The following is a 270,321-nucleotide window of genomic DNA, read 5'->3' on the forward strand; positions in this document are numbered from 1 at the left end:
GTTTTCATTCTCTCAGCTCCACTTAATTAAATAATTAATGCATTTTTACACAGTAATGACAGACTGTAGTGCACCTGTTGCTTTACATACTTTGTTCACCCTGTTCATCAGCGGTCAGTACCCCCACAGGGCAGGTGTGATGTGGTGGTGGATCATTCTCAGCGCTGCAGTGACACTGATGTGGTGGTGGTGTGTTAGTGTGTGTTGTGCTGGTGTAGAGTGGATCAGACACAGCAGTGCTGCTGGAGTTTTGAAAACTCAGTGTCACGTCTGGACTGAGAATATGGAAAAGTGGGAAACGATCTGTGGAGTTGAGAAAATGGACAGCGATTGTCATATAAATTTAAGTATAAAATCCAATACATTTTTTTACACCCCGTGTACTGCCCTGTGTACTACAAATATGATAAACCCAGTGCTGCGTTTTGAGCAGTTATTGGAAGTGTAATCTTGTTGTTTACACTCGGAACTGAAAGTTAAGCCGCCGAGGTGAAGGTGTAAATAACAGCCGTTAGCTTCAGGATCTCAGCTGTTGGTTTTATTGCAGGGAACTTTTACAGGAGTCTGTACAAAGACACTTGGCCCTGTTCCCGTTCATCTCCAGCACACACTGGGGAGGGTCATAACTAGAACAGCTCCTCATGTAGTGACACACCCACAGAGGGAGGGAATGAGTGTAGACCCACAGCACATTCAATTTTAATCTTAACAGATCTAAATATTCAATGTGAATGCAGAGCCTGGCGAGTGAAACCACATTAAAACACAGGACTCAGGAGGAACCTCGCTGCCTCTCCTCTTCGGCCAGGCTTTGAGAAGAATACGTTGAATGTTTACATTAAAAGTTAAAAGGTGGATAAAAGGTTAAAATTAAGTCATTTCAAAAGTTATTTCTCAGTGCATGCAGACACAGGGAGAACACACCACACTCCTCAGACAGTGACCTGAGGTAGGAATCGAACCCAGGACCCCAAGGCTCTGGAGCACCACCATACTAGTAATTCGTACTTTTATTCATTGTCTGTAACCGATTTTCAAGTTCATGGTGGGTGAGGAGCCTACACAGAATCACTGGGTGCAAGGTGGGAACACCACCCTGAAGGGGGCACCAGTCCTTCATAGGGTGACACACATTCACTCACACCTATGGACACTTTTGAGTGACCAATCCACCTACCAACATATGTTTTTGGACTGTGGGAGGAAACCAGAGCACCCGGAGGAAACCCACACAGACACAGGGAGAACACACCACACTCCTCACAGACAGTCACCCGGAGGAAACCCAAACAGACACAGGGAGAACACTCCTCACAGACAGTCACCCGGAGTAAACCCACACGGATACTGGGAGAACACACCACACTCCTCACAGACAGTCACCCGGAGGAAACCCACACGGACACTGGGAGAACACACCACACTCCTCACAGACAGTCACCCGGAGGAAACCCACACGGATACAGGGAGAACACACCACACTTCTCTCAGACAGTCACCCGGAGGAAACCCACACGGATACAGGGAGAACACACCACACTTCTCACAGACAGTCATCCGGAGGAAACCCACGCAGACACAGAGAGAACACACCACACTCCTCACAGACAGTCACGCGGAGAAAAATATTTGTAGTATTTGTTGACAGAACGGAAATGATGGTTATTTTTTGCATGTGTTTTCCACTAGAAAGCTGAGATTAGGACCAATGCTACGCTGAGGTTTTTCTGCGAGTGACCACCTGGAGGAAGCGAGAACACCATGCAGGACTGTGAGATGGGCCTTTGCCTTTCGGTCTACGTCTTTACCTTCATCACAGGCTTTCCCGCCAACATCCTGGCCTTCTACACCTTCGGCTGCAAAGTTTGGCGCAAGCCCGTGCCCATCGACATCTTGCTGCTCAACCTCACCATCTCGGACCTGCTCTTCCTCATCTTCCTGCCCTTCAAGATGCAGGAGGTGGCCAACGATATGAAGTGGGAGGTGCCCTACTTCCTTTGTCCACTCTCTGGCTTTGTCTTCTACATGACCATCTACAACAGCACCTTCTTCTTGATGGCTGTCAGTGTGGAGCGCTACCTGGGCGTTGCCTTCCCCATTCAGCACTCTCTTAGGAGGCGGCCCATCTATGCCGTGATGGCAAGTATCTTCCTCTGGATGCTGTCCATCCTCCACCTCAGCATTGTCTACATCATGCCCTACTACAACCCTCCAGGTATGGGACCTCCGCCCCGGAACGTCTGCTACGAGGAGTTCAGCGACGCCCAGCTGAGGATCCTCCTCCCAGTTCGTCTGGAGCTTTGCATTGTCCTCTTCTGCATCCCGCTGATCATCTGCGCCTTCTGCTACATCAGCTTCATTCGGATCCTGATGCGGCTTCCCAACATTGGTAGACGACGGCGCCTCCGAGCCATCGGTTTGGCCCTGGGAACGCTGCTGGTTTTTGCATTCTGCTTTGGACCCTACAATGTCTCGCATGTGGTGGGATTCATCACCAGGAAAAACCCAGCCTGGAGGGACAAGGCTTTGTTGCTGAGCACGTTCAACGCGTGCCTAGACCCACTGATCTTCTACCTGTCGTCGGCTGCGGTTCGCAGCACACTAGGCTCTGTGGCGCGGGGTGTTTTGAGCCGGATAAAAAAGTTGAACTGCTTTAGAATTTGCTGGAATCCCTTGAAGAGTCCGGATGAGACGGTGAAAAACCCTTTCCCCCAACCTGGGGAGATTAATGCACTCTGATACAAGTCTATCTAGACTGGAGGTAACTGAAGTATGCTGTAGGTTTGGGCATTTTGACGCTAGCCAAGGGACCAGGGACCGGTTCAGCCCATTCTCCCAAGCTTTGGACCTCAAAATGTTCTGGCTAACGTTAGCTAGCACTGCAGAAGACGTCTTGAGGCTAACAACATGGCTATTACATTATTTCCAAGCAAATGACTGGCTGGCACATTGCCATATATGCACCCTCATCCTATTTGACTGTATGTGGGCAATGAGAGAATGCATCCAGCACCACCTTGTGGACAAATTATAAAATATGAAGAATTTCAAAGCCATAGAAGAGACCCGTAGAAAGATGTAGAGAACCTGAAACTGTTAAAAAGCTCGTGATACAAGTCACACATACTGACCAGGTGTGCATTATCTTTTAAAGGAACTCTAAGAACGAGTTGTTACTTTTGCTCCTGGGCTCCCCCTACAGTTACAGAGTGTAATTGACTTTCACAGCACTGTCCTGAAAACAAGGGAGAGAGGGGAGGGAATGGGGATGATTTCCTACCCTTCTCTAAATGTTACATAGTGAAGTTTCTGCAGTGCTGAGCATGGAGTAGCAATGACTAAAGCGCTGTTCTCCCTATTACAGCTCAGTGAAGCATCACAATGATTTTGAAGCTAGAAATACTACCTAGTGTAGCTTTAATTTAAGTGATTGTTCATTGTAGATTGACTCTCAAATCTACGAATGCGTAGTGTACTCAAGAGCTGTGACCTACTGACTTTGATTTTTAATAAACGTGCCTCTTGTTTTTCAAATCCAGGTGATATCAATGTTTACTATGGCATTTATAGAGCAGTCATTGGTGTATGCCTGTGCCGGTCAGTTTGTATATTCCCAGGCCCTGTCTTAATGAATATACCATATTTCCTGGTCAGATTAGGGCCTAGAGCCTCACGTGTAGGCTTTATCATCCCACAGAATGAGGAAAACAATGCTGTATAGGGCCCAGTGTGTACACAGGAGGATGCCGTATTGTTTGTTTGCAAACAGAAGACCAAGGTGTTTATGAACGTCCACATGATGTTTTGTTTCTGCTGTCACCTCGGCCGGGGTGAAAAACATGGAGAGGGCCGCCCTACCCTGGATCCATTTCACCCACTGCCCACGGGTAGTCGGTGTGATTCAGCGCAGATTAGAAACAGAGCCAGCGTTTGCTTAGCGTGAGAGATAAAGGAGCCGCAATATTCAAGTCAATAAAACCACCTTTTTTTCTTTCACCTGTGCTCATGCTAATATTTGAATGTTATTTATTTGCTTCTGCGAGAAAAAAGACAAAGGATGGCATACGCCACAGTCACAAAAGAGGAGGAGGAGGAGGAGGAGAAAGAGAATGAGCTTACAAAACACAGCACTTCTCCATTCCAGTTTGTCACAGGGATGTTCAGGAAATGACAAAACTGGCCAAATGTCTCATGCCACAACAGACATCAACAAACACACACACAACAAAAAATGGCTCTTTCATGGTTCTTTAGTAAATGGTTGGCACTCATGTGTTCTTTTTAAGAATGATTCTACACAGAGCTAGATAAGGTTCTTTTTTAGTTACAGCTTACAGCCTGAGACAATAGAAGAACCATTTTTGGTGCTATTTTTTATTTATTTTGTTTATTTTGATGCTTCTATTTTGGGGCAGCACGGTGGTGCAGCAGGTAGTGTGGCAGTCACGCAGCTCCAGGGACCTGGAGGTTGTGGGTTTGTTTCCCACTCCGGGTGACTGTCTGTGAGGAGTGTGGTGTGTTCTCTCTGTGTCTGCGTGGGTTTCCTCCGGGTGACTGTCTGTGAGGAGTGTGGTGTGTTCTCTCTGTGTCTGCGTGGGTTTCCTCCGGGTGACTGTCTGTGAGGAGTGTGGTGTGTTCTCTCTGTGTCTGCGTGGGTTTCCTCCGGGTGACTGTCTGTGAAGAGTGGGTGTGTTCTCCCCGTGTCCGTGTGGGTTTCGTCCGGGTGACTGTCTGTGAGGAGTGTGGTGTGTTCTCTCGGTGTCTGTATGGGTTTCCTCCGGGTGACGGTCTGTGAGGAGTGTGGTGTGTTCTCTCTGTGTCTGTGTGGGTTTCCTCCGGGTGACTGTCTGTGAGGAGTGTGGTGTGTTCTCCCAGTGTCTGTGTGGGTTTCCTCCGGGTGACTGTCTGTGAGGAGTGTGGTGTGTTCTCCCAGTGTCTGTGTGGGTTTCCTCCGGGTGCTCCGGTTTCCTCCCACAGTCCGAAAACACACGTTGGTAGGTGAATTGGCGACTCAAAAGTGTCCATAGGTGTGAGTGTGTGAGTGTGTGTGTTGCCCTGTGAAGGACTGGCGCCCCCTCCAGGGTGTATTCCCGCCTTGCGCCCAATGATTCCAGGTAGGCTCTGGACCCACCGCGACCCTGAACTGGATAAGGGTTACAGACAATGAATGAATGAATGAATGCTTCTATTTTAAAAAACGCGCTATGTATACAACACATTCTCACCCAGTCTGAGGAGCCATTTCAGTGTGCAAAGAACCATTTAAACATGCAAATGGTTCGATAAAGAACACAGAACCACTGGCTTTACTGAAGAACCCTTGAAGAACCTTCTTATTTAAGTGTGAAGACAGCACAACTCTTTTTTTTACATTTTTTAAATGATTTATTAGCAGATATTACATATTTATGAAGCAGAATATTCAGAAACATCTGGGGTTGTAAGATGAAGAAAAACACTTGCATTGTCTATAATACTGTAACAATCATAAAAGGTCTACAATTTATTGTGATTAGATTGTGACAAAAATATATGTGAATATATATAAAGTAAGGGTTAAGGTTAGGGTTCAGGATCATTTTTCTTGTTGATTAAGTGTCAAAAACTCAGTGAACTGTTGCAAATGTATAAGCTATGATACATGATACATGTGATAGTTCTAACAACTGACCAATTGAAAGTGTGATGTATTAATACAAAGCAGTACAACTTAAGAGTCACCGTGATGTCTTTAACCCACAAGCTGTTTATGGACACTGACGCATTGCTTTATGCAAATGAGGTTATTGCATACGTACCCCTGATTAATGAAGTACCGATTCTAGTCTTCAGATACCTATGTTATTCCACTTGTAAACCTCAGACGATTATCTCCTCAAAACAGCCACAAATACGCTTCTTCAGGCCTGAGCTGAAATTAGCTGTCGTTATTTAACGGCTTTATTGCAGCACGGGGACGGTACGTTTGCTGATAGGATTGTCGTCCCGACCGTTTTCTCGCCAGCGTGGTGTCATAAAATCTTTATGGTATATTTCCTCGCCGCTCCTAATCATCCCGCTGCAAGCAGGACCTCCCTGTGGTATGTGCCGGGGCTATGAGCTATGATTTATAAACCGCACAAATATTTGTACAAGGTTATTGTCTCCGATTGCTAATCTCAGGGACGCGTGTAAATATATATTCCAATAAGCACACGTGGGGAGGGAGAAACAGCAGGGCTTCGTATACGTGCTCCATCAAAGACCCCAAACACAGGGAAACGACGGCCATAAATTCTCAGCACTGCAGCCACTCAGCACATCCAGGTGTTGAAGGATGTTTGGCATCCACATTTCACAGCGTACGTCGTTTCTCCTCGCGTCTGGACTCTGTCAACTCGGACGGGGCCACTTTCATGTGCTAAAAACATCCTCCTACGTTTACGTCCAATAACCAATGGGATATGGAAGGCGAGACGAGGCGGCTGTTTGGGAGATTTGTCGTCTGGTTTAAATGTCCGCGCTGCAATCCGCCAAAATGCCAGCAATCCCAGGAGTGAGCCGGATATGTCTGTGTGTGTGTGTGTGTGTGTCTTCCTCCTCTCTGGACTCTTTCCGTTAATATGAAGCCTTAAAAACAGAAATGGACCAAAGTCAGGTGACCCAGCTTTTATTAGCACCACAAACACACACGTCTCCTGAAATGAAGGGCATTACTCCAGAGTGCTCTTCTAGGAAAGCTTTACCCCAGATATCCCAACATCTCAGCATGGATTTCATGGCTCTCAGCCACATAAACATAAATGAGGTCGGGTACTGATGCTGCCCACTCTTCCCAGCTCATCCCAGAGGAACCGAACTGTGCTCACAGCCACGGCAGTGAACATATTCCACAGATCCACGGCCCAATGCTGGGAGGCTACGGCCAAAACTTGGCATTGGGCGCTTTGGTTACACAACATCTGTTTCCACAGTGCACTCTCAGCCAAACTGTCATCTCCAGTACCTCGCTACAACCTCACATTCGCCTGAGTGTGAAGGTGTTTGTGTATATTCATAACTCACCTCCATTTTGGAATATTTAGCCCTCCTCCCACAGCAGAGCACAATTTCTACAGAGAGAACAACAACACTAATATCATCAAAATAACATTTAAACAACCGAACCTAAGCGTACTTGCCATTCTCTTAGCTCCACTGAACACACCTGAGCACCGCGTAGCTCTATGACTACAAACTGTACACCACCTGTTGCCCTGCATACTTTGTTAGCCCCCTTTCATCTTGCACTTCAAAGAACCCCCACAGAGAAGCGCTGGAGTGACACTGCCGTGGTGCTGGTGTGCTAAGGTGTGTTGCCCTGGTACAAGTGGATCAGACACAGCAGTGCTGCTGGAGTTTTTAAACCCCTCAATGTCCAAAAAACATCCAGCCGACAGCGTCCTGTGCCACTGATGAAGGACTAGAGGACGACCGACACACACTGTGCAGCGACAGATGAGCTACTGTCTCTGACTCTACATCTACAAGGTGGACCAACGAGGGAAGAGTGTCTCACAGAGTGGACAGAGAGTGGACACAGGGTTTAAAAACTCCAGCAGCACTGCTGTGTCTGATCCACTCACACCAGCTCAACACATAAGTGTCACGGCAGCGCTGAGAATGATCCAGCACCCAAATCATACCTGGTCTGAGCCTTGAAGAACAAGATCAAAGAGGCACACATTCTATAACTGTAGGACTATAAAGTGCTCCTGTGTGGTCAGTGGAGCAGAGAGAATAGACAGTGAAGGAGGTGTATTTGCAGAATGTAAAATATCTTTTATGTTGTATCATTTATTTAGAAAACATACTCACCCAAAATGACCAATAGCACACAAGTCCCAGAGAGGATCGCCATTTTCATGATGTTGAGGCAGCCAATCACTTCGTTGGGTTCAGCCTCTGGGAGCAGTCAACATAACAATGGTTGGATGGATGGAGAAATATATTCTCCTGGTTGTAACACACGCTGTGGATAGTCCCAACAAAAGTGGACAGCACTGAAACAGGGATCCTGCTGTTATCTGACCAGAGTGGACACTTTATGCCTCACATGTACAGTACCAGTCAAAAGGTTGGACACATCTCCTCATCAGTGATTGGTGGAGTAGAGCTAGTCACTGTATAGAGCTGTGTACCAGCCCCTACCTCTGCACAACCCCAGTTATGGTCTCAAACACATTAAGAAGGGAGCGGTTCTACAGATTAACTCTCGACGAGGCCACGGCTGTTCACTGAAAACCGTTCCAGGTGACGCCCTCATGAAGATGACTGAGAGAAAGCCGAGGGTGTGCAAAGCTGTCGTCAAAGCAAAAGGGGACTACTTTGACGAATCTAAAGTATAAAAGATATTCTGGTTTGTTTAACACTATGTTGTTTACTACATAATTCCATATGTGTTCCTTTATGGTGTTCATGTCTTCCGTATTCATTTAATATGTAGAAAATAATAATAATAATAATAAAAAACACATAGAAAAACTATTGAATGTGATGTTCCCAAACTTTTGACTGGTACTGTACATTTACAAAATGTGGAAAATGGCCCCAAAACAAAGGAAACCCTCCCTGAGTGGGCGTGTCCAAAGTGTTGCCTTCAAGACAGATGTGTAATATGTTTAATACGTAAATGATCGCCTTGTATTAGATCAGCCTCATTAAAAGCTAGGGCTAGACACTCTTTATCACTTCACTTTTTATGGGCGGAGCTACGATGAAGATGAATATACAGCTGTGTAAATGTGCTGTGACATTAGAGCCATGAATGGACCGACTGTCCTATAAACACTACGGCTGCATGAAATTAAATGAGAGGGTCCACTCACGCCAGTCGAAGGAGGTGGAGAGGGTGATGTCCAGTGCTGGATGGTCCTCCACAGAGCAAGTGAACTTGACATCAGCGCGAGCTGCCCGCCGAGAAGGAAGAGACAGCGAGCTGGTGAACTGCATCTCCGGGCCGAGGCCATCTGGACCACTGAAGCAGCGATGTGGATAAAGGTCATCTGTTCCGGTATGGCTTCCTTCCTTATGGATTTGAAGTTTGTTGTCATCCCGATTAGCCGCTTTTACTGGGCAGCTAACGCTCGCTGGAGTGGTCCTGTCCTCCGTGCTGCTCCAGGTCCAGCGAAGGGTTAAATTTCCAGGGTAGAAACCCTTGATCACACACAACAAGTACCATCTTTTCATAGTGTGGTTTGGAGGCACTTGTAGGAAGAGCTGGGGAGCACTAGGGGGCGCTAGAGACACGAATAAAAACACACATACAAATGCATCGTTACTGCACGCAAGCTCCCGTCCACTGGTGGCACTGTTTCCCTTCCACAATTGGTCAGTTCCAAACCTAGAGTGCCTGTTACGTCCCTGAAGAAGAGTTACAGAAACAGCACTGTAAACTGTTGCAGGAGAAGGTTGCTGTAGCTCAATTAGGGTTGAGATCCCTCACATAAAATCTGGAATTGTTCTATATTTGGACACTAAAAGACACATTTAATTCTGTATTTTTGACATTTGAAACAGACAGAAGTTCTGCTCTGTTTCCTCATGCTCTTAGCTTTAAGCCTAGCACTAATTCCATCCCAACACTAAGTTTACTGCTATGTTCTGTGTTTAATATATACACTATTCTGCTTATTTAGGACTCCTGCTTTTGTGTTACACTCTGAGAATAGATTGTTATTTTAACATAATTCCTAACATAAATGTATATGATTTCTATTTATAAAGAGTCACTGATTGATTCTAAAAGTCAGTCGGCTTCTTCGTCAACACAGAAGTGTTGAGGGAGAAATGAAATGGAGTTTCTGTAAGACACGGTGCTAACAGAGGTTAGGCTTTGTGCTATGCGTGATTTTCACATTGGGCCTGCATCATAAAATAACCTGTACATCCATGAATAGCCTAACTACTTTTTGTACACATTGTGGCAATGCTCTTTTATGTAAAAAGGCATGAATTCGACTCAAACCCAGGGAACAGGAGAAGTCAGTGTTCTTAACTTTCAAGGCCAGTTAATATAAAGTGAGGTTGCCATGGTGAAATGAAAAGAGCATAGCACTGATGGCTTTAAAGTCTATCAAGTTTGTTATTCCGCAATATCAGACTTGTCCAAACAGAGACAGAGTGCGGAGATGAATTTAAACCTCATGTTTTTAAATGTTTTGAGGCAAATGCATCCAAAAGAATCCTGAAAAAAGAAAGCTACGGTCCTAATCCCTAGTCTCTGGAAACCCCTGACAGGACTCTGGAAATTCCTGATTGGACAGAAATGTCTTTATTTACTCAACTTCTGTAGCATTTTGGATACGTTTCACTTCACTTCCTGATTTCTAGGTCTGTCCTGATCTAAATAAAGCTTGGTCAGCTTCTGATTCCGTGTCTTATTGGGTAACCACTGAAGGGACTGATGTTGCCTGAATGTGCGTGTTTGTGTGAGGGAACAGGAGGAGGTGCGTTACGTCTCCCACGATGCACTGATGTGTTTAGAGTTGATGACATTTTGGTTTCTTTTGTTGTATTTGTGTTACTTTGTTTGTCTTTATGTCTGTCTGTGGTGGGGAATTTCTAACATATATGTGTGTGTATGTGTATGTGTGTGTGTGTGTGGGTGGGTGTGGGTGTGTATAAGGGGAATTGAATAGGTTCTGGGTATTGCTATAATCTACTCTCTTGCAGCTAATTTTATATTGGGTCAAACTGCTTTTAGGAAGTGACTCTTTCTGAGGGATATAAAGAATACATCAGTTCATTTCCATCATTACATTTGTTGCAGTAGCTACAATAACGAAACCATTCTGAGCAACACTAGTGTTTTGAAGAAACTTGAGTCTGGCGCTGTGTGTGTGTGTGTGAGACTGTGTGACCTATAGCCCTGACTCAACCGCAAAGGTTTTTTTTAAATTACCTGCTGCCTAATCTGAAGAAAGATCTCAGCTGAAAGAAAGTTTCAAATATCATTTTTCAAATATATTTCATTCACGGAACTGAAAAGCTAATCACTAGAGCTCCCAAATATATAGAGATTTAGGGTGATTACATAGAAAAATAAAAATATAATAAATGACGTATGTTTTTTTCTTCATACCTCTACAGAGAACTTTCCCTACATTAGCAGATGCTATGAGCTGATTTCCTGCTCTCATAAAAGTACCCGGGTCTTTCTGACAACAGTGAAAACAGTGGGTTTTTTGAGATGGGTGGGTGGTCTTCAAAGTACAGACCGAGGAGTCTATGTTGGTTGGAAATTTAGAACAACAAGTGGGTGTTAGTGGTGCAGAGGTGGTGATAAGAATATGGAGTCCCTCATTTCCCCTAGCAGAGCTAGTGGCAACATTAAACAAGCCAATATTTTCATAACCGTATATAACCCTGGACGTTTATTACATTATAGACCCATAATTCCGGCACCTAGTACAGGACAAGCTGTGAATATGAAGATAAGCAACACAAACAGGAGAGACCCCCTTCAGTGAAAATCAAGTGTTTAGCCTTGTTAGCCTGTGTTTGTGGTGTTGTTTATAAGCTAGACAATGTATGATGTGTGAAATCGTCCATCTGTACCATGGCTGAGCATTTATGTTTTAAAACAAAACATGGACAGCGTGGGTTTCTGACATCACAAACCTAAAGAACCAATCGTGTTAAAATGCAGGGGAGGGTGGGGATTTTCAGCTGAAAGTCAGTGGCAGAGGTGAGGTGTAGAAAGACACAGGGATTAATTGCATATTCATAAATCCACATGTACTCAATGAAGGTGTTGGAGGGAGTTTTAAATCTAAGCTTTTAAGGCATTAGGGGACTTTTATCTTGAAATCTGTTCCTTAATCTGTCATTCTGATGAACAGAAATGAGTTTTTAGGGGTTTAATTTATTTATGACTGGTGGGGGACTTTAAAAGTTGTATCTTGGGTATTGTAGCAAAACTCAACACAGTTTAATAAGACACTGTTAGCAACAATAGCCAGAAATATTAATAAAAGTCCAAAAACATCTTCAGAATTGAGACTTATTCAGCCTACATACTGTTGATTTATGAGGGAAAAAACATGTTAAAATATCATCAGATTAGCCGTTAGCTGAGGTTATATAACATGCTCAGTAGAGCCCTGCTGACCCAAGCGGAGAAGCAGCTTCTGGTCTGAAATCTAATCCAAACAATCCTGGCTGCTGTTTTTTTAAATTCCCATAAATATTCCCCAATTAGCTTGATCAGATTCTAGCTTGGTTAGCTTGATTAGATTAGCACTCGAGCTAAACCATAGATGCTATGAAGGCTAGGCTTGATTCCTGTTGCTAGGGGCATGGACATAAAAAAAGATTGGCTGTATGTCAAGTAAAGGGCTACAGCTTCCTTCGTCCGGTTTAGTGTGGCTTTGGAGGCTTATTTACAAAAACACTGCAGTATGTTATTAGGAGAAAGCTAATATGCTACTATGCTACGCTAATCGTTATGTCACACGTGTAGCGCAGAGTGTGTAGAGTTAGACTTATATGAGCACACATATAAGTGATGATAACTGTTCACACATACAGTACTGGTTACATTTTTTAGTATTATTATTAGAATATTGGTATTCTTAATAAAGGTGTTGATAGTACCAAATCTATAATTAGGCTGCAATAAATACAAAAACATAAACAAATAATAAAATACATGAATGACAGCCTAAAATAATGCTGAAATGCCATGTAATGGGAAGTGGTAAATCTGTGGTGGTAAATATCACTATTTACTGTATTAATATTATTTGTTTTAATTAAATAGATATATTTTTTTGCTTTGTTTTGAGCAAATACACTCTAACTGCTCAGATAAATAGCTTTAAGATAAATAGATAAATATCTCTTTCACAGGTGAGTACATTTTTGCACAGTACTATATTGTTTTTTTTTTTAATTCAGTGGGGAATATGGGATTTTACTTGAGAAATCTCAGATTAAACATGGAAATAATTTCCAACGTTTGAATTCTGTGTTGGAGTTTGTCCTGTATATAAAGTCCTCTGTCCTGGGGACTGGATCTGCTGTAGTGTAAGCAGACCCAAGGATCCCAATGACATCTTCTGGAGTAAAATAAATTTGTAACTGAAAATTATTTTGAAATACTTTTTTATTCAATTATTTTGAAATTTTCAAATATTGAGTGTTAATTCTCACCCAGGACAGACAGCTGAACGCTATCCACCATGTCTTGTTTCTGAGGAAGTCCCACTCTGCAGTCGTATCGTCCTGCATCCTGCACCATCACTGAAGAAATGACTAGAGACACTTTATCCTCCGCCAGTTGTACCCTGCCACTCCGGTCAGACAGTCGAAGATCAGCCTTCTCTCCAGTTCCAGTGACTTTAGACCAGGAGACTGCAAAGTTTCTGGCTTGCACTGTCACTGGACAGGGCAGGACCACACGATCCCCTTTCTTCACCGTCTGCTGGACATTCGCTGGTTTGATAAAGACGTTTGGACATTTGATGGTAAATTTCTACTGGACCATTAGATGTTTTTCATGTGAAATGTGTCAGATTACCAAACGGATTTTCTTTTCTCAGGAATTATTTTGAATTAATTACTATTTGCTGGACCAAATGCAGGCCCCTCGTCTCAGCAGATCTGACCACAACTGTAAAACATGCTAGATCGGCCAAAACATTAAAGCCACCTCAATTTTTCAACACTAATTGTCCAATTTATTACCGCCAGTGACCACATTTTGACTAGACATTTTTGGTCGGTGGACTTTTCTGAGTCCAACAATGACACTGAGGGGTTTAAAAACTCTGGCAGCACTGCTGTGTCTGATCCACTCTACATCAGCACAACACACTCTAACACACCACCACCACGTCAGAGTCACTGCAGCGCTAAGAATGATCAACCACCCAAATCACTACCGGCTACCGGTGGACAAACACAAAGTATGCAGAGCAACAGATGGGCTACAGATGGACTGTGCTTGTAGAACAACAAAGTGCTCCTGTATGGTCAGTGGAGCTGATGAAATGGGCCATGAATGTAGAGACAAGGAGGTGGTTTTACTGTTTTGGCCGTGTTATGTGTATAAGACAGATTATTATTATTCTAAGCTAAATATAATGCCATATTCAGTTATAGATCTTGGACTGGATAGTTCTCTTAGATTTATTTGTTGTCATCGACTAACCTTTTTAGATTCTTATTCCAAATATATTTGTACACATTGATACAGATATTCACCGTAAAAAGCTTGTTTTAATAAAGCTGTGTTAAACCTGAGAGTAGAAACTGACCTGAACCTCCCCCCGTCCAAAGCAGTGCCAGCACCAGCACGGTCAGCGTCCTCATTAAGATTCTGGACGTCATCCTCCACAAGGCCCCACTCGCACCGGCCGGCCGAAAGCTCTGACGCAATGTAGGTTAGCCCCAGCCCTTTATTCTCATTAGGAGCGAGCACAGATTCTTTAATGGGTCACGCTCCGAATACAAATCTCCACTTCTGACGTCTGGCGGGTCACGTGTCTGCGCGAGGGAGCGTGCTGAGGCCTGCTTGCGGCTAGGCCTCGTGCCTTCGTCTCCACGGAGACCACAAGTGCTGCGTTGCGTCCTCGACTGAGTTCTCCGAAACAAGATGAGAGGATGTTTCCAGGTGTGAGAAAATAGAAACAGGGGCTGTTTATCGGAATCGTTTGCCTGAAAATCTCGGATCTGATTGGCTCAGACGTGCAAAAGTAAAAACAAACAGCATAAATTAAATTAACACATATCGTACAGTGCACTGTAATGGATCCATATATAGTCCATACAGACACATGCAGTCCATACATAGTCCATAGTAAAGACGAAACTTTCTCTGCTTGTTGAAGAGGTTGTATAGCATAGCGGATAACACCTATGGATAATACGCGGTTGACTTGGGTCAAGAAACACTCCTTATAACTTCTGTGTAAATGGGCGGGGCTAATTTGAAGCTTGCCCTGACAACACAAAACACTGATTTTCCCTTCATCCCTGTGACCTTTGTGTCTTTCACCTGACTGACCAGTTAAATGTGGTTGTGCTTTGCTCATATGTATGAACCAAATTAACCACTTCACAACAATGGTTCAGATGAAAATACATATTCAACACAGAGAGTGGAACCACAGGAAGTGTACATGTCAGCACTGTAAACAAAGGGCCTGGGATCAGTGGTTAATAAAACCCCACATGACTTCTGCGAAAAACAGAAGTGTGCTTTAATTCGGTCAACAGTTTCTGGCGAAAACGAACAACAGTTTGAGATGGGCTCAATCTTTACAACAACAAAAACAACAACAGCCCTTTACCTATGGACGCTAAGCTAAGTGACTGTTGCTGCTTTAAGGCACATTCATAGTGGACACAGAGCCTTTAGGAGGCTAAGGACACCGTACCCAATGCCAAGTGTCTCATTGCAATGGTCCAACATTTTCTCTAAGGCCTCAGCACACTCCAAATTAAAAGTATTTCATTGATAAGGGGTATTACATTGTAAATATCATGCATTTTATATATTTTTAATGACACCTTAATGAATATATTACATCTTCTAATACATATGACCCCGTTGTGTCAATCAGACGTCATTAGAAATTGCTACTAAAAACTGCACAGTCTTTAGTCTTATTTAAAGACCCTCAACCAAAGGGTTTTAAAGGGAAACCACACCTTTTAAAAATAAAGGTGTTAACCACTGAAAACCTCCACCATAAAAATAGGCATGCATATGCAAGGGCATGCACATGCAAGTCTTTGGAAAATTAAAGATCCTTCACATCAAGTAATAGTTCAATATGTATGAACACGATGTTAAATGACCCACGTTTGGCAAATGTTTTTTTTTTTGTGATTGGTTTGACTTTTATATTGAAATATGAATCTGATGTAGTATGTAGAGATTTTTTCTATATATCAGTGCACAAACAGCAGATTTTACATTCAGTGCTGTTGTGATGTTGTAAAACCTCATGCATTTGCATATCGTTGCTGTTCAAAGAAAATACGTTTCTCCAAAATAATAACTCTACAGCAGAAGGAAAAAAACTTCTTAACTTTCAGTGAAAATCAATGTATAAAGATTTTATTGAGAGTAATTTTGGAGCATTTCTATTGGTCCATTCACACATTGTGAAGGACAGCTGCTGTGTTCACGTGATGTAGTAAACTAAACAGCTACAAAAATGGAGATAAATCATTTTCATTGGAAGGCGATGATATATCCATCTGGTCCACTACAGTGGGTTAGTCCCGTCCATTTGCATTAACTGTTTTAAAACCCAACTGCTTTAGAAACAAGGGCAAAACACAGTGTGGCCAATCAGAACAGGGATGATTAACATATGTCAGTCTGCTTTATTCCAAATCACGAAGTCAGTCCCTGCCATTGGGAATCCAAAAAAAGTCTGGTAAAGCTCACTGTCACTGTTACGTACTTAATGTGAAAGGCCTTCGATGCAGCTCCTGAAGCCCTCAGCAGTGGATGGGCTTGCTTTGCTGTATCTACCTAGATACCACAGGGGGGAAAATTCCTATTGGACAGTTTCTCCACTGGGCTGTTCCTGGCTTCCTCTACAATGTTCGCATAGTTAGAACTTCTCACGTGCCTCTTCCGAAGACCTGTGTGCTTCCTGCTGATGAGCTTGAAGTACTTTCTAAAGGTTATGCAATGGATGTGGTGTGTGTGCTGGTCTGAGGACTTCTCATTTTCAGAGGCGAAATATGCAGCATATCATTAGTTAGGCTCCAAGCTCAGTCATCATTAAGGCATACTAAACATATAAATATTCATAACCTTGTATATAAAAGAGTATAAATGTGGCATAAACCCATTTGAATTTACAGTATATGGGCAAACATATTGGAAAACCTATACATTATATACTAGAGGAGCTTTTATGAAATGTCATTGTATATCCATTGGCATTATTATGGTGCAGAGTTTTTATGCTGATATTAATGCCAGAGGAAATTTGGAACTCTGCAGTTATGGAGACAGCAGGGCATCGGCAATTACTTTTCAAGCACAGTGCTCTGTAAATTTACATGGTCTGCCAATTTGTAGCCGAGTTGCTGTGGTTCCTAAACGTTTTGTGTTTTCAATAATATTACTCACATGGAGTTGATTGTGGAATATCCTGGAGGGAAAAGTTTAAAAAAACAATTTGTTGTAACAGAGGAATACAGTGCCAAGCTCAGATTCATGTTTGTGAAGGCAGACAGCAGAGCTAAGTGCTTGACTTTAAATACCTAAAGGGTTCTTGCATTGTGAAAGTGTTCTTTAGATGAGGTTGATGTATATGATTCTAAACTATATAGATCCTTTTTGTAAATGGCTCTATATAGCACCAAAACAGGGTTCTGCTATTGACACTAACAAAAGCAGAACCCTGTTTTGGTGCGGTGAAAAAAGATTTGACGTAAAACCATTCCCAATACACTTCTCATTGATCTGAATAAAAGTTTCATGATGCAAAGCATCTTTTAAACATGCAAATGATTTTTGAGTGTTTGTGGCTCTATATAGAGCTGTTGTCTCCACTCAAAAAAGCCCTTGAAGTAACATTAAGAGTGTAGGTGGTTAATTTAATGTGTAAGGCCTTCTGTGAATTCTCTGAATGCCTTTCATTCTAAAAACAATTGTAACACATAATAAGCATCACTTTTTAAGTGTCATGCATGTACATTTATAACCTTGCATTGTTATGCCTTATTTGTGCTGCATGCCATTTACAGAAATATGTAGCTCTTGTTGATATTCTTAGACAGCCATGTGTAAGGCCTTCTGTGCAGCTCCTGAAGACCTGTCATGCTAACAATGTTAATAAGGCATAATAAACATGGCCATGAGTGTCATGCCAATGAAACATTTTTATAGCTCTGTTTATAATACCCTACAAATTCTACATATACAACATGTCAGAATTAAAGCCTTCTGTGCAGCTCCTGAAGGTCTTTTAGGCTAACAACCTTCACAATGAAAAAGAAGTCTCATGCATCTTGATAAACGTGTATAAATCTGTTTATAACTCAGTTATAGTATGTCTGTCATTATGTTTGTAGTCCCCTGAGGTCTAAGGCCTTCTGTATAGCTCCTGAAGGCCTAGTCAACAGGACTATGACACGTCTACCCGAGTAGATATTTACTGTAAGTTATAATTGTGCTAGCACCACATCTGAAGGCACCTGAACTTCCTTCCCATTTTAATAAGAAACCCACATAAACTGCCGCATGACAACCTAATTCTGAGGGCTGGAGCTGTGGGAGAGCGAAGGTTGCATCACTGTGGTCAGGAAGGCCATGGGCTACGTGTCATGAAGGCTCACAGCATCTTAGCGCTGATGCTAATGTCTGAGATCGCACTTTGTCTACGTGCTGTCCCGAACCAAGGTCTTCTTTCAAAAGAACCGTCCAATTATATCTGAAGCAACACGGCTACTTACCCAAGAGTCTCGGCGCTTCCTGTAAACAAACCACACTGCAGACGTTTTCTGTTAAAAACAAAATTCAGTTTTATTTTCTCCCCTTCCTTTTAAATTTATTTACTTGTTTTTTTTTTCTCTCGATTTATGGATTTTAAAAAATAAAAGATTAAACAAACAAAGAAAATCAAACGATACACATACCTGAAAAAAAAGGACACAGAACCAAAATGACTCAGAAACATCGCATCACGGTACAGAGTTTGTCGAGGCGGAAGACGATGGGTTTTTTGTTTTGTTTTATTTTTGTTTTTTCCATTTTCTTTTTTTGTTTATTTTCAGATATGGTTTCTTTGACAGTGTGTGAGAGTGGGGGACAGGCTGAAGTATATGATGAACACACACACACACAAACAGTCATACTCAAACTTTCTCATGACATGAGAAGAAAATAAACACACATATGCACACTTTCAAACATACGTGTGTGCTCAAACACACACACACACACACACTTACAGAGAAACTGGAGGTACTCAGAGATGGTTTTAACTGAGAGAGAGAGAGAGAGAGAGAGAGAGAGAGAGAGAGAGAGAGAGAGAGAGAGAGAGATGGGCCTGGCCGACTGACCGACTGAACGCTGCACATTAAGCGGTGGACAGTAAAGCGGTGTGTGTTCCTGACAGGGGAGCTACCCCATGAGTGCTGCATTTACACTTTTTACTGAGGACCATCACACACACACACACCCTGACTTCAGGAGAACCCACACTCCCTGCGATGCAGCCTTGGCCATGTACCCTTTCCTAATTACTAAAGCTGTGGTATTAAGTGCAGTGTGTATTAATGTGTTGTGAAGATGCCTGAACACCAGATATCAGCTCCAGATGTCAAGTCCCGACGAGCTCCCTTTCAAATAATACTAGGTGATTGATTGTGGCTCCCGGAGTGTAATTAATTATTACAGCACTGCTCTGAAATCAACGGGGAGGGTCTCCTACCCTCCTCCAGAAATTACATAGTGCAGTTCCCACAGTGCTGAGCTCGGAGCAGCAACGTGAGAGGCCCGGTTCTCCTTATTACAGCTCAGTGTAGTATCATAAGGACTTTGAAGCTGTAATTATAATTACATAGTGCTCCTTTACACTCAAATCAAAGACAAACAGCAACAAGACTCTGAGGTCACTGTTGTTAATAAACAAATGGTGATTGGTTGCAGATTTAAAAGGTTAAAAGTTTTTAAAATGTGTTGAAATTGCTTGGAAATTTAAAAACAGCTGAAATAGATTGAAAGTTGAAAATGGTAGGAAAACAGGACATTATTAATATTATTATTATTTTATGTGAAATGAGAAGTTACAGAAATTATTTGCAGTGGTGTTTGTGCGGTGTCCCAGCTATTCTCTGCACCTCGGCCCCTTTTTTTAGCAGCGTCCAAACCGAAGCTCTCAGTATGAGCTGTGTATCGGACGCTGAGTCAGCCATGTGTGTGTGTGTGTGTGTGTGTGTGTAAGCACTTTGTTATTGCAGCGCTACGTGACTGACGCCTGCCACCTGTTTTCTCAGACCTGAAGAAGTGATAAGACTCAGCTGAAGAGGAAGTAATGAGGGAGAGAGTGAGAGGTTCTTTCCATTTCTCGGAACTGCAGGAAACACTTTGTGGAAACATTAATAAACACATTCTATTTATTTTGTGTTTATACAAAATAAACTTGTTAATGAGGTGTAAAAAGGAAGATGTAATAACTTACGATACCTGGATGTGTACTGTACCTGCAAATACCTGGACATAGACAGACACACACACACACACACACATACAAAAACACACACACATATATACGTGTGTGTGTGTGTGTGTGTGTGTGTGTGTGTGTAAATTTCACTTGATAAAATTACTCGAAACATGTAAGACTCTACTGAAATACGCTGAACATATTTCTACAATCGCACAATGAGAAATATAACAGACACTGAATGGATTTAAGATGATTTCATTTCTGACATTAGCAGTGAGTTATTTACAAAAATGGCACCCATGCGGCTAAAGGAAGCAGGGTACTATTACTGCCCCCTTGTGTCCAGAGCTAAGAATTGACTACACAGTTGTGGCTCTCAGGCATTGCTTGGGTGACAGATCTTTTGTTTGATTTATAATGTTTAACTAGAATTTATTTATTGATAATTTCAGGTTATTTAAAAAAATGGATCAGGAATCAGAGCACGGTTTATTCGTTTGGTGCTTAGTTAAATACTTCAGAGATTTATTTTAAAAAAAAGGCATTCATCACCTGTAACCCTTATCCATTTCAGGGTCTCTGAGCCTACCCAGAATCACCCTGGAGGGGGCGCCAGACCTTCACAGGGCGACACACACTCACACCTATGGACACTTTTGAGTCGCCAATCCACTTAAAAACATGGGACCGTGGGAGGAAACCTACGGAGACACAGGGAGAACTCCTCACAGACAGTCACCCGGAGCGGGACTTGAACCCACAACCTCCAGGTCCCTGGAGCTTTGTGGCTGCACCACTGTGCCGCACTAAAAATATATATATCTTTGGAAATAAATCTCCAAAAGAATAAACTGTGCACTGATTCCTGATCAAATTTTTTGAAATAACTGAAATTACATAAATAAATCCATATTCATATGTATATGTCGAATATACATCAGCCCAGGCGGAATCAACGTGTTCAAAGCGAATTTCTGCGAATCATTCCCAGTGTCCACACCATCCCTCGTTCTCAGCGGAGGTCAGATTAATCTCAGAGTGGGGAGGGATATTCTTATTGACCGTGGTGGACACAGAGCATCAGGAGAAATCAATGGCCGTTCAGAGCTGCTGTGGCTGCGTCTGGTGGCGTAAATCTCCGACCATTCAATTCGCCGTTCGATTCTGTTCTGCAGGAAATTGCAGAGCGTCAAATCAGACCACAGTCTGATTTGATTATTTTGGCGCAGTTCAGTTCAAATGAATAATTAACTGAGGAACTGTTGACTGGAGGCCTAGAGGATATTTACAGGGAATTAATACAACACACGAGGCTCTACATCAGGGGAAAGAATACATGCACCTCATTTCCACCAGCAGGACCTGCATAACTCTGCTTTATATTTTATTACAGCTCTCAACGGGCATGTAGTGTCAATTCTCCGCAACATGGGCGCACATCTGTATCCTGTACATGCAACTGGCCAATCAGTGACATTCACAGCAGTGCTGTCTATTGGCTGTTGGAGCCAAACTCTATAATCAGGTTTTAAACAGAATCTTCCACTCAAACGTCCAGCTATAGGCCGTGAAATTCACCTGTAGAACAGGTAGATATTAGTATTTTAATTCCCATCTCACAAAAGACAGAGGGGTGGACTAGTCACTGTCCGTCACTTTTAAGTTTAATGTAACATTTGAAGCATCTGCTATTTTTAATGTATTTTATTTATTTATATTTATATTTTTTGAGGGGTCCTTGGAACGGCCTAAATCTCCCTGCCCCAGCCCCTTTAAAGTGTCCCAGGCTGTTGATTTTAATTCCCGCTTGTTTCTGCATAGTTTATTTAACATTATAATCAGTTGTACTCAAGGCCAGCGTTTCAGAATCAGAGCAGACAGTCTGGCCTCTTTTTTCTCTTCTACCTGCAGCACGTATGCGTTTATTAAAGAAACATCTCTGACCCGGTCGGCTCCTCTCAGCTCACCGCAGACGTTCTGAGGAGGGTTCAATGTCTGGTCAGTGTCGGCCCATCTCACTCACACTAGCTAGTTAGCTGTTTCGGGGTCAAGATCATTTCAAAGTCGCTGGGCATAACAACCGCAACGAGATCTGCCCATCCCTAACCTCTCTGCACTCTCAGAAGCACACCTCCAGACCTCTGTACTGCAAAATACAATCTCTCATAAGGAGAAACCACCTTAAATCTCGCCAAAGTATCTATTATTTTTCAGTGAGATTGTAAGAATGCTGAAAGACTGTTTTCACTTACTCTAGACTTTTAGATTATTTAAATTATTTAGAAATTATAATTAAAACAAGTCAACCAATCTTCCAATGAAGTAAGACACTTTCACACAGGACAAAACCACTTAAAACAAGTCAAATCACCTACAGTTAGCTTTAGATTAACCTTCGAATGCATTCAAAACAATTCGTCATGAGAAATATTAGATCTATTTGCTGGATTTAGGTTCATTTCACTTAATAATATATTCTTTTTTTGCAGTGTACCACCTTAAAAAATCCCCCCATTCACTCGTCACTCACATCAAGCCATATTAGCCCTAACATTACTGCTAACGCTAACGCTAATGCTAACAACTAAATCCCACCCCAGTCATAACCCACACCACTCTCTCACTCGCATCATCCCACACAGAATATTCAAATGCACATATATTTATATATCTATATATTTATATTCTTTTTTTTTTTTCTTAAAAAAAAAAAGAGTTCCACCCATAACAAACATTGACATGCTAATTTTTTTTGAAACCCACATTGAGAAAACATGACATACTTGTTGGTGTTTTGCTTTTCTTTTTTGTTTACTTCTTCTCGAGGAGAAAGACAGGTGCAGAGGATTGGGCGTGGACACGGACGGAGGGATGAACTGGATGAATGGATGAAGACGGAATGAGAGAGAGAGGGAGGGACAGACGGACGGACGGACGGACGGACGGACACGTGGGGGAGAAATCACCGGTGACCTGTGTTTGTGCTTCAAATTCAGCTTTGTTTTTTTGTTCTGGGACAAAATCTTGACAGTGGCACATGCAAGAGTGGGTTTTCTGTAAGTGTTTGCTTTTGTGGATATACAGTCATTTCAGTTTGTACATAGATAGATAGATAGATAGATAGACAGAGAGAGTTCACACAGGTACAAATATGCATACAGGCCATGGACAACTTCCAAACAACACCAGAATGCAACTGCAAAACAATATCTCATTAAATGAAATGACCTTAAATCTGATCAATGTTTCTAGTATTTCTTATCCTGAGATTGCTGTAACCATATTTTAACATATTAAAAAACATTTGTAGACTTTCTACTCATTCTAAATCATTTTAACCAGCGAAGCCAACAGAATAATAAACTTTATTTGTTCATTTTTTTAAAAAAAGGAGAACTGCCTAAAAACAGTTTGAAAGTCTGAAAAATTACAAATTTCTTACAACAATCTCACAATGAGAAATATTACAAATACAGGCAGATTTAAGATGTTTTTACCTAATAAGAGTTAGTGTTTACAGTGTGAGGATACGACAGAAATCCATTCGGATTGAAACACGCACCTTAACATTCGAGTACACAGCACATTCTGGATTAAATTTTAGAACAATGCCTCTGTGTTTAATAAATTAATTCAGTTTTCCACAGGCTAAAAGCTTCAGACATGGTTTAGTTTGGGGTTATTGCTGGTTTTAACAAACAACAACAGCATCTTACTGTCACTTTACAGGAATGGTCATAGTTTCCTGCTGTTTTTTTCTTTTTTTCTTTAGATGCTCCAAGGTAAAGTGGGAATGATTGCTTCAGGCACATGTTCATAGCGGCTGGTGCTTAGCGTTAAAGGACCCATGGCTGTCTTTTTTATTAGCATCCATTAATTTAGTTTCTTCTTCTCTGAAGTCAGTCTATAATACCTCTGGAGTTTTACGTTCAGGAGAACTGGACCATTTTCCTAACTCTTTATCCACATTAAATGGATTTAATAGAAAAAACTACACGCAAATGACCTCTGCTCTGAATTGCACCTTTTGTTCCAAAGTCCAGTGGAGCCTGAAATGTACAGAAACAAGCCTTAAGTTGGCACTGAAGTGCGGAACATGTTTTAGACTGCAGTGGTCAATTCGCTTCCTGACATCCATGACATTCCCACTGCAACAACTCTACCGTTTCTGCAGGGATTCGAGCTGAAAATGTGCAGAGCTAATCTAGGGGTACTTGTAAACACATGAGAAGCTGTGACATCACAACCATGTTGAGTTTCCAAACGTGGACTTCTGAAAATTTAGTCCAGCTTACGGAAAACATTACAATTTTTAACAATCTTGGGAAGATAGCTTTTTCGTTGCATTACGTTACGTTGATATGGGCCCTTTAAGCTACGTACTGCCAAGCTCTGGGAGCAGCGTCTTCGCCACATGCTGTTAAGTGGCGGTTAATTAGTCCATGGGGGGTTTAAGACTCGGCCTTGAAGAGGATCCTGTCAGGAGCTGGATTGAGCTTGATTTATGAGCCTCGTCCTGCAGCAGATGGAGAGACGAGGAGGATGCCTCGGTCCCTTCGCCCGGACAGCCGCGCTCGCTAGATAATTACATCTCTATTTCCCACAAATCTGCTTCTCTCTTGAAGAACAAGGGGGTCGTAGGGAAGCCATGTTTGTTGGGGCAGGGGGTGGGGGTTTACTAATGCTGTGTGGTTTTTGGTCGTGTCTTCAGTGTGGGTGTGAAAATGTCAGGTAATGTTACAGTTATGACCAATGATTATCATACATCTGACAGAGTACAGAGCCTTTTAAAAAATCCCAAAGGAAACAAACCTGTTGAATACATACACGTTACAAATTATATTACATTTCTTTTGATTGCTCCCTTTGCGAGTCAGGCCACGACTTCTGTTAAAAAGCTCCTCATGGCAAAATAGAGCACGAGACTTTGAAAAAAAAAATCAACCTCGACTTGTCGTTATTATATTATTATTATTAATATTATTATTATTTTTTCATTCAGTGAACGCAGAGCGAAGTACAAAATATTTTCGCACACATGGCTCTGTTTTGTTTTGTTTTTTCTTTTTTTTTCTTTTTTTTTTTCACTCACATGTAATTATCCTCACCATCTTCACCACCATTATCATCAGCATCGTCATCATCATCTGTTCAAATACTTATTAACATCATCATCATCATCATCATCATTATTAACACCAAGAAAGTAATTAGCAGTTAACCTTGCAGATTAAATGTACACAGTGCAGGGGGGCGGGGCTAAGGGCGGACGAGAAGAAGGAAGGGGGGCTTTGGATGGACGTCACGACAGGTAACAGCTCTAACCAGTACATGCTATCAACAAGCGACAAGGAAGAGTGACCGACGGCTTCTTCTCCAGGGGCGGGGAATTAACCCCTCCCCTCCCAGAGCCGGAAAAGAGTGGCGAGACAGAGAGGCTGATGGGAAATGTAGTTCATTTTTTTCCATTTTCATTTTTTTTTCTCTACTGGTGAAGGGGTGGCCTCTACTGCAGATCTATTTACACTGGAGGTGGGAAAAGGGGTCAAACCCGGGGAATGTGTTGGGAAGAGGGTGGATTTGGAAGGTCCGGACTGGGGTCTCATGCTTGGCCCTTGGGTCAAGACTTCCGGCGAATGCAAGAGATAGAGGAAAAGATAGTGACACCCCTCCCCCCAACACATACATACACACACACACACACACACAAACACGCACACACACAAATTCCTCAATTGCGGACCCTTTAACGCAGGAAGTGGGGGTTGAGTGGTTTGACATCATTCGGCACGCTCAGATGGGCTGGGCTTGAGTCCGTGGGTGGGTGGGTCTGCTGGTGAACAGCCACAAACTGCTAGAAAGAGGGTCACCAGACCTTCATCATCATCATCCTCATCATCACCATCCTTACCCTCCTTATAAACATCAACATCACAACCACAGCATGCCCAGCACGCACACACCAAGACGAGAAAACACAAGTCGACTAAATGTTTTCCAGTCCTTAGCTTTAGCCTTAGCATAGGGCACATAACAGGCTTTGTGTTTAGCATTCACTGGGTTAAAATTTGGCCACATAACAGCTAGGATTCAATCATTAACCCACTGCAGTATCACATGTAGGACTCGTAGCATTGCCCTGTGCATTGCACACATCACAAATGTAGCCTTGGCCTTACATTTAGCATTCGTTGCATGACCGATGCAGTTAGCATTCGCAGCATTGCCGTGGTGTTGTCGTCAGATGTAAAGGGTCAACGTGGGCCATTCGGCAGCAAGTCAACACCAATGGTAACCTCCCGCCACCTCAGACGTCACATGACACAGCAAGTCCTTATATATTACAACCTCACAATTACCATTTAGCACTTAGCACTTAGCATTCGCGGCGTTGGTCATCACATAACAGCTATGAACATCGAAAGAGAGGGGTGACCTTCACTGGCGAAGAAGGGAGAGTGCGGAAGAGGTGTAGCTGCGGATGAGTGGGTGAAGAGAGAGATGAGGGAGGGAAAGAAGGGAGGGGAGGTTGGGTTTGAATATGCGATGTAGCGATGGCTCCTGGGTTAATGCATAATTCTTTTTGTTCACAGTGATGGGTTCGTAATTAAAGACTCCTTTTTCGTTCCGAGGCGGCGCCGATTTAGACCTTCAACAGGATGGAGACGGAGAGGCCCAGCCACAAGCCCAGTCCCGAGATGCAGGAGCTCAGCGGCGCCCCCCCGCCGTACACCGCCCCCGGCCCTGCGAGAGACAGGAGACACAGCGTCAACCACAGGAAGAACGAGCGAAGGATTACATTACCCCACCTTGAGGGATGACGTGCACTTCCCTCACCACCACACTGGGCTGAGCTGATCGGAGCTGGGGGCTCAGACACCACTCTAGTCAGAGACCATCCATTCCCAGTGCTCAGAGCAGGTATGGTTTGGGAGGTGGATCATTCTCAGTGCTGCAGTGACACTGACGTGGTGGTGGCGTGTTAGTGTGTGTTGTGCTGATGCGAGTGGATCAGACAAAGCGGTGTCTACTGGAGTTTTTTTTTTCTGTCCACTCTGTTAGACACCTGGTCCACCTTGTAGATGTAAAGTACAACTCATACCAGCAAAGACCACACCCACATCACATCTGCTCTGTGGGGGTCCTCACCATTGAAGGCCAGGGTGAAAAGGGGATAACAAAGTATGCAGAGCATCAGATATTATACAGTCTGTAATTCCCAAAAGCTAAGTTTAAATATCTGCAGTGTTATTTTTGCTGTTGCAAAAGCAGGGGTGGACAGTGTGTGTGTGTGTGTGTGTGTGTGTGTGTGTGTGTGTGTATTTTTCCTCCATAGATGGCGAGAAAACGATAAAGAAAGAAGGAGTGCTGATGAGGGGATAAGAAGTGGAGGCCGATTCAGGCGAGAGATGTATGAGACTGACAGCCAAGTGACTCACCGAGGTGAAACTCGTGGAGATAATAGGAGAGAGAGAGAGAGAGAGAGAGAGAGTGTGAGAGAGAGAGAGAGCGAGAGAGAGAGAGAGAGAGAGAGAGAGAGAGAGAGAGAGAGAGAGAGAGAGAGAGAGAGAGAGAGAGAGAGAGATGGAGGACTCACTTACAATGGTAATGTGCAGCAGTGTGGCAGGAACGAGGGATGGAAGAAGGGAGAAGATGGAGGTGAGGGAGAGAGAGGGAGGAGAGCGAGTCAGGCGGCCGACCAAATCACTCACTGGGGACGGTAATGTGAGGAACGGAATGAGATGGAGAGAGAGAGAGAGAGAGAGAGAGAGAGAGAGAGAGAGAGAGAGAGAGAGAGAGAGAGAGAGATGGAAGGAGAAAGGGGGAAAAATGACAGCTTCCTGGGGTAACAGGACAGAACAAAGAGCGAGAATGGGCGAACGATAAACGAGCGAGAGCATAATGGCCCAGAGAATGGAGGGATTGAAGGAAATAAACGGGTAAAAGGAACCAGAGGACGTGAGAGCACTGAGGCGGACGGGAAAATGGAGAGAGGACACAGCAAAAAAAAAAAGCGAAGGAGAGATGAGAACCTGAGGAGGACAAAGCAGAGAGGCTAGTTCACGTCATGTGACATCAGAGCATTGTCCTGGACATTTGAGGGGACACTCAGGGACATTTTGTATGATGCTTCTAAGGATAAGGAACAGCTGAGAATGGACAGAACAGTGAAAACACAATGAATGGATGTGAGCATTGTTCCAGGAGGGCATGAGTGGGTCTGTGAGGAGTATGGTGGGTTCTCCCTGTGTCTATGGGGGTGTCCTCCAAAGAGGGGTCCTAGTTTCCTTTCACTTGCCAAAACCATATATCACCAAACTTTTGACAGACAGTATAGCATAGTGGAACACCTTGTGTGGGAGATTTAGTAAAGATGTTTGCGTGTGTGTGTGTGTGTGTGTGTGTGTGTGCGCGCGCACACTTACGGAAGAGCAGCATGCTGGCGTTGGAGGTCCCCAGGCGGTTGGAGGCGAAGCAGGTGTAGTTGCCGAAATGTTTCTCCGTGACGTTGGTGAAGAGCAGCAGGGAGCGCGTCTTCTCGTTTTTGATCTTCAGCGTCTTGTCACTCTCCACCGGCCTGGCCATGCACACACACACACACACACACACACACACACACACACACACACACACACACACACACACACACACACACACAAACAAGCAAGTTAAACCTAAGAGGCGGTACACAGGGTTAGGATTTAGACTTAGGGGTCCACAATTAGCAATTAGCATTTAGCAATTAGCAGTGAGTGAATTTCAGTGGTGCAAAAAACATGATGCTAATATGTGGTGTGGGGGTACTAATTTGTGTATTATAAACTTGCCCATGGCACTAGAGGGTCCTGTAAGGGTAGCTGTATTCATTGCCCTTTGTTTTTATTAAGATCTTGGCTGCGTTTCAATTGTGCACTACACATTCACACTACTGTTTATACTTTGTACTAATCATAAAAGTATGGGTTTGTAGACTAGAGCACAAAATTTTAACATACTACACAGTTTCACAAAATAAATGTGATGAACTGTGGCTATGACAATGCACACCATATCATACTGTGGTCAGAACACTGTCCACCATTTTTTTTTCAAATGCTGAAACTTAAATATTTCCCTCCACACCGCGTAGTGCATAGTGTAGGGCATCAAATAACAGTTTCTGCACTAAAACCTGCCCAGGTCTCTATGTTTCACTGTCGGGTTGTAGCAATATTAGTTTTAGAATCTGTGAAGTGCACTATTTAGGGAGCAGGGTGCTATTTGTGTGCTCCTTCCGTTTCGTTCCATGTTGGATTTTGGGACAGTGTCCATCATTACTGAGCTCAAATATCCACTGGTTCTTAGTGTGCACTGGAGATATTTTAGCATACTCAGCTCTCTCATTTGTAACTATTTCAAACTTAATATATTTAGAATTAGTATTAAGTGCGAAATTGGGACACAGCCCTTGTTTGGATGGGATGTGCATTGCCTGCTTTGTTACGTTAGCCTTGTAGCTATAATACCCCCTCACTACAAAAAAACATGCAGTGACTTAGGGTAACAAGGAGAGCTGTAGTTCTCAAAGGACTCTACAGTGCCTTGGACGTCCACCTCAGTGTTGCCCCCTGCAGCTACGATTGGAAAACACCAGACATGGAAAACACAAACGCTGCTCACCTCCGGTCGTCCCGGTACCACTCAAAGGACGCAGTGGGCACCGCCATCGCTTCACAACGCAGGACCACAGACTTCCCCAACTGGGCCGGCATATTCCTCACATCCGTGATGGAGGGGGGATCTAAAGGGGGGGGAGGGAGCCAAATCATTAGAACCACCTCACTGTTACTAAACGTGCTTATGCTGTGCTGGTACGAGAAGTACTTCTACATCTACATCTACAAGGTGGACCAACAATATAGGAGTGTCTAACAGAGTGGACACAGTGGACACGGGGTTTAAAAACTCCAGCAGCTGCTGCTGTGTCTGATCCACTCTACACCAGCACAACACACACTAACACACCACCACCACGTCAGTGTCACTGCAGCGCTGAGAATGATCCACCACCACATCACACCTGCTCTGTCGGGGGTCCTGACCATTAAAGAGCAGAGTGATGTGGGGCTTTTAAAAAGTATGCAGAGCAACATATGTATGTAACTATAGAACTACAAAGTGCTCCTGTGTGGTGAAATGGACAAGGAGTTTATGGTAATGCTCTTGCATTTTTATACCCTCAAGCGGTCTGTATGTAGGTCAAGCTCGTGAAGCTCCTCCAGGTGTGGGATATCTCAGGAATTTCATGGGAATTACGTAAGGAATTTTTCAAATATAGTATAATCCCTTCTGCCTGCTTAGAGAGTCTGCGTTTATTAATATGCGAGTGTGTGTGCTTGTGCGCACACATGTGTGACCAGACTCACAGTTAACGGTGACCTTGACCTGGCGGGTGTCCGGCGGGGCCACTCCGTTGTTGGTGATGCATTCAAACTCCTCGGCCTGCTGTCGTTTGATGTCCGTGATGTCCAGGAACTCTCCCTCGTACATGCGGCCATCTGCGAACAGACGCAAAAACGACAGACGCGGGGGTCAGCGGACCATCCGCCAGGGAGGGGGACGAGAGGAGCAGGTGATCCGAATATGCTGCTGCTCACGTTAATCACCAATAAAGCCGAGCCGGACGCTCAGGCCAGTGAGCTCATGCTAACAAGCGGCTGCTGGCCTTCACTCACTGTCCCCTTTTTTTTTTTTTTTTTTGATCATACTATTTGCTGAAACTTGTCTGGACTAATTGGTGGCCCATTTGGCCGCGCCGCTGCGATGGCTGGACAGTGTCCGGTGTGAATCGCTGCCAAAGCTGATAACATTCAGGAGACGTAGCGCAGCACAGAATAGGAATGAGTTCCAACTCTGACACTGACGAATGTGAAACACACTCTGTGCTGGAGTTCGACTCGGACAGGGCAAGGAGTGAATGAGCCGCTTCTCAACAGCCACAAACAGCACGGCATTTCATTCAATTAATTTTATTATTTGCTTTTATAAAATTAGGTTTAACCCCAGTTTTTGTCAAATTTTTTACCCTCAAACATTAGTCGTCTCCAATTTCACCCATCAGTGGGTCTCCCCTGATCACACACAGTGAACACACTGATACTTTTTTAACTGTTGCTTGGTACTTCCTCTAATGCAGAGCCAGGCCCCAAGAAAATAAACAATGGGCCCTCCTATCTGAACTCTGTGAGTCAAATGTGACCATTTTTTGAAAGTTGCACTTGACCCTCCACTAGTATTATCCTTCATTTTTTGTCTTAAGGACAAAGAGCTACAGAATAAAACGAAGTAACGAAGCTAACAGCTGTTTATTCTCCAGCTTCCAGCTTAGTGTCACCTTAAATGATGCAGTAGTTTTGTCCAAGCGCCTGTAAATGCTTCACTGTTTAAGGTGTAACAAAAATGTCCAATATGCCGGTGTTAGTGTGATCGTGTGAATGTCGTAGAAGCATTTAAGATGGGACTGAAACATTGAAGAACTCATCGTAGTAAATGGAAGTAACTAGGTCATTTTTTTAGGTAGAATGGAATAGTAAGGAAGTTTTACAGTGCATTAGTGTGTTTAGGGAAATTTAATCGAGTAGTAGACAGTATAAACACACCAGTGTATGTTCTCTTTTCAGCTTCAAAGTTTGGTTCATGACACTGTGGATCTGCAGGGCTTTCAAGGTTGTGGAAAGCAGCTGCACAGCGCAGTTTATTAACAATCCATACTCCAGAAGAACAGTCACAGGTTTACCTTACTGCTGTTCCCACAGCTCAGTGTTGTGGAGAATTTGTTTTCCTCTTTTCAATTCCTGAAGGATAGTGTCCCTTCATCTTCTGATGATACATTAACTCTCCTTAACTTGACTCAAGGGGGAGATGAGGGGGCCCTTCATCAATTTGTTGGCCCCTACGCACTGTACGTAGTGGATATATAGGGCGGTCCAGCTCTGCTCTACTGGACTCTACAGGACTCTACTCTATGTTTGGTCCCTGGTCTCTGGTTCATTTTCACCTCTCACATCACCCCCTTGAAATCTATCCAGAGTGGTCTGTTGTGATGGAAACCAAACCAACGATGGCGGTAACGTTAAATGTTGTTTACTCATGGTGTATTTGCATGTTGTTGTTGTCGTTGTTTGGGACTGAACACAGCTCCGTCATCAGTTCAGACAGATCAGTAGAGTTTGTTCCTTCCTTGTTGCAGCGTCCAGCTCTCGCTGGATTCTTTCGTCGGCCACCGATCCAAGGAGTGTTTGAACCTCTTCAAAAGACCACGACGTAATTTTACGAGCTGCTGTCGTGAGTCGGATAAAAACAAACGTGATCTCTGCTGCAGCTGGAGATTTTACAGATGGAGAGTTGGTGCTGGTCGTCTGCGCTGCGTGGCGTAGAGTGACGACTCTCTCTGAACAATCGGCGCTCTGCAAGGTTTACACGCCACGGTTTAGTCCCTACTCGACTCGCTCTGAACCACGAGAGAGTAAAAACAAAAAAATTCTACAATTCAGGTCTCTCCTGCAATTAATTATATGAGAAACCTCCTCAAAAGTGTTTTTAAACCAATCCCTGGAGATGTACACCACAGATAGGACTAATCTGTTGTGGACAATAAAAAATCAGTGATAAACATGTTCAATTGTGACATTACAACCATGATACATTTAGTAAGATTCATTTGCAGAAGAGTACCCAGTGGAATTGTAGTCTTGGAAACTCAGGAATGAAAAATGAAAAGCCTGTCCCCACACAACATCCTTCTTTCTTTATCCGTCTAGGAATGCAGTCGGAATTAACCACCAAATCCACTTAAGACCTGCTGCCTATTCACACCTGCCGCTGGACGATTTGGAGCGCGGTCCGCGAGGGGGGAGCGGGTTTGTTCTCCCTCACTCTCCTGTCGCAGATTTGGGCGGCTGTTCTAATTGAAGATTATAGCGGAGGATTATTAGCGCAGCCACTGAGCTGGAGCCGATTATTTGCAGCTGGAGCAGCTGCCCCGGCGAGCTCACACAGGGGCTGGGATACGCAGACGTTATTCTCTCATTCTATTAAAGGCATTATTAAATATCTCTCCTTTGAGTCACACTCGTCTAGCACCCAGTCCTGCCCCCAGGGGGCGAAACAGGGAAACAATTGTTCCAGAAGATCTAGAGAGGCGTTTTTTTCAGGTGCTGTGAGTAAACAGACTAAGCTCTTCCTCACATGGTGTTGTTTATTACATGAATGTTAGGACTGTGGTAGGAAACCCACGCCGACACAGAGAGAACACACCACACTCTTCACAGACACTGCCCTGAGGAGAGGATCAGGTCAGGACCCCAGGACCACGAGGTGCTGTTGGTAACGACACCAGTTGCAGTGACTGCTTTATTTACCTTCACCAGACGGCCACTTTAGACAGGTAAAGGCAGTAGGTGAAGTCCAGCTTTCCCAGTCCTCACTCTATACTGCAGTAAAGATAAAGCCGGTGGTCTGCCCACCCCCATCACACCCCACCCCTCCCCTCCCCTTGCTGCTAAGCACATCCCATTTTCTCAATTTTCATTTCATTTCATTCCTTTCAGATGTCTGTAATGGGCACCTTTTTCTTGGGGAGCGAGCTGAGTGCCTGGTAAAATAGAAGCTAACACTCGGCGACCCCTCCAAAAGGAGCAGTGAGGCTGATGGAAATCACCTACAAAAGCCCATGGCGGCCGCGGGCAGACGGGAGGGTTATGGTGATGATGGGGAGATTTACCTCGCCTCATCCTCGCAGGCGGAGGGAGAGAGATAGAGGAGTCTGGCTTTTATCTGAAGTCCTTTGTGGTGTCAGTCGGGCAGTGAAGCGCCGGCCCGTGCGTCAGATCTCCGGAGATTGGACGGGGGGCTGTTCTCGGAGATAGAGAGAGATGGGACGTGTTTATGGATGAAAAGGTGCTGTGGAGCGCTGGACGCTGATGGACAGAGCCCATGCTTTCCATGACACACGATGCTTATCTCTGACAAGTGGATGTTCGTTTGAGGACGAGCGTCTGTGGTGCCTTGCTTGACTGATGGAGGAAGAAGGGGAGTGGCTAAAGGCCTTGGTGTACTCCAAGTAAATCCAGCTTCGCCCACTAGCCGGGTGTTCCCTAAACGCACTGTCCTATCAAGGGTAGGAGGGTCAAGTCCAATATGGGCACACTTTGAGGAGAACACTAAGCACCCTGTTGTGTTCCATCAGTTTGTCCAGCTCTGAGCTCAGAGGCGATGCCTTTGGTTCAGGTTGACCACATGATATTCATTCCTGGGCAGTGGCCAATGGGTGGTGCTAGGGTGGGCGGGGCTAGAGCAGTCAGGCTGGTGCTGGTTGGGGGTTGTTAGGGAGGGGGAGGTCCTGAGTGATGGACTGTGGTGGAGGCGGAGGGTCTGGTCTCCTGCGGGCTCAGGGAGTGTGTCCAGATGGTGCTCTTTGTCTCTGAGTGAGTGGACGCCAACACGGCGACTGAATAACAACTCAGGCCTTTTTCAGTTCTCTCTCTCTTTCTATATTTCTATCACCCTTCTTTCTCTCTCTCTCTCTCTCTCTCTCTCTCTCTCTCTCTCTCTCTCTCTCTCTCTCTCTCTATCACCCCTCTCTCTCTCTCATCACTTCTCTCTCGCTCTTTCCACCACCCCTCTCTTTCTCTCTCTCTCTCTCTCTCTCTCTCTCTCTCTCTCTCTCTCTCTTTCCACCACCTCTCTCTCTCTCTCAGTCTCCATCACCTCTCTCTCTCTCTCTCTATCACCCCTCTCTCTCTCTCATCACTTCTCTCTCGCTCTTTCCACCACCCCTCTCTTTCTCTCTCTCTCTCTCTCTCTCTCTCTCTCTCTCTTTCCACCACCTCTCTCTCTCTCTCAGTCTCCATCACCTCTCTCTCTCTCTCTCTCTCTCTCTCTCTTTCCACCACCTCTCTCTCTCTCTCTCTCAATCTCCATCACCTCTCTCTCTTTCTCTCTCTCTTTCCTTACCAGATCTCCCCATCCATTACCTCTCTTTCTCTCTCTGTTTGTGTGGGGTGTGTGTGTGTGTGTGTGTGTGTGTGTGTGCGTGGTCTGTATATTTGTTGTGTTATGGGGACAAGTGTCTGTTTACACACTCACATTGTGTTAAGGTTAGTGTAAGATTCCATGAAATGAATTGAACTCTGTGTAATGTCCCCTTAAACAATGGAGGCAATACTGTGTGTGTGTGTGTGTGTGTGTGTGTGTTTACACAGACAGGGGGAGGGTTACTGAAATGCTGAGTGGGGTGATTTGCAGGAGGCCTGTAGCAGTCTCAGAGCTGCAGGGAGACAGCAGCACTCGCTCACCTGCCTCCCCCTCCCTCTGGGACAGCAGCGCCGGCAAAATGTGTCTGTGTGGCACTGGGGACTGGGGCTGCTCCACTAGGGGGCACTAGGGAGCTAAGAGACATACGACTCAGGGAATATACATGGTGTGTTGTTGCAGTGGGCAGAGCTCATGTCTCACAGGAGAAGATCAGTGTGGACTGTCCCTGATGACCAGACCTGTTACTGGTAAACACTTTCAGGGTCATGAATGATAATTTGTAGATGGATGTGGGTTCAGTATTTGGCAAAAAAAAAAAAAAAACAGATCACTGTATGTTTTATAAATAATTATTAATGATTTTTTATGTGTTTACAACTTAATAATTAACCATTAACAAACAGGTTGTACATTTAAAAACCTTTTGAAGTGCAATGTTTTTATAAAGTGGTACCAATTAGTTTTTATAAACATGTCTCCCAGCTGTGGACTCGCTGCTCCAGTGGCTAATGGCTCTAAGCTGGAAGCGCAGCGAAGCAGTGGAGTCAGTGGAACGGAGGGACGCCGGGAGGAAGACGTACAGTGAGACAGATGGACATGTAATTAAACGAACTGCCGCACACCGGGGACTGATTGATACTCTGGAGGCAGGGACGCTAATTAGCTAACGCAGTTTTTTTTTTTTCGTCCGGGTGTGTGTGATAATGCGTGAGTCGGCTGAAGGAGACGGATTACTGCAGGTGACTCCAAACTGGGACCTTGTCCAGAACCAGAAGCAGAACCTGACCAGCACATAGTCCACAACATAGCATCGTTATACAGAACAGGGGTCCAGAACCGACACTGTCGCAACACGACTGACACTCACTCACTCACTCACTCACTCAATCACTCACATACCCATTCTCACTCCAACCGTCACCTATACTCATTCACCATTACTCACTCGTTCACAATTACTCATTCCCATACACAACCACATAGTAATTCATCTTCTCATTAACATAATCACATACTCATACTCACTCACTCACAATTACTCACTCAATCACTCACCCACTCACTCACTCACTCACAATTACTCACTCAATCACCCACACACTCACTCACTCACTCACTCACTCACTCCAACCATCACCTATACTCACTCACAATTACTCACTCATTCATAATTACTCATTCCCATACATAACCACATCTCCATTCACCTTCTCATTAACATAATCACATACTCACACTCACTCACTCACAATTACTCACTCAATCACCCACACACTCTCTCGATCACCCACACACTCACTCGATCACTCACTCACTCACTCACTCACTCACTCACTCACCCATTCTCACTCTAACCCTTACCTATACTCACTCACAATTACTCACTCATTCATAACTACTCATTCCCATAAGCAACCACATAGTCATTCACTTACTCATTAACATAATCACATACTCATACTCACTCACTCACAATTACTCACCCATTCACACATTCCACCACATAAATATTCGCCTTCTCATTAACATAATCACATACTCACACTCACAATTACTCACTCATTCACACACTCCACCACATAGTTATTCACCTTCTCATTAACATAATCACATACTCATACTCACTCACTCACAATTTCTCACTCATTCACATACTCAACCACATAATTATCCACCTTCTCATTACCATAATCACATACTCATACTCACTCATTCACTCACTCACTCACTCACTCACTCATTCCACCACATAGTTACTCACCTTCTTTTTAATATAATCACATACTCACACTCATTCACAATTAATCACTCATTCACATACTCAGCCACATACATAGTTATTTGCTTTCTTATTATCATATGCACAAACTCATTCTTACTCTTTCATGTAATTATTAATTCATTCACTCAAATAATTTTAAAGAATCACCCACACTCATTCATTCACTCACTCACTCACTCACTCACTTACAAACATACATCTTGCTCTTTAACACTCATAATCATCCACTCACATTAATTGTTTCACATAATCTCTCACACACATGCCTTCATATTCTTTCATATAATTGTTCATTCATTCATTCATTCATTCACACTCAATCACATATGCACTTTTTTGCATAATCAGTCACTCATTCACTCACTCCTCTCACTCACTCACTCACTCACTCACTCACTCACTCACTCACTCACTCACTCACTCTTTCACAACTGGAAAACTAACATCTCAGGCTCAGAAGGATTGTGAAGTGCTGACTGAAAAATATGAAGAGTAACAGTAGCAAACAAAAAGGAGGCGAGACTGGTCTAAAGTGAAGTGAGCTGTATCCTCCCTCAACATCCACAGCTGATGTGTCCTTCAGCAAGTCACCTAACCTCCTAATTGGTCCCTGAGAGCTGAGGATGGCTGCCTGCCACAATGTGTGTGTGTGTGTGTGTGTGTGTTTTACTGCCATTGATGTGCAAAATGTAGAGTCTTCCACAAACTGTCCCAGTGTTTTTGGAGCTGAAGTTTGTAAAGATCGCGGACAAGGGGTTTCAGGACGTGGTTGCCAAGTCCTCAGACTAACACGCAAAACAAAACCCAAACATGGGACAGTAATGGGTTTTAATAGGTGCTCCATCGTGGCCACACGTAATGAACCTGATTTATATCAATGATGATGAGAGTTATAAATAGCGCCTTAATGACAAACATGATTATTTATCATTGCGCCGATTGCCGTGACAGATGTTGATGATTACGGCACTAGTTCTGGCTGTAATTATGCGTGATGCAATTTGTGACGCTGAGCGAAAGTATGTTCTGAACACAGGCCATGGTTTCACAGCCCCTCATCTGATCACATTTCTGGAGATTGTCACTTAAAATACGTTAATACTCCCACTACAAACAATGTGGTTAAATTCAGGGTCATGGGTTTAATTCCCACTCTGGTCACACACAACTGTGGATTGTTTCACACACTCACTCACTTGTGAACAGTTTCACTCACTCAATCACTCACTCACTCACTCACTCACCTGTGAACAGTTTCACTCACTAACTCACACTTCTGGAATGTTTCACTCACTCACTCACTCACTCACTTGTGAACATTTTCACTCACTCACTCACTCACTCACTCACTCACTCACTCACTCACTCACTCACCTGTGAACAGTTTCACTCACTAACTCACACTTCTGGAATGTTTCACTCACTCACTCACTCACTCACTTGTGAACATTTTCACTCACTCACTCACTCACTCACTCACTCACTCACTCACCTGTGAACAGTTTCACTCACTAACTCACACTTCTGGAATGTTTCACTCACTCACTCACTCATCTGTGAACAGTTTCACTCACTCACTCACTCACTCAGTCACACTTCTTAAATGTTTCACACAGTCACTCACTCGTGAACTGTTGCATATACTCACTCACTCACCTGTGAACAGTTTCACTCACTAACTCACACTTCTGGAATGTTTCACTCACTCACTCACTCACTCACTCACTCACTTGTGAACATTTTCACTCACTCACTCACACTCACTCACTCACTCACCTGTGAACAGTTTCACTCACTAACTCACACTTCTGGAATGTTTCACTCACTCACTCACTCATCTGTGAACAGTTTCACTCACTCACTCACTCACTCACTCACTCACTCACTCAGTGACACTTCTTAAATGTTTCACTCACTCACTCGTGAACAGTTTCACTCACTCACACTTCTGGAATGTTTTACTCACTCACTCACTCACTCACTGTCTCACTCACTCACTCACTCACTCACTCACTCACTCACTCACCTGTGAACAGTTTCACTCACTAAATCACACTTCTGGAATGTTTCACTCACTCACTCACTCACTCACTGACTCACTCGCTCACTCACTCACTTACTCGTGGACTGTTGCACACACTCACACAGTCACTGTCACACTCACACCTGTGGACAATGTCACACAGTTCATGCAGCCAAATGTGAGCACTTGTGTTAGCAAAGGTTAGGGTCTTGGTGTGTGTGTGTTTGTGTGTCTGTGTGTGTGTGTGTATTTGTGTGTATGTATGTGTGGTGTAAGGGTCTCACATTTGTATTCTTTCCAGGTGATGGTGGGCTCAGGACGTCCCACCGCCAAACAAAAGAGGTTCACATCATCGCCCTCGTTCACTGACTTGTCCTGAGAGATGTTCACTATCCTGGCTGGAACTGTGGGAATATAACACACACACACACACACACACACACCCCAAAGGTTTTATTAATCCCCATAACTCCAGAATCATTACTCAGTTATTAATCTACAGCCTTATTATTCATTAAGGACTATTAATTATTCTGTAACTACAGCAGAGTGAGACAGGCGCCATCACTTCAAGCTCAAGCGATGAACTTCACGTGGAAAAGGCTCAGATTACCAAGTGATATTCAGCTCCATCTCAGGCTTTGTTACAGAATGAAGTAAAGTTCAGATCAACAGCGCTGATATCCTCCATCGATCCAAACCTGCTGCCGTTTCACTTCCTTACTTCATTAAAGATATAGTTTAAAAGAAACAAACCATAAAAACAATCCCTTGTTCAGTGCATGTGCTCTCCAACCCACACATTGTGAAACTTCACCACCTAATCAGTTTTCTGTGGGCTGCCCAACTCAGAAAACAAGGGATAAAATGAGCCGATCTGATTCTGCTCCACTTCTGACGTCAAGTGCACGGATCTTAGAATTGCCCCTCCCCCTTCCTCTGAGTCTGTCCAATCACAGCGCTTGGCTCACGTTTATGTGAGAACGCAAAACAGACACAATGAGTGCAGAGATATAAGAGCACTGAGTAAAAACGGAGAAAAAGAGAACTGAGTGAAAATGGCTAAAAACCAGAGCTTCTACTCCACGCCCCTCGCTGATGTATGTTCAGGTCAGGGGTTAACAGCGAGTGGCTCATTATCATTTAAAGGAACAGGCGCTGAAAATACTCTTTATTCTCAGCACTCGTTGTGTCTGTTTTTAATTTTTCTCAGTTTAACCTTGACTTTGTGCTGTCAAATGCGTCCAGCGCTGTGATTGGACAGACTGGACTGGGGGGCTCCAAAATCTAATAATGAGAAATATTAAATTCATTGCCAAACTTCGCTGGCTCTGATATCCGAGAAGCCCTGAAGCGTAGAGCCGTGAGAGATTAAAGAATATCCACCTTGTTTACATCTTTATTCCGCAATAACTATCTACAGCATGAATCCGCGGAAGCCAGAACTGTTCGGGAAATAAAAACCCCAAACAGTCCACACACTTCCCATGAAGCACCACTCATGCGGCTCTCCGCCGCTTCCTCCCGCTCCAGAAAACGATAGCCATGAGCCGCGAGCTGTTGTTTTGCTGCTGAAACCCTACCGCGAAACTCGCGCACAAATAACACAGATGGCCCTTGAATTGAAATGGTCTATCATTGGCGCTTTAATGAATATCGCCAAGGAATTCACACTGCAAGGCATTCTCCAGTGCCATCACCCTCCCCTCTCTCTCAGATCTTTATTTATTTTCTTTCCCGCAAAGCCGCTCTTAACGATAAAGCCAAGAATTGGAGGCACTGTGGGGTCATTCCTGCTGGGGCCGTGTCTCCAGGGTGTAATTATTTTCTTCTGTGATATCATATGAAGGCTTCAAATTGAGGGCAGCGTGCTATCAAACACATAGCATCATGTCCCTGCGCTGGTCAGAGAAATAAATCTAAGGACTGTCTCATGCAATGGACTCTCGGAAGAAGCATTGCCCTCCTTCTCCCGTTTATAACACTCTCAGAATTATGGATTATAACATTAATTTTCATTTCTACAATTACAGTGTCGGAAATACAATATGCATAACAATGAAGGCCAAGAGCTGGTCATCCATCAACTGTCACGTGCCATACATGACAAACTGTGTGGTCCTAACATCAATGCAAACTGTTCAATTAAGCCGATGCTTCCTTACGACAAACTCAACATCGCCCCCATACTTTTTTCCAAGGTACTTCAAGGCCACCCAGTTGGTGTTCATTTATTCACGAAGGCTACGTTCACATTGGTCATGGAGGAGTTTATACTCCATAGAACGGGTCCCCCACACAGAGGCAGCCAATTCAAAACACACCGAGGCCTCTAGATGTCAGTATCATTATCTGGCTGGTCCATAAGTTGAAGCAAAATGATCAATGGCTATAAATGACCACAATAACACAGTGTCCACTGCCCTTTTAGAGCAAGCAAACACAACAAACAAGTACGTATTTGTCCTCACCCTGGACAATGAGGTAGACATGTGCGATCCGGGGTTTGTTCAGAGCCTGGAAGCTGCAGGTGTACGGACCCTCATCTGCCACGGCTACCCGTTCAATCTGGATGGAGAAGTCGCTGTTGTTGCTGTTGACCAGAGACACCCTCGAGTCCAGTGACCACTTGTCCGTCCCTGCGAACAGGATGTTGGAGCGGTTCAGCCAGGCCTTGTGGGTAACTTCCTCATCGATCTTACATCTGCCGTTGGTGTGGTAGGAAACAACACACATACACACACACACACACACACACACGATCAATAACCCATAACACTTAAGCTGTTCTTGCATAATAAGTGTAGACAGATGACCAGGATGTTCCATTGTTTTTAACAGAGCAGTGATGGAAAAATCACAGTCAGCAGCAGATTCCCAGTGTGGTCAGCAGAAAGCTCCATCAGTTTAACTGGCATCTGCTGTGCACTATGTAGAACATGAGCCTTTGCGTGCAAATACATCTAAGTTTGATCATAGAGATTGGTTGCACTTCCCAACACAGACACTGGGCATCTCACTGATTAAGCCCAAGGTGAGTTAAAACCCACTGTAAACTCAAATATGTGTAGTGCACCGTGTAGGTCATAACATAATAGTTTCTGCACTAAAATAGTGCACTGTATGTTGAAAAAAAGAGTGTAGTATAGTTAGTTTTATAATCAGTGAAGTGCACTATGTAGAGAGTATTGCACTATTTGGGACGTAGCCATAATTTTCCAGACACGAGAAGCTCCTCCCTTTATGTTTCGCATTGGATTATGGGATAGTAGTGTCCAATATTATTGTACTCAAAAATTGATTGGTTCTAAGTGTGCACTGTGGATTTTTTTTTACTCTACTCAACTTGGACACAAAATGCATACTCAATAACTAGTTAGAATTAGCGATAAGTGCGCAAATGGGATGCAGCTTGAATTATGAAAATCTGAGATATAAGCTAAACAAAATATGTGAAAATCTGGTTATCCAGCATCTCTCAAGAGTTCAAAGGGATTTCTTATAAGAAACCTGTCCCCTTTTGATGCTGTGACAGTGTCGACTCTTCTAGGAAGATTCACGCTGGACCACTGCAGTGAGGATCTGAAGGCATTCAGCCACAAGAAACTTAATAAGAGCCAGAAATTACCAGTGACCAAATGAATTTTATGTGCGATTGTCCACTACTGGTGCTGGTCCCATGCTTGTGTGATTGCACCTAAATTGACAATAAAAGCTGTGTCAAGTTGCAAGGTGCAAGGTGATCCCTTGCAGGACCAAATAAAAGTATAACAACAGCAACAATGTGTCACCGCTTGTGCTACCACAGCTCCAAACCCAGAGGATCTCTGACACTCAGAAACTTTGAAACATGAAAGGGAAACTCCTTGCCCTTTATCGAGAGGAAAACTTGCAACCTGTGAAACTAAATTGAGCAATCTCAAGAGACCACCATCGACCCTCTAGGGGAGTTGTCTTGACCAAGTTTGCTCAGTCGTTACAGCATTGTTCTACCATAATGTAGAGATTGGATTGACATCCCACCTCTGCCAAATGTATGGTTGTCTCCCGGGATTGTGTTCAGTTTCTGCAGGGAGTGAGGCATTCCCATGCTTAAGGGCAAGGCCTCCCAGTTCCTCTAAGTTAAGAGTTCCCGGTGATGCACTAATTAATGATTCTACTTGTACATAAGCATCACTAAACAGTTTGTTAAGCATTGTAAGCAAAAATGTGATCAGAACATTCAAGAATCTATGAAGAATATTCCAGAATCTGAACAAGACTGATAAGAAAACCTCAGCCAGTGTCAGCAAACCTCTGCTGGTGTTGCCCTAAAGGGAACCTCATTCCGCTTGTCACACGTGGCTTGCGACTCTGAGATAATGACACATGGCAGCCCGCTAACAAATCAGCCCCGATTTGATGGGGGAGGCTCAAGGGGCACTTTCAGGATTCCTCCACTAGATGTCAGCGGTGAGTTCTGGTCTGTTGCAGCAGAGAAAATGGCACATCTCTGGTTGAAACTCTCCAGGGATCACAGTGCCCCAATTCATGTCGACGTTGACTTTCTCTCGTCGCATCATGATATCAAATCAGAGCTCGTCGGCTCGGCATGGGAGCGAGTGTGTAGAATACTAAAGAGCCTTGGAGTGTGTGTGAGAGTGTGAGAGCCGGAGTGTGTGAGGCCTGAACGCTTGCATTTAGAGCAGCGTTAAGCTCTTCCTGCTGGAATGGCATTTGAGAGATTGCACAAGACGTCAGTTGTTGGCTGAAAGCAAGCTATTTCTGTTTGGAAATTAAAATGAGATGGATGGCTGATGGACACAGGCCCATCCCACTCTTTCTTCTGAATTCAAAGCTATTTATAGTTATCTTGTCCAAATTCAGCTCTAGCAATGGCCTCTACTCTTCTGGGAAGGGTTGGCACTTTACATCAGATGTTGGAAAACGTTGGTGATGATTTGATTACATGTTACTTGTTGGAGCGTCAGCTCCATGAGTCCAGGGATGGCAGATCCACTGCTGACTGGGTTTATATGCCTGGGGTCAACATTTGGCATTGAGCAAGGTGCCCTGAGCTTCTCCAGTGTCCATTTCATGCATTTCTATGCAGATCATCCACTGTGCATGAATGAATGGTAAATAATACATCAGCGATTCTTGAAACTTTAGCAAAATCATGTCTCATGAAGAGTCCTAAAAAGTACTAATTCTGTTGGCATTTAATAACATATTTTTTTTATTATATTATATATTTTGTTTTCCACACATAACACACTCAAAAAAGACAAAGAAACAATGACGCACACGTGAGGGAGAAAGCAAAGAGGGCAAAAAAAGTGAAAGTATGTAAAACACTGCCTACAATTTCACAAGTCAGCCAGTTTGTCTTTAACAAAACCAATAGCTTCGGACCATCTCTCAACCGTTGTAGCCTTAGCATGATGTAGCCTGGCAGTGGCTCTCTCCAATAGAAGTACATCCAAATAATATTGCAAAAATACAGAGTTTAAACATACCACAGACTCGAGTCTAAAGTGCGAAATTTAAGAATAGTTTTCTTGACTGCGGTAAAGGCAGCCATAATTATTTTCTTTTTACAAAAGTTTACATTAATAGTGGAATCATCTCCAAGCAGAAACCAAGATGGAGAACTGGGAAATTTTGACATAACAGGGAAGACAAACAAAGTACAACAAAGTAACAAAGTAACAGCTGTTCTCCAAAGTTGCGCACTCTGAGGACACTGCCAGAAAACATGCATGAATGTGCCAATAGTCCCCAGTGAGCATTTGTGACATAAGTCATCAGAAGACAGATTCATCTGGAATGCACGGTATGGGGTAATATAATATCTATGGGCAAATTTATAGTGAAGTAATTGCATTTAATAACATTTTCATGAATAAAAAGAATCAAGGTTGTAAAGGGGTCCTTTAGGTTCCTTAAGGTTCTTTTATAGGTTTTTTCCCAAATATCAATTTAAGGATTATATTCTGGCCTATTGCCTACAAAATCAGGAGATAATCATTTCAACTTTATTAAAATAACAAAAAGTAATAATTGAATTGAATAATATATTTACCACATGAAAGAGTATATTGTAATATGTATTAAAAACTACAAACAGTATGTTTTTAACAATATTTACTACTATTTTGTGGTTGCCCAAGATGTGTCCCACACATTTGTCACCACTGTCAGATAGTTATAAAAAGCAGTAAAATCTGGCAACTACAAGGTCAACTCCATCACTATTTTCTCTTAAACCTGTTCATATTTTTGGACACTTCTACTGTCACAACCATTACAAGTCAACACTGTTTCTTTTGTATAAAAAATATTAGATTAGACTACGACATAAATGTATTCTTTTTAAGCAGACATCTAAAGTAGCTAGCAACAGAGGGGAAACAAGATGGCTGATGTGAACAACTCATGCATATCATGTGAAAGAGTAGTTTTCTGTCACCACCGTCTGACGCTGATGGTGTACAGTCGGACGCTGGTGACAAAACCCTCCAAATGGTCCTCAGCAGAGGCTGGAATATAATTGTTGATCACAATAAATACCAATATGACCTGTGATGTTTCATTAACCGTTATTTATTTATGTAATTCCCTCTATATTTCTTACATATTGTTCAACCTAGGGGATGAAGTGTGCCTTCCCATCTCTCAAATCACTATTATGCCATATTCATTTGGCTTACGTCATTTGGGATGCACGTAGTGCACCAACTACCTACATACGTAGCACATAGTATACACTATCCCTTGTAGGCCATGAATCTCCAATGACTAAAGCCAAATAAAAATGGCATGACAACATTTAACCAAATCTAACACGAATTGTAAATCCCCCCAATTTCATAGCCATTACACTCAACTTTGACTTTATGTATGTTAGAAAGTAATGGCTAAGAGGAGAGAAGGAGAAGAAACAGCAGAAGCAGAGTTATCTTATTCCTACTGGTAATGACTTTACATTTTACTATGATGATTTGACATTAGATGATAAGGGCATGGCGTACTTTTAATAATGATATTGCATAATTGTACCTTATATCACTTGAAAAATGTTTATCACAGTGCTCAGGATTGTTATTTTTTGGACCAAATAGTTAGAAATGTTAGTTAAGCAAGAAGCCATTGACTTCATTGACTTTTAAAGAAGTACATATCAAACCGTATAAAAAATGAACAAAAGTGAATATTCAACATTTAACGACATATGTGTGTACTAAGAATGACAGATAATGATGTAAAAACTCTAAATACATAATATATCCAATAAATCAAAATAATTAGCTTATTGTGTCTGACGGCGTTGACAAAAACAAAGTAATAACTGGAAAAAAATGCCTATTTTATGAAAACAAATACAAAATGAAGATCTTAGTGTAGAATCATATACCTTCAGATTGTCATTTAACTAAGTTTGTATCATCAAAATTGAAACCAGATTAATCCAAATTTTCAAGAATCAGTGACATGCCTATAATTAGTGTTTGGTTTGTTTAGATGCTTTGAAATTCATTATTAATTATATTATTCCAAATAACCATTATTTGTAATTCCATCTATATTTCTGAGCAGCAGCATAGCTGCCATGTTGCATAGTCACCTCAGAATGACGCTGTCTCCTTCCAGGACTGTAATGTTGTCGGGCAGGTGGCCGAACTCCGCCGCCTGGACACTGCTGGGTCCTGCCAAGAGAAACAAGGAGGGGGAGAAGGAGGGAGATGGTGAGCATAATGCTGTTATTCCACCAGCAGACGGCCCACCGGCCTGTGCCAAATCCCCCCACAGCAACACAGCCTGGAGCTCATCAGCACTGGCATTTCTGAACCTCTGGAGCCCTTGAACAAAAACACTTTGGAGGCGTCGTCTAGTCCCACCTCCAGACCATCACCGTCAGCATCACATTGCCCCTGAGCTTCACTTGGAGTTTAAAAGGTTAGCTCAGCATTAACATCCAGGCAGAAAGAGAGTCTATTGCATTTGGTCCTTCAGTGTGTCACTGAATTCAATTAATTAAACTGATTAATTAATTCATCTATTTATCCTGAATACCACACTTTTCAGAAGAGTTTTTCCACTGCAGGACTCTAGGATACACCAGACGTTGTAGAATATGAGACATTAATAACTTTCTCATCACGGCCAAGGAAAGATGGGAATTGTCTCATTACCCGGAAGCAAGCGAGGAACGCTGTATTAGTGACAATAAAAAAGAAGTGCAATCTATTAATCTGCATAGCGCATTTAATATCTGCCACATTTGTTTTTTAAATAAACTAATGCGATGCATAAAATCCACAGATGTCGGAGGATAATTAAAGAAGAACCACCACTTTACAGCCTTCCTAATCTTTGGTGAAGATGGTCAATCCTTTACAGAAGAGTCCTGCTGCAGGATTCTAGGATAAAGACCTCTTATTTTACATGAAAATGGGTCATTTTCGTGTACGTGGTCAGGCGTATTGACCAAACAGAGCTGAGTAATGTGAAATAACAGCTACAAGTTAAACAGAGCCACTTGTGAAGCTGAGAATAATGACTCTTTACCACTGCATTGTATCAACTCTACTCGGCTCTACTCTGCTTTTCTGCGTCTTCATCAGGTCCTGGAAGTGGGTTCTTGTCGCTGTTCTCTGGTGGTTCAGAGCGAGCCGAGTAGGGCCTAAACCGTGGCGTGTAATGGCTAAGAGGGCTGATCATCCTGAGAGAGTCGTTACTCTATGCCAAACAACGCAGAGATGGGGTTTTGCGATGACACCGGATAAAGTTAGTTGTGGGGGGGAGGGGGAGTGGAAAACCAACCAGGGAGTAGAGGCCAAACTGAGAGTACAGTCCAGTAGAGTAGGTATCATGCAGTGGAAAAACACCATAACATTGCTCATGCTACTGTGGACAACACTGTCAGCTTGTTTATTTCTTTTTTTTCTGCCTAGTGGTCTTTTTTTAACCTTGTGGGGGTTAAATCACAATCATTACTTAGCAATCTCCATTTTAATTTGTGCAGTTTCCATGCACACAAAGTTGTCATTACATCACATACAGTGTAGTGTAGTCATTCAGCAGCTCACGTGGCACAACCTCGCCCTCACCATCCATCCACTGTTCCTGATGGTAGCTTGGTTTAGCTTGGTTATTTTTGCACAAAATAATAAGTACACATGCCAGAGCCAACTGTGCTGACCCTTCGTATATTTCTGAATAATGATTGGACGGTAGCGCGCCCAGCCCGGCCGCATTGCTTGGCGAACAGGACGCGATAATGAGCCCAGGGAAGAGGATTCACACAGAGCCGGCAGAGCGTGAAATGAAGGGACAGCCACGGCTGTGTGAGGGACACGATTGCGCAGACACACACACACATATACACAGGCATCCACACACACTCTCACCATCACAGCATACAAATAACATGCACCCACATTATTCAGCTGCATATACATCAGGGCGAGTAGGGAACTGCTGAGGAAGAACCAAGTTTTTACACTTTCTGAACAGGAGGCAGCAAGACTGGACGTGTAATGTCCATCACAGGGCAACACACACACACACACACTCACCCCCTCGTTCACACACTTGCACCTGTGGACAGTTTCACACACTCGCACCTGTGGACAGTTTCACACACTCACACCTGTGGACAGAACCAGGTCTCTGTCTCATTTCTGAAGATGATGTACTCAGAGCTTTTGTGAAATATGGTACAGGTTTGCTCTGAACATGATGTCACATATGTCTGTCTTTCTCTTTCTCTCTCTCTCTCTCACACACACACACACATACACACACTGCACAAATGCCAGTGTGGCCTCATCACAGTGACCGCCTTCAGCTTCCTCTCCAGCAGCTGTTGGTATCTCCCTCATAAACAGCCCCTGTCCTTAATATCTCGCAGACAATATCTGGCTGTCCTCTGCCTGCAAGGTTTAATATACGCGGCTTATGAGCGAGAGAAAGAGGAGAGTTCAGACGCTCCCAGAGATGATCTTTTTATCTTTCTCTCTCAGGAGGGCAGGACTAGCCACTGTCCTCTACTGACCATATCACTGACAGGAAAACTTACTGACCGTATCACTGACAGGAAAACGTACTGACCGTATCACTGACAGGAAAACGTACTGAACATATCACTGACAGGAAAACTTACTGAACATATCACTGACAGGAAAACTTACTGACCATATCACTGACAGGAAAACTTACTGAACATATCACTGACAGGAAAACTTACTGAACATATCACTGACAGGAAAACTTACTGAACATATCACTGACAGGAAAACTTACTGAACATATCACTGACAGGAAAACATACTGACCATATCACTGACAGGAAAACTCACTGACCGTATCACTGACAGGAAAACTTACTGACCGTATCACTGACAGGAAAACTTACTGACCGTATCACTGACAGGAAAACTTACTGACCGTATCACTGACAGGAAAACTTACTGAACATATCACTGACAGGAAAACTTACTGACCGTATCACTGACAGGAAAACGTACTGAACATATCACTGACAGGAAAACGTACTGAACATATCACTGACAGGAAAACTTACTGACCGTATCACTGACAGGAAAACGTACTGAACATATCACTGACAGGAAAACTTACTGAACATATCACTGACAGGAAAACATACTGACCATATCACTGACAGGAAAACTTACTGACCGTATCACTGACAGGAAAACTTACTGACCGTATCACTGACAGGAAAACTTACTGACCGTATCACTGACAGGAAAACTTACTGACCGTATCACTGACAGGAAAACTTACTGAACATATCACTGACAGGAAAACTTACTGACCGTATCACTGACAGGAAAACTTACTGAACATATCACTGACAGGAAAACGTACTGAACATATCACTGACAGGAAAACTTACTGAACATATCACTGACAGGAAAACATACTGAAAGAATCACTGACATGAAAATTTACTGACTGTATCACTGACAGGAAAACTTACTGACCATATATCTCACAGGAAAACTTACTGACCATATCACTGACAGGAAAACCTACTGAAAGTATCACTGACGGGAAAACTTATTGACCATATCATTGACGGGAAAACTTTCTGACAGTATCACTGACGGGAAAACGTATTGACCATATAACTGATGGGAAAACTTACTGTCCGCATCACTGATGGGAAAACTTACTGACCGCATCACTGACTGCATAACAGTATGAATCACTGACTCATTGAATTACTGACTCACTATTAATTGATTTACTGAATAATAACCAAACGATTCATTGCCAAAGTGACAGATTTACTAATCAATTGCTTGATTCAATTAATAATTACAAATTTATTCTCTGACAAACTGTATGACACACTGATTCACAGAGTGATGTAGGTTTGAATCACTGGTTGACTCTTTCTACTCGACTCACTGAATCACTGACTGATTCACTGTCTGTTTCTTGAGTAGCAGTCATGTACTATATAAAACATAGCTTCACTCTCTGTCTGTCTGTCTCTCTCTCGCTCTCTCTCTCTGTGTCTGCATGTGTGTGTGTGTGTGTGTGTGTATATATCTATTTAAAGGCCCAGTAAGGTAAGGAACAGTGAAGTGTGAACTAAATGGATCGTCGAAGGAGAGAGCGTGCCCCTGAAAATCTCCAGCTAAAAGCTTTAATCACATTAGAGCCTGCCACTGCGCACTTGAAGCTAGTTGGTATGCTACACACACACACACACACACACACACACACACACACACACACCCCTCTCTCTCTGTGTGTTATAGTGGAGGAAATGTGCTTGATGTATGAAAGTGTGTGTGAGTGTGTTAGACTGTTGAATTGCGACTCGACTCAAAGACTTACGACTTGTGAAATTCCAGTCTGAGTAAAAACATGATTCAATTAGGTGCGGAGTTTGAAGGATAAAAAAAAACAACATCACACCAGCAGCTGGAACACAGCTGTAATTGCGAGTGTTGTAGTTATTACACCTACAGGTTTAGTTACAGGTCACTAAAGATACTGGAGACTTGACTCAGATTCCGACCTCAACTTGGACTTGGATCCCAATGATTCAGCCCAGTTTAGACCTCAGAGATATAAGATTCAAATTAGACAAGGACTACAGGCACTTATAACTCAGCTCAGGCCAAGACCACAGAGACGAACATTCGGTTCATCTTGGACTCCATCCAAATTCTTTACTTCACTTTGGACTGGGACCTCAGAGATCTGTCTGTTTTCAGTCTTAGTTACAGGTCACTGAAGAAACTGGAGACGTGTCTCAGTCTCTGACCTCAGACACTCAAAACTCAAACTGAACCTGGGCCGGAAAGACTCACATTCAGCTTGGACTTGGAGGCTGAGACTTGGACCCTAAAACACACAGATTCAGCTTGGATTTGGGCCCCAGAGACTAAAATCATAGTTTGGATTTCAGAGACTCGGGACTCAGAGCGTTAAAATTCAACTTGGACTCTGACTTCAGTGACTCCAGACTTGACTTGGATGCAGTCCTCCTAGAATCAAGACTGGACTCCTACTCACATCCCAGACACTCAAGACTCTCAAGACACGTATCCCAGAGTCTTCAGAGATTTGATGTGGACTCGCAACTCAATCTAAACTATTCAAGACCTGACTCGGCTTAGACTCCCATGGCAGGTATTTGAGAGACTTGACTAGACTCGGACTCATGTGGGTCGACCTGAGATCATTGGTGGTGTGTTTGCAGGCTGCTGCAGCATCTGCTTTTCTGCCCATGTGGAACAACCGCAGATCATTGACTTGCACAATTCAGAGCTTTCCCTCACACGCTTGTATTCGCACACATGCCTAGACACACATACACACATGCACATACACACACGCAAGAAGCAGATGACGAGTGTAAGCTAAAGGCCCAAAACAACACAGCGTGGGCCATAAAAGGGAAGGGGGGTGCTATTCCCTATTCCCTACTCAATTCCCATTTTCACAGCTCAATTGGCACCTATGACTCTAATAGCAGCCTCCCCCTGCGCTCTCTGGTTTGATGCAATATGTTCGTCAGGTCACTCTCTCACACACTGAGGCATTCTGGGAATACAGGGTATTATCCTTATTCTGTGTGTGGTAAGTTAATTTCTGTGGATGCACATGATGACCCATTAGGTGTAAATAAGCATACCACTGCTGTCACGTCTCTGGAATACAAGTCTGAGTCTTGAGTTCTAGAGGCACGAAAGCAAGTTGGGGTTTTAGTTTGAGTTGGTCCTCTGGGACGCTAGTCTGAGTCTAATCTTGGTTCTAAGATATCTGAGTCTTGAGTCTCTGAGGTCTTAGAGTCTTGAGTTCTAGAGGCATGAAAGCAAGTTGGGGTCTTAGTTTGAGTTGGTCCTCTGGGACGCTAAGTCTGAGTCTAATCTTGGTTCTAAGAGATCTGAGTCCAAGTCTGAGTCTTGAGTCTCTGAGATCTTAGAGTCTTGAGTTCTAGAGGCATGAAAGCAAGTTGGGGTCTTAGTTTGAGTTGGTCCTCTGGGACGCTAGGTCTGAGTCTAATCGTGGTTCTAAGAGATCTGAGTCCAAGTCGAGTCTTGAGTCTTTGGAATGACATCAGAATTCCTTGTGATGTGTTTCTTTATCTGTCTGATCTCTGTCATCAACACAAGCCCTGTTCTATCAGCTGTACCTCAGCAGGTCTAGCTAAGCAAACTCTCACAGCTTTGGGGCAATCCAATCAAAAATCATTGGAGCAAAAGACCCATTGCTTCTTTCCAAGCACTAAATCATGAGGTACTGCACCAGTCTCGGGAACAGTAGGTACTCAAATGTAAAAAAGTATCCATCCTGACCCAGTTTGGACAACGACTGGGCAGGAGAAGCTTGCCCCATCTTCAGTGATGATATCATTATCGTTAGGATCCGAGACCCCGCTGTTCCATCTTGCTGTCAGATTTGGGCCGAGGGTCTGTTAAGGATCACAGACGCGGTGCAGAAACACCTGGGACACATCCGCCACCCTTCAGCATCAATAATACAGTGCGAGAGAGCACACGCGAGAGAGCTAGGAGCGAGAGAGCCTCGCGGTGCAGTGGAACGCATGAATGATGGAGTGAGTCGTTGTTTCTGCAGGAGAGGGAGAGAGGAGGTGAAAAGGAGATGGCGAGAGGGAGGGAGAGTGTTAAGGAGGGAGAGAAGGAATGTAAAGAGTAGCAAGAGGTAGAGGGAGCGTGGGCGGGCAGTAAAGTTAGTGAGAGAGAGAGAGAGAAAGACAGAGAGAGTGCTTGGTGATTCAGGCAGATTGCACGCTCGCAGCAAAAAATTGCTGTAACCTTGCGGCTTTGTGTCGACTGCTATTGTGAAGGGCTGGAAGATTCAATCAACCTGGCTTTGAGGGATAAGCTCTTACGAACAAGTCTGGCTTTCCCACTTTTCCTTTTTTTCTCTATATTTTCCAACATTTCAACCACAGATCCTCTGGGTAATTCCCATCGTTCGGAATCTCTGGCATACTTTCAACAGCTTTGCGGCGAAACCGAGCGAATCCTCTCTGATCTGGTCAATGTGTCTAAGGTTTCTCATCATCAGACGGCTGTAAGAACATTACAGAACTGCTAAGCCTTTACACTTAAAAATGATGGTTCTACAAAGGTTCTTTAGTAAAGAACGTTTCTATCTAGAAAGCTGAACACTCAAAGAACTTGTTGCACAATTAAAGGGTTGTTTGCATCATGAAGGGTTCTTCAGATTGATGGAGAATGTGCTATAGATGGCTCCATATAGCAACTTTTAGAAAATCGTTCTCTATGGCGCCAAAAACGGTTCTTCTATTGTAACACTGTAATGATAGAGGAACCGTTTTTAGTGCCTTAACTGAGTTACAAACTTTTGCAGCTAAAATCTTCCCGTATGAAATGGGACAACCCTTCAAGATCCTGATGAATCATCTGAAAGCATATAAAAAACAGCAGCACTTCTTTCCTGGGCAATTAGTGGTGCTCTGTAGCAGCACTGCACCAGTCTGCAGTGATATCAGAGGAGCTGCTGGACCTTACTTACATTTAGGGCCTCATATGCCTTCAGAAGAGTTCCACAATCAGATATTATCACTCTCTCCTTACTCTTCTGTGAAATGAAGCTAAAATCAGATTCTTATTCTGCAGATTTTTACTATTCCAATTCCACCTTTAATACGCCTCAGGCAGTAGAATGTAATTGCTTCATTATAATGTAGAACTGGAAATTTACAGCTAACTACTTAGTCACAGTCACACAGCTCCAGGGACCTGGGGCTGGAGGTTGTAGGTTCAAGCCACGCTCCAGGTGACTGTCTGTGAGGACTTTGGTGTGTTCTCCCTGTGTCTGCGAGGGTCTCCTCCAGGTGTTCTGGTTTCCTCCCTTGTTGGTAGGTGAATTGGCAACATAATGCAATCCCAGTAAACAAGGAACGTCCCTGGACGTTCAAAATAGGTCTAAAAGTAGTCTGTCCGTCAAGGACATATTTTAAACGTCAATGGACGTCCAAAATCCATCTTAATAAGTTAGTTAAGTGGTGACCAATCGATAACGTCAGTGGATGTCCAAAATGCGTTTTATACAAGTAATTTATTTCGGGACCAATTAATAACGTCAATGGCCAATTAATAACTTCAATGGACGTCCAAAATACATCTAATAGTCGTCTTTTCAATGTCTGTGTTTGTCTTTTCAACTTTCATTTTCAACCTTAAGAGAACGTTGATTAGACGGCAGTCATTACGTTATTTCAACGATGAATCAATGGCTAAATGTTTACTGGGATGATTGTCATAGTTTTTAAAGAACTAAATATTATATATAAACTGACTCTCTCTGAGACATTTTCATTTGATATTGGTTTTACTGTGTTCTTCTCGCAAGCTTCATCTCAAAGCCCCTGTGAAGCGGCGAAGTTGGTGACCTCCTGCTGTCCGGCCCGACCCCCTCCGTCCTGGTGGTCTTCCAAAGCCCTGAAACCTCTCGTGTACTCAACTTGCTTTGTACTTCACCTCAAAAACAAACCCAGAATAAAGCCCCCCCGAGTCCGATTCTCAAACCCCAATGGGACGTCTGTTTAAAACCCCATTTGTATCCTCTTGACATGGACATTACTCCAGTGTGTAATTGCTCTGGTTTCTGCTGCAAAATCATTAATCAGGAGCCAGATACTGAAGAGCCTCGCCGTCTTTGTACTGTACATCTATTGCTTGTTGCCCTTGACGATCAAATAAAAGCCGGACAGCTTTTGAAAGGCGGCCCATCAACATGGACAGCAGCACTGAGGCAAGAGCAGAGCAATGTTTAAAAGCACTTCAGCCAACAACTGTTCATCATTTTCTCCCTTATCCGAACTTACGCACTTATTCCAATGAGAGAAATGTTCACCTAAACCTGAGGTTACGCTACACGACGTTTAGCCTGATTTTGTGAGATGTGTTTTAAAAAGTTGTATTACCTTAGAGTCATTTTTGGTAGAAATATAGTCATTTTTTTCCAAATACATTTTCAACATTAGCTTTAGTGACGTTTGACCATGACATCACTGGAAGGTTAGTCTACCATCAAACCCACTAAACCAGCGAACAGGAGGGGAACGATGGGCGATGGGAGAGAGGGGGGCAAGGAGGAATGAAGGATGGCGTGGGAGGGGGTAGAGGAAGAGCAGGAGGAGAAGAGTGAGAGGGAAAACACACCCGCATAATTAACAGTGTCATGCTGCAGCCAATGAAATATTTACAGAGGTGCTTCCCTCCGTCACGGCGGTGATGAAGAGAGGCAGCAGCAGGACTATCAGACGCTCAGAGCCCGGGGCAGGAGAGGATTAAACATTAACTGGCAGATAGATCCCCCTTTCTCCCACGTCTGATCCCATTAACACTGGGCAGGGCCTCTTCCAGCACACACACACACACACACACACACACTACATACCCTGCACCAACATCACCATCGGCATAGGGATGTATAGTTATACCCATGTCCTACATTACTGAACTTACATTACATTCTGCATATAGTAGAAGAAAATAATAGTCTCAATTTTTCATTGAACATAATGGAACGAGGTTTTTATTCTGTCATCTTGTATTATTCTGTTGGTCCATTTGTCTTGAAGTTCTGACACATTGTAAAGAGGGGCTTTCAGTTAGAAATGAGAAATGTTATTTTGTTCCGACAGTAGACGATACCTGAATGTAATAATAATATGCCATATGTATTAACATACACTACATACAGCACAGAGCAGAGAGCAGAGTCGCCATTATTTCATTAGCAGCTGTAACAGCCAAGGCATTATTCACTGGGAAGGGGATGTTTCTGAGATAAGATGAGGAAGATAAACTTAGCTATAACTACAACTGTACGAATATATACAAACCTTACATCTCACATTGCCAGACTCTATAAGGAGAGTATGGTCCCTTTCTCCACTTAACGTGACCAAAAAACACCTACTAACAGAGATTTGACTGACGCACAAAAGGGCCAATAAAAAGTCTGCTATTTTGGCATGTTGTTTAGAAGAGGGCCGTCTTTATAATTCACGTCGGACCAATACCAGAGCCAGGGAAGTACATATACGCGGAGGTACAGAGAGCCAATCAGAATGCAATAGGCCAGATGCAAGAATGCGTAACAACCAGTACTCTACTCCGTTAAGGTTTTTGGTGTAAAAATAATGAAATAAAATCTAATTTTTTAGGTAGTGTCGCAGTCACACAGCTCCAGGAGCCTGGAGGTTGTGGGTTCGATTCCCGCTCCGGTTGACTGTCTGTGAGGAGTTAGTGTGTTCTCCCAGTGTCTGCGTGGGTTTCCTCCGGGTGCTCCGGTTTCCTCCCACAGTCCAAAAACACATGTTGGTAGGTGGATTGGCGACTTAAAAGTGTCCGTAGGTCTGTGTGTGTTTGTGTTGCCCTGGACTGGCCTGGTGCCCCCTCCAGGGTGTATTCCTGCCTTGCGCCCAATGATTCCAGGTAGGCTCTGGACCCACCGCGACCCTGAACTGGATAAGGGTTACAGATAATGAATGAATGAAATGAATGAACATTCTAACACTAACAATAACTACTACCACACCCTTAAACTTAAGCCTTAGTATAAACCTAATCATGCCTTAATCATTATTCTAAACTTAATTACAGTGCTAGATTAACACTAGAATTCAACAAAGCCTTTTATTTACTTCAGCCTTATAATGACATCATGTTTTACATGATGTGGACATCCCCAGAGTGTGAACAGGCAAACAGGTCTTACTCCCTACAACATTACAAAACACACACACACACACCTCTTTACCCAGAGAGCTTCACTGTTCAGCTCAACCTGTCTCACTTCACCTGTCTCTCTCACTGACTGATGGAAGTGGACCATCGCCCTCTGGACACCACTCACTGGCCCCACAAGTGGGATCACTCACCACCCACTCAGAGACACACACACGCACACACACACACACACACACACACTGGTCAGAGAAGAGGCATGGAGATAAAGAGAACACAAACACAAGCCTCGAGAGCTCTTGAGTGAAGTTAACTTTTTCAAAGCTGTGAAGAGCCGTGTGGGGAATAAGGAGCTACAGGTGAAGACCAGGTCGTGCTGAGCATGAGTGGAGCTTATTTCAGGACTGATTTTTGAGCTTAATTATTTAAAAAAAATATATATTTAAATAGCCTTGTAGAAAATGGCTAGTATTTTACGTAAGTGCATTTGTGAGATCCTGTGGTGTGGGTTCATGGCAGTTTCCCCGCTATTAAAGCAACACTATGTGGTATTTCTACTTTAAGATTGCTGCTTGATAATCATTACGATGCTCCACTGACCTGTAAAAGTAAAAACAGAGCTGTTCTCTCTTTTCTGGCACTGCAGAAACAGCTCTATGTAACATTTGGAGGAGAGCGGGAAATCATCTGTAATTCACCACCAATTCCACTATAGAAGACAGAAGGCTGGCACATGCTTTCTCCTGCTTCAATCAGGCACCAATGCAACAACTACAAATAGCCTTAATGAGGAAGAGGAGACTGTCCGACTGCCAAGGTCAGACACATCAGCAACAGAGAGTAATAAGGGGACAAGGAAGTGAGAGAGGCTAACTGTTAGCATGGACCAATAATAAATGAACTAATGAAGAAAATAGTTTTCTGACAAACTATAGAAGAGAAAAAAGCTTGTGTGGAGTGAAGACCAGACTCAGGGAAATTGGTCCTAGTCCGGGAACCAGGTTCTATATCGTTCAGAGCGAGGTGGTAAACCTTGCAGAGCACTGATTGTCCAGTGAGAGTCATCCCTCTACGCCACTCAATGCAGACGTCCAGCACTAACTTTCCATCTGTAAAATCTCCAGGTACAGCAGAGATCATTTGTTTTTAGCCGATTCATGATGGCATCTTGTAAAATTATGGTGTGGTCTTTTGAAGAGGTTCAAACGCTCCTTGGATCGGTGGCTGTCGAAAGAATCCAGCAAGAGCTGGACACAGCCACAAGGAAGGAACAAACTCTACTGATCTGTCTGGACTGATTATGGGGCTGTGTTCAGTTCCAAACAACAACAACACGCCAATACACCATGAGTAAACACCGCTTAACGTTACCGCTGCTGTTGTTGTGTGTTCCTGTTAGAGATGGAGTTTTGAGAATGGGTCGGGGGTTGGGGGGGGGGGGTGGGTGGTGGTGTTAATTACCAATGGTAAAGAACCAAACTGAGAAGCTGAGAAGAGTCCTGTAGAGGAGGTTCCATGCAGTGGAAAAGCACCACTAGTTTCAAGTAAGAAAACCGATGGCAGCAACCAATCATAGGCTGTTATTCTACATGGCTTTTCTGGGGCATATTCCTGGTTCCTGCAGTGACCTTGTCAGAGGGGACATCGACTTTCCCATATTTCATTCTGATCTCATTCCCATTAAAAATAAAATCCACCAAGGACTGAATTTTTTACAATTACAGGATGAGCTCCTAGACCCTCAAGGCCAAGACTGTGAGGGATGAAGTGCGCAGAGTATACAGACTGTCCTCCCACACCTACAGCACTGAGAACTGCCTCTGTCTTTTGTTCGGATGAAGACAAACGCCTGTAACCGTTCATTTACAAAGGCTTGCTTTGCGTCCATATGCCGTGTAATGTGCCAGAGTCGGAAAGACACAGCTGTCAAGTGTGAGTCTAATACCCCGCTCGCTTACCTGACCGCTATCAGCCAACCAGCACACAGACGTCTGCCTCCATCCTTTAAGCGGTGGCGTGCGCCTGCTGCATATAAAACCTCCCTGCAGCACTCAATCTCCTCTCCAGACGCCGTTCCCTCCGCACACATCAGTCAATATTCAGCTCCAGACTTCAGCACAGCCTCCTCAGACGAGCTGCCGATCTTTAGCATTGAAGCAGCTCCGCAATCGCTGCCAAGAGAGTCATCCCGGGACCATCTCCCCCAAGCCCTGTCCGTGTTTAACCCCCGTTTTTTGGCTGGTGGAAGGAAAACTAAAAAAGCCCTGTGCTCTCAGAAATCAATATCCTAGTTAAACTGTTATTTCATCTGTTTAAAAAAAAAATAAAACTTTTAAAATGTCCTTATTGAACACATCTTCTGATGGACTCGACACAGTGAGGAGACTCTGGGATGATGACCTTTTTCTTTGGGGACATATTGCTTAAAAAAAAGAAAAGAAATTCACTCTCACTCTGTTAGGGGTTGGGCATTATTGTGGGGATTTGGAGCCCTCCAACACACACACTGTGAAACAAGACCACTCAGTCAGTTTTCGGTATGCTGCCTATGTCAGAAAACATTCTCTGCTCTGCTTTAGATGTCAAGTGCAGAGACTTTAGAATTGCCCTGCCCCCTCGTTTGAGTCTGTCCAATCACAGCGCTGGACCCGCGTTTATGTGACGAGGTTAAACACAGCAAAACAGACACAATGAAGGAACATCACCTCCAAAACTGAACTACTGGTCCTCCCAGCCAAGCAAGCTATTCTCCACAACATCAGCATCAAGCTAGAGTCCCTATCAGTGGCTCCCACCAAGGTTGTAAGAAACCTGGGTGTCATGGTTGATGACCAGCTGACCTTCGCAGATCACGTTACCACTGTAGCTCGATCGTGCCACTTCTCCCTATTCAACATAAGGAAGATTAGGCCATACCTAACTCAACATGCAACACAGCTCATTGCTCAGACGTTAGCGTTCTTCCGTCTTAACTATTGCAACGCCCTCCTGACAGGTCTTCCGGCCTGTGCTGTGAGACCGCTACAGATGATCCAGAATGCTGCAGCATGCCTGGTCTTCAACCAGCCTAAAAGAGCACATGTCACGCCCCTATTAATTAGCTGCATTGGCTACCCTTAGCTGCTCGCATCAAATTTAAATCACTAATGATGGCCTTCAGAGTATTCACTGGTTCTGCTCCCATCTACCTCAATAGACTCTTAAAACCATACGTTAGCTCCCGCCCTCTCCGTTCCTCAAAGGAGCACCAACTAACACGACCAACCCCCCGTACAGGTCAGTCGAGGCTATTCTCATCTCTGGTACCACGCTGGTGGAATGAGCTTCCAAGCACCATCAGAGCAACAGAAACCCTCTCCGCATTCAAGAAATCCTTGAAAAACCAACTCAAATCTTTTGCATTAAAGGTCTTTCTTTAATGCACTTATTACGTCCTGGCATATTGCACTTAATGTAAAGTATTTTGTATAATTCGTGCTGTAGTTTGAATGTTAGGTCCCCTTTTGTAAGTCGCTTTGGATAAAAGCGTCTGCCAAATGCATTAATGTAAATGTAAATGTACAACGAGCACTGAGTAAAAACAGAGAAAATGAGAACGGAGAAGAAGAGAACTGAGCAGTGATGGCTAAAAACCAGAGCTCCTGTTTCTCGCTTTTCACTGCTGTGAGCTCGGGGTCGGGGTGAACAGCGAGCGGCTCATTATCATTTAAAGGAACAGGTGCTGAAAGCGGGCGTTCTGAACAGGGCTGTGTAGACAGGGGGAGAACACTGCTGTGGGGCTTGACTATAGAAGGTCACATGCATTTTGTTAAGAACCAGAACTGTGTTCCACTGGGGAGAGGGGGACAATATGTCACTATGTGTCCAGCCGAGGTGTCGACATGGAAATGGAAAATGGAAGTCAGAACTGGCGTGTGACTCAGAATGAAAGACGTCATACTGGACTTTGGAAAATAGAAAATAAACCTCAGCGAAAACAAAAATATTTGTTGAAGATGCAGCAGAAAACAAAGAACAAAAAATGCAGACCACGATGAAAAAGTGGAAGAAATGAAGAAGACAAAGAAAATGAAAAAACGACAAAAAAGATTCAGAAACAAGAGTAAGTTAAAGAACAAAAGAAAATGATGTAGAAGAAGACAAAGAGGACAAAAAGGAATAAAAGAATAATATGAAGAAGAAGAAGCAGAGGAAAAAAGGAAAAAACAATGAAGAAGAAGAAGGAGATGAAGAAGAGGAATCTGTGTTCATTTCATAGCTGTGTTTAGATCTCATTTGACGTTGTTTCGTTTCCCTGTGTGTCTCAACTCAGAGGCGGATCACGATGGAATTATCTTATTAACAGCTCTCCGCTGCACAGCGCTCCTGGCCTTTTAATAATTCACACTAGAGCTAGGTCTTAGCAGAGAGAGAGAGAGAGACAGAGAGAGAGAGAAAGAGAGAGAGAGAGACAGAGAGAGTGTGATATGTGCTCAGAGGAGAAGGAGGTGACAGAGAAAATGTAGGACACTGACAGAGAAAAGCAGAGCTGCAACCACAGAGCCATATGTCGCACTGGCTTCTGCTTTGAACACAGAAGAACACAGCGCAGTGGAGACGGCTGCGTCTCTATTCAGGCCTTCAGTATCAGCCCCAGCGTGAGAGCATGAGAACACCAGAACTGCGTTCACTCCGTCAGCTCCTCTGCATCCGGACCTGATCAAGGAGAGATAGGGTTCTCTACCAGAATATCCTTCACCGATTCGCCTTCACTTTTAAAACCAGCCGTGATACTGACACCTAGTGGCCTGGAAGTGTCAGGCCGTCTCTATCATCACCTTGCAGGCAGCTGTGGTAAAGGCTAGAGAAGCGGGTTTGGGATCGGAAGACTGGAAGTGGAGGTTGTGGAGTGAAGGAACAGATGTTGTTGCTGGTCCAGATAACACAGCCTTAGTAAAGGTAGAGCTTGGTTGTTGATGCCCCTCGGTGTGTGGCTCAGCGACCCTGAACCCTCAGGGTGGTCCGGATAATTCTGCTCTTGAGTTATCAGCAGAATAAAAACAGTTTACCTCTGGGAACTGGAACCAGCTAACACCTGCTCAGGAGAGACCTCCGGGGGATGGGAAGTGGGAAAGCACTCTGATAGATTGCAGAGAAAAGGATGGTTAACTGTACACGCCGATCACAAGGCTACAGGTCACCTACAGGCTTTGAAAACATAGGTCAGTAAGGGTTTAATCCATCAAATGGCACTCGTCATAACGACTGTTTTAGTCAGTTCACCTCACATGGAACCCACATGACTCTACTGTACTTGACTTGACACGGCTCTTTTGGTACCTGGTAAGTTTTTAGTACCTGGAACCGGGTACATTTTTTAGTCCCAGATCACTCCAGGTTCCAACCAAGCCGAGTAGGTACTAAATGGTAATGTATAAACCCTGCAGAGCGTTGATTGGCCAAAGCCATGTCAATCAGCACGAAATGCAGAGCTCATACAAATCCAGCACAAACTCATCTCTTAAGTTACAGCAGCTTTTACATTTATTTTTTATCGAACTCACAGCGGCAGCTTGTAACTTTACCTTGAGATGTTTTGAAGACGTTTATATGCTCCTTGGGTCGACGGCCAATGAAAATTTCCAGTGAAAGCCAGGCAAGCAGCAAGTAAAACTAATCTATGAAACCCGAGCGTGGTGTTCGGTCCCCAAAAGTAAAACAATGATGAGTAAACAGCGCCTAAATTTACTGCCGCCGTTGTTGTGGTTTTAAAAGCCAGCAATTCTTAGAGACGGGGTTTTGCAACATCAACGGCTCTATTTTGCTGGGGAGCACTGCCAGTGGATAAGCGACTAGTTTTAAGCGTTCTGAGCCGAGTCGAGTCGAGTCGTGTAGAGCCGGACCCATGTGGTGGAAAATCACCATAAATATATATAGTTCTGCCTTCATGGATGCATTAGGTGTACCCACTCTTTTGTCATTTTGTGGTAACTAGTGTATAGTATTAAAAATCACAATTATCATTTTATTCAACTAAATTAACCAAAATTAAGTAGTGTGAACATTGCGAGTGAAGAATTTTTTGGGCGCTGAATTCGTTATGAGCTCCATCAGGGAAAAGTGCTGCAGAAGATGGATTTGTTCTGTTCTTGGGGAGAATATGGTTTCAGAAAGTACGTGTGAGATTTGGTTTAAACGATTTAAAGATGGGGATTTTGAAGTTTTGAAGTTAGCAATTGTGAATGTAGTCATTCATTCATTCATTCATTCATTATCTGTAACCCTTATCCAGTTCAGGGTCGCGGTGGGTCCAGAGCCTACCTGGAATCATTGGGCGCAAGGCGGGAATACACCCTGGAGGGGGCTCCAGTCCTTCACAGGGCTGAATGTAGTCTATTACAGTACAATTTTTCATTTTATTTTATGTTGAATGAATTGACTGTCATTTTTAAATCTATACAGCTGTTACCATTAAATGAGAAGAGTGGGAGAATGTAATAGAATTACAAGTACACAATATTAAAATAATAATAATAATAATAAACCTAAATACCCGTGGTTTTCTTACGTCTTGCCAGAGTAAAAAATATCAGCCTTAATCATTACCCAAACCCTGATCAATCCCCAGTAAAAGTTACTGTTGGACACCCCTCTCATCTGTAGATGCCCCCCCCCCTCAGTTTCCTCTCAGGGCTGGGCGTATTGTAACCTGAGATCAGCATCTTCACCATTGACTTCTTTTTATTTCCACAACACTCCTACCTTCGCCATTGACTCAATCTCATGACCAACCTTATTATCCAATAAGTTCCAATTACCGTACAACAAACCCTGGAGGGCCCTTCCCCAGCACACTGCGGTGTTTATCCTGCTCTAACACGCTCGATTCAGCTCGCCAGATATCAGCCCTTTCAGGGTTTAACCCCTAAGAAGTCAGCAACAAGCAGCAACTTGGTGTTGTTTTTAAATGCAATGTTTCTGACATCGTAGCCCAGGAACGACTGTGTTAAAAGTGCAGGATTTAAATGTTCATTACAGGCTTTACTTGTACAGAGGTTCTGAGGAAGGAAAATCATTTGTTTTTTATATTTGGAGCCATTTAAGTCATTTCTTGACTTGTACAGTAAATGTACGTTAATAACTAGTAAATGCACAACAAAAAACAAAGATTAAACAGCATAATAACAAGATGCAAGCCCAGGAATTAAAGCCAAGTCTACCACCAGAGTGTTATTCACTATGCTATACAATCATAGCAACAACAGTACTGGGACACAACATTTATACCCACCCTTACCGTGGCGTTATGGAAACCACAGCCATTGCCTAAGATTTTCAGATAAAACCACATTAGCGATGAGTACAAGATCATTCAGAAAGCGATCAAGGATCATGTGACTTCCAAAAGGAATGCAACCATATTTCATTTGATGTTGTGGGATTTGTGCTTGGAGAGGTTGTGCCGTGAAAGTTTTTCGGGAGTGAAAAGAAGCGGGATAAAACACACAGCTGACTTGGTTCTTGCAATACCACGGAGACTGACTGGTGTCTGAGCTTTTTATGTAATCAAGCGAATGAGGTGTTCACCAGGCGCAGCGTGCTTCTGATTACAGTCTTCGTTAATACCTCTTGAATGCCAATTAATGGCAATGTCTCCATGAATACTCAGGGCGCCAGGCAATATGAACAACTCAGATATAAACGGAAATTTACATTCATGCGTACAGGAGATTTAAGACATGCAAACTAACAGCATCTATCAGGCACTGATTTACAGATCACATCTCTCGCGTTCCTCGTGATGGACAGCAGCCGTGTCCAGGATGTGTTCCCTTGGGCACAGAGTTATAGACTCTGGATCCACAGTGACCTTGAAGGGAGGAAGGGGTTACAGAAGATGAATGAATGAATGATCGTCTCATATTAAGGATGACTACACTCCCTGGCCGTTTATCACAAAGCACTCCCTTGTTTGTCAAGTTACTTCAGCCGTCCTCTTGCCCTTCATCAAGGCCTAGTTGCTGACCACAGAGTCACTCACGTCTTTGGGAAGCTTTATATTCTCATGTTTACTTAATTGCTAGTCTTTTATGGGCACCTGCTTTTCCAGTAACAAGCAGGTTGCTGTACTTTGCTGCAGTAATTGATGTCAGAAAGACGAAAAACTAAGGGTTGGGTCATTGCTGTGAAGAGTTGATGCCCAAAAGCTTTATCAAGGTCATGTTCTGATGCTGAATGATTAGATCCCAGACATCTTTCCAGATGATCTCAAAGGTGTTGGACAGAGCATCACTATAGAGAACGCAGTTCAAGTTCATTGTGGTCTAGTAATTGTCAATGTATTTGCTGACCTTAATCACGCCTGCCATTTTTGTTTGACTACTTCAAAGTGTTCATAGGTGTGACTGTGTGAGTGTGTATCGCCCTGCAAAGGATTAGCACCCCCTCCGGGTTGTGTTCCTGACTTGTGAATCTATGTTGTTATTCTGAGTAGGCTCCGGACACATCGCGACCCTGAACTGGCTAAGAGCTTACAGTGAATAAATGAATTAATATATGTTCACTAATTAAACTCCTGTCCATCGGTGGCGCTGTTTCACTAAATCCATTCAAACTTTGTTATATACCTGAAGAAGAACTACAAAAACAGTGCAGTTCTCTTTTAGCAAACAAAACACGCTGCTGTTTCTAATCTTTTGGACATTTCATTTCATTTAGAATTAGTGTTGGGTTTATGGTTAAGTTTAGGTTTAGGGTTAAATTCAGGTTAAATATTAGGGTTAAGGTTAAGTTTAAGTTTAGCGTTAGTGTGAGCTGTTAGCATTAGCATTAGCACAAGCACAAAATCCTGCAGTTTCTTATCTTTTTGAAGTTAATATTGTTTTTGTTTTTAAGTTTAGCATTAGGTATTAGCCACCCTGTGAAGGACTGGCGCCCCCTCCAGGGTGTATTCCCGCCTTTCGCCAAATGATTCCAGGTAGGCTCTGGACCCACCGCGACCCTGAACTGGATAAGCGGTTACAGATAATGAATGAATGAATGAATTAGGTAGCCTTATGGTTATGGTTAAGCTTAAATGTAAGGTTTATGTTTAGCCGTGGATAGTAGTTTAGTGTTTTTTTATGCAAGAAAAAAAATGCTGCTGTTTCTAGACTTTTGAAGCTTAGTTTTGGGTTTTTAGTTGAGTTTAGCAATAGGAAATTCAAAATCATCAAAAAATCAACAAATACAAATAGTACACATTTGACAAGTGCTAATTTATTTAGTACACTCTGTATGAACTCTGGGAATACTTTTACAGTCACTTAAATACCAGGCTGTCATTCTCAGGGCTGTCAAAGAAACCTTTCTTTAGAAAGCCACTAAGAACACACAGTGACATCACGTCCTGCTCACCACCGTCCGCCAACAACACACTCAATCAGTCTGCAGCTGCCGCACGAAACCAGTAATGATAGCACTCTCGAATGAAAGACAGAAGCGCAGAGCATTGTGCTTCTCTCATCCAATCCCCTCTCCTCCCACTCCCTGAGTAAATTAAATAGCTGTCTATCGATTGCAGGCCTCTAATGGGCCTTCCCTCTCAAAAGCAGAGGCATAAAAAAAAAACATGTAGTTGCTTTGGCTGGTGTCTGATGAGGACGTATCGTCTGGCCTGGAGGCTGAAGGATGGGAGGGTTGCCGTGAAGAAAGACGTGGTGTTGCCGAGGGAAACCAGCCCCCTTGCCTCATCTGCGATGCACAAAAATGAGCAAAAGGAGATGTAACTAATTAAAACACGAGTGCGTCAAGTGGAGATGTGCCAGGGAGGTCTCAGAGCTCAGAGCCTGCTTGTGTTTCACTGGACTGTGGGAGATTCCCAAGTCCTGAGTTAATGGGTATCACTCGACTGCCTTTAAAAGAACAAGAATGAAACTTTCTACATCTCTGACAGACCTGAAATCAATTCCTCAAGGGTTCTAGGTACAGACTTAATGGGCAGCTCGAGAAGAACCTGTAGAACATTTATATATGTGTTTAGAATCCTTTAAAATGTGTAACTGGTTGTTGTTGTGGTTCACAGACCCTTTATTGTTGATCTATATTCCTCAAGAGTCAGTGAATGGGTTCTCTGTTCTAGACGTCATGACTATAGCCACTGCATCCTCCCAGAATGGCATTGACCATAACAAACACATTGTTACAAACACATCTCCTTTTCTGCACAGGTGCATGTGGTTCTTTTGATATATTGGGATGTTTTGGACACCCCTCATAGACAGTGACCCGAGTCAGGTGTCAGGGGGTGAACTGGACAATATTTCACCAAGAGCACCAACATGCAGCAGCGTCCCAGAGCTGGTTAAGGAAATGCTGTGGATGGAAGTGACTGAACCATTTCATCCCCTCGGTATTTATTAAAATGGCTAATGCACGAAGTCACAACGAGAAATGTGTGTGAATGTAAACACACTTAGTATGGAAACAGTCCCCCAGCAAGAGCCTTTGATTGGGGCCTAGAGACGTCTCTTCTGTGGGCTCCTCTCCACGGGGACCTTCCGTCGCTAGAGTCGTCCTCTGTTTCTGTGTTTTCAGAAGCCCCCACTCGCTCCCAGCCCCCAGCTCCCAGACTCTTACTTCAGAGGCATCAAGCCTTCGAGCTCGTCCTCTGAACATAAATAAAACAACAAGCATCTCGCCTCTCGAATGCCGGTCACGCTGGCAACCCAGAATCCGATAGAGGAGCGGATCGGAAAGCTGTAATGGTTCCGGCTTCAGATCAGGTCGGATCAGGGCCAGTGTCACAGTAGTGTCCACACGCAGCTGGCTGTCCTTCATCAAACGCCTCTCACTGTGTCCAGAGAGGCACAACCAAAGATTAACGCTCCGTCTGAACATCCCCGCTCCCCTCCAACACCAAGAGCCCCAGGGCGGCCCGGAGCTGCTAATCAAATCAATCACTGGACACATGTTCCCCTCCAACCTGAGCTTTGGGCTTGATTTCAGAGAAGGTCGAGTCCATCCCCATGAGGGTTGGAACAAAACCTTGTCTCCATAAAGTGTCAAAATCCAAAGGACCAATACTGGGTCAGACACTGTGCCCTATTCACTATATAGTGCACTATTTTAAGGTCCCACCATTTTGTAGAAGTGTCTATAAACATAGGCTTTGTTTCCACAAAGATGGACTGGTGTTCTCCAGAAGATGTACCAACATCTGGGTACTTTAACAGTTGTTGCCATTTGTGTTCTTGACTATTGGGATATACCTTTGGCATTGGAAAAGAATGACAAGCCAGAACAGGGGAACATAAGAACACGTAAGAACACACATGGAGAAACTAGAAACCAATTTTCAGTGCACTCAAAGCATCCTACAATGCACCACAATAAGTTGTGTTCACATTATAAACACGGGTGGATAGCTATTACCCACAATGCATTGCAATATGTGGTAAAAACTGAAATCATTCACTACCCTCCTAGACACAGTTCCCTGTAGTTGTGCACTGCATAGTGAGTAATGTAGGGAACAGGAAGCCAACACAAAGCAAATAAACAAATCAGCATCCACTGTAATTTTTTTAAAACTATAGATACTTTAATTATATATTTATGTAAATTATAATTCAAAATTCAAAACATTCTCCAGCCCTTTTGTCATTTTACTGTAACTGTTGTGTATTACAAAAAATGACATTTGTCATTACATTTTTAAAAAATTAACCTCAAAGTCAATTTTGAATATGGTGAGAAAGACAAATGTATTTGTCACTGCATTTACTTGCATTTACTGCATTTACTTGAGTTCCATCAAGAAAAATTGGGAGAATGTTAAAATTTTGAACTTTATACATCACACAAACACACTTCAAAGATGCCACATTGCATTGCAGGTTATATTAGACATCCTAGGGTACATAACGCAACATTCAGTGATGCAAGTTTCGAACAACACTAGAAAATGGCTAACACACTACATAGTAATATGGAGCGATTAGGAACGCAGCTCTGGACACAGTTCTGGACATGTTTAATGAATGTAGCAAGCAGTTAGCACCATGCTAATTCACATACTTAGTTTTGCCAAATTTTGAGTCATGTCTGAGATAAAGAAGGTTGTTTTATTATTCAGGTACTCTGTTAGAAATATGCTAACTGGCGTAAGCTAGGTTCTACTACTTGTCGCTAACCAGACACCAAACAGCAAACACATCTTGGCTAATGGTCAGCTTCTGGGGGTAAAAGGGGGTGGAAACCTGATTTGGATTTAGGTCAAGCCACTTTGACAGCTGCTGGGCCAGCGTTGAGATAGAGCAGGTTTGTTGTTATGATCTAGGCACTGGGTAAGCACCATGCTAACTGGTGTACACAAGCCTCCAGAACTAGTTAGCTACATTAGCCTCAAGTTGCAAACTTCTGGCACTAAATGTGTCTCAGCTGATCGACTGCCTCTGGGGTAAGGGGCACTTTGATACCCTTTGGGTCGAGGTTGTGGGGTGTGTGGGGGGGGGGCGTGTCTGTTCCAATTTCCTCCCATGCTCCGTGAACTCATCAGTGACATGGCAGCTGATCCCCTGCCTTTAATTCCCCAGCTTATCTGAGCTCACACGTTCCACAAGACTCTGGCGGCTTGGATCCCTGGGGAGAAGGAGTCTGAGAGAGGGGTGGAGGGGCCGAGAGAGGCCGAGGGGAGGAAGACGAGGGTGGAGAGAGGGAGTGGGGGGAGAGAGAGAGAGAAAGAGAGAGAGAGAGAGAGAGAGAGAGAGAGACCCCCGGGCAAGAGATAAAAAAAATCCCTGATGGGAAGTGAGTGACGGAGATTTTGTACAGATGTGTCACAAAACGCTGGGTCTTTAGTCGGCCCACCATGACAGCAGCAAAGGGACAACTTTAGCTATTGCCACTCTCTCTCTCTCTCGCTCTGTCTCTGTCTTCATCCCTCGCTCCCTGTCTCTGCCTCATTTTTCTCTCTCTTTTTGTCCCCTGCAGAGTCGATGCTCGCCCAGAACGTTAATGAATTTCAGCCGTTTTTTTTCCCCCAAACACAGATGGCAGAGGATGAGAGGAGGAAAAGAAGGGTGCCTTCTCTTTTTCTTTGTTTCTCACTCTCTTTTGCTTTCTCTCACATTCTCTCTTTCTTCCTCTCGCTGTCATTCTCCTCTCTCTCTCTCTTTTGTTCCCTTCACCTCACTCTTTTTCCTTCTTTCTCTATTTCTCTCCCTGTCTTATTTTCTCTCTCTCTCCCTTTCGCTCATCTTATTTCTCTCACTGTCATCCTCCACTCTCTCTCACCCTCCCTCCTTCTCTCATACTCTTCTCCATCCTCATTCCCTTTATCCTGCTTACGTTAATTGCAAAACCCTGTTCACTCTTTCCAGGACTAGAATTAAACCCTCTCTCAGAGGACCATGGGTGTGTTCTGGAGTTGAGGGAAAGTTCTTTAAAAATAAAAATCTCTCACTGTTAGTTACACAACCACAACCTCACCCCCCCTCCCCCACCCCTCACCAAAGCCGCCTCATTTCCCATTTTAAACACACATCTCTGATTTTCACGGCTGTTTTGTTCCTCCTGCTTTGACTCTGCAAAATATCGCCTGGCGTGGGCGGCCTCCTTAAATAACAGACAGCAGCCATGTTGTAAAACCAGTACTGGAGCGTCCGAAACATGCAAATCAGAAGCTCCCGACCATTTACGCCACACATTACGCCAACTAGAATGGTAATGGAGTTCCTGAGATGGACAAGTGACCACCCAAACCTGCTCCTGGGGCTCTGGGCCTCGAGTGGTGTTCACGTTCCATTAGTGCGCTAAATATATAATATAATATCAGGCAGTGTGTTTAGCTTCATGAAAAACAGGTACATTTCAAACGTGAATGAAAAAATCTGATGTCCACTAACACACTCAAAATGACCATTCATTAATTATTATTTTTATTTATCTCCCTGTGTACAGCAACTTAAGGAAAGACGCTATATAAATGAAACTCTGTCGTTTCTACTCTGGGCTCAGCACTGCAGAAGCTGCACTATGTAACTTTTGGAGGAGGGTAGGAAGCAAAAACACCAAATCTTACCTGGTGTTACTTTAAGAGAATCCAAAGGTATGCGAGAAAATTAAACTGTAGTTTGGAAATTGAACCCAACAAACAACCGCTGACGGCCTTCCTTCCACTGCTCAACACTGTGGGTCTGAAAGGATGTGGAGCTGTGACAAAGCCCTTCCAAAAAGAAGGCTGAGATTTGCTCTGGTTACCATCCAGGTCTTTCAGAACCTGTGGTCAAGCTGATCAGGTGTTTGATTTCAGATCTATGAGATGAGGGGAGTATGGAGATCATAAGAGGAACCCCAGCACAGTGGTGGTGCCCCCTGCTGGGTGTTAAAGCTATCAGTAGCTGGCCCTGCATCCTCCTCTCCACAGTAAAGCGAGAAGGAGGGGTCAGGCCAGTCAGCTTGGCCTTTAACCACAGCCAGAGGACACAGCAGGCTCTGAATAAACACAGACTCTCTCTCTCTCTCTCTCTCTCTAACAACCACCACCCCTCCACACCCTCACGCTCCAGCTCTGAAGGAGTGGACGGTGATAATGGCCGTATTTGTCCACTCCTTGGCTAATAAGCAAGGCATTAATAATTGATCAGGAAACTGCAGAACTGGAGTAGCCTCTCTTTCCCTCGCTCCTTACACCAAGGTCTTTTCTGGACTCTATCTTGGGTGAGGGACAGAGGGAGTGAGTGACGGCACTGGGGAGTGAGGGAGGGACTAACTGTATGGGTAAATATGTGAGGGAGTGATTGAGTGAGTGAGCGAGTAAGGGACTGAGCGAGTTACAAGCCGGTTCCCTGAGGTGCTTTGCATCCATAAATGTGCGATGGCCTGACTTGGAGAATATTTGTGATATGTTAATCTGCAAGGCATTAATAATGGATCAGACTCTGCAAAGCTGCAGGACGGGAGTAGCCTCCATTTCCCTCTTTCATTTTGTCTCTCACTGCTTTCACCAGGCATTTTTCATAAACACACAGCACACACTAAGCTTTCAGTGTCGTCAACAGAGCAGTCCTGCACGATTCTTTATAGGAAGGTTTTTAGAGCACTGACCCTCACTTTTGCACCCTTCACTGGGCGACTGGAGGACCTCCAACACCACCCACCTCCAGTCAGCCTCCTGTCTATCTCTAGTCTACTTCCAGTCAGCCTCTAGTCCCGTTCTCATTGTCACAGTTGGCCAAAAGGACGAGGAGGCGGATGTAAATGCAAATCGTTTATTTAAACCCAAATAACAAAACCAAACACAACATTTTCTTGGGGAAAATAACCAAGAGCTGGAAATAGAAAACACAAACTAAAATAAACTGTAATTGATGTGGCGATAAGCAAACTTTCAAACACAAACCAGACCAGGCAAAGCACTCAGAAAGCAAGTCAGGATGCGTTCTGATTGGCTCTCTGTACCTCAGCATATAAGCACTTCCCTTTATCGTTTTGTTCTGGCTCTGGTACTGGTCCAACGTAAATTATAAAGACTTCTAATTGGTCCATTTGCTTGTCTGTCAAGTTTCTGTTCATGAAGTAGTAGGCAGTTCTTGGCCTTGTTAATTGGTGGAAGGTACCAGATTCTCCTTAGAGACTTTGACAATGTGAAACTACTCTTAATCTAGCTCCAGTCTGCCTTCCTTCTATTTCTAGTCTGCCTCCAGTCTACATCCAGTCAGCCTCAACTCTATCTTCACTTTACTTTCAGTCTATGTCTAGTCTACACCCAGTCAACTTTTTGTATACGTCTAGTCCACGTTCAGTGTACAGTCAGCCTCCAGTCTACGTACCCTCAGCCACCATTCTGTTCCTATTCTACCTCCAGTCTCCTTCAGTACCTCAGTTATAATAATCCGACATGTTGTTTGATCAAGTTGTAAGAATCCTTCCTTTTTTTCTCCCTCCTCTTCTGCCGAGTCTGTATTTGATTTTACTCCTGAAAGGATCATTTCTCCTGCTGTTAGGCAACAGATGGGATTTTTTTTTCCAGTCTTCAAGTCATTTGATGGTCTTTTCTCGCTAAGCTGTCGATCACACTCGTTCCTTTGAGCGTAATAGCACATTACAATAGCTCATCAAGACCTCCACACCTGTCCTGTTACTCGGCCCAGTGTAATTCTGACACATTGTCAGTGTTCAAAAACTTCTTTTCAAGTTTTGCTTCTGTGGTGCCCCCTCTGAGGAAACAAGTATATTTTAGGGGCGGTTAATGTCATTGATTAACTATATTTTAATGGAAATGTTTAGGAACTGGCGGCACGGTGGCGCAGAAGGTAGTGTCGCAGTCACACAGCTCCAGGGGCCTGGAGGTTGTGGGTTTGATTCCTGCTCCGGGTGACTGTCTGTGAGGAGTGTGGTGTGTTCTCCCTGTGTCTGCGTGGGTTTCTTCGGGTGACTGTCTGTGAGGAGTGTGGTGTGTTCTCCCTGCGTCAGCGTGGGTTTTCTCTGGGTTACTGTCTGTGAGGAGTGTGGGGTGTTCTCTCTGTGTCTGCGTGGGTTTCCTCCGGGTGACTGTCTGTGAGGAGTTGGTGTGTTCTCCCTCTGTCTGCATGGGTTTCCTCTGGGTGACTGTCTGTGAGGAGTGTGGTGTGTTCTCCCTGTGTCTGCGTGGGTTTCCTCAGGGTGCTCCGGTTTCCTCCCACAGTCCAAAAACACACGTTGGTAGGTGGATTGGCGACTCAAAAGTGTGTGAGTGAATGTGTGAGTGTGTGTTGCCCTGTAAAGGACTGGCGCCCCCTCCAGGGTGTATTCCTGCCTTGCGCCCAATGATTCCAGGTAGGTTCTGGACCCACCACGACCCTGAACTGGATAAGGGTTACAAATAATGAATGAATGAATGAATGTTTAGGAACTGTAGAACCTTGGTGAGCAATTTGTGAAGTGTGTTCTTATCAGGTCTGAATATCATTTGTATTAAGGTGAATATTAAGATTCACAACACACACCGACTGCATCCCTACAAAAACTGACGATTACATGGAGAAATGTTTGTGGATTTCCATTCAATTCCGTATCTTCCTTATGCAGCAGTTTTTTTTTCTGGACATCCCTGCGCAAAGCGACTGGAGTGGCCTCTATATGGTGCAGTGAGATGGCCGTCGTAGGAACCCTTCAGAGATTTCCCTGTGGACACATTGCACCAAAGCACTGCAGTGTCCATTATTCATGTACACTCCACAACACACACACACATGAGCACACACACATGGCTTTGTACATACCCATGTCCAAAGTGTATCAATCCTTGGCTACAGTCTCTTAAACATGGTCTAACTTATTGCTAAATCAAAATGTGATTGCTTAACCATTGTGTTAGTAGGTAGCAGAACATGTAAAGCCTCCTGTGCAGCTCCTGAAGGCCTCATCAATGGATGATCTCACTCGTCTCTTATCCTTACAGCCACACGTATCTCTGACTCATGCCTAAATGACTTGGGATTTTACTGGTTTGCTGAAGCGGAGATGTAGACATGTAGCCTAGACCAGCATACAGAGGCACGCCCCTATGTACGAGGTGTGTTATGCAGATTCTCGCTGCAGTGTTATAAATTCATTATGAAGCAGTGGACCATGCCCAGTCACGGCAGCACAAACACATTTACCACCCTCCGTAAACACAGAGTCGACAACACCAGGACATACGCCTGTAGGACCCTGCACGATGTGTGTGTGTGTGTGTATGACAGAATGGTGCGGAAGTCATGGGTCATTAAAGAACAGAGGTGCTGCAGGACATGGAGGGAGAGAGAGAGAAAGAGATGGAATGAGAGGGAGGAAGGGAGGGAGGTACTACAGCACTGAAAGGTGGATGGGAGTGCACTGAAATCCTCTGACCACTGTTGCATTACAGAAAACAAAAGCTGAAGCCTGGAGCGAGGGTCTGGCGTCCTTTAGGCCTGGACAAGGGAGTCAGTCAACTCTGATGATCTAATAATGAGATTATCCCACTAGTAGCCACTCGCCCATTTACACATTTACGACCCTTAGCCGCTGCGAGACGGGAGGGATTTCATGGGTCCGTGCACGTCGACATAACAGAGACCTAGGGCTGTAAATAATGTTAATTTCTACAGTCAATTAACTCATCAAGTGTTATCTAATTCATTTCATTAAACTAAATTCAATAAATATACTTCTTGAAGTGTCTTCTAACCTAGAAGGCATCTGCTTGAATCTGGAGAGCTCAAAAGGCTTGGAGGAGGGCATAAACGCCCAATTGTGGTGTGGAGTTAATAGATACCTAGGGGGGAAGGCCATGCTTCCGAGCCATTGCCTTGGATTCCAGGGTAAGGATATCTGTGGCATTGCTGGGAATCAAACCCAGAACCTCACAACCTCCTCAGGATGGAGCTGAAACTCTTTATTTAAGAGTTCTTTATTAGTGCTTTTCCACTGCATGGTACCTACTCAGCTTTACTAGGCTCTAGTCTCTCTTTGGTCCCTGGTTGGATTTCCACTCCTTTCTTGTTGCAGCGTCCAGCTCTCGATGGATTCTTTTGTCAGCCACCGATTGAAGGAGAGTTTGAACCTCAAAAGACCACCATCGTGAATCGGATAAAAACAAACGTGATCTGTTAGTGCGTGGCGTAGAGTGACGACTCTCTCTGGACAATCAGTGGTCTGCAAGGTCTAGTCCCTACTCGGCTCGCTTTGAACCATGAGAGAACAGGAACTAAACAAGAACCCACTTTAAGGACCAGGACAAAATTTACCTGAAGGAAAAGTCAACAATGCCAAGTATAGTTCAGTCAAGTCGAGTACCTATAGGTACCATGTAGTGGAAAATGACCATATGAGAATCAGGTATAGTTCCTATATCGTGAGTCATCTCTTGTCAGTGTCTATCTCTTGATGTTCCTTAATGGTGAAGTGGTCAGTTGTCCTTTTCATGGCAAGGCATTGAGGTCAGATTATAAGATTACACTCCTTGGGTATCACATCGGTAGAATGGGAATTTCACAGCTGCCCACACTCACTGATTGTGTTTACACTTTAAGCATGGAACATGTAGATTTGTAGTCATGCAGTTTGGTGTCTGGTAAAACCACCGGAGCGCTCTCAACTGCAGGTGCCCACTGCCTTTAATGAGCTTACTGCACTCCACAGCTTCATGGTTCTGAGATGGTCCTCTTCCTCCTGCCCCATGGCTGAATAGAACCAATCGGACCCTAAATAGTCCAGGTAATTGTCGAGGACCGGGGCACCAGAACGAACAGCTCCAGACAAAAGGCCTTTGGCAAATCAGGACAGAGGTGTATCTGCAAACGACTGAGGGCTCTTTGATTGGTTAAAAAAAAATGTAAAAAGCAAAATTGCCTGCAATTAAATTTTAATAAGAGAACATTTTCCTCGCCTCTCCGTATCATTTAGAGAGGAAAGATAGATGGAGTGGGCTAAAGAGGAGAAGAAAAGGAGGGATGGCAATGATGGATAGAAGCTCTAAATCTGCCTGAATGCGCATCAACAGTTTCTCATTAAAACGTAATCGCTCAATTGATCCTGGACGAACTCAGCACTGCTTAAATACTCGCAGGCACAACGGCGTGACCTCTGAGGACACAATGTGAAACAAGTCTCACATTCCTCCCAAAAAGGAAGCAGATAAGACCCCCGGGCCCATATTTATCTGGGTTTATAAGTTGGTGTGGAAACAACAACATCCAGGCGTAAGTGTTGTAAATAGCAGGAAGTGTAATTCTTGTGTATAAATAATAAACACGCTAAGGAACTCCATTACAGCAGATCTAAAGAGACAGATCGCTGCTATAGATCAACTCTCAGTATCTAGCAGCCATTTGTCAAATTTAAAAGTTAAAGAACTGGGTCCATGACAACAGACAGATATCAAACTAGATTCATTCATTCATTCATAAAATCATCTCCTCTAAGCGATTGATCTTGATCAGGGCTGTGCTGGCGTCCAGAGTCATTGTGAGCAAAGCAGGATCACACACAAACACACTTGACAGAGCACCAGTCCTTCACACGATCACTCAGTCACTCACACATTCACACCTGTGGACCGATTCACACACTCACACCTGTGGACAGTTTCACAAACTCACCCAGTCACTCACACACACACACCTGTAGACAGTTTCACACACTCACCCAGTCACTCACACACTCACACCTGTGGACCGATTCACACACTCACCCAGTCACTCACACACACACACACACACACACACACACACACACACACACACACACACCTGTGGACAGTTTCACACATTCACCCAGTCACTCACACACTGAAACCTGTGGACAGTTTCACACACTCACCCTGTCACTCACACACACACTCACCCTGTCACTCACACAATCACACCTGTGGACAGTTTCACACACTCACCCTGTCACTCACACACTCACACCTGTGGACAGTTTCACACACTCACCCCGTCACTCACACACTCACACCTGTGGACAGATTCACACACTCACCCAGTCACTCACGCCCTCACCCAGTTACTCACACACTGAAACCTGTGTACAGTTTCACACACTCACCCAGTCACTCACACACACACTGAAACCTGTGGACAGTTTCACACACTCACCCAGTCACTCACACTCACACACACTGAAACCTGTGTACAGTTTCACACACTCACCCAGTCACTCACACACACACTGAAACCTGTGGACAGTTTCACACACTCACCCAGTCACTCACACACACACTGAAACCTGTGGACAGTTTCACACACTCACCCAGTCACTCACACACACACTGAAACCTGTGGATAGTTTCACACATTCACCCAGTCACACACTTGTGAACACTCCTGTGTCTGTCTGTCTGACTCACTCACTCACTCACTCAGATGTCAACATTAACTCTATTTGATATCCAGTCAAACTGGAGAAAAAGGACATAGGTGAATTAGAAAACAATGAAGAATTCACAGCCCTTAATAAGAAAAATAAAATAAAATAAATAAATAAACAATAAAAAAAAAAAGCTCTTTAAAAATACTCCTTTGAAACCCATTGAAAAATACAGTTTGCTGCCTTCTGTCTTCAGTAGAAGCACAGTGCACTTGTGCAGATCTGGGATCAGAGCCAAGTAGCATGTATTAATATATTAAGAGTAATATAAACACAGCTGAGACCGATCAGGGAAGGGTTTAAACACAGTGGAGGGTAGTTAACATTGCTCCATGTCCGATGTAAGAGCTGTCTTAACTGATCCTGTGCGTTCCAGTGGAAGTGGATGTACATCACAGGCTCTGCAGCTCGGCCCACCGTCTTCTCGGGCGAATCTCAGACAGCGATGAAGTAATGACCGGTGTGTTTGTGAGTTAATTTATTCATGAGCTCATTTAAAAGGCACTTAAACAGCCTCCCAGACTTTAGTCCTGGGGTATTATGCTCGGAGGCCAGTAATGTTTTTCCGGCGAGAAATTTAATCAGCCACCAAACTGCGCCATGGCCATGTAATCATGGCAACAGCACATCCCTGCTGCCTGGTCACTTAACTGCTCATCTGTTCGTCGCGAGTGGCCAAGGGGCTGCGGCTCCCTTTTCTTTGGCCCGTGTCCCAGCTCAAAACCAAACGTCCTTGCGCCACTCTTGCATGTGAAGCAAATGCCCACTTAGCAGTTTATAGGGTGCAAGATATCCCCATGTTATGTAAAGTAGATTGGGTTTGTTTTCTGGGGTCAGAAAATATCAAATGTCAAATTTACTAATAAAAATTTGCTGAATGGATGTTTTATTTTTTTTTTCACCCAACCATTTAAAATTTGGGACTGTCTAAACAGCTCTGTTCAGAACGATGTCTTTCAGCACCTGTTCCTTTAAATGAAAATTAGCCGCTCATTGTTCACACCTACCCCGAGCACACAGCAGTGAGGTGTGAGGAGCAGAAGCTCTGGTTTTTAGCCGTTTTCACTTGGTTTCTGACTTTGTACCTCAGTGTCCTGATGTAATACTGGGGCTAGGGCATTACAAGTCTTTATAATGAATAAGACATACTGGCCTTAGCCTTTGTAAATGTTTATAAATGTAGGATCCACACAGAGATTATGTGGGAGTGATATTAGCTTAGGAATGAAGACCTACAATATAACGTTAGCCTTATGTACAGCAATTAGCACGGTACCCTTGATCAATACCCTTGAGCCCTGCGAGACCGAGCATAGTCTGGAATCTAAATGGCCTCAGATTTCTTTCCTCCGCATTCCTGCTTCGCTCAATGGCCTTCTGCACTGCTGTGGCATCTTAAGAAGCCGCTGGCATGAGCCCACGTCAGCCCTTGTCCTGCTCGGCCATTACGGTTATTACTTCCTCCCCCAGAAGAATAGAAGCGGCGGCGGAACATAAAGCGAAAATGTCATGGAGGACGAGGCCGTGGGAGAGTTCCTCTCTGGCCTGAGCGTGACGGCCAGTGGTGCAGAGCCGCGTGGTGGCAGTGCGCACATGAATAATTCATCACGGGTTCGAGCCAGGGCTGCCAGGGCTCGCTCTGGCCATTTGCCTTTTCCACGCTTCGTCTGAGTCATGGAGGAGGATACAACGACGAGGGAGACATCAGCACAGCATGAGGCCTGGGATGGTGCTAGGAACCTGGGGTAAGAGCTGGAGGACTCGATCAATGAAATCCTAAGACCTTGAGGGGAATGTTAATTGGGACGCTGCCATCTGAGTCCAAAAGGAAATCCAAAGGATGTGTGCAATGTTATCAGTGTCCAGTCAGTTCTTTAAAAAAAAAGATTTTCTTTAATTTATTCAAATATTTCTTTAATAATTCTGGATGTTACTATTTTTTTAATCAACATTAGTAATAAATATTACTTTTAAAATAGTATAACATTTAAAAATACAGTAATACAATTAGGCTATTTTTCGTACAGAGAAACAACGTCGACACCAAGTTTACATCAAAGATTTGTCACAAAATGATCATAAAGCAAAGTCTCAGGCATCAGGCCGTTTATTCATAACCATTATATGTAATAACTGACCAGGAAGGAGCTTTTAGAGGCATCAAACTTTCCTGACATCTGGTTCCTATCACCACCACTGTTGATGATTCTGACTTTCCAGATGATGCAATATTTTCACGTCAAACCACCATGTTAACCTTGTAATGATCAAAACCGATGGTTGATATTTGGCGTATGAGTTTGTTTATGGCCTCCAACTGTTCAGAAACATATCAAAACTAGCTGGAAAAATGCTAATGTTGCTAACACTGACAAGTTTACCTCACTACCTGTGCTTTTACCCATTACCTCCCACATTAGCATGTTTAAGGCGACGTTCTCCTCTAATTATGCGCATATCAGCTTTCAAACTTTGTCAGTCCTCGACCCCATCCAGAGCACGCAACTTTGGTTGCCAGAAAACAGCCCTAAATTGCATCACTCGTCCCCTTGCATATAAAAAAATCATTTTAATCGTGATTAACATGACAACAATCTCGCAGCGGAAGGCGACCAATCACTGAGTGTTATCCCGCATGTTTTATACAACACAAAGCGACAACAGTAAACACAGGTTTCTTAATGGAAGTAGTGCAGCACCTCTTCAGAGTCAGAGAGTGGATCTCTGTGCCTAAGCCGTGTCATATTTAGCCTGGAGCGGTATTTTGGGCTGAGGAGCACTAAATCCTGCCTCACCTCTGGTTAGCCATTATAACACTGGAGCTTGTGTCACTTGCTGTATTTACTGACACACTGTACTTGATTTATTACTTAGACATTATACCCCAAACAAAACAATTACACAAGAGGACAGAAGTAGATGTGGCACTGATATGTTTGCAGGTATAGATCCAGGCCTGAAAACAAAAGAAAAAGCCGTTGGACCTGGGGAAGGGAAAAGAATGGATTTCAGCACTGTAACAAATCTGCGCTGAGATTGCACCCCCCCCCCCAACACACACAAACACACACAAACACACACACACAGAGTAGATTGTGGATTTGTGTAATTAAGTGTTTAACGGGTCTAAAGGGATCTTTATCCACCATAACTCAAGGTTGCAACATATATAGGAGAACACAATTCGCACAGTTATTCTAATATCTACAAAATGTAAACACCCACCAGAGAAAAAATAGAAAACATCTTTCAGTTTCTATAACAACCTTCAAAATGTAAATGGTTTCAGCTGAATCTATTCACAGTTAATGTCTTATTTACATTTTTTCACAATCCTCTTCCCAATTACTAGTCATCACTGTCAGTGACTCTCCCCCAATCCTCTAGAGGGTGAGGTCAAACATGTTGCTCCAAGACACAGAAGACCAATCCACTGCTTCTTTTCAAACTGCTGCTAATGCTAAAGCGAACTCTGAATAACTGAACACAATAGAGGAGAATACCATCTGCCCAGATCTGTCACATCTGCTGACAGATGCTAGAGCTAGGGACAGGAACAGAGATATTGATAAGGATAAGGATAGGGATAGGAACAGGTAAGGATAGGGATAGGGACAGGGATAAATAAAGGGATAAGGACAGGGATAAGTAAAGGGATAGGGGCAGGGATAATGAAAGGGATAAGAACAGGGATAAGTAAAGGGATAGGGACAGGGATAAGAAAAGGGATAGTAACAGGGATAATAAAAGGGATAGGAACAGGGATAAGTAAAGGGATAGGGACAGGGATAAGTAAAGTGACAGAAACAGGGATAAGGAAAGGGATTGAAACAGATATAACGAAAGGGATAAGAACAGGGATAAGTAAAGGGATAGGGACAGGGATAAGGAAAGGGATAGAAACAGGGATAAGGAAAGGGATAGAAACAGGGATAATGAAAGGGATAAGAACAGGGATAAGTAAAGGGATAGTAACAGGGATAATGAAAGGGATAGGAAAAGGGATAAGTAAAGGGATAGTAACAGGGATAAGGAACGGGATAGGAACAGGGATAATGAACCTAAACCCAGTGTGATTTGAAGCCTAGATCAGACCGAACCTCAACGATCTTGTCCTTATGTCATGGAAACGAATTCTTCAAATCAAGAGCTCAAGTGAAGCATAGATGGATGAATCACACGTGGCACGGCAGACTTGCCAACGGAGCAGGTGAACATGGCCCACATGCTTTGTATCTCTCTCTCTGGGTGAGAGCTGCGAGCTGGCAGCAGCACCTGGCACTCGTCCCGTCCTCCCCGGTCCTCCGGGCACGGACATCCACGCTTTCTAACGATTCCCAATAACAGGCCGATGTCTTTATGGTCACAGCTTTTGTGGGTCCAATATAGAAACCACACTCTCCACAGGAATCAGATGACCAGGTATTCCTTCGAAGAAGAAGAAGATGAAGAGTAGAAAAGTAGATAGGCATATGAAGAAAAGAACTATAAAATGGATTTCAACTTTTTCTGCTTGGACTGGCAGCATGGAATTGGTTAATGATCGGCGAGGAGCGCATCCGTCTGATATCCCTGCGGGAGGTCACGCTAACATTGATCCATCCTCCTCTCCCTCCTTCTGTCTTTCTTCTTCTACTTCCTTTTCTTCTTCCCTTCCCCCCTTTTTTCTTCTTTTCGTCTTTTCTGCCAAGACCAAGGCTCAGGGAGATCGATAGGAAATCAAGCAAACAGATAGAGAATAAGTTGTTCGTAAAATGTTACAGAGTGAACTTTTACTTCAAAAGAACTTCTGAAATGAAGAGTAAGGAAGGCTTTTATTTATTTATTTATTTTAAAGAGGAAGCCATCTTCTTCTCAGACTTCTTTCTCCCGACATTGACGCCTGGGCTCCGGGATGGGGATCTCTAGATTGTGGTGAGGACTCAGAGGCGGGATGCCAGGAGATGGCTGCAGGATTAAAGGTCAGACAAAAGCGCTATTGACGGATTGTTACAAATGAGAGGTGCTCTGTTATCTCAATCGGCTCAGGGCGGTTGTGCGTGGGGTACGGACCTGGCACTGAATTATCTTTCGGCTTCTTTCAGAGCAGGATGAGCGCAGCATTGGTGTTCATGGCACGCAGCCCTGTACCCTCTTAAGGATACAGAGCGTCTGGTCAGTGTCTCAAGCCTCACCCTCCTCACAGGGTTGTTATTTTAAGGCTTAATGATCGGCACTTACCGGAGCTCAGATCTCACGGGTGCCTGCAGTGCTTTCCGGAAAAAATTCCCAGTAGGAACGTTGGCTGTCAAGGAGGAAGTGTCCATCAAAGCAGATGTGAACTTGTAGTTTTGGTCACAGTTTGCTCTCCTAAAGCTTGAGGTTAAATTGGGATGTTGAAGGAATGTTACACTGAACAATGGGTTTAGTGGAGGAGGGACAATATTAGCTGTACTAACATAGTTTGAAACATAACTGAAAATTGAAAATTCCAACACTCTCACAATCTTTTGTCATTTTAAAAGAACTGTTGCATAGTATTGAGAATGACAATTGTCATTTTTATTTTATTTTATTTTATTTTATTAAGAAAAGTAATGAAGAATTTATTGGTTGCAGCATTCGTTATTAGCTCAATCAGGGAAAAAGCGCTTTGAAAACATGCAAAGGTTTATCGACATATTGATTATATTGTTTGGAAAGTACATGAGTATTGGTTCGTACGATTTAAAGATAGTGATTTTGATGTGAGTTTGATTTTGATGCGAGTGATCATAAACATAGTGTATTAATACTTCATTTTAGGTTGTTTTTTATTAACAAAACAACAATTGTCATTTTTAATACTACACAACCATTGCCATAAAATGACAAAAGAGGGGGAGAATGTTTGAATGTTGAATTACTATACTACTTTTTCCCAAAAATGCTTCAAATCTTACTTTTAAAGCTAATACTTTGGGGCTGTTTTTCATTGTGAGACCAATAAACTGTTACAAAAGATGTTCTGTTTGATCTTAAAGCATAGTGTCGTGGTCCAATTAAAAACACATATCTCCAAAATAGTAACTTTACAGAAGAGAAAAACATTCTTATCTTTCAATGGAAGTGATTGTAAAAAGATTATTTTAAAGTAATTTTGGAACATTTCTATTGGTCCATTCATCATGAAACTTTCACACAGTGTGAAGGGCAGCTGGTGTGTTAAAAAAAAACGTGACAAAAATGGAGCTAAAAAAACGAGTCTTCCTGCCTTGCGCCCACTGATTCCGGGTAGGCTCTGGATCCACCATGACCCTGAACTGGATAAAGGTTGCAGACAATGAATGGATGAATGAATACTAACATCCTTCTTAATGCCTTAATCAATTCCTTAATACCTTCTTTGGTTGCAAGTTTTTCTCATTGAATCCTGGCATCCGATCATTATCATATTTGTTCAATTAACAAATCATCAATGCCACCATCAAACTGCAACAGATAATCCTGTCTTTAACTGCCTCCTATTTTCCAGAGACTGATTCATTCATTCAGTTTCTGTAAACGCTTCCTCATGTTCAGGGTCATGGTGGATCCACAGCCCACCTGGTATCACTGGGCACATGGCAGGAACACACCCCTCTCAGGGCACCACCCAGTCACTCACATTCATGGACAATTTCCACACAGCCAATCGACCTACCAACATGTACATTTTGAGCACCCGGAGGAAACCCCTGCAGACACAGAAAGAACACACACACACACTCCTTGCAGGTTTTGACCCAAGATTGGGTTTGACCCAACCCCAGAACCCTCCCAAACTGCTAAACACAACCTTCCAACCTCACATTACAAAGCAATGTAACTCTGGAAATGGATAGCAATAATCATCTACCATTAGTCAGCCATCTAAATGCCAATATGCACCTTGGAGTACAGTCAGCAACACTGACAAAATCAGCAGTCTATACTCAGCATTGTCAAATATAAATAAGACTCATTTTAATGGAACAGGCCTAGCTTATGATGCAATATTCGATTCCGCTTCCTTACTCCAGACATCTGTGTTATCTGTCTGTGCTAACACATAGATACCTCTGCGGCTAGTGTGGTTATGTAACAGGACAAATTCTGATTATGATACTTGATTCAGGCTAACTGTGTTAGGTTGTGCTAACTCTTTAGAGATTGTCTGTCAGCGTGTGGCGTAGCACATCGAATCCTTAAACGGATTTCACAAAGTCTCAATTGGAAAAAGAACTCGGATGCAGTAATAGATTTACTTTGCAATCAGTTGCTATTTGCCGTCCCCATAAACCAAAGGTGCAGTCCTATTTAAAACCTGCCAATAGCTTATCAATGCACAGTCAACAAGACATTCTGTAGAATCTCAGTTGATTAGAAGCTTTTTCTTGGTCGGAGAGATGCCCAGTTATACCAGGATGATCATACTGGTCGTTATTGGGCAGATATTTATATCTGACCCATATTTCCAAACAAGATTGAATGATATTGATAGTAATCTGGAAGGGCACATTTCTCATATTTCTGTTGTGGCAACTACCTTAGTTTCACAGCATTGCACCAAATCTGAACATGCTAATCTCTACCCTCTACGAGACTCATTATCTGACCAATTACAATCAGCAAACTGGGGCTGTACCACTTGAGGACCATGTTACCTACCCACTGGGAATTCTTCTCACTCTCCTGTTCACTCACTCCAGCTTTGGAAAGGGCAGTTACAGTTCAGGGTCATGCTAGTGCAGAGTAGATGTAGCCAGAGAAACAGTGTGTATATTTACTATATGCACCGGCAGATATGAACATGGACATGGAATATATCAGATATCATCATTGTCCTATGACTCCCATATTGCTGCATTTCAGATTAGACCAGAGTTCATGACCTATGTTCTGGAAAGAAGTCATTTCTGGTTCACAGAATGGGTCCCTAAGCTGGAGGCTTACTTCCAGTCCTGGTCACTATATGTCAGGTGAATCCCATTTCTTATTTTTACTCCTTATTTTTCAAGTGTTATCTTGGAACTGACTTACAAGGTGTAGTGGTTAAAAGCTTCTCCTATGACCTGTCAAGAGCCTGATACATCATCAGAACACAAATGAAGATCAGAAGGGCTTCATTCCCAGGTGACTAGTGCTGCTCTGTAGCAGCTCTGCGCCAGTCTGCAGTGATATCAGAGGAGCTGCTGGACTTTGGTTAAATTTAGGGCCTTCGGAAAAGTTAAACAAACATATTATCACCCTCTCCTCACTCTTCTGGTATACGAAGCTGAATTCAGGTTCTAATTCATCAGCTTTTTGTTCAAACCTTCTATTTCCACCTTAAATGCTGCAGTAGAGTCTGGTGTTAGAATGTAATTGCTTCACTATTTAAGGTGGAACTGGACATTTACAGCCAACTATTGAAACATCAGCTACTACTAATGACTTCTGCTTGTTCTGAAGTAAAGGGCCTTAATACATAGAAACTGCATTAAGATTATACTCTGGTGATCATAATTTTTAAAGGAGAAAATATTGATCTTTCTGGGTTTATTTGCTGCATTTTGCCAGATCATAATTCTTGGAAAGCATCTCCAAAAAATTTCAATTTGAAGGCCCATGTCGCCCTAACACTTCGCCCTACTCCACTATCCCAAAAAGAACTGGGACTGCTCACCCCTAAGAGGAACAGAGACGTAGACCTAAGTAGCAGTAGGGTCAAAGGGTGAAATGGGATTCAATTTTTATACTCTGGACCATGAAAGAAAACGTAAAATCCAACTGGACCTTCAGTGAACAAGGCTTAGCCAAGTAAGGGACCTCAGCATTAACTGCCATTAGACCGCCAAGCAAACAAATGAGAGAGAAACACATAAACAAACAAGGGCTGCCCCCCGTACGTCGAGAGGATGAATGTGTGCACTCAGCCGGAGAAATCCCACACGGCCACGGAAGGCATGGGGATCCTGCCATGGCTTTCTGCACAAAACAAAAATAAACGTGTTACGCAATGAGCTGACGAAGTGGGAGGAATAGAAGGGGCTCAGATTAGCTGTGCTTGCCTGCAGCTTTACTGCCTGGACGCCCCATCCAGCCTCGCCCTGTCACATACGAGACAGGCCTCTTGTGGAAAATCTCGCCTCGGTTCCAGGCCTGATGACTCCTGCAATGAAGCGCTGGATCTCAGCACGATTCCTTTGTGGCATTTAGCAGAGTGAGTCAGATTGGTTGCAATAAGAAAAGCTTCATTTGCTTCTAAAGCCCATGTCATCTCCATGATTATTTGGAATGGCTGCAGGAAAATGGCTGACATTTACCTGAAAACGTCCCAAACGGCGTTCCTCTGGAACAAAAATTAAAACTGTAAATTGTATTTAGCTGGGAACAAAAACTCAACTAAACATCTAATAAATATTAACATATATTTCAATGGGGATTTGCAAACAGGGCCACTGGGGGCACTGTGGGTAGCTCCAGGGTCCTGGGTTCAATACATGTATGTGTAAGTGTCCATAGTGTGAGTGTGACTGTATGAGTGACTGGGTGAGTGATATTTCCTACCCTCCTCTAGAAGTTACTTAGTGCAGTCTCTGCAGTGGTGAACCCAGAATAGCAGAAAAACCCTGTTACAGCTCCTTTTCTTGTTAAAACTGTCATTTCACAGTAAAAATAGTATGTAGTGTTGCTTTAAACAGTAATATTCTATGGTTTGTGTTATTATTATTTTCTACATACTTCTAGTTGTCCATTTTCTAGTAAACTATTTGGGAATGTTATGCTAGGGTTAGAAACTAGGACAGTATTTTTTTTATCCCATTCCTAAGCTCACAATGTTATTACATATCTGATATTGTCACCTGGAAATCCAGGCCTGTCTCCATCAAACAGTTAACACTTGTGTTTCAACCCTCATACAATACACCTTTCTCGTATATTCATATCCTTCTGTAAACCTCAGATCAGGGGTGTTAGATTAGTGTTGGAACTAAGCTCTGCAGGAGGCTCTTCTCCGGGAGCGGGTCTGGAGGCATCTACAACAAGTCCTTCGTGAGCGGAGGCGAGGGCAACATTACATTAATAGAATCTCACATCTTTGAATAGAGATAGAAGAAGAAGTAAAAAAAAAAATCCAGAAAAAAAAACAGTCCAAAGAGGAATCATTGTGCCATGGTAGTGTTAATTAGCGGATCGCTAACAGGGCAAAGGCGCGAGGTGAATGGCAGCGGTGCCTATTAGTCACAGGGAGGGTAGTGCATTCCTCCGACATAACCCATAAATGAGAGCGTGGTGGACTTTCATTCGGCAGAAGGCGATGCACCCGGCCTATGAGTAATGAGTAGCAACCTCGTGAGGAACTGGCAGAAACTCTGCCTTAATTAAATCAGAGAACAACCACCGGAGAACCAAGGAACATGCACCTCTGGGAACTGGGCCTAAGAGACAGACGAGAGGCTGAGGAGGGATTCGAGGGAACATGGGTAGGGTGTTGGAAGGTGCTGTGATAATTGTAATTGTGTTGAGGAGATGGAAGGTGGTGGAGGGAGGGAGGAAAGGGGGGAGGAATGGGGAGGAAGGCTAAGACAATCAAGAAGTACCCAGTGGGAGGGCGCTCGTCGAGGAAGTGGGTAATTGAAGGTGATGGCGCTGGGACTTTTCAGAGCTGCAAGAGAGGGAGAGAAGATAGTGGGATCCAGAGATTGGGGGTGGGCTTTTTTGGAAGTGGTGGGGGTATGAGCTGGAGTGCTAATTGACTGGCAGGCGAGTGGCAAGAGCGGTCTTCCTCCAGTTCGGGTCAGGAGAGGCAAAATCCATCTTCAGATTTGCTCAGTGCTGCGGAAGACCCTGAGAAGCAGGACAGGGAAGGGAGAGAGGGAGGGAGGGAGGATGGTGCCCGATTGAAGCTGAGTTTGAAGCGCATCTCCCATCAAGAGGAAAGAGAGACAAATAGATTTGGTGGGGGGTGTGTTAGGGGAAGGGAAAGAGACAAAGAGGCTGGGGGAATGAGCTCGACTTTAAGAGGGGGAAGAAAAGGACAGAAAAAAGAGAGCAAAGAGCAAGGGGAAGAGTTGGAGAGAGGCGGTAATGAAAGCCAGACAGAGCTGGCGAAGAAGCTGAACAGGGATGGGAGCAAATAGAAAAACAGAGAGAAGAGAAAAACACTGATTCGCGAGGGATTAGGAGTGAGACGCTGTGAGAGGGAGGGAGGAAAAGCTCAATTAAAGGAAGTGGGTCAGGGGAAGACAGAGGACAGAGGACGGGTTTGAAGTGAGGAACACTGGAGAGCAAAGGTCTGCCAAGCCGTCCTTATGTAAAAGCAAAAGATCCATGACCTTCTCCACCTTCTCTCATACTGTGTGTTTGTCCTTTCATGTGCTGGAAAAATTGAATGTGCTTGGGATATTCAGAGCTGCTGTTTCTGAACAGGCCTGCGATGGATTGGTGCCCTGGCCGTGGTGTGTTGCTGGCTTAACTTGCCCCTAAACATAAATATAAACTAATATCAAAGCTCAGAAATGTTAAAAATGGCAGGGTTTTGTACTTTTTTAATGCTACAACACCTAAATCTATCCCTTACCTAGAATGTAAAGCTAACACTAACCCTAAATTTAACTCTCAATCTAAACCTAATCATCTCCCTAAACTCAGCTATACACCTAACTCTAGACCTAACTCGAAACCCTAAACCTATATTTAAGCATAAACTTAACTGCAACATCACTGTTTTGTGTTTACACAATGCTATCACTAACACCTAGCACTATATTTAACTGCAATCCTAAGTCTAAGATCAAGAAGTTTAGGAATAGCCACGTGTTCTGTGTGTAATGCTATCGCTAACACCTAGCACTATATTTAACTGCAATCCTAAGTCTAAGATCAAGAAGTTTAGGAATAGCCACGTGTTCTGTGTGTAATGCTATCGCTAACACCTAGCACTATATTTAACTGCAAACCTAAGTCTAAGATCAAGAAGTTTAGGAATAGCCACGTGTTCTGTGTGTAATGCTATCGCTAACACCTAGCACTATATTTAACTGCAAACCTAAGTCTAAGATCAAGAAGTTTAGGAATAGCCACGTGTTCTGTGCGTAATGCTATCGCTAACACCTAGCACTATGTTTAACTGCAAACCTAAGTCTAAGATCAAGAAGTTTAGGAATAGCCACGTGTTCTGTGCGTAATGCTATCGCTAACACCTAGGACTATATTTAACTGTAAACCTAAGTTTAAGATTCAAAATGTTCAAAAGAGCAGTGTTTCATGTTTTTACACAACCCGGTCTCACACCTATTCGTGATATAGTCACATACATAGGGGTCTGCAATTCGTGACAGTCGCATATTTTCCACATTTTATGTGACAATATCACGATCATAAGTGAATGGGCAATTACATACAAACACTATGCGACAGTAACAGGAAAACTCTTCCTCATTACAGTCATTACTCATAACATAGAAAAAGGCATAATGCGAATTACAGATCATAGGTTTTTATTCCAACAAAGGCATAAAGTAGTTTATTATAATATTTCTCCTAAGCAATGCTTATTATTGGTGTCCTACTTTAGCTCTAACTCTACTGAGAACATTTCTTTCACTTAACGTTATTTTGACCAATTTTCAAAAGGTTAATACTGAAAATGACATTTCTCTAGCCGTTATTTGCTTCAATATTTTAGCAAATAATGAATTAGTAACTTTAGATTTTCTGTAAATAAAAATAAGACCGTGGTATTAACGGATGGTAATGACGCCTTAATGAGAAGGAGTTGTCGTGTTACTGTCGCATAACACGACGCACGGATATGACGGTTTGTATGGTAATTGCCCATTCACTTATGATCGTGATATTGTCGCATAAAATGTGGAAAATATGCGACTATGTCACGAATTGCAGTCCCCTATATATGTGACTATATCACGAATAGGTGTGAGACCAGGTTGTTGTACAATGCTATTGCTAATAACTAACCTCAAACTTAACTAAAAACCTAACTTTAAGATGCAAAACATTAGAAAAGGCAATATTCTGTATTTATATAATGCTATTGCTACAACATTTAACTCTAACCTAACATAGCCTAGATTTATCAAAAGCCTAACCCTAAACTTAACCCTAAATTTAACCCTAAAAGTAAACTTAACTTAAACCTAACTTTGAGCTCCAAAAAAAAAAAAGAGAAGAAAAATAGAAAGAGCAGTGTTTTGGGTTTGTGTAGTGCTAACGCTAGCATAAAAGTTCTGTCCTTGTAGCTCTTCTTCTGGGAAGTAATTTAGTAGATTTAGTGAAACAGCGCCACCACTGGATGGGAGCTTAGTGATTTTGAGAGATCTATAAATCATAACCAATAATACTGTACAGATATCTGAGATTATCTTTTTATTAATGTATGGATAAAAAAGTAAAGTAATTTTGTAGATCTTTTAGGAGAATGTAATAATGTCTAAGTTTTTTTATTCAAATTTGTATTTGACCATGTCCTGATTCATGATACTGCTGTGTTGTTATGATCCTGACAGGAGACCCTTTGGCTTGATGATATTTGCTGCCAATGCAGCGCTGTTAAAATCTGGGCGCCACCTCTCCTCCGCACCCGGCTCTTTCCACCCGAAGCGAGTGATGTGTGTGTAAACATGTAAATCCGTCGGGAGGAAGCAGCGGAAGACGTGACGAGCGACACGTCGCTTTAAAGTCGCTTAAAATTGAGAAGTGCTTTTTAAGTTGAGTGTTTGGGGATTACCCTTGATATGTCAATCAAGTCCATTTTGAGGTTCAGAGAGGAGGAGATAGAGGGAGAGGGAGGGAAGGGGAGGGGAGATGAGGGGAGGATTGAAGGGGGGAAATGAGGGGACAAATTAGGAAAGGCAAAGGAGATGAGATGAGGAATTGAAATTTAAAGGAGGGAAGAGGAGGAAAGGGGAGGGAAGGGAAGAGGGAATAGGGATGACTAAAAAGGATGAGGGGGTAGTGGGAGGAATGTAGGGATAGAATAGTGAGGAAATGAGCAAGACTGAAGGGAAAAGAAGGAAGATACTCGGAGATATGGAGGGGGGCAAATGGAAGTGAAAAGGGTGGAAATGACAGGCAAGGGAGAGAAAGAGGAAGAAGAAAGTATCCAGGGTTAAAGGAAAGGATTAAGGGAAGGAAGGGAGCAGGGCCGAGGGGAGGAATGTCAGGGCAAAGGAGCAGAGCCCCGGAGGAAAGGCCTTTTCTCCAGAGAGATGGCGAGGGACACTGTGACCACTCGTCCTCACTAGCCCTTATCTGCAGACAACACTTCAGGACAGCACTCGCCGGGTTGCCATCACCAGCATTTAGACGCAAACTGCTCTTTTTGACACCTGGAATACAGTCAAGTTGCTTTATCTACGGAAGGTAATGAGGTTGTTATTGGACGGAGCGCCTGGAGGCAGCGGCGCTTTCTCCCGTCTTTGTCCAGAGAGGAAATAAACACTCATTAGAAACGTAGTGAAGGAGAAAAAAACAAAACAGCTGTTAAACGGCTGTAATCTGCTTTGTTTATGTGCTTAATTGCTCACTTTATATATTTATTTCTTGATTTGTTTGTGCTTGTCCAGCCCATAGGAAGATGATGAATAAACAGCATGGGGGGAACAGTCGAGGGGTCGGGGATGTTATGTTTATGCAGGAAAACTTTACTTTCATTAAGAATTATTAAACTATTTACATATCTACATCCTTTGTGGTCAGTGCAGTTCATTAATATTAACAAAGACCTTCTAACTCTGTATATTAACATAGTCGGTTAATATCTCATGTTGTCAGTTCCCATGATTTTCAATGCTCAGGACCCCTACGGGACCCCCAAAGAGCAGGTGGCATTTGGGTGGTGGATCATTCTCAGCGCGGCACTGACACCGATGTGGTGGTGGTGCAGCAGGTAGTGTCTCTATCACACAGCTCCAGGGACCTGGAGGTTGTGGGTTCGAGTCCCGCTCCGGGTGACTGTCTGTGAGGAGTGTGGTGTGTTCTCCCTGTGTCTGCGTGGGTTTCCTCCAGGAGACTGTTTGTGAGGAGTGTGGTGTGTTCTCTCTGTGTCCGCATGGGTTTCCTCCGGGTGACTGTCTGTGAGGAGTGTGGTGTGTTCTCTCTGTGTCCGCGTGGGTTTCCTCTGGGTGACTGTCTGTGAGGAGTGTGGTGTGTTCTCTCTGTGTCCGCGTGGGTTTCCTCTGGGTGACTGTATGTGAGGAGTGTGGTGTGTTCTCCCTGTGTCTGCATGGGTTTCCTCCGGGTGACTGTCTGTGAGGAGTGTGGTGTGTTCTCCCTTTATCTGTGTGGGTTTCCTCCGGGTGACTGTCTGTGAGGAGTGTGGTGTGTTCTCCTTTTGTCTGTGTGGGTTTCCTCCGGGTGACTGTCTCTGAGGAGTGTGGTGTGTTCTCTCTGTGTCCGCGTGGGTTTCCTCTGGGTGACTGTCTGTGAGGAGTGTGGTGTGTTCTCTCTGTGTCCGCATGGGTTTCCTCTGGGTGACTGTCTGTGAGGAGTGTGGTGTGTTCTCTCTGTGTCCGCGTGGGTTTCCTCTGGGTGACTGCCTGTGAGGAGTGTGGTGTGTTCTCCCTTTGTCTGTGTGGGTTTCCTCCGGGTGACTGTCTCTGAGGAGTGTGGTGTGTTCTCACTGTGTCTGCGTGGGTTTCCTCCGGGTGACTGTCTGTGAGGAGTGTGGTGTGTTCTCTCTGTGTCTGCATGGGTTTCCTCCGGGTGACTGCCTGTGAGGAGTGTGGTGTGTTCTCCCTTTGTCTGTGTGGGTTTCCTCCGGGTGACTGTCTCTGAGGAGTGTGGTGTGTTCTCACTGTGTCTGCGTGGGTTTCCTCCGGGTGACTGTCTGTGAGGAGTGTGGTGTGTTCTCTCTGTGTCCGCGTGGGTTTCCTCCGGGTGACTGTCTGTGAGGAGTGTGGTGTGTTCTCTCTGTGTCCGCGTGGGTTTCCTCCGGGTGACTGTCTGTGAGGAGTGTGGTGTGTTCTCTCTGTCTCTCCTTGTCCACTCTGTTAGACACTCCTACCTCATTGGTCCACCTTGAAGATGTAAAGTCAGAGACCGTAGCTGATCTGGTATGCATCAGACAGAGCTTTAAACCCTACACTGTCCCTGCTGGACTGAGAACCATCCACCAACCAAAGACATCCAGCCAATGGCGTCTTGTGTCCACTGATGAAGAGGATGACCCAAACACAAACTGTGCAATGTTTAAAACTCCAGTAGCACTGTTGTGTCTGATCCACTCATACCAGCGGCAACACACACTAACACAAGACTACCACCACCACGTCAGTGTCACTGCAGTGCTAAAAAGGATCCACCTCCCAAATCACACCTGCTCTGTGGGGGTCCAGACCACTGAAGAACACCGTGAAATGGGAGGTAACAAAGTATGCAGAGCAACAGATGGTCACAAAATCAGCATGAAGAGGGAGAAAGAAGGAACGGTGCAAGGACCAGTGAGATTGCGAGATGCATATTCATCTGTTCTTTTGAGCCATGCCTGCAGCTGTGGAAGCAGTCAGAGTCAGAGCAGCTGAATCCATTTACCGGCAGCGGGACACGGGCTGGTCTGCCAGACCTGGGAAAGGAATCGCTGTAATGGGCGGATCTGTTCCGGTTTGGCGGGACGGTGGGGAAGGTCGACAGCTCGGGTGAAGACGGCGAATCAAGCGACAGTAATTCTATAAATATCCATCGACCTCCACCTGCCTGGACCCCCATTCCTCAAGGGGTTACTTATTGTAAACATAAGACCCTACCCTATGCCTGCTTACCTTTACCTTGCATGCGGTGGTGTGTCCTAAATGATGCAGGACCCTTTTGCCTGCTGTCATCAGCACCCATCAACACACAGGTGTCCCAGTCAGGAATTTTTCAGTAGCCTCTTGGCTCTAACTGGAATACTGGAATAAAAGCTTTTAGCGCTTCCCCACTTCAGTGATTTCTGGTCTGGGATTCTGCTCGGTGTGTGAAGCAGGGCATTAGACAATCCTGGATGTCCCCCAGATTTCCAAGCTGAGTTCCTACCTTGCACAGGAAGGTAGGCTCCAGACCCACTACACACCCTGAACTAGATGTAGTGCTTAATGAAGAATGCATGAAATGAACATCTAACAACAAAAACCTACTTTCAGATCTCAGGACCCTTAGAAAGCCTTGAACTAAATATTAGGTAAGTGGGTTTTGGCACCCGAAGGTTGTCAGTTCAATCTTGTGCACAAGCAGGAAAACCTGGGGATGGCTGGAGTAAAGGAACAGTGCTTTCTCCTCCCTTAACATTTATGACTATGATGTCATAAGTAGGAAGTAGCCGGAAATGGCTGCCTACTGTTATGTGCGAGTCACAGTGTCCACTTTTGTTGTGCTGCTGTGCAAATATATTGTCCATGCTGGTTAGTGTTGATTTGTGCTCTGAGATCACAAATGTCGCTTTTCCAGTGCATGGTGCCTACTTGAGTTGACTGGGCCCTACTCTGCATTTACGCTGCAGCTTGTAAAATTATGCCGTGGTCTTTTGAAGAGGTTCCTTGGATCGGTGGCCGACGAAAGAATCCAGCGAGAGCTGGCCGCTGCAACAAGGAAGGAACTAACTCTACTGATCTGTCTGAGCTGATGACGGAGCTGTGTTCAGTCGCAAACAACAACAACGCGCCAATACAGGATGAATAAACAATGCTTAAATGTTAACTCCACCGTTGTTGTGGTTTCCAAAGCCTGCAGTTTTGCGTCATCACAATTTTGTTTTTGGAGTTGAACTGTGGTAGCAAAAAAAAAAAAAAGTCCAGTAGAGTCACTGACTGTGTTTAGAATGACTCTGGTGGAAGGAGGTAGAATCCCCAACTGACTCCTACAACTGAAATTGAGATGGAGCCATGTAAAATAGTGCTGTCTTGCTGGGATTGCCATATGGAAAATTATGTCCAGGAAGAGTCCAACAGGTTGTATTGTGCTTGACTCTTGTTGTCTGGTCGGTTTACAGCACACACAGACACCTGAAGGTGAGAAAACTACTCGACTCACCATTTTCAACAGTATTTTTTTAAAAGTGTATTTACTTTTCAGTGGAAACTCCAGGGTAAAGCGGGAGAGGGTGTGTGTGTGTGTGAGTGAGTGAAGTAAAAATCAACAGTGGTGTATCTAAGCACCTCTGACCCACACAGCGGGGCCTGGAGCCAAGAGCCTTTTGAATGGGAGAACGGGAGTAAAGGGTTTGATGCCAATCAACGTCCCTCCCACCTTCCCACCCCTCCGGACCCCAAGGCTGCTGCTGTACAAACATGGGAGTTTGGCGTGTGTGTGTGTGTGTGTGTGTGGGGAGCGGGCGGAGAAAGAGGGGTAGGTTGATCATTATTCCAGCCTACACCTGCACTTTCATCACACCCCCTAACCCCCCCATCACTCTCTAACCCACCCCTCTCCGCCCCCTGGAGGCGGCATGCACTTCCTGTCGGTTTCCACTTCTCAGTGCCAGAAACTGGAGCTTGTTGCCATGGAAACAGCCACGGCAAAGCTGGGGGGGTGCAGGAGTGGGATCTGCCGCATTGCCGGACTTATGTGCGTTCGCGTGAGTGTGCATGACTGTATGTCTGTGTGTGAGTGTGTGAGTGTATGTGTGTGTGTGTGTGTGTGTGTGTGTATGTGTGTGTGTGTGTGTGTGTACTCTCATCTGAATTTGAATAAGCAGCTTTGAGTCCGTTTACATAAGTGTGGATACTCTGCCCACCTTCTTTGTGTGGAGGTGCGATGGAGCTGGCACAAACTGGACCCAACATTACACACACACACACACACACACTGCACTGCCCACAGCAGGACAGCTTGAAGGAATGTATGGTCACTTGGCTGCTGCATGCCAAAAGTTTGGGGATACCCCCCTTGTACCAAGAAACATCACCATAGCAACTTATCCTGCAAATCTAAGCAGTATCGGTCATTTGTTCGTTCTTTCATTCATTCATCATCTGTAACCACTTCATACTGAGGATAGTTTTGGGTGCTGTGGCTACCTGGAATCACTGGGTGCAAGGCAGGAACACACACTAGACAAGGAGCTAGTTACAGGCCATTACAAACTCACCCATTCACACACTCACTCAGAGCTGTTGTTCAGTGACACCATCTGTTTATTTATTTGATGTTTGATTAGAGGGTGGTGCTGGGAAATGTTTACCTGAGCTTGAGCTGTGTGTCGTCACATGGGAGCTACAAAATCTAAAATGGGAGAAGGCTAATCAAATATCTGAGCCAAATTCATTCATTCATTATCTGTAAGCACTTATCCATTTCAGGGTCACGGTGGGTCCAGAGCCTACACGGAATCATTGGGCATAAGGCAGGAATACACCCTGGAGGGGGCGCCAGTCCTTCACAGGGGTGACACACACACTCACACATTCACTTACCCATTCAGCCACCTACCAACGTGTGTTTTTGGACTGCGGGAGGAAACCCATGCGGACACGGGGAGAACACACCACACTCCTCACAGACAGTCACCCAGAGGAAACCCATGCAGACAAAGGGAGAACACACCACACTCCTCACAGACAGTCACCCGGAGGAAACCCACGCAGATACAGGGAGAACACACCACACTCCTCACAGACAGTCACCCGGAGGAAACCCACGCAGACACAGGGAGAACACACCACACTCCTCACAGATAGCCACCAGGAGGAAACCCACACAGACACAGGGAGAACACACCACACTCCTCACAGACAGTCACCCGGAGGAAACCCACGCAGACACAGGGAGAACACACCACACTCCTCACAGACAGTTACCCGGAGGAAACCCACGCAGACACAGGGTGAACACACCACACTCCTCACAGACAGTCACCCGGAGGAAACCCACGCAGACACAGGGAGAACACACCACACTCCTCACAGACAGTCACCCGGAGGAAACCCACGCAGACACAGGGAGAATACACCACACTCCTCAGACAGTCACCCGGAGCGGGACTCGAACCCACAACCTCTAGGTCCCTGGAGCTGTGTGACAGAGACACTACCTGCTGCGCCACTGTGCGGCCTTGAGCCAAATGATGTTATTAATTTTTTTAAATGGTTGTTATATAATAACATATAATTAAAAGTAAAGATCAAACAAGTGTTTAGACATCAGCCAATGGGAGCTAAGTATTAATGATCTGGACAGGCCGACAGTGTATAACAGGTTTTTAAACTTCTGATGGGCAGTGGAAACGTCCAGTGTTGGAGAAGTTCGGCTGGACATCCGTCCTGAGGCTCAGCGCTTTAATAAATGCCTTTACACAACTTCCTGTGACACGAGACCTCCTCCCCCTCCCCGGCTACTGAATGGTCAATTTACCATCTGGCGGCGAAGGTGTACAGACGTGGCCAGATGTGCAAAGGTCGGACCCCCCGCTCCTGTTTGGCGGGAGCTGTGATGAGACGAGTTTTATGAGAGTGATGGGGAAGAGGTGGGTGGGGAGGAGGAGGTTAGTCAGGCCCATTCGCATTCAGCCCCACATTCCCTCCTCTATTGATCCCACAATCTCATCAAGCACGTTTTCCTTGAAGAAGCAATTTCCAGCGCCTCGGCACCAGGGGCTGCAGCGCTTTGTTCCAGGAGCCATTGATCCCGGACACCCTTCACCAGTCCTGCCAGCCTTCTCAAACCCCTACCACCCCCCTCACCCCCACCCCGTCCTGCAATCATGCCAACCTCTGCAAAGGCCCCTGTCCAATCCTGTCCACTCCTTTCCATTCCCTCCTCCCTGATCAAATGGACCTGTGTAGGGCCAGTGATCTGGACTGACACCTGCTCTAATAACCGAGGCAAAGGCAAACCCACATATTCCCCACACACACAAAGAAAAAGAAAGAGATAGAGAAGTGCATGCACACTGCAGACCACGCTAGTGCACTAGGAGCAGTAAATGCACACTCACCTAAGCACCCAGGGAACAGTTGGAGGTTAAGTGCCTCAGCCTTGGATGTCGAGGGAGGAGAAGTATACTCCTTCCCTCCCCACACCCCCAGTCTTCCTGCTGGATCAAAGTGCCAACCCTCCAGTCACAAGCTGATTTCTCATTTTTAGACCATAGCCCTAGCCTTTTCTTGCCAAGAGAATGTTGTCACTCCCAGTGCCAGACTATAGAAAGATACAGTGGACAGCCCCTTCCCCTCCCTCCCATGATCCTCTTGTGTTCCCTCCTCTGTAATCTAATCGCGGATGCATTAGCCGTGTGACTAACCCCTTCCCCCGGCCTCGTTCTCCCTCTATCCCTTCTACTCTCTTTCCTTTCCTAATTACCACAGCAATCACATTTCCCCGTCCCCTGCGAGTCCCCTTTGAGTGCTGAAATTTGGGCCCAACATACGACACCTCAACCCTGGGATTTGGTGGAGTGGGTCAGCAGCTTTCTGGGATAAATTAAGGCATCAAAATAGCACGAAAAGAATAAATAAGCACGGGAAAACAAGGCAGAGCTGCCAGAAGGCTGTGTTGTGATTTGAGGAAGACTGCCAGCTTGTTATGCACCCCCTCCCCTCGCCGCCTTCTCGCTGGACGTCAAACCTGTCCGTCACCGGCCTTTTTAGCTGGAGACGAGATCCAGAGATACAGCGCTCGGCACCGGCTGGCCTTTCGCAACGTTAATGTCAGTGTTTATTTTTGTGCTGCCGCAATTATGCCGGGCGGGAGTCTGACAAGTATTTTGCCTAGAGTGGAAGAAAGGAAAACAGACACAAACACAAACACCCACACCCACACGCAACCACGCGCTCTGCCTCGCCGTCTCTGTCTCTCTGATGTTAGAAGTGACTTTACCTGCCCCCCACCCCGTCCCTCTGCCAGCTCGCTAACTTTAAATGAGATATCAGTATTTAAATAGGAAACCTGTCAAGGGGCTCAAGTGATGGGTTTTTGGCAGTGTCTCGTGAACGCAATCTTAATGAAAACCTTTAATTAAAGTGCCCTTTAACGCGTGGGCGTCTCTCTCTCACCCGTCCACCACCGAGCGAGCATGCATCGCTGTGGCTTCACAAATTAATAGATGATCTATCATGATGACAAATAATGTAAGTGTCAATATGATGAATAGCCGTCCCGATGTGGACGGTGCCGTGCTGAAAGCCATTAAGTGTGACGCACGAATAACCGGACCATCATCCTCAAATATCATCCATGACAAATTCCATCAGTCGTGAAAAAGGCAGGGATCTGTCAGGAAACGGTAAACATTCCACCACATCCATTACCACGTCCATTATGATGAGGGGATGTTTTCAGGCATGATGTCTTTCTTGTTCCCAACCTGTTTCTGAAACACAGCGAGTCTAAGTGCCCAACAACCTTTCATTGCAGTCTCCCACCCCTCTGACTTGCTCTGCCATGGCATAGTCTTGAACAGACACTTGCAAATGGGACCTGGTCAATGGACAAGGCCTGTGTGGAAAACTTTCTGACCTCTTCTGAAAGGACAAGACACAAGAGATTTCCCATAGTTCTGCTTGATACCATTCCTGCCGGAGCTTTTTTTTTCCATCGTCCATCATCCGTCGTCCTCATTTACACTACATCGCCAACGGTTCTTCTGAAAAGAAAGGGGTTAAAGGGAAGTTTGTCCGATTTGACTGCGCCGGTCACCAAGCTAGAGGTCCTCCCCCGAACCCTCTCCTTCTCCCCCCAACCATGCTGTGGTCTTTGAAGATACGTGGAAACAGCGGACAAGGCCAAGAAAAGATGGCAAACTGCCCTTGTTCCCATAACGACTTCTGAAAAGAGGGACCTGATAGTTCCCATCGTTGTGTGCCGCCCTGTTTGTACTCGTCCTTATTTTAATCAGCGCGAGGGCCAGGATCTGCCGGCCTGTCTGAGGTAATCAACGTCAGGGGCCATAAACTGCTGCTAATTGAATGGTCTCCTCATTGTCATGCACAGAGGCATGCAGGCTCCTTCCATCTCCTTGAAGCGGCCTCTCTCTCTCAGTTTGCGAGATTTCCCACACAGGGTGGAAGAAAGCAGGCCTTGTTCAAGACTGAGAAGGAATCTGGTGAATTTGGAACGGGAGTGCGAGTGGAACACAGTTCTGCATTTGCCCTGGGTGTGTTTTGGTCCTTCCCTTGCTCAGACAAACCAGATCAGACTGATCTGGGAATAAACAAGAGAGTAAATACTCAAGAATTTGACGGGCAAAGATTTTTGAGCTAGGTTCAGGCACAAATCTGATGCCTACTTTCTATGCCTTATAAACAAACCTGGTAGATGAGTATAAACAGTCAGTTTACAGGTTACTCGTGCATATGCATCTAATGTAGGATCACGCAGATTGTAGGAGGATGGTGCAAAACAAAATATGGCACGAACATGGAAGGGCACCTCATTACATATTCAACACTCCTTGCGAACATTTGAGCAACGTTCCGCAGCAGTGTTTGCATTGATTTTCCTTTCCGGTGTGAAGATGCTGTGCAAAATACGAATGCGGTTGGAGTAGTCACTGACAAATTGTATATTTTTTTTTTTCCTGGAGCCCAATTACAGCCCCATGGAATAGTTCAGCAGGAACACTGCTATGGTTTTGTCACTGCGTGTGATCAGCTGCAGTATAGAACCAGATGCGTGCAATATAGGGTAACACTTATAACTTGTAAACAAATGCTGTGTAATTGTTTTTCTCACCAATTCACTTTCTTCAGTTCTATTGGCTGCTTGCTCTTATTCTTGTTCTGCCTGAATTTCTGTTTGCAGTTCTGACACATACCTCCTGTATGGGCATTTTATTTTTCTTTTCAGGAGTGTGACCCCATTGGCTAATGAGTTTTTGATTGATATCTCAGTGGCTCAGATGTTGTTTACTGTTCTTTAATTCATAATTTCTGTCAACAAAACACACACCGACATTTTCTCCTCAATCATATTAGCGCTGTGTATATTAATACTTGTTTATAATTAAACTTATATTTCTCTCACATAAAGATCCTTCTCCACACCCAGGGTTGGGCAATGCTGGGACTCCACAGTCTTAGCTTGTGAAACCCCCATTTTAGACAGCATTGCGATGTATTGGCAGTCTCGCCTGGTCCGTGAAACACTTTGCTCAGAGGGGCAGGGCTACTTTAGGGCTTCTAGACCAGGGTTGAGAGCTGCTGATGCAAAGACGAGAGCTTCCTTTGCCTTTTTTTTTTTGGATTCTGCGCTCATTGGTGACACAGAGTTCAAACTGATTCTGTTCCTGACAGTCTCCTCTAACTCTCACTTTACCTTCTCTCGAAGGTCGTAGTAAAATGCTTCTATGAGTGGAGCTTGCTGGCCTTGTATTAACATGTGTAGGAGATAATTTGGTGTGAGCAGGGGGGCACTGTAAGGTGAAATAATGAGCGATGCGAGGGTTATACTGTGGCTCAATAAAGGCAGCCTCTGTCAGATGACTCTCTGGATGAATGTGTCATACCGCACCAGCACATCCAGATTTAAAAAACGAGGCTAACATCTTCATAAAATCAGAAAAGGATGCACAAAGGATCTGATCAGATATTTATATTATCTCTATGTTATGATTTATAACTCAATCCTGCCGCTAGGACCTTCTGCGTCTTAGAGTTAGGATTAAGGTTTAGTTTATGGTGAGGGATAAGGTTATGGTTATGGTTAGAACTGATATTTCATGCTGGGTGTGCATCAGACATTCACGTCTACATTAATGAATGGCCAACTACAGTGGGTACACATTAGTAGAATCATGGGAACACTTTGTAAACATGAAAAGCAAGTTCATATTTGAATCATATGAGTCATGAAACGACAGCAGAAGTTAGCATTAGAATCTGTGAACACCAAAAGGCACAAAATAATATCCCCCTATTACTACACTTCATTTCAGGAGACACGTGGCAGGAACAGGCGTCCACACACAGTTGACCATGTAGTTTGGCCAGTAACTAAAAGTGGGGAAGGAAAGCAGAGGCAAACACTCAGAATTTAGAAAAGACGCCATTAACTAACCCAATTTCAACACAGTGGTAATCTACTTAACCGGGTTAGCTCTCAGCAATATCCTGAAATTAACGAATGTGATTTGCTGCTGGCTCTTCTCCATTTTGGAAGAAGGTGTGTGTTTGTGTGTTTTGGTGTGGGCAGCAAAATGAGTCCCAGTCCAGCCCTGGACAGAGTCCAGGCACAGTTTTGCTGATTTCCCTCTTTGAACATGCCCACTAAACCTGACAATTAACTGATGAGCGGCATTAGGTGTGCTCGAGCAGGAAAATCACCAAACTGTGCAGGAATCTGTCTCTCCAGGAACCCTGCTATCCAGCCCTGCTCTAGAAGAACCACTTCTGCTTCCCTGGAGAATGGATCCGGTTTAATCAGGTGATTTCAGAAGTTAAAAGAACCTCCACATCACGTCAGAGCTCAATACCAATTACAGGTAGTAGAGGTTTTTCCAGAAGCTAAACTAGGAACCCTTGAGGAACCTTTAAGTAACCCTTTAGGAACCATTAAATTTAAGAGTGTAGCAGCTGTATTAACTCAGACCAAGTTTTCACAGCCCTAGCCTCCAATAAAGCAGCTGTGGATGCCTCTAACGATAGCAAAAGTCTAGACTAGCTGTCCTTTTGGAAGAAGGAGCAAATGCTATATCACCATTATAGTACTGGCACTTGGTCCACTTCAATCACCAAATGGATTCAAGCCATCCAGACGAAAGGGCCCTCCTGCTTATTCAAAGATGGAAGTCTCGGCGGAAGGTCTCACCCCCAGACGATGAAAACAAGGTCATCAATCTCAGCAATCTAGAGCCTCACACTCTTCATTTATAATTCCGCCGCATGTCGAGTCTTCTTATTCATAGTAACACACCCAGACAACACTTGCATATGCTTGCATTGGAGCGTTTATCATTTGCAGCCATAATTAATTCCTGCACAGTGCCCTGCTAATGGCTACACTCACCTTCACCCTCTGCAAACGACACCTCTTACCCTCCCATAACAAGGTCAGTGCCCCGACCATTACATTTAGCTTCAGCACCACTAGAGAAAGACTGCAATGAGAACACTCCGGAAAGGTGTCGAAAACTACCCCAGCGCTGATGCCTGATTATTTTCTTTCTCTCTCTCTCTCTCCCCCTTTTTTTGTAGCCATCACCTGCCCATATCATGAAACTGTAATCATTCTCTTGGACCCCCTTGGCTCCCCCTCTTTCTCCCCCGCCCAGTGGCAGCTGTTGCTCACTGAACCATCTGGAGGGGCACAAGAGGACCCTCATCACCCTGTGCCCCTAAGCACAGCTGGCAAAAGCAAGAGAGAGAGAGAGAGAAAGCCCTGATATGATGTGCTCACATATGGAGAGAAGGAACATGAGAGCGAGGGGTAGAACGAAAGCATCGCCCATGTCCTTTATGGCTCATAAATTGTCTTTCAGAGCATCAGCAGAGGGGCTATTGATCTGAGAAAGACAAACACACCCCCTCGAGCCAAAGCGGAGCTCCTTTTAGTTCACAACACAGTATACTATGTCTGCTTCATGTATCATCGCCAGAACCTGAAGACCAGAACATGCAGATTCACTGAAGTTAAGGATGTTCTGACCTGGCCAGCACTTGGATGGGAGACCTCCTGGGAAAAGCTTTGGAGGAGCTGCTGGAGATGGTGATGATGAGGCCAACAGAGGGCACACTCCCTGTGGTTTGTGTGGATCCCAATGCCAGTGTGCAGTGACAGGGACACTACTGAATAAATTGTAACTTGCGTTTCCTCAAAAAGATTCAGTGTGACCGCAGTGTCATTTTAAATTTAACACTATGGGCACTTCCTGATCAAATCCATCTTCAAATAAACAGGCACAGTCACTCCCTCTCTTCCTTTTGCCTAATAACAAATGCACTGGTGAGGTTCAGCTGCCACGGCATCATCCAGGCACAAGCTGCACATCGGTGGAGGCAACTCCCTAATGTCACAAGGCATGAAAAACGCTTTGGAGGTGTAGACAAGCACTGTAGTGGAATTGTCATTCATTCCATACTTCTCCATCTCCTCGGCAGGAATGACCCCTATCTACCTTTCTTTTTGCTTCCTAGCAAATCCCTTCAGATGGCAGGTGATTCTGAGACAGGGGAAGATTCTTGAGGTGGGGGGGAAGAAGCTGCCAGGGCCCTTCTTCTCCAAACCTCTAATGAGACCCAGTGTAGTCTCGACTAGTCTGGGTGTCAGAGAACTGGAGAAGTGTGCTGCCAGTCAGGGAGCCGGAGCGAATCCTCCGGCATGGCAGTCGGGTTAAGTGGTACACAGTCCGCTGTATCTCCTCCAATAATGTCTCACAAATCTTCTGACGCTGCCTCCGATTAAATCAAAGCCCTCTTTTTTCGCCAGGCTTGTTTACGTACTTGGAGAACCTTGCACTAGGACCGGCCTTTTGCTCCCTCCCAGCAGAGATTTTCCACTTGCTGCTTTTTATCCCATTGTTTTCTTGCTCTCAGCTAGCTTCTATTCCATGGAGCTTACTCTATTTTTTCATCCCATACCCAGCATCCACTCACTGAAGTGTCTCCAACAGGGAGACTTGATTAGATCATAGTTACCCCGGTAAACAATCTACATGCAGCATCCTGCTCAGCCATTTGAGATTTTGTGGGAATCTGTACTCTTTCTAAATCTCCAGCCTGGCCCTCTGCTGTGGGCCACCACCTGGAAGAATAAAAAAAAAAAATCCACCTGGGCTTTGGGATGGCCAGGGAGCAAGCAGGTGGTCCAGGTGTGTCCATCTCCACCAGTGCCATCCCCATCTCTCATTACCCCTCCTCCCCCTTCCTGAGATGTTAATTACAAAATGCAACTCCTTATATAGATAATCTTTCCGGGCTGCGTTGGTGTTTTTTCAGCCTCTCTCAATTTTAATGAGCTGCTAATTAAGAGGTACCTGAAGGATCTCAGCCCTGGAGAACAGAAGAGCCCAGCTCCACAAGCCACTCCGTCACTTGCCGGACCACCTGGCCTGGAGACCTCTGAGGCAGACTCGCCATCAGAAGAGCCACTGCGTCTTGATTTAATCAGTGGCTTCTGTCTCAGGCTCAATCCCTGGAGTCGCTTTCTTCCTTCTTTTATTCGTTGCTTCCGTTCGGAACTGTTTCTTGTGGGAGAGTGGGAAATAACAACTGCTGCGATATCTTTCCCCCCACTCTTCGCAATACCCTCCTTCTCCACCTCAAAAATTTCTTTCTAAAGAGATTATAAATGCTTCTGAAATGACTTCAAGGAAGAGCAGCACATGCCTTTCTTCTTTTGTTTCTTTTTTTAAATTTTGTTCCTTGTTTTTATCCATGGTGAATGGATCCCTCCCTCTCTCAGCGGAGAGAGCTTTCTGCTCCTGGGGCAGAGAGACAGAGTCCTCCCGTGGCTCCTAGAGACCAGGCAGCTAATTAGTTTTACTGTCTCCTCTGCTAGCGCATCTGCAGGTCTTCGACAACAATAGGTACTGTACAAGTCATCCTGACTGGACGGGAAAGTGTTTACTGACCCGGAGGGAGGCGGTGGACAGAGTTCATTGGCCAGACCGGCGTCTGGGTAAGCTAACCACAGTGCTAATCGCTCTCTGCTGCTTAATTAGCCTACTGAAGTTCATTAGCAAGTCCTGACAGAGGAGAGGGTCTGCACGTGCCCAGAGCGAGACACTGATTAACTGGCTGGATTTACATTAAAGGCCGCGATAAACAGGTTTCCTGAACAAACCGTTTTCTGTTTTGTCCCCGTCCAAGATGAGCAGAACATCAGGATTAGCTCGTTCCGGGGCAAAGATTAGCATTCTTTGGCTAATGATCATAGTGACCTCCCTCCCCTTCCTGGAGTCATAGCTCTCGTTTATCCTTGCCTCTTTGATTAGTCAGCCAAAAGAATATATACATCCCTCTGTTTCACTAATGACTGAGCTGCTGTATGATGTCCCAACCTTTCTGATCTTTGTCAAGCGCTCCTCAATATTATCAAGCCACAGGTTTGCATCATTAGCATCAGCCTGTCCACCTCTCTCTCCATCTCTGGGATGGAGAGTCCTCCAGTGAGCTCTGAGAAGACGGAAAGTGCCTTTGGCTTCAGCACGAAGCGAGTGATTATGATATTGAATTTGGAAAACGCTCAGTTGAAAAGAATCCAGCTTCCTGAAAACAAAGGACGCGCTAAACGCTAAGCCGCAGTCTTCTGTAGGTGAGTCACCCTGTAAGCGCTGGGCTTTTAAATATAGCAGAGGGCTTTTTCTCCAGGATTTATGCAACAATAAAGGGAAGGAGCGCACAACAACAGACATTTAAGTTTCCCTTTCGCTGCGTCTCATTTCCACTTGAGCGACTAATTAAATGCACTTGAGGGACCAAGGCTACTTTAAGAAGCACTAACCTTTTATCCTAATGAGAGCATTGACTGGATCTGGTGCCCCCTCCTCCCCCCCCCCCCTCTCTCTGCCCTACCCTCTATCCAAGACTAACAACACTTCATAAACTCAACACTTCCTGCTTGATTTAGGTTCGCTAAACCCAGAACAGACAGGAACCAACTTTCAGAGGGAAGATAAGGTGTCAACTTGAGATACAGCTGAGGCAAGTCCTGGAGCCTAGGTTCACAAATCAGTGACGGAGGTCAATGTCATGTAAGGACCTGCCACACAAAGAGCTGACTAGACTTTTCCATGTTTGAAGAAACGTAGATTTCTCAATCTACACTCAAGATTTCCTCATAAATGAATGGAACACACATTCGTTTATTCATGCATTCATTCATTCATCTTCTGTGAGTGCTTCATCCTGATCAGGGTCGGAGTCAAGAGCCAGTCCGGAATCACTGGGCACAAGACAGGGACACAGGGCATTACACATTCACCCAGTCACTCACATGCTCACACTGGTGGACTACTTAACACAGTCACTTTCACACACTCACCCAGTCACTTACACACACACACCTGTGATCAATGTGTACATTCACCCAATCACTCACACCTGCGAACAATTTACACATTCACCCAGTCACTTTCACACACTCACCTGTGGATTACTTCACATACTCACTCAGTCACTCATTCTCACACACACACACACACACACCTGTGACCAATTTACACATTCACCTAGTCACTTTCACACACTCACCTGTGGATTACTTCACACACTCACTCAGTCACTCATTCTCACACACACACACACCTGTGACCAATTTCACACAATCACGCAGTCACTTACACACACACACACCTGTGATCAATGTGTACATTCACCCAGTCACTTTCACACACTCACCTGTGGATTACTTCACATACTCACTCAGTCACTCATTCTCTCACACACACACACACCTGTGACCAATTTACACATTCACCTAGTCACTTTCACACACTCACCTGTGGATTACTTCACACACTCACTCAGTCACTCATTCTCACACACACACACACCTGTGACCAATTTCACACAATCACCCAGTCACTTACACACACACACACCTTTGACCAATATATACATTCACCCAGTCACTCACACCTGCGACCAATTTACACATTCACTTAGTCACTTATACACTCACACCTGTGGACTACTTCCCACATTCACCCAGTCACCCTCACACTCACACAGTCAATTACACACACACACACACACACACCTGTGACCATTTTACACATTCACCCAGTCACTCACAGCTACATCATCTGCAGCATTACTGTACCAAACAGTGAATTAATTCTTTTCTGAAAATTGTGTTAATATTTCAGAATAGTCATTACATTTCCCAGAATAATTAACGTCTCAGTAGCTGGATTCTGTCGCGTAGAAAGTGAACGATACACCGCGAGTTCATTTTATAGCCAACAGTGAATTTATCTTTGTTCTTAAACCACATCAGCAGGCCTGCGTGACCTTAACGAAGACCTGTGTAAGGTTTGTATGTGTTTGGAAACTTTTGTGGGGCTACATTTATGAGACATTTGGGTTCCAGACATGCTCTGGCTCATTGAGAGTACCTGGGGTTAATAGAAACTTTTTGCTGAGGCCCAAATTTCAGACAATTGATTAGACAAGACGACTCTAAAGAAGCAACCTACCACTTTGCTGTTCTAGTTTTCTCCTCAATTCCCCCTTTCCCCCATCACCTTATCCATCCATCCACCCACTCATCCATCCATCCATCCATCCGTCCTTTCCCCTCTCTCGGTGAATGATGGAATGGGAAGAGAATGTGGCCCAGTGTTCTGGAGACCCCCTCAGCGGCACACATCAGGCCTAATTAAACTCAGTGATCTGTGAACCGAACCGTACCCAGAGCGCCACCCCGTCTCCTCGCCGGGAAATCACACTTGGCACACAATGCAGAAGTTTGCCCTGAGTCAGGGCCCAGGATTTTCTTTATCTCCCTGCACTCCTCTAGAACAAATTACTTTGAATGCCGAGTGCCATATAAAAAAACAAAAAAATAAAACAAAAACCGAAAATAATGTTGCACTAGACCTTTTCACATAGGGCCCAGAATTTGATAGAGTACAGTGAGGGTATATACCATCTGTGATTGTATTGCTCCAACAGGGGAAAACCTATTTGTTATACTTACACCCTAATTTACAAAGTCTGAATATTGCGGTTCTGCATGAAGGATGCCCACACACAGAACTATGTTTCAGGAGACCTGGGTTGGTTTAGAGTCTACACCACCATCTGACGCCTTCAGAAATGTAATGTGTTAGAAGAGAAAGCTACAGGTTACAACTAGTTAGATTTCTGTTTACTGTTGCTTAGCAACTCGCCCATCAATTAAAGGTAACTGCATACGTCAGACATTTTCCTATTAGCAAAGTGCCCTTTAATTTGAGAATAAATATTTATTCTGGAAAACATATGACTTGATTTACATTAACATTCAACCTGCATTGGTCATTATCAACATCACCATTTCACACCTGTCATTGGGCAATTAACATTTAGTGTTTACTCTTTTGCAGGAAACGTCTGGGCCACTTTTTTTTTGCTTCTGTGAAAAATAAAATAAAATCAGAGAAGGGTATAAATGTTTATTTATTTATTTTAAATAGAGCCAAACTCTAGATCTCTTTATCGGAGTTGAAGAATGACTTCAACCAGATCTTAAAGAAATGGGTATGCTACCTTTTGATTAATAACTCATTCACTCATTCATCTGTATTCATTCACTCATTCAGCATTCCATCCACAAATTATCTGTGGGTAATTTCTCACACTCACCCAGTCACTCACACACTCACATCTCCGACTAATCAAATGAGAGCACAAACCCGGTGATGACTGTATTCATGTCCTTCATACCAACACACTCGCCAGACTTTCCTACCTCGTCCCTGACCGTTCCACTGGCCCTCATTGTTCCCTCTTTATTTGCCTTACAAATCCCACACTGGCTTTGAACGGACTAATTTGTTGATCTTCCTAATTCCCTCGCGACTTGTTTGGGTACCGCTGTAGACCATTAGAAAGCAATGCATTCACAGTCAATTAGCCAAAACAGAGCGCGTATCGCTGAATGGAAAACAATAGTTTCACAGATAATTTGCACCCGTGTAACGCCATTTACAAAAGCCCCCCGAAAACAGAGACAACACTCCCTTTAAAGGAGGCTTATTATTATTATTGCCTTATCGTCTGGAAGAACTTCCACTGGGAGGGAGCCATCTGAATTCTCCTTGCATAACATTCGCGTGTGGGCGGCCTGCTTTTGGTCAAGAGCGCACATTTTGGCCTTGAGAGAGAGAGAGAAAGAGAGAGAGAGAAGGAACCTGCCAACCATGAGCCCTTATTAACGCCTCCATCACACTCCACACACTCCACCGCCTGGTAGTGCTCCTTGTGTCTTCTCCACCCTCCACCCGTCCTTCCTACTGGGCTTAGATCAGCAAAACAAGGAGTTTCTCCCTCTTTTGCTGCAGGAGTGGCTTTACATAGACACCAGGGCATTTCTGTGACGATTTGATGGCAGCCAAGTGTTCCTGGTTCACATACAAACATGAATGAATGTCAACCAAAAGGTCCCTCAAAGTAGAGGACGTTTTCTCTGATGCTGGGGTTGATTTATATGCCACTAGAAGATGCTTGACCTTGAGTATGTTGGCCCAAGGCTCATGTGCAGCTACTCTAGGCTTCCAAATTCATTTCATGCTCGTCTATGGAAGGAGCGAGGAATGAAAATGTGCCTTCAAGTACAAGTGTTGCTTCAAGGAGAGTCACAGAAGTGGAAGAAGCCATTCAAGAAAGTCCAAATGTAAGAGCAGAAAATAAATGTTGTTTGCAGCAGGGCTTTGAAGAACATGTGGTAATCTGAATGTTTCATGGTTAATACATCATCAATCAAATTTTAATCAATCAAATTTTATTTATATAGCGCTTTTCACAACAAAAAGTCGTCACAAAGCAGCTTTACAGAGATCCGGGTCCAAGCCTCCTATGAGCAAGCCAGGGGCAACAGTGGCAAGGAAAAACTCCCTCAGCACACGAGGAAGAAACCTTGGAAGGAACCAAGACTCATACGGGGAACCCATCCTCCTCGGGTCAACACCGGAGACACAACAGAGAACAGAAGTAAAAGTGAAATGACCGATGAAGGGGTTATAGTAATATAAATGTAGTATATTAGTGATGATGGAGAAGCAGAAATGAAAATGGTGAGGATGATGATATTAGTGATGTATGAGTCTGATGAAGGAGGAGGTGATCAGGGATTCAGTGTGAGTTAAAATTAGGTGCAGAGTTAATCTGAAATAAAACAGCATGGCCAAGCATGATAGTGTAGATGAGACAAGGACAGGATCTTGTACAGGACACAGGGGCTGGATCAGGGCAACACCTGGAGAGCAGCAGGACATCTCAAAGCATGAGAGAGAGACAGGAGAAAGAAAGCCAGACAAAGGGAACAAATAAAAACACAGAGGTTAGTAGGGTCATGGTAAAGAACGGGGAAATTTGTCCTGCGAAAAAAGCTTCCACTGGTCAGGCAAGAGAACCCAGCGACAGACAGCGTGTTGGCGGTTACTACACAGCTAACTAAGAATGCTGTAGCTATGGTGATATTACAGGGTTAACACAGAACAGTGATAATATGAAAACCAGCCCGAACACCAATATAGAAGGAGTAACCTGAAGGTGAGTGATTAACCAAAAGCTTGTTTAAAAAGGTAGGTTTTTAATCTAGATTTAAAGATTGAGAGTGTGTCTGAGCCCCGAACAGTAACCGGAAGGCTATTCCAGAGTTGAGGAGCTTTGTGAGAAAAGGCTCTTCCTCCTGCTGTGTTTTTCTTAATGCGAGGAACAAAGAGTAGATGGGCATCCTGTGAACGAAGTGTACGTGACGGGCGATAAGGTATGAGAAGTTCAGTAAGATACTGCGGGCCTAAACCATTTAGAGATTTATAAGATAAGAGGAGTATTTTATAGTCAATGCGAAATTTTACAGGTAGCCAGTGTAGGGACGAGAGAACTGGGGTGATATGTTCGAATTTTCTAGCTCTAGTGAGCACCCTGGCTGCTGCATTTTGAACTAACTGAAGCTTGTGTAACGCTTTGCACGAGCTCCCTGCCAGGAGCGCATTGCAGTAGTCTAGACGTGAAGTTATAAAAGCATGCACTAGTTTCTCTGCATCTTTTAATGATAAAATATGCCGAATTTTGGCAATATTGCGTAGGTGGAAGAAGGCGGTTTTGACTGTATTGGATATGTGGGTATCAAATGTGAGAGTCGAATCAAAGGCTACCCCTAAGTTTTTAATGATGGCATTGTGTTTTACTGTTGAATTATCAATAGCAGCATTTCTGAGTGAATGTATCTGAGTATCTTTACCTAGTAACAAGACCTCAGTTTTATCAGAATTTAACATGAGAAAGTTTTGCATCATCCAGTCTTTAATTTCAGTTAGACATTCTGTTATTTTACGTAGACAAGCAACATCATTGGGTTTGGCTGATATATACAGTTGTGTGTCATCAGCATAACAGTGGAAATGAATCCCATGCTTACGGATTAGTCGACCCAGTGGCAGCATGTAGAGTGTGAACAATACAGGGCCGAGCACTGATCCTTGTGGAACACCATATTTAACTAAAGTATGATTAGAGGATTTATTATTCAGATAAACAAATTGGTAACGATCGGATAAATAAGATCTGAACCAAGAGAGGGCAGATCCTTTTATTCCTACCAGATTTTCCAGCCTATCAAGAAGCATCACATGATCTATGGTATCAAATGCTGCACTAAGGTCAAGCAGCACCAGAATAGATATATAGCCCTTATCATGTGAAAGGAGTAAGTCATTAGTTACTCTTGTTAGAGCCGTTTCTGTGCTGTGATTTGGTCTAAATCCAGACTGAAAAATGTCATGAATGTCATTGTTTTGTAGATAAGAGCACAACTGCTGTGACACGACTTTTTCTAGAATCTTAGCAATAAAAGGGAGGTTTGAAATTGGCCTGTAGTTTGCGAGTACGAGAGGGTCAAGATTGGGTTTTTTAATAATTGGTTTGATTACCGCTAGTTTCAGAGGTTTTGGTACATATCCAATGTTGAGGGATAACATCATGTGCCCCATCAATTTGTCTGGAGTCTTGTTATGAAACTTTTTTCCAACGGGACCAATAAATATCAAAGGTATGATTTTGTAGGTGGATCGTTCTCAGAGCTGCTGTCACAATAATGTGTTGTGTTGGTATGAGTGGATCTGACACAGCATGTGCTGCTGGAGTTTTTTTAAGCCCTCTGTGTCACGGCTGGACTGAGAATAGGCCACCAATCAAAAGCATCCAGCCGACAGCGTCCTGTGTCCCCTGAAGAAGGACTAGACGAAGACCAACACACACTGTTATGCGCTACTGTCTCTGACTTGACATCTAGAAGGTGGACCAATGAGGTAGGTGCATCTAATAAAGTGGACAGGGGGTGGACACAGGGTTTAAAAACTCCAGCCGCACTGCTGTGCCTGATCCACTTGTAATAGCACAACACACATTAGCACACCCTCACCACATCAGTGTCACTGCACTGCCAGCCGAATAGTACCTGCTGTGTGGTGTCCTTCTGTGTGTCCTGAGGAATGAAAGTGGTCTGAAGAAATATGCAGAGGACTACAGTCTAGAATTGTAGAACTATAATGAACATATATTTTCAATGGAACTGAAAAACAAAGAGGTCATGGCTGATGTGTGTATAGTTCCCAGGTATAACCAACTTGTACAACTGAGCTACAACAATAAGAGGCTAGCAATCTAGCAAAGTGTGGGTACCAGACAGCAGCAAAGTGTTTGAAGGTGGTTGAGTGAACATTCAAAGCTGCACGCCATTCAGGGCTACTCAAAATAGCACAGAACCCTGGAAAGTACACTCCACAGTCAAGGACTCGACGGTATGGAAGCGCATCTATGATAGGCCTTTGTAGTTTTCCCTCTACTAACATCACCATCTGCTATAGTGCACACCTTCCTCCTCACAGGAACTTCTGCATCTACGCAGACTTCCTAGCACAAGGCACCCAACCTCATCTTGGCAAGCTAGCATCTAGGAGCTTGAGGGAACATGTGAAGTTGGCGCCGAATGAAGCAAATCATTCTTTTAACCTGATGAAACATCTTTTGGCTTCATCAGATGAAGAGGAAAAAAAAGAGAGATAAGTAATTGGTCCATCCCTTTAAGGTCTGGGAAACACTCCCACAGTTTAGCTCTCCAGGCTTTCTAAAGGGCTGTCGATCTCTATAAATCTCGCTCCAACGTTTCCAAACGAGGCCGCTCAGTGTGGGGCCAGTATAGAGAAGAGCTTTAATTGGTTCTGAAGTGTTGGGCTGAACTTGTGCAAAATCCTGTCTGGATTTCTGGACAATAAAGTGGCCCAAATCCATGTGGGCGTAGCTTAATGGGGTGGGTTTCAATGATTGGGTCCTCCTGAGTGGTCCCTAGCTTTAGAAGATCTCTGGTGACGGAACCAGACACCGAGTGTTCTCCTCCAAGTGTGTTGCATTCCAGTGACATTAGCCTTTCAAAATTGGGGATCTTGCTAGTGGGGGGAATTGGGAATTACATAAGTTCTGGGAATACTGCGTAAAAATTGGGTGCTACACCTCCATTCATCAAACAATAAGAAGAGAATGAATCCACAAATAAAGTAGGGAGAAACACCAGTGCAGATAAATTGGGGTTAAAATGATAGCCATGCAGAGCTAGCAGACACTAACAGACAAACCACTCCAGAAGTGACGTCCGAACCTGACGAAGCTGCATTGTGAAGGCGCTGTCGAGTTCGGACAAGGACCCGGGACCCTAATGCAGAGCGGCAGAAGAAATTGAAGGAAGAGATTGGGGAGAAAAATGGGTAAAATAGGGATAGCGTGTGGTGCTAGTGAACGTGAGGGTTCAGGCGAACCCTGGATGAGACAGTTGCAGGCAGTTTGCCACTGTTCTCATTCCACTTGCTCGCATATCTGATTAATTACAGTAATTCTGCTAATTGAAAGTCACCTCTCTGCTGGTCCTGTGGGTGGCAACTGCCAGCCAAGGCAGGGACGATCCTGATTGAGGACTGGGATACGACACCGTTGGTTTTTAATGTTTCTATTTCCATCCGAACACTGACTTTCCCCCCACCACCCTCAACAACGTCCCACGTTCGATAAATGACAGCCAAACCACGCCGGCTGCCATGGGAGCCATTGGCCTAATAAACCAATTAACTAATTGAGAGCTCATTTGCAGATCTAATTGGCTGCGCAGCCGGCTCGTCCATAAATAGCCAAGGTTTTTGTTTGCTCTCTATAAGCTGGACGTCTTGCTCCAGAACATTTTTCAGAGACTGTCTCCGATTCACGGCGCGGCGAGGTTACTCATTCACTTTAATGATGCCGCTGACATTAGGAGGGTGTGGACTGATTTGAATTGACTGGTCGCAGTTGAAAAGGGAGCTATTTTCTCCTGCTGCCCGTCGTGTCCATGACTTTTTAATGAAATCTGATCGCGTACACATGAATATAAATACCCCACACTTTCATGTCCTCAGACATCAATCAGCAGCGCGGTGGAGGTGCTGTCAATGAGCTGAGCTCAGCCTTGAACATCATCAGTGGAGAGGAAAAAAAAAAAAAAAAAGCTCCACACTTTATTTCACGAGACACGTCATCAGAACTAGTCGATACTTTCAGGAAATCAATGCACTGCACATTAGCGCGTGCAGAGTCTACATTCAATAGTTCATGTCCCCCCTTTTTGAGGCTAATTTTAGTGATAAGTGTTTATTTTCACTGTAACCAGTTTTGAAGTTAAGGAGCATGGCCATATTGTCCAAGCCGAGAGTGGCCTTCGTTACTGCGTGAATCCAGATTGCTTACGGAGAAATACTCACTGTGAAAGAATCAGGGAGAATAGGGATAAATCTCCAGCCTGGTGCGAAGGAGGGGGGTGAAATCCATATTTATTAAAACACACATATAAGTCTCCTAAAAGACGTCAGTGTTTGTCTAATGAAATGCCTCATGTAGATCCTCCAGGGAATGGAAGGAAAGCCCTCATCGACTCTGAGGATAATCCCCTGCTAGAGCCCTGAGGGAAGAGGAGATATGGGGGGAGATGGAGGGCAAAACTTTATGGCAGGGAGGTGAAATTAAGGAGGAAATTTGCAGGAAAAGGTAGGCTCCAGGTGAAACTGGTAAGGGACGCAAAGTAGAAATCAGCAAAGGCAAACAATTATGCCCAACCAGAACTACTAATAAAACACAAAAACTATCTTTATACTGACACCTAGCGGCTTGGATAGATCACAGATTTAGCACCAAACGTTTTCAAAATGGCCGCCTCAGTCTGGAGGACCCCCTCTACCGTGTACATGTCACTGTCTAAAATAGTAACTTTACAGAAAAAGGGTAAATCCTTCTTAATTTTCAGTGAAAATCAGTTTTTCAATTTTAACAGAGCTGCTGTGTAATAAGCTAAAAATCCACAAAAATCTAGATACACGTTTTCCTTTAGACATCGGTGATAAACTCGTTCATTCAGGGATGACACAGTTGACTCTTGATCTCAAAAATGTTCTTCGCTTTCATAAATAGAGGTTGGAAAATATGACATACCATTTTGTGGCAGTGTACAGGGGAGACGTAGGGAAGATCCGATCGGAGGCGGCGAAGGATGAGAGGAAAAGCAGGCATGTGCATAAGCATGACCACACGGGCTTTTGTCGGGAGCCACAAGCTTGTTTCTTTGCTTGCACACGATCAGCAGGTTTGGGTCCGGGGCTGCAGTGAGCGGATCGATGTGTGTTTCCACGGCCAGAAAACTACTCTCCATCTCTGCCACCACAACACAGTGATGATAGACCAGAAGGGAATGTGTGTGCATGTGGAGGTGTGTGTGTTCCTGTTGCATTGTTAAGTTGCATAGATCGCAACATCACTCATTTCTGCTGCATTAGGACGATGTGATTTAGCGAGGGGTAGGAATGCTAATGATGTGGATGCATTAAAATTGGCGACGAAGTCTGTTTCCTCGTACACTCCCCCACTCCAACTTAAGAGCATCTGTATAATTTACGGCGTTCAGCCATGAGAGCCTCAGTGAGGTCAGGTGCTGATGTCGGATGATTCGTTCTGGCACTCCAACTTGTCCCAAAGGTATTGAATGGAGCTCCATCTCTCCAGAGAGTAGAGTTACATTGCTCCAGTTAACCCAGCTTACACAGTTACCCAGGCAGGGTATCCAACCATAGTCTACCGCACACACGACGACAAAGTTACCCGCTACGCAACACCAGCCACTGTCCCGAAACCAACATTTAAAACAGCACAAGTTAAGCACAACTCTTTACGAATAAAGCTTCTCCCGTTAGCAACAGCAGAAATCCTTGACATAAGGTCACAGGCTTACACACATATTCAGAGGCGCCATTCTCGAAGGAGTAATATAAAATTCCTTTGTACCTGCACAAATTAATTCAGCCCGCTTAATTATGCATGATTGGCCGATTGTGATTTTGACGTTCCGTGACACAGATGTGAATTAGAATCTCCTAAATGCCTTTTTAGAAACCACTGGCCTTGTCTTAGGCGGCTGGCTAAAAGACTCTGAATGAATAGCGCCTGCGAGAGGGAGGGAGGGTCAAGAACGTGCCTGAAAAAAGTGAAGTGGTGGGGAGATGGGGTGGCCAGGAGTGTGTCGCCGGTCGTCCTTGAGCAAGGTCTTTGCCGCTCGAGCACGACTAAACCAGCTAATATGCGCTGTGTGAAAAATGTAAGTGGCGTAAATCGCATTAGCTGACGCTAGAGGAGCCTGCTGGGTGCATAAGTGACAGAATAAAACAACCGCCGTGTTAGAAATGGCACCCCACTCACCGTTCGCTACATTGGAGGGCACGTAGCATGCTAATCTAGGGGATGGACTCACAGCTCATCATTTTGCAAGTACTTATATCCTGTTGCAGGCAAAGAAATTGCTAACATGTAGTTCCATACCATGTTGAGGTAGGGAGACCAGAGGACACATGTGGTTAGGACATTGTAGACTCATGTTGTAGGACCTTGGTGTGATGACAGGATAGAGTTAAATATCTCAGAAATCAAGCAACTATATTGCTACATGAATTTCACTTTCAAATTATGTCTTAAATATAAGTTAAAAGCCAAAAGAAGGGACTATTACCACATTTTATGGAATGTAATTCTGTAAAAATATTAATACATTCATCAATAAAGTAAATGAAGTGAAAACGTCAAGTAAAATCAAACTGATTTATGGTTATTTACAAATGTGTCCAGGCATTTTTTAGGCTGTGCTTAGTGGCTGTGGTGGGAAGTAATTTTACCAATGGTTGATGTAGATGCAGGTTGTAGACCAATGGCTGGGGTGAGGAGGCGGAGCTTAAACCAATGTGTCAAGCGTAGAAGTGAACCCTGATGTGAAATCAGTGCGAAATCCTGGACAGGTAACACATTGTTCTGGACAAACATGTCCAGGAAGAAGAGGACAGACGGACCTTGGCTGAATGGCATTTGCTAAGCTCATGAATCTACAGTTGCTATGCTCAGTGCTAACTGTGGGCTAGGGAGATTAGTTTGGAGTTGTGCAGATGTGGAACTGCATTTCTTGGCATGATCAAAACTCCATTCAGTAACTTTAGGATGGTGTTTGCGATCCAGAACTAGTCTGACACAAGTGCCTGACCTCCCCGTAGCCCCTGCAACTGCCATCAAATCCTCACAGCAATTTTGTAACATCTAGTTCAACACCTTCCACTTTGTCTCAGAATAAACTTGGGATTTAGGTTTAAAGCTCTTGATTATGTGCATGTCTGAAACGGCATTCTATTCACTACCTAGTTCACAGCACTTTTCTCATGCTTAAACACACTAGGCACAGCACTTGGCAGTGGCTCAACATAACTTGGCAGCAACAGATTAAGGTGGAATGTTGTTGATACACCACCTTAAATGTTGACTGACACTGCAGGTGGAGAACGGCTGCTCTTCACACTAACATGTTCTCTTAGCACGCTAGCATCAACAAGTTGTAAATTCAATGACACGTAGCAATTAGCCTGTTAGCTTGCTACAAGCTATTATTTTAGCACTCGGCTGACTTGTTAGAGAAAGTACAGTGAATTATGGGTATTCTGGTCCTCCAAAGAAAGCTCTCAAACTCCAGACAGCTTCATATCAACTTACAACTATCAGCAATGAAGTTAAAATGACCTTTTTTTTTCGTTTCTACACTCATTGTCAATTTGATCGGCTTCACCAAAAACAGAGGTGCACTTTGTAGTTCTGCTGTAACAGACTGTAGACTGTAGTCCACCTGAATACTGTGTTAACACCCTTTCAACCTGAAATTAAATGCTCAGGACCTCCACAGAACAGTTTACTTATTATTTTGGTGGTGGTTTATAATTGGTATGTTAGTGTGTGTTGTACTGATAAAAGAGGATCAGACACAGCAGTGTTGTTGGAGTTGGACAGTGAATCTGAAGCAAGTGTATAAACAAAGAGATCGCTTTGCGTACATAAAATGGACAAATGGGAGTTTAGCAGTGGACAAAACAGAGCAAATGTTGGCCTCCAGCCACACCAGATCATCCATGCTACGCTGTCAATGCTGCTCTGGCCACAAGCCAAGGCCAGGTGCACAGGATATCACGCTTGTTACCTAGATTCCTGCAAGAAAGTCCAAGCTAAATTAACGCCATACAGCCCTCTTATTAGCCTCCTAATATCTTTTTATTCTGCCAGCGATTTCCTGCAGGGACCACATGGTAGCCTCGGGTCAAATTGCTGTGCTGTGAGTTTTATTTTCGCCTCTGCGCCACGTTATGCAGAGCCAGGTGCTGCAACACAGGGCTATACGTTATCCCACAATAGCACACTCTCTGAGGAATGGCTTAAGGCCTGTCACTGACGCTGGCTTCGGCAGAAAAATACAACTGTCTTTTGTGGTAATGGCATTGTGTTTGTCATCCGCGGTACAAAAGGCCCTGGCGGCGCGCGGTGCGTCCGCTGTCAAGCCGTCGATGGGAAGCTCAAGTGGTCCTTGTACTTTTTGACATCTCGCACATGAAGCACGTGCCTGCCTCGACAATACCTCGCTCTCCAGAGACTACAGCTTATCCAGAGACTAGAGAAAGTCTGGGCACAAGCAGAAATCAAAATAAAGTAATGTAGGAGTTTCTCAGCAGGACACTGTGGGCAGCGACTGTGATTTTGCCACATGTAGAGGGACATTTCATGGCTCTTCTACCTTCAGGCATCAAGCATTTCCAAATGCTGAGGCTTGGCCTCCTGAGTGGGCGCCTGGGGCAGTGTGAAATAAAAACACATATGTGCCATCCTTCAAACAGTAACCCGTTTTCATAGAAAATTAGCCAATTAGCAGATCAGCATCCGCAAAATACCCGCAGAACCCTCTGTGTTCCTAAAAACAAAAGCCTGCTGCCTACTGTTCTGCTTGGAAAACGCTTGGCTTGACTTGACTCGTTGTATCCATCGCCTGGCGCATGGATCCAGGCTGGAATCCTGCATGCTTCCACATTAAATTGGAGCTGGATCAAAAGCATTAAAAAGAGCTGCCGCTCTTCCTTTAGAGCCGGAGTCGTTCTGCAGTCTTCCCGAGCCTCGCCGCTAATGACGTCGCTCTTATTTGTAGTCACTTCGAGGGGAAATCTGATGACCTACTTGCCGGGGTCATGAGCAAAATGAACAAGACAAGCATCTTTGAAGATTATGATAATGGAACGGAGGGGAGGAACAGGCATCGCCTTGAAATTCACTGCCATGCTTCCCGTCCCCCACTTCTTATTATCCGTCTTTCGCGTGGAGGTCCATACCAAGTGTGTGTGTGTGTGGGGGTGGGGGGGGGAGCATTAAGACATATCTAGTGGACTACTCTGACCTAATACATTTCCCGTGAAGCTCGTTCCACAGATCAGGGAAAAACATGAGCGCCGGTTCAAGGCCGTTTCGTCAAGGGAAGTAGTGTTTAACGAACACATCGGCGAGAAATGCTAATGACAACAGGGTGCATCACGCAGAGGTCATCACGGCCGGCCCCTGCCAGCATTAATGAGCGGTCATTCACATTCAAGGAAAATCTGACTGGATTCCAACGGATTGTATTTGGAATTAGTCATTGTCTCCTTTGCGTTGTATCTATGAGTTATAGTTGCTCTGTAATGGCTCAGGAGACATAATGGTGGTTCTATAATCAACTCCATCCAGTACCTTCAAGATGAGTTGGAGTGCCACAACCAATCCTGCAACCTCAGTACCTATCCTCACTGATGTTTGTGTCTGAATGCCATCAAAATTCTCACAGCAATCTTCCAACATCTCATGCCCTTTATTTCATGAGCTCGTTTGGACATATATTGGACATTAGCGTGCTACATTAGCCTCATAAACCCACACTGGACATGTCTTTTCAGATAAACCTGACTTGGAAGATGGAGGGAAAACTGCACCGGATTTTTATTCTTTTTATTTTGCTGAACCACTGTTTGGGAAGAAGTAAGACATGTTTACAGCTAGCGGCTGGACACTGATGCCTTCATTCTGCTCCACTTGGGCTGAACCCGAAGGCCAGCTGCTGTGAACTTAAACACAAGCTGGAGGCCAAGGAGGCTGCTGTGGAAAGGCATTTCATGCAAATGAGCTGGAGCCCAGGCTTTAGACTGGTGCATTTGGATGCGGTGTTTACCAATAACAAATGGGAATGAAAAGTTAATGGTGACTTGTGCCCTTGTGCCCTTGTGCACTTGCAGCCTTGTTTTCTTTTTTCCGGGGGAGGCACAGCACAGCGCGAGAGGACGTTTGTTTGTCTGTGGAAATGTCATGCTATTAATGTTTTATGAGTGCATCATCAGTAGTGTGGAGTGCGAGGCTGTGTGTGTGTGTCTGTATTTGTGTGTTTGTGTGTGTGTGTGTATGAGTCTAAGCCCTGGTGATCTGGGAGGAAGCGCACAATCAAACCAAATAAACACGTTCATTAAGCGAGACTCGTCCTGCCTCTCGATCCGGGGGGGAATAATCGCAGAGTGGGGGCTCCACCAGTAAATGTGCAGAGTTAAAACCCAACAGGTTTCCCTTTCGCAGACACAAAGTAGGGGGCATTTATTGCCCCATCCTTAAGCCTCTAACTCAGGCTGGTTCCATCTCTCATTAAAAAACTCCATGTACACAAACCGATGGCTGCCTAATGACAACTGAGCTGGGTATTAAAGCCAGGGATATCAGGAGGAATCTCTGAGCGCAAGGCAAGAGCACACCCTGGAGGGGGCGCCAGTCACAGGTTGACACACTCACTCACTCACTCACTCACTCACACCTCTGGACAGTTTCACACACTCACATTTAGCAGGTTGACGTTTCTCCAAAAGAGGGCGCCACTTAAAGTCAAATAAAAATCGAAGGCAATTTATGTCTGTTTTTCAGAGTAACAGTTTGGGAATTTAATCTCTCTCTCTCTCATGCACACACACACACACACACACACACACACACACACACACACATTTTAATACTTTATTTGGATTTAACATATAAAATAAACCAAAATATCGTATAAAACCCAAATTAGAATTCAGAGTCATTACACAATTCATGATTATATTCAAAATGCATTTCTCTCTCTCTCTCTCTCTCTCTCTCTCTCTCTCTCTCACACACACACACACACACAAACACCCGTACACATACACACACACACATACACACACACACACACACACAAAAACTCTGCTTGAAACACGGCTCACACTTGTAAAGCCATTCCTTTTTGGGAACATTGTCCTTTTTTTAGGACTATTTAAAGTTAAACTTTTCCTGCAAAATGTTTCATCCCAAGCAGGAGTCTTATAGCTCCTGAGTCACTGCAGTAGTGTGTGTGTGTGTGTGTGTGTGTGTGTGTGTGGCTGTGTCCTACTTGCTGCCGTTAGCATGTGGTGCAGCTGCTGCAGTGTGCAGCAGGGAGTGGGAGTCCACAGTGTGTGTGTGTGTGTGTGTATGTGTGTCTGTGTGGATATTTACAGTGAGCAGCACGGCGCCGCTGACTGGCCTGGGGGTGTGTGTGTGTGGAGTATGAGGGGGAGGGAGGAGGCAGCCAGGTGCTTCGAAGCGTGAAGCTCAAGCGAATGGAAGATAAAAGATGGGCAGAAGAGTCGCGCGAGGCTGGTGGCTGCAGTCCAGCAAAGCGTCCTCAGAGCGGTCAGAGGCAATGAGTCGTACCTGGGCCTCTTCACCATCATGTCACGGAGATGTGGCCTTGTGAAAAGACAACACAGACAGAGATTAGCGTTTTTGTAAAGCTTCAAAGACATACCTGGGTTATATTTCCATGGCTCGAAGTGGCGCAAATCCAATTTCGGGCCTCAGTAGGAGTACGATCGGAATTGTGCTCAGCTGTGTGATCCTCTCCCATCCATTTTTTGGTTCCAAACAACATCAAAACAAACAGGGACAGAGCAAAATATGGAACCTCTAGGAGGGATATGGTACATTTAGGGGGAGTGTTCAGGAACCACATTCAGTTCCTATATGGTAGGATTACTCATATTTAGTCTCACATCTACCTCTTATACACAGACCCATTTAAAGTGGACATATTTCACTCTTTTCTTCAAGGGAACACACTTCTGCGACCCCCATAAACCCCATAAGCCCCACAACAGAGTTCTCCCCCTGTCTAAACGGCCCTGTTCAGAATGGCAGCTTTTGGCGCCTGTTCCTTTAAATGATAATGAGCCACTCGCTATTCACCCTGCCCCCGAGCACACAGCATTGAGGAGCGAGGAGCAGAAGCTCTGGTTTTTAAGCGTTTTCGCTCAGTTCTCTCTTCTTCGTTCTTGTTTTCTCAGTTTTTACTCAGTGCTCTTATTTCTCTGAGCTTGTTGCATCTGTTTTGCTCCATTTAACCTCCTCTTTGCGCTCTCACATAAGCGCAGGTCCAGCGCTGTGATTGGACAAACTCAGGCAAGGAGGCGGGGCCATTCTAAAGTTTCCTCACTTGACGTCTGAAGTGGAGCAGAATCAGAACGACTCGTTTTATTTCATTTATCTGACACACAGAAAATGGATGGGGGTGGTCTTGTTTTACAGTGTGTGGGTTGGAAGGCTCCAGACTGCCAAATTAAACTACACATGCACTGAACAATTGACTTCTTAATAAAATGTCCCTTTTAAAGCTTTTAACATCTGCATCAAGGTTGAAGCTAAAGCCTGAAAGTTGTAGATCTCTGGGATCAGGAGGTAATAACGTACCTTAGTTCGAGGCTATACCTCTAAAGCCTGTTTGGCACTTTCCACCTTGAGAGTGATACTTGCTGTACTTAAGGCGAATTCCAAGGCAAGATGAGGAATCCCAAACATGGAGTTATTTAATGTCTTCAGGCGGGAGTCTGAGCTTGGATTTCCCTTCAGGATACAGTGAGCCTAGATAATGCTAATGATGTCTGATGGGATTCTGGTGGAGGAGGAATCCCAAGCTTGATCCTTGGGGAAACCCTGTGACTTCTGGCGCTACTCACTCCTTCCCGGGTCTCTGATAACGTAGGCTAATCACGGTCTCATAATGGAATTAATTCCATGATGATAAGACCTTTTCGTGAGACGATTATCTGCCAGGACGAGGCGTTAAAACATTGTTCAAGAGCCCTGCCCCAAAAAAATGAGTTCAGCTCAAGAGTGAGTGTGAAGTCATGTCGAGACCAGACCATGGGAGTCTTAGACCAAGGCGAGAACAAATTTGAGAAAAACAGCTGATGCTTCGCTTACATTTCTTCAGGTCCTTCTCAAGGGTCTGGATATACGCAGGGCAAGGGGGTCTCTGAATGATTTATCACTTTGGTGGTCTCATCAGGACATAATACTCCAATTGTTCAAACTTCTACAAGATGGATTCCTTTCTCTACGAATCTGTAAGACTCTCGAGGCAGGAGTGAGGTCTAATCAGTGGTCTTCCTGTACTTGAGGTGGTACTAATACCTTACCAGTGGTTCCTGTGTGTACTGTGTATCTAGTACAGATTCTTTAAAATAAACGTGTTCTTTAATTACACTTAAAAGTTCTTTTAATGAAACCACACTCTTTAAAAAGAGTGGTCCTTGGTACAGGCAGAAGTCCTACTTAGAACCTCGTGTTCTGTACAGAGCTAGCTGAATGGTGAAATGGTTCTTCAGATTCATGGACAATGTGGTTATATGGTTCTATACATCAATAAAAAGGGTTCTTCTGTTGTGGCAAGCCAGACTTTGTAACAATAGGAGAACCCTTTTGGGAACTAAACCGAACCGATTTCAAAACAATGATACATGGAACCATATTAACGCAGTTAATATTAATACATTAACATATTAATGTTTAAATGCGAACTGATGTATGATATATACATATTTTTAATTGGCCTATTGTATTATTTCATTATCCATCCATCCATCCATTATCTGTAACCGCTTATCCAATTTAGGGTCACGGTGGCTCCAGAGCCTACCTGGAATTATTGGGCGCAAAGCAGGAATACACCCTGGAGGGGGCGCCAGTCCTTCACAGGGCAACATACACACACACTCGGTTACTTTTTGAGTCACCAATCCACCTACCAACGTGTGTTTTTGGACTGTGGGAGGAAGCCGGAGCACCCGGAGGAAACCCACGCAGACACAGGGAGAACACACCACACTCCTCACAGACAGTCAACCGGAGGAAACCCACGCAGACACAGGGAGAACACACCACACTCCTCACAGACAGTCACCTGAAGGAAACCCACGCAGACACAGGGAGAACACACCACACTCCTCACAGACAGAGCGGGAATCGAGCCCACAACCTCCAGGTCACTGGAGCGCTGCGACTGCGACACTAACCTGCTGCGCGACCATGTCACCCCTATTTAATTATTATTATTGTAATTATTATAAGAACAACCTGTTTCACTTCCAGTCAGATTTACTCAAAAAGAACATTTTTGAGCAAAAGAACCCTTTCAGAAAAAGGAAAATTGGTATAAAAATATTTAACACAAAAACAGTTGCAATAAATGTACCATCAGCCTGAAAAGGACATTTCCAGTGCTGGGAATCTTTCAAACCTGTGAATGGCGGTTTAAGAGCTTGTGGTTCTATATAGAGCCATCGTCTTTACTGAAGAACCGCGCTGGGATCGTACTCACTTGGATGTTGTAACAATGCAACCATTTGATTTCCAACCAAACTTGACCTGAGAGCCTTGATGCCTTATTTGCAGAGTCAATATAGAGCAAGCACGATGATGATATTAAAAACAATAACTAACAATGACAGAGATCATTGAAAACATCTCACAAGAATAACTGGACATTCCCTGAAGCCCTAGGAGTCTGGGAAGTTTGGCATCGCTCCAAAGAGCCCTTAACAAAAATTAGAAGGCTCAATCTAGCAGAGGTTTGGAACGTGTCCAGCTGATGTAGACGTCTGAGAATCAAGGCCAGCACATGAATTACTTTATAACGGCATTACCTAGCGCCCCCAGAGCTGTTCTGAGTCTGGATGCAAACACTTGTGGGACGTGCGAGTACATTGCATTTCTTCTGAACAGACTTTTCTATTGTACACATGAGGACTCAAACACGTAAGGTTATTCAAGGTGTTGTTCTCTGTGTTTGCAGAGTTTATTTCTCGGCTTGGAGCTCAGTTTTCTCAAGGACAAACTATGTTTCTGCACGAGTGCGCCACTTCTGCTCATGCCGTTACACAATATTATTAGCCAACCGTCAACAAACCCATTAATTCTGCTGTATACCAGCGTCATTAGCATGTAGCAAAGTTGCTAAATATTTTAGCATTGTCAGAGAATGGTAAGCAGTGAAAATATCAGTTGTACAAATATGTTTTACAGTGTCATTGTGTAACGTAAAACTGTAATTCAGAATTCAACCCGTCAACCATTTTTTTTAATGGTACCTTTTGCTTAGTATGAACTGTGACAATTATCATTTTATTTTCAAATAAATAAGAAAAGTAAATAAAAATTAAGTATTAATATATGAATATGTTAGCTATATCGCTAACATGGAAATGACCGACTTAAATCACCAATGACCAATTTAAATCATCTACACCAAAACTCACACATGCTTTTACACAAATCTATGCACCAATAAAGTGACCAATTAATTCTTCTCACTCGCCATTTTCAAACTACTTCATTGTTAGTTTGAGAGAATGTTTGAATTTGAATTACAATTATACATTACACAAAAAAGCTGTAAAACATTTGTACACCACAACAGTGACGCAACTAAGCAGGCAAACTATTTTAGCAATGGGTTAGCAATCAAACTGGTTAGCAGTAACACGAATTAGCACATTGCTACAAAGAAAGGCCTCTAAATGAGTAGTACTGGTGTGTTAAAATCTAAGAAATAAGCTTTGTAGCCTAGGCCTAAGCTCAGTAACTTGCTGCTCTTAAAGGAGAGAGTGGCTTGTTTGTAAAACCCTTCACTTCAAGGAAAAGTTGAATGAGCAGGTGTAGAAACACTTTCAGCTACGCAGTGTATATAAACAAATGGTGGCTAAGCAAATTAGCTCACAGCAGCTCTTAAATGTGACACCTCTCGAAATGACACTCTCTCTGTGCTGGATAATGAGTGAAGCAAACACCTCTGTAGCGACTTGTGGTCTTGAGTGGGTGCTACAGTACTTAACCGTCTCTCTTTCTCTCTCTCAATTCAATTCCCTCTGATTCTTTATGCTTTACTGATGTGAATGGTACAAATGACATTATTTCTAAAGCAATTAATGTAATTGCAAATAGAAGAACAAAGATATAAGCATCATAAACTGTCAGTCATCTCCTCTTCTCTCTCTCTCTCTCTCTACGCCCCCCTTCCCCTCTGGGAGTTATCCGCTCTACTGTCCCAGGGGGCTCAGCATGGAATCCTCCGAGGGAAACCTGCTGTTTTCCGACTCTTTCCAGCGGCCGGTAACAACTCAGCATCTGTTTCCTGTCTCCCGGGCTCTTAATGACGCCGTAGGAGCTGGGTTATTTAAATTAAATTACATAATTACATAACTAATTACTTGGTTGTGTAACAGGTGAAACATCTCTTATCTGTGTCTGTGATATTCAAATGAGAAATTAAAATAAAGTTTATTTTAAATTCAATGACAAGGGGACATTTCCACAAGTGAGCACAGTTCTCTGGGCTACGTCCGTGACCTGCTTTGGTCAAAACAACAAAAGGATCAAACCACACAGCAGTGTTCTCCCTTCATCTAAACAGCGCTGCTCTGCCACTTTCAGCACCTGTTCCTTTAAATGATAATGAGCCGTTCGTTGGTCACACTGACCCTGAGTGCACAGCAGTGAGCAGCGAGGAGCAGGAGCTCTGATTTTTACCTGTTTTCACTCGGTTCTCTTTCTTCTCCGTTCTCGTTTTCTCAGTTTTTACGCAGTGCTCTTATTTCCCTTATTTGTTTTGCTGCGTTTAACCTAGTCTCATATAAACGCAGTTCTAGCACTGTGATTGGACAGACTCGGACGAGAGGGCGGGGCAGTCCTAAAGTCTCTGCACTTGATGTTAAGAGAGAAGCAGAATCAGAACGGCGTATTTCTGACTTAGGCAATCCACAGAAAACTGACTTTGTGTTCTTGTTTCACAGTGTGGGGGTTGGAAGGCTCCACATGCACTTATATTTTTCTACTATTTAAAACACATTATGTTAAACATAGAGACACTAGTTTTTTACTTCTAGAGTAGGGAGTGTAATTTTTCTAGAAGGTACGTAACTGGATTTTATGACCCCTACTGTACATTTAAGGGGACATTTACACTCTGGACATTTAACCAAAAACACTGTGCAGGACTTCTTTTCCGGTTGAGAGTACGCTGTGTGCTTTTGGCTGTCGCTTCTCGCCAGTGTGTGTGGGTTGAATGTTGAATGGAATGGCATTCTGTGCAGTGTTGTTTGTAAAACCTCCTTGAGTTTCTAGAACGGTGCTATATGAGTGTAACCTTAAATAAATAAATAAAATAAAAGATGAAGGCCATACATCTGGACGTGCACCAGATCTCTAGTCATTTTCAGTTGTGTTGGAGCGGCTGTAGAGTTTCGTGGTCAGTCTCGGGAACTGTGCTTCGTGACGTTTATGGTGACATTTATCGCGGCCTTTAAACTGTCATAGAAGAGCTGGGATCTGGTATATTGACCAATTCAAGGCAGTGTATTCAGAGAGGCCGGCTCATGAGGCCATGTCTAACCCAGAGTCTGTATCTTTATCTTCATCCTCCTCATCCATTAGGCCTGAATCAACCAAGACTAACAAACACTCGACGAAACTGACTATTTGTTTTGACTAACAGGGAAAAACAGGGCGGAAGGGGCAAACAAAGTATGCAGAGCAACACACAGACTACAGTCTGTAATTGTAGAACTACACAGCGCTCCTGTATGGTCAGTGGAGCTGATAAAATGGACAATGTGTGTACACACAAGCTCATATTAAATGTCACGGTCGGTTGGTCACTACTGGACGTTCCTGTTAATTGGGAACCAGTCGTTTAGTCATTTAGTGTTTAGTATCAGATGTGATAAGTTAGGGGATAGCTCCACTGACCTGTGTCTACAAATGTCTGGGTCAATAGTGAACACGGAGGTATGCTGTGATTTCACAGCCCCTGGCATCAACAAAAAATATCCAGCTCACTTTGCATGTGTTATTGTGTGCTTTATAGCACTTTCTATAGGCAGCTGTGTGTGAAATGGTTAGGTCAGTAGTGTTTGGTCCTTTGGGGCAGTTAACTGGACGTCTCAACCCTCACATGGCACTTCCATCAATGACCGATGAAGCTGCCTTTCGGTCTGATCACATAGTTTAGTTGGTGATGATCAAATCCTCTTAAAAACCAACTTGGTCTCAAATGTATTGTGTCAAATGTATTCTGTAAAAACAGCACTGCGCATATTATTAACATTATTTTTGCTGTTATTTTACGTTCATTAAGTGAACTGTACTGTGAGGGCGCTGTTTCACTAACTCTACTCAAACTTACTGTTGTATACCAGAAGAAGTGTTACAAAAAGAGTGCAGCAAACTGTTAGCGATAGCATAACTCCAACACAACTCACTGCAGTAAGTTCAGGGTTAGGATTAAGTCTAGGTTTACTTTAGGTTTAGGGTTAGAGGAGGTTTTGTGGCTGGTTTCTCACTCTGGGTTGCCAGAATTTCACAAATTAACCCACATATATAGTACACATTTTACAAGTGCCACATATAATTCATTTATTCATTCATTCATTCATTGTCTGTAACCCTTATCCAGTTCAGGGTCGCGGTGGGTCTAGAGCCTACCTGGAATCATTGGGTGCAAGGCGGGAATACACCCTGGAGGGGGCGCCAGTCCTTCACAGGGCAACACACACATTCACTCACACCTACGGACATTTTTGAGTTGCCAATCCACCTACCAACGTGTGTTTTTGGACTGTGGGAAGAAACCGGAGAACCCGGAGGAAACCCACGCGGACACGGGGAGAACACACCAACTCCTCACAGACAGTCACCCGGAGCGGGAATCAAACCCACAACCTCCAGGTCCCTGGAGCTGTGTGACTGCGACACCTACCTGCTGCGCCACCGTGCCGCCCCCCACATATAATTAATAAACATAAAATAAGAAATAAAATATATACAAATTTACCTCAAGATTTTGCACAGTGCTTGTTCGGTTTAATAAAATGTTTTGAATTAAGATATTATTTTGACAAAGTACGTCACAAATGCAGAAACAGATGTAGAAAACAAAGCTAGGTTTGATATATTCTTCCTCCTCTCTTTGCACTTCCCCAGATCTTCGACAAAATAGATTTGCATTCAATTTACAATCTGCACCAACAGGTGGGAGTCTGAACTTCTGACTTGTTTCTGTTTGGTTCAACGTCAAAAAACACCCTCTATGCAAAACAACTCTGTTCACCGAACAACAACTTTTCACTTGATTCAGGTGCTATTAAAACACCTCCTTTTCTACTGACCCAGTTGAAAGGGTGGGTGGTGGGGGTTGTTTATATGAGTATAAGTTGTGTACGCCACTCTGGGAGAGGGATCGGTGAGTCTGCAGAGGACAAATCACGGCCTGGAAGTTAATCAGTGTGTCAGTGTCTGTCCTTGGCTCGGCCTTGCCCGCTCTGGGCCACTGGAGCCATCCCTCAGCTGTCCGTTATCTGATCACACAAATTGATTGGTCCAAGGAGAGAATGACATTCAGACTGGACAGTCCAGCTCTGCGAAGGAACCGCACCCGCGGAACAGAACCTGCTAAAAAATCACCACCAAGTGAATGTTCTCTAGGCTGCAAGTTAGAAAACACGGGATAAAACGAGTCGTTCTGATTCTGCTCCACTTCTGACGTCAAGTGCAGAGACTTTAGAATAGCCTCGCCCACTCGTCTGAGTCTGTCCAATCACAGCGCAGGACTTGCGTTTATGTGAAAGCGCAAAGATGAGGTTAATTGCAGCAAAACTGATACAATGTGCGCTGATAAATAAGAACACTGAGTAAAAACAGAGAAAACAAGAACGGAAAAGAAAGAGAACTGAGCAAAAACAGCTAAAAACCAGAGCTCAGCTCCTCGCTCCTCACTGCTGTGCGCTCGGGGTCGGGGTGAACAGCGAGCGGCTCATTATCATTTAAAGGAACAGGCGCTGAAAGCAGGCGATCTGAACAGGGCTGTTTACACAGGGGGAGAACACTGCTGTGGGGCTCATGGGAGTTTGAACAAAGCAGGTCACTGACGTTTCATTAAGACCCAGATCTTAGTTGCCTTGTGGATTAGGAAAATAATTTTTTCCCATTTAAACCTAAATGGCTACCTCAGATTTGTAAGGTACCTCCAGATCTTGCAGAAATGGACATGCTTTCATGTCCAGGCCTTTTTATTCCTTGGCAAGAAAATGCCCATCCCACGCAGAGGCAGGAACGTGCTGTGAGTGTCTGAATGATAGCTGGAATGCTGTTTTTTTTTTCCCAAAGCCATCTCAAGAAAATTGCACACAAGTGACCACGCCGCTTTTATATTCTATCCATCCATTTTTCCGTCCACTCCTCACAGAGCCCAGCCAGAAAGAACGTCCCTATTTAAACACTGCAAAAAATAAATATGGGACTTGGATTATTCAGAGCTCTGCTGGGGGCCAATGTTTGAACATTAGAATTTGATGGCATTCTGAATATTTGCTGAAGGTAGACGATTAGCTGTGGTTCACAAACAACACTCCAACTCATCATGTTGGATGCTGCCCCATTACTCCAAATAACATAGCATTATGTTAATTAAAATTCACATTCAAAATGACAGCACTTTAAAGCAGCTGATATCACTTAGAGCTGGATGATATGGCCAAAATCAATATCACAATATATTCCTTAATTTCTGTTGATACGATATAATCGCATTATCACTATGAACAACATAGTGGGGAGTCACACAGCTCCAGGGACCTGGAGGTTGTGGGTTCGATTCCCGCTCCGGGTGACTGTCTGTGAGGAGTGTGGCGTGTTCTTCCTGTGTCTGTGTGGGTTTCCTCCGGGTGACTGTCTGTGAGGAGTGTGGCGTGTTCTTCCTGTGTCTGTGTGGGTTTCCTCCGGGTGACTGTCTGTGAGGAGTGTGGCGTGTTCTCCCTGTGTCTGTGTGGGTTTCCTCCGGGTGACTGTCTCTGAGGAGTGTGGCGTGTTCTCCCTGTGTCTGTGTGGGTTTCCTCCGGGTGACTGTCTGTGAGGAGTGTGGTGTGTTCTCCCTGTGTCTGCGTGGGTTTCCTCCGGGTGACTGTCTGTGAGGAGTGTGGAAAAACTAGAATACTGACATCACCATTAAATGTAAACCTCTTAGCTTTTTCAATATTTATATTTTTAAATCTAAATTTAAAATCGAAATGAACTGACGGCAGCCCAGCGACGAAAATCAGTCAGTGACCACTGCTGTAAATAATGTATTTTGAAATATTGAAAATGTGCTATAAATTGAAACCTTTGCTATTGTGATACATATTGATATTGAATCATCGTCCAGCCCTGACGTGACTAACGATGAGAAATGCTTCCCCTTTAAGAAGGGGGTTTAGTCCAGGTTTGAGGATGAAAAGCAGCTGCAGTGGGCAGGTACAGATCTGATTTATTTTTCTGGACACTGGCTTGTCCAGCCCCCGCACTGTGGCCTCTCTAAGGGCTGAGGGGATAAAGCCAGTGACTCAGATGTTTAACACCGCTGTCAACTTTCTCTCCATCAACCCATTCCTTGCTCCACAGTTTCTCCTCTAAGACTAAGGCCTTAGGATTCTGGAGCGAGCGTGCACACACACACACACACACACACACACACACACACACACTATAAACAATGTTAGCTACTATAGGCTCCTGGGGTATATCCAATAGTCTATTTCAATTCTTCTATCCATTCATTCATTCATTCATTCATTCAATTGTCACAGATTTACTCATTCACTTCCTTGCTGTTTTTCACTTGCTCCCTGTTCCCCTTCACTCACTCACTCACTCACTCACATTTTCACTACCCCCTCCCTCTCTCCCAACTTCCCTCCTGTACTCACTCACTCACTCACTCACTCACTCACTCACTCACTCACTCACTCACTCACTCACTCACTCACTCACTCACTCACTCACTCCTGCATTTCTTTCTTAATTTTTATATCCTTCATCACTTCACTACCCCCCCCCTCCCTCACAAATTTATTTCTCCACTACTTCACCCCTCATTTCTTTTTCACTTCCACCACCATCCCTCCACCTCTCACTCTCTGCTCACTCAATACACATCAGCAATAATGTAAAAGTCAAGCCTGGTTCGCATCTCTCTCTCTCTCTCTCTCTCTGGCTCTTGTTACATGTCTCCCCTTCATTTTGTTTTAATGCACTCATCTGCACTTCTGCTTCTCCATATTCTCTTCCTCCATTTTCCCATTTCCTGTTTCTTCCGCGTGTAACGTTTGTTCTGCAGAACCTTTTCTCATCTCTTCCCCATTTCTCTCTCTCTCTCTCTCTCTCTCTCTCTCTCTCTCTCTCTCTCTCTCTCTCTGCTCGCTACTCTCTCTCTCTCTCTCTCACCATCTCCCTCACTTGCCATTTCAAACTCCCTCTTCGCCTTTGCTGTCTTTATCTCTCTTGTTCCCTCTCGTCCCTCCCTTTCTTTTCACGCTCCTTTTCCTCTCTCTTTCTCTCTCTCTCTCTCCACCCACTCATTCCTAGCTAATAATAAACTGAGCAAGTTGCAGAGACAGAAGCCATTCTCTTCACCCTCCACTTTACAGATCGCCTCACACGGGGTGCCACAGTGGACATGTCCATCAGCGCATGGGCACACACACACACACACACACACACACACACAACCACCGCAGGGAGCACTAACACTATCCTGAGAGGGATTAGACCACTGCCGGTGTCTCTTATGTATCTCTTAATTAAAAACACAGCTGTGGAGAGCACAAGTGTCCCGAGATCACCCGGCCTCCTTAAAAGCAAAGTCTCCTTAGAGCCCGGGGCGTCTCTTTTGGACACCTGACGGTTTACATGGCGTCGCTGGCTAAATAGATGTAATTAGGCTTGACTAATGAAGTAGCGTGATGTTTTTCTGCCTGGATGTAGTGCGAGGGATTAGGACTTCACTGAGTGAAGGTTACTGAACTCCCTGCACCTTCTTTTTCCAATGAGTTTCACTGAAAATTATTAGAAGATGCAGCTGTGGATTAAACATTCATTCATTCATTCATTCATTCATTCATTCATTCATCGGTAAGCGCTTATCCAGTTCAGGGTCCAGAGCCTACCTGGAATCATTGGGTGCAAAGCAAGAATACACCCTGGAGGGGGCGCCAGTCCTTCACAGGGCAACACACACATTCACTCACATCTACCAACATGTGTTTTTGGTCTGTGGGAGGAAACCCAGAGGAAACCCATGCAGACTCTGGGAGAGCACTGGATTAAACAGGAGTTGTTTGTTTGTTACACTTTCATAGTTACATAGTGCAGTTTCTGCAGTGCTGAGCCTCTTTTCTCTCTATTAGAGCTCAGTGAAGCATCACAATGGTTTTGAAGCTGTAATTTCGGGGTGTAAATTAGGGATGCACCGATCCAATATCAGGATCAGGTATCAGTCCCGACATTAACAAAATTAGCTGGATCAGGTATCGGATAATAGGCAGAACCATGAAACCGATCCATTCAAGTTATTTAAGCTTCTCATTTTCAGCTGCTACATTTTATTTTGAACTGCACTAAATGTTTCCATGTTTACAGTGATTGACTACTGACTAGTAGTGACTACTGACTGATTGACTAGTCTCGGGTTTGGCTACTATTGCATTTTATTTTGGATTTCTGTTTACACTAAATATTAAAAATAAGATTGATTACTGTTTGTGTGTTTGACAAAGTGAAGCAACTTATTTTCATTTTTGACTGATACATTTAATTTATTTTAATATATTTTATATTTTATTATTATTTTTAAACTATTTTTCCTGCACAATTGAGAGTTTTAGTAACAAATAAATATAATTTCAGTACATTTTTGTTTGTGTGTTAATTTGTTATATTTTGTTAGTAATGTTTAAGTCAATCATTATGCGCTGAGTCTCTCCCAAAATGTGAGGTATAAGTTTATTAATTAAACAATGGTATCGGACTGGTATGGGGTATCAACTGAAATGCCAAGTTTATGTGTCTGTATCGCTGTGAGGAGTTGGTGTGTTCTCCCTGTGTCTGCGGAGGTTTCCTCCGGGTGCTCCGGTTTCCTCCCAAAATCCAAAAACACACGTTGGTAGGTGGATTGGCGTCTCAAAAAGTGTCCGTAGGTGTGTGTGTGTGAGTGAATGTGTGAGTGTGTGTTACCCTGTGAAGGACTGGCGCCCCCTCCAGGGTGTATTCCTGCCTTGCGCCCAATGATTCCAGGTAGGCTCTGGACACACCGCGACCCTGAACTGTATAAGGGTTACAGATAATGAATGGATGAATGAATGTGTCTGGTGCATCCCTAGTAAAAATACTACCTAATGTTACTTTAAGGTCTGGATTGCTTTTAGCAGCACCGAAACGTTGTAGCAATATTTGCATAGTAGAAATGTAACATTCACACATCGCTCACAAGCAAGGAGTACTATTAAACCATAACATTATCAATCAGTACAAACATTAGCAGCTCAAATGAGTCTCAGAGTGTCCATGCACCGATCCACACGACACTCGATTCGAGACACAGCCAGAATTGCCGTGTTCTTCATTTCCTGCTGACATGGAAATGACAAAGCGTTTCCAGTCCAGACGCTCGCCTTTCACTTTCACTGCACACGGCCCGCTTCCCTCTGTTCGGTAATCCAATCAAAAACGACGCGCGTGGACGGCATTACGCACTTGTTTGTTTTTTAAAGGATGGCGCAGCGTTTTCTTCAAAGGGAATGCCGAAATCAATACAGCGCTCCCTGCCATCCCACCAAACCCACATAGGCTTTTAATGAGGTTTTCAAAGTCAATCTAATAAAGAGTTTGCCATGTGTCCCAAACTGAGAACAAGACACATTCCTCTACAGCGTGGGGAAGAAGGTCATAACATCATAGCAAACAGGATGTAGTTACAAAGTACAGTCAGGTTCTGTGTGGGACACACTTCCACACACACAGACGCCGAAGGAAACGCGAGTACATCGCGCCACTCGTGTGTGGGATTCTAGTTTCTCTGTTCCCTGAACGAGTTAATGAGTTGAACACTAGACCTAACTGGATCAGGGTCGGACGCCGTCTTCGACAGGCCTTTTCTTTTCGTCGGACAACGTCGCAGCGTTTGAAGTTGTCAGAGATATTTGCCCTCGACCCCTCGCCAGAATGAATTTTTCAATGGAAATCTAATAAGGAATTTTCCACGCTTGCATCCTGAATGGAAAACAACGGTGCACTCATCTGCGGAGCAGCAGCAGCGTGCGGAACAAGGTCATGCCTCACAAAGTCGTTCTTGTGCGGCATCTAGTTACAGCATTAGATTGGAAGCTTTGGTATTTCAGAGGCTGGGTGATGTATATATTTGCATTCCCTCCCCCTCTCCCTTTCTTCCTCTCTCTCTCTTTCTCTGTCTGGGTATTCCTCTCTTGCTCTATTACCCGGGCTGGGTGGAAATTGGCTTTGGAATTCAATCAGCTTCTGATACCTACGCCGCCGCGGCCGCTTCCATGTCGCCTTAATGCCAGTGTCCTGTTTACAACCGCAGCAAACAAGCGAGGCAGGCAACAAACAAACAAAACCTGCAGGAAAGGACAGCGGAGAGAAAGAGTCCTTGGGCAGCAGAGCGTAAACATTCTGCTTCTTCAAAAGCGCCAAAGCCCTGGCCATTTTTCACTCTCTCGGACGTGTGGAAAACAAATAAATAAATCTTTCCGAAAAGCCTTGCCCGGTATTCAACTGGACACTTTGTTTTTTTCTGGATCCCTTGCCCAACGTCCTCCTCCGCCCCCTGGCAACCCGTTATTGATCCGTCTATGCTTATCTAGCCTCTGAATCTGTTTGGGGAAGATGGCCTTATCTGGCGTGAATTCTCCAGCCCCTTTGCCGTAAGCTGAGGACGGAAATCGAGCCTTTGTGAAAAGCGGAAAGTGGCGTGGTGGAAAGATGTGAACAGGAGCTCGTTAGGAAAAGCACAACCCTCGTTTTTCTTTCACCATGGAATCGCAAGCTGCGGTGATTACCTTCCCCCTTTCGTCTTCGGCAGGATGCTATTTTCACGGATGACATTTAATCAGAAGCATTTGAGTGTTACTTGGCGCCTCCCCCCCTACCGTCCCCTTCATTCTACGTGGGCATTTGAACAAAGACACTACGCTAAGACACCGAGCATTAAACAACTCCTCGTCCAAACTCTTGAGCATACGGTGATTATCTTATTTCTTTTTAATTGATCTGTGAAAACACACACCTAGTACAGTTGGGTGTTAGGTGTGTTGCTCAAGGGTACATCAACCATGGATGTTCACTGCCCCACCCATGACCAACCTGGCAACCTTCCATACTCAAGTCCACATCCCTGACCTTCCTACCTTTTGTACATTTCTGTATCAACTGTTTTAATGCACCACAAATCACAGCAGGAGGCTTCTACTGCTTTAGGAGTCTTGCCCAAGGACACTTACTTCTACAGCACTGTGTTCCTGCCCAATTAGGACCTGAACCCTACCCTGTGGAGGTTAGTGCTGTTGTAAACTATGCTAATCCATACTAGATCTTCCCTGACTGAAAAGCAAGCATGACCTACAAAACCAATCCAAACTGTTGTATAACACCCAGACATTATTCATTATTTCTTTTGTTGCTGCAGTTCAAATCACACACAGTCACTCCAAGGGGAACAAGACATTAGCAGCCCAACACAGATGGCCTGATTACGGTGCAGTGGAGAGTCTGGACCAGAGGTATTAAGGCATCTTCATCTGGAGACCCCCACCCACCCATACATTGCCAGATCTTGACAACTTGCCCCAACCCTTTACATATATAACAAACATTTAATATGTAAATACCACAGTGTATGTCTAAAACAAACCGTTCAAGTCATTTCATTTGTCCAGGACTTTTATTGTGTATTATTAACTGGCTACAACATAAACTTGAATTATTCACTCATTCATTCATTGTCTGTAAGCGCTTATCCAGTCCAGGCTCGCGGTGGGTCTGAAGCCTACCCGGAATCACTGGGCGCAAGGTGGGAACACACCCACACATCGCAGGGCGACACACACTCACACCTATGGACACTTTTGAGTAGCCAATCCAAAGTGTGTTTTTGGACTAAAATTGATGCAAATAGAATTCAATTAACCAATTGAAACAATAAAATGCAGTAAATGACCACAAGAGCTTCTCCTCTTTTCTGCTCATATGAACACAACACCCACTCCTACTCTGGGGGGCGCTCTATTTCCTCATCCAGGGGTCCGACACCCGCCCCTAAACTCCATGTTGTCACATTTCTCACCTGATGCTAATGTTGACTCTTTCTTACAAAAATAAGAAAACCACTGTCATGGAAGATGTAAACAATAAGAAAATATTCCTTCACAGGGCAACACAGACACACACACACACACACTCACTTTTGAGTCGCCAATCCACCTGCAACGTGTGTTTTTGGACTGTGGGAGGAAACCGCAGCACCCGGAGGAAACCCACGCAGACACAGAGAGAACACACCAACTCAACAGCAAGTTCACAGCTTTGATTCTTAAATCACCTAGAATGGGAGAATCGACTCTTTTTGAATCTTAATCTCACTCCTAAATGTGGTAGTTTGGACAAGATTAGATTAGATTAGATCAGATTAGATTAGATATGGGATATTTTCCAGGACGTAAATTAGATCTGGACAGTGTCAACCCCATATACAAGACCTAGTGTACATAACTGGTGTCAAATTGATTGCCCAATTAGCTGTGTCTAATCCACATGTACCAGGGCAACACACACTCACACACCACCATGCCAGTGCTACTGCAGCGCTGAGAATGATCCACCAACCAAATCAGACCAGCTCTGTGGGGGTCCTGACCATGGCAGACCAATGTGGACGGGGGGCTAATGAAGTATACAAAGCAAAAATGGACTCCAGTTTTGTCATTTTGGAACTACAACATGCACCTATATGGTCATCAGATGGACAATGGGAGTGGAAACCAAGAGGTCATCACACGAATACATAGTCAATAACATCTTTCTAATATATTAATATCTGTCTTTGTTACTGTGAACTGACAAAGTTAGCCGGTCAGTTTGGAAAACTAGGTTTCCCAAAGAGAGAGAGAGAGAGAGAGAGAGAGAGAGAGAGAGAGAGAGAGAGAGAGAGAGAGGGAGAGATGGACCCAGGTAAATTCCTGCATTTAGCGCTAAGGCTCAGGATGGTGGGATCAAAGCGGGCCCTTTGGGGCCAGAGCAGCAGGTCTAGGAGCTGAAGCATAACTGGGAGCAGCAGCCTGACATGCTTTCATCCAAACACCAACATCACAGAGAGAGATGATGATGTGAACCTACTGGTTACAAGGACACAAAAGTTGGATACACAACTAGGGCAGTGGTCATCTATGGTCCTCCTGCGGATCCACCTTCCCGGACCTGGTAAAAAAGACGGGGGTCTGGTGACCGTTGGCTAGAGTTGCTGTCCACTACAGATACACACTTAACTAAAACTCAGGGGCTAGTTTAATTAACCTTTCCTCATAATCTAATACTAAACCTAGCCCTAGCTCTGATCCTCACCTTTGGCCAAGTTTGACCAGAGAGTCTCTTGAAGTCAGCGAAGGTGATTCTGGAAAACCACTGCTCTCACAGCAAAACAGACACCTCCAAAAGCTCTGTGGCTTTTAAGGTGGAACGGTGTGTTTCAGTAAGAAGACGACTGTAGCTTGTTGGTGGTGGAAGTTTCACTTTTTTTTTTTACTTTTTGACCTACAACAGAAACATATTTGTAACTTTTTGTAGCACTTTCACTCCTCATTTCGGAGTCAGTTCCTCCTTAAAGAGAAACTAACATTCCCAGAATTCATCAAAACTCACTAAAATTCATTAAAAAACACAAAAATTTAGAAGATGTTTCCTTGCCATTTGTTGCTTTTCGGTCGGTTTGCGCTCAAAACTGGTTTAATGGGTTTACGAAGCCCCAGTGTCTGTAAATGAGTAAATAAACGAACTGTCGCGGTCTGGTATACTAGGCTTTCTCCCTCTCTGCTTATGGCAGAGTTTTTAGACAAGAGACAGAACTCCAAATGTTGAAAAGCATGAACCGAAATGAGGATATTGCTCTATTCCTGCTAAATAGGTGGGTAATATTGACTTGTATTTGCTGTTTTGGATCACTTAAGGTGGAACTGTCTCCAAACTGCATTACCGAAAGTGCTACAAAATGAAACAATTCGAGTTACTGTGGTAATTTCAATTCATTCAGTGAATAAACACTTACAGTCAAGTAAAACTTCAGACACATGCAAACAATAGTGGTTATTTTCCCTCAAACATACCGTTCCACCTTAAAAGATGCAGAGCTTAGAACTGCATTTCCCCACAATCCTAAATGTTCCCTCTCCACCATCCAGACGCCTCCAGATTCTGTTTCTCAGCTGTGGCTCAAAACGAGAGAGAACATTTGAGACAGTTCAAACAGAGACCTTTAATTTGTTTACCTACTTACCAAGCCAGGGCTATGTACAAACACTGGACCTTTTTTTATGGCATAAAAACAGAGTTGAGAAGTAACAAAATGTAGTGTGAATGTTATAAAAAGATGTCCTTGCTTAAAACTGTGAACATTGGGCTTCTAGAGTTAAAACAAACTGGGCACACGAAGGGCAGCAGCAGGCCTAAGGGCAACCATACATTGCATCTGTCCTCATTAGCTCAGAGCTAAAGGTCCTGCACCTGAAACCACCTCAGGATTTCCTCTCTTTTCCTCACCTGCTGACCCTTCGGCTCAGGTTTCACTCCGATTAACAAGCGGCTCACGATTCTCCTGCCCGTGCTGCTAAAAAAAAAGTTGCGCGTCCACCTTTCGCCAACACTGCTGATCCACAATTAGCCTCTTCCTAATAACATCTCATCAGGAGCCTCAGTGGAAAACAGCTGCTGGGCCAGGGCCTGGGCTCCAGAATCTTCCAAATGGCGCAGGGAGCCTGGGGCTTCCTATACTTAGCCCTGGCTCAGGGTATAGACCCGGCTAGTCATGTATTATTCAGCAGAGGAACAGTGGGAGGCAAGAGAGGCATAGAGAGGCACACGGAGGCAGTGGGTGCTCTGTACATAGAGAATTCATGCTTCCTTACCACCACTGATATATGCTTTTTCTACATGGTCTTCCTGTCTGCACAACTCTTTGCCTTGTCTCTCTCCACCTGTCGGTCTCTATGCATCCCTCATCTTCTTGTCATTTTCTCTTTTAGAGAAAAAGGGGGGGAGAGGATCAGAGTCAGCGAGGCATTGGCCTTTGATGAAGTAGGTCACTTTTAAAGTCTCAGCCTTTGAATGTGGACCATAGCCGCAGTGTGTTTGCTCCCCTGCGCCTCCTTAAAAAGCCCCGAAATAACCCAGGCGCCTGTCCGCATTTATCAGAGAGATGTGTCTCTTGTTGACTGGTAATTTCAGCCAGGTTTTGTCTGAAGCAGCGACTGGCAGGATTAGCCTCGCTCGAGAGGTCAGATCTGAAGGATGGCTACCTTGCAATAAGGAAGCCACAAGTGGGCGTGGCCATCTGCATGTATTGTCAATCACTGCATGGTATTTCATAATTAATTAGCGTTTGTATCCTGCCATTTTGTCTAGGCACATCAGGAGGTCCCTATCTCGTCTTGATTGCTTTCAAAAGGCTCCAAATACTCACAACATTCCACATCAAGAGAACCAATAGTTCATTCATTCATTCAGCTTCCGTATTCCGTGTAAATGCCTATATCATTTTTGGAGCATTTCCATCAGTCCATTCTTCATGAAATGCTCACACAGTGTGAAGGACAGCCACAGTGTACAAATGATGTCGTAAACTAGAACTTGACAAACGTTTAGATGAGTAGGTTTTCAGAAGTCAGAAGTCCCATTAATTACCATGGGTAGATGCTATGACCTCTAAGGCTGTAATAGCAGGGCATATGGGGCTACAACCACCCCACTCTGGGGCTTTCATTGATACGGCATACGGCTTTGATATTACGGCAGATGTTAAGATATGAAAGGGGCACTGATATTCTTTGATGTCCCATAAAACCACTCTGACAGCAGCAAAACTCTCCTTATGTGAGGACAAATGTTCCTAAGTGTAATTCCATGTTATATCTGGGTCATTGATATTCACACTCACACAAGATATATTAAAAAAAAAAAAATAATAATAATGGTGGTGCAGCAGGTAGGATTCGCAGTCACACAGCTCCAGGGACCTGGAGGTTGTGGGTTCGAGTCCCGCTCCGGGTGACTGTCTGTGAGGAGTGTGGTGTGTTCTCCCTGTGTCTGTGTGGGTTTCCTCTGGGTGACTGTCTGTGAGGAGTGTGGTGTGTTCTTCCTGTGTCTGTGTGGGTTTCCTCCGGGTGACTGTCTGTGAGGAGTGTGGTGTGTAAAACACAATCACAGAATGTAAATGAACCACATGTAAATAAAGACATTGATATGAAGCACCAATGCTTCTCCAGACCTTGCAATGACAAGGGTATGTATTTTGGGCATTTCCTGTTTTTGAAATACCAGAAACACCTCTGTGACAACGGCTATGTGGCCAATGGGGGTCCGGCAAAAGTAGGCTTGCCTAGTTTCTCTTTACTCTTGTTGTTTTCTAAGTGGCTGTTTGCAAATCCTTCCCAAATGCTCTCACAGTGACTTCCTGTGAAACACCGGACTACATCCTGAAATCGATAAATCCCACCCTCCAGCCACTCATCCCCTCATCACCTCCTCATCCCAAATCGACACCTTCGCACCTGTAACCCTCCAGCAAGGGATGATTGCACCTCAGAAGCCAAAAAACGAGCTCTGGAGCTGATCCCTGATCCATACATGCTTCATTTTCGTCAGGGGGCATGAGTCGGAAGGCTATAAGGTCCACTCTAACAGCAACTGGCTATTTTTGGGGTTATTACCTTACAGGTGCCAGTGGAGTAGTGGTAGACAAGGAAAAGTAGCAATCAGAAGGGTACTTGTTCAAATCTTGACACTGACGGGGGTCGGGGAGGGACACTGACTGGGAAATGAACTTAGCATCCCAAGTTGGCGCTAATCTCAAAGCCACACTGTGCTAATCCCAGATCCCAGAGATTTCAAAGTCACAGGTTTCTCTTTAGGACCAATAAAAAGGATGGTATCTTTAACGAAGAAAGCTACAAATTGTTTCAGCACCTGGGGTTTCCTGGGTTTTATGATGCTAACAATGATTTTTGCTCACAATTCTCTGTTCCTTGATATTAGTTCGAGCAAAAGTGGACACATTAAAAGAGCCTTCCACTGACAATCGCTTTCACAGACTATCCTCAAAATTGTGCTGCAACAAAAACACACCCCAATGAAGCAAAGGGCTGAGCCTGGACGGCTCTCATGTTAAAGAGAGAGATCCGTGGGTTTTAGGTAAAGACAAAAGTTGTAGTAAGCACCATTAGCCCGTTACAGGTTTCTCTGAAGGATGGAGAAAATTGTATATGTTTCTATGGAGCACATTTATGAAAATGGTTCTCAATAACGTTCTGCGTCCATCAGAAGAATCATTTCACCTTCTAACTGGTTCTATATAGAACTCATGGTTCAAATCAGAACCCTAAAGAACCCTGCAATAACCCTCTATTTGTAGACTGTACTCAACACTACTAAGAAACTCACATAGCTTTGAAGGAACGTTTCAAACTTGTAAACACAGTGGCTCTCTGACGCTTGGCTTGTTGCCCCTGCCCGAGCTGAGCACTGAACCCCACTCCGCTGTGTGTGTCATGCAAAACCAACCCTTACAGTGGACGGAGAGGTCTTCCATTTGGAGTTATGGAGGAATGTCCAGTCAGGGCTTGGTATCTACCGCTATGATCTGACACTCCCATTACCTGCGCTGTCAAACACCACACACACACCCCAAACACACACACACACTTTGTCTCCAGCTGTTTGGAGCCATGCGGCTACACCAGGCCACTGGCTGTAATTTCTCATTCACTTAAAGCCATGCGGCTAAATGACAGCTAGTCGATGCCAGGCTCCTGCAGCACAGCCCTCGGTGCTAGCGGCGCTAACGCTAACTTTTTTCTTTTCTCTTTTCTTTTTTTTTAAAGAGAAGAAAGACAAAGATTACTCAGGCATCGCTGTTAGACTTAGAGTAAAACCACTAGAGAGAGGTGGAAGGGAACGGGGGAGGGGGGGCACACAGAGAGAGAGAGAGAGAGAGAGAGAGAGAGAAGAGAGAGAGAGGTTGGGGCAAGAGAAAGCGACACACTTTCTCGGCTTATTTACACGTAGCTACAGCTATGACAGGTAATTTGGACAAATTCTCCACAGACCTCGCAGCAGAAGGCACAGGGATAAAGGACAGAGAGAGAGAGAGAGAGAGAGAGAGAGAGAGAGAGAGAGAGAACAAGGACAGATGAGAGAATCAGAGAAAGAATTAGAGGAGAGAGAGGGAAGGAGAGAAAGAAGGAGCAAATGAGATGGAGAGAGAGTGATGGAGAGAAGAAAGGAAAATGAAAAATAATGAGAAAAGGATGGAGAGAGTGGGAGAATGAAAAAAGAAGGTGGAATAAAACAGCAGTGAGAGAGAGAGAGAGAAAGAGAGAGAGAGAGAGAGAGAGCGCACACAGAGATGGGAAGCGAGAAGGCGAAAGAAAAAAGAGGGCATGTTCAAAGAAAGAGAGAGAGAGAAAGAGAGGGGGGGATAGAGGAGGAAAGTCACAGCAGGCTTTACGTGTTTCGACTGCCTGACACACTCAGACTTGGAGGAGAGAAAGAAAGCAAATAGGTTTCCAGATTTCAATCTAGAGCTGAGAAACGAGAGAGTGAAAGGAGAGAGAGAGAGAGAGAGAGAGAGAGAGAGAGAGAGAGGAGAGTGTTTGGGGGGAGTTTTTGGTGCCAGGGAGTCGCGCTGTTGACAGATTCTGACAGTTTTATTTATCAGCTGTGGAAGATATCAAAAGCATTTTTTTATTCAATTTGGCTCTCCCCCCGTTTAGCCGAGGAGATCACGTAGAGGGAACGAGAGAGTGGGGGGAAAACGAGAGAAAGAGAAGAAGAAAGCGCGAGGAGAAGGAGGAGGAGGCGACGGGAGGAAAACTGGGGAAGAGGGAGGGAGAGAGAACGCGGCACTCCAGATCAACTGATTTATGCAGTCTGCACTTTCTGCTGTTGTTTATATTTGTGCTGCTCTCTTTCTCTCTCTCTCTCTCTCTCTCTCTCTCTCTCTCTCTGTATTTATAGAACCGCAACTGTCTGTCAAAGCTCCCAGTGAATTAGAATACAGCTGTTAACAGGGCGGTTATAGCACAGGAAATGATGACTTTATTCTTCACCCAGAGAGAAAGTGAGAGAGAGAGAGAGAGAGAGAGAGAGAGAGAGAGAGGAGAGAGAAACTGCAAAGATGCTTCAAAGAAAAAGAGCAACGAGAAAGGGGGAAAGCAAGAGAAGGAGGAGAGAGAGAGAAAGAAAGAGATGTATGAAATGACCAGAATGCTACAGAGAAGGAAGAGAGGGAGGGTGGAGAAGGTGTGAGAGCGACAGAAAGCAAAGGAAAGAAAAACTGATTGAGGAACTGAAAAAGATGAGAAAGGCACGGGAAAAAGAGAAAAAGCAGTAAGGGTTTAGGAAAAATGAGATGAGACAGAAAGAGAGATGCAGAGACAAAAAGGTATCAAAAGCGAGAAGAGAGAGAGGGATGGGCATGAGAGAGAGAGAGAAAGAGAGAGAGAGAGAGAGAGAGAGAGAGAGAGAGAGAGCAGTAGTGGTCCTGTAAGCTGTGCTGCAGTGTTGTGTGTTTCCATGACTCGGGGGTATTTGTGTCTCTCCTGAGTCTGACCTCTTCAACCTCGCTTCTCTCTCATTCCTGCTCACTCAGCCACACACACACACACACATACACAAACACACCTTACTATCTTCTATTGTTGCTTGCATGAGTGCGCAGACACCCCCCATACACACAAAAACACATTGACACACACTGATAAAGTCTGCACATCAGCTATTAAAACCACACACACACGAGGCCACACTTAAATCACGGCGTGCTGCACACACAGCAGTGTCACTGAGACCGTCTGCAGTCTCAGAGTCACGTGATTTTAAGTCTGATGTCGCATGTATTCTGGTGTCTAACTGCAGTCTCGCTGCCCTCAGCACAGTTCGTCAGATGGAGTCTGATTTCAGGTTCAGATGGGTTTGATGTTGGAATTGGATCCGGTGATTTGGGTTTAACTTAAGGTTTAGTCTTGGTCTGATCATAGATCTGACTTTTTGTCTGAGATCTATGTATAACCCTAGTTCTGATTTTGGCCTCATCTTATATGCGATCTAATTTTGTGTCTGATTTCAGGTCTGATCTTAGATCTAACTGTGTGCATGAACAGGGTCTAACTTTAGGTTTGATCTCGGTTTGATTTTATTTTGGATATGATCTGAGTCTAACATGACATCTTATCTTGGTCTAATTGTATACCAAATGTTAAATCTCTAGTCATACCTTAAATCTGATCTAGGTCTGACTTTAGATCAGATTTCATTTTGTGTACAACTTTGGATCTGATATAATTTTGTACTGATATGGGTCTAAGCAAAGATCTGGTCTTGGTCTGAGCTTGGATCTGATCTAAATTTGTGTTGGGTCTCAGGTCAAATATAATAATCACATCTTAGTCTGATCTTAGATCTGATCTCAATTTGTACAGATTTGGGTCTAATCTTATATTTGATCTAATTTTGGGTCTTGGACTAAAATTGGATCTGTCTGAAGTCTGAGATGGGATTTGGCCTCTTATCTGATCTCAGGTTCGGTTCTGGGTCTGACCTATGGATCCGATTATTTATGTTGGAAGCAATGCACAGACAAACTATTTAAACAACACAGTGTCTGCATTCATCTGCCTGGGTCCACATTTCACATCCAAATCACCCCTTGCTATACACTTGCCTCCACCCAGAGAAAACCACCCCCCGGGGATACGACTGGAGCAAGAAAGAGAGAAAAATGGAGGGGAAAATAAGGGCAGATGAAATGGAAAGTCGGCTCTATATATATGTATTTATCTACCTACAAGTGGCTCTTGTGCTGAGCGATGGCTGAGGAGATACCTACGGCGAAGTGGAGGACGAGAAATGAAAAACGGCTGCAATAAAATATAATCAGAGACACTGAGAGCGAGGATTACCCATCCTGCTCCACTGGAGGATGTAATTGCGGTAAAGAATACTACACACCAGCTCCGCAACACAACACAAAGCCTCCACAGAGCCCTTCAAAAACACCACCTTGCTGCGGAGGACTAACAACACGGATTACATTCAGACTTCATTAACGCTGTTATTGGAGGTGAGGGCTATGTGGGGGAGGGGGTAAGGTGTGGGTGAGGGGGCAGACGACTGGATTCATAAAAGGAGTAGGAGTCGTAATTATCTTGATGCTATTTTGTTGATAATAGGTATTAAGGATAGTCTGGTATGGGCAAATGGATCCTCCACGTTCTATTCATTGTCCAGATTTCATCTGGGTGTAGTTGAAAAGGTCTACTTTCTGTAAGAATCTGACTGACAATTCATATGGGTCTGATTTCAGGTCTCTTCTGGGATTAGTCTACTTCCTATCTGGCTCATATTGAGACTGAGGTCTGATCACATATCTGACATTGGGTCTAATTTTGGGATGTAGTTGGTTTGATTCCAGATCTGGTCTCGTTTCTGATGTAAATCTAATCTTGGGTCTGACCGTTGGTCTTATTTTTGTATATACAGAGTTTGATATTGGGTCAGACTTTGAGCCTGATCTCAGGTCTAGACTTGGTTGTGTTTATGAGGCGTGTCTAATCATGGATCTAATTTTGTTGCAGTTCAGGGTCTGGTCTTTGTCATATATGACTCTAGGTTCATTAGCCATCTGACTGAGTGTGTGGTATGATTTCAGATCTGATATTGGGTCTCATTATTGGTGTCTTATGTTGGGTTTGATTGTGTCTCATCTAAAGTTTTTGGATCTGATCTCATGACTGGTCTTGTATTCGATTTTAGATCTAAGGCGAGTCTAATCTTGGGTCTGATTTCTGCTTTGTCCAGTGTTTAGTCTCTGTCTTATCTACCTCTAGGCTTATTGGCCATGTGACTATCTGAATCTAAGGACTGATTTCCGATCTCATATTATACCTATGTTTTTTTTTGTGTCTGACCTTGGTTCTGACCTTGAATTTGATCCTTGAGTTGGCTTTGACACAAGGTCCAGTTTCTGAGGTAGTTATGATTTTGGATCTGATCTTGATCCTGGATCTGCCATTTGGCCTGATATTCTGTTTTTATAGAGGATGTAGTTCTAGGTTTTACCTTGGAGTTGATCTCAGGTCTGGTCTGGGTCAGACCTTGGGTTTGAATTCAAATCTGGTCCTGTTTCTGAGCTGAGTCTGATCTTGGCCTGGATGTGACTTGGATGGCGAGTGTTGGCTGAGGGCGGTCATGTATAAACTCTGGGTTTTAGACTCTGAAATGCTTCACTGGCTTTAAAAACCATGCAATGCATTTTGAATGAGAGAAGTGACGTAAGTCTGCGGTAACATCTTGTCCAGCCGTTTCCTCAAAGAGGTTCTGCTCTTCAGCACAACCTCAGAGCGAGTGCAAGCCCACAATCCCACACACTTGCCTCGTTCACTAAGGCAAGGCTTCAGCTCATTAGTGTCGACTGCCGCCAGCTCTTTATTTAGTAATCGACCGTGCAATATACCACTGCATTAACCTACGCCATCCTCAAACAGGGCCAGGAATTGCATGCAAACAGAGAGTCAGAACAAGAGGCAGGGAGGTAGGCGAGGAAGGAGGCAAAGGCGGAAGAAGAAAAACGTTTGCATGAATATTGGATTTCGTTAAACACAATCCTGACTGATGAGCCTTTAATGACCTAAGATCCACATGCATGAATTTTTAAGCTGCGGCTGTGTGTGTGATCTGGGCAGATGCGAGAGAGAGAGAGGGAGTAAGGGAAGAAAAAAAAGAAGGGAAGCAAAGGCAGCCTTGGCCCTGTGGGGGTTTCGAGTGTTCCTCTGCAGGAGGAGAGGCTGTTCGACCTCGTCCAAGTTACCTCATCCTCCGACTCTAGAGGTCCTTGCCTGGGCATAGTTCCCAGCTGGGCTTCTGCTTGCACAACAGCCTTTTTCAACCGCCTGATGTAGCTGCCTAACTCGGGAATTCATGCAAATAAGAGGCATCAGCGCTCCATATATCAAGGAATGGAGTTGGGGTACTTATTTTAAAAGTGGGACAGAAGCATGACTTGCAATTGCATGCAATCCACACAGAACTGGAGTTGTCAAAAGATGTAAAGAAAATGAGAACAACACGCACGACAGCTCATTGCTCACTGCTGAAAAAGACGCCATTCTAGAAACATTGCTGAGAAAAGGCAATACACCAAAATAATCAACGTATCTGAGATAAGGAGAAAGAAACTGATTTCTAATTATTAGCATTCCTTAGATCATTTTCTTCCCCTTTTCCATGAGGAAACACAATCCTGGTTCTTAATGAAACATCCCACAGCAACGTCTCTGTTCTCGTTTTCCCAATTTTTACTCGTGCACTTATATCTCTGAGCTCACTGTGTCTGTTTTGCTATATTTAACCTCATCTTTGTGCTCTCACATAAACACGGGTCCATCACTGTGATTGGACAGGCTCAGATGAGGGGGCGGGGCGATTCTAAAGTCTCTGCACTTGACGTCAGCAGTGGAGCAGAATCAGAACGACTCGTTTTATCACGTTTTCTGAGCCCACAGAAAACTGAGTGGTCTTGTTTCACAGTGTGTGGGTTGGAACTCTCCGGATTAACACATTAACGTGCAAGGCAAGGTGCCTAACCCCCAATTGCTTCCCAGGTGCTGTGGCTGGGGTTGCCCACCCTGTGTGCTCACTGCCCCCTAGTGTTCACTATTGTGTGTGTAAATGGGTGGTCTCTGGTTTTGCACAAACCTTGCTCATGCATTACTGGTTTGAATGATGCATATAGTCAAGATCTTTAACCTACAAGAACACGACCGTGTTGATAACCTTGACTTGACCTCTGCCTCTTCCGGTTGGAATTCGCCTAATCAGACCACTTTCCAAACAGACAAACTGTCCCGGGATTATGGTCGAGAGCAGGCTATTTCTGGAATGCGTAGCAGAGGAATCTCTGCCTCACTTTCATGCCTCCTCCGTTGTTCAGGACCTTAAAAGAGATGTGAAAAATTCAAGTGGATGGCATGCTTCTGTTTGCCCGCCTGCGTACCGTTGCTGATTAGCTGGCGGGTCAGAGCAGGGGCTTTAATTCCCTGTGGCCCTTGGGCCTGTGTTGTCGCGGGTGATTTGCAGTCGATGGTCTGATGATGGTGGGAGTCCTGCTCGGCATGACCCTGGCGTCCGTCATGTCTCTGAGGCATGGGTCAGCCGGCAGAGAGAGAGACAGAGACAGATTGAGAGAGAAGAGAGTGACCCGAGACCTACGCCTGCCTCGGGGAGAGGTGTAGTCGTGTTGAATTCAAACGTGGCTCCGTCTCGGCGGTAATAATGGCATTATTAATATGTGTGTGATTCCCATTAACCTCCACGTGAAGGGAGCCGGGAGATAGACGGCTCTTATTACGGCTGGAGACGGAGGGGGACGTGAGGGGTCGCGTCTGATCAACAATGCTCCAACTTTCGCGCCGGAGATCCAAGGCCTGCACACAAGAGACGGACAGATGGCTCTGACTCGACAGTATGAGCTGTGTGCGTGTGTGCGCACAAACTGCTCATCGTGATAAATATTTATCTCTGAGTGGGATGGGACTTGGATTGCACTGAGAACCTGGTAAGTGTTTGTGTGTTATTCCTGCAACATCCCTCTGTGTCTATGATACACACCACTCAGCCAGGTGACACATAGCTTTAAAACAACCGCGGATGCTTCTGTTGTTAGTTTGGGGAACTCTTATACTCCTTAGACAGCCTCTTCGAGATGTTTCTGCCAAAATGCTCTGTGGAAATACAGCTATTCCCACCACACTGTCTATGCAATAAAACCCCCTACTAAATATGTCTACCGTATTGGCAATAAGATAAGTACCATATAAAAATCTTCACTAAAATGTGCCTCTTTTTCCACAGTGGAACAGAATGCTTGTTCTTAATTAAACATCTGTGACCTGCTTTAGTCAAACGGCATAGCAGCGTTCTCCCCCTGTCTAAACAGCCCTCTACAGAGCCGCCAATTTCAGCGCCTGTTCCTTTAAATGATAATGAGCCGCTCGCTGTTCACCCCGACCCTGAGTGCACAGCAGTGAGAAGCAGAAGCTCTGGTTTTTAACCATTTTTCTCTGTTCTCGCTTTCTCAATGCTCTTATTTCTCCATGCTCATTGTGTCACATGAACACAGGGCAAGCACTGTGATTGGACAGATTCAGACAAAGAGGTGGAACAATTCTGAAATGTCCCTTATGTATGTAAAACTCATTACCAATCATTACCAATTGTTTTATCCCATATTAGAGTGGGCTGTTTTATTTCACTATGTGTGGGTTTGTAGGAGCTCCAGACCCCCAAATTAATATGTATTAGCACCCAAAAATGAATGCATAAATAATATATATATATATATATATATATGCAGTAATATATTATGCAATAATACACAGAGATGGAGATCTCCGTTTTCCCAGGAAGGTAGGGTTAGGACCTATAAGGTTTGTTGACAAAAATCTGAGGAAATCCAACAGTGTGAGTATTGAGAAAGTGTTGACAGGTGTGTACACACACATACACACTCATCCGCACTCATTGGACAGCAGTCAAAACACCTCAGGCTACCTGCAACTGCACCCCACCTGAAATCCACGCAGAAATCATGTACGTTACGCCCGCGAACGCTGTGAAGTACGCGACTAGAGACAGCGACGGGGAGGAATATGACACTAATTGGGGTTCGAGAGTGGTTTGACTCGGGCGTAATGAGAGAGTGATATTGCGGGAGTGAGGCTGCTTCCTCTGCTGTGATTAAACCTGCCAGTCTGACGAGCGCTGACACACCGCAGTACGGCGCTGACGTTAAGTGGGTGACGGCGCAAACATTAACTGGATGGAATAAGCGTGCTTGTCGCTTCCACGCTATATTAAAATAAACCCAAGAACACGTCTTCTCCTTGAGGGACAGAGGAGCAGAGCGCTGTGGCAAGGTGATAAGGGAGCAAGCCATTCCGCTATGGCTTCCTTTCCTCAAATCTTACCTTCTCGAGTTGGCCTTTTTGTCTCACTTCCCTGACTCGGATCGAGAAAGATGCCTGGTGGAAGTTTGCCAAATGACCACCCACACTATCCCGACGTCTTACTTCACTTCACAGTGTGACCCAAGGCGTTCAGATGTGCCAGAGTTTTTAAATTATTTATTTTCTTTGACAATTTAGCGCAGACAGAGCTCTTCGGTGAGGAACCTTACCTTGATCCAAGGCTCTGTCAGAACTGTCGGCAAACTTCTCGTATTATTCACAAAGACAGGAAGTGCGGATCACAACGGCGTAAAAGACTTCTATCATAACATATCAGAAGGTAAAGCTTTCACACTGGTCTCCCGCTAACCCGCTATCTCCCAAACCCCCCCTCCCCCACAAAAAATGATTTAAATGCAGTTTTCAGAGTATTTGAATGTCAATGGGAGTCGACGGTAGTTTCACCACAATGCCGCACTTTGTTTACAAACATGAAATTGATCCATTATGGTATTATGTTGTCTGGCAACAATACATCATAAGCTGCTTTGATGGTGCAGCGCGCTACATACACAAAAGAGTCTGGCAGCTGGAGCCGCCAGCAGGAAGTGCACCATACATAATGCAGGGCCTGTTCCCCTGCTCCTGTCTGCCTATTCATTTGGGGTTCACTCCTATTGATGGGCTTTATTTTTTTTTTTAGCATGGTGCGATGCTAACTGGCTAATTTCACACTCGTTCATCTTTCTTTTGGCCAGTTTGCCAAATACACACCTGGATTCTGTGGGGTCTGTAAACGCTGTCTGTTGTTGTTTGTTGCCGTGGGTCCAGAGCCTACCCAGAATCACTGGGCACAGGGCGACACACACTCACATTCTGCAGATTTTGTTATTATGAAATATAATTTAATAACTCAGCACACTACTGCATACTGTAAGCATAACTACATAAATCACCTCATATGTATATGCTACTCAAACTCAATATGCTACCAAAAAACACACCACCACTTCAGCATCACACACAACAACCACGGTCCACGGGGCATGCCCTGTATCTGTGTTAACAGTCAAAGAGAATGTAAAAGCTGTGCTATCTCACCCTATGGAGGGGAGTTAAACAGTGGAGACTGAGAAACATTGCTGCTGTTTTCTCCAGCAGAGAAAACATGACCAATTCGCTACAGCGCCACCCTGTGACCGATCAGTGCTGCTGCGCTGGTAAGTTAAAAATATATAAGAAAAACAACTAGCCTTTGGTCCAAGATCCCCCAAAGCCACCTGTATTTGGCACCTGGCTTTTGGTCTGGTTCAAGAGCACAAACTGCATTCTGTCTGGTAACAGACAAAGCTGACACTCTGTTTGAATACACATCAATAAACATGCATTCTCCTGAACAACAATGAGATCAGATGGAAAAACAACTGAGACTTTAGTGACAAAAGTGACTCCAGTCATCTCCTCCTACGTGAGTTTTATTTGGGATCTCAGTGAAGTCAAAAACCGTGCTCAGATTTGCCTGATGAAGTAAACCCTATCATCTTTGATGTCTCATTTGTCTCTCTCTTGTGTCTCCTTTCTCATATTTTCTTATTCTTTTCTCCTAATGGATTATTAGGGTGTGTTCCCGCTTTACGCCCAGTGATTCAGGGTGTGCTTCGGACCTTTCGCGACTCTGAACTGGATAAAAGGTTACAGACGAACGATGAATGAATGAATGAATGAGATATTACAGAGCAACCTATGAGCAATGAAAATTTCCGCTGGGAACCTCCAGTACAAGCTTGCTGTACCTTGCTATATGCAATCTGTAGCTGCTGAAATGCTTACGCCATGTAGAAGCTGTTCACCCGAGACAGGCTTTTGTTTTGAAGTGTGGAATTTGCAAAGCAGAGAGGCTGGTTACAAATAGCTCATTAGAAATGACGAAGTGCGGTGTAAACAATAGCCTTTTGCTCAGCAACATACAGTGCTTTGCAGTATTTCTGAACGACGCTCCTTTAAAGTGCCGTAACACGGAGGCGTAGATGCAAGAGAGACTCTAAACAAGCTCAGTACCGCAGCAGCGCACCGGCTTTATTAGCTAGACTTTTGGAGCTGGAGCTCATGTTCATCAAAGTGTTCCACGCGGCAGAGCGCACTGCTGCTTTGCTCTGATAAAGACCCGATGAAGGTCTGGCATCAGAAAGGCGGTTAATAGATGCGATATTTTTTAAGTCTTTTAAACTTACATGACCTTGTTCTCTTCTCCCGTACCTGCAGCAAAGAGGAGATTGTTGTGGTCCCTTTGAGGGCTAAGCTTTTTGTGTCATTTTATGGGAAAACTAGATCCTTTCTGCACCCATGACAGGGTGTGTGCACATGGACAAATGCCAAGAGTGTTTCCCTTCCCTGCACGTGAAGGAGATATGACCCCACACATACCTGGGTCAATTGAAACATTCTGACCTGCTCGTTTCTACATTAAATTTCCATTTTATCAGGTCCATTGATGATACAGCTGCACTATGTAGTCTAGCTGTTGCTCTGCATACTTGTTAGCTCCCTTACATCCGGTTCTTCAAATGGTCAGGACCCTGAGAGCACCACTGTAGAGTAGGTATGGTATTAGTGGTGGATCTTTTGCAGCGCTACAGGTGGTGTGTTAATATGTGTTGTGCTAGTATAAGTGGATCAGACACAGCAGTGCCGCTTGAGTTTTTTTTTTTTTTTTTCAACCTCTCAGTGTCACTGCTAGACCGAGAATAGTCCACCAACCAAAAATATCCAGCCAATTGTATCTTGCAGGTAGTGCCATGTGTCCACTGATGAAGGACTACAGGACGACCAACACAAACTTTGGGAGTGGACTCTGTGTGGATTTACTCCAGAAGCATTGCAGTGTCTGAGCCACAACACAAACTAACAGCACCACCATGTCGGTGTTACTGCAGCTCTGAGAGTGTGTATTTATGCTTTTGTTGTTGGTAGGCGGGGTCTTCATTATAGTTTCCATGTCTGTCCAAATACCATAGGTCACCAATTGGCTACTGATCGAGGTGAAATTCCTATTGATCTGAGTTGTTCGTTTCCACTCAGCTGACGGACAGAAGAGCATTAAAGCTGCGTTCACTGTAACACATTAATCAGACAAGCTGATGCTACAAAAATCATTAGGAAGGGGCTGGTGTGCAGTCATAAATTACTGAGCTTTTAAAGACATTGATCTGGAATAGAGGCCACAAGGGTAGATTTTAATTATAGCGCGTGTGAATCAATGCTAAAACTACCTGCCCTAAATTCATATTTTATTTTCATGCACCTCAAATTATGTTTATACACATATCTACTCTGTCAGACAGAGTAATGTTTCGATGTTCCACAGGTGTGTGTGTGTGTGTGTGTGTGTGTGTGTGTGTGTGTGAGTGACTAGGTAAGTGTGTGATGTACTGGTGCGCTGTCCAGACTGATTCCTGGTCACAACAACCTTTACCAGGATGATGCAGTTATGGAAGATGAGTTTTCTCTCTGCACTGTGCCACACTGTAAATGCTGTTAAGCATTTACTATTTTATCCCTATTTTAACGTTGTTTAACAAATGCCTGAAAGTTTCCCGACATATTGGAAATCCTGTCATTATTCTTTAATAATTTCAAAGTGTCAAAACACATTTAGTAGATTTGAAGTGCCCGGAACTCTTTCTCTAATTGTGCTTTTATTGCATTATGGCACATTGCTTTGAGACTGAAGGCTGTCTGCGAATAATCCCTGCTTTTCCAGCGCAACACATGACGGCGTCTTTCGGGAGCTTATTGTTAGTTGGAGGGGCTGCGTCGTGACGTCTCTTCTTTTCTCACTGATATGTGCTGACTGTGATGGATCTCTCAGACTTTATCTTAGGGCTGCTGTTGATGGGAGCGTGGTCATAGCCACGTCTGAATTAAGGGCTCTGTGGTAAACAGATCAATTTTCATTGAAAGTTTTGATGGACACTGTTTGCACAAGGAATAAGAATGAGCCAGGTGGCAGAGAATGGGTTTAAGCCTTCGAGAGCCACTGTGCTGCGTCCAACGTGGGGCCATGAATAATCAGTTATCCACTGCTCAGATAACGCTAATATAGTAAAAACAATAAGTGGAACACTGTCTGTGAGGAGTTTGGCGTGTTCTCCCTGTGTCCGCATGGGTTTCCTCCGGGTGACTGTCTGTGAGGAGTGTGGTGTGTTCTCTCTGTGTCTGTGTGGGTTTTCTCCGGGTGACTGGTGACTGTCTGTGAGGAGTGTGGTGTGTTCTCCCTGTGTCTGCGTGGGTTTCCTCCGGGTGACTGTCTGTGAGGAGTGTGGTGTGTTCTCCCTGTGTCTGCGTGGGTTTCCTCCAGGTGACTGTCTGTGAGGAGTGTGGTGTGTTCTCCCTGTGTTTGCGTGGGTTTCCTCCGGGTGACTGTCTGTGAGGAGTGTGGTGTGTTCTCCCTGTGTCTGCGTGGGTTTCCTCCGGGTGACTGTCTGTGAGGAGTGTGGTGTGTTCACCCTGTGTCTGTGTGGGTTTCCTCCGGGTGCTCCGGTTTCCTCCCACGGTCCAAAAACATACGTTGGTAGGTGGATTGGTGACTCAAAAAAGTGTCCATAGGTGAATAGGTGAAAATAGGTGAAAAGTGTCCATAGGAGTGAATGTGTGTCGCCCTGTTAAGGATTGGCGCCCCCTCTAGGGTGCATCCCTGCTTTGCCCCCAGCGATTCCGTGTAGGCTCCGGACCCGCCGCAACTGGATAAACGCTTACAGATAATGAATAAATATTGTCCACCTTTAAACACCATCCTTAAAAGTCTTTAAAATAGACAATAAAACATGACTATTAGGATTTGAAGGTATTCAGCTACATAAATATTTGTGGGACCACTACAACATCCCACATTGGATGGAGATCCATAACTCTGGAAAACACATGTCCATGGCACCAAAGTCCAGTGCTGGACTATAATATATATAAACACTCTACCCAGTTTTTGTCATTCAGTATGATGACCTTAAATGCACGGGCAGCACATTTCTTACAAACTAGAAATGAATTTGGTCCAGACCATCTGAAAAATGTTTGACAGGACCACAGTCATTCTTGCTTATACTATCTCATCCCATCCAGTAAATGCAGCCCACCATCCAATCCTCAATCCCCCACTAAATATTGACTTGTCAGCACAAATGGGCCACTATTGTGACAATATTGCCCAACATCAGGGAGCTAATTGACCTCCATGAGGCTTTCATTACTGTCTGATGGAGGAGAGAGGACCACGCAAAGGTCACTGCAGCTCTGTAAACCCACTGGCCGCCACTGTGCATTTTGCACTCGGCTCCCTCGGGAGGGACGAGATTAAGAATGCAGAAAAACCTACAGGAAATGATTTCTTTGTGTAAGCGAATAAAAAGATACCTTATCTATAATGGACACTTATCAAACAAGCTGGCGAGGGAGGAGGGGGAGGGCAGGCAGCGACAGAATCTAAAGACAAACTGTGAATGCCATTTAATACCACGCCAAAAAAGAAATTGCTTCAGGTTCTGTGAACCAAGGATTTTTCTAAGTCATAACTGCAAGGTACAAGATCATACATTGTGGATAATATGGTCAACTACATCCCAAATGTATTGGACGGAGCTCTATTAGTCCAGAGAACAGAGGTTCACAGCTCCACCATCCAATTCTGGGGTTTTATTCATGTCTAGCCAAACCTTGGCATAGGGCATAGTTATCAAAAGCTCATGAATTCCACTTTGTGTAAACTGGGACTGAATTTCCCTGTCATGAGGGGTGTCCACAAACAGCTGGACACAAATGAATGTGCAATTTGGCAAGGACACTAATAATGGTCCAAGTAAGTGGGCCAGAATGTCTAAAGATATCCCCTAGAGAAAGATGATTATTATAACCCACCTAGCACACATTGGGTTGGACCTGGGTTCAAGATGGACATAGGCTATAGGACATTAGTGGGATCCTGGTGGGCTGCCTATATGGGTGGAATAAATATGGGCTGTCCCATAACTCGAGATAAAGGATCCACATGGGCTCATAGGGGCTGGTTACATTTGGAAATGTTATTTTATTTGGAAGCACCTTGTTTAACCAACTCTGGTTACATCTCTACATCTATATGTGGGTCCAATTCTTCACCTGTGGTCAAAATTAGCTGGTACCCAATTTGCTGACCATGGGAAATGGCCTTTCATTATGTAGAATTGCTTAGAAATGTCATATACACAGTGATTTTCCAAAATCTGAAGGCTTCTGCTCACTGTAATCCTACACAGAAGTTTCACCCAGAAAGACAAAGCCAGAAAATGAGACGGGACCAGAGCAATTCCATTTGGAAATGAAAGCAAATTCCATTAACCATGGATATCTCCTTCACCCAAACAGGACGTAATGCTGGGAAATTCATTAAGATTAATTAAACATGCGGAAATTGCCGCCTTTTTTTCCAGTTAATGATATTGAAATTAGAAAGCGGAGGCAAATTTGAGGGCAAAGCACAGTCATGCGACAAGTGTCTCCGCATTAAACTGCTTGCGGATGCTTCCGAAGGCTGGAACAGCACCAAAATCACTCGCATGTTAATCTCTAACATCCTTTTCTGAGTTGTGCTTTTGAGGGCGGTTCTACCTTCTTGTGTTTGGGGGGAGTTTCTGCCAAGTCCCTTTTGAGATCAAATTCTTATTTTTGAAGAGGTTTCCCCTTATTCTCTTATTAGTGGTACAGCCCACCACAAGAATGGAGCACCATCTGAGTGCAGACCTAATTAGATTCCTATCGAAGCTGAGTTAAGTCTGGAGATCGTAGCCTTCTCTCGATTAGAGGGAATAATCACGCACAACCCCCACCCCATCCCCTCCTCCTTCTATGGGATTTCGCATCAATGCAAGTGGCAATACTTCACAGAGATTAGTAAGAATCTACCATCACAACAAGAAATGTCTACGGGCAGCAGCGGCTGCTCTTTCAGAGCGCTGTCATTGCACAAATCCTCCACAAAATTTCCACCTTACCTCATGAATGTGATGTTCAAATCTGTCCTTTATTGCCTAGAAGCCCTATCAGCACCTTCGCAGCTGGAATACCTATCAAGTGTCTGCCTGAACAAGTGACAAGGAAATTGCTCTGAATCTCTTCATCTGCGAGGAGGGTTAGCAAGGCCTGGCCACGGAGTTGCCAACAGCTTATTGCTGGGCATTGTCACATTCACATGAGCTGTTACTTGAATAGAAAATTGGGGCCAAAGATGACCCCTGATCTGACACTGAAACACAGGTGACCGGATCCAAAATGTGACCTGAATTCAGAATAAAGGAGACAGAGACAAAGCAACACTGAGCGTTGTTGAGCTGAACTGAATGGACTTAAATGAACTGGCTCAGATGTGTCCTTTGGCATTGTTTAGTCCAATTTACTAGATTTGGCTACATCAAAGCTTTTAAATGATACTTGCCTCAAACAAATTTGCAGATATGCCCTTTTAAACAACCGCTCTCCCGTCCATTACCTATCTGTTAAAACCCTGTGCAACCCTAGTGTTTTTGTGCGAAATGTGTGCAGTAAATGCTACCGTTACAACAAATAAGGACATCCATCAGGGGTTAAATATATAATTAAATTAAACATCCCAGAACAGGGGGCGGCACAGTGGCGCAGCAGGTAGTGTCGCAGTCACACAGCTCCAGGGACCTGGAGGTTGTGGGTTCGATTCCCGCTCCGGGTGACTGTCTGTGAGGAGTTCGTGTGTTCTCCTTGTGTCCGTGTGGGTTTCCTCCGGGTGCTCGGGTTTCCTCCCACAGTCCAAAAACACATGTTGGTAGGTGGATTGGCGTCTCAAAAAAAAGTGTGTGTGAGTGTGTCTGTGTTGCCCTGTGAAGGACTAGCGCCCCCTCCAGGGTGTATTCCCGCCTTGCACCCAATGATTCCAGGTAGGCTCTGGACCCACCGCGACCCTGAACTGGGTAAGCGGTTACAGATAATGAATGAATGAATGAATAAAAGTCCTGACTCTAGTTTTAAACAACACAGTGAAGGTGTGGAAAACGTAGTCTGAAGTTTTTCTTATCAAACAATCTGCAAGGTGTGGATCTGGAGGTGACCGTATGGTACAGGGACCTGCATGAACTGGCCAATTTAGGAACTTGCTCTGTGAAATGTATTGGCTTGGAGTTGCTAACAGTTTTTAGCATAGTATACACCTTAACAGTTCTTCAGAATTAAATAACAAGGGGCCAAAGGTGAAAGCCCTGATCCGACACAGAACACCAAGGCTGAATCAATCCATGACTAACACGGAGGTGAAGGACACGATTTTTTCTTTAGCAAGCCCTAGCCACAGCTAATAACCTGGTAGCTATGGCATGTCTCAGTGCAATGATGAGCTAATGAGGATGATATCAATTCGGCACCAGTTCCTAGCCAGTGCCGCCGCTAGCACAGGGCCATTTGAGTGACCAGGGAAACATTTAGCACTCGCCCACGTTGCTTCACTCCTTCACGGTTAGAGAAACCTGTTGTTTATGATGGTGCGTAATGACTTTGCCTTTAGATTCAATCAATCTCTCTCTCTCTCTCTCTCTCTCTCTCTCTCTCTCTCTCCCACACTCACCATCTGTCTCTCCTTCAGTCGCCAAACCAAAAAAGCACCTCAATCACTTTCTTCATCACACCTCTCCTCTCCCTGGCCATGCTACAGTTTCTTCTCTCGCTCCGTCACCTTCTCTCCACCTTTCGGATGATTTTAAAAGCAATGGCTGGGTCAAAAAAAAATAAAATCCCATTTTCCCCCAAATGTATTTGATCAGCCAAGACTGCATAGTGTTCTCTATGAAAATGGACAAAAGTACACAGTAAAATCCAGATTTCAAGATGGCTGCTGCTGTTCTTGGCCATTTAATGTCCTTGTGTCTATGTTTATAAATAACTGTTTGCCCAACAGGGCCAAAACGTATTAAATGCGTATTACATATTAAATCAGAGACTGCTTAAACACCTGTGACAGCTAAAGCAGGCCGTTTGCACCTTGCTAGTGCTAACGTCCATTGTTTGTAAGCAATTCTGTGCAGTTGAATTTATTTAAATATTAAATTTGTTATTAGTTTTGAAGAGTGAAGTGTTTATTGGGCGCTGCATTCGTTAAGAGAAGCATGTGACGTGATTTGCTCTGTTCTTAAAGATAATATTGTATTCAAAAGTACGTGTGTGTTTGGGTTTAGACGACTTTAAGATGGTAATTTTGATGTTAGCCGTCGTGAATGTAGCGTAACCACACTTCATTATTAAGTTATTTTTTGTTGACTAAAATGACAATTGCCATTTTAAATACTACATAACAGTTAACCATAACATTACAATTATATGTAGCACTCACACACAAAACAAAACACTTTAAAACGTATTTCTACACCTGATAAAATACAGCAAAACTAGATCAGACGCTAGCGTTCAGCTACACTATGAATGCCTGTAAATCTATGCGCCCTTAATGAAGGTCACAGTGTGGTTCGAGAGTGTTTTATAAGAAGGATTTTAGGGACTTCTAATGCCTACTGTTTATAAGGCGCATATTTCCAGAGGTGAACTAAAGAAAGCGAGGCCTTAGCGCCGAACACACTTTAGCTAACGGACTACATCTTAGATACGTCTACAACTGTAGTGACCACAGTGACCGAAGCAGATGTGAGATGTTAACTCCAATGCAGGTTAAGCCCCCCACCAACATCAGATAAAAGAATGTGAAGAAACGAGTAAAATAGTGTGCTTTTTAAAATGTATTTATTTATTTATTTATTTTTTACAGCCTTCTCAAGTTTTCTCCAGTAGTCCTGATCCCAGTGGAGCTCTGCGTATGGTGGAACTCATTAGTGATCTGTGTCTGTACTTGCCCCTCGCTCTCGCTCTCTCTCTCTCTCTCTCTCTCATTCTGAAACTCAGTCCTGCTGTGTCTCCTCCGCCCCCTCCCTCCCTTCCTTCTCCCCCTCACTCATTTGGCTTGAGGAAGCATGTGTGTGTGTGTGTGTGTGTGTGTGTGAGTGTGTTTGTGGGTAGGGAGCAGCTGCTGAAATATTTATTGATCTGTTTTCCTCAGCCTTATGTATGTTCCTTCGTCTCTCCTGCCCTCCGCTGCCGCTCGCTGTCAGAGACGGAGAGGCGACTAAAATCCACTGCGCCGGGCCATTACTTAGCATTTAGCCGCGCCGCGTCATTCCGCCGCACTGTTGTTAAATATAAATTGCTCCAGTGGCTCCATCTGGCTTTGAAAGCCTCGGGATCCATACTGGCCCCATTCCTCTGGGTGCAGCCTGTAGCTTCTGATGAGCAAAAATACACCACATGATCTGGTTATGGTTTAATATAGAGATATAAATATTACACACAATTACAACCTATTTAGAGTCTGACAGCATTGATCTAACACCTCAACACACACAGTCCATCTCAGAGCTTCACACACACACACACACACACACACACACACAACAGTTTCACACAGTCACCTGGTCTCACACACACACTAAAAAACAAACACACACAGTCCATCTCAAAGCTTCACACACACACACACAACAGTTTCACACAGTCACCTGGTCACCTGGTCTCACACACACACAGTCATTCTCACACACACAGTCCATCTCAGAGCTTCACACACACACACACACACACCAGTTTCACACAATCACCTGGTCTCACACACACACTAACAAACAAACACACGCACACACAGTCACTCTCACACACACAGTCCATCTCAGAGCTTCACACACACACACAACAGTTTCACACAGTCACCTGGTCTCACACACACACTAACAAACAAACACACACACACACACAGTCATTCTCACACACACAGTCCATCTCAGAGCTTCACACACACACACACACACAGCTATGGATAATTTCACATACTCACCCAGTCACTCACCCACTAACACATACACACACACCCTGTCAGCCTCACACACACACACACACACTAACAAACAAACACACACACACTAATAAACAAACACACACGCGCACACACACACAAATGTGGACAGTTTCACACACACACCTGGTCACACACACACACACACACACTCACCCAGTCACTCACACCCACAAACACATACACACACACACACACACACACACGCACACACAGTGGATAGTTTCACAAACACACACAGTCACATACAGATGTCAGAACTGAGTTGTGTCCAATGCCCTGATTGGTGTAATTTGAAAGAACAAACCAATCATGAAGCAGAGACGAAATAAAACATGAAATTGCTGCTGTGTTTGTGAAACTGTGATCTGTTTAAATGCAAAGTGGAAAACATGAATATCACAAACTATTGTTGTGTTCTGACCCTTTTCTGATCAACCACACAGCGCTGACGTGCGTAATTCAGTGTGTGAACCCAGGCGCAGTAGTGTGGAGTGTAGCAAACAAACTAGACGTGAAACTGCATTTCCTTCAGAGGTGCTGTTCACCTGCTGCAGACCACAGCAGGACATGATGCGTTATTGTAGTTCATTTCTGCTTCTGCTTCACATGAGGGCAACATTCTCCCTCTCCTCCACAGTGGAACACAGTTCTGGTTCTTAATGAAACGTCTGTGACCTGCTTTGCTCTGAACCCCACGAGCCCTACAGCAGTGTTCTCCCCCTGTGTAAACAGCCCTGTTCAGAACGCCCGCTTTCAGCACCTGTTCCTTTAAATGATAACGAGCCGCTTGCTGTTCACCCTGACCCTGAGCGCACAGCAGTGAGGAGCGAGGAGCAGAAGCACTCAGTTTCTCAGTGCTCTTATAACTCCACGCTCGTTGTCTATGCTGCTGTGTTGAACCTCGTCTTTGCGCTCTCACAAACACGTGCTGTGATTGGCCAGACTCAGACAAGGGGGCGGGCCAATTCAAAGGTCTCTGCACTTGACGTCTGAAGCGGAGCAGAATCAGAACGGTGTGTTTAACCCCACGTTTTCTGACTTAGACAGACACCGTATGTTGATGTGTTGGTGGGGTCCACATCCAAGAGTGTTTTTCATAATTTGCCCCTTTAATGAATGCTCCAAAGTCCAAACAGTGTTGGAATAAAACTGTGCTGCATTAAATATTAACCTCTTTGACATCCGTCTGCTGTTTCAGAGACGAATAGAGTCTCAGGCCCTCAACTGCGAAACCTGGAAAAGTTCCAAAGTGGCAGAGAAAGCTCTGTTGTTTATATTTATTTGGATTTATTCCGTCTTTTCCTTCCGACGTTAAGCCCAAATGAAGTTAGCGCAGCTGAAATGGGATAGTGCCGCTGTTGACGTTGTTTTCCGTGTCTGACTCCAGGGCGTTGACTGCGAGTAAGCTGTGGTATTCAAACACAAGTGGAGTACAAAGTCTTTGAGGTCGTGTCTGGAAGACACTCAGCCGTACGTTCGCCCTAGATCCGCGCTGGCGTAACCACACTCCCGAGTTTTACACTAACGCACTGTACACACACTTTCCGGCACAAAAAGCGCCGCTGCCGCCTCGCTGTCAGGTTTCATGGAGCAACAGGGAGCTAATGCAATGAGGAAGAATCGAGGATGAGCAGCGAAACAGACAGATGCCTGGAGATACAATGAAGGAGAGACAGAGAGAGACGGGAAAGTTGAGACAGGGCGAGAGGAGTGAAGGAAGTTAGAGGAAAGTGGAAAGGGAGGAGAGAGAGTGACTAAAGGAGAAAAAAAGTCAAGCAAACTAGAAATTAAGTTGGACACATTTCACATTCTTGAAACAGCAGTGTCTCCTCCCTCAACATCCACAGTTGAAGTGGCCTTGGTCACTGGGATGGATGCCCTTGTGTGTGTGTGTCAGATGAAGGGTTAAATGTGAGGTCAAACATATTTCGCACATTTTTTTTCACATTTACTACAGCATTCACTCTGAGCTCGACCCGAGCCGTGATCTGAAACATATTACATCCTTCAGATCTGTCCCAGTGCGGCTCTGATTCTCACAAACTCTCCCAGCTACACAAGCAAGCCTTGGAAATTTCTATGTGTAGGTACAGCCTAACGTTCGGGTGTCAGACTCGCTAACAGCACGCCCAGGACGGTCTTACATCTGACAGAGCGTTTCAGTAAAAAGGGCTCGAGATGCTCGGCTGTAACCAGGCCGCTGTAGGAGTGGTCTGTCGGGATGAAGCTCTGCCAGAACTAACAAAACAGAACATGGTCCGAACAGAAAAAAACTGGAGATATGTATTGGATCTGGTCTGCACTGCTGCACCCCTTAAAGCAACACTAGGTAGTATTTTTACTTTAGAATTACAGCTTCAAAACCATTGGGATGCTTTATTGAGCTGTAATAGGTAGAATAGAGCCTCTGTCATTAGTAATCTGCACTCAGCACTGCAGAAACCATACGATGTAACTTTTGGAGGACGGTAGGAAACAGCTGTAAAAGTGAATTACACTCTGAAACTGTAGGGAGAACCCAGGAACATAAATTTTACTCAGTGTTACTTTAAAGAAATGTAGCAGACTGTCTAAAGGAGCTTTGAGGCTAATGTTGCTAACAAAGAATGGAATCCTATGGACGCCAATTAGCATTGTGTCTGCTGTAATACTATAAAACAAATCTAATACACTGTGTGACATACAGACACTCTAATCTAAAATACACTGAAAATACACCAAAACTCATAATATTACTGAATTAATGTGCAAAAGATAACAAGCAGGTAGTGTCGCAGTCACACAGCTCCAGGGACCTGGAGGTTGTGGGTTCGAGTTCTGGGCCGGGTGTCTGGGTTCCACTGTCTGTGAAGAGTGTGGTGTGTTCTCCCTGTGTCTGTGTGGGTTTCCTCTGGGTGACTGTCTGTGAGGAGTGTGGTGTGTTCTCTCTGTGTCTGCGTGGGTTTCCTCCGGGTGACTGTCTGTGAGGAGTGTGGTGTGTTCTCTCTGTGTCTGCGTGGGTTTCCTCCGGGTGACTGTCTGTGAGGAGTGTGGTGTGTTCTCTCTGTGTCTGCGTGGGTTTCCTCCGGGTGACTGTCTGTGAGGAGTGTGGTGTGTTCTCCCTGTGTCTGCGTGGGTTTCCTCCGGGTGAATGTCTGTGAGGAGTGTGGTGTGTTCTCCCTGTGTTTGCGTGGGTTTCCTCCGGGTTACTGTCTGTAAGGAGTGTGGTGTGTTCTCCCTGTGTCTGCGTGGGTTTCCTCCGGGTGACTGTCTGTGAGGAGTGTGGTGTGTTCTCCCTGTGTCTGCGTGGGTTTCCTCCGGGTGACTGTCTGTGAGGAGTGTGGTGTGTTCTCTCTGTGTCTGTGTGGGTTTCCTCCGGGTGACTGTCTGTGAGGAGTGTGGTGTGTTCTCTCTGTGTCTGTGTGGGTTTCCTCCGGGTGACTGTCTGTGAGGAGTGTGGTGTGTTCTCTCTGTGTCTGCGTGGGTTTCCTCCGGGTGACTGTCTGTGAGGAGTGTGGTGTGTTCTCTCTGTGTCTGCGTGGGTTTCCTCCGGGTGACTGTCTGTGAGGAGTGTGGTGTGTTCTCCCTGTGTCTGCGTGGGTTTCCTCCGGGTGAATGTCTGTGAGGAGTGTGGTGTGTTCTCCCTGTGTCTGCGTGGGTTTCCTCCGGGTGACTGTCTGTGAGGAGTGTGGTGTGTTCTCTCTGTGTCTGTGTGGGTTTCCTCCGGGTGACTGTCTGTGAGGAGTGTGGTGTGTTCTCTCTGTGTCTGCGTGGGTTTCCTCCGGGTGACTGTCTGTGAGGAGTGTGGTGTGTTCTCCCTGTGTCTGCGTGGGTTTCCTCCGGGTGACTGTCTGTGAGGAGTGTGGTGTGTTCTCCCTGTGTCTGCGTGGGTTTCCTCCGGGTGACTGTCTGTGAGGAGTGTGGTGTGTTCTCCCTGTGTCTGCGTGGGTTTCCTCCGGGTGACTGTCTGTGAGGAGTGTGGTGTGTTCTCTCTGTGTCTGCGTGGGTTTCCTCCGGGTGACTGTCTGTGAGGAGTGTGGTGTGTTCTCTCTGTGTCTGTGTGGGTTTCCTCCGGGTGACTGTCTGTGAGGAGTGTGGTGTGTTCTCTCTGTGTCTGCGTGGGTTTCCTCCGGGTGACTGTCTGTGAGGAGTGTGGTGTGTTCTCTCTGTGTCTGCGTGGGTTTCCTCCGGGTGACTGTCTGTGAGGAGTGTGGTGTGTTCTCCCTGTGTCTGCGTGGGTTTCCTCCGGGTGAATGTCTGTGAGGAGTGTGGTGTGTTCTCCCTGTGTCTGCGTGGGTTTCCTCCGGGTGACTGTCTGTGAGGAGTGTGGTGTGTTCTCTCTGTGTCTGTGTGGGTTTCCTCCGGGTGACTGTCTGTGAGGAGTGTGGTGTGTTCTTTCTGTGTCTCCGTGGGTTTCCTCCGGGTGACTGTCTGTGAGGAGTGTGGTGTGTTCTCTCTGTGTCTGCGTGGGTTTCCTCCGGGTGACTGTCTGTGAGGAGTGTGGTGTGTTCTCCCTGTGTCTGCGTGGGTTTCCTCCGGGTGAATGTCTGTGAGGAGTGTGGTGTGTTCTCCCTGTGTCTGCGTGGGTTTCCTCCGGGTGCTCTGGTTTCATCTCATGGTCCAAAAAACATGGTGGTAGGTGGAGTCTCAAAATTGTCCAGAGGTGTGAGTGAATGTGTGAGTGTGTGTGTTGCCCTGTGAAGGACTGGCGCCCCCTCCAGGGTGTGTTCCTGCCTTGCGCACAGTGATTCCTGGTAGGCTCGGGACCCACCGCGACCCTGATCTGGATAAGCGGTTACAGATAATAAAAGAATGAATGAATAAACATAACCCTGTCACCAGTTCATCGGCTGTTTGTCCTTGGACCCGTTTTGGCAGGTACTAACCGGGGACACTCCACAAGGACCTCTGTAATAAAAATGTTCACTTGCTGCCGCCCACAGACAGGGGGCACTGTAACCCGATTATCAGGGTTATTCACGTCAGCTGTCTGTGGTTGTAATCTTGTGGCTGATTGATGAAAATGCATACACACACACACACACACACACACACAAACACACTATTACTCACAAGAGCAGAATTACAAACATGCACAAACACACAGATCCACACAAGCCAAACACGCACCCAAAGACACACACAAATACACACGCACACACAGATCCATACATGTCAAACAAATGCACACATACACACACACACACACACACACACACACACACACACACACACACACACACAGAGGCCAATCACGGCACGGGTCTCTGAGCATTTTCCATTGATTTGCGGCCGAGCACCTTGTCTGTAATAATGAGGACACGGAGAAATCAGGAGCGCTTGTTCATCCCCCTCCCAGAGTGCAAAGAGCCCACTCCAATCTCCAATCTCAGCTCCAGTCTACAGCCACACTCTCTCTCTCACACACACACACACACACACACACACACGCACACACACTCACAAACCAGCCCCACAGCAAAACAACTCTCCTTCAATAGCTCAATCCACCGCCTCGCTACCAGCTGAAGAAGCGGCCTAGGAGCACTTTCCCGGGGCCTCAGACGTATTAGCTTCTCGCTGTATGAGAGGTGCATTGATAATAGATCGATGGATGTTATTTACAGCATGGCCGCCGCCTAGTATGAATATATAGATGTTCCCTCCCGGGCCCTGGGTGCTTATTGACTCTCCGGGAGCACCTTTCAATGGCCAAATGGCTCAAATTCATCTTGCCGGTGGCCACAATAAGCGCGGCTGCCCCTAGCTCCAGGAGCGTTCAGAGAAGGCCTAATGATTTCTATAAAATCTTAAAAATACATTGGTCATTTTTCATTTTTACAGTGTTTAAAGGGCACACATTATGAGAAAATCACTTGTTCAGGGCATTCGCACATTAACGTGGGAATCCGGAGCCCACAAACACACACACAGTGAAACAAGACCACCCAGTCAGTTTTTCTGTTAGTCCATCCCTTGTTAGTAAACCTGGGATGAAAGGAGTCATTCTGATCTCCGCCCCCTCTCTCTGAGTCTGTCCAATCACAGCGCTCAACCCAAACACAGTGAAACAGACATAACAAGCGCAGAGACATAAGAGCACTGAATACAAACGAGAACGGAGAAGAAAGAACTGAGTGAAAACAGCTAAAACCAGAGCTTCTGATCCTCGCTCCTCACTGCTTTGCGCTTGGGGTCCGGGCGAACAACGAGCGGCTCGTTATCATTTAAAGGAACAGGCGCTGAACAGGGGGAGAGCCTTATCCTTGTGGTATTTTAACCAAAGCAGGTCACAGATGTTTTGTTAAGGCCCCAGAACAGTGTTGCCTTGTGAAAATATGACAGAGGGGAGAATATGCCTCTTCTAAATCCAGTCCAATGCAGTTCTCTGCATTTGTGAATGAAGCCAAAGTACCAAAACTGTAATTTATAATTTGCCTAAGGTTAGTCAAAATCTGGCACTATGCCTAGCGTTCCTTGTATCTGGAGGGTCTTGTTTGCCTCTCAGTGGGTCCGTCAGGGCTGTAAGTCACAGACTCGGTGATTAGCGAGATGCAGAATTGGACGCTTGACGTAATTCCGTGTCCCAAACCGAGCAGAGTCGAAGCAGCAGGGAGCGGAGAGCAATGCCTGGGCACCGTGCCCAGAGATCTGCTCGTCCTCGCTGCACCTGTTGGACAGAGGATTGACAGATTGCACTGTTGTCAGACCGGGGCGTTCATGAGGCGTCGTCATGGAAAGCAAACTAGCCGGAATAATGTCCAGGTCCTAGGAAAATCTGGTAAGACCTGTTTGTTTACAGTGTCAGAAAAACATCAGCTGTTCTTGGGGTACAGTGAATATTCAATGTGTATTTAAACTATGCTTAGAGAAACTCTTATGGCAAATGGAAACTGTTAGCGTGGCTACGTTTGCTGCACAGAGGTTTCTGAACAACAAGATCTCCAAACACTGCAAACTTTACTAAAAGCAGACCTCCAGATGTTACATTTATACGTTATGATTTACTATAATGTGTAATTATTTTCCAGAAACTAAGTGAGATCTCTTCCAGTGGTGGCGCTGTTTCACTGAATCCACTGAAGAAGAGCTACCGAAACAGAACAGTTTTCTGTTAGCGTTAGCATCACACAAACACAATACACTGACTTTTCTTATCTTTTGGAACTTAGTGTTGGTTTCACAGTTAAGTTTAGATTTAAAGTTAAGGTTTATGGTCAGGTTTAGCATTGTGATTAGCGTTAATGTCGGTGCTAGGTTTAGGGTTAAGTGTTAGCAATAGCATTAAACAAGCAGAAATATCTGCTTTATCCGTTTAGTATTGAGTTTACAGTTAAGTTTAGGGTTAAAGTTAGGAATAAGCCTAATATTAGATTTAGAGTTTAGGATTATGGTTAGTGTTAGGTTTAGGTTTAAGTGTTAGCAATAGCTTTAAACAAAGCTCAAAATGCTACTGTTTCTAACCGTTTTTTGGCTAAATTTTGGGCTGAGAGGCTGATGTCTCATTCTGGGTTGCCAGAAATTCACATAAATATAAACGGTACATATTTTAAAAATGCTAATTATAATTAGTACACATCGTACAAGTCCCGGGAACTATCTTTTAGTATAAATATATGAAGTCACTGTAAGACTTAGCGAGGTCAGCTACTAAACTTGGACGTTGGAAGATTAGTTCTGGATCACAGCTCACATTCCAACTCATCACAAAGCTACTGGACAGAGCTCCATTCTTCTAGAGAACCCAGCTCCAGTGCTCCACAGCCCAATGCTGGGGTGACCTTAGACCCATGCAGCTGGACGTATAATGTATTAGATGCTAGCTCCTGCTTCAAAAACACAAGCTCCTCTCGACGAGAAGGAAAAGCAGCAGTGACCTCTCTGTCTTTGATGAGGGAATCACGACTGACCTCACGCCTTTGAGCCAAGGCGGCATGGTCAGCGGGGGGTCAAACGCTTCTCAGAGCTGGAGATAAGGGTCCTGAGGCGAGGTGGCCTTTCTGCCCTTGATGCATCTCAGTATCTGTGGTAGTGGTGCAGACACACGCTCGCGTCTGACCGTCCTCGTATACAGCGCCCGGCTCACAATTGGGTCTCGAATAGTAAATGAGGATCATATTGCGATGATTATTCATTACTGAAATTACAGTCATTAGAAGTCTATGGAGGAGAGACACGGAAAGAGAGAGAGAGAGATGGAAATGAATTAGCATCGCTCGTGGTCGCTGGGACGGCTTCTTTTGCCATGTATAATTACTGTGATACTAGCCACTTCCTGGCCCTCCCCCCTCCCGCTTTAGACCCACTCCCGGCGCACTGAACATGTGCATGAGCGAGAAGAAATGGCCCGGTCTGTGATGGAAAAGTGGGAATTAAAATGGCCCATGTTTTATTTAGCAGCGGAGGAGAGATCGGTGGAGTGGCAGCAGAGTGGATGTCGAGGCTGAAGTAAGTGGACGCACACAAATACACACACACACACACACACACACACACACAATGAAATGTCCAACACTTTGCACCCACCCACACACAAACTCACACACACATTTTGAAATGCATTCACGTACAAGGACACAGCCGGCGAATACACACACTGCATTCTAACATACTCCCACACACTTCCACATGCCAGGATGTACACACTGTGTGGGCAAACATTCACACGCACCTGTTTATTCAACAGATCGTTCATGAAGAACCACGTCCCCTGCATTCCTTTGCTTCCTTTGCACCTTAAATGATAGGGGTGTAATCAAGGGTGCACACCGCTGACTCGCTCGTGGTTGGACTGGTGATGAGTGATTCTACCAGCACTTCATGTTTACATGAGTGGTTATTCGGACACGTACGGCCTTGTGTTCAGCTCTCGAAGAACTAACCAGCTGAAGAGTTCACTTACAGCGGCATCTATCTACAGATCAGGCTAAGCGTCTGCTCCTCACTCCTCACTGCTGTGTGCTTGGGGTCGAGAGAACAGCGAGCGGCTCAGCATCATTTAAAGGAGCAGGCGCTGAAAGCGGTCATTCTGACCAGGGCTGTTGAACGCTGTTGTGGGGTTTGATAGTGGTTGAGTTTTGACCAAAGCAAGCCAACATTTCATTACGACCCAGGAGGATATTTCCAGTTTAAATATCCGCGAGCTGCTTTGGTCAAAATACCAAAGCCACACAACAGCATTTATACATCTATACAGCCCTGTCCCGATTGGCTGGTTTCAGCTTGAAATTATAATGAGCCACAGCTCTGTATCTAAGAGGAAAAGTTACACTCGTGTTGATTTTTTTTGCCATTCAGGATGCTCAAAATCTGTTCACCTCAGATCAGATGTGTCTGCACGTTCAAAAAAGGGGTCATTTGACCAGGGTTACCCAAACTTTTGCTTACAATCATACATCCGATGCCACACTACGACACATATACTAATGTGACTTGACAAGGACAAGGGGCTGTCTAGGTCGAACAAGGAGGCATCTTTTGGGGTTGGCAGGCAAGGATGCCCCAAGTCCCCCCTCCTGTTCATTTGCAGGCCAAAACTGGGGTTCCAGATCCTGCTTGGGAAGCCCCCTGAGGGAGAGCAGCCTGGCTAACACGTGCCCCATGCGTTGACCCCACTTGTGTCCCATATGCTACAGTAACAAGGCATCTCCAAAGGACAAGCTGACAAACTGAACGACATGTTCACCTGCTTTGGGTTTGTCTGCAGAGTTGGGGTTCAACTATAGAGATGTTTAGGCTCTAGGTTTAATAGTCAATGGGATCCCACCTTACCCCTCCTTGTTCTGACTTCTGCCGAACACAGAAAAAAAATGGGCGGTCTTGTTTCACAGTGAGTGGGCTGGTTGGCTCCAGACCAATACATTAACAGAGATATTTTTCATCATGCATTTTTATTTAATTTATTTTTAAAGGTTCCCTGCACTAGGTTCGGCTCCTCAGAACCTTTTAACAGCTGGCAGAGCATTTCTCTCCGGCTCTTGACTCTGTGGAAGGCTTTGCAGAGCTGATAAAGAAGAAAACTCAAACTGCTTCTGGCTGCAGCTCCTTTTCGGCTTCTCACATTTTTCGACGTGGAGTGTAGGTGCCACGTCAAACATGAACCCGGCAGCTGAGATAATACCATCAATAACAGCAGTCTGAAATGGCACGGGGAAATCCGCCAGCTTGAGTGATGACTGGATCTTGGCCCGATTGCTGCTGGCACCGTAATGCAGGTGAAGGAGTGCAGTTTTTTTATGCGTTGCCTCAAGAACTGATAGTTTGAAGTCAGGTGACATTATGCAATAATTTCTATTATCAGATGGTAAAACTTATTTCAGTACAATTTTAGTGTTAGGTTTATGGCTTCCCCCATGTGGGGGACCCACTCTAGGTAGCATAAACAGGTGTGTGTTTGTGAGAGTGCCTTGCTGGCCCAGGCTGTGTCCCAGTGTCCGTGCCCTAGCATAGCGCTATGTTTGATGGACTCCATTGGGTGAAATGAACCACGACACTAACGCAATCAGACTCTTTGACCTACTTAGAGGCTCTGACAGTAATGAGACACAGGACCGGGCTCTGGGGGACGTAGGAAGGTGCGCTTTGATGAAAGCATTTGTCCTTGGGCGCTGTTCAGGGGTATCTGCTGTTTTCTGGTGTAATTAGCATTCATCGCTGAAAACAAATGCCTCACTAAAGTATGGTTTCCAAGCCTAGACAGACAGACCAGTCTGCTCCAGTGTCTCTCGCTCACACACACTCCCTCTCTTCCTCACTCACACGATCTCTCATTCTCTTCTCTCTGTAGCTGTGCTGTTTGATTTCTCACGGGAGGTCATAAATCTCAATAATAGTGGTCTATGCGTAGTGGTTGTTGTTAGCAGATTACTAGAACATAGCCAATGAATGCAATAGATGTCCAAACATTTATGGACACCCTTTCTAATGAGTGCATTTGGCAGCTTTAGGGTCCTTTACCATGATTATACCCTCAGCCAATAGAAAGTGACGCCCTGAAGAAGCCACACACAAACCATGCTCAATGCCGTCATGCCATTCGTACAGGTACAATGCACCCGCTATATTTCAATACCAGGGTTTTTAGCGTGATGAGTCTCAGTGGTGCTATGATCTAGAACTAATTCTCCAACACCAGTATCTAAGGTTGTAACAGCTCTCCTGGCTGACTGCAATCAAACAGCTACTGCAATGTTCCAACAACTTGTATAATGCCACTGTGTGGGGGCTGTTTTTGAAGCAGAGAATGCACTGAATCTTCACTGACCCTTGATTTTGGAGAAAAACTGAACAAGCAGGTGTTCTTCGTTCTTTCATTCATCTTCTGGAACCGAGTGAGCTCGAGCTAGCATCGCTACTCATGATACACTGCATCACAGAGCGCAAGAGGTCAAAGGTCAAACATCGACGAGGACAGGTCCGGACCCAAGCGTCCTACTCAAATGACATCAGTTTAACCCAGAAACACAAATCATCAGATGAGCAGAGGTGTCCTCTGGGAGCTGAGCAGCTGAATTCCAAGAAAAGAAACACCAGTTGCCTGGAGCTTTTTTCCCCCTACAATGCACATCAACACTGGGATGTCAGGAGAATCTCCTGTCAGTTGATGAAGCCCATCGCAAAGAGCCACATGGTCCTAACATGACCTTACACTGAACCCTACAAACTGGGCCCTGGAGGGCTACAAGCGTGAATCCGCCACTGACTGGGGTTCGATCACCACATCGGTGTCAAAGCAGTACTAAGGATGAGCTACTGCCCAATTAACACCCGACCTGTAATGGTCCTGACCCCTGAGGAACAGGGTGGATGAGGGCTATCGCTGTATGTAGCAGAAGGACCACCATGACTTGGGGGTTTAGAAACAAGCAATGGTCTTAAAGTTCTGACTGATTAAAGCATGAAAAGGAGGTGGTCTCTGACTTTTGCACAAGGCTGTATACATAGCACAGACATCTCATGTGTACAGGGTCCACAGTGGTCTTCCTAGAGAGAGACGCACAGGCCATTGATACGAATCAACAACGAATATCAACCAATCAGAGCTAAGCATGCTAATGAGTTAATGAGGTTGTGCTAATTGAGGGACAGTGCTAAACTCAGCAGGACCGTGGTCCATCGGGACCCTGCTTTATAACGTCCTCGATTTAATGGCACCAGGTGCCACTGTGTAATGTATCCAAAGCTACAGTTTACACAGAGCGCTAATATCCACATTAGCCTTCCTAATTAAGCGGTCATTTGTTTATTCAAATCAACAAGCCCTGGATTTTAACCAATGAGAAGCAGCAAGTGGTAATTACTGTTAATGTTAACATCCTGTGATTCGTTAATGGAATCGACACTGACACTCCACATGACCCAATGATCCAGATACACTATGACGACTGATACAACCCAAACACATGGACTAAAACAGCCCTAACGCCCTGTTTCTCCATGTGATTCCTGTATTACCCAATGTTCTACTGAAGTCACGGACTGTTATTTTAGCAGCTGGAGGTATCAGAGATCTGAGGGCTGTGCTGCACACCACATATCCCCCCACCCCCACCCAAAACCCTGCATCTTCCCAGTGGTGCGCTGTCCATGAGGTTTACTGAGGACCAAAGCGAAAACGTGGATGTACGCCTGGAGCCACTGGCAGCGTCTTGTGGAAGGAGCTCACGCTGCGCTGCTGTAGATTTGCTGATGTTAACACACTGATAAGATACATACAGCGCCTGGACGACGTCTGGCCACAGACTAATGGATGAAATAATGACACACACACACTAATACCCCCATATGACACACACACACACACACACACACTCTCTAATAGCCCCATATGACCCCGCCTCCCACACACACACACACACACACATTAATACCCCCATATGACCCACACACACACACTAATACCCCCATATGACCCCCCCCACACACAAACTAATACATCATATGACCCCCCCCCCACACACACACACACACTAATACCCCATATGACCCACACACACACACACACACACACACACACTAATACCCCATATGATTCACACACACACACACTAATACCCCCATATGACCCCCCCACACACAAACTAATACCTCATATGACCCCCACACACACAAACTAATACCCCATATGATCCACACACACACACACTAATACCCCATATGACCCACCCACACACACACACACACTAATACCCCATATGATCCACACACACACACACACACACACTAATACCCATATGATCCACACACACACTAATACCCCCATATGACCCACACACACACACACCAATACCCCCCATATGACCCACACACACACACTAATACCCCCATATGACACCCCCACACACTAATACCCCCATATGACCCCCACACACACACACACACACACTAATACCCCCATATGACACCCACACACACTAATACCCCCATATGACACCCACACACACACACTAATACCCCCATATGACCCCCCACACACACATTAATACCCCCATATGACCCACACACACACTAATACCCCATATGACCCCCACACACACTAATACCCCCATATGACCCACACACACACACACTAATACCCCCATAAGACCCCCCCCCCCACACACACACACACACACACTAATATCCCTATATGACACACACACACACACTAATACCCCCATATGACCCCCACACACACACACACACTTAAACCCCCATATGACCCCCACACACACACACACACTTAAACCCCCATATTTCCCAAACACTCTAATGCCCCATAAATCATAGGTCATCCATAATCGCCTCAACACACACACACACACACACACACACACACACAGTAGCACTCGCACTCCATCCTGGTGCTTGAATCTGAGCATTGCACTCGGGCCACGTTGGCACGAACGTGCATGAACAGCGCGCGCTGACTTGTTGCGGAGAAACGAGATAGAAGAAGGGAGGAGGAGGGAAAAGAGGGAGGGAGGGAGGGAGGGAGGGAGGGAGTGCTGGAAGGATGGAGGGAGGGAGGAAGAGACTCTTCAAAACTCTTGCTATGCAGCGCTCGTATGTGATGGAGCGCGAGATTGCATGCCTGCTGCCGTGTTATCGCATCATCTCCGGCACGAGCCAAAGCGCGCACGAGCACGAGGAAAACAAAAGGAGCACAAACGCAAACGGGAGCGCAGTCAAAACAACCGAGAGAGGGAAAGAAGCTGCGCAGACGCGCAGGACCCTCGAGCGCGCCGCATTAGTATTCGAGTCCAGCATTCCCTCTCTCTCTCTCTCTCTCTCTCTCTCTCTCTCTCTCTCTCTCGTTCGTATCGTATACATCCATTTTCCATTCTTCTATTACTGTATTGTTACACTGTTATAAAAGCCTATCACCACCTCTCTCTCTCTCTCCTGCTAAGCTGCCACCTTCTCTTTTCATCCCTCACTCAATTACTGTTATTACTACACTATTACTCTGTTATTACTGTTATTGATTTGTTGTTACTAAAGCATTACTCTTGTATCAACTCATTCATTTTCATTCTTCTGCTTAGCGAAGCTCTTCTTTTTCATACCTCTTATTACTGTTATTCCTACACAACTATGACTATATTATTACTCCTTTATTACTGTGTCATTACTCACTAACACACTCTCTCTCTCTCTCTCTCTCTCTCTGTTTCTTACCTTTGGAGAGCAGCAGCCCCAGCAGCAGGAGCGCGCACCGCAGCACCACGCAGCCCATGCTTCGTCCTCGCGACGCTACTTTCAGCCGGATGAATGATGGACAGATGCTTAGCCAAAACCAACGCGCGCGCTCCTTCTGCTCTCCCTCGCTTCCCTTCGTCTTCAGCGAAGAAAACAACAAGAGAGAAACGACGACGAATAAACCACCTCCTCTCCGAGAAAGGACTGTCCTGAGAGTGGGTCCCAAACCGAGACGGGGCTCTCCACCTCCTTCTTCTGCTTCTTCTTCTTCTTCTTCTTCTCCTCCGTCGTCCTCCCCCCGTCCCCCCTTCTCCAGCGCGAGCCTCGCGCGTGCCAAAAGCTCCAAAGAGGCAAGAAACAAACAAAACAAACAGATCAGCAGCAGCAGCAGCAGCAGAGCAGCGAATATCCCTTGGTCCGCGTTCACGCGCTGGGCATCCTCCTCACGTGAGAGACCAAGACGGTGATGATGATGATGAGCGAAGAGCGCGAGGAAGATCGGCGCTGAGAGATTGGTGCGAGTGGCGCACGCTCTCTCTCTCTTTCTCTCTCTCTCGCTCTCTCTCTCTGCGCATCTACGCGACGTGCATCGTTAACGTGGGGGGGGTGGGGGGGTGAGTGTTGGAGGCGGACAGAGTTGGGTAAGAAAGCCAATCATCGCGCGAGAACAGCAGAGGTGGATGCCTATCAGCCAATCAGAGACGCGCAGTGGGCGGGGCCGAGGCGAAGCGAGGGCTGATGGTGTGGTGTGATTTATAGCAAAGCTGGATGTACTGCAGTGCTCGTGCTCTTCAAACACAGGCGCGCGGGTGAGTGTGTGTGTGTGTGTGAGAGAGAGAGAGAGAGAGAGTGGGGGTGTATTAGACCTGTAGTAGAACAAACTCAATGCCTGCTATTTACGCAAAGTCAGATCCCTTCATTGTCTCCAGAGGGTCATCACACCAGACTCACCTGAGGCCAGTGGACAGCGGAGTTCACTGACCACTTCATTTACAGCCCGCGGAGAGCCCTGCTGGGGACATAATACACCACTTAGACGCGGGAATGAGGTCCTAATCTGTGGGAATGTCTTAAGGAATGGGGAAGAGTTGTGTAATGTGTTGTAATGACTGACTTCGTGTCGTCAAAGACAATGTGTGGGAATTTCATAAGGAGACTGGGAAAAATGCACAAAAATGCGGGAATGCGATATTTAAAAGGTTTTATTCAGAATTGATAAACAAAAGTTTTTTATAACATTCTGAGGATTGTGTCTCAAAATGGGGTGTTTAAAAAAAACAAAAAAAAAAAACAAAGTGGCTCAGTCCTGTACACTAGTCTTTCTCTCTGAATCTGGGCGTAGTTTAGACAATAAAAAGATCTTCAAATGTTGAAAAGCCTGAACTGAGATGAGGATATTGCTCTATTCCTGCTCCAGGTGGGTAATATTGACTTTACTTTTTGTTTCTGATGAACTTTTTTTCAGTTTCTGCTCATTTAAGGTGGAAATGAATGTCTGTGGTAATTCAGACCATGAATAAAAACGACATACAAGTTCAAACTTCAGCCACCTGCAAACAACAGTGTTTTTTGTTTGATTGTTTTGTTTGTTTTGTTTTGTTTGTTTGTTTTTCATTTGTTTCCTGAAACACACCATTCAACATTTAAATGTGAAAGTGGAGCTTCTGAATTTAAACTAACCAGAGAGAACAGCATTTCTCCACAAGCTGTGGACTTTCTATTTAAATGTTTAGCATTAAATGTATATAAATATCTTGATCACTGATTGTACGCAGCAGGTAGTGTCACAGTCACACAGCTCCAGGGCCCTGGAGGTTGTGGGTTCGATTCCCGCTCTGGGTGACTGTGTTGTGAGGAGTGTGGTGTGTTCTCCCTGTGTCTGTGTGGGTTTCCTCCGGGTGACTGTCTGTGAGGGGTGTGGTGTGTTCTCCCTGTGTCTGCGTGGGTTTCCTCCGGGTGACTGTCTGTGAGGGGTGTGGTGTGTTCTCCCTGTGTCTGTGTGGGTTTCCTCCGGGTGACTGTCTGTGAGGGGTGTGGTGTGTTCTCCCTGTGTCTGCGTGGGTTTCCTCCGGGTGACTGTCTGTGAGGAGTGTGGTGTTCTCCCTGTGTCTGTGTGGGTTTCCTCCGGGTGACTGTCTGTGAGGAGTGTGATGTGTTCTCCCTGTGTCTGCGTGGGTTTCCTCCGGGTGACTGTCTGTGAGGAGTGTGGTGTGTTCTCCCTGTGTCTGCGTGGGTTTCCTCCGTGTGCTCTGGTTTCCTCCCACGCTCCAAAAACACACGTTGGTAGGTGGATTGGCGACTCAAAAGTGTCCATAGGTGTGAGTGTGTGAGTGAATGTGTGTGTTTGTGTGTTGCCCTGTGAGGGACTGGCGCCCCCTCCAGGGTGTGTTCCCGCCTTGCGCACAATGATTCCAGGTAGGCTCTGGACACACCGCGACCCTGAACTGGATAAGGGTTACAGATAATGAATGAATGATTGTACGTTGAAATGAAATTTTCACAAGGCACAAAACCTTTTATCCCCATTTAAAAATGCGAAATGGTCAGGAACGACTCGGACTAAATCATATCTGCATCTGCGTCCATTCCGACTTAATGAGAATTTGGAAGGCCGTCTGTAGTGTGGACATGCAGAGGTTCTTAAGGAACGGACATTGTATTTACAGCCTACCATCCCCTCCCACAAGGTCAACAGCTCTGGACAAGGGCAGTCCCTCCATGGAGCTGCATCCATCGGCGGAGCCACGAGGCTGGACAGACCTGCTCGGAATCTCAATGAGAGCCGTTCTGAACGACACCTGTCATGCTAATGCGGACGCGGAGCTTCAAAGATAAACAGCCGCAGCCAGCTGCCTCTCGGAGACGGATGGAGAAAGTGACGGGCGTTAATCGCATCCGAGACGCTGCTTGTCCTATTTCAAGGCAATCCTTGAAGAGGAAGCGGCCCCAGAGCGGAGCGTGGGCTGTGCCCCGAGTTTGAACCCCTCGTGTTCGTGGGAACGTTCGGCTGAAGAGCTGAAGCTCCTTTAAAGGGCACTCGGAGGTCAGAGGCATGGGCCCCGGGCTTCTGGGTTTGACCCTCACTTCGGGTCGCCGTCTGAGAGGAGGGTGGCGTGTTCTCCCTGTGTCGGCGTGGGTTTCCTCCCACAGTCATTGTGTCTGAAGATGCATGAATGAATGAATGAATGGGATCAAAGCCATTTCAATTCACGTCTTAATCAGGTGCAATGACACGTTACAACTCTAGGGATATTAAAGTGCGAAGGCTACAGATCAAGTTTACAGTGAGTCCCCTGGGATCCCAGTGGCCAAATGAAGGCACCTCCCAGGTGTCCCAGTGGCCATTAGCTGTATCTATGGTCAGTGGGTGTCCTGGATGTTGGGAGTTATAGCGAGACGATCCTGACTGATGAAAGCACAGCACAAACACGTGGACTTTGTCTCCGACTGAAGACTGATGAGACATCAAAAGCCCAGTCAATCCATTGAAGCCATGATCAGTGAAGCATCCACCTTCGCACAAACACAGCCCAACGTCTGTGTGGAACAGAAGGAGGACAGAGTGTTCCTTCTCCGAGTGTTTAACATTCATCTAAGGCTGCTCTTCCACTCCGTCCCAGAGCTTCGGCAGAGGAGCTCCTTATTTCTGTCCGTTTGAAGTGCCTCAGTCGCGAACGATTCCGAATAATTAACATTTATGGCACATTTGTTTCTTCCGCTTCCCTTTCCGCGGCTCAGGACTTGAGGACGAATGTCGTCCAGAAACTTTTGGATCCTCGGGAGGGGCTTTCGGAGCGTGTGTGTTCATGGAGGTCCCAAAAGGCTGCTCACTTAGGCCAAGTTCTACTGAGAGAGAGAGAGAAGAAAGTGCTTCCAGGCTGTTTAGTATGGTAATGTATGGAGATGCTGCCACCACGCTTTCTCTCCCTCTTTTCTCTCCTTTTTTCATTCCCTCCTTTCTCTCTCTCTCTCTCTCTCTCTCTCCCTCTCTCTTCTACAAAGTCCTTAAACCCTCCTCATTAATTGGTATGGCAGAGACAGCCGCCACTCACTTGTAATCACTGTCCCTTAGAGTGAGAGAGAGAGAGAGAGAGAGAGAGAGAGAGACAGAGAAGGCTAAGATAAACATGATGCAGAGAGAGAGACAGGGAGAGAAAGAGAGAGCACTTGAGAGATAGAGAAGGGAGCAAAACAGAGGGAGAGCGATTGAGAGAGAGAGAGAAAAAGAGGAGAGAGAAACAGAGGGTGAGTGGTTGAGAGAGAGAGAGAGAGAGATAGAGAGAGAGAAAGTGTGCAATTGAGAGAGAGAGAGAGAGAGAGAGAGAGAGAGAGAGAGAGAGAGACAGATGGAGAAAGAAAGACAGGGAGAGAGGAGAAGAGAGAGCGAGACAGAGGGAGAGCAATTGAAAGAGAGAGAAAAGAGAGCGAGACAGAGGGAGTGCCATTGAGAGAGAGAGAGAGAGAGAGAGAGAGAGGAGAAGAGAGAGTGAACGATTGAGAGAGAGCACGAGAGAGTGATTGAGAGAAAGAGGAGAGCAAGACAGCGAGAGTGACAGAGAGAGAGGAGAAGAGAGAGCAAGACAGAGGGAGAGTGACTGAGAGACAGAAAGAGAGAGAGAGTGGCAGAGAGAGAGCGAGACAGAGGGACAGCGATTGAGAGAGAGAAAGAGAGTGCGCGAGTGAGAGAGTAAATTTTCCAATGACTCCCCGGGAGACTAAATGGAGGATGAGGGAGCGAGGCAGTCTGTGTGTGTGTGTGTGTGTGTGTGTGTGTTTATGTAAAGTCTGGAATAGGAACAAGCAGAATTGAAAGGGCCTGGGGTCCTCTTCAGCAGGGTCTCACTTGAAAGCGAAGGGAAGAGAACACAGGAGCAAAATGTGTGTGTGGCCTGAGCTTAAAGGGTCCGTCCTTTAATTCTGTAATCACGGACTGTAGACCATCTGTTGCTCTGCATACTTTGCTAATCCCCATTCACCCTGTTCTACAAATGTTCAGGACCCTAACAGAGCAGATATGATTCAGGTGGTGGATCATTCTCAGCGCTGAGGTGACAGTGACCTGGTGGTGTTGGTGTGTTAGTGCGAGTGGATCAGACACAGCAGTGGCAGCTGGAGCTTTTAAAAGTGAGTGGACACAGTGTTGGTGGTCCTGTTTGTGTAATGTTTGTAAGCTGTGTTAATTGCGTCACTACAGAGTGAATCTGATAGATGCGATCACGCTACTATGCCCATATAGAGTGCGCCATCTACAGGGCATTCTCGGTATTACTGGTTGAACATACGACCTGTAGCTTCAATGTTACTGTTTCTGGGAGGGTCCTGTCTGTGCTAATAAGGTCTGATGTGTCCTCTCGTCCCAGCCAGCGGTCCGTGTTCATCATTTTGATGATGCAGCTCTGCTAGGTGTTTGATTTCAGCATATGGCGAGATTAATGAGACTGCGCTTCGTTTGGAGCGATGCAAGAGGGAAAAAAAACGATGGAAATTGAATCATATAGATACAATGTGCTGACACGCCTCTTTATTGTCCACAGCAGTGGAACCTAAGTAGTGAGCCCTTTCCCTGGCCACACACGCACACACACACACACAGAATGCTCACTGAGCCATTGCTCTCTGACTCAGCTGTAACAGAGCTGCGTCAATGCAATTCACATCAGTAACACACCTCTGGAAAGGAGTGTGTGTGTGTGTGTGTGTGTGTGTGTGTGATGCAGGAGAATCACTGCAGCATTAGGACGGAGGAGTCCAAATATTCAGAGCTGATTAAGGGGGTGGTGTCACTTCAACACACCTCCTGGGTCATTGGGTCTATGAGGGGTGTGTTCTCCCTGTGTCTGTGTGGGTTTCCTCCACATGCTCCAGCTTCCTCCCATGCAAGAAGTTTGCATCCTGTACAAGAAGAGTGGACATAGAAGTCTAGAGTAGCAGTAGAAGTCCACGTGAGATGTAAGAATGTCCAGGACCCCTGTAGCTATGCCCCAGCTTCGCGGATGACAGAGTACATGTTTGACTTTTAATTCTTTGAATCTCAAGCCGTTAGCTTTGTTCCAATTAAAACACGACCAAAAAACATGATCACGCCATGTCTCCGCACCAAAGTCTGGTGGGACTTTGAAAAAACGCACGGCCTTGACACCGTGGCAATGAGCCGCCGTGACGCAGAGAGTACCCGCGAGTCCAAGCGGCTAAACTGGGCACGGGACGCTAATGACGACAGCGACCTTGGTGTGGGCCTTCAGCGAGAGAGAGAAAGAGAGAGAGAGAGAGAGAGAGAGAGAGAGAGAGAGAGAGAGAGACAGAGGGTCCCAGACACTGTTGACAGCTGAGGTATCGCTAAAGGGGCGAAGGAGGCGGGGGAGTGTTTGGGTTTAGTGCCAGAAATAATTCAACAGGTCAAAACAGTAGGCAGCAACAAGATATTGGTCCTAAATCTGCAGCTATCAAATAATAATGTTCATAGGATGTATTTATTTATATCTGCATATTAAAGTAACGGTATGTCATATTTTTACCTTAAGAGTTATATCTTAAAAACCATTGTGGTGCTCCAGTGACCTGTAACAAGGAGAACAAAGCCTCTGTCTAGAGTTGCTGTTCCAGGCTCAGCACTGCCGAAACTACCCTCCTCCAAGTTACATAGTGCAGCTTCTGCAGGGCTGAACCCAGTATAGCAAGGACAGAGGCTCTGTTCTCCGCATCACAATGATTTTGAAGCTCTAACTTTAGGATAAAATTTTTACCTATTGTTATTTTAACCCTTTGCTTCCAACCAAAACCTGGCTGTTTCTCTCTGGTTTCTATTGGCATCTAGATGATGAAATACAGTTTAAGCCAAGGCCCTCTCATACAACATAAAGACATATTCCTGGTTCAGATAAAGACATACGCAGACTTTCTTAAGTTTCACTAGATGATTTTTTTTGTACCAAAAATAAACAAGAGGTCAGAAGGAATCTGTAGGAGACGTTTCAGCCTCTCCTCAAACGCAGCTTGTAAAACATCCCGGAGAAGCGGCCTTGAAAACAGAACGCACAGAGCTGTCAAGCGGTGATGGTCTAACCTTTCCTGGAGCTGCTCAACCCCCGGCAGCATCGACGCTTTAATGGATCTGTGTGAGATCACAGCTTTCGTGGATGTGACAAGTCACGGATCGAGTTAATCCGCAGATCAGAGGGAAAACATGAAGCGTTTGTAGACAGCGTCTGCCGCATCGCCGCCGTGGCTCTCTCCACTTGCTTGTTCCCGTCCCTCCTTCGCTCCCCTTCATACGAACGGCTCACACGTGGCCAGGCGTTTCCAGACACCCTTTATGCTTCCTGAGTTCAGCTGCTTTCAGCTACTTTAACTACAGGAAGGAGTAAAATGAAAACAGATCAGCCCAAGGTGAGCGTATCTAGTGACAGACGCTGGCAACGGGGGGCATAACCCTCGCAGGATGGGGCTGTGGATAGTATTGAATTAATGAATATCATGAACATGAGAATGACTGTGGTGGAATGCCATCAAATCCTCACAGCCATGCTTCAAAATCTACCTTAAGGCTTTCCTGGAAGCGTAGAAAGTGCACTGTTCCTGCCGCCGCCAAAGGCTAGGTGTATATTCCCTTTTGAATCAGCAGGTGTCCTCAAACTTTTGGCCACGGTGCTGAATCTGGCAGACTGCGTGACCTTAGTGACTTTGACCATGCCGTGATCACTGGGCACTGGGCGTGCTGCTTATAGGCGAAAAGGGCTGTTAACAGCGAGACTGCGCTGCGCATCCAATTTGCAGCTACTCGGCATTGCAATCATTTCAGCGTGAGACAACATTTCTACTATTGCTCCATGTCCTTATGGAGTCCTCACCATGCCCAGGTCAGGTCAGGGTCTCGCACCTAGTGACCACACGGGGCATCCTTTATTCCCTTACATTTATACAGTTATTAAACATGCCTACTTACATATGGTCACTGTCCAAGACAAATACGCAGCTCCAAAATACTAACTTTACATGAGAAGGAAATAACCTTCATAAATTTCAGTGGAAGTCAATGTTAAAATATTTTATGCCAAGTAAGTCTGCTGCATTTCTGTTGGTCCAATTATATTGGAGTGTTCACACAGTGTGAAGGACAGCTGCTGGGTTCAAATGATGTAGTAAACTAAAAATCCACAAAATCTCCCAAAAAAATGGAGATACATGTTTTTCTTTGGACAACCACAAAAATAAGCACAAACCTACATTCTTGTTGTTGGGGGAAGGGCTAGGAAAGACCACGTCTAATATCAAGTCATAGCTGTAATTTAGTAAAGCTTGGAAATTAATTAAGGTGTGGCCATGGCTTAAGAGAGTGTCAAGTTCGCTCTTTAATCATAAATGGTCACATTAAAGCCCAGAAATGTTCTGGATTTTACTCTGAGGTACTGTATGTGTGAACGCAAAACACTCGCAACATTCGTCCCAGAAAATACTCCCGATAAAGTCAGAGGGAGAGTATGTGTGAACAGAGCCGCTAATGTCCCGGAGTATTTTGAAATTTCTCACTGTGTGCTGAATGTGTGTAAGGACAACTTCAAACTGCTACATCTCTAGACCTCCAGTTTCTCCTGAGTTCATATGTGAAAGGGGCTTAAGAGTGAGCAAAGGGTGGTCTCTGTAGGGTGAAGGCAAGCTCTTGCTTTCAGAGGTGTACTGAACCTACTGCAATCATAACATGATTTAGACTCAACACACTGGGTGAAGAATGATTACTGATATTACTTTAACTTTGTTATAGCCAAAGGGCAGAGGAGTAGCAAGTGTTTTATATTTCTCCATCCATTCATCCATCCATTCATCCATCCATCCATCCTACGTGAAAGCCAGAACCTGCCCGGAGTCACTGAACACAAGGTAGGACACACCCTCAGGACCCCCGAGACCCTGGAGCAGTGCTGCAGGGATAACAGAGTTTGGAACACCATTGATGGGCTGATTATATTTTAATGCAGCATTATTGAAAGTGGAGGTGTGCATTTCTTAAATCTCTGTCTACAACAAAAACATTATTCATGCTTTTCACTTCCTCAAGTCGCTTCATGCCATGGTCTTTGTGATCAGGTTGGCTTTATCTTTCCCTGAAGTGGATCGTTTGCTTCCTGCCCCATTTTCTTTTCTCTCTCTCTCTCTCTTTGTGCTGACACACATCCTTGTACCTGTCTCAGCAGCACAAGCAAGTCTTCTCCCTCTCCCTCCCTCTCCCTCTGTTTGTCTCTCTCTCGCTCTCTTTCCTCCATCACCACCCCCCCACTTCTGATTGCCGTTCCCTTTGTTACAGTCCCGAATCAATTGCGCTCATTTTGGACAGAATTGATTCCAGCGTCTCTTATCGTAGACACAAGCGTCCATACCCCCTCCCCATCCATCTCTATCTCTACCCATCTCTCTCTCCTCCCCTGGCCCTGCTGTAACTCATTCGGAACAGCTCCTCTTTTTTTCTCCTCCAACCTTCCCTCCCTTTCTCCACACTCCTTTCCCACTCCAACCTCTCCTCTCCCATGAGTTCTGCAACAAAGAACTCCATCTGATGGTGATGGAACATTGGCACCAAGGCGCATTTTATCATATAGAAAGGAATTTCCCCATCGCCGTCCTCCGATCGGGATCCATGCTTGAGCACTCCTGCCAGACGAACGGCCTTGGAGACGACTGGTCTTTTTGAAAGCAGTCCCTTCCCACTTGCCGAGACGCTGTATAGTGTCCCATCCTGCAGCTTTTCCACTAACAGGCTTTGGGCCTTCTGCTTGTTCTCGGGACGAGCCCAAGGAGCAGCTGGGAGGAAATCGACGCTTGCCCGAGGAGGTTATGCCAGGTTAACCGGGTGATTGATGGCTTACTAAGAGACGACAGATCAAGGGAGGCGGAAGCTGACCCAGAGCGGAAAGTTTGGGGATCCGGCAGGCTGTGGACCTCCAGGCTTAGGGGAGAGGATTTGTCTGGGGGCAACCGTGAAGCCTGGATATTGCATGGCTGTATGTAGATTAAGGAGCAGCTCCCAGAGAAGAGTCTCGGTCGGAAATTCAAGTCATAGCCTGTTCTTTGTGTTTCGGTTTCAGGAGCAGCAAAAAACAAGTGCGCGAACGAGTCTTGAACTCTCAGGCAAAGGCCGATCTGAATCCTTCCCATCAATCACAGTCAGGGAGGCTGCTCTTAAGGGGATTTGCTGTTTGGGTGGCCTTGAGAGTCAGAGAGAAAGGCAAAGGGAAGAATTGAGAGAGAGAGAGAGCGAAAGAGAGCAAGATATGTTTTTTCTTCTGGCAGAGCAAGCAGCCTGAATGCAACATTAATAATCAAGGAAAGGAAAACCTTGCCAGAGAATGTCTGAGTAAATTCAATACAGAGATGTTTATTTAACGACTCTGCTATCGATTTTTATCCAGCTCCGAAAGTTAAGAGGACGGCGCGCATGATTAAGCGTTTGATTTTGCACGCTCCACGCTTTCCATTCTCCTGTTGCTTTTTTTTTTTTCCTTTTTCCTCCCAGGCATCGTTTTGTCATTAGCTTCAAAACGGACAAAGTTAAGACCCTCTGGCTTGAATTCATTGTGCTTCCAAAGACCATCGTCCAATCCCAGGTCTAGGCCCAGGTCTTACTTAGCCAAGACAACCAGTGCTATAAAACATTCATGATGCCACCCCCCCATCCCCTCCACTTCAGTGCAACCATTAGCGCAGGAATCACTAACACCATTAGCATGTCATGGTGATCATTGCTGTTATCACTTCAGTTCAATGTATCTATTGATCACATGCTCTCTCTCTCTCTCTCTCTCTCTCTTCCTCCCAGCCAGCATGGTAGGATGAGGGGGTCACCCCCTTCACCTCCGACTCGTGCTCGCTCCTAGCCGTTAAGCTCTTAACAGACATGTTCTCTCAGCCATTAATTAAACACGTCCCAGCCGCCTCTGGGCTTCATCAGGGGGCTCGCTGGTCGATGGCTGTCCAATCAAAGTCTTTAGTGCTGACGCTGCCCTGGCCAGGAGCTTGTGCAGAAAAGATCGATAAGGTGGCACCCCGCCCCTTTCACCACCTGTCTCTCTTCTGGTCAGTCCAAGACGTGTTGTCAGACTCTGGGCCTGTCTCTCTCTCTGGCCCCTCTCATTCTTAAAGCTCATGGATGCTCTTGAGGGGAACTGTAGCTTTAAATGTTTCTGCTGCTTTTGTTAGTTTGCTGCTCATTGATTTATCCATAGGTCTCCCATAATTTGTGTCCAGTGTCCAGCTTAGACTGATTCTGTTGAAGGCATTGGTTTAACCGCTGGAGTTGAAACAATAGGGCTTTTATTAACATGTTATTAATGTGTTTATTAAGCTATTTCTATATCCTCAGCTTAATCCAGCCTGTTCCCAGGAAAGCCAAGAAATAAAATCCATGCTGTGAGCCCTTGGACTGCAATGGAGCCTTCTTCTAGTGTGCCATGTCTTGTATACCTCCAGAGGGAGGCATCCAGAGGGCATCCTTATCAGGCGCCTGGTTCCTATCAATGCCAAGGAGCAGTGGCGCTACTCCAAGCTCCTCCTGGACCTCACATATAGTGTGCCCAGCAACTTACTTCAGATGCTTGTATCCCCGAGCCTGTCCTATCGGTTATTAGCCAATGCTCATGACTATATTGGTGCTTTTCCACAGCATACGACCAACTCTACTGTGCTGCACTCACTAGGAGCCTGGTTGGTTTTAAACCTGCCTCAAAATATATGCGGCATTTGCTCTGCAAGGTTTACAAGCCATGGTTTAGTCCCTACTCGGCTCGCTCTGAACCACGAGAGAACAGCGACTAAACAAGAACCTGCTTCCAGGACCTGGACCAGATTTACCTGATGGAGAAGCAGGAAAAAAAAGAGTACAGTTGAGTTGAGTAGGTACCACGCAGTGGAAAAGCATCATACGTGCGTCAGTTGAGAGCTCAAATTTGGAACAAATATTTCTGAAGCTGAAAATCTTGTCATTAATACGTTTCTATGTGGTAGATGAGATATTTGTTTGATATCAATGGGATCTGGGGTCATTTCCTGAGGTCAGCACAAAAGGACTAGGGTTTTAAAAAAAAGAAAAGCAGCAGCTGCAGGACCTTCAGACCTGTCCATGAAAAATGCAAATGAAATGCAAATTCAGTTCATTATGCAATGACATAATGTAACAAATTGCGTAATTATATTTAAATAACTATATAATGTTAATCAAATGTGCAGCCGAACAGCGATAATAGCACTGGACTTCTGAGGGTTCATTTTCCGTCTGTGAGTCAGTGCTCACAGTCAAACAAATGACCACTGTCCATTCAGCCTCCGCCGCTCAGCCCCTGCATCTCCCTTTCAGTTTTTAAGCTGTGAATAGATGTTCATGGTCAAACAAATGGAGCAGTTTGGATCTCTCTCTCTCTCTCTCTCTCTCTCTCTCTCTCTACCATATGCAGTGAGCCAGCCTGAGAGATCAGAGGTTTGGATGGTACCCTCTCTCTCTCTCTCTCTCTCTCTCACACACACACACACACAATGCAGATGAACAGGTTGCTGTCCAGGAAAGTGCTCTACTCTGCAATTTAGCGACTGAACACATTTGCATCACAGCGCAGCCCTCGTTAGCACAGATTTGCAGGTTTGTGTTTGCTCCGGCTCTGGGCTCGGCTCGTTGTGCCTGGACGCAGACCCAGGAGCGCTTCTGGAACAGGGAAAGTTCGGCCAGCGCCTGGAACAGGGAACCAGCTGGAATTATTCACCACAATCATTTATAAACACACACACACACACAGAGCATCCCATTCTGTCTGTGTGTGTGTTTATTATAAATGATTGTGTGTTTTCTTACTTTGCAAAGAGGAGCTCTTACTGGTTGGGCTTCAGGAGCTGAACCGAAGGCCTAAAGTTGTCACAGGAACCAAGAAGTCAAGCTAAACATGTAGAGGTAAATTAAAGTCATTAAAGGCACAGTGAAAATACAGTGGTGTTAAAGTCCAGTTGTGTTCTCTAAAGGTACATTACAGTAAAAAATATATATATAATCTGTTGGAGGAACAGCGTTCCATTCCTTTGCTACAGTTCCAGAGTCTTGTGGAAGCAAAACCAACCTCCACTGGTGGCTAACGGTCATCCATCAGCACACAAAGGTTTTCTCCACACGAAATGAAGGCAGTCCTTTTCCCTTTCTGAGTTCCAGCAGGTGTTCCTGTCCAGTCAGGCATGACTCCTCCAGCTCAGCCAAGGTGAGGCCTAATGAAGGTGATAATTATCCAGATTTCTCTCATTAAACCCACTATTATTAGTCCATTAATGCGGCCAAAACAAGCAGCGTGTGTACAATCAGGGTCAGATGCAGTGCTTGACCATTCTGCTTTCTTATCAGTAACGTGGAGCATCGGGGTTGGCTGAAAAATTATTTTGGAAATGTTTTGATGTAAATGATATTGAATGTAGAATCCATTCATTCGTTCATTCATTCTTTGTAACCTTTATCCAGTTCAGGGTCGCAGTGTGGGTTCTGAGCATACCTGGAATCACTGGGCGCAAGGTAGGAACACACCCTTAAGGGGGCGCCAGTCCTTCACAGGGCGACACACTCATAAAAAAAAATTATAATAAACAAATAAGCAAATTATAAAGTGAAAATAATATCTTTAGTTTGTTTAAATGATTAGGGCTTATGTTAGCTTTAGTGTTAAGGATTAGGGTTTGTGTTTGTGTTAGGTTTAGTGGTAAGGGCTAGGGCTTACAGTTTGTGTTAGGTTTAGCGTTAAGGATTAGGGTTTAGGATTTGTGTTAAGTTTAGCGTTAAGGATTAGGGTTTAGGGTTTGTGTTAGGTTTAGTGTTTAGGATTAGGGTTTAGTGTTTGTGTTAGGTTTAGGATTTGTGGTAGGTTTAGAGTTAAGGGTTAGTTTAGAATTTGTGGTAGGTTTAGTGTTTGTGTTAAGGATTAGGGTTTAGGGTTAGGGTTAGGTTTAGTGTTTAGGATTAGGGTTTAGGGTTTGTGTTAGGTTTAGTGTTTAGGATTAGGGTTTAGTGTTTGTTAGGTTTAGGATTTGTGGTAGGTTTAGAGTTAAGGGTTAGAGTTTAGAATTTGTGTTAGGTTTAGTGTTAAGGGTTAGAGTTTAGAATTTGTGTTAGGTTTAGTGTTTAGGATTAGGGTATGGGGTTTGTGTTAGGTTTAGTGTTTAGGTTTAGGGTTTAGTGTTAAGGATTAGGGTTTAGTGTTTAGGATTAGGGTTTAGTGTTTGTGTTAGGTTTAGAGTTAAGGGTTAGAGTTTAGAATTTGTGTTAGGTTTAGTGTTAAGGGTTAGAGTTTAGAATTTGTGTTAGGTTTAGTGTTAAGGATTAGGGTTTAGGGTTTGTGTTAGGTTTAGTGTTAAGGATTAGGGTTTAGGATTAGTATGAATCCTGGGAATGATTTTTCACAGGCTGTGTATGAATACTCTAAGATTATCTCAAATATCTCTAGATATTTTCTGCTTATTTGATTCAGTGCTTGAGATGCAATTAGATTTTAAACATGTCAAACTTCATAGAAATAGTTTCAATTACCACAGAATATTTACATTTTTCTGAGAAAATAAAAGACAATTCCGCCTGCTAATGTTACTTTTTGGTGGTGTGCGGAGACAAGAAAGCACAAGTCCTATTTTTTTATCTCTGTTTCCCCAGGAGAGCTGTTTCACTTCTTCCCCGTGTCCACACTCGGGCGTTGGGTGATTTATCGCCGGTTTTCTGGTGAAATCCCGCTCAGAATAAACATGGCGAGCCGCAGTGGAGGAGGCTGATCAATGTAAATTGCTGGGCGAATGGGCCCAGCGACCTCTGGACGTCCTTGAAAGAGGAAGGCCTGCTGTTTCTCGGCTGTTTTTCCACAAGCGTCCCCTCGCTACTGTGGACCTTGGCAACAGTCAAACCAGCAGAACCCCGGCCCCCCAGCCTTCAAGCCCTCCAGCCTTTAACCACTCCTCTCACACACACACACACAACATTAATGCCACTCAGTTCCAGCTTGTTATGCAGCTTACGCACTGCGGAAAGTGTGTCCTCCACACTTGCACAGAGCAAAATTAAATCAAGCCACTTAACCCTGAGATATCTAAAGTCATTGCTTTCATTTTCTATCACTATTTGAAATAAACTGCATAAATACGTATATATTACATCGTCAGTTACATAATTACATATAATACATATATGTAATATATTTTGTCCCTTCTCCACGAGTGAGCGTAAGATCTGTAACCTGCTACGATCAAAACACCACAAGGATTAAACACCAAACAGCCCTGTTCAGATCTGACCTCAGAACCGAAGCGAAATGAGAATGACTCGATTATCCCATCTTTTCCCACTACAGCGGCACACAGACACAAATGAACCAGATCATTTTTTTTATTTCATTTCATTTTATTTATTTTCATATTATGTCCCCTTGAATTGATTGTTACACAACAATAAACAGTAGATGGTTGGTACTTTGACCTTGTTAAGCATTTCTAAGGTTATTGCAGCCTCTATTATGCCTTTATTAAGTAGCAGCTAATTGTCAATTAAGCAGTTCCATTATTATATATTTATTTATTTATTTATTTATTTTTGGTACGAAAAAAAAAAAAAATTCTGCAATGGTTTGTTTTTGTCAACTCCAGTTCTTTCTGTTATTGTGTGTGTTCAGCAGGCCCAGGGACACTGACCCTCCGGCGGTAATGCCACTGCCATGTGCTTTCAGAACACACACACACTCAGCTCCAGTCCTCGGGCCAGACACAATGAGAGCATGTGAAGGCCGACCTCACACATTAAATATATATATGCATGAATTTCCATTTCAATGAATAAGCCGCGCACATGGCAAGGAAAGCATTTCCTGCTTTTAGAACTCCATTCACTGTAAAAACCTGCGAAAGATTAGAAACAGCTTGTGTGACAGCTCTATGCCTTTTTAAACATATGTACAGTATAACATTCATTAAATTATCGATCAACACAGCCATTTACTGCATTAGATCAAACGACATTTTCATAAATTTATTGAAATTGATTCCTTTCAGTTGTTGGTTTGTGTCAAACAAACAAACAAGCATCAAATAAACCTTAAAACATCAAACAAATGCAAAGAGGAACTCATTAGCCAATGGGAACGCACCCCTTGTGTCAGGACTGAAAACAAAGTGAGGCAGCGCGAGCGAGAGAGCTGCGTCACTGCAGCCCACAGTGAGTTACAGTAGAAAGGTAGCAGAGAGGCTTTTGTATTTATTTATTTATTAAACACATATCTGGTGTCAGAGTTTATCATTTTAAAACCAAGTACATAGAGATGTGCACATTACCCAGAAGCCTATACTCACTCAGGTTGAGGGCCTTGTGTGTTAATAAAGGAGTCTGGGTGGATGGGTGGTGTCTACATTGGGGAGAAAATCTGGCAAACATGTAAAAAATTTATTTAGTAAAGCATTATAATTCCGCACAGTCACATGTGCTATGTCTATGAAGCAACCTGCCAGATGTTATGCCGTTGAGTCCCACCCTAAAAATGCATTATAAGCCGTATACAGGGTGCGCTCAGAGAAAGGAAGAAATGACTGTATCAGCATCATGACGACGGCGTGGTTTAAGGGACTGAAATACTTCTCGTTTATTTACTGAATACTGCACAGGTTGGGTGAGGTAAGCTCCGGGAAGAGAGCCAAGGCCTTCCTGCTTGACGACACACACACACACACACTGAGGGCTCCGTGAACCACCCACCCACACACACACACATTCAATCATATAGCCGCAGAGAAAAGAATGCACCCCTTGCAAAAGCACTTCTGCATCCCTGACGCTTTTTTTATCAAACAGGACAGGCTGGAAAATAATAGAGAAATATCTTCAACATTCAACACCAACACAAACGTCTGTGACGAGGCCGTCGCAAAGAAAACGGTCTAAGTAATGGCACTCCTGTTTAGAACGGCGTTCCAGGGTCATTTGTCGGGTCAAACGCAGAAGAGAGAAATACCACAAGAGTCAGTGCCACAAAAAAAAAGGGCATGTCAACATCAAAGTCAAATTTCTACCCTGCGTTTTCATCCCTCAGTGTAATTACAGGACATTTTGGAATATTTCTGTAAGGAATTGATTGCAGTAGGTCACATAAACAGGAGGGAGGTCAGGTACTAATGTCAGATGATTAGATCTGAATCACAAACCCAGTTATAACTCAGGCACCGGATGAAGGAGTATCGCTCCAGAGAATGCAGTTCCACTGCTCCACTGTCCAATGCTGTGGAGTCCTATACCTCTAGTTTGGCACGGGACATGGTGGCATTTCATGACTTTTTTTCAGGTCATTTTACGCTTTTTGATGGACAGTAGGCAAGACAAGTTTATTTATACAACACCTTTAGTACACTGTCGTCATTCAAAGTGCTTTGCAATGAGAAAACACAAAAGATAAGATGCAAGTGAATCAAAATAAAAACAAAAACAGGATTAAAATAAATTATTCAAACGAAGAAAAACATAAAAAAGCAGTGGATCATCCCTGAGAACTAGGATCTCAGGAAGGCACCTGCATGGATAATTACAATTGTATAAGAATGAAAATTTTAAATTAAAAGTATTAAGATTTAAAACGAAAAGTAAATTCATTGCAGTAAAGATTTTGTAAAAATACAAGCTATTGTGGGCAAAACTGAACATCTAGCAGAATTCAAGCATTACAAGGTGTGTCCCCGAATATTAGCCCAGGACCAGGGTTGAAATCATGAGTCTCAGGCCTTCTCCATATAAAGATTGTGCATAGAAATGAATGGGAAGTGTCCTGCTGTGGGCTTATGTAAGTGTGACATTTGAGTCTTGTCATATTTTGTGATTATGCAAATGGAGAAAGTGTTAGTCATCCTTTTTTGTCCCACATCCAGTTTCTTCTCTAAGTTCCTCTCTTAGTCATCACACAACGTGTCAGCAAGTAGGACTGTCATCATTGTTTTAGCTGAGGAAACTAACACTGATACATAACTGCTGTTAACTTATAGAAAAGTCCTCGCTCGCCTTTTCATTTGCCAAAACGTCTTTGTGTCCATAAACCATGTCCCAACACCTCAAACGCAGCATGCAACACAAGCCCACCAAGGCTACCACCAAATCAAAACAGGAAAAACAAATTACACTAACTAGCTAGTACTGAAAGCCTCAGGCAAAGACTTAACAATTAGCTAGATAACTTAAACCCAGGCCTGAGGACTGTCCAATCATTTTTCTCTTGAACTTCCAGTTGGCTTGAAGCACAATCTGGCTAATCTGGGAAATCAGCAAAAACATATTCCAGCAGTGAAGTATAAACAAACAGAGCACTCACTTTATCAGGTGTGGTAATGGAGGCTAGCATGCTAGCTAGCAACTGTGCAGATGAGGCTAGAGGCTAAAGTTGATGCACAGACCATAGTCATAAACCAAACAGAACTCTTATTGCTCTTCTCTTATATTTTGTTCAGCTATTCGTCTAGAAACAACTAAACCTAAACCTGCTTCAAAATGGCCACCTTGGACACACCAAACTTAAGCTACACTTTTCAATATAAGAGTCCTGGGGACTTCCACTTTCCACTAAGTAGGACATGGCATACCAGAGGAGCCATAAACTGGACACAATCCCAGCATACAAATGTACTTAGGATATACTATATAAATATATTATCTGATTCAGTGTTTCTGGATGATAAAACAGCACAGAAAAATGGTTCAAACATTTTCCTTTCCTGTAGAGTGTGCCCTTTCCTATGCATTTTGATACCATACACTACTCATATCTAGAGATTCAAGGCTATAAACAGAAGCTTCAGAGCCTGGTGGGTTTTATTAATGCAAGGTGGTCATGTTCTATAAATTTAAGAAGATATGCAAATTAGAAAATACCCTCAGACCTCAGTGTGTTAAATCAGACGGGTTAAAAAACACAGATTCTGACAAAGTTCAGTCCTGACATGGAAGACCTACTGTAGTGTTTCTCTGGACCTGATTCTTCTCTAGTCCTTGCTAGGCTTCTTGTCCATCCACTCAAGTCATTATTTCATCGTCGTGAAGACCGTTTTTGCCGGAGTGTAAGCTGCTCTGGCTCCAGCAGACCCACTCCAACTCGTCCAGGGCTTGTTAATTAGCCAATCTGTTGGCTCAGGTGCGTTAGAGCAGGACAAGCACCAAGACATACAAGGCTTTGGAAGCATGTGCCTTACTCCAATCTCCGAAACTCCCTCCCTAATGCTGACCCTCAACAGCTCGCCTCCACAGACCACCGGGCAGCTCTGAAATCACAAAACCTGGCTACTCAGGTGGGCAAGGACCCAGGCATCAGCTGCACCTGTAGCTAGCGTTCGGCGAGCTGGCTCCAGCCCCCCAAACAGACCTCCAGGTAGGACAGATCTGTCCAGTCAAACCCAATTAAGGCCCACATGATGCTGAGCAGGGCGTAAGCCTCTTCTGAGTCTGAGGAGGCGTCCAGCTGGAGAGAAGGACAACATGCTATGCCAGGACTCCGGCATGAGCCGTCTCTGCTGTCCAGGTCCCAAATACATGAGGACACAGATGTCTTCCACTGCCCTCCAATGGGGGATGAGGACCACATTTACCAGTCAGGTTTCAAGATATATTATAGATCTTGGACAAAAATCCAGAGTGGTGGGTTTTCCAGAAAAGCAAACACATTCTTAACCTTTAATGGACGTGTCACTGTCGGTATGTGGTAGGACCTAAGTCCGGGGTGCAGGGACCTGTTTGTGATGTGGTAAACATGATTAAATATTTAGAAAGTGAGGAAAGGTGCTGAAAAAGGTCATACATGAGTCGAAAGTGAGTGCTGGGTGAATGTGTGAGTTTGGAACAGAACTCCTCACCTCAGCATCTAAGATCACTGAGGCCACAACAGCGCCACATGCTGGGGACTGTGAGGATGAGGTAAACTTCCTTGTGAAGTTGGGAATGGGTAAAAAGCGAGAAACAGCAAACAATGGCATGCTCAAACCAAAGGATTTTTCTTCTAAGGGGAAGTAGAACAAAATACATCAGCTCTTTTCTTTATTATACTGATATATCTTTTTTCTTGCTCTTTTATTTCCTCTTTCCTCTGATATTTGCCTCTGTTTTTTCCTGGTCTCCTTTCTGTGATTTTATTGTCTATTGTTTATGTTCTGTTGTGTTCCCTGTTGGCTGTCTTTGGTACTGTTTACCAGTTACTCCTCTATAAAAGGTGCAAAATATTTTCTGAGTGTGCCTCTGGAAATTAAATTCACCCTGAAACATTCTGGTACTTGGAGTTCTTGGCAGAGGTTTTTCTAGTGGAGCGCCAATGCTGACCCTTGTTGTTACCATGCAGGACCCTGAGCAACACCTTACAGCAATGTCAATGTAAATATCATTTAATCTGAGCAAATTTGGAGCATTTCTGTTGGTCAGTTCTTTCTCAAATGATCATGACATAAAGGGCAGCTGGAGATTAAAAATATTCATGTGATGAGCCTAAATTCACCATACTCAGTGCCAAATGTTGGCTAGAGATGTGTAAAGCCCCACAGGACTAGTCTATGGAGAATACCTCTATACTCTGTAGTCCACTGCCTAGTTTAAGTGATGTTTGTGATCTAGAACTAACCATCTTGTAACAGTAACTGACCTACATTGTTGTTCCCATGTCTGAATATCATCAAATCCTCACCGCAGTGTTCCAGCGACAAGTGTAAAGTCTATGGAAGACTAGAAGCTGTAATGGTAATGAAGGTTGAACAAAATCCTGATGAAAACTGTTGAATTGGGAAAAGCAGGCATCCACTCAGTGTATTTATAAACATAGGTGGATTGCTGGAGTGATGATGAAATGAAAGTAAGTAACACTACAGCTGAGCGCCAACCCATCTTCACACCCACAGACCTGAATGAATATTGTAATGTACAGTGGGTTTATTTCCAGGCCGGCCGTGCCAGGATTGTATGGACACAGATTGAAATAGGCTTGAATAGAAGTCTTCGTCTGCATTTGAAAACGGTGTTTTGTGTCGTTCAAGGTTTTATCGTCTTTACAGAGTTGTGCACCATAGCTGCAAGTGGGAGATGGACCTACCTTGGAGACAAGAGCATTTTCCCACTCTGGGTTTGTTTTCAAAGAGAGAACATAGGATCTGTCTTTGTTTTCTTGTCAAGGCCTTGGTCTATTTGACCTCAGTCTACAGGTTTTTCACATTAAACATATGCCATAACAGAAACGAGGAAATGAGGCCTTTGGAAAATATGTTACACTGAAAAATATTTTTTTTTCCCCAAATAATATAGCATTTTAATTATACTAAATGCCATTACCATGAAAACAGCAAAACAGGAGGTTAAAACTCATTTATTGAGCTTACATTTTAATAAATGTATTGACATTTAAAATTTGTCTGAAACGCTTTTAAGTCCCTGAATAAACCAGATTGGGCTGCATATAGTGGGTACCCCACCTGAGGGCAGCCATGTTTAAAATAGGTTTAGGAAAGAATATCAGACACATTCAGACCACTAAGAGTTATAATAACTGCTATTTCAAAATGTGAAAAAGAATCTCTGAAGAAAATGACTGATTGCTTCTTAAATTTAAATATTGTGGCTGTTTATATGTAAAAGTGCTGCTATATTGTATGTATTTTTATGTGGCTCTAATGTATTACTGTACATATATATAAAGCATGTAATACACAACTTTGTCACTTCAACCAGAATGTGAAATGCACACACGGCTACTAAAACAAGCTGCATGAATATAGGGTGAAGGTTAGTGTAGTCTCTGAGAATCTGGTACTTTTCACCACTTAACATGGCCAAGAACCACCTACTGCTGTGGGAAAAGAAATTTGATTGACATGCAAAAGGACCAATAACATATGTGCTATTCTGGTATGAAATGTAGAAGGAAGCGATTGACGTCGGACCAGTACCAGAGCCAGTACTAAATGATACAAGGAAGTGCCTATACAAGGAGGTCCAGACAGCCAATCAGAATGCAATGGGCTGAATCTTGACAGTGCAGGCAGATTAACGCACTGAATGTATCAGACTATTGTACTACTAGCTACTATTGTAGCAGTGCGTATTTTAAATTTGAATAACACAAAACATGATGGAGACATGTATATTATATGATTTGCTGTGATACAAAATTAAATGTATCTAAGCTCTACCATCTTAACCCAACTGCCATAATTTAATTGGAAATCTCTTGTAACCTCTAGCTGAGAAATAGTTTTACAGGATAGTTTTACAGTTCATGATGTTGTGTAATTGATGTTGTGGCCCTATCAGTCAGCTCCCTGTTCCCCAGGGTCAAAATGTCCCTATCGCTCATACTGGTACCCAGGCATTAGATTGAATAAAGGCAAAGACATTTTCTCATGGTTCTCATGTCTGAGACTCTGCGCTATGTCGAGCCTCCTGCTCAGCACTGTATGGATCCGTGCTAATACCCTCATTCTGCTAATCCGCCTCATCAACTTTGTCAAATATTAATTCGAGTGACACTCTATTCAGTGCTCCTGTCTCTCAGGATTCCAGGTCCTGTGAGAAATCAAATGGTGGGGGGGTCCCAGATACAGAGATCAGCTGATGAGTAGCTAAGACTACTTAATACTTATTTTTGGTATCAAAAAATGTACAGAAATTATGCAACACATTATCCTACGTTACATGGTGTGAAGTGTTTTTCTGTTTGCTGTAGCTACACTCGAATTCTTCTGGACACTGTGACATTTCTATGAATATCTCATCACACCCAGCCATGAGAATGCCAGTGCAGTCAGGTACTTGTGTTGGATGACTAGCTCTCACACCCAAAGGTAATGGAAGATGATCTGTTACTACAGAGAAAAGTTGGGGACTTTATCTCTGTGTTGGGGAATTTATATTCTCCTAGCCTACACTTAGCTTCATCTGCTGAAATTCTGGGCCAGAAATAGGTGCAGTTTAAAGAATGTGAAGTCACCCATCATACAGGGTGTTTACAAACGTTTGGGAATATAGTGTTACCCGTGAAGGATGGCTTCCTCATTTGAGCCTTGCTTCATTTTTTCAGAGTGTTTCTACCTTTTCCAGATTTTTATTCTTTTGAGTCTTGCTTCCTCTTCATCCTCAAGCTCTTTGGGATTTCCTTTGCCTTTTGAATCCTGGTTATTTTAAGTGTTTCCATCTCAGGCTCTTAGGGAATTCTTTTCCTGGCTCTTTTTGAGAGTTGTTAGACTCACCTAATATTCTATAGGCTTGGTCCGTATAGAAGAGCACAGATGTATTGTCTCAAAAGGACCTGTATTTCTCTCTGACTCTTCTGTTCCTCGTTATCACTGTGATGTAACCTTGGCTAGTTTTATAATTGGGATGAAAGCAGTGTCTGTGTAAAATATAACAGGCTTAAAGCTGCTATGCTTCTCTGCTTAGATTTCAGAGCTGAGAACAGAGTGCAACAGTCAACCTCTGTGAGCAGACTACTCATCGTCAATGTAGTATATACGGCCTATTTCACTAGACAGTTAACACTTACCAAAAGACATACCTCTCTTCTGTTATATCACAGATAACTCCTTAAATCGATGGGATATCATTAAAATGTCCAAAAGTTTTTGGACATCCCTTTTAATACAGAAATTCAGCTACTTAAATGTGCACTCATCTCTGACTATAGAAAATGCATTGACCGATGAACTGAAGCACCTGCACATGAGCCTAAGATCACCATACTCTGTGTCAAATATTGGCTAGAGGAGTACAAAGCCTCAGAGCACTGGAACATGCTCAGATATGCTTGACTATACCCAGACAAGATGAACCCCATCCAATGTTTGTTAAATTATTAAAGCAACAACATGACAGACTTCCCCCCTCCTGACTCTACATGGTATGTATAAAAATTCCAAACACTTTATCGCTGCTAATGAGGCGCCTTTATTCCCCCAGTGTGGTATAAGATGCACTCTCATGACTCACAGTTTGTTATAAACATGTACGGCGCTCAAAACAGCGGGACAGCTTCCATCCGGCTGCCATAGAGACCCAGCACAAATGTATTCAGCAGCGCAGTGGTAATGCATTTATCTGATCTTCCGCTGATTCGGCTGATCTCCAGTTATTAGGCTCGGCGGCTGGGGTGATTCATTATCAGATAATTACCCTCTCTTGTGCCATATATATATGTTTTTTAATAAAAAAAAAAAAAAAACTAAAAAACCCCACCTCCATTGTGCACTGATAGCATCTCCGGAATGAATAACAACTAGAGCACCATCTGCAACATGCTGCTTTCTAAAGACGTCTTACACTTCCCTGCAGTCAAAGGAGTTGAAACGAGGTTGCAGGAGGTGGGTAGACTCTGAAACGTACACTATACATTCAAAAGTTTGTGAGCACCACTGAAGTAGGGACATCCACTGCTTTAAGCCTATGTAGTCTGCACTGAAATACATGCAATTAAATGCAAAGCTGAGAAGCATAAATTCACCATGCTCAATGACAAATGTTGGTTAGAGGGTTATAAAGCCCCTAGCATAGCTGTGGAGCACTGGCCCTGCATACCTGCATACCTTTGAGAGTGCTGTGAGAGATCTAGAACCATGTCTGTCCTACATGTCTAGAACAACTGTGTCATTGCCTTCAAATCCTTACAGCAACAAATGTAGTGTAATGAGCAGTGGAAATGTGTTTTTAGGAGTAGTGGAGGTGGACTGGCTTTTGTGATCTAAAATCCAACATCAGTATCTGAACTTACCAGTTTTTATGACTGAATGCAATCAAATCCTCACAGAAGTGTTTATAAAATCTAGGGTATAGATAGTTGGCCAGAGGGGTGTAGAGCCCACCGGCATGAGGACCTGAATGCTTGAGTTTTTTTAACAAGGGCTGGAAAGCCTTGCTGCCTATGCCGTCTCCTTAGTCACTGCCCTAGGAAGGCAGCATTTAGACAGGAAGGGACCCATGACAGAATTGCGTTTGAGACACGCTTCCAAGGCAGCAACATGTCACGGAATTGCATATTTATATATATATCGATTCAGACACACCTTGAAACCTCCCTCCCTCAGAATACAGCCTCAGCAGGCAGCTCTACAGCCGTGATGTACCACCCATCTTGATGCATCTCACCACCAAGAAACATGGTAGACTTGGGTAAGAATTAAGAAGCTAATGCAAGCTGGTAAATTACAAAGTTCACCTTCATTCTCATCCTCCTCCTTCACCCTCAGGGGACCCTACTTCTTCCTCCCACTCCACATCTTCCTCTCCTTCCCGCCGACAACAGATGACACTCAAAGCAGGGTGTCTGGAATCTCAGCCCGGCCACCTGCAAGTCGGCATATGCCCACTTCTGTGCCCTATCCTTCCCTTATTGTCATCCAAGGTCTCTGTGCCCAGTCCCTGATCTGCCCTCGCTCACTTGCTCTTGCTCCCTACCTTCTCCTTAGGTTTCATGCACTTACACTGCGAGGCTGGTTATCTTTTGTCTCAATAAAGTCATCTACTCTTAAGATTAGATATTAGAACTTTGCTGTGAGAGCTGATGGCTTCCAGCCTTGAGAACATGAGAGAGGTCAGGTACTGATGTTGGATGTTTAGTTCTGTTCTCCACACTCTAGAGCTCCAGCTTCATAGCTCCACAGCCCAATCCTGGGGTCTTTATATTTGATATAGGGTCACTGTTGAAAAACTGCCCTCAACACAGGTCTCGCTCTGTTCTATGTAGTGTCCAGCAGTGACAGCAATAACTGTAGACTCAAATGAACTACAGTAATCTACAGGAATGTCTTCCTCTGGATTAGCCCATCGTTCAAAGCCAAACATCAAAGAACTTTCTCTTGAGTAGGAGTGGCCAGTGGGAGTGAGCAGAGGCAGGATTGGGACAGGGCCCGGCTGAGGCTTTCCTCCTCTGAGCCCTCTTTGTCCCTGTCTCTTTGCATTTAGCAGAAGCATGACAGTTGCCTACGCTAGTCTGCGGCTAGCCTTGCTTCAGCGCTTCCTCTGCACCAGCAAACCGGCCAGGACGGATAAAGGAGTCCAGCCCCTCTAATCACACCACCATCCCACCACCCTCAGGTCTTTCTGCTCCCAGCATCACTGTGTATAGGAACTCGTCTATGCATAGCGTCGATATGGCTCCTTCACAGTAGTAAGGTCTCTCTCTCTCTCTCTCTCTCTCTCTCTCTCTCTCTCTCTTTCTCTCTCTCTCATTCCCTTTCTTTCTTTCATTCTTGATTTATCTTTCTTGACCCCATCTGTCTGTTTCCTTTTCCTCTCTCACTTTCTCTTGTTCTCAGACCTCTTAAATCTCCCCTTCCCTTTCCCCCCTCTATTTCCCTCCGTCTCTCCTTCCCACAGCGTTCTTTTCCTCTTTCACTCCTTCTTAATCTTTCCCTTTGTCCTACGCTCTACTACCTCTACAATCTCCCCATTTTTCTTTCTCTCTCCCTTGCTCATGCTCACTCTCCCTCTCCTTTCTTTTTCTTTTCACCACTCCATCTGTCATTCTCTCTCTCTTCACACCTTTCTTATTATTTTCAATTCTGTCTGTCCCTTTTTCTCTCCCTTTCTCTTTGTCTTTCTCTCGCTCTTTTCTCTTGCTTTTCTTGTTTATCTCTCTCTCTCTTTCTCTCTCTCTCTTCTTTCTCTGTCCCCCTCTCTCTCACTCTCTCTCTCTCTCTCTGTCTCTCCCTCCCTCTTTTCTCTGCTCACCCACTATCTTTCTTTTCCATATCTGTCCATTCTTGTCCCTCTCTGTCTCTCAGACGTGTTGTTGGTGAGCGGTGTTTCTGAGGGCTGGGATCTGTCGTGGCATTCAGATGTAATATAGGGATCTGTCGTGCGGGGAGCATTAGGGGATATAAATATTTATTCTCCCCTCCTTGTCATAGCTTCCTCCCTCCGTCTCCATCTGTTCCGCTGTTCTCCTCCCTCTTTCTCTCCGGCCTTTCCCTCTCTTCCCCGTCCAACATAATTTTGACTGAAATTCACAGACAGATTCAGTCTTTTGTCCAGGAAAATGTATTTATTGTTAATTAGATGGAAATAGTCATCAATTTGAGCTCCATCTGTGCAGTCCACCACTGAGTGAGTAGCATCAGTTACCGGACACAAATAAACTGACAATTTATGTTCTCCTCCAAGTGTGTTGAGCTACAGTCCCATGTGCTTACCTCTGATGTCTTTTTACCATCACGTGATGTGGTGGCTTCTATTTCAGGTGAAGTCTAAAGCTGTTTTCTGATTGGTCAGTAGGTGATTATGTCCTTTAGAGACTTTTCCTTACATTATCCATAAAGTATTAAAGGCCCACACATTGTGTTTTTGTAACAAATATTCATGAGTGAATTTCTAATCATTGCTCTGAGATTCCATGACTTCTGGGAGAATAAAACCTTTCAAGTCAAGTCCAACTGTGTTGAAGTTTGACTCACAAATTTGGGTCCCCCTACCAAAAGCGCTGTTGCTCTGGCTATGTGACCTATGACACATCTATCTGAGCCAACATGGAGGAAGCACTGATTGTTGCAGTCTCAAAACTATTACACAAGTCATTCCGTGCGGATTACAAATTACGACCCAAACGAGAGTCAGCTTGGTACGCACTCAGTCGGGAGGTGGGATTAGATGGCAATTATATTTTCTTCATGTGTTTTTACTAATACTCTTTAAACCGCTGCTTATCTTGCCAAAGCTCGCCAAACTCTTTTCTCAGGCTGACAATAGGATGAATCCCCATCCGTTTTGTTTTTGTAGCCCTCCTCTTCTCTGAGAACTCCTCATTCTTGAATCAAAATGGAGGACTGTTTACACCACTGATTTCCATCCCCCATTTCTTAGTCATGCCCATTTCCCCAAACACAGTGTGTCTGTGCTTTAATAGTGTAACCCTAATTCTAAGCTTACACCATATCCTAAGCCTAAATTTATCCCTGACACTAAAACATGTCTTTGCTTTAAAATGTAATGATTAACATTGTGTGGACCAACTTCTAACTAACAATAAGAGTGTTTAAACAGGTTTTTGTCCTCAAGATTAGATATATACCTAGTAGAAAAACACACACACACACTGATACAATCAGTGCAGATGCTGTATTTTTCCTTTCGGACGCTCCTTCAGTGATTCATGACGATAGTCATTTTCTCTGCTTTTTATTTTCTCTCCCTGAACCAAAGCAACATCTTTTAAAAACAGCTCCCCGTTCAAAACTCATCTTGATTTTTAAAGCTTTTGTAATGTGCATTGATTAACTTCACGTTGCATAAACACTGTGGATTCATTTGGAGTTCAGTTCTCAATAGATTCCATTCTTTTCGGAGGTGGAGAAACAAACTAATGCATGAAAAGCTTTGAATTCTGTTTAATCCACATCATATTGGACCATCTCTGCTGATCAATTCTTCATAAAAACTGTTTTCACAAGGTTTCCCTATTCGTAATTGTGCATGTTTGTTAAAGTATGCTCTACAAAGACCAGAAAAATAGTTCTGAATTTATATATTTTGGCAGTAGGTGGGTTTTGGCCATTTAAACACGAAATACGATGTGAATAAATGAGTAGAATGAAAGTAAATATTTTAATACTTTAATGCATCTCTTGAGTTTGACATTTTGACCCATCCATTGCTGTCCAGGTGGAAAGCCAGCGGCTGGCACATGATACTATCCACTATATTTAAAAGCCTGTAATGTAAATCCAGCTTCATAGTGGCTTTAAAGCCCCTACCTCCCAGGGCAGGGCCAGCTCTATTGAGGCCTATGGAAAAATCAATGAGCAGCAAACTGACAAAAGCAAAGAGGCAAATGTAAAATAGTGGAGGCCACACTGTCCTCTGATTTGAAGAGTATTAATCAGGAGTGTGTTCCTCTTTGCTGCAGTAACAGCTTCTACTCCTCTGAAATGCTTTGCACTGGAACCTGGAACATTGTTGTGAGAGTTTGATGGCTGTTATGAATGCAACAGTGAAGACAGGAACTGATGCCGAATCGCAAAGCCCACTCCAACTCATCCCAAAGGTACTGCATGGAGAGTGTGTGGAGGGTGGCGGTGCTTACACCCCTCTTGCTGGTGCTTGGCTTTGAGCATAGGGAGTAACTGTTCCAAAAATGCAGCGTGTGCTTTACCAAGCCCTGCATTTTGCACCACTTTCAGGGCGCCCCACTTTTTGTTTCAGTACAGACAAGCCCTGGGAGAGCTGATGGCCACAGGGACTATTGGAGAGCAAAGCACCGAAGCACAAACACACACATACACACACACACACTTGGCCTAGTGCTGAGTGGGAATGACAGAAATGCTCTCCCTGGTGTGTGTGAATCCAGTCGAGTGGAGCTCAGTTTCCCAGGCCCTAAAACCACGCTTGGTAAAAGCAGAGTCGCATCAATCACGAGCTTGGTCCACTCTCCCAGTTGGTGGCCAAAAACCCTCGGACGGAGAAATGCTCCTGAAAACAAAAAGCAGTGTATAATGAGTTTAGTTTACCCACCGTGGCCCTAACAGGATGAAGTGGTTCAAGAAAATGGATGAATGAATGAATGAATGAATGAACGAAAACGTACATTGCATTATAAATGTGACAAATCCTACCCTTTTACAAAAAGGAACACAGCTCTTGGTCTTTCTTAAACATCACGCCATAAGAATCCAACCCCACAGCACCGTTCTCCCCCTGATCAGAACGGCCACTTTCAGAACATATTCCTTTAAATACTAATGAGCTGCTCGCTGTTCACCCTGACCCCGAGTGCACAGGAGTGAGGAGCGAGGAGCAGAAGCTCTTGTTTTTAGCCGTTTTCACTCAGTTCTCTTTCTTCTCCTTTCTCTTATTTCTCAATGTTTGTGTCTGTTTTGCTGCCTTTGACATCGTCTCTGTGCTCTTACATTAACCCATAAACCAGCGCTGTGATTGGACAGACTCAGACAAGGGGGTGGGCCTATTCTAAAGTGTCTACACTTGACTGCTCGCTTTATCCCATGTTTTCTGACTTGGGAAGCCCACAGAAAACTGTCTGGGTGGGTCCTGTCTCACAGTGTGTGGGTTGGTGGGCTCCTGGTCCTCATATTAACGAGCACATGCACCGAACAAGTGAATATTTTTCAGAATATTTCTCCTTTAATATGATTTTGGAGATAAAACATCCACTTTTTCTACGCTGGATGTTAATGAGGCTACCTTAAATAACTCCTACCTTAAATATATCAGATTCCTGCTTTGCTCTGGTGTTGTTTGGAATTGTGCAAATTTTTAAAACATAGACTTTTCTGTGAAAAACAGCCCAGATGTTCTGTTGTTCTATTTTTTTTCCTGTCCAAGATGGCAGGCTGTAAGTTTATGAAGATGGACTGTCTGGCTAAGGATGGATGCCTTTGTCCTACATCTGCGCGCGGTGGAGATCATTTGCATCATCGTAGAGTTATGAGTGGCTAAATGTGTGCAATTTGTAAACATGAGCGAGCGCGTGTGCTTCCACAGCCCACAGAGCATATGTTTAGCTAATGTACTCGTAATAGAGACCCCTCCTAAACTGCAGTGTGCAGGTCTGTATGTAAAGCTGAGTGGATATTGACAGCTGAATGTGAGTTGTTGCATAAAGCCTCCTTTTTATTACTTCACTTCCAATCAAAATGATCAATAAGCACAAGCAGTTTGTCATTCATTCCTAGAGACACTGTGTGCAGAGCTTTGTACCTGAGAATAGTGCCCCGAGGAAGGACGAAGCGAGGCCCCTGATGGATCCCTCTCCAGACAAGAACAAAAATGCTTGCATTATCAGAACAGTCCAGTAGGGGGCCAAAGTGCCTCTTAAAGAGTGACATCAAAACACCACGACACATGAGAAAAACACAGATGTTTTGTCCCAAATCACTCCTCACACCATATGTAGGAATCAGAAATCTAGTGTTGTGTGTGTGTGTGTGTGTGTGTGTGTGTGTGTGTGTCCTCCCTAAACACAGCAGCCCCAGCCCACCCACTCATACCGACGTTACTCCCCAAAGGCAGTGGCCCCCTGTTTAGCAGATAATCTCAGAGCTCATTCCGAACCAGCATCCGTGGGATGTGCTGGAAAAGTGTGATCCATGGATGCGGCTCCGGCTTCTCGGGATCTGAGAAATCCCGAACCCGTTGGGTGATGCTGAGGTCCGGTCCGTACTTTGGAAAACACCCGCAGCTTCTGTTGCTTGATATCTATATTCTTTTGTGTCTATTTTCTTTCTCAGTGAGGGCTTCACGTCCTCCACCACATCACGTCCTTTCAGACCCAGACTGTTGACCACGCTTCTGACAGTGGAAGAGTGGCTGTAGATTTCTTGCGCAGCTGTTAGGGGTTCCACTTTCTTTTGTTGTTGTTATTTGCCTGTGACCTCCCCTTCCTTGTGGAAAAGAATCCTGGAAATGGAAGAAGGGTGGTCTCGGACTTTCGCACACCGCTGTCGTCTCTTGGGTTCGTCCTTGTCCTTGACCCGTCCCTGTTACATGACTTCTTGGTGTAGCTGCTGCCACCTACAAGCCTCAGTGTAATTAAAGTGTTTGATCTGCGTCCCTCCCTGCAGAGAAACACATTACACACACACACACACACACACCGCTCACGCCACTGTGATCAATGGCCGAGCGAGAGAGGAGCGAACCACAAACTGACAGTATCGGGATTGAACAGAGGGAGGAGGGGAAGGAGGGAGGGGGCGAGAGAGAGAGAGAGAGAGAGAGAGAGAGAGAGAGAGAGAGAGAGAGAGAGAGAGGAGAAGAGAGACAGTAGAAATTAAAGACAGAAAAAGTGAGGGAGAAAGAATAGAGAGAGGACAACAAGAGACTAGAAGTGAGAAAGAATAATGGAGAGAGACAGAATACAGATACAGAGAGAGAGAGGGAGAGAGAGGGAGAAAGAGAGAGACAGACAGACAGAGAGAAAGACAGGTGAGAGACAGAGAGAAAGAGAGAGAGAGAGAGAGAGAGAGAGAGAGAGAGAGAAAGAAAGAGACACAGAGAGAGAGAGATAAAGAGAGAGACAGAGAGAGAGAGAGAAAGAAAGAGATAGAGAGAGAGAGACAGATAAAGAGAGAGAGACAGAGAGAGAGAGAGAGAGAGAGAGAGAGAGAGTACAATTTAAAGACAGAAAAAGTGAGGGAGAAAGAATAGAGAGAGGAGAGCGAGAGACTAGAAGTGAGAAAGAATAATGGAGACAGAATACAGAGAGAGAGAGAGAGAGAGAGAGACAGAAAAAGAAAGAGAGAGAGAAACAGAGAGTGACAGAGAGAGATAAAGACAGAGAGACAGAGAAAGAGAAAGATATAAAGACAGAGAGAGAGAGATATATATAAAGACTGAGAGAGAGAGAGAGAGAGAGAGAGAGAAAGAGAGAGAGAGAGAGAGAGGGTTTTAAAGGGACGCTGTAAAAGTATATCTCCCAATATACAATGTGTCCAAATATTTATAGACACCTGTTCTAATGAATTCAGCCCAGGCCCAGTGCCACTTGTGGGCTGGAGGGGTACAAACCCCCCCCCCCCCCCCCAGCCTTGGCCTGTGGAACAGCGGAACAGCGTTCTCCGGAGAGATAGAGCTCCACTGGGATGAGCAGGAGTGGAGTTTGTGATCCTGAACTAATCCTCCGTCGTCAGTAATTAATTACATTCTTTTAATTACAGTCCTCACCTTCCTCTGCTGCTGTTGTGGGCGGAGCTAAAGCTGAGGGGAAATCTCATTTCATGTGTTTCTCATGTTACTTTCATCCTCTGACTCTTTAACCCACCTCTGCTCCCCCCCCCCACCACCAGCCCCCAACCCCCCAAAGCTGGCCGACCTTGAGCTCTGGCAGACGGGAGGCAGACGAGCGCAGGAAGGGACCCCATCAATCTTCCTCCCGCCGCCTGGCAGGACCTCTAAACAAACCTGGGAGCCCATCCCTCGCCCCAGAGGCCTCGCGCTCTCCAGCTCCTGCTGAATTAACAGGACCCCCGGACCGTGACCAGACCCCCGCAAGCCCCAGTACCTGAGACCATCCAGGAATGTCTGCTCTGAGAGGACAAATCCTCGTAAACGTACGGCTCAAGCCTGCAAGTGTGTGAATGGGTGAGTGTTTAGAATTGTTTACGTGTGTGTTACTGGGTGAGTGTGTGAAACTGTCAGCAGGCATGTATGGGTGACTGACAGGGTGAGTGAATGGGTGAGTGTGTAGAACTGTCTACAGGTGTGTGTGCAGAACTCTCTTCAGGTGTGTGTGAGAGAGTGAATGGGTGAGTGTGTTGAATTGTCTACAGGTGTGTGTTCCTGACTGAATGGGTGAGTGTGTTGAATTGTCTACAGGTGTGTGTACCTGAGTGAATGGGTGAGTGTGTAGAACTGTCTACAGGTGTGTGTGTGTGTGTGAGAGAGTGAATGGGTGAGTGTGTAGAACTGTCTACAGGTGTGTGTTTGTGAATGAATGGGTGAGTGTGTTGAATTGTCTACAGGTTTGTGTTCCTGAGTGAATGGGTGAGTGTGTAGAACTGTCTACAGGTGTGTGTACCTGAGTGAATGGGTGAGTGGTAGAACTGTCTAGAGGTGTGTGTACCTGAGTGAATGGGTGAGTGTGTAGAACTGTCTACAGGTGTGTGTACCTGCATGAATGGGTGAGTGTGTAGAACTGTTTACAGGTGTGTGTGCCTGAGTGAATGGGTGAGTGTGTAGAATTGTCTACAGGTGTGTGTGCCTGAGTGACTAGGTGAGTGTGTTGAATTGTCTACAGGTGTGTGTGCCTGAGTGAATAGGTGAGTGTGTAGAACTGTCTAGAGGTGTGTGTCTGAGTGAATGGGTGAGAGTGTAGAACTGTCTACATGTGTGTTCCTGCGTGAATGGGTGAGTGTGTAGAGCTGTCTACAGGTGTGTGTGCCTGAGTGAATGCGTGAGTGTGTAGAACTGTCTACAGGTGTGTGTTTGTGAATGAATGGGTGAGTGTGTAGAACTATCTACAGGTGTGTGTGTCTGAGTGAATGGGTGAGTGTGTAGAACTGTCTACAGGTGTGTGTACCTGAGTGAATGGGTGAGTGTGTAGAACTGTCTACAGGTGTGTGTACCTGCGTGAATGGGTGAGTGTGTAGAACTGTTTACAGGTGTGTGTGCCTGAGTGAATGGGTGAGTGTGTAGAACTGTCTACAGGTGTGTGTGCCTGAGTGAATGGGTGAGTGTGTAGAACTGTCTACATGTGTGTGCCTGAGTGAATAGGTGAGTGTGTAGAATTGTCTACAGGTGTGTGTGCCTGAGTGACTAGGTGAGTGTGTTGAATTGTCTACAGGTGTGTGTGCCTGAGTGAATAGGTGAGTGTGTAGAACTGTCTAGAGGTGTGTGTCTGAGTGAATGGGTGAGAGTGTAGAACTGTCTACATGTGTGTTCCTGCGTGAATGGGTGAGTGTGTAGAACTGTCTACAGGTGTGTGTTCCTGAGTGAATGGGTGAGTGTGTAGAACTGTCTACAGGTGTGTGTTCCTGAGTGAATGGGTGAGTGTGTAGAACTGTCTAGAGGTGTGTGTCTGAGTGAATGGGTGAGAGTGTAGAACTGTCTACATGTGTGTTCCTGCGTGAATGGGTGAGTGTGTAGAACTGTTTACAGGTGTGTGTTCCTGAGTGAATGGGTGAGTGTGTAGAACTGTCTACAGGTGTGTGTGCCTGAGTGAATGGGTGAGTGTTTAGAACTGTCTACATGTGTGTGCCTGAGTGAATAGGTGAGTGTGTAGAACTGTCTAGAGGTGTGTGTCTGAGTGAATGGGTGAGTGTGTAGAACTGTTTACATGTGTGTTACTGCGTGAATGGGTGAGTGTGTAGAACTGTCTACAGGTGTGTGTTCCTGAGTGAATGGGTGAGTGTGTAGAACTGTCTACAGGTGTGTGTGCCTGAGTGAATAGGTGAGTGTGTAGAACTGTCTACATGTGTGTGCCTGAGTGAATAGGTGAGTGTGTAGAACTGTCTACAGGTGTGTGTGCCTGAGTGATTAGGTGAGTGTGTTGAATTGTCTACAGGTGTGTGTGCCTGAGTGAATAGGTGAGTGTGTAGAACTGTCTAGAGGTGTGTGTCTGAGTGAATGGGTGAGAGTGTAGAACTGTCTACATGTGTGTTCCTGCGTGAATGGGTGAGTGTGTAGAACTGTCTACAGGTGTGTGTGCCTGAGTGAATGCGTGAGTGTGTAGAACTGTCTACAGGTGTGTGTTTGTGAATGAATGGGTGAGTGTGTAGAACTATCTACAGGTGTGTGTGTCTGAGTGAATGGGTGAGTGTGTAGAACTGTCTACAGGTGTGTGTACCTGAGTGAATGGGTGAGTGTGTAGAACTGTCTACAGGTGTGTGTACCTGCGTGAATGGGTGAGTGTGTAGAACTGTTTACAGGTGTGTGTGCCTGAGTGAATGGGTGAGTGTGTAGAACTGTCTACAGGTGTGTGTGCCTGAGTGAATGGGTGAGTGTGTAGAACTGTCTACATGTGTGTGCCTGAGTGAATAGGTGAGTGTGTAGAATTGTCCACAGGTGTGTGTGCCTGAGTGACTAGGTGAGTGTGTTGAATTGTCTACAGGTGTGTGTGCCTGAGTGAATAGGTGAGTGTGTAGAACTGTCTAGAGGTGTGTGTCTGAGTGAATGGGTGAGAGTGTAGAACTGTCTACATGTGTGTTCCTGCGTGAATGGGTGAGTGTGTAGAACTGTCTACAGGTGTGTGTACCTGAGTGAATGGGTGAGTGTGTAGAACTGTCTAGAGGTGTGTGTACCTGAGTGAATGGGTGAGTGTGTAGAACTGTTTACAGGTGTGTGTGCCTGAGTGACTAGGTGAGTGTGTTGAATTGTCTACAGGTGTGTGTGCCTGAGTGAATAGGTGAGTGTGTAGAACTGTCTAGAGGTGTGTGTCTGAGTGAATGGGTGAGAGTGTAGAACTGTCTACATGTGTGTTCCTGCGTGAATGGGTGAGTGTGTAGAACTGTCTACAGGTGTGTGTTCCTGAGTGAATGGGTGAGTGTGTAGAACTGTCTAGAGGTGTGTGTCTGAGTGAATGGGTGAGAGTGTAGAACTGTCTACATGTGTGTTCCTGCGTGAATGGGTGAGTGTTTAGAACTGTTTACAGGTGTGTGTTCCTGAGTGAATGGGTGAGTGTGTAGAACTATCTACAGGTGTGTGTGCCTGAGTGAATGGGTGAGTGTGTAGAACTGTCTACATGTGTGTGCCTGAGTGAATAGGTGAGTGTGTAGAACTGTCTAGGGGTGTGTGTCTGAGTGAATGGGTGAGAGTGTAGAACTGTTTACATGTGTGTTCCTGCGTGAATGGGTGAGTGTGTAGAACTGTCTACAGGTGTGTGTTCCTGAGTGAATGGGTGAGTGTGTAGAACTGTCTACAGGTGTGTGTACCTGAGTGAATGGGTGAGTGTGTAGAACTGTCTAGAGGTGTGTGTACCTGAGTGAATGGGTGAGTGTGTAGAACTGTTTACAGGTGTGTGTTCCTGAGTGAATGGGTGAGTGTGTAGAACTGTCTACAGGTGTGTGTGCCTGAGTGAATAGGTGAGTGTGTAGAACTGTCTACATGTGTGTGCCTGAGTGAATAGGTGAGTGTGTAGAACTGTCTACAGGTGTGTGTGCCTGAGTGATTAGGTGAGTGTGTTGAATTGTCTACAGGTGTGTGTGCCTGAGCGAATAGGTGAGTGTGTAGAACTGTCTAGAGGTGTGTGTCTGAGTGAATGGGTGAGAGTGTAGAACTGTCTACATGTGTGTTCCTGCGTGAATGGGTGAGTGTGTAGAACTGTTTACAGGTGTGTGTTCCTGAGTGAATGGGTGAGTGTGTAGAACTGTCTACAGGTGTGTGTTCCTGAGTGAATGGGTGAGTGTGTAGAACTGTCTACAGGTGTGTGTGCCTGAGTGAATGTGTGAGTGTGTAGAACTGTCTACATGTGTGTGCCCGAGTGAATAGGTGAGTGTGTAGAATTGTCTACAGGTGTGTGTGCCTGAGTGACTAGGTGAGTGTGTTGAATTGTCTACAGGTGTGTGTGCCTGAGTGAATAGGTGAGTGTGTAGAACTGTCTAGAGGTGTGTGTTCCTGAGTGAATGGGTGAGTGTGTAGAACTGTCTAGAGGTGTGTGTCTGAATGAATGGGTGAGAGTGTAGAACTGTCTACATGTGTGTTCCTGAGTGAATGGGTGAGTGTGTAGAACTGTCTAGAGGTGTGTGTTCCTGAGTGAATGGGTGAGTGTGTAGAACTGTCTAGAGGTGTGTGTCTGAGTGAATGGGTGAGAGTGTAGAACTGTCTACATGTGTGTTCCTGCGTGAATGGGTGAGTGTGTAGAACTGTTTACAGGTGTGTGTTCCTGAGTGAATGGGTAAATGTGTGTAGAACTGTCTACAGGTGTGTGTGCCTGAGTGAATGGGTGAGTGTTTAGAACTGTCTACATGTGTGTGCCTGAGTGAATAGGTGAGTGTGTAGAACTGTCTAGAGGTGTGTGTCTGAGTGAATGGGTGAGTGTGTAGAACTGTTTACATGTGTGTTACTGCGTGAATGGGTGAGTGTGTAGAACTGTCTACAGGTGTGTGTTCCTGAGTGAATGGGTGAGTGTGTAGAACTGTCTACAGGTGTGTGTGCCTGAGTGAATAGGTGAGTGTGTAGAACTGTCTACATGTGTGTGCCTGAGTGAATAGGTGAGTGTGTAGAACTGTCTACAGGTGTGTGTGCCTGAGTGATTAGGTGAGTGTGTTGAATTGTCTACAGGTGTGTGTGCCTGAGTGAATAGGTGAGTGTGTAGAACTGTCTAGAGGTGTGTGTCTGAGTGAATGGGTGAGAGTGTAGAACTGTCTACAGGTGTGTGTGCCTGAGTGAATAGGTGAGTGTGTAGAACTGTCTACATGTGTGTGCCTGAGTGAATAGGTGAGTGTGTAGAACTGTCTACAGGTGTGTGTGCCTGAGTGATTAGGTGAGTGTGTTGAATTGTCTACAGGTGTGTGTGCCTGAGCGAATAGGTGAGTGTGTAGAACTGTCTAGAGGTGTGTGTCTGAGTGAATGGGTGAGAGTGTAGAACTGTCTACATGTGTGTTCCTGCGTGAATGGGTGAGTGTGTAGAACTGTTTACAGGTGTGTGTTCCTGAGTGAATGGGTGAGTGTGTAGAACTGTCTACAGGTGTGTGTTCCTGAGTGAATGGGTGAGTGTGTAGAACTGTCTACAGGTGTGTGTGCCTGAGTGAATGTGTGAGTGTGTAGAACTGTCTACATGTGTGTGCCCGAGTGAATAGGTGAGTGTGTAGAATTGTCTACAGGTGTGTGTGCCTGAGTGACTAGGTGAGTGTGTTGAATTGTCTACAGGTGTGTGTGCCTGAGTGAATAGGTGAGTGTGTAGAACTGTCTAGAGGTGTGTGTTCCTGAGTGAATGGGTGAGTGTGTAGAACTGTCTAGAGGTGTGTGTCTGAATGAATGGGTGAGAGTGTAGAACTGTCTACATGTGTGTTCCTGAGTGAATGGGTGAGTGTGTAGAACTGTCTAGAGGTGTGTGTTCCTGAGTGAATGGGTGAGTGTGTAGAACTGTCTAGAGGTGTGTGTCTGAGTGAATGGGTGAGAGTGTAGAACTGTCTACATGTGTGTTCCTGCGTGAATGGGTGAGTGTGTAGAACTGTTTACAGGTGTGTGTTCCTGAGTGAATGGGTAAATGTGTGTAGAACTGTCTACAGGTGTGTGTGCCTGAGTGAATGGGTGAGTGTTTAGAACTGTCTACATGTGTGTGCCTGAGTGAATAGGTGAGTGTGTAGAACTGTCTAGAGGTGTGTGTCTGAGTGAATGGGTGAGTGTGTAGAACTGTTTACATGTGTGTTACTGCGTGAATGGGTGAGTGTGTAGAACTGTCTACAGGTGTGTGTTCCTGAGTGAATGGGTGAGTGTGTAGAACTGTCTACAGGTGTGTGTGCCTGAGTGAATAGGTGAGTGTGTAGAACTGTCTACATGTGTGTGCCTGAGTGAATAGGTGAGTGTGTAGAACTGTCTACAGGTGTGTGTGCCTGAGTGATTAGGTGAGTGTGTTGAATTGTCTACAGGTGTGTGTGCCTGAGTGAATAGGTGAGTGTGTAGAACTGTCTAGAGGTGTGTGTCTGAGTGAATGGGTGAGAGTGTAGAACTGTCTACATGTGTGTTCCTGCGTGAATGGGTGAGTGTGTAGAACTGTCTACAGGTGTGTGTGCCTGAGTGAATGCGTGAGTGTGTAGAACTGTCTACAGGTGTGTGTTTGTGAATGAATGGGTGAGTGTGTAGAACTATCTACAGGTGTGTGTGTCTGAGTGAATGGGTGAGTGTGTAGAACTGTCTACAGGTGTGTGTACCTGAGTGAATGGGTGAGTGTGTAGAACTGTCTACAGGTGTGTGTACCTGCGTGAATGGGTGAGTGTGTAGAACTGTTTACAGGTGTGTGTGCCTGAGTGAATGGGTGAGTGTGTAGAACTGTCTACAGGTGTGTGTGCCTGAGTGAATGGGTGAGTGTGTAGAACTGTCTACATGTGTGTGCCTGAGTGAATAGGTGAGTGTGTAGAATTGTCCACAGGTGTGTGTGCCTGAGTGACTAGGTGAGTGTGTTGAATTGTCTACAGGTGTGTGTGCCTGAGTGAATAGGTGAGTGTGTAGAACTGTCTAGAGGTGTGTGTCTGAGTGAATGGGTGAGAGTGTAGAACTGTCTACATGTGTGTTCCTGCGTGAATGGGTGAGTGTGTAGAACTGTCTACAGGTGTGTGTACCTGAGTGAATGGGTGAGTGTGTAGAACTGTCTAGAGGTGTGTGTACCTGAGTGAATGGGTGAGTGTGTAGAACTGTTTACAGGTGTGTGTGCCTGAGTGACTAGGTGAGTGTGTTGAATTGTCTACAGGTGTGTGTGCCTGAGTGAATAGGTGAGTGTGTAGAACTGTCTAGAGGTGTGTGTCTGAGTGAATGGGTGAGAGTGTAGAACTGTCTACATGTGTGTTCCTGCGTGAATGGGTGAGTGTGTAGAACTGTCTACAGGTGTGTGTTCCTGAGTGAATGGGTGAGTGTGTAGAACTGTCTAGAGGTGTGTGTCTGAGTGAATGGGTGAGAGTGTAGAACTGTCTACATGTGTGTTCCTGCGTGAATGGGTGAGTGTTTAGAACTGTTTACAGGTGTGTGTTCCTGAGTGAATGGGTGAGTGTGTAGAACTGTCTACAGGTGTGTGTGCCTGAGTGAATGGGTGAGTGTGTAGAACTGTCTACATGTGTGTGCCTGAGTGAATAGGTGAGTGTGTAGAACTGTCTAGGGGTGTGTGTCTGAGTGAATGGGTGAGAGTGTAGAACTGTTTACATGTGTGTTCCTGCGTGAATGGGTGAGTGTGTAGAACTGTCTACAGGTGTGTGTTCCTGAGTGAATGGGTGAGTGTGTAGAACTGTCTACAGGTGTGTGTACCTGAGTGAATGGGTGAGTGTGTAGAACTGTCTAGAGGTGTGTGTACCTGAGTGAATGGGTGAGTGTGTAGAACTGTTTACAGGTGTGTGTTCCTGAGTGAATGGGTGAGTGTGTAGAACTGTCTACAGGTGTGTGTGCCTGAGTGAATAGGTGAGTGTGTAGAACTGTCTACATGTGTGTGCCTGAGTGAATAGGTGAGTGTGTAGAACTGTCTACAGGTGTGTGTGCCTGAGTGATTAGGTGAGTGTGTTGAATTGTCTACAGGTGTGTGTGCCTGAGCGAATAGGTGAGTGTGTAGAACTGTCTAGAGGTGTGTGTCTGAGTGAATGGGTGAGAGTGTAGAACTGTCTACATGTGTGTTCCTGCGTGAATGGGTGAGTGTGTAGAACTGTTTACAGGTGTGTGTTCCTGAGTGAATGGGTGAGTGTGTAGAACTGTCTACAGGTGTGTGTTCCTGAGTGAATGGGTGAGTGTGTAGAACTGTCTACAGGTGTGTGCCTGAGTGAATGTGTGAGTGTGTAGAACTGTCTACATGTGTGTGCCCGAGTGAATAGGTGAGTGTGTAGAATTGTCTACAGGTGTGTGTGCCTGAGTGACTAGGTGAGTGTGTTGAATTGTCTACAGGTGTGTGTGCCTGAGTGAATAGGTGAGTGTGTAGAACTGTCTAGAGGTGTGTGTTCCTGAGTGAATGGGTGAGTGTGTAGAACTGTCTAGAGGTGTGTGTCTGAATGAATGGGTGAGAGTGTAGAACTGTCTACATGTGTGTTCCTGAGTGAATGGGTGAGTGTGTAGAACTGTCTAGAGGTGTGTGTTCCTGAGTGAATGGGTGAGTGTGTAGAACTGTCTACAGGTGTGTGTTCCTGAATGAATGGGTGAGTGTGTAGAACTGTCTACAGGTGTGTGTTCCTGAGTGAATGGGTGAGTGTGTAGAACTGTCTACGGGTGTGTGTTCCTGAGTGAATGGGTGAGTGTGTATAACTGTCTAGAGGTGTGTGTACCTGAGTGAATGGGTGAGTGTGTAGAACTGTCTACAGGTGTGTGTGCCTGAGTGAATGGGTGAGTGTGTAGAACTGTCTACAGGTGTGTGTTTGTGAATGAATGGTTGAGTGTGTAGAACTATCTACAGGTGTGTGTGTCTGAGTGAATGGGTGAGTGTGTAGAACTGTCTACAGGTGTGTGTACCTGAGTGAATGGGTGAGTGTGTAGAACTGTCTACAGGTGTGTGTACCTGCGTGAATGGGTGAGTGTGTAGAACTGTTTACAGGTGTGTGTGCCTGAGTGAATGGGTGAGTGTGTAGAACTGTCTACAGGTGTGTGTGCCTGAGTGAATGGGTGAGTGTGTAGAACTGTCTACATGTGTGTGCCTGAGTGAATAGGTGAGTGTGTAGAATTGTCTACAGGTGTGTGTGCCTGAGTGACTAGGTGAGTGTGTTGAACTGTCTACAGGTGTGTGTGCCTGAGTGAATAGGTGAGTGTGTATAACTGTCTAGAGGTGTGTGTCTGAGTGAATGGGTGAGAGTGTAGAACTGTCTACATGTGTGTTCCTGCGTGAATGGGTGAGTGTGTAGAACTGTCTACAGGTGTGTGTTCCTGAGTGAATGGGTGAGTGTGTAGAACTGTCTAGAGGTGTGTGTCTGAGTGAATGGGTGAGAGTGTAGAACTGTCTACATGTGTGTTCCTGCGTGAATGGGTGAGTGTGTAGAACTGTTTACAGGTGTGTGTTCCTGAGTGAATGGGTGAGTGTGTAGAACTGTCTACAGGTGTGTGTGCCTGAGTGAATGGGTGAGTGTGTAGAACTGTCTACAGGTGTGTGTGCCTGAGTGAATAGGTGAGTGTGTAGAACTGTCTACAGGTGTGTGTGCCTGAGTGATTAGGTGAGTGTGTTGAATTGTCTACAGGTGTGTGTGCCTGAGTGAATAGGTGAGTGTGTAGAACTGTCTAGAGGTGTGTGTCTGAGTGAATGGGTGAGAGTGTAGAACTGTCTACATGTGTGTTCCTGCGTGAATGGGTGAGTGTGTAGAACTGTCTACAGGTGTGTGTGCCTGAGTGAATGCGTGAGTGTGTAGAACTGTCTACAGGTGTGTGTTTGTGAATGAATGGGTGAGTGTGTAGAACTATCTACAGGTGTGTGTGTCTGAGTGAATGGGTGAGTGTGTAGAACTGTCTACAGGTGTGTGTACCTGAGTGAATGGGTGAGTGTGTAGAACTGTCTACAGGTGTGTGTACCTGCGTGAATGGGTGAGTGTGTAGAACTGTTTACAGGTGTGTGTGCCTGAGTGAATGGGTGAGTGTGTAGAACTGTCTACAGGTGTGTGTGCCTGAGTGAATGGGTGAGTGTGTAGAACTGTCTACATGTGTGTGCCTGAGTGAATAGGTGAGTGTGTAGAATTGTCCACAGGTGTGTGTGCCTGAGTGACTAGGTGAGTGTGTTGAATTGTCTACAGGTGTGTGTGCCTGAGTGAATAGGTGAGTGTGTAGAACTGTCTAGAGGTGTGTGTCTGAGTGAATGGGTGAGAGTGTAGAACTGTCTACATGTGTGTTCCTGCGTGAATGGGTGAGTGTGTAGAACTGTCTACAGGTGTGTGTACCTGAGTGAATGGGTGAGTGTGTAGAACTGTCTAGAGGTGTGTGTACCTGAGTGAATGGGTGAGTGTGTAGAACTGTTTACAGGTGTGTGTGCCTGAGTGACTAGGTGAGTGTGTTGAATTGTCTACAGGTGTGTGTGCCTGAGTGAATAGGTGAGTGTGTAGAACTGTCTAGAGGTGTGTGTCTGAGTGAATGGGTGAGAGTGTAGAACTGTCTACATGTGTGTTCCTGCGTGAATGGGTGAGTGTGTAGAACTGTCTACAGGTGTGTGTTCCTGAGTGAATGGGTGAGTGTGTAGAACTGTCTAGAGGTGTGTGTCTGAGTGAATGGGTGAGAGTGTAGAACTGTCTACATGTGTGTTCCTGCGTGAATGGGTGAGTGTTTAGAACTGTTTACAGGTGTGTGTTCCTGAGTGAATGGGTGAGTGTGTAGAACTGTCTACAGGTGTGTGTGCCTGAGTGAATGGGTGAGTGTGTAGAACTGTCTACATGTGTGTGCCTGAGTGAATAGGTGAGTGTGTAGAACTGTCTAGGGGTGTGTGTCTGAGTGAATGGGTGAGAGTGTAGAACTGTTTACATGTGTGTTCCTGCGTGAATGGGTGAGTGTGTAGAACTGTCTACAGGTGTGTGTTCCTGAGTGAATGGGTGAGTGTGTAGAACTGTCTACAGGTGTGTGTACCTGAGTGAATGGGTGAGTGTGTAGAACTGTCTAGAGGTGTGTGTACCTGAGTGAATGGGTGAGTGTGTAGAACTGTTTACAGGTGTGTGTTCCTGAGTGAATGGGTGAGTGTGTAGAACTGTCTACAGGTGTGTGTGCCTGAGTGAATAGGTGAGTGTGTAGAACTGTCTACATGTGTGTGCCTGAGTGAATAGGTGAGTGTGTAGAACTGTCTACAGGTGTGTGTGCCTGAGTGATTAGGTGAGTGTGTTGAATTGTCTACAGGTGTGTGTGCCTGAGCGAATAGGTGAGTGTGTAGAACTGTCTAGAGGTGTGTGTCTGAGTGAATGGGTGAGAGTGTAGAACTGTCTACATGTGTGTTCCTGCGTGAATGGGTGAGTGTGTAGAACTGTTTACAGGTGTGTGTTCCTGAGTGAATGGGTGAGTGTGTAGAACTGTCTACAGGTGTGTGTTCCTGAGTGAATGGGTGAGTGTGTAGAACTGTCTACAGGTGTGTGTGCCTGAGTGAATGTGTGAGTGTGTAGAACTGTCTACATGTGTGTGCCCGAGTGAATAGGTGAGTGTGTAGAATTGTCTACAGGTGTGTGTGCCTGAGTGACTAGGTGAGTGTGTTGAATTGTCTACAGGTGTGTGTGCCTGAGTGAATAGGTGAGTGTGTAGAACTGTCTAGAGGTGTGTGTTCCTGAGTGAATGGGTGAGTGTGTAGAACTGTCTAGAGGTGTGTGTCTGAATGAATGGGTGAGAGTGTAGAACTGTCTACATGTGTGTTCCTGAGTGAATGGGTGAGTGTGTAGAACTGTCTAGAGGTGTGTGTTCCTGAGTGAATGGGTGAGTGTGTAGAACTGTCTAGAGGTGTGTGTCTGAGTGAATGGGTGAGAGTGTAGAACTGTCTACATGTGTGTTCCTGCGTGAATGGGTGAGTGTGTAGAACTGTTTACAGGTGTGTGTTCCTGAGTGAATGGGTAAATGTGTGTAGAACTGTCTACAGGTGTGTGTGCCTGAGTGAATGGGTGAGTGTTTAGAACTGTCTACATGTGTGTGCCTGAGTGAATAGGTGAGTGTGTAGAACTGTCTAGAGGTGTGTGTCTGAGTGAATGGGTGAGTGTGTAGAACTGTTTACATGTGTGTTACTGCGTGAATGGGTGAGTGTGTAGAACTGTCTACAGGTGTGTGTTCCTGAGTGAATGGGTGAGTGTGTAGAACTGTCTACAGGTGTGTGTGCCTGAGTGAATAGGTGAGTGTGTAGAACTGTCTACATGTGTGTGCCTGAGTGAATAGGTGAGTGTGTAGAACTGTCTACAGGTGTGTGTGCCTGAGTGATTAGGTGAGTGTGTTGAATTGTCTACAGGTGTGTGTGCCTGAGTGAATAGGTGAGTGTGTAGAACTGTCTAGAGGTGTGTGTCTGAGTGAATGGGTGAGAGTGTAGAACTGTCTACATGTGTGTTCCTGCGTGAATGGGTGAGTGTGTAGAACTGTCTACAGGTGTGTGTGCCTGAGTGAATGCGTGAGTGTGTAGAACTGTCTACAGGTGTGTGTTTGTGAATGAATGGGTGAGTGTGTAGAACTATCTACAGGTGTGTGTGTCTGAGTGAATGGGTGAGTGTGTAGAACTGTCTACAGGTGTGTGTACCTGAGTGAATGGGTGAGTGTGTAGAACTGTCTACAGGTGTGTGTACCTGCGTGAATGGGTGAGTGTGTAGAACTGTTTACAGGTGTGTGTGCCTGAGTGAATGGGTGAGTGTGTAGAACTGTCTACAGGTGTGTGTGCCTGAGTGAATGGGTGAGTGTGTAGAACTGTCTACATGTGTGTGCCTGAGTGACTAGGTGAGTGTGTTGAATTGTCTACAGGTGTGTGTGCCTGAGTGAATAGGTGAGTGTGTAGAACTGTCTAGAGGTGTGTGTCTGAGTGAATGGGTGAGAGTGTAGAACTGTCTACATGTGTGTTCCTGCGTGAATGGGTGAGTGTGTAGAACTGTCTACAGGTGTGTGTACCTGAGTGAATGGGTGAGTGTGTAGAACTGTCTAGAGGTGTGTGTACCTGAGTGAATGGGTGAGTGTGTAGAACTGTTTACAGGTGTGTGTGCCTGAGTGACTAGGTGAGTGTGTTGAATTGTCTACAGGTGTGTGTGCCTGAGTGAATAGGTGAGTGTGTAGAACTGTCTAGAGGTGTGTGTCTGAGTGAATGGGTGAGAGTGTAGAACTGTCTACATGTGTGTTCCTGCGTGAATGGGTGAGTGTGTAGAACTGTCTACAGGTGTGTGTTCCTGAGTGAATGGGTGAGTGTGTAGAACTGTCTAGAGGTGTGTGTCTGAGTGAATGGGTGAGAGTGTAGAACTGTCTACATGTGTGTTCCTGCGTGAATGGGTGAGTGTTTAGAACTGTTTACAGGTGTGTGTTCCTGAGTGAATGGGTGAGTGTGTAGAACTGTCTACAGGTGTGTGTGCCTGAGTGAATGGGTGAGTGTGTAGAACTGTCTACATGTGTGTGCCTGAGTGAATAGGTGAGTGTGTAGAACTGTCTAGGGGTGTGTGTCTGAGTGAATGGGTGAGAGTGTAGAACTGTTTACATGTGTGTTCCTGCGTGAATGGGTGAGTGTGTAGAACTGTCTACAGGTGTGTGTTCCTGAGTGAATGGGTGAGTGTGTAGAACTGTCTACAGGTGTGTGTACCTGAGTGAATGGGTGAGTGTGTAGAACTGTCTAGAGGTGTGTGTACCTGAGTGAATGGGTGAGTGTGTAGAACTGTTTACAGGTGTGTGTTCCTGAGTGAATGGGTGAGTGTGTAGAACTGTCTACAGGTGTGTGTGCCTGAGTGAATAGGTGAGTGTGTAGAACTGTCTACATGTGTGTGCCTGAGTGAATAGGTGAGTGTGTAGAACTGTCTACAGGTGTGTGTGCCTGAGTGATTAGGTGAGTGTGTTGAATTGTCTACAGGTGTGTGTGCCTGAGCGAATAGGTGAGTGTGTAGAACTGTCTAGAGGTGTGTGTCTGAGTGAATGGGTGAGAGTGTAGAACTGTCTACATGTGTGTTCCTGCGTGAATGGGTGAGTGTGTAGAACTGTTTACAGGTGTGTGTTCCTGAGTGAATGGGTGAGTGTGTAGAACTGTCTACAGGTGTGTGTTCCTGAGTGAATGGGTGAGTGTGTAGAACTGTCTACAGGTGTGTGTGCCTGAGTGAATGTGTGAGTGTGTAGAACTGTCTACATGTGTGTGCCCGAGTGAATAGGTGAGTGTGTAGAATTGTCTACAGGTGTGTGTGCCTGAGTGACTAGGTGAGTGTGTTGAATTGTCTACAGGTGTGTGTGCCTGAGTGAATAGGTGAGTGTGTAGAACTGTCTAGAGGTGTGTGTTCCTGAGTGAATGGGTGAGTGTGTAGAACTGTCTAGAGGTGTGTGTCTGAATGAATGGGTGAGAGTGTAGAACTGTCTACATGTGTGTTCCTGAGTGAATGGGTGAGTGTGTAGAACTGTCTAGAGGTGTGTGTTCCTGAGTGAATGGGTGAGTGTGTAGAACTGTCTACAGGTGTGTGTTCCTGAATGAATGGGTGAGTGTGTAGAACTGTCTACAGGTGTGTGTTCCTGAGTGAATGGGTGAGTGTGTAGAACTGTCTACGGGTGTGTGTTCCTGAGTGAATGGGTGAGTGTGTATAACTGTCTAGAGGTGTGTGTACCTGAGTGAATGGGTGAGTGTGTAGAACTGTCTACAGGTGTGTGTGCCTGAGTGAATGGGTGAGTGTGTAGAACTGTCTACAGGTGTGTGTTTGTGAATGAATGGTTGAGTGTGTAGAACTATCTACAGGTGTGTGTGTCTGAGTGAATGGGTGAGTGTGTAGAACTGTCTACAGGTGTGTGTACCTGAGTGAATGGGTGAGTGTGTAGAACTGTCTACAGGTGTGTGTACCTGCGTGAATGGGTGAGTGTGTAGAACTGTTTACAGGTGTGTGTGCCTGAGTGAATGGGTGAGTGTGTAGAACTGTCTACAGGTGTGTGTGCCTGAGTGAATGGGTGAGTGTGTAGAACTGTCTAGAGGTGTGTGTCTGAGTGAATGGGTGAGAGTGTAGAACTGTCTACATGTGTGTTCCTGCGTGAATGGGTGAGTGTGTAGAACTGTTTACAGGTGTGTGTTCCTGAGTGAATGGGTGAGTGTGTAGAACTGTCTACAGGTGTGTGTGCCTGAGTGAATGGGTGAGTGTGTAGAACTGTCTACATGTGTGTGCCTGAGTGAATAGGTGAGTGTGTAGAACTGTCTAGAGGTGTGTGTCTGAGTGAATGGGTGAGAGTGTAGAACTGTCTACATGTGTGTTCCTGCGTGAATAGGTGAGTGTGTAGAACTGTCTAGAGGTGTGTGTACCTGAGTGAATGGGTGAGTGTGTAGAACTGTCTACAGGTGTGTGTACCTGCGTGAATGGGTGAGTGTGTAGAACTGTTTACAGGTTTGTGTGCCTGAGTGAATGGGTGAGTGTGTAGAACTGTCTACAGGTGTGTGTGCCTGAGTGAATGGATGAGTGTGTAGAACTGTCTACATGTGTGTGCCTGAGTGAATAGGTGAGTGTGTAGAATTGTTTACAGGTGTGTGTGCCTGAGTGACTAGGTGAGTGTGTTGAATTTTCTACAGGTGTGTGTGCCTGAGTGAATAGGTGAGTGTGTAGAACTGTCTAGAGGTGTGTGTCTGAGTGAATGGGTGAGAGTGTAGAACTGTCTGCATGTGTGTTCCTGCGTGAATGGGTGAGTGTGTAGAACTGTCTACAGGTGTGTGTTCCTGAGTGAATGGGTGAGTGTGTAGAACTGTCTACAGGTGTGTGTTCCTGAGTGAATGGGTGAGTGTGTAGAACTGTCTACAGGTGTGTGTTCCTAAATGAATGGGTGAGTGTGTAGAACTGTTTACATGTGTGTGTTCCTGAGTGAATGGGTGAGTGTGTAGAACTGTCTACATGTGTGTGCCTGAGTGAATAGGTGAGTGTGTAGAATTGTCTACAGGTGTGTGTGCCTGAGTGACTAGGTGAGTGTGTTGAATTGTCTACAGGTGTGTGTGCCTGAGTGAATAGGGTGAGTGTGTAGAACTGTCTAGAGGTGTGTGTCTGAGTGAATGGGTGAGAGTGTAGAACTGTCTACATGTGTGTTCCTGCATGAATGGGTGAGTGTGTAGAACTGTCTACAGGTGTGTGTTCCTGAGTGAATGGGTGAGTGTGTAGAACTGTCTACAGGTGTGTGTGCCCGAGTGAATGGGTGAGTGTGTAGAACTGTCTACATGTGTGTTCCTGCGTGAATGGGTGAGTGTGTAGAACTGTTTACAGGTGTGTGTTCCTGAGTGAATGGGTGAGTGTGTAGAACTGTCTACAGGTGTGTGTGCCTGAGTGAATTGGTGAGTGTGTAGAACTGTCTACATGTGTGTGCCTGAGTGAATAGGTGAGTGTGTAGAACTGTCTAGAGGTGTGTGTCTGAGTGAATGGGTGAGAGTGTAGAACTGTCTACATGTGTGTTCCTGCGTGAATGGGTGAGTGTGTAGAACTGTCTACAGGTGTGTGTTCCTGAGTGAATGGGTGAGTGTGTAGAACTGTCTACAGGTGTGTGTTCCTGAGTGAATGGGTGAGTGTGTAGAACTGTCTACAGGTGTGTGTTCCTGAGTGAATGGGTGAGTGTTTAGAACTGTTTACAGGTGTGTGTTCCTGAGTGAATGGGTGAGTGTTTAGAACTGTCTACAGGTGTGTGTTCCTGAGTGAATGGGTGAGTGTGTAGAACTGTCTACAGGTGTGTGTGCCTGAGTGAATAGGTGAGTGTGTAGAACTGTCTACAGGTGTGTGTGCCTGAGTGAATAGGTGAGTGTGTAGAATTGTCTACAGGTGTGTGTGCCTGAGTGACTAGGTGAGTGTGTTGAATTGTCTACAGGTGTGTGTGCCTGAGTGAATAGGTGAGTGTGTAGAACTGTCTAGAGGTGTGTGTCTGAGTGAATGGGTGAGAGTGTAGAACTGTCTACATGTGTGTTCCTGCGTGAATGGGTGAGTGTGTAGAACTGTCTACAGGTGTGTGTTCCTGAGTGAATGGGTGAGTGTGTAGAACTGTCTACAGGTGTGTGTTCCTGAGTGAATGGGTGAGTGTGTAGAACTGTCTACAGGTGTGTGTTCCTGAGTGAATGGGTGAGTGTGTATAACTGTCTAGAGGTGTGTATACCTGAGTGAATGGGTGAGTGTGTAGAACTGTCTACAGGTGTGTGTGCCTGAGTGAATGGGTGAGTGTGTAGAACTGTCTACAGGTGTGTGTTTGTGAATGAATGGTTGAGAGTGTAGAACTATCTACAGGTGTGTGTGTCTGAGTGATTGGGTGAGTGTGTAGAACTGTCTACAGGTGTGTGTACCTGAGTGAATGGGTGAGTGTGTAGAACTGTCTACAGGTGTGTGTACCTGCGTGAATGGGTGAGTGTGTAGAACTGTTTACAGGTGTGTGTGCCTGAGTGAATGGGTGAGTGTGTAGAACTGTCTACAGGTGTGTGTGCCTGAGTGAATGGGTGAGTGTGTAGAACTGTTTACAGGTGTGTGTTCCTGAGTGAATGGGTGAGTTTGTAGAACTGTCTACACGTGTGTGTGCCTGAGTGAATGGGTGAGTGTGTAGAACTGTCTACATGTGTGTGCCTGAGTGAATAGGTGAGTGTGTAGAACTGTCTAGAGGTGTGTGTCTGAGTGAATGGGTGAGAGTGTAGAACTGTCTACATGTGTGTTCCTGCGTGAATAGGTGAGTGTGTAGAACTGTCTACAGGTGTGTGTTCCTGAGTGAATGGGTGAGTGTGTAGAACTGTCTAGAGGTGTGTGTCTGAGTGAATGGGTGAGAGTGTAGAACTGTCTACATGTGTGTTCCTGCGTGAATGGGTGAGTGTGTAGAACTGTTTACAGGTGTGTGTTCCTGAGTGAATGGGTGAGTGTGTAGAACTGTCTACAGGTGTGTGTGCCTGAGTGAATGGGTGAGTGTGTAGAACTGTCTACATGTGTGTGCCTGAGTGAATAGGTGAGTGTGTAGAACTGTCTAGAGGTGTGTGTCTGAGTGAATGGGTGAGAGTGTAGAACTGTCTACATGTGTGTTCCTGCGTGAATGGGTGAGTGTGTAGAACTGTCTACAGGTGTGTGTTCCTGAGTGAATGGGTGAGTGTGTAGAACTGTCTACAGGTGTGTGTACCTGAGTGAATGGGTGAGTGTGTAGAACTGTCTAGAGGTGTGTGTACCTGAGTGAATGGGTGAGTGTGTAGAACTGTCTACAGGTGTGTGTACCTGCGTGAATGGGTGAGTGTGTAGAACTGTTTACAGGTGTGTGTGCCTGAGTGAATGGGTGAGTGTTTAGAACTGTCTACAGGTGTGTGTGCCTGAGTGAATGGGTGAGTGTGTAGAACTGTCTACAGGTGTGTGTTTGTGAATGAATGGTTGAGTGTGTAGAACTATCTACAGGTGTGTGTGTCTGAGTGAATGGGTGAGTGTGTAGAACTGTCTACAGGTGTGTGTGCCTGAGTGAATGGGTGAGTGTGTAGAACTGTCTACATGTGTGTGCCTGAGTGAATAGGTGAGTGTGTAGAATTGTCTACAGGTGTGTGTGCCTGAGTGACTAGGTGAGTGTGTTGAACTGTCTACAGGTGTGTGTGCCTGAGTGAATAGGTGAGTGTGTATAACTGTCTAGAGGTGTGTGTCTGAGTGAATGGGTGAGAGTGTAGAACTGTCTACATGTGTGTTCCTGCGTGAATGGGTGAGTGTGTAGAACTGTCTACAGGTGTGTGTTCCTGAGTGAATTGGTGAGTGTGTAGAACTGTCTACAGGTGTGTGTCTGAGTGAATGGGTGAGAGTGTAGAACTGTCTACATGTGTGTTCCTGCGTGAATGGGTGAGTGTGTAGAACTGTTTACAGGTGTGTGTTCCTGAGTGAATGGGTGAGTGTGTAGAACTGTCTACAGGTGTGTGTGCCTGAGTGAATGGGTGAGTGTGTAGAACTGTCTACATGTGTGTGCCTGAGTGAATAGGTGAGTGTGTAGAACTGTCTAGAGGTGTGTGTCTGAGTGAATGGGTGAGAGTGTAGAACTGTCTACAGGTGTGTGTTTGTGAATGAATGGTTGAGTGTGTAGAACTATCTACAGGTGTGTGTGTCTGAGTGAATGGGTGAGTGTGTAGAACTGTCTACAGGTGTGTGTACCTGAGTGAATGGGTGAGTGTGTAGAACTGTCTACAGGTGTGTGTACCTGCGTGAATGGGTGAGTGTGTAGAACTGTTTACAGGTGTGTGTGCCTGAGTGAATGGGTGAGTGTGTAGAACTGTCTACAGGTGTGTGTTTGTGAATGAATGGTTGAGTGTGTAGAACTATCTACAGGTGTGTGTGTCTGAGTGAATGGGTGAGTGTGTAGAACTGTCTACAGGTGTGTGTACCTGAGTGAATGGGTGAGTGTGTAGAACTGTCTACAGGTGTGTGTACCTGCGTGAATGGGTGAGTGTGTAGAACTGTTTACAGGTGTGTGTGCCTGAGTGAATGGGTGAGTGTGTAGAACTGTCTACAGGTGTGTGTGCCTGAGTAAATGGGTGAGTGTGTAGAACTGTCTACATGTGTGTGCCTGAGTGAATAGGTGAGTGTGTAGATTTGTCTACAGGTGTGTGTGCCTGAGTGACTAGGTGAGTGTGTTGAACTGTCTACAGGTGTGTGTGCCTGAGTGAATAGGTGAGTGTGTATAACTGTCTAGAGGTGTGTGTCTGAGTGAATGGGTGAGAGTGTAGAACTGTCTACATGTGTGTTCCTGCGTGAATGGGTGAGTGTGTAGAACTGTCTACAGGTGTGTTTTCCTGAGTGAATGGGTGAGTGTGTAGAACTGTCTAGAGGTGTGTGTCTGAGTGAATGGGTGAGAGTGTAGAACTGTCTACATGTGTGTTCCTGCGTGAATGGGTGAGTGTGTAGAACTGTTTACAGGTGTGTGTTCCTGAGTGAATGGGTGAGTGTGTAGAACTGTCTACAGGTGTGTGTGCCTGAGTGAATGGGTGAGTGTGTAGAACTGTCTACATGTGTGTGCCTGAGTGAATGGGTGAGTGTGTAGAACTGTCTACAGGTGTGTGTTTGTGAATGAATGGTTGAGAGTGTAGAACTATCTACAGGTGTGTGTGTCTGAGTGATTGGGTGAGTGTGTAGAACTGTCTACAGGTGTGTGTACCTGAGTGAATGGGTGAGTGTGTAGAACTGTCTACAGGTGTGTGTACCTGCGTGAATGGGTGAGTGTGTAGAACTGTTTACAGGTGTGTGTGCCTGAGTGAATGGGTGAGTGTGTAGAACTGTCTACAGGTGTGTGTGCCTGAGTGAATGGGTGAGTGTGTAGAACTGTCTACAGGTGTGTGTGCCTGAGTGAATGGGTGAGTGTGTAGAACTGTCTACATGTGTGTGCCTGAGTGAATAGGTGAGTGTGTAGAACTGTCTAGAGGTGTGTGTCTGAGTGAATGGGTGAGAGTGTAGAACTGTCTACATGTGTGTTCCTGCGTGAATAGGTGAGTGTGTAGAACTGTCTACAGGTGTGTGTTCCTGAGTGAATGGGTGAGTGTGTAGAACTGTCTAGAGGTGTGTGTCTGAGTGAATGGGTGAGAGTGTAGAACTGTCTACATGTGTGTTCCTGCGTGAATGGGTGAGTGTGTAGAACTGTTTACAGGTGTGTGTTCCTGAGTGAATGGGTGAGTGTGTAGAACTGTCTACAGGTGTGTGTGCCTTAGTGAATGGGTGAGTGTGTAGAACTGTCTACATGTGTGTGCCTGAGTGAATAGGTGAGTGTGTAGAACTGTCTAGAGGTGTGTGTCTGAGTGAATGGGTGAGAGTGTAGAACTGTCTACATGTGTGTTCCTGCGTGAATGGGTGAGTGTGTAGAACTGTCTACAGGTGTGTGTTCCTGAGTGAATGGGTGAGTGTGTAGAACTGTCTACAGGTGTGTGTACCTGAGTGAATGGGTGAGTGGTAGAACTGTCTAGAGGTGTGTGTACCTGAGTGAATGGGTGAGTGTGTAGAACTGTCTACAGGTGTGTGTACCTGCGTGAATGGGTGAGTGTGTAGAACTGTTTACAGGTGTGTGTGCCTGAGTGAATGGGTGAGTGTTTAGAACTGTCTACAGGTGTGTGTGCCTGAGTGAATGGGTGAGTGTGTAGAACTGTCTACAGGTGTGTGTTTGTGAATGAATGGTTGAGTGTGTAGAACTATCTACAGGTGTGTGTGTCTGAGTGAATGGGTGAGTGTGTAGAACTGTCTACAGGTGTGTGTGCCTGAGTGAATGGGTGAGTGTGTAGAACTGTCTACATTTGTGTGCCTGAGTGAATAGGTGAGTGTGTAGAATTGTCTACAGGTGTGTGTGCCTGAGTGACTAGGTGAGTGTGTTGAACTGCCTACAGGTGTGTGTGCCTGAGTGACTAGGTGAGTGTGTATAACTGTCTAGAGGTGTGTGTCTGAGTGAATGGGTGAGAGTGTAGAACTGTCTACATGTGTGTTCCTGCGTGAATGGGTGAGTGTGTAGAACTGTCTACAGGTGTGTGTTCCTGAGTGAATGGGTGAGTGTGTAGAACTGTCTACAGGTGTGTGTCTGAGTGAATGGGTGAGAGTGTAGAACTGTCTACATGTGTGTTCCTGCGTGAATGGGTGAGTGTGTAGAACTGTTTACAGGTGTGTGTTCCTGAGTGAATGGGTGAGTGTGTAGAACTGTCTACAGGTGTGTGTGCCTGAGTGAATGGGTGAGTGTGTAGAACTGTCTACATGTGTGTGCCTGAGTGAATAGGTGAGTGTGTAGAACTGTCTAGAGGTGTGTGTCTGAGTGAATGGGTGAGAGTGTAGAACTGTCTACAGGTGTGTGTTTGTGAATGAATGGTTGAGTGTGTAGAACTATCTACAGGTGTGTGTGTCTGAGTGAATGGGTGAGTGTGTAGAACTGTCTACAGGTGTGTGTACCTGAGTGAATGGGTGAGTGTGTAGAACTGTCTACAGGTGTGTGTACCTGCGTGAATGGGTGAGTGTGTAGAACTGTTTACAGGTGTGTGTGCCTGAGTGAATGGGTGAGTGTGTAGAACTGTCTACATGTGTGTGCCTGAGTGAATAGGTGAGTGTGTTGAATTGTCTACAGGTGTGTGTGCCTGAGCGAATAGGTGAGTGTGTAGAACTGTCTAGAGGTGTGTGTCTGAGTGAATGGGTGAGAGTGTAGAACTGTCTACATGTGTGTTCCTGCGTGAATGGGTGAGTGTGTAGAACTGTTTACAGGTGTGTGTTCCTGAGTGAATGGGTGAGTGTGTAGAACTGTCTACAGGTGTGTGTTCCTGAGTGAATGGGTGAGTGTGTAGAACTGTCTACAGGTGTGTGTGCCTGAGTGAATGTGTGAGTGTGTAGAACTGTCTACATGTGTGTGCCCGAGTGAATAGGTGAGTGTGTAGAATTGTCTACAGGTGTGTGTGCCTGAGTGACTAGGTGAGTGTGTTGAATTGTCTACAGGTGTGTGTGCCTGAGTGAATAGGTGAGTGTGTAGAACTGTCTAGAGGTGTGTGTTCCTGAGTGAATGGGTGAGTGTGTAGAACTGTCTAGAGGTGTGTGTCTGAATGAATGGGTGAGAGTGTAGAACTGTCTACATGTGTGTTCCTGAGTGAATGGGTGAGTGTGTAGAACTGTCTAGAGGTGTGTGTTCCTGAGTGAATGGGTGAGTGTGTAGAACTGTCTACAGGTGTGTGTTCCTGAATGAATGGGTGAGTGTGTAGAACTGTCTACAGGTGTGTGTTCCTGAGTGAATGGGTGAGTGTGTAGAACTGTCTACGGGTGTGTGTTCCTGAGTGAATGGGTGAGTGTGTATAACTGTCTAGAGGTGTGTGTACCTGAGTGAATGGGTGAGTGTGTAGAACTGTCTACAGGTGTGTGTGCCTGAGTGAATGGGTGAGTGTGTAGAACTGTCTACAGGTGTGTGTTTGTGAATGAATGGTTGAGTGTGTAGAACTATCTACAGGTGTGTGTGTCTGAGTGAATGGGTGAGTGTGTAGAACTGTCTACAGGTGTGTGTACCTGAGTGAATGGGTGAGTGTGTAGAACTGTCTACAGGTGTGTGTACCTGCGTGAATGGGTGAGTGTGTAGAACTGTTTACAGGTGTGTGTGCCTGAGTGAATGGGTGAGTGTGTAGAACTGTCTACAGGTGTGTGTGCCTGAGTGAATGGGTGAGTGTGTAGAACTGTCTACATGTGTGTGCCTGAGTGAATAGGTGAGTGTGTAGAATTGTCTACAGGTGTGTGTGCCTGAGTGACTAGGTGAGTGTGTTGAACTGTCTACAGGTGTGTGTGCCTGAGTGAATAGGTGAGTGTGTATAACTGTCTAGAGGTGTGTGTCTGAGTGAATGGGTGAGAGTGTAGAACTGTCTACATGTGTGTTCCTGCGTGAATGGGTGAGTGTGTAGAACTGTCTACAGGTGTGTGTTCCTGAGTGAATGGGTGAGTGTGTAGAACTGTCTAGAGGTGTGTGTCTGAGTGAATGGGTGAGAGTGTAGAACTGTCTACATGTGTGTTCCTGCGTGAATGGGTGAGTGTGTAGAACTGTTTACAGGTGTGTGTTCCTGAGTGAATGGGTGAGTGTGTAGAACTGTCTACAGGTGTGTGTGCCTGAGTGAATGGGTGAGTGTGTAGAACTGTCTACATGTGTGTGCCTGAGTGAATAGGTGAGTGTGTAGAACTGTCTAGAGGTGTGTGTCTGAGTGAATGGGTGAGAGTGTAGAACTGTCTACATGTGTGTTCCTGCGTGAATAGGTGAGTGTGTAGAACTGTCTAGAGGTGTGTGTACCTGAGTGAATGGGTGAGTGTGTAGAACTGTCTACAGGTGTGTGTACCTGCGTGAATGGGTGAGTGTGTAGAACTGTTTACAGGTTTGTGTGCCTGAGTGAATGGGTGAGTGTGTAGAACTGTCTACAGGTGTGTGTGCCTGAGTGAATGGATGAGTGTGTAGAACTGTCTACATGTGTGTGCCTGAGTGAATAGGTGAGTGTGTAGAATTGTTTACAGGTGTGTGTGCCTGAGTGACTAGGTGAGTGTGTTGAATTTTCTACAGGTGTGTGTGCCTGAGTGAATAGGTGAGTGTGTAGAACTGTCTAGAGGTGTGTGTCTGAGTGAATGGGTGAGAGTGTAGAACTGTCTGCATGTGTGTTCCTGCGTGAATGGGTGAGTGTGTAGAACTGTCTACAGGTGTGTGTTCCTGAGTGAATGGGTGAGTGTGTAGAACTGTCTACAGGTGTGTGTTCCTGAGTGAATGGGTGAGTGTGTAGAACTGTCTACAGGTGTGTGTTCCTAAATGAATGGGTGAGTGTGTAGAACTGTTTACATGTGTGTGTTCCTGAGTGAATGGGTGAGTGTGTAGAACTGTCTACATGTGTGTGCCTGAGTGAATAGGTGAGTGTGTAGAATTGTCTACAGGTGTGTGTGCCTGAGTGACTAGGTGAGTGTGTTGAATTGTCTACAGGTGTGTGTTCCTGAGTGAATAGGGTGAGTGTGTAGAACTGTCTAGAGGTGTGTGTCTGAGTGAATGGGTGAGAGTGTAGAACTGTCTACATGTGTGTTCCTGCATGAATGGGTGAGTGTGTAGAACTGTCTACAGGTGTGTGTTCCTGAGTGAATGGGTGAGTGTGTAGAACTGTCTACAGGTGTGTGTGCCCGAGTGAATGGGTGAGTGTGTAGAACTGTCTACATGTGTGTTCCTGCGTGAATGGGTGAGTGTGTAGAACTGTTTACAGGTGTGTGTTCCTGAGTGAATGGGTGAGTGTGTAGAACTGTCTACAGGTGTGTGTGCCTGAGTGAATTGGTGAGTGTGTAGAACTGTCTACATGTGTGTGCCTGAGTGAATAGGTGAGTGTGTAGAACTGTCTAGAGGTGTGTGTCTGAGTGAATGGGTGAGAGTGTAGAACTGTCTACATGTGTGTTCCTGCGTGAATGGGTGAGTGTGTAGAACTGTCTACAGGTGTGTGTTCCTGAGTGAATGGGTGAGTGTGTAGAACTGTCTACAGGTGTGTGTTCCTGAGTGAATGGGTGAGTGTGTAGAACTGTCTACAGGTGTGTGTTCCTGAGTGAATGGGTGAGTGTTTAGAACTGTTTACAGGTGTGTGTTCCTGAGTGAATGGGTGAGTGTTTAGAACTGTCTACAGGTGTGTGTTCCTGAGTGAATGGGTGAGTGTGTAGAACTGTCTACAGGTGTGTGTGCCTGAGTGAATAGGTGAGTGTGTAGAACTGTCTACAGGTGTGTGTGCCTGAGTGAATAGGTGAGTGTGTAGAATTGTCTACAGGTGTGTGTGCCTGAGTGACTAGGTGAGTGTGTTGAATTGTCTACAGGTGTGTGTGCCTGAGTGAATAGGTGAGTGTGTAGAACTGTCTAGAGGTGTGTGTCTGAGTGAATGGGTGAGAGTGTAGAACTGTCTACATGTGTGTTCCTGCGTGAATGGGTGAGTGTGTAGAACTGTCTACAGGTGTGTGTTCCTGAGTGAATGGGTGAGTGTGTAGAACTGTCTACAGGTGTGTGTTCCTGAGTGAATGGGTGAGTGTGTAGAACTGTCTACAGGTGTGTGTTCCTGAGTGAATGGGTGAGTGTGTATAACTGTCTAGAGGTGTGTATACCTGAGTGAATGGGTGAGTGTGTAGAACTGTCTACAGGTGTGTGTGCCTGAGTGAATGGGTGAGTGTGTAGAACTGTCTACAGGTGTGTGTTTGTGAATGAATGGTTGAGAGTGTAGAACTATCTACAGGTGTGTGTGTCTGAGTGATTGGGTGAGTGTGTAGAACTGTCTACAGGTGTGTGTACCTGAGTGAATGGGTGAGTGTGTAGAACTGTCTACAGGTGTGTGTACCTGCGTGAATGGGTGAGTGTGTAGAACTGTTTACAGGTGTGTGTGCCTGAGTGAATGGGTGAGTGTGTAGAACTGTCTACAGGTGTGTGTGCCTGAGTGAATGGGTGAGTGTGTAGAACTGTTTACAGGTGTGTGTTCCTGAGTGAATGGGTGAGTTTGTAGAACTGTCTACACGTGTGTGTGCCTGAGTGAATGGGTGAGTGTGTAGAACTGTCTACATGTGTGTGCCTGAGTGAATAGGTGAGTGTGTAGAACTGTCTAGAGGTGTGTGTCTGAGTGAATGGGTGAGAGTGTAGAACTGTCTACATGTGTGTTCCTGCGTGAATAGGTGAGTGTGTAGAACTGTCTACAGGTGTGTGTTCCTGAGTGAATGGGTGAGTGTGTAGAACTGTCTAGAGGTGTGTGTCTGAGTGAATGGGTGAGAGTGTAGAACTGTCTACATGTGTGTTCCTGCGTGAATGGGTGAGTGTGTAGAACTGTTTACAGGTGTGTGTTCCTGAGTGAATGGGTGAGTGTGTAGAACTGTCTACAGGTGTGTGTGCCTTAGTGAATGGGTGAGTGTGTAGAACTGTCTACATGTGTGTGCCTGAGTGAATAGGTGAGTGTGTAGAACTGTCTAGAGGTGTGTGTCTGAGTGAATGGGTGAGAGTGTAGAACTGTCTACATGTGTGTTCCTGCGTGAATGGGTGAGTGTGTAGAACTGTCTACAGGTGTGTGTTCCTGAGTGAATGGGTGAGTGTGTAGAACTGTCTACAGGTGTGTGTACCTGAGTGAATGGGTGAGTGTGTAGAACTGTCTAGAGGTGTGTGTACCTGAGTGAATGGGTGAGTGTGTAGAACTGTCTACAGGTGTGTGTACCTGCGTGAATGGGTGAGTGTGTAGAACTGTTTACAGGTGTGTGTGCCTGAGTGAATGGGTGAGTGTTTAGAACTGTCTACAGGTGTGTGTGCCTGAGTGAATGGGTGAGTGTGTAGAACTGTCTACAGGTGTGTGTTTGTGAATGAATGGTTGAGTGTGTAGAACTATCTACAGGTGTGTGTGTCTGAGTGAATGGGTGAGTGTGTAGAACTGTCTACAGGTGTGTGTGCCTGAGTGAATGGGTGAGTGTGTAGAACTGTCTACATGTGTGTGCCTGAGTGAATAGGTGAGTGTGTAGAATTGTCTACAGGTGTGTGTGCCTGAGTGACTAGGTGAGTGTGTTGAACTGTCTACAGGTGTGTGTGCCTGAGTGAATAGGTGAGTGTGTATAACTGTCTAGAGGTGTGTGTCTGAGTGAATGGGTGAGAGTGTAGAACTGTCTACATGTGTGTTCCTGCGTGAATGGGTGAGTGTGTAGAACTGTCTACAGGTGTGTGTTCCTGAGTGAATTGGTGAGTGTGTAGAACTGTCTACAGGTGTGTGTCTGAGTGAATGGGTGAGAGTGTAGAACTGTCTACATGTGTGTTCCTGCGTGAATGGGTGAGTGTGTAGAACTGTTTACAGGTGTGTGTTCCTGAGTGAATGGGTGAGTGTGTAGAACTGTCTACAGGTGTGTGTGCCTGAGTGAATGGGTGAGTGTGTAGAACTGTCTACATGTGTGTGCCTGAGTGAATAGGTGAGTGTGTAGAACTGTCTAGAGGTGTGTGTCTGAGTGAATGGGTGAGAGTGTAGAACTGTCTACAGGTGTGTGTTTGTGAATGAATGGTTGAGTGTGTAGAACTATCTACAGGTGTGTGTGTCTGAGTGAATGGGTGAGTGTGTAGAACTGTCTACAGGTGTGTGTACCTGAGTGAATGGGTGAGTGTGTAGAACTGTCTACAGGTGTGTGTACCTGCGTGAATGGGTGAGTGTGTAGAACTGTTTACAGGTGTGTGTGCCTGAGTGAATGGGTGAGTGTGTAGAACTGTCTACAGGTGTGTGTTTGTGAATGAATGGTTGAGTGTGTAGAACTATCTACAGGTGTGTGTGTCTGAGTGAATGGGTGAGTGTGTAGAACTGTCTACAGGTGTGTGTACCTGAGTGAATGGGTGAGTGTGTAGAACTGTCTACAGGTGTGTGTACCTGCGTGAATGGGTGAGTGTGTAGAACTGTTTACAGGTGTGTGTGCCTGAGTGAATGGGTGAGTGTGTAGAACTGTCTACAGGTGTGTGTGCCTGAGTAAATGGGTGAGTGTGTAGAACTGTCTACATGTGTGTGCCTGAGTGAATAGGTGAGTGTGTAGAATTGTCTACAGGTGTGTGTGCCTGAGTGACTAGGTGAGTGTGTTGAACTGTCTACAGGTGTGTGTGCCTGAGTGAATAGGTGAGTGTGTATAACTGTCTAGAGGTGTGTGTCTGAGTGAATGGGTGAGAGTGTAGAACTGTCTACATGTGTGTTCCTGCGTGAATGGGTGAGTGTGTAGAACTGTCTACAGGTGTGTTTTCCTGAGTGAATGGGTGAGTGTGTAGAACTGTCTAGAGGTGTGTGTCTGAGTGAATGGGTGAGAGTGTAGAACTGTCTACATGTGTGTTCCTGCGTGAATGGGTGAGTGTGTAGAACTGTTTACAGGTGTGTGTTCCTGAGTGAATGGGTGAGTGTGTAGAACTGTCTACAGGTGTGTGTGCCTGAGTGAATGGGTGAGTGTGTAGAACTGTCTACATGTGTGTGCCTGAGTGAATGGGTGAGTGTGTAGAACTGTCTACAGGTGTGTGTTTGTGAATGAATGGTTGAGAGTGTAGAACTATCTACAGGTGTGTGTGTCTGAGTGATTGGGTGAGTGTGTAGAACTGTCTACAGGTGTGTGTACCTGAGTGAATGGGTGAGTGTGTAGAACTGTCTACAGGTGTGTGTACCTGCGTGAATGGGTGAGTGTGTAGAACTGTTTACAGGTGTGTGTGCCTGAGTGAATGGGTGAGTGTGTAGAACTGTCTACAGGTGTGTGTGCCTGAGTGAATGGGTGAGTGTGTAGAACTGTCTACAGGTGTGTGTGCCTGAGTGAATGGGTGAGTGTGTAGAACTGTCTACATGTGTGTGCCTGAGTGAATAGGTGAGTGTGTAGAACTGTCTAGAGGTGTGTGTCTGAGTGAATGGGTGAGAGTGTAGAACTGTCTACATGTGTGTTCCTGCGTGAATAGGTGAGTGTGTAGAACTGTCTACAGGTGTGTGTTCCTGAGTGAATGGGTGAGTGTGTAGAACTGTCTAGAGGTGTGTGTCTGAGTGAATGGGTGAGAGTGTAGAACTGTCTACATGTGTGTTCCTGCGTGAATGGGTGAGTGTGTAGAACTGTTTACAGGTGTGTGTTCCTGAGTGAATGGGTGAGTGTGTAGAACTGTCTACAGGTGTGTGTGCCTTAGTGAATGGGTGAGTGTGTAGAACTGTCTACATGTGTGTGCCTGAGTGAATAGGTGAGTGTGTAGAACTGTCTAGAGGTGTGTGTCTGAGTGAATGGGTGAGAGTGTAGAACTGTCTACATGTGTGTTCCTGCGTGAATGGGTGAGTGTGTAGAACTGTCTACAGGTGTGTGTTCCTGAGTGAATGGGTGAGTGTGTAGAACTGTCTACAGGTGTGTGTACCTGAGTGAATGGGTGAGTGGTAGAACTGTCTAGAGGTGTGTGTACCTGAGTGAATGGGTGAGTGTGTAGAACTGTCTACAGGTGTGTGTACCTGCGTGAATGGGTGAGTGTGTAGAACTGTTTACAGGTGTGTGTGCCTGAGTGAATGGGTGAGTGTTTAGAACTGTCTACAGGTGTGTGTGCCTGAGTGAATGGGTGAGTGTGTAGAACTGTCTACAGGTGTGTGTTTGTGAATGAATGGTTGAGTGTGTAGAACTATCTACAGGTGTGTGTGTCTGAGTGAATGGGTGAGTGTGTAGAACTGTCTACAGGTGTGTGTGCCTGAGTGAATGGGTGAGTGTGTAGAACTGTCTACATGTGTGTGCCTGAGTGAATAGGTGAGTGTGTAGAATTGTCTACAGGTGTGTGTGCCTGAGTGACTAGGTGAGTGTGTTGAACTGTCTACAGGTGTGTGTGCCTGAGTGACTAGGTGAGTGTGTATAACTGTCTAGAGGTGTGTGTCTGAGTGAATGGGTGAGAGTGTAGAACTGTCTACATGTGTGTTCCTGCGTGAATGGGTGAGTGTGTAGAACTGTCTACAGGTGTGTGTTCCTGAGTGAATGGGTGAGTGTGTAGAACTGTCTACAGGTGTGTGTCTGAGTGAATGGGTGAGAGTGTAGAACTGTCTACATGTGTGTTCCTGCGTGAATGGGTGAGTGTGTAGAACTGTTTACAGGTGTGTGTTCCTGAGTGAATGGGTGAGTGTGTAGAACTGTCTACAGGTGTGTGTGCCTGAGTGAATGGGTGAGTGTGTAGAACTGTCTACATGTGTGTGCCTGAGTGAATAGGTGAGTGTGTAGAACTGTCTAGAGGTGTGTGTCTGAGTGAATGGGTGAGAGTGTAGAACTGTCTACAGGTGTGTGTTTGTGAATGAATGGTTGAGTGTGTAGAACTATCTACAGGTGTGTGTGTCTGAGTGAATGGGTGAGTGTGTAGAACTGTCTACAGGTGTGTGTACCTGAGTGAATGGGTGAGTGTGTAGAACTGTCTACAGGTGTGTGTACCTGCGTGAATGGGTGAGTGTGTAGAACTGTTTACAGGTGTGTGTGCCTGAGTGAATGGGTGAGTGTGTAGAACTGTCTACAGGTGTGTGTTTGTGAATGAATGGTTGAGTGTGTAGAACTATCTACAGGTGTGTGTGTCTGAGTGAATGGGTGAGTGTGTAGAACTGTCTACAGGTGTGTGTACCTGAGTGAATGGGTGAGTGTGTAGAACTGTCTACAGGTGTGTGTACCTGCGTGAATGGGTGAGTGTGTAGAACTGTTTACAGGTGTGTGTGCCTGAGTGAATGGGTGAGTGTGTAGAACTGTCTACAGGTGTGTGTGCCTGAGTGAATGGGTGAGTGTGTAGAACTGTCTACATGTGTGTGCCTGAGTGAATAGGTGAGTGTGTAGAACTGTCTACAGGTGTGTGTGCCTGAGTGACTAGGTGAGTGTGTTGAACTGTCTACAGGTGTGTGTGCCTGAGTGAATAGGTGAGTGTGTATAACTGTCTAGAGGTGTGTGTCTGAGTGAATGGGTGAGAGTGTAGAACTGTCTACATGTGTGTTCCTGCGTGAATGGGTGAGTGTGTAGAACTGTCTACAGGTGTGTTTTCCTGAGTGAATGGGTGAGTGTGTAGAACTGTCTAGAGGTGTGTGTCTGAGTGAATGGGTGAGAGTGTAGAACTGTCTACATGTGTGTTCCTGCGTGAATGGGTGAGTGTGTAGAACTGTTTACAGGTGTGTGTTCCTGAGTGAATGGGTGAGTGTGTAGAACTGTCTACAGGTGTGTGTGCCTGAGTGAATGGGTGAGTGTGTAGAACTGTCTACATGTGTGTGCCTGAGTGAATAGGTGAGTGTGTAGAACTGTCTAGAGGTGTGTGTCTGAGTGAATGGGTGAGTGTGTAGAACTGTCTACAGGTGTGTGTACCTGAGTGAATGGGTGAGTGTGTAGAACTGTCTAGAGGTGTGTGTACCTGAGTGAATGGGTGAGTGTGTAGAACTGTCTAGAGGTGTGTGTCTGAGTGAATGGGTGAGAGTGTAGAACTGTCTACATGTGTGTTCCTGCGTGAATGGGTGAGTGTGTAGAACTGTCTACAGGTGTGTGTTCCTGAGTGAATGGGTGAGTGTGTAGAACTGTCTACAGGTGTGTGTCTGAGTGAATGGGTGAGAGTGTAGAACTGTCTACATGTGTGTTCCTGCGTGAATGGGTGAGTGTGTAGAACTGTTTACAGGTGTGTGTTCCTGAGTGAATGGGTGAGTGTGTAGAACTGTCTACAGGTGTGTGTGCCTGAGTGAATGGGTGAGTGTGTAGAACTGTCTACATGTGTGTGCCTGAGTGAATGGGTGAGTGTGTAGAACTGTCTACAGGTGTGTGTTTGTGAATGAATGGTTGAGAGTGTAGAACTATCTACAGGTGTGTGTGTCTGAGTGATTGGGTGAGTGTGTAGAACTGTCTACAGGTGTGTGTACCTGAGTGAATGGGTGAGTGTGTAGAACTGTCTACAGGTGTGTGTACCTGCGTGAATGGGTGAGTGTGTAGAACTGTTTACAGGTGTGTGTGCCTGAGTGAATGGGTGAGTGTGTAGAACTGTCTACAGGTGTGTGTGCCTGAGTGAATGGGTGAGTGTGTAGAACTGTCTACAGGTGTGTGTGCCTGAGTGAATGGGTGAGTGTGTAGAACTGTCTACATGTGTGTGCCTGAGTGAATAGGTGAGTGTGTAGAACTGTCTAGAGGTGTGTGTCTGAGTGAATGGGTGAGAGTGTAGAACTGTCTACATGTGTGTTCCTGCGTGAATAGGTGAGTGTGTAGAACTGTCTACAGGTGTGTGTTCCTGAGTGAATGGGTGAGTGTGTAGAACTGTCTAGAGGTGTGTGTCTGAGTGAATGGGTGAGAGTGTAGAACTGTCTACATGTGTGTTCCTGCGTGAATGGGTGAGTGTGTAGAACTGTTTACAGGTGTGTGTTCCTGAGTGAATGGGTGAGTGTGTAGAACTGTCTACAGGTGTGTGTGCCTTAGTGAATGGGTGAGTGTGTAGAACTGTCTACATGTGTGTGCCTGAGTGAATAGGTGAGTGTGTAGAACTGTCTAGAGGTGTGTGTCTGAGTGAATGGGTGAGAGTGTAGAACTGTCTACATGTGTGTTCCTGCGTGAATGGGTGAGTGTGTAGAACTGTCTACAGGTGTGTGTTCCTGAGTGAATGGGTGAGTGTGTAGAACTGTCTACAGGTGTGTGTACCTGAGTGAATGGGTGAGTGGTAGAACTGTCTAGAGGTGTGTGTACCTGAGTGAATGGGTGAGTGTGTAGAACTGTCTACAGGTGGGTGTACCTGCGTGAATGGGTGAGTGTGTAGAACTGTTTACAGGTGTGTGTGCCTGAGTGAATGGGTGAGTGTTTAGAACTGTCTACAGGTGTGTGTGCCTGAGTGAATGGGTGAGTGTGTAGAACTGTCTACAGGTGTGTGTTTGTGAATGAATGGTTGAGTGTGTAGAACTATCTACAGGTGTGTGTGTCTGAGTGAATGGGTGAGTGTGTAGAACTGTCTACAGGTGTGTGTGCCTGAGTGAATGGGTGAGTGTGTAGAACTGTCTACATGTGTGTGCCTGAGTGAATAGGTGAGTGTGTAGAATTGTCTACAGGTGTGTGTGCCTGAGTGACTAGGTGAGTGTGTTGAACTGTCTACAGGTGTGTGTGCCTGAGTGACTAGGTGAGTGTGTATAACTGTCTAGAGGTGTGTGTCTGAGTGAATGGGTGAGAGTGTAGAACTGTCTACATGTGTGTTCCTGCGTGAATGGGTGAGTGTGTAGAACTGTCTACAGGTGTGTGTTCCTGAGTGAATGGGTGAGTGTGTAGAACTGTCTACAGGTGTGTGTCTGAGTGAATGGGTGAGAGTGTAGAACTGTCTACATGTGTGTTCCTGCGTGAATGGGTGAGTGTGTAGAACTGTTTACAGGTGTGTGTTCCTGAGTGAATGGGTGAGTGTGTAGAACTGTCTACAGGTGTGTGTGCCTGAGTGAATGGGTGAGTGTGTAGAACTGTCTACATGTGTGTGCCTGAGTGAATAGGTGAGTGTGTAGAACTGTCTAGAGGTGTGTGTCTGAGTGAATGGGTGAGAGTGTAGAACTGTCTACAGGTGTGTGTTTGTGAATGAATGGTTGAGTGTGTAGAACTATCTACAGGTGTGTGTGTCTGAGTGAATGGGTGAGTGTGTAGAACTGTCTACAGGTGTGTGTACCTGAGTGAATGGGTGAGTGTGTAGAACTGTCTACAGGTGTGTGTACCTGCGTGAATGGGTGAGTGTGTAGAACTGTTTACAGGTGTGTGTGCCTGAGTGAATGGGTGAGTGTGTAGAACTGTCTACAGGTGTGTGTTTGTGAATGAATGGTTGAGTGTGTAGAACTATCTACAGGTGTGTGTGTCTGAGTGAATGGGTGAGTGTGTAGAACTGTCTACAGGTGTGTGTACCTGATTGAATGGGTGAGTGTGTAGAACTGTCTACAGGTGTGTGTACCTGCGTGAATGGGTGAGTGTGTAGAACTGTTTACAGGTGTGTGTGCCTGAGTGAATGGGTGAGTGTGTAGAACTGTCTACAGGTGTGTGTGCCTGAGTGAATGGGTGAGTGTGTAGAACTGTCTACATGTGTGTGCCTGAGTGAATAGGTGAGTGTGTAGAACTGTCTACAGGTGTGTGTGCCTGAGTGACTAGGTGAGTGTGTTGAACTGTCTACAGGTGTGTGTGCCTGAGTGAATAGGTGAGTGTGTATAACTGTCTAGAGGTGTGTGTCTGAGTGAATGGGTGAGAGTGTAGAACTGTCTACATGTGTGTTCCTGCGTGAATGGGTGAGTGTGTAGAACTGTCTACAGGTGTGTTTTCCTGAGTGAATGGGTGAGTGTGTAGAACTGTCTAGAGGTGTGTGTCTGAGTGAATGGGTGAGAGTGTAGAACTGTCTACATGTGTGTTCCTGCGTGAATGGGTGAGTGTGTAGAACTGTTTACAGGTGTGTGTTCCTGAGTGAATGGGTGAGTGTGTAGAACTGTCTACAGGTGTGTGTGCCTGAGTGAATGGGTGAGTGTGTAGAACTGTCTACATGTGTGTGCCTAAATGAATAGGTGAGTGTGTAGAACTGTCTAGAGGTGTGTGTCTGAGTGAATGGGTGAGAGTGTAGAACTGTTTACATGTGTGTTCCTGCGTGAATGGGTGAGTGTGTAGAACTGTCTACAGGTGTGTGTTCCTGAGTGAATGGGTGAGTGTGTAGAACTGTCTACAGGTGTGTGTACCTGAGTGAATGGGTGAGTGTGTAGAACTGTCTAGAGGTGTGTGTACCTGAGTGAATGGGTGAGTGTGTAGAACTGTCTAGAGGTGTGTGTCTGAGTGAATGGGTGAGAGTGTAGAACTGTCTACATGTGTGTTCCTGCGTGAATGGGTGAGTGTGTAGAACTGTCTACAGGTGTGTGTTCCTGAGTGAATGGGTGAGTGTGTAGAACTGTCTACAGGTGTGTGTTCCTGAGTGAATAGGTGAGTGTGTAGAATTGTTTACAGGTGTGTGTGCCTGAGTGACTAGGTGAGTGTGTTGAATTTTCTACAGGTGTGTGTGCCTGAGTGAATAGGTGAGTGTGTAGAACTGTCTAGAGGTGTGTGTCTGAGTGAATGGGTGAGAGTGTAGGACTGTCTACATGTGTGTTCCTGCGTGAATGGGTGAGTGTGTAGAACTGTCTACAGGTGTGTGTTCCTGAGTGAATGGGTGAGTGTGTAGAACTGTCTACAGGTGTGTGTTCCTGAGTGAATGGGTGAGTGTGTAGAACTGTCTACAGGTGTGTGTTCCTAAATGAATGGGTGAGTGTGTAGAACTGTTTACATGTGTGTGTTCCTGAGTGAATGGGTGAGTGTTTAGAACTGTCTACATGTGTGTGCCTGAGTGAATAGGTGAGTGTGTAGAATTGTCTACAGGTGTGTGTGCCTGAGTGACTAGGTGAGTGTGTTGAATTGTCTACAGGTGTGTGTGCCTGAGTGAATAGTTGAGTGTGTAGAACTGTCTAGAGGTGTGTGTCTGAGTGAATGGGTGAGAGTGTAGAACTGTCTACATGTGTGTTCCTGCATGAATGGGTGAGTGTGTAGAACTGTCTACAGGTGTGTGTTCCTGAGTGAATGGGTGAGTGTGTAGAACTGTCTAGAGGTGTGTGTGCCCGAGTGAATGGGTGAGTGTGTAGAACTGTCTACATGTGTGTTCCTGCGTGAATGGGTGAGTGTGTAGAACTGTTTACAGGTGTGTGTTCCTGAGTGAATGGGTGAGTGTGTAGAACTGTCTACAGGTGTGTGTGCCTGAGTGAATGGGTGAGTGTGTAGAACTGTCTACATGTGTGTGCCTGAGTGAATAGGTGAGTGTGTAGAACTGTCTAGAGGTGTGTGTCTGAGTGAATGGGTGAGAGTGTAGAACTGTCTACATGTGTGTTCCTGCGTGAATGGGTGAGTGTGTAGAACTGTCTACAGGTGTGTGTTCCTGAGTGAATGGGTGAGTGTGTAGAACTGTCTACAGGTGTGTGTTCCTGCGTGAATGGGTGAGTGTGTAGAACTGTCTACAGGTGTGTTTTCCTGAGTGAATGGGTGAGTGTGTAGAACTGTCTAGAGGTGTGTGTCTGAGTGAATGGGTGAGAGTGTAGAACTGTCTACATGTGTGTTCCTGCGTGAATGGGTGAGTGTGTAGAACTGTTTACAGGTGTGTGTTCCTGAGTGAATGGGTGAGTGTGTAGAACTGTCTACAGGTGTGTGTGCCTGAGTGAATGGGTGAGTGTGTAGAACTGTCTACATGTGTGTGCCTGAGTGAATAGGTGAGTGTGTAGAACTGTCTACAGGTGTGTGTCTGAGTGAATGGGTGAGTGTGTAGAACTGTCTACATGTGTGTGCCTGAGTGAATAGGTGAGTGTGTAGAACTGTCTAGAGGTGTGTGTCTGAGTGAATGGGTGAGTGTGTAGAACTGTCTACAGGTGTGTGTTCCTGAGTGAATGGGTGAGTGTGTAGAACTGTCTACAGGTGTGTGTACCTGAGTGAATGGGTGAGTGTGTAGAACTGTCTAGAGGTGTGTGTACCTGAGTGAATGGGTGAGTGTGTAGAACTGTCTAGAGGTGTGTGTCTGAGTGAATGGGTGAGAGTGTAGAACTGTCTACATGTGTGTTCCTGCGTGAATGGGTGAGTGTGTAGAACTGTCTACAGGTGTGTGTTCCTGAGTGAATGGGTGAGTGTGTAGAACTGTCTACAGGTGTGTGTTCCTGAGTGAATAGGTGAGTGTGTAGAATTGTTTACAGGTGTGTGTGCCTGAGTGACTAGGTGAGTGTGTTGAATTTTCTACAGGTGTGTGTGCCTGAGTGAATAGGTGAGTGTGTAGAACTGTCTAGAGGTGTGTGTCTGAGTGAATGGGTGAGAGTGTAGAACTGTCTACATGTGTGTTCCTGCGTGAATGGGTGAGTGTGTAGAACTGTCTACAGGTGTGTGTTCCTGAGTGAATGGGTGAGTGTGTAGAACTGTCTACAGGTGTGTGTTCCTGAGTGAATGGGTGAGTGTGTAGAACTGTCTACAGGTGTGTGTTCCTAAATGAATGGGTGAGTGTGTAGAACTGTTTACATGTGTGTGTTCCTGAGTGAATGGGTGAGTGTTTAGAACTGTCTACATGTGTGTGCCTGAGTGAATAGGTGAGTGTGTAGAATTGTCTACAGGTGTGTGTGCCTGAGTGACTAGGTGAGTGTGTTGAATTGTCTACAGGTGTGTGTGCCTGAGTGAATAGTTGAGTGTGTAGAACTGTCTAGAGGTGTGTGTCTGAGTGAATGGGTGAGAGTGTAGAACTGTCTACATGTGTGTTCCTGCATGAATGGGTGAGTGTGTAGAACTGTCTACAGGTGTGTGTTCCTGAGTGAATGGGTGAGTGTGTAGAACTGTCTAGAGGTGTGTGTGCCCGAGTGAATGGGTGAGTGTGTAGAACTGTCTACATGTGTGTTCCTGCGTGAATGGGTGAGTGTGTAGAACTGTTTACAGGTGTGTGTTCCTGAGTGAATGGGTGAGTGTGTAGAACTGTCTACAGGTGTGTGTGCCTGAGTGAATGGGTGAGTGTGTAGAACTGTCTACATGTGTGTGCCTGAGTGAATAGGTGAGTGTGTAGAACTGTCTAGAGGTGTGTGTCTGAGTGAATGGGTGAGAGTGTAGAACTGTCTACATGTGTTTTCCTGCGTGAATGGGTGAGTGTGTAGAACTGTCTACAGGTGTGTGTTCCTGAGTGAATGGGTGAGTGTGTAGAACTGTCTACAGGTGTGTGTTCCTGAGTGAATGGGTGAGTGTGTAGAACTGTCTACAGGTGTGTGTTCCTGAGTGAATGGGTGAGTGTTTAGAACTGTTTACAGGTGTGTGTTCCTGAGTGAATGGGTGAGTGTTTAGAACTGTCTACAGGTGTGTGTTCCTGAGTGAATGGGTGAGTGTGTAGAACTGTCTACAGGTGTGTGTGCCTGAGTGAATAGGTGAGTGTGTAGAACTGTCTACAGGTGTGTGTGCCTGAGTGAATAGGTGAGTGTGTAGAATTGTCTACAGGTGTGTGTGCCTGAGTGACTAGGTGAGTGTGTTGAATTGTCTACAGGTGTGTGTGCCTGAGTGAATAGGTGAGTGTGTAGAACTGTCTAGAGGTGTGTGTCTGAGTGAATGGGTGAGAGTGTAGAACTGTCTACATGTGTGTTCCTGCGTGAATGGGTGAGTGTGTAGAACTGTCTACAGGTGTGTGTTCCTGAGTGAATGGGTGAGTGTGTAGAACTGTCTACAGGTGTGTGTTCCTGAGTGAATGGGTGAGTGTGTAGAACTGTCTACAGGTGTGTGTTCCTGAGTGAATGGGTGAGTGTGTAGAACTGTCTACAGTTGTGTGTTCCTGAGTGAATGGGTGAGTGTGTATAACTGTCTAGAGGTGTGTGTACCTGAGTGAATGGGTGAGTGTGTAGAACTGTCTACAGGTGTGTGTGCCTGAGTGAATGGGTGAGTGTGTAGAACTGTCTACAGGTGTGTGTTTGTGAATGAATGGTTGAGAGTGTAGAACTATCTACAGGTGTGTGTGTCTGAGTGAATGGGTGAGTGTGTAGAACTGTCTACAGGTGTGTGTACCTGAGTGAATGGGTGAGTGTGTAGAACTGTCTACAGGTGTGTGTACCTGCGTGAATTGGTGAGTGTGTAGAACTGTTTACAGGTGTGTGTTCCTGCGTGAATGGGTGAGTGTGTAGAACTGTCTACAGGTGTGTGTGCCTGAGTGAATGGGTGAGTGTGTAGAACTGTTTACAGCTGTGTGTTCCTGAGTGAATGGGTGAGTGTGTAGAACTGTCTACAGGTGTGTGTGCCTGAGTGAATGGGTGAGTGTGTAGAACTGTCTACATGTGTGTGCCTGAGTGAATAGGTGAGTGTGTAGAACTGTCTAGAGGTGTGTGTCTGAGTGAATGGGTGAGAGTGTAGAACTGTCTACATGTGTGTTCCTGCGTGAATGGGTGAGTGTGTAGAACTGTCTACAGGTGTGTGTTCCTGAGTGAATGGGTGAGTGTGTAAAACTGTCTAGAGGTGTGTGTCTGAGTGAATGGGTGAGAGTGTAGAACTGTCTACATGTGTGTTCCTGCGTGAATGGGTGAGTGTGTAGAACTGTTTACAGGTGTGTGTTCCTGAGTGAATGGGTGAGTGTGTAGAACTGTCTACAGGTGTGTGTGCCTGAGTGAATGGGTGAGTGTGTAGAACTGTCTACATGTGTGTGCCTGAGTGAATAGGTGAGTGTGTAGAACTGTCTAGAGGTGTGTGTCTGAGTGAATGGGTGAGAGTGTAGAACTGTCTACATGTGTGTTCCTGCGTGAATGGGTGAGTGTGTAGAACTGTCTACAGGTGTGTGTTCCTGAGTGAATGGGTGAGTGTGTAGAACTGTCTACAGGTGTGTGTACCTGAGTGAATGGGTGAGTGTGTAGAACTGTCTAGAGGTGTGTGTACCTGAGTGAATGGGTGAGTGTGTAGAACTGTCTACAGGTGTGTGTACCTGCGTGAATGGGTGAGTGTGTAGAACTGTTTACAGGTGTGTGTGCCTGAGTGAATGGGTGAGTGTGTAGAACTGTCTACAGGTGTGTGTGCCTGAGTGAATGGGTGAGTGTGTAGAACTGTCTACATGTGTGTGCCTGAGTGAATAGGTGAGTGTGTAGAATTGTTTACAGGTGTGTGTGCCTGAGTGACTAGGTGAGTGTGTTGAATTTTCTACAGGTGTGTGTGCCTGAGTGAATAGGTGAGTGTGTAGAACTGTCTAGAGGTGTGTGTCTGAGTGAATGTGTGAGAGTGTAGAACTGTCTACATGTGTGTTCCTGCGTGAATGGGTGAGTGTGTAGAACTGTCTACAGGTGTGTGTTCCTGAGTAAATGGGTGAGTGTGTAGAACTGTCTACAGGTGTGTGTTCCTGAGTGAATGGGTGAGTGTGTAGAACTGTCTACAGGTGTGTGTTCCTAAATGAATGGGTGAGTGTGTAGAACTGTTTACATGTGTGTGTTCCTGAGTGAATGGGTGAGTGTGTAGAACTGTCTACAGGTGTGTGTGCCTGAGTGAATAGGTGAGTGTGTAGAATTGTCTACAGGTGTGTGTGCCTGAGTGACTAGGTGAGTGTGTTGAATTGTCTACAGGTGTGTGTGCCTGCGTGAATAGGTGAGTGTGTAGAACTGTCTAGAGGTGTGTGTCTGAGTGAATGGGTGAGAGTGTAGAACTGTCTACATGTGTGTTCCTGCGTGAATGGGTGAGTGTGTAGAACTGTCTACAGGTGTGTGTTCCTGAGTGAATGGGTGAGTGTGTAGAACTGTCTAGAGGTGTGTGTCTGAGTGAATGGGTGAGAGTGTAGAACTGTCTACATGTGTGTTCCTGCGTGAATGGGTGAGTGTGTAGAACTGTTTACAGGTGTGTGTTCCTGAGTGAATGGGTGAGTGTGTAGAACTGTCTACAGGTGTGTGTGCCTGAGTGAATGGGTGAGTGTGTAGAACTGTCTACATGTGTGTGCCTGAGTGAATAGGTGAGTGTGTAGAACTGTCTAGAGGTGTGTGTCTGAGTGAATGGGTGAGAGTGTAGAACTGTCTACATGTGTGTTCCTGCGTGAATGGGTGAGTGTGTAGAACTGTCTACAGGTGTGTGTTCCTGAGTGTATGGGTGAGTGTGTAGAACTGTCTACAGGTGTGTGTTCCTGAGTGAATGGGTGAGTGTGTAGAACTGTCTACAGGTGTGTGTTCCTGAGTGAATGGGTGAGTGTGTAGAACTGTCTACATGTGTGAGAGTGTGATGAGTGAGTGTGTAAAACTGTCCACTGTGTTTATAACTGTGTAATTACATGGTATCAAGTGCAAATCGAGGCCTGGCTTGGTTTCTACATGATGTGCAGTGTGTTTATTACACCCCACCTTCCTCCCACTACACTCGATCTCTGCTGCTTTTATTCGTCATGTTTCTTTTCACTCGTTTTTCGGTCTCTTCAGTGGCACGCCACCTACTCGCTCTGCCTTTTCTCGCCTCATAATATCCGTCTCTTTCGCTCCCTCGCTCCTCGTCCTCGTCCTCGCTTTACAGGCCTCCGCTCCTTCGCCACCAATCAGTGTCAATTGAATCAGGATGCTGTGCTTTTTTCTGCTTTCACACTCCCACCTTCCTGCCTCCCCTCCCCCCTCCCCCAACTCCACCCGTGTTGTACCTCTCTCCGCGAAGAGATAAATAAATAAAGGAATGGAGATCTGACACGGCTGGGGCTGTTGTAATCGGTTTGTAAATAGATGCAGCGTGGGGAGAAAGTGTGGCAGAGCCCGCACTCATCATCCCTCCATCTTCATCTGCTGACAGAGATAGAGAGACATAAAGGACCTTCAGTGAGGTCAGTGAGTGGTGAAGCCGAACCCCAGGCTGCTGTCCAGGGTCCTGAAGGTCCAATGGGGTAGAGCCCCTCCCCCCACCCCAACCCAACCCAACCCCACCCCCCTCAATTTCTCTCAGTGCAGTTACCTGATTGAGACCTGCATTTCCCGGAGCCCTTGCTGAAGTATGAAGTCATGCAGGTGGTCCCAGGTGGTCCGCTGTCCGTGGTGCTGATGATGCGCTGAGCTCTGTTGAACTGAAGCGGATGAGGTGAAGCTCCTCCGTCCACAGCTGCGATTCCCAGAATGCAGAGCTTCTCCGTTCCCCTCCGTTAGGCCGCCTCGCTGCGGTGGGCACAGACGGGGGGTCCGCCTGGGGGACGGAGATTAAACCCATAGCATGGACACCCCCCGCAAGCCCCACCCCCCAAAAAAAAACCACACGCACATCTGGAGCAGTGGGTGCGTAACCTTGACGATGGAAGTAGACAACATCTGCTTCTGTCAGAGAGGAGGAGGAGGAAGAAGGCAGGATGAAGGGTGTGTGTGTGTGTGGGAGGGGAGGTTGTTAAGGGGATGATGCTGGAATTTTGACTCAAGTGTCTCCAGCACAGCTGAAAGCAAACACGCACACATTAATCCCTCTATTGATCATTTAAATGATGCTGAGTCAACACACACCACCACAGAACCCACTTCGTCGCGTGCCAAAACCCCCCACCGAGCGCCGACATTCTTTCCATCAGAGCTGTACACTCCGCTGGGTCACTGTTGGCCTTGAGGAGAGGGAAACATCAGAGGAGTCCACAGAGTTAGATCTGGGGGGGGGGGGGTCTTAGACAGCGAGAAGATGCTCACACCCTCTGTGTAGGGCCTAATATCACTGCTTTGATCATAGACTAAGACCCAAGACTGAGGGCGAACCCTGGAGTGGACAGTCATGAGGTCAGCAGAGGTGTGGTGGTCAGTGAGTGTCAGTAAAATGGTGGGTGGGGAGTGGCCAGTCAATGCATACCTGGTGGGAGGCTGTTTGTGTGGTGGGGGGCAGGGATTGGCGGTTGGACCGTGTCCTGCAGCTCGGCGGAAGGTGATTTGTGCAGCAGCTGTGGTTGATATTTTGCTGGAGAGAAAGCAAGGAGTCAGCAGGAAGAGAGTCCCCCAGAGAGAACGCCTCGTCTCGTCCCCACGTGACGTTACAAATCACCAGCGGAACGCCATTACGGGCACTCCACCTCAGCCCCGCACAGCTGGGGGTTTGAGTGACCATGCAATGACTTTGCCGCAACTACTATATCACTGCTTGCACAATTGTGGCTTATGGTTTTCTATAACATTTTCTGTACAATGTCCCTGGAAAAGCATGAGGTGAAATAGGTCACGCTGGAGTGCCATGCCTAGTGCCAAGAGTCAGCAGGAAGGGTATAAAGCCATTCAGCACTGGGCTGTGAAACAGCGAAAAACAGAGCAAAGATTCATCTATTCATCCCACATTAGTACCTGACTGGATGCAATCAAATCTCCACAGAAATGTTCCGACTTCAAGCTAAGGGTCATAGCAACGGTTCCTGTAGACTTTGGGTCTTTAGGGGTCAGTGACCTTGCTTAGGGTTTTGTTTTTAAAGCTTCAATTCATAGTCATTTCAAGCTAAAAGAAAATGTGGAAAAAAAAACAAAAGCAAAACCTTTTGATTGGATCAGATTTATTTGCCCACTCTCTCACTTCCTGTTCCTCACTCGTTCCATCACAAATCTTCGGTACTCAGGAAACGACGTGTGGTGATTACAAGACATGATCTGGAGAACTCCCGCCAAATCTGACACGACAGCTCTGACCTGAATGACTATTTCAGGCTTTACAGTGTGACTCAGAGCTTTTCATAATGAATCAGCCAATAGAAATGCTCCAAAATGACTTCTTTATATTGATTTCCAGGTTTTTCCCCCTCTCTTGTAACATTACGGATTTGTTGTTTTTTTATTTTTTCATGTCCTGCTGCTCCATGTGCAGGTGTTGGAGCCTGATCCCATGTATCTGCAGGATGCATTACACAAGCTGAGCCTTCAGCGAGCTGCAGCGACTGGACGATGATGAAATAAAAGCAAGAAAGCGGCCCTGTGGAGGCGGGTGGAGGAGCGGAGGGAGGGGGCAAACCAATCTGTACGTTATAAAACCGCGTTCCATCCATCACACACCCCAGACATATGTATTGCATTGCCAGCATTTGCATGTTCCATTGATCTTCGGTGTCCTTGTGATTGGTTAGCGCTGTGACGAATGATGAATATCAAATGAATTTGGACAAGCGGCTGGTACTGGAGAGCAGCTGGAGGATAACAAGTCACTCGATTACGGATGGAGTGTGAAATACGCCCCTGTCAATACAGTCTTTTAATCCCCGCATACGCTCCGCATATATCTCCACCAGGGCATGGGGTGGGGCTGGCTTCACGGCCGGGAAATATGGGAGTGATGAAAACAGAGACTGAAGAGTGTTTATAATATATAACATAAGCCCCCTATATGTGGGACCTGCCCTGGGGAGAATGAACTGGTTCAATCAGGGACAACAAAGTAATTGGATTCTTCTTTTCACGGTCCAATTCCACCCCATTAGCTAGGACTCCCCCTGCTGACAATGCAATAATGGAGCTTAACATACTTGGAGGAGAACACTACATATGAGCGTAGAGTAAAGGGACAACATACCGAGTTATCGCTTTTTTTAAGCTTCAGCTTTAGGCCAAAGAAAACTAGGACAAAGCATTTACAAATTGAAGATACTGTTTAAAATGTAATATAATAATAATAATAATAATAATAATAATAAAATAAAGTGAGAGGATTCCTTTAGTGGCTTTTGCTTCTGGATTTAATGAACCCATCCCTGTATCAGATAAGGAACACCAGAAATGTTATCTGATTGTCTCATTCTGTGTCCCCTCTGTCTCTTAACTGATTGGCCCATTAAGATTAGCATGACCAATTTTTATTATAGTTAATACCAATAGATAGTAATAAAGAGTATTATACAAAATAACTAGATAAAAACAAATTAAAACTCTAAGGAGTGAAACACTAAACAAAGACACGCCACAGAGACATAAGGTCCTAAATAAAAAGGATAATGTAAACAGGTAGACCTCAATATAAGGAAAAATAACAGGGATTCACAAGCGGCACAGAAACAACGCAACATGGTAAGAACTAGGGAAGGAGGCCAGAGCTAAAAACGGAAAACAAGACAGAAAAAAAAGAATACAAACAATGCAAAACAAACAACCTGGAACGGGGCAGGAACAAGATATAAACAACACAAATAAAAGGCAGAACTAAGAGACAGATAAACAATGCACTAGACAGAGACAGATAAACAATACTCTAGACAGATTATAAATAAACAATACTATAGACAGATTTAGAGATAAACAATACTCTCTAGACAGAGACAGACAGACAATACTCTAGCCAGAGACGGCCAAACCATACTCTAGACAGAGAGAGAAACAATACTCTCTAGACAGAGACAGATAAACAATACTCCCTAGACAGAAACAGAAAATATATTCTATTGACAGAGACAGATAGACAATACTCTATGGACAGAGACAGATAAACAATACTCTAGACCGGTACATATTAACAATACTCTCTAGACAGAACCAGATAAACAATACTCTCTAGGCAGAAACAGAAAGTATACTCTCTAGACAGAGACAGATAAACAATACTCCAGACAAAATACAGATAAACAATACTATCTAGACAGAGAGATGTAAACAATACTCTAGACTGATTAGACATAAACAATACTCTCTAGAAAGAGACATATAAACAATACTCTCTAGACAGAGACAGACAGACAATACTCTAGACAGAGACAGATAAACAATACTTTCTAGAAAGAGACAGATAAACAATACTCTCTAGACAGAGAAAGATAAACAATACTCTAGACAGAGAACACCACAAAGAGAGTAAAACAAAATGAACAAAGAACAACCTGAAAGACAGGCCAACACTGAGACAGAGCTTTTAAACATTAAACTAATGGAGAACACCTGGGAGTGCAGAATGAGGACAAGGGGGTGTGGCTAAAATGACAGATACATTAATAGAAAACACGTGGAGAAGACAAGGAGCAAAACAGGACCAGACAGGGATAAAGACACTGAGGAGGAGGGGTTTTATTTGTTTGTTTGTTTAACCTTAATTTAACCAGGTGAGTCCCACTGAGATCGCAGATCTCTGTTACAAGGGACACATGGCCAAGTATTGCTACAACACACACACACACACACAGAGGCTTTAGTCCAGTGAGTCAGAACCATGAGGCCATGCTCCACCAGCTTCACTATCTTCAGAGTAAATGTCCTTTAACTCAGAGCATGGCGCAGAGACGTCAGGCCGCTTTTCCCGTGATGTAAGGTTGTGATCAAGTGAACCGGCCTCCCCTGAGCCATCGTCTAAACCCCAAGCACTGGCATTTATGAGCAGTGTACAAAACTATACATGAGGACATTTTCCAAAAGCTTCTTCCACTATCTCTCGACTGTGTACGGAAATCTCCGGGTGTGCAGGAGTGTGTCAAAAATAAAGGACAGCGTGGGCCTGGGCAGACTGTATCAACCCCTGGCCCCTATCTTGGTGTGGATTAAGAAGGGGAGGGAAGGGAGATGACCCCCTGGTAGATATGGCCTCAGAATTAAATGGAGATCCATTCAAAAACATGGAAACCTTCCAAGAAGCCGAGAAAAGGAAAGAGAAGAAGGCTGATAAGACTTAGCATACAAATGAAACTGATGGGGCGTGGAGAAGGAGGGGGAGGGCGGTGTGTTGGGGGTGGGGGAGGAGGGGTTGGGATGAGCAGGGAACAGAAAAGCTATCCCTTTTTATTTATTATTTTCCCGATCACACAAAGTCCGTATGAGCTCGGACGTTTGTGGCTGCCCCCTGAACAGAACCTCGATTTGAAGTAAAGACACCCTGCCTCAACAGCTGGAGGTGAGTCGGGGAACTTCAAACAGAGTGGTGAATATTAAAGGCGAGGGAGGCAGCGGGAGGCCTCGGCTGAAGCCCTTGCTGATTTTTCTTTTTTTTTTTCTTCTTTTAACACCGAAAAAAAGGGACGTTACAAATCTGCACTAAATATTCCGCTTAGAAAACCACAGGATGTGACCAAGGCCTGGTCAAGTGACCTTTACCATGCACATTACTCTATCCTCACCGTCCACTGACCACACAGGAGCACTTTGTACTTCTGCAATTACACCACTGTGTTCCATCTGTTACTCAGCATACTTTGTTAGCTCCCTTTCACCTTGTTCTTCAATGGTAACTAGGTGGATTACTCTTGTGTTGTACTGGTGCGAGTGGATCAGACACAGCAGTGCTGCTGGAGTTTTGAAACTCTTTGTCCACTCTGTTGTAGATGTAAAGTCAGAGAACTTACCTCATCTGTCGCTGCACAGTGTGTGTTGGTCGTCCTCTAGCCCTTCGTCTTCGGCTGGATGTTTTTGGTCGGTGGACTACTCTCAGTTCAGCTGTGACTCCGAGGGGTTTAAAAACTCCAGCAGCACTGCTGTGTCTGATCCACTCTACACCAGCACAACACACACTAACACACCACCACCACATCAGTGTCACTGCAGTGCTGAGAATGATTCACCACCACATCACACCTGCTCTGTTGGGGGGTGGAAGGGGGTTTTACCTTGGTCTTAGCCCCCTCATATATATTATAATATGTATTTGCTCGTTCTTCCTGGATTTGAATGCAAACAAATAAGCTCATCCACTGAGGTCCACTTGTGCGGTGGGCTTTTAAAGACGTGGGGGTGAAAGCATTGAGACGGAGGAGAAAACAACACTCCCACTAATCCAGCGCTAATCTATACAAACGACTCCAGGTGCAGGAGGGACTAGGGGGTGGGAGGTTGGATCTTCATCCGTTTCTTCTTTCCGGATCAGGGTCCGTGACTTTTATCCAAGAAGAGATTTAAATGCAAATGGTGAAGGGTGATGGATATTAGAGGGTTGTGTTCTGGGAAAACAGTGAGGCTTCACCTCTCTGGTGTATTCCAGGTCCAGAATTTAGCTTGGGATTCTCATATTGGAAAAGCGTTGGCTATCCTTCCAGCAAAATGAAAGCAAATTACAGGGTACATGCAGTCATTCATTCATCTGCTGATTTCTGGCACTCCAGCTCATCAAAGTCTTGGCTGGATCTCTCAGCACAGAACGCCGTTCCACAACTCCACAGCCCTATGCTGGGGGGGCCTCATACCCATCTAGCTCATGTTTGCCATTGAGCATGGTAAGCTTAGCCTCATGTGCTGCTACTCCAGAGCTACCCATTCTGTTGGGTGCACCTTAAATAAACAGTATTCTATCTTTTTAAGAAGTGTCTGGATAGTTTTGGAGAATTTGGTGCATGTGTACATTCTTTACATACCATTTCCCTTCCACTAGAGGGCGCAAGTGAGAAAGCCAGAAGTCCCAGCACACCTTCGTAGGACCCATGTGGGTTGAACATGAACTAGGTTTCCAATGGACATAGGCTCTGGGTAGGACCAAGGTGGGCTTCATATATGGGATAAATGTGGACAGCTCAGTAACTCCCACAGGGGCTAATAGTGGGTTTTCTGAGGTTGTACATTATGTCATTATATTTATCCCACAATGGTCACTTCACTGACCCTGGAGGGCATCCATTTGGGGCCGAGATTAAACCCCAGGCCGAAACTTACAGGTACCAAACAGGGAACCACCTGTGGGTGTGTTGACTGGGAAACTGTTATAGATATGGGAACTATCGGCTAATGGTAATACGAGAGTTCTCACACCATCACTGTTCAATTACAAACCTGTATCTCCATTTTGTTGATTTTTTATTAAGTTTTATATATAAAAACTTACTAGCTAACACTAAAGCAATGAGCAATGTTGTAAACAGTGGTCGATTAGCATAATTTATGCTAATTAGCACATTACAAAAAACACCAAATTGTATGAAACATGTTTATTACAAACTTAACATCACAAAATTCACTTTAACAGTAACCAATAATTAAAAATCAATGGGTTAATATGTACAACAAGTTTAAAAACATAGAAATATATATGTAAAAAATACAAGTCACTGCTTTAGTTTGGTTAGAATTAGCCGCTTGAACTAGCTTCAACCGCAGACATTAAGCTAACTGCACCGCATTTTGTTATGAAGTAGCTTTGTAGCTAATGGCTTGTTAGCAGTCAACTTCACTCCTCTGGGAGCTTCCTAGACCTTCCCTGTCTAAACCCAGCATGCTGCAACAAACATAGCTTTAGCTCTGGTTAGCATTAGCAGGTTGCCAGTGTTTACTTTGAGATCCTTTCACCGGTTCAAGCGCTCGAGCAGCAGATATGGGTCAGATCAGTCCGATAAATAAGTTAAAGTCTCTGAGAGGCTGTTCCTGGAGTTTGGGAACTGTGGCTCCAGGTTGTTAGAACCTACAGCAGTATCCGCAGCCTTTGTTGCTGCAGCACTTGCAGCAGTAGCGGCACAGGGAGAGATGACTTTGGCGCTTGGTCCTAAACACCACCTGAAAAAGGAGAATGTTAATTAGTCACTTGGGAATCAATCATTTGGGAATTCTTTGCAGTTTGGAAGAGAGCAAAAGTGATTCTTGGAAAAAACACAAATTTCCTGTTTTTTGTTTTTTTTTAAAGACTTTTTAGTGCTTCCACTTTTCCTAGCGCAACTTGTTAGCAGAAACACATCACTACCCACAACGCTCAGATAAGCCAGGAGCAATAAAATAGTCCCTGGGTGTAAGATTACATGTGTTCTCGCTCTTCTTACCATACATTGGAATTAACGGCAGGACTATTGCGGGATGTTGCGTCACCGAGGTGGTGGGGTATATTAGAGCTTCTAAAACAAATTCCCAGTGTTACTGCGTGTCTTTGGAAGCCAGAGGGAGGCACTATTTGTGCTTTGAATGCCCTTATCTCACCAGAAACATGAGACAATGGGTCTCTAGGAATTGTTGTGCAGCCCCTAGTAGTGATTCCACCAGCAGATATTCTAAAAAATATATAATCGCATAAGATATCCTCCCATAATCCTGCCGTCAGATCAACACAGGACTGTCGGATCTCTCTGTGGAGCTGCTAGTGAGCAATGAGTCTTTACTCTAATGGAACTGGAGATGAAAATAGTGCCCAGTGCCCACCTCTTCTGGTCCTGTCTCTTGTGCTGAAGCTCTGTTCCAGTGCTGTTCTTGTTGAGAAGCTTCATACTCCATCGGCTGCTTTTCTTCCACCTGAGAACCAAGACAGAGAAGAACATGTTAGATGTCCTTTAACAACTTGGAGGAGCTAGTACTCACAGACAATAACTTTATAGTGCATTAATTATGGATGCGTTACTACAACTAACCCTTCCTTAACAAACTCTTACCTCGGTTTGTGTGAAGGGCAGTGCCTGAGACTGAAGGAAGCAGAGGCAAACGGCGCTGACCGCAAGGAGGAGGGCGACGCTGATAGACTTCATTTCCCACAATTCTTCTGTTTTTTTTTTTCTCTGAGTGAGGAAGAAAGAGACTCTTTCTCGTTCTGGAGCTGTGTACCTGAGAAGCGCATGCTGTTCTGATATTTATGGCTCTGCTCATAGTCAGCCACACCCCCACCCCCAACCCCCGCCGCAGAGAGACCACCCACTTCCCGACAGGTCTTACTCAACAGCTTGGGGAAAGACTGCTGCGGAATTTCCACCGTTTAATTTAATGCTGTAGGATCCCGAAAGGTCCAAATAGCTCAAGACTGGAACTTTGGGTTCTCAATTTATTATGTAATGTACTAAAATGAAAAGTGCAATTTATTACTGTTTTAAGTACATTTTAAATAAGTGAGCAACAGCAGTTTTTAAAATCAATAGTAGCAATAATAATAGTAATAGTAATTTTACTAGTAGTTGTAATAGTATTAGATGTAGTAGTGGTATTAAGAACATTAGTTATAGTATAATTCTGATATTAAATGTTTTTAAAGTTAATAGTAACATATTTGTTGCTGTTCCTTTCCTCTGGCTGCAGACACATAGACCCCACTCTGGACAAGCCCTGTGTCACCCCGGTTTAAAACACTAAGATACACCCCCCCAGTTAATATCCTAAAATTGGATTATTCAAGATTCACAATAGAAATGATAAAATTAGGCAATTCAGAAATGACTCATTACACACCACACACACCCACAGGTTGTGGCACAAATCAAGTTTTAATAAAATATACCAATACACCAAAATACATATGTTTATTCATAAAAATAAAGAACGTTTTTAAAAAGTTCATTGTGTATTTGTGGTGTATAATATATGACCAACTGCAGCAGGGGAAACTACAGCCCAGTGTCAGCCAGGTATTCCTGATGTGTAAAATAAAGTACTTTTTTTTTTGTCCAAGTGTTGCTGTAAACTAAATCATCTACGTCCAGGTAAAGAATTCCAGATTGAGAACAGGTTACTCTACCTATACATCAGGATGTAGATGATAAAATTTCATGCAAACTTTTGATGTAAAAAAATACAATTTAAAATGTAGTATTTTTAAGTGTTGTCTGAATATGTTTTATATAAAAATTTCCAGGTGACTGTCTGTGAGGAGTGTGGTGTGTTCTCTCTGTGTCTGCGTGGGTTTCCTCCGGGTGACTGTTTGTGAGGAGTGTGGTGTGTTCTCTCTGTGTCTGAGTGGGTTTCCTCCGGGTGACTGTTTGTGAGGAGTGTGGTGTGTTCTCTCTGTGTCTGCATGGGTTTCCTCCGGGTGACTGTCTGTGAGGAGTATGGGGTGTTCTCCCTGAGTCTGCGTGGGTTTCCTCCGGGTGTAATGTCTATAATAATAAGTATTATTATGATAGTAATAATTAAGTCCTTTTGTGTGTGTGTGTGTGTGTGTGTGTGTAGGTGTGTTTAATGTTATTTATTATTATTTTTTAACTAGTGGCCAATATGATTTTATTAAAGTTGATCAGTTTATATGGAGGAAAAAATAAATAAATTATATATACACACACATGCCACGTATCTCTCAAATCACAGAGAGAATAAATATTACATGTAAAAACACTGTAAATATATACTAAAAGTTGTTAAATAATGCTAAATTATATAATGTTAATGTCTTCATAATCATTCCAGCAGCCTACTTTATAGACAACAGAAATCAATAATACTGCAATAAGAAGCCCTTAAAATATATTAAAAATATATTCTGTTATGATGCACTTTCTGAGCAAGAATTGCTGAGTCATGTGTAAAAGCCTGAATAACAGTGTCCTTACGATGCGTCTGATGCCGGAGACGGAGAAGTGTCTCGCGTCAGTCTGTCTCTCATTCACTGATAACCTCCTGCTCTGTGTGTGTTTGCTCTGAGCGTCCGACAAGTGAAAGTCAATAAATACAGTGACCAATGACTCGGGGCTGGATTCAAACACAACTTTCTTCGCTTTAAAATTAATGGACGAATGTCTAAAGTTTCTTCTGAAATGAAGGGTATTTGAAACAATCAAAGACTATTGTGTCTCTGCTGCTCTGGAAAGAGTGTGTTCCAGACACTGGAACATTGCTGTGAGGGTTTGATGGCAGTCACAGGAGAATTAGTGAGGTTGGGTGTTGATTTGGGATGATTAGCTCATTACTGGGTGGTGATTTGTCATTCCTGAAGACGCAGATACACGTCTCCACAAGCCATAGGGAGATATCTCTGATTGGTCTGATGATTGGCATCGGACATGGTGACGCCAAGCTCATGTGCAGCTGCTCCAGACTGTCCCCAGTTCATGTCATGCTCTTAATTTATAAAATTATATATAACTACAATAAATACAACAATATAATTACAGGAAAAAATTTAATTATTCTAATATATAGTAGGTTTTTTGTGAGCAAGTGTGAAGAACAAAGTTTGTATCCAGATGTTCTCCTTGTTCTTATGGATCAAGCACATTTGATTTAACATGAAGTATTTATTAACTAGGGATTGGATGAACCTCAAATATCACTGGACCGTCACGAGGAGAGATGTGGAAAGGGTTAAACCAACACAATCACAAACACAACATCACTTTTTACTGTAATAATTATATTTGTTTTAAATCTGTTGTTATTGTTTTATAAATCAAATGTAAATAAGAGGGGCGGCACGGTGCGTTCACACAGCTCCAGGGACCTGGAGGTTGTGCGTTCGATTCCCGCTCCGGGTGACTGTCTGTGAGGAGTGTGGTGTGTTCTCCCTGTGTCCGCGTGGGTTTCCTCCGGGTGACTGTCTGTGAGGAGTGTGGTGTGTTCTCCCTGTGTCTGCGTGGGTTTCCTCCGGGTGACTGTCTGTGAGGAGTTTGGTGTGTTCTCCCTGTGTCCGCGTGGGTTTCCTTCGGGTGCTCCGCTTTCCTCCCACAGTCAAAAAACACACGTTGGTAGGTGGATTGGCGACTGAAAAGTGTCCGTAGGTGTGAGTGTGTGAATGAATGTGTGTGTGTGTCCGTGTTGCCCTGTGAAGGACTGGCACCCCCTCCAGGGTGTGTTCCCGCCTTGCGCCCAATGATTCCAGGTAGGCTCTGGACCCACCGCAACCCTGAACTGGATAAGGGTTACAGATAATGAATGAATGAATGAATGTAAATAATATATAAACTCTTATATCTCAAATACTATGCTTTTTACAGGACACCTTTTACCAGAACGTGCCATGATCTCAGGAACTAAATCGATTGGGGAAAGTCTTTCCCAATGACGTCTACTGCAAATTGATGGGAAAACCGTCGAGTATCAATTTTGGCAAACTACAGTGGACCGTGCCAACTGGGCATAAAGACAGATTACAGGACGGGACGTTATGTGCTGTGTATTTGTTTTTTTGCAAACCAGCAAAATGTTTTTCAATGGGTAAGTTGCTGTCTGAAGTAAACATGCGCATATATTTTCATAAACAATACTATGCCAGGTTGGCTTCTTCAATTTTGTAGTCAACACCACATGTTTTTTCAAGCTTGTGTTTCCATCTGTTCACTGTAAGGTGGCTCAGAAACAACGTGGAGCTGTTGAGAAGCCCTAAATAAAAAAATAATTTTAAAAAATTAAAAAAGGAAATAGCCACAAAAGAAGACTAAACCACTAGAACTGCACGCCCCGGTTATTACATTACTATGCTTGAGCTACGAGCTGCTGCTGGGACAGGGAGGATGAATCTCACTGTGTGTGTGTGTGTGTACGTGCCTCGGGACGCTGGTGTGTATGTGTATGTGTATGTGTGTGTCCCAGGGAAAGGGACGCCAGTGCTATCAGAGTGGATCTTCTGGTCAAACAGAAGCAGGCTCCAGCGGGACGCTAGCTATCACCCTGACAGGCGCCAGTCTCCCCCCCTTCACCTCTCCTCAGGTCTGGGCCGATGACCTCATCCACCCTCCCTCGCTGATTTCCCCGTTGATACGCATCCAGTTCAGATCCGAAGATTCAGACCCCAATTCCCCCATTTCATGGTCTTAACCAACCCCACCCCACCCCTAACTTACTACAAAAACACCCAGCAATCGTAACCTTTGAATCAAAACACCCCTTACATATCAGATACAGAACGTGCTCTTGTGAAATCAGGTCAGAACACACACTGACAGAAAAACGGGGGCCATGATTATAGCTGCCATTCCAACTCTAACGGCCACTCAAGTCGTCTTTTACCATAGATACTGTCACATTAACACAACACTGGCCCAGAAACTAGCTTCTGGCTCCAGTCAAACTAAACCAACCAAGCAATTCCAGCCAAAATAATGGTTAAACCTGTCCTAAACCCTGGGAACGACCATATTCTAGGGCCAACTTGCTGAGCCAATTATGTCCAAACCCTAGAACCAACCTCCTCAACCCATACCAACAGGTCAACACGCAAAGCTTGGCTTAAATCTTTGGGCCAACCAACGCAAAATTATCCTACATCCAGGAAGCACACAGTCAAACTAGACAAGCCGTATCCTGACGAACCAGCAGAACACAGCCCTAAACCCGACCTATTCACCCAAACTAGCCAAGCACTCTTCTAAACCATGGGTCTCACCAGCCCAACAATGTCCTGAACCTTGGGACTGACTAGCAAAACAAGCCCAACACTCTCACATTCTGGGACTAAACAGCCAAACAAGCTCAGCCCTGTCCTTAACCCTAGAACTGACCATCTGAACCAGCCCAACACTGTCCGAAACCATGGGACTAACCAGCCAAACCAGCACGATACTGTTGTAAACCATGGGACAACGCGGCAAACAGCCCAACACTGGGCTAACTTGTTTATCTCATGCTGTTCTTGTCCCCAACCATGTGATAAATCCACACAGCTAACCAGTACTGTCCTAATCCTTGGGCCAATGAGCAGACCTTGTCCTTAACCTCACCCTGATGCTCTTCCTCTAACCCTGTAACTGGTAAGAAAGACCTGTCTGCTCAGCCTTTCTCAGTGTCAAGCAAGCAGTGTGAGGCAATGACTTCCTTCCACTTGCGTATGCCCGCTGTGTAGCTTCCCACTCCCTGGAGCGCATCACTTCCTGTTCCAAACCACTTGTGTGTTCGGTAAAGTGAGAAAGAGCTGCTGCTTTTGTTGAGAATAGAGGACGGAGTGTGTAGTGATTACTGAAGCTCTAGATGAGAGGCGTCGGGGAATAAAGGCATGAACCTGTATGAATAAATAAAAGCGACAAGCTGCCTGGCTGTAGTCATGCGTTCACACAAAACACCCTGCCACCGAGCAGCCGGGCCCCACACACACACCCACATGACAGACAATGGCAGCAACTATAAGGCGTTTGTGGAGTGCCAAACTCATCCTGATGAACACTGTACAAAAAAGGAATTCAGGAGCTTCAGCAAGCGTTTGAGACTCATTCAGATGAGAAATAAAGTCTGGAGAGACCTGGAAGCTGCTGATTCTGTAAAATGCTCACATTCTTTGGAAGGGTGAGGTGTGACAACGATATGTTTTGGAAATCATTCCCCAGGGAAAGGAGACCATTTCAACTTTGTAGAGAGTGAAAATTTGAACATAGTTCTCAGAAATTTTTATCATTTTTTTTGTGTCACTCTGTACTGTAGGGCTGTGCTCTGCTGAACTGCACAGAGCCGAAAACCCCTTAATGTCACCCACGCTCACAGATATGAGGCTCACGCAGCTTGATAGTGCACCCCTCACCCTATGGTAATATAGTATATCATGATAATATGTTGAGACAGTGAGATGGTATAAAAAATGTGGATACCACACATTCCTATGCATTCGTTTTTGACGAATCTTAATAATCCGTTTAACAAATGTAATAAACACAATGCCAGGCCTTCCTTGCATCCTTCTCTGAATGTGGAAACCACAATGCAATCCCATACACATGGGTTTGATTATCCAGGTTAGATGTCTGTGAGACTTTTTGGTTTTTTTTGCATGTCCTCAATATCAGCGTCCAGTTTGGACAGTTCAAGTTATTGGCAGAGTGTCAGAGCAGCACTGCTCACAGCCTCAGGCGCTCTATGTATATGTGGGCCGAGTTTCTGAGGATGATACAATCAAACGATTTGTGCCAGTGTAGCCGAGCTGGACACAACTATTGGCATTTGGTCTGTTTCAGTTTGATTGGCTGGTCTCCTGTATGTTTACACATGCACAGAGCTGAGGCTATAGAGTTGAGTGTATTGAGTTGAAGAGTATAGAGTGGATGATTGAGAGTTTACTTCAGAGTATAGATCAGTGAATATACAGAGCTGCGGGCTGAGAGCAGAGTGGATGATTGCTGGTGCGCTGTCAGAAAAATTGTCCTCAAGGGTAAATATACGTACCTTTAGTTAGGGAACATAATTGTACCTTATTCTGTTACAATTGTAGATTTTAAAGTTGTGTTGATTTCTCAAGCCCCATTTCATCTCCAGGTCTTTTACTATTTTATTCTGTTCACATTTCTACAGTGAAAATATACAAATATTCACCTCTCTTTCTGGAGAAGAGAATGCAACGTACCTTTAGGGAACAAAAAACTGGACTTTTACACCACTGCTGTACCATTAAAGGTATATTTACACTGTTTGTACCTTTAGTGAACAATAATGTATCTGTACAGTACTGGTTTTCAGAGTAAACTTTTGCAAATTGAATATGAATTTAAGAATGTAAAGCTGACAAGCGATAGAATAGAGTTAAGAGCATAGAGTAGATGATCTGAAGTTAAGATTTGAGAGTACAAAGTGAATGATTCAGAGCAGACATCTGCGAGTGTAGAGCTGAAGTCGCAGAGTATAGAGTGGATTCAGAGTTGGGCAACTGAGACTACAGAACTAAGAGTATAAATTTGAGAGTTTATAATATGCCTATAAAGGTACATTTACACTGTTTGTAAACTATAGTATGGTATACAGAGTATAGAACTAAGAGTATACATCTGGCTGAGGATATACAGTTTGCATTTGAGAGTATAGAGCTGAGGACTGAGGGCTGTAAGTATCGACTGGACGAGTGACAGTAGAGAAATTAGAGCAGAGAGAGTATAGAGTTGACGATTGGTCAGTGCAGAGCTGAGGTAATCCTGAAAGGGTAAACACCCGGGGGCGCCGTAGTGTACGAGGGGAACAGGAGTTCAGAGATCAGTCAAACAGTGCAGAGGACACACAGACGCCAGGTTTAGTGTTTGTGTGTGTGTGTGTGTGTGTGTTTGAGACTTTCTAACGGATGTCCTAAGTGATAGGGTGGAGGAAAATAGTGACCAAAAGTCAAGGCTAAGGTGAGGCAGCGGTGAATTGATGCAGAAGAGAAAACACTAAGTTGTGGAGTAGTCCCAGGCGTGAGGTATGTGGTCACATGATTGTTTTCCTCATCGTTAATTATATTCCCAGTGTTGAGGAATATCACGTCACTGTAATAGCGGTGTATATTATACACAGTAGCGTTCCTGTGTTTAGTGCCTTCTGGAATCCTATGGGATTGATCCTTGGAAACCATTGATTTTTTTAAAAATCCTAATAATTAATACAAACATCAGGCATTGACTAACCCCTCTCAGATTCCAAGCTGTTGGTAAGAGTTTTCAAAAGTTGTGTTTCAGTGTTTGTGTGAGCATTGCTATATGCCTATAGCAACTGTGAGATTTTGCTTGTCCGTAAATGGTGAGTGCAGACGGGACTAAAATCACTGAGTAGAGCCCTATTCAAATGTGATTGGTTTTGCCTGTGGACATGGGGTAATGTAATTATTACCAGAGTATCTCAGTGATTTTAATTCCATCTGAATACACAATTTCAAAAATTTTCTGGAATGCTGTTTCAGTAAAGACCTCATGTTTCGATCTGATGTAGGAGAGTATTCCGTCATATCCAGGGGAAATGAATAGAGGCACTGGAGTAGGCTTTTAGTGTCGATATATACTGTTCAAGTACAAGTCTAAGCTCAGAGGCTAAACAACGCACCACGCTTAAATCCATAGCAGCATCCATACGTGTGTCATACTCAAATATAATAAAAAAGGACGATCTAAAAACTCAAGTAACACTGCTGTGTCTGATCCACTGTGTTAATTGAGCATCCACTCGTATTTTTTACTGATGTCCTGTGTTAAAATGACATTACCATGAATTGAAATGAAAAATTACCCCATTTTGAATAGTGCTGACGATTCTACAGCCCAGTGGAGACACAGGATATAAACAGAGCCTGAAAAACTGTAGATCAGTTCAGGAAATTATTCATCAGGGATAATTACAGATTCCTTTTGAGGAGCCTGGCGTTACGAACACGCCTGAGGGCAAATAACTGGCCGTGGTTTCACCTCCTCTGACCACTCAAACTCACACAGCCCTGACAGGTTTAAGACTGAGCCAAGCTAATTTTTCAGGAGATCCCTCATGTCTGGCAGGTCAGGATGAGTACAGCGTCTACTGGTCGAGCTGTTATGAGTTATGGCACGTAAGCACGCTATCGTTTCACATAAAACGTCATAAGGGGAGCAAGAGTGTGCTCGTCCGGTCCCATCGCACACAGGGCTGAGAGGGTTAATGCTGCTCGCTCAGACACAGGATGCTGTGGATGTCCATGCTGAGCTCTTCACTGGCTGAACCTCCTTGGAGCACTTTTG

At 44.9% G+C, this 270,321-nt stretch overlaps 3 protein-coding genes and 1 long non-coding RNA gene across 4 annotated transcripts in view; 1 reads left to right on the forward strand and 3 right to left on the reverse strand.

The window, feature by feature from the left end:
- LOC136710611 (free fatty acid receptor 2-like) overlaps positions 1 to 2,739 on the forward strand; it is a 3,388-nt gene extending 649 nt beyond the window's left edge. The window contains exon 2 of the mRNA XM_066686304.1: positions 1,690 to 2,739. Coding sequence (XP_066542401.1) covers positions 1,762 to 2,739 — 978 coding nt within the window. The 5' untranslated portion in view covers positions 1,690 to 1,761. The remainder of the gene's footprint in view (positions 1 to 1,689) is intronic.
- A 19,695-nt stretch (positions 2,740 to 22,434) lies between these two features.
- Positions 22,435 to 179,871, reverse strand: iglon5 (IgLON family member 5). The gene is made up of 8 exons (XM_066644336.1): positions 179,286 to 179,871; positions 46,872 to 46,953; positions 41,737 to 41,969; positions 39,550 to 39,669; positions 30,572 to 30,703; positions 29,826 to 29,946; positions 28,592 to 28,743; positions 22,435 to 26,909 (listed from the first exon to the last, which is right to left on the reverse strand). Exons 1-8 carry the CDS (start codon positions 179,341 to 179,343, stop codon positions 26,809 to 26,811), a joined length of 999 nt encoding a protein of 332 aa, XP_066500433.1. The 5' UTR covers positions 179,344 to 179,871; the 3' UTR covers positions 22,435 to 26,808.
- A 15,027-nt stretch (positions 179,872 to 194,898) lies between these two features.
- Positions 194,899 to 197,803, reverse strand: LOC136697943 (uncharacterized). Its single transcript, XR_010802772.1, has 3 exons — positions 197,639 to 197,803; positions 195,642 to 195,712; positions 194,899 to 195,191 (listed from the first exon to the last, which is right to left on the reverse strand). It is a non-coding gene; the product is annotated as an uncharacterized lncRNA (long non-coding RNA).
- A 62,148-nt stretch (positions 197,804 to 259,951) lies between these two features.
- On the reverse strand, positions 259,952 to 261,787 carry hamp (hepcidin antimicrobial peptide). Its single transcript, XM_066684923.1, has 3 exons — positions 261,631 to 261,787; positions 261,404 to 261,493; positions 259,952 to 260,770 (listed from the first exon to the last, which is right to left on the reverse strand). The coding sequence occupies exons 1-3, from the start codon at positions 261,721 to 261,723 to the stop codon at positions 260,672 to 260,674; spliced, it is 282 nt and encodes a 93-aa protein (XP_066541020.1). The 5' UTR covers positions 261,724 to 261,787; the 3' UTR covers positions 259,952 to 260,671.
- Positions 261,788 to 270,321: the final 8,534 nt, after the last annotated feature.

Source organism: Hoplias malabaricus, chromosome 1 (assembly GCF_029633855.1).
Source record: "Hoplias malabaricus isolate fHopMal1 chromosome 1, fHopMal1.hap1, whole genome shotgun sequence".
In the NCBI taxonomy this organism is placed as follows: domain Eukaryota; kingdom Metazoa; phylum Chordata; class Actinopteri; order Characiformes; family Erythrinidae; genus Hoplias; species Hoplias malabaricus.

Excerpts from the sequence above, each read along its gene's own strand:
- iglon5 (XM_066644336.1), bottom strand. The coding sequence starts at position 179,343 with ATGGGCTGCGTGGTGCTGCGGTGCGCGCTCCTGCTGCTGGGGCTGCTG. Across the intron at positions 41,970-46,871 it reads GGAGACAGCGTCATTCTGAG|ATGTAAGATCGATGAGGAAG; the intron begins GTGACTATGCAA and ends CACCAACGGCAG. Across the intron at positions 28,744-29,825 it reads TGGTACCGGGACGACCGGAG|GCCGGTGGAGAGTGACAAGA; the intron begins GTGAGCAGCGTT and ends GTGCATGGCCAG.
- hamp (XM_066684923.1), bottom strand. The coding sequence starts at position 261,723 with ATGAAGTCTATCAGCGTCGCCCTCCTCCTTGCGGTCAGCGCCGTTTGC. Across the intron at positions 261,494-261,630 it reads TGCCCTTCACACAAACCGAG|GTGGAAGAAAAGCAGCCGAT; the intron begins GTAAGAGTTTGT and ends CTTGGTTCTCAG. Across the intron at positions 260,771-261,403 it reads AAGAGACAGGACCAGAAGAG|GTGGTGTTTAGGACCAAGCG; the intron begins GTGGGCACTGGG and ends CTCCTTTTTCAG.